The 261354-nt window shown below is 40.3% G+C and overlaps 3 protein-coding genes and 2 long non-coding RNA genes across 36 annotated transcripts; 3 read left to right on the top strand and 2 right to left on the bottom strand.

Annotated features, from left to right (window-relative positions):
* Nucleotides 1-11114: 11114 nt before the first annotated feature.
* Nucleotides 11115-20723, bottom strand: LOC106028010 (uncharacterized). Of its 3 annotated transcripts, XR_010043045.1 has the most exons (3): nucleotides 20643-20722; nucleotides 19501-19577; nucleotides 11115-16840 (listed from the first exon to the last, which is right to left on the bottom strand). It is a non-coding gene; the product is annotated as an uncharacterized LOC106028010 (long non-coding RNA). The 3 variants fall into 3 exon arrangements; XR_010043043.1 differs by having other exon boundaries at nucleotides 19501-20723; XR_010043044.1 differs by having other exon boundaries at nucleotides 11115-16311; nucleotides 19501-20723.
* Nucleotides 20724-20834: 111 nt separating this feature from the next.
* Nucleotides 20835-48777, top strand: Srsf4 (serine and arginine rich splicing factor 4). 5 transcript variants are annotated; one of them, XM_063235930.1, is made up of 8 exons: nucleotides 32280-32423; nucleotides 33087-33261; nucleotides 38727-38869; nucleotides 39176-39324; nucleotides 39743-39855; nucleotides 43127-43341; nucleotides 46992-47069; nucleotides 47281-48777. In XM_063235930.1, exons 4-8 carry the CDS (start codon nucleotides 39234-39236, stop codon nucleotides 48116-48118), a joined length of 1335 nt encoding a protein of 444 aa, XP_063092000.1. In that variant the 5' UTR covers nucleotides 32280-32423; nucleotides 33087-33261; nucleotides 38727-38869; nucleotides 39176-39233; the 3' UTR covers nucleotides 48119-48777. The 5 variants fall into 5 exon arrangements, with proteins under 5 accessions (XP_023421428.1, XP_003471304.1, XP_063092000.1 ...); XM_063235929.1 differs by lacking the exon at nucleotides 39176-39324 and adding an exon at nucleotides 36493-37688; XM_023565661.2 differs by lacking the exon at nucleotides 39176-39324 and adding an exon at nucleotides 36493-37688 and having other exon boundaries at nucleotides 38727-38911.
* A 10299-nt stretch (nucleotides 48778-59076) lies between these two features.
* Tmem200b (transmembrane protein 200B) lies at nucleotides 59077-69779 on the top strand. 3 transcript variants are annotated; one of them, XM_063235931.1, is made up of 2 exons: nucleotides 59077-59421; nucleotides 67402-69779. In XM_063235931.1, exons 1-2 carry the CDS (start codon nucleotides 59415-59417, stop codon nucleotides 68343-68345), a joined length of 951 nt encoding a protein of 316 aa, XP_063092001.1. In that variant the 5' UTR covers nucleotides 59077-59414; the 3' UTR covers nucleotides 68346-69779. The 3 variants fall into 3 exon arrangements, with proteins under 3 accessions (XP_063092001.1, XP_005008536.2, XP_063092002.1); XM_005008479.4 differs by lacking the exon at nucleotides 59077-59421 and adding an exon at nucleotides 65353-65608; XM_063235932.1 differs by lacking the exon at nucleotides 59077-59421 and adding an exon at nucleotides 65555-66921.
* Epb41 (erythrocyte membrane protein band 4.1) lies at nucleotides 69550-259650 on the bottom strand. Of its 24 annotated transcripts, none has more exons than XM_013153863.3 (23): nucleotides 259519-259650; nucleotides 180749-181209; nucleotides 175953-176162; nucleotides 171986-172090; nucleotides 162068-162110; nucleotides 152867-152942; nucleotides 150614-150832; nucleotides 142622-142709; nucleotides 139860-140012; nucleotides 136202-136299; nucleotides 135269-135441; nucleotides 121430-121623; nucleotides 117718-117774; nucleotides 117511-117552; nucleotides 116509-116571; nucleotides 111637-111813; nucleotides 109262-109312; nucleotides 89096-89539; nucleotides 87790-87918; nucleotides 79911-80012; nucleotides 78323-78403; nucleotides 72528-72632; nucleotides 69550-72056 (listed from the first exon to the last, which is right to left on the bottom strand). In XM_013153863.3, the coding sequence occupies exons 3-22, from the start codon at nucleotides 176004-176006 to the stop codon at nucleotides 72534-72536; spliced, it is 2448 nt and encodes an 815-aa protein (XP_013009317.1). In that variant the 5' UTR covers nucleotides 176007-176162; nucleotides 180749-181209; nucleotides 259519-259650; the 3' UTR covers nucleotides 69550-72056; nucleotides 72528-72533. The 24 variants fall into 24 exon arrangements, with proteins under 24 accessions (XP_013009317.1, XP_013009308.1, XP_063091985.1 ...); XM_013153854.3 differs by lacking the exon at nucleotides 259519-259650 and adding an exon at nucleotides 239693-239881 and having other exon boundaries at nucleotides 180749-181226; XM_063235915.1 differs by lacking the exon at nucleotides 259519-259650 and adding an exon at nucleotides 201582-201599 and having other exon boundaries at nucleotides 180749-181226.
* LOC134472978 (uncharacterized) lies at nucleotides 213907-230596 on the top strand. Its single transcript, XR_010043042.1, has 2 exons — nucleotides 213907-214138; nucleotides 230440-230596. It is a non-coding gene; the product is annotated as an uncharacterized LOC134472978 (long non-coding RNA).
* Nucleotides 259651-261354: the final 1704 nt, after the last annotated feature.

The raw sequence follows: 261354 nt of genomic DNA, 5'->3' as shown, positions 1-261354 counted from the left end.
GAAGCAAGGTATGACTTCATGTGACTTTTTGGTGTTTGCCTCATGATCCACTGACCCAAAGCAGAGAACAGACTTTGGAGTAGCTGCCTTGTCACCTGGCCCTCTGTTCCCTTAACTTAGCAGCTTTTTTCAGGGAGTGTTTGTTGGATGCCTATTGTAAGCCCAAAGCCACTACAGAGCTGCCAGTGAAAAATGCAGTACTGACCTCAGGTTGCTTAGCCCTATCCTGAGAAAGGGACTGTTACTGTATGAGGATGAGACTTCTGATTGGGGTGGGAGACCGAGAGGGCCAGTTCTGCTAAGGATGTTAAGGAAGGGTGGCTGAAGGATATTTCCATCCAAATTGGGTTGGGGGGATTTGGAGTTTTGGATATGTGGAGGGGCTGATGTTTGAGATACTTGAAAGTACTGAGATTACAGATTTGCACCAGCACACCCAGCCATGCACAGAAATCTTGAGGATCGAGAAGAAAAATACTAAGCAAAGCCAGCAGCACCCGTGACAGTTTTGTTTTGTTTTGTTTTGTTTTGTTTTTTAATGGTTGTTTTGAGACAGGGTTTCACTGTGTAGCCCAGGTTGACCTTGAACTTGCAGCAATCCTCCTACCTCAGCCTCCTGGGTGCTGGGATTACAGGTAACTTGTTACAGTTTGGAGGCCTGAGACATTGCAAACAATCAGGTATAGCTACTGCAAGAGGGGAAGGGGAAGGAGAACTGAGGTACTCCTGGGGAAGGATCAGATCACAAAGGGCCTTGACATCAGGACTCACCCTGAAACCTGGGGCGGGCTGGGGTGAGGAGAACACGGGAATTTTAAGCTGCAGGGATAATGGAAAGGCTGACCAGAAGGGTTTAATTTTCTACCAGTGTGCAGACAGACTCTTGCCTTGGGGGTCATCCGGGTGTCCTTTGGAGAAAGGACCCCACTTCAGCAGGGGCTGTGAAAGTTCTGCAGGTGCACTCTGGAAATGCTGCCACCCCCTCACACGCCTGAGCAGCTAACCCCTGTTGTCCCTGTTCATCCCTTCGGTTCCTTGGATGGGTGATCCATACAGAGGCTTGGTGTAGGCAAAGAAAAGGCCTCAGAGGGTGGGTAGGCTGCCCAGAGGCCATAAGAATGAAAACTGAAGCCCTTGGCTTGGCGGGAGGGGGAATCCACAAATGTGGGGCTTAGGAAGCATGAGGGACTGTGAATAGAGTAAAGGACACCCCTGGGACCAAATGGAGGAGGAAACAGATGGGAAGGGGGAAGGTTCATGATACCATGCCTGGAGTTGTGGAGGAACATTCAATATGAGAACAGTGGCGGGGATTATGCGCTGTACCTTTAGGGGTCTGCAGGTGTGACATTTGGGCTGGGTCTCAAAGGATGAGTATGACTTCCCCATTGTAAAACAAATAGGTGCAGAGACCAGGGTAAGCAAGTTACAGAAGCAGGGAATTTATGTCAGAACCCTCTAGTTTTCCCCATTAGAATTAAAATCTACCGTGTGTTTGTTTTTGTTTTGATGGTAGGCGAGAGTGAACACCAGGCCTCCCTCCTCCTTTAGGATTAGCAAGGTCTGCCCTGTGTGATGTAAGCAGAGGTGTCAGGTGTCAGTTTCTTAGGAACCTTTGAAATGGAGCTGCCATTTGTCCTGGACCTTTATCTTCCCCTCTCATCTTCTTCCTAGCAGAAGACACATGTGATTCCTAGAGTGTGCACAGTCATCTTGGACTAAGTTCGGAATGGGACAGCGACAAGGTCAAAGGTGCCTGGGGACGTGATACCAACCCTGTTTACTCCAGCAGCTACTATTTGACAGTCAGCTGAGCCTACTTCCAAGTGATACCTTTCAGTGATTTAACTTACACTGAAATCAAGACAACCAATCTGCAGCTGAAAAGGGGATTGCAGCAGGTTGTGATTCCTAGCTAAGGAATTTAGACCTGGTCATAATCACAGTAAGGGACAAAAGGAGTTCTGAACCAGAAATGCGCTTTGGAAAAATCTGTCTGATAGCAGGATGGAGAACAATCTGAAAAAGGGGAGCCCTAAGGAAAGATAAAATCATCAACTTCAGGCTTCTAAGTTTCAAATAAGTAAACCCGCCTCACTCCCACTGCTCAGCAGCTAAGTTTTGAAGACCAACCAATAGTTTAAGAGGCTTTGGAGGCTACAAAAACACTGTCAGAAGGGATTCGAGCGCAGTAGATTGTTTCTCATGCCAGGCCAAGTCATCTCTGTGGAATTAGAACAGCTCTTCTGGCCCACTGAGTAAACAGCTCCTTTGGTAAGTGACTAATGAAGGGAATCCTTGACTCCGAGCTAGAAGACAAACATGCACTCCCTCCTAGGGCAAAGCTTGACACTCCCACCCCCACCCCCAGAGCCCTGAGACTGCCTGATGCCCTCTCCCAGCCCTCTCCTGGGAGCGTCCACCCTGAGACTACTGCAGCAACTGCCATAGTGTTGATGAATGACTGCATTTTGGGAGATGAGATGATTAACCCTGCTTTCCTCAGGGGAGGACTGAAACCCAGAAGAAAGGTCTGGCAGGAACCTGTGTGTTGCAGACAGAGCTGTCCTTGTGCCCGGAAGCAATCAGCAGCACCCACAGGCTATTGGCAGGTGCTTTGTCCTGGCTAGGGTCTGGGCCCAGCCCGAGCAGCTGGTAGTGCTGGCCCAGGAAGACCTGGGGGCAGAGAGCTGGGCTGGCCTGGAGGTAGGTGGGAAGGAGACACTGGCGCCTGCTGAAAGGGCAGAAGGAAGCCTCCCTGCTATCTCTAGCCCTTTGCACTTTCACACACTTCTTCCTTCGATTTTTACAGCTTAACCATTTCATTGAGGCTTTAATATCGCCACATTACAGAAGAGGAAGCCCCGGGAGAGGTGGGATAAGCTGCTCTGTGTCACACACACAGCAGGTAGCAGAGCTGGCACCAGAAGCCGAGCAAGTCCTCTTATCCCTGTCTGATCACCACAGCAGACAATCAGAATTCTTTTGACCTCAATCTGGGCTGGGAGCTCCCTCTTTTCCCAGGACTTCTTGATTTTGTTCTTCATTTTCCCCCTCTGGTACTGAAAATTAAACCCAGGTAGGCACTTGCTCTCCCACAGAAGTACTTCCCCAGCCTCTATTTATGAAGTTAGTGATTTATTATTTTACTTGTTTTAAGACAGGGTCTTGTTAAATTGTTCCAGCTTGTCATCCTCCTGTCTCAGCCTCCCAAGCAGCTGAGATTAAGGTTGTATGTGACTCTGCTTTTGTTCTTTTCATGTCACCTATAATTGACATGATGAGAAGAGAGTTCAGATCTCCCTGTGGCTCACAGGGAAGTATGAAAAAGAGTTAGAAGGAAGAAAAAAAAAAAGTTAGAAGGAGGAGGCCGTTGAAGTGGTCAAGGTGACAGATCATTTATTCATTCAATAACTATTTTAAGTCAGGCACATGCCTGTAATCCCAGCACTCAGTAGACTGAGATAAGAATACCACAAGTTCAAGGCCAGCCTGAACGACACAGCAAGACCCTGTCAAAAAAAAAAACCCCAAAAATATAAATACCATAATAAAGAGGGAACTTAAGAGAAGACAGTTCTGAGGCCTAAAAAGGGACTGGTCATATTCCAGGCAGAAGTAGCAGCGTAAGTAGAAGTCCTGATATAACTGGGTGTGTGGTACTCTGCACCTGTAATCCCAACACTCTGGAGAGGCTGAGGCAGTACACAAGTCTGAGCCCAGCCTGGGCAACTTAGCAACTTAGCAGATCTCAAACTGAAAATTAAAAAAGGTCTGAGGATATAGTTTAGTGCATAGGCTCTGAGTTTAATTTCCAGTACCAATAAAACAAAACAAAACAAAAAAAGCCTTGATGTGTAAACAGTATGATGAGGTCTGAAACAGGTTAGGAAGTAGGAATAAAAAGGATGCATACATGAGTGTCTGTGGAATTTTTTTTATTGGTACTGGAGATCAAACTCAAGACTGCGTGCTTACAAGGCAGGCGCTTACGCCACTGAGCTAAATCCCCAGCTCCACAGGCATGAGTGTTTACAAAGAAGAATCAAAAGGACAGAGCAGCTGTGGTAGGTGAACTTTGGCATCCTGCTGGAGAAAGATGCTGCTTCTTGAGTTAGGAAACTGGAGAAAGCAAGTAGAGATAGGCATTCCTCTCTGTGGAGCACTCTTTCCCAGCTGTACCATAGGTTGATCAAAAGTACATAGTCCAGGGGCTGGGGATTTAGCTCAGCGGCATAAGCACCTGCCTTGCAAGCAGGCGGTTGTGAGTTTGATCCCCGGTACCCAAAAAAAAATTATGATTCTAGCCAGGCATGGTAATAGCATTCTGGGTTTTTTTTTTTTTTTTTTTTTTTTTTGTTTGTTTGTTTCCTTTTTATCGGTACCGGGGATCGAACTCACGACTGCCAGCTTGCAGGGCAGGCGCTTATGCCGCTGAGCTAAATCTCCAGCCCCAATCCTAGCATTCTGGGAGGCTGAGGCAGGATGACAAATTTGAGCCCAGACTGGGCAACTTAACAATTGTTAACAAGGCTTTACCTCTAAATGAAAAAAAATTTTTTTTAATTTTTAAAAAAGACTGGGGAAATAGCTCAGTGCAAAACAATTCAATCCCCAGGAAAGAAAAGAAAGGAGGAGGGCTGGGTCTCAGTGGCACAGCACCTGCTTGGCAATGGCAAGGTCATGAGTTCAATTCCCAATACAGAAAGGAGGAGGAGAAGGAGAAGGAAGAAAGAACATGTAAAAGACTGGTAATAGGAAAAAAGAAAAACATATATTGTGATCCTGTATGTATCTAAAATCATAGGTTTGTTATGGAAAATGGACCAAACAAAGGGAAAATGGTACCAAGGAGGTGTAGGAGGCAGTTTATTATACTAATGGGACTGACTGGCATCTCTCCCAAAGAACCAGAGCTCCACACAGTACATGTTCAGGGCTTTTATAGAGAGAGCAAGTAAGAGGTACAAAAGCAAATTTGACAGATTATTATTGGAGTGTTGGGTGGCGTCACGGTTGACAAGAGAGTTAGACATCTCAAGTCTATTGCAAGGCCATCAATTAAACAAGCATGGGTTACACAAAGGAAGGAATGTTCTGTTATCAGGCTTGTCTGGAAATGTCCACTTGGTTTTGGTGGGCTTTCTTGGCAAGCTTTTATTTTATTTTGTTTTGTCACTTTGTATTTTTTTTTTTTTTTGTCTTTTTCATTTTTATCGGTACCGGGGATCGAACTCACGACCGCCTGCTTGCAAGGCAGGTGCTTATGCCACTGAGCTAAACCCCCAGCCCCTGGCAAGCTTTTATTTAAAATCTTTAATTTTCTCTTCATTTCCTCCTCTTTTAGTTAACCAGAAAAAGTCATTTTCAGAGGTACTGGTATTTAGGGTTGTATAGGAGGTAGCAGACCTGAGGGTCATTTGGAGGCTAATATCATTCATCTGTTTTGTAATGAAGGGAGTAAGCCAATGTAATAGACAAGGTCCTATTGGGAGTATGAAGAGACCAGTTATTGGTCCTAGTAGAGCTCCCAACTATAATTCCCAGTTTCCCAGGAAGCTCTACCAGTAGGAGCCTGTCTGTCTCAGGTCTGCTAGTTTATCTGTTTTTGTAACTGGCAGTTCCCCCTAACAATACCAGAATTATTGGCATAATAGCAGCATTCTTCTAAAAACAGGCAAATGCTTCCCTGTTGAGCAGAGAGGCGGTCTAGAGCTCTGTGGTTTTGGAGAGTAAATTTGATTTTGGAGGGTATCAAATGATCCTTGTCTACTGCCAAATCATCTTCTATTTGGGTGCTCCATTGTAAATATTATTGTTGGCCCACACTCAAGGCCATGGCATTGAGGGTTAGACTCCCTGCTTTGTGATCCTGGCCGAGATTGGTAGTATCATGGGGCCCGTTTCCGATGGGCTTGATGAGTGACTATGGGACCCTGCTGACCTGGGTAAACAGAGAGGTCAGGCAAGAGGTAGGCGAGTACACAAAGGCTCATTTTTGTACTCAAAAACACCTGATGGACTCCATCAGAGCAAATAAAGAAGGTTCCATGAGGGGTCATTAGACAGCCTGAGGTATGGGTCAGAAAACTGACACAGTCAGTGGAGACTGGTTTTATGGAGAAACCCAAAAGGCACGTGGCATTCCCCTACAGCTCCACTGGGTGGATCTGGAGTAAGGGAACAGGGGAAGAGGTAGAGTTAAGGTTGGTGCCATTTAGAGTCAAGCCTAAAGCATAGTATGAGAGGGAGGCAAAGAAAAGAAAAAGAAAAGGAAATATTTGGACTGGGGATTTAGCTCAGCGGCATAAGCACCTGCCTTGTAAGCACACAGTCATGAGTTCGATCCCTGGTACCAAGAGAAAAAAGAAAAAGAGAGGGAGGCGAGGGGTACACAGAGCCAACAATCATTTCCCAATTTAGGATCTACTGCCTGCAGGACCTGATGGAGGCTGGGTTTTTTTTTTTTTTTTTTTTTTTTTTTTTGTCTTTTTCCTTTTTATCGGTACCAGGGATCGAACTCACGACTGCCTGCTTGCAAGGCAGGCGCTTATAGGCGCTTATGCCACTGAGCTAAATCCCCAGCCCCATGGGGGCTGTTAACTAGGCACATAGGTCTGGTGTTGGGGTCTGTTTGGAACCTACTTGATTTAGGGTGCCAGGGGTGCCAAAGGAAACAATGATGGCTTTGGTATAGGGACCCTGATACAAAGCATGACAAAACCCCCTTTTTTTTTTTTTTGTAGTTTGTTTTTGTTTTTGTTTGTTTTTACCAGCACCAGGGATCGAACTCACAACTGCCTGCTTGCAAGGCAGGCACTTATGCCACTGAGCTAAATCCCCAGCTCCGACAAAAACCTTTTTTAAAGATTACTTATCATCCCTGGACTTTTTCCCCTACCAGTGATTTGAATACTAAGTTGACAACTCTTGTCCAATATTTGTGGTTGGAGTTTTTGGTGGCATAGTTTGTTGGATTACAGTTCCTAATTGGCAAACTAGGCTTGAAAGAGGCTGTGTAAAACGAGCAAATTTCAAATCATATGTCCTGTACCCAGAATAATATAGGTTTGAATAGCCCAAACCATCACAAAAGTAATCAATTGTCCCTCTGCAGTAACCTGTTGAATAATTTCCCATGATTTTGGTTCCAACCAAGGTAAACGTATTTATTATTAGTCTAATATTCAAGTTTCCAGTCTAAGCCTTGCAGCCCAAGCAAAAGGGGTTGGTTATCCTGGGACAGGCATCAAAATACAGAGACATGGCTGGGGATGTAGCTCAGCAGTATAAGTGCCTGCCTTGCAAGCAGGCAGTCGTGAGTTCGATCCCTAGTACCGATAAAAAGGAAAAAAAAAAAAATACAGAGACACAGTGACCTGAGAGGGATCCCATCTGGTTCAGTTAGGAATCCTTATAGTGCCTGCCAATTCGACTTGGAACTCCTAGTGCCCTGAATTTTTGTGACAAGCATGTGGCTAAGCAAGTTGAGTAGGAACAGACACAGATTGGTAGTAGCAGTCAGCTTGACCCAAGGAAAGGTAGTTCAGAGTACACAGTCCAACAGTTATACCAGCATGCAAGAGAGTGAAAGTGACCTTATGGGGAACTCCAATCCTCTGGGGACGCAGCCCAGAGCCCTAGGGCAAACACTGAGATTAACAAGAGGAGGGGAGTGGGAAGGGTCCTCTAGCCAGCATGTTTCAGAAGAACTGTAACCAACAAGGAAAGAAACTGGGGCCTCCTGGAAAAAGCAAAAAAGATGGGAAGAGGAAGAAACAACAAAAAGTCCCCAGGCCCCAACCCTCAGAACACTGACTCAGGACAGGTAAATAGAAAGGAGAATGAGAACAGCAAACATTGCAATATCAGACACGGTGCCAGTGGACATAAAGAGAGATATTTGGAGCCAGGCGTGGTGGCTCACACCTGTTATCCCAGCACTCAGGAGGCTGAGGCAGGAGGATCACTGTGAGTTCGAGACCAGCCTGGGCTACAAAGTGAGGTCAAGGCCAGCCTGAACTGCATAGAGACCCTGTCTCAAAAAGCCAAAAAAAAAAAGAGAGATATTTGGGACCTCATAGACAAGTTCAAAAGTGAATTATTTAGCCAAGTAAAGCAAGTTATAAGATTAATGAAAGAGATCCTAAACACCCCTCAAGCAGACACAGATGGAAGAAGGGAGGAACTCAAACAAAGGAGAGAACCATTTGATGAAGAATATAAAAAATATAGAATACATGAAGCAGATTCAAAGAGATTACAGGAAATTAAAAACTCTATGGAAACATGGCTAATCAGCTTGAAAGAAACTAAGGATAGATTATCCAGATTAGAGGCCAATTTTGCAATGTGGGATTATGAAAGGGAAAACTTTTTAAAAATAACAAAGAAATAAGCAATACAAAGGCTAAAAGATGACAAGAGGATCTATAACTTGAGAATTAAGAATGTGAATGAAGAAGCTGGGATACAAACAAAGGAACTACAAAGGTTATTCACAGAAATAATTAAGGAAAACTTCCCAAACATAGGAAACGGAAATGATATTCTGATATATGAGGCATACAGAACTCCAGCCACCTACAACCAAAACAGAGCTACACCCAGGCATATAATAAAGATCCCAGAAAGTCAATATGAGAACAGAATATTAAAAGCTGTTAGAGACAAGAAACAGATAACCTATAGAGAAAGGCCCATCAGAATAATGGCAGACTTCTCAACACAAAGCATCAAGTCAAGAAGAGCCTGGAGTGAAATATTCCAAGCCCTGAAAGAAAATAACCTATTCCAGATTGATATGCCCTGACAAACTATCTCTAGAAATTAATGGAGAAACAAGATGCTTCCAAGACAAAGAGGAACTTGGGAAATTCGCAACCACCAATCCAACTCTACAGAGAATACTGCAGGGCATTCTAGAGAGAGAGAGAAAAGTACTAGGATTCCAGGAACAGTGGCAGAGAGACCTCAAAGAATGGAGCAGAAAACAGAAAGAAGAAGATAAGCAGACAACTGATGGCAAAAAAAAAAAAAAAAAAAAAAAAAAAAAAAAAAAAAGAGCATAACAGAAATGAGGCAGAGAAGATTTTATTCAAAACTGATATGATTGATAGTATCAAGTCTGAGAGTATAGGCAACTATACTGAAGATCACAAAACTCTATGATACACATTCTGGTTTGATAACTGCCAGTTTTTGAAGTTCTGTACTATATACAAAGTTGTGTTTTTATTAATACTGTTATGTACTGATATACTCAATTATACTATGTCTAATGATATAGCCAATTCTATTAGAGATAACAAGAGACAACACAGGAACCATGGTAGAACTCTTTGTACAATGGTCTTGTATGTTTTTTCGTTTCATGCGTTTATAGGAATATGTTTTCTTTTGTCTTGCTTTGTTTTGTTTCTGCTTTCTAAAATAGAAAGGATAGAAATACCTGTTAAGACTCATGCATGTGTAGAATCTATAAACAGTTTATGAGAACTGATCTTATGACACAGGAAATGAACAGATACTTTGAAGAAAAAGAGACACTAGGAGCTGGGGATTTAGCTCAGCGGCATAAGCGCCTGCCTTGCAAGCAGGCAGTTGTGAGTTCGATCCCTGGTACCGATAAAAATAAAAAAGACAAAAAAAAAAAAAAAAAAAAAAGAAAGAAAGAAAAAGAGACACTAAAATACCCAGTGCTGATCCTGGGGTGTCATAATGTGAAACCCAGCAATAGTATTATTCTTTATTCAGAATATTAGCCTGCTTAGGTTTGTTCAATCTCAACATAATTGAAGATATGGATAACTGCATGTATGTTTAAGTGTATAGGATTGATAACCATATTTTTAACTTTTTGTTGGATAGTTGAACAGAACTGGTTGCAATCTCAGTTTGAATCCCCACTTTATATGCTCCACTTCAGTATCTTGAATAACTATTTGTAAGAAGACAGTCTGTAATCAACTAGTGGTTTCTTACATTTTTTTCTTTGAAATTATGTATTATTTTTACCTGTTTTCTGTTTTGTTTAGTCTTTCTTTAAATTAAATTTTAAAAAAAGACACTACAGTACCCAGTGCTGATCACAGAGTGTCATGATGTGAAATCTAGCAATACTATTATTTTTTGTTCAGAATGATTTTAACCTGCTTTAGTTTGTTTAATCTAAACATAAATGAAGATATGGATAACTGCATATATGTTTAAGTGTATAGGATTGACAACCATGTTACTAAGTTTTTGTTAGACAGTTGAGCAGAACTGTTTGCAGTCTCGCTATTTGAATTCCCACTTTACATGTTCCATTTTTGTATCCTGAACAACTATTTGTAAAATGACAATATGTAAACATCAACTAGTGATTTCTTACTGTTTTTTTCTCTGAATGTATTATTTCTACCTATTTTCTGTTTTTGTTTAGTCTTTCTTTAAATAAAAAAAAAAAGAGGAGGGGAACCAGAAACCAAACTGAGTAGCAGACCATGAATCAATCAGGGCACATGCTTCAGTGTACGGTGTCCATCCAGCTTTAGCCATGCATTGACCTATCAGCTTCCAGAGTGCTGGGAGCAGGGCTTGGAGTGCATCGTTCTCTGAGGATTGTCCTCAGGGGAGCTGACTCATCTTGGTAGGCATTCCAGCAGTTGTCTGGGTGAGCATTCTTGATCCAAGAATGAAGCATCTATGGCTGGATCTCAGAAACCTTTATCACTGTGGGAGTGATTAGAATAGTTACATAGGAGCCCATCCAAGTGGATTGTAGGGACACCTTTTACCAATCTTTTTTCCACATTAGATCCCCTGGGGTAAAAGTGTGTGCAGGGTCCCTGTGGGGATGGCTGACCTTTCAGCTATATGAATTTGAGGAAAGGTTTTCCCTAACTGTGTAAGTTGTTCATGCACAAACATGTTACCTAGCCAATGTAGGTCTCCCTAGAGACCCCTAATTCTGAGTGGGGGTCTCCCATATAAAAACTTCAAAGGTTCATAGCCTGTGGGTCCTGGTGAACTTTGGTCCTTGAGGAGGGCCATGGGAAGCAAATGCACACATGGAGACTGTCTTTCTTACTTTTTACTCATTGCTGAGACAAAATACCTGATGACCAAAGTGGGGAAAGGAAAGTTTTATTTCTTACAGTTTTTAGAGGTTTTAATCCATACTCGGTTGGCTCCAAGGCAGGGTGGCATGGCAGGGCCGCAGTTCATGGTGGCTGCAAACAGCAAGGCAGAAACTGGCAAGAGAACGAGACACACCTTCTTCCTGCCATTAAATTATATCCTGGTGTCTCCATTCCTCAATGAACAGGTCTGGTCACATCAGGGATACCTAGTGCTGGGGTTGCTTGACACTGTCCATTTTATGGTCTGAAAGGATTTAGTCTGTTCTAAAGTTCAATTTAACAGCTCTTTTTCATTTTCTTTTCCTGCTAGTGTATCACATAGATACACTAGAGGCTTAGCCTTTTCATCAAACCCTGGTATCCAAATTTGACAGAAGCCCACAGTGCCCAGGAATCCTCTAAGCTGTCTTTTATCCTCAGGTCTTGGAATGGAAGAGATGACTTCTTTTCTCTCAGGGCCCAGGTACCTGAGTCCTTTTTCTAAGTTAAATTCCAAATAATGTAATTTTTGTTTACATATTTCAGACTTTTTCCAGGAGACCTTATAGTCAGATAAGAAAGCCAAATGAGAAAGAAGGGCCTGTGTTCCCTTCCTGCAGTCTATCTTGAATTTCAGATTAGTATGTCGTGGGCATATTGTCTGAGGGTATAGTTAAACTCTGCATGTTGAAACTGGGCTAAATCAGCAGCCAGTGCTTTCCCAAAGAATGTGGGGGAGTTCTTGAAACCTTGTGGTAAACTGGTCCAGGGAAGTTGGGCTTTCCATCACATCTCTGGTCCTCTCATTCAAAGGCAAATAAGGGTTGACTGGATAACTGCATATATGTTTAAGTGTATAGGATTGACAACCATGTTACTAAGTTTGCAAACACTTGCAAACAGAAGAAAGCATCGTTTAAGTCCATACAGGTGAACCAGGCAACATCAGAAAAATGCAGACCCAGAGAGTATAAAGGTTGGGGACTATTGGTGCAGAGCTGTGGTAGGTGAGTTGATGGCACAGAGGCCCTGGCCAGTAGTTCCTGTTTGACTTTCTCACCAGGAGGAAGGGAGTGTTCCAAGGTGACTGGCAGTTTACCAGGATTCTAAACTACTTCGAGAGATATGGGGCTGGATGCCAAGCTAAGCCTCTAGTGACATACAGTACTGCTTAACAGCAATGGAGGTTGCAATAGGACAGAGTTCAATCACCAAAGGGGCATGATTAATCGCAAGCCCTGGAGGTGAGTCCTCTGCCCATACTTCTGGGAAAAATTCTCTCAAAACCTCAGGATTATGATAACCAGGCATTTCAGGCTGATGTAGGTGCCATTTCTCCTCTTGGGGTACAATCATAGTCAATATCAAGTTAGGAACAGTGGACCTGAGTATGAGGGAGGCCGGCTGATTTGGATCAAAAGGGATAGCTGTTCCCAACTTGGAAAGATCACGTCCCAGAATAGAGATAGGGCACTAAGCCATGTATAAGAATTCACGTTTGATATAATGCCCACTGATCTTGCAGGATCTGCTTTGACAGAATTTCTTTTCAATGGGGCTCCAGAGGTGTCAATAACTTAGATTTACCATGAGGTTAAAGGAGAAAGAGACTGAGTCACAACTGAATGTTTAGTCCCACTGTCCAGCATAAAAATATTAGGCTTTCCCTTTGATTCTGGCAATGACCATGGCCTCCCAGGGGCCCAATCTAATGGAGCCCACTCTGTCTACTCATTGTCATCAGAGAGAGAGAGGAGAGGCTCAGGCTTAGGTGGTCCCAGATAATCAGGTTTCTTTGTGTACCACAGACAGAGAGGGCATTTATCTTTCCAGTGTCCAAAATGTCTTCAGAAAACACAGTGGTCAGCTGCCAGGCTATAAGTTCTCCTGATAGTTTTAGATTGTAAGGTTTGTGGGGACCCCTTATATTTGTTGCCACGGTGGGACCGGCCTTGATGAGAAACTTCAGGAACAGGCTTTCCTAACATTATAGCCCAGAGAACAGCTTTCTATTGGGCTCTGCGATCTGCCTTATATCATTGTTCCTGCTTTTCCTCTTCCTTGGTTTACATAAGCCTTCTGATCAACGTGAAGTAACTTGGAAATGTTCACGCCAACAAAGTCATCAAACTTTTGTGTTTTCCTTCTGACGTTAGAGGCTGATTGTGCAATGAAGGCAGCCTTGACCATCTGCTGATTTTCAGGCACCTCTGGATCAAATGGCGTATAGATCCGTAAGCTTCACAGTGTCTCTCAAAAAATTTGGCTGGACTTTCATTGGGTTTTTGAGTGACTTTGGTTACATGTTTATTGGCTTTTTGCCTCCTTCCTTGAGTCCTGTGAAGAGAGATGTGCAGTATTGATCTAAGGCCTCATGGCCTGGTGTCATATTGCAGTCCCAGTTTGGACATACTTGGGGGAAGGCTGTGCCTACCCAAGAATCAAGATCAACCACAGTGGAGGGGGCTTTTGATTTTAGCCAGGTTTGGGCCCCATCTAGAATGTGGTGGCATTCTTCAGTATTAAACAAGGTCAGAAGGAGTTGTTGATAGTCATCCCATGTTGACAGGTGGGTCTGGAAGATGAATATAAGGAGGTCAGTCATTGCCTGGGGCTTCTCTGAGTAAGATGGGTTATGATGCTTCTAATTCAGTGGAACTGAATAGCTGAAAATACATCAAGGTCTGCTGGTTGGGTATGCCTCCTTGGGCTCCAGGGTAGACACAAAGCAGCAGCTAGAAATAAGCTGGAGCCCTAATCTGAGCAGCAAAGATAGCACCTGATGAGAAATCAATCTGGAGTTCAGGAGGCACTGTAGCAGTTCTTGGCAGTGGAGCAGTAGAAGCTGGGATGGTAGGAAACTGCAGCAAATGTAGACCTCTAGACGATGGGAGAGATTCTGAAGCAGGATTTAGGGTAGGCAGTGTGGGTCTAGTGAATCAGGAATGCTGATGGAGCCAAGGTACCACTACAGCATGCAGCTGGAGCAGATGAAAACATGTGTGGGTTCTGAGGTGTGAATGGTGTCAGTGATGACAGTGGTGCTATGGAAACTGGGAGGCTGAGGGGCGGTAGCAGCAGCTCTGGTTGTGGCAGCAGGAGCAGACTCAGCTCTAGTGGCAGTGGTGCTGGCTGTAGCAGGGATGGCAGCATTGCACAATCTGGAAAGGCACCTTCACCCTAGGACAGTCATGGGAATACCTGGATCAATGGAGGGGGCACCAAGGCTAGCTGGGCAGTTTGGGGCCCATAAAATGTAAGTAGGCGGCAGATCAGACTCAGGGTCTTCAGGATAAAGTTTCTCTAGCTTAAGGCTGGCCTGAGAAAGTTTTGGGTGGTTGCAGGAATTTGTCTTGATGATCAGAATGGTCTTTTTGTCATGTATGGCACAAAGCCAAGGAGGCAGGCTTTGACACAGGTTAAGCCAAGAATCAATGTAAGGAAATGGGTCAGAGAAGCCAATCTTGGAATTTTTAATGCCATGTTAGACTTACTGGACAGTCTTGACATCGAGACTTCCTTCAGGCAGCCAATCTGGACATAGGCCAGTCGATCTCGTAGTATGTCTGGAGCCTCTGAGGTTTCATTTTTACTTCATAGTCATCAGGGAATCCTCTCTTGAAGTTTTTCAGCGTACAATCAAGGACTGTAAGTTTACTCTGGCTTGTATCCATTCTATCTCCCTATGGTTTAATGTGGTATACCCTTAAATGGTGGCGCAAAAGACAAAGGGTAGGTGCCCCTCAAAAAGAGATCATCCAGATGCCACTTGTCTCTTGCCTCTCAGGAACACTGAGTCTGCCCAGATTATGGAGAAGTGTTGGTAGGTCCTCTGTTTTTTCCTTACTAGATGTGTCCACAGAACTGCAGGTTCCAGTCAGGTGGGACCAAATCAAGCTTTGTAGCTCTGAGGTCACCATGGAGCACAGATAGAATGGTCTACTGCTTTTACCATCAGTTACAAACACTCACACAATTATTCAGCAGGCACTCAGAGGTTAAACATTCCAACTCCCTTCCCTCACAGGTGGCCTTAACTAATGAGAGGTGATCAAACTCTTTCTCAGGCCTAACCAGGACTGACTGATTGGTGACCTGACCTTACTGTGTCCTTTCTCCTCTTTTTGAGGCAGATGAAGGCCATTAGTGCTGAGCAGGGGCCTGTGGCCTGGGGCCTCTGAGGGGACTCCAAGAAGGTCTGGAGGGCACGCCTTCTTGCCAAGGAAATTGAAGAGGTCTCTGCTTTGGCCACCAGACCTCAGTTGGTGACTTAAGCAGTCAGCACACTTCCTGGTCAGGGAAACAAGAATATTACGAAAAATGGACTAAACACAGGAAGAAATCGCATGAAGGTTTAGAGGCAGTTTATTACATTGGTGGGCCTGACTAGGATCACTCCCAAAGAGTCAGAGTCCTGCTCCACAGGTTTTAGGAGCTTTTATAGGGAGAGCAAGTGGGAGGTACAAAAGCAGGTTTGCTATATTATTACTGAAGGGTTGGGTGACATCACAAATTGACAAGGGAGTTTAAACATCTCAGGTTACATTGCAAGGCCATCAGTTAAACAAGCATGGGTTACACAAAGAAATGTTCTGTTAGCAGGCTTGTCCAGACATGTCTGTTTTGCTTTGGCGGGCACTCGTGGTGGGCTTTCTTGGAAGGCTTTTAAAATTTTAATTTCCTCTTCACCTTAATTTAGTACAATTTTCTTATATGTTTTATGTGTTATTTGGTGGCCCTATTCGTTTGGTTTTCAATCTGTGTGTATGGTAACTAACTGTATAAGGTCTTATAAGATAAATAAATGAATCTAATGCTGAGAAAATAAAACAGAGTAGAGGGAGGGGGAAAAATAAAAGAATTGGAATGTGTTATACACGTGTACCAATTCTCTACAGTGAATGTAATCATTACATACTACAAATATTAACTAATAAAAGTAGAAAAGGAAAAAGAAACCAACATGCCTTCTCTATATACAAAAAATTAAGAGAAAAGAGGATAAAAACATTTAAAAAAACGGAAGAAGGAAGGAAGTTATCATCCATATGCCTTACTAAATTCCAAATGGTTTAAAGATTGCAAGATAAAACTGGGGATGTGGTGGCACACACCTGTAATCCCAGGATAGGAGGCTCATCATGAGTTTGAGGCCAGCATGAGCTACACAGTAGTTCAAGGGCTGTCTGAAATACATATGGAGATCCTGTCTCAAAAAGAAAAAAAAAAAAAAATCCCTAAAAGTAAGAGGATAAACCAAGGGAGATTTTTTTTTTTTAACTTTAGCAGGTCTTTATGATTATAACACAAAATCTAGGACCAAAGAAAAATGAAATATGGATAAATTCAATCCCATAAATACCTAACATTTTGCATGGCAGAAAACACTCTAGGAAAAGTCAAAAGTCAAGTGCTGTACATGGTGGTGCATGCTCATAATCCCAGCACTTGGGAGACTGAGGCAGAACAATCATTGCAAGTTTGAGACCAGCCTGGGCTACAAAGTGAGTTCAAGGCCAGCTTGAAATACATAGTGAGACTCTGTCTCAAAAAGACCAAAAACAGGGGCTGGGGATTTAGCTCAGCAGCATAAGCACCTGCCTTGCAAGCAGGCATTCGTGAGTTTAATCCCTGGTACCGATAGAAAAAAAAAAAAAAGTCGAACACCAAACTGGGAGAAAATATTTGCAATTAATTTGACAGTGCTGATTTTTCCAGTGTATAGTTTCCATGAACTAAAATAAATAAATAAATAGTCAAGTTATAAACAAACAAAGGAAAATATAACTATCTTAAACATGAAAAGAAGCTCATACCACATAAGATAAATTACAAATTAAACTACCAAAACATACCATTTTTTACCTATCAGCTTCACAAAGGTCAAACATTTGATAGCAACACTGACTCTATTGGGAAACAGGTATTTAAGGATACAGTATTGCGTAGCACCTATCCACACATGCCCATGCCTTTTGACTCAAATAGTCCTGCTTCTAGGAATAGATTTGCATGAGGTTATTCAGTGCAGCAATTCTAATACCAAAACATTGAAACCTGTCTTGATGTCCTTCACTAGAACACTGATAAAATAAATTACTGAGTATAACATGGTATATTAATAACCATAAAAAGTCCTACGGAAGCTCCTTTTGTATTCTTATGCAATAATTTCCAAAATATATTAAGCCAAGAAATGTCAGTAGGGCAACCCAGTTTTAGGTCCTTTCCTGTCTCTCAGAAGATATCTCCCTCAATAAAGCTTTCTTACTTTTAAATTGTTTTTGAGACATTGTCTCACTATGTAGTTCAGGCTGGTTTTGAGCTCACTTTGTAGCCCTGCCTGGTCCTGAACTCACAATAATTCTCCTCCCTCAGTCTTCTGAGTGCTGGTATGCACCACCACACTCAGCTTTTTAATTTACTCTGTTAACTTTTGTTTGCTTTTTAGAATTATTTTTTGAGGGACAGGGATTTAGCTCAGTGGCCCAAGTGCCTGTCTGGTAAGCAGAAGCTCATGAGTTCAAGCTCCTGTATCAAAAAAAAAAAAAAATTCTTTGATTGGGGGGAACATGAACTCAGTATATCTGACACTTAGTAGGTTGAGAATTAACATTTATTTTCCCTATATCATTTGAATGGCCCAGTGAGATAACTGGAAGGTCCTAGAAATTTTCATTCTGAGTAGTGTAGACAGAGAAGCTGCATTAAAAGAAAGAGTATAAATAATGTGGCTGTTATCCAGGAAGAACTCCAAAGACCAGAAACCAACAAAGACCAGCAGACAGACCAGTAATCAGCAGTTGACCAACAATTGACAGAGTTGACCAATGATGTCTGGCACAAGCTAGTGTCAACTGGCAGTGGCCAACAGCAGCAGAGATCAATGACTAGCAATGTTGATCCACAACACTTGAACTAGCTGGTGTCTTCTGGTGGCACCAGGAACACTAGCAGAGGTATACTTTGCTGATTCATGATATTTGTCTGAATAAAAGAAACCTCAATTGATTGGTAACTGGTTGATCTATCCAGGGCTAGTTCTGCAAGATGGGCTCCTGAGAAGTCTTTATGGCTCAAGTAAACAATTTGATTTCCAGGAAATGATTGCTCCTGTTCTTAGTGGGTGCAGAGCCTCAGTTGAGCTGATCTGAAAGGTTTTGCTTTTCCTGGAATTCAAGGTAACTACCCATTTAGGATAATGACTGGAGACTTCTAGGCATTGATCTAAAGGGTCTGGAACAGAGAATTGGAGATGGCAGTGACTCTCCCTGAAAATCTTAAAATACCTTATTCTGGGCTGGGGTTTTAGCTCAGCAGCATAAGCACCTGCCTTGCAAGCGAATGGTTGTGAGTTCAATCCCTGGTACCGATAAAAAAAAGAAAAGAAAAGACCTTATTCTTATTTTGGTGCCTTAGTCTTAAAGGCAGATGAGATAGGTTAGGTAAATTTAGGATTAATACATTTTGTATTACCATGAATCTTGAATTCTGTATAAACTATATTGCATTTGAATCATGTATGATTGCTTGTGTCAATATTTTTCCCTACAAAATAAGTCCATTCGTTTTTTTTTAAAAAAATAGCACTTGCACGGGCCAGGGATTTAGCTCAGTGGTGTAAGCACCTGCCTGGCAAGCACCTGGTCATGAGTTCGATCCCTGGTACTGGAAAAAAAAATATATCTCTTGTTTACTCCTTTGGCTTACTATCTTCTCAAAACAACATTGTACTAGAAATCCTTTTTCACTGGCATAGTTTGTCAGTGATGTAGAAGGAGATTGCTGCTCTGTGTGATTAAAGGTCAAAAAAAAAAAAAAAAGAAATGTAGGTGTAGTTCTCTTCTATTTACTTTATATGGAACCTCTGAAGGGCATTTAAAAAGCTGCTTCTGGTAGGGAAATAGTAGCTGAGGAACAGACAAGGGAAAACTTTTCATTATTATTTCCATTTTCAGTTATCCTTTCAAAACAGTTTTTCTTAAAAAAAAAAAAAAATACAGGGGCTGGGGATTTAGCTCAGCGGCATAAGCGCCTGCCTTGCAAGCAGGCAGTCGTGAGTTCGATCTCTGGTACCGATAAAATCGAAAATGAAAAAAAAATACAAAGAAACAAAACCTCTTAGTGGCAAATTAAGTTTGATGGGAAACAATACTTATTGAGCTGCCACACTCCAGAACAAGCACTTCTGACACAGTCATAACACAGTGAGAGGCCACCACAGGGACAAAAGATAAACAGACTTCTGGGCTCTCAACCTGATACTCATGAAAAGAATGATTTATATTTTCTTCTGAGGAAGTCAGGACTTAAAAGTAGTTTTTGCTAAAAACTATAACCCTTCACTCAGACCTACAGATAAGTTACAAGTAATTAAAAATAGAACAGAACTAACCTTCATCTTGTGAAGCTGTGCGTCATATTCTTCTCAGGTCTGCATATAGGCATGTTAGTCATTTAGGGAATATCAGTCTAAAACGACAAGCTTTATTAGCCACAAATTTACCTAGCCTATTTCATTGCCCTTGAAGACTACAGATACCAGGGTAAGAGATTTACAGCACAATCAGTGATGCTCAGAATATTGCCCTAAACAGCTTCACATGACTGAAAGTATCCCTCAAGTCATGACGATTCATCTTACGGGCACCAAACTGCCTCTCAAGTCATAAGGATTCCTCTGAAGCAAAGAAATCAGGACTGAGACAATAACCTATCAGACTGGTCTTTCTTTTGTGAACAGATAGGTCTGATGCTCTTCATTAGTGTGCCCCTACAGCTACTACTCAAGCTGTAGTTCTTTCCTTTTTAAAGTTTTTGCCTGTAAACTTACACTGTAGCTTTCATTTTAATTTCTATTATCAAACTAAAGCAAGGATCCACCCTGGCCAGAGACACTTTCACTCACATTGCCGTGGGGTCACCCTGGGAGTTCATTGAGATGTGTATAAATCCTAATGTTACAAATTAGAAAACAGGTTAGATTCATCTAGCAATTAACTGTGTCACACCTAGACCAATTCAAAAGCTCTAGGCACTCTTCACATTGCTTCTACTTAAGCAAACTGTCTTGTTTTTTGTTTTTTTTTTAATGCTGTTGGACAAGTTAGTTACACGTTGTCGCAAACAACAACAACAACAAATTAGAAAGGCCCTGGGTTCACTCTCCCATACCACAAATAACAATCATGATAGCGACCTGCAAGTGTAGCTCAACGGTACTTGTCTATCATTCCCTGGGTCCCAGCACGGCAAAAATTAAGAGTAATAATAAGGTATTTTTTGAGCACTTAGGATGTTGGAGAACAGTACTGAGTGTTTTACGGACCTAATCTCATATAATTTTCAAGAAAACTACATAAGGCAGGAATACTAGCCCCCTTCGAAAGAGAAGACTAAAGAAACTCAGAGACTCAAGTTTTAGGAGCCCAGACACACAACCGTTTGGAAATCAGGGTTAATTCCAATAGCCTGCTCTGAAGTCAAAACCACTCCCGGTTCAAAGGACAAAAGCAGGAACTCGGACCCCGAGCTCACCCGCACAGACACTTCCGGGAGGGCAGTTGAAGCAGACCGGCTGCGAAAAGTCGGAAAGTCGCGCAGGCGCCTGGGCGAACTCGCGAGAAGACGTGCTGGGGGGGAGGGAGAAAGCGGGCCTGTCCATCACCAGGCCCCGCCCCGCCCGACGCGCCCTCCAGTAGGCCCCGCCCCATCCCTGGCCAGGCGGGAAGCGAACGCGCGCTCTCTCCCGTTACCCTCCGCCTTGAGGGGGGAGGGCGGGGGAAGCGGAGGCGCGCGCTCTCGAGCTACGTGCTCGCGTACGTCGCCGGGGTTCGGCTGCGTCCGGCCGTCCGCCCGCCCGTTGCCGCCGTGTTCTTGCTTCGCCGGCCGCCGCCTTAGGGGGGCCTGGGCCGGGGCTAGCCGCCACCGCCGTTGCCGGGATGCCGCGCGTATACATCGGTCGCCTGAGCTACCAGGCCCGGGAGCGCGATGTGGAGCGCTTCTTTAAGGGCTACGGCAAGATCTTGGAGGTGGATCTGAAGAACGGGTGAGAAGGGCGGAAGAGGGGCTGGCCGTAGAGAGGGGTACAGGGCACTAGAGAAGGCGGAGAGGCCGCGGGAACGGGAGCCGAACGCCTGCCCTGCGCGGAGCCGTCGCTGGCCTGGTCGGGCTCCGCCATGGTCGCGGCGCTCGGGGGCGCGGATAGGCCCCGGCTCCCACTGCGCCTGCGCGGGCGGGGGTGGTAGCGGGATAATGGGAGCGGTGGCGAGGACTGGTGTGGGACCCGAAGAAGGAAGCCCGGTGGGACTAGGCTGCGGGCGCTCGGGAGGCCTGTGTTTTTTCTTCCCAGGTTTTGGGAAGGGACTTTTCTCGTTCTGAGGACTGTTGGAAATAAAAAGGATTTCCTGTCCTTTTTTCACCCCTTCCCTAAAGGATCAAACGGTCCCAATGCGTCTTTCCCAGGGACAGGAGCTCTGGAGAGGCCTTTAGATTTGCCATGTGCCACACTTTATTTGGGCGGGAGACTCCACTTTGAGTAGTCTAGTGACAGTTTCGAAAGTATCGTCTTGCCACGCTGAAAGCCCTCACCTTTCTCTGCGAGAGTAAAGTCTTTACTCGTTATCTTGAAGATTCCGTGCAGAGTTTCCATGCTGTGGTTTCCGTTCTCCAACTTGCCAAAAAATTGCTGTCCTGTTGAGGAATTCGTTAGAAAACAGTGGCCATCCCGGCTAGTGTCTGCGTCAACAAGTTAATACTGGTGGAGACACCGGCCTCGAAATTGCCTCCCCAGTATGGTCTGTATCTGTATTCCTAATCTGCTTTGGCAAAAACAGGGCAAGCAGGGGCAACAGATTTCAAGGAAAATAAGTGAGTGGTCAAGCCTGGCGAAGATACTCAACGGGAAAAACTGGAAACTAGTTAGGTAGGACTTAGCATAGTTGTAAAAAATTTGAAGAACAGAGGGAAACATTTTGGAGCGCTAAACTTTGGGTGTTTAGAGAAACCTTTGATTTTAAAAAAATAAAAGTCTGATAGGACTATAGTTTTCTTCCCAGCATTGACTGACTCTTGAGAAGTTAAAAAAGATACCTAAATGTTTTAAGTTGCATATGTGAGAAAAACTGGTAGCCAACGTTTCATTGTTAGCAAGAATTACCTTACTGAGGACAGTGACTTCAGTAAAGTGTTATTAATACTGATTTAGCATAAAAGGCTTAGAAATTACTCATTTTTACTCTGGAACCTCCAATTTTTAAGAAATTCAAAGAGAAAATATTAACTGTTACACATGTCAGATACAAGAGTTAAAATTCCTAGTTTTTTTTCTCCCAAAGGCCAACTAAGTGTTCATGATAACTTTTGTCAGAAAAAAACAAACGTAGGTTTTGAAACTGGATGGACCTGAGTCAAATCTTGGCTTCACCACTTAAGTACCTATGGGCAAGGTTACTTAATTTCTCTGTAGTTATTTTGTCATTCACATAGAAAAAGAAGGTCACACGTAATAAATGTAAAGTATTTGACTTTTAACATTGAGTGGTAGCTATAATGAAAGGTATCTGATTATAATCATTAGGAGGCAGCTTGTTAATGTTTGCTAACAGAATATATGTTTGATGAGGTCCATATGCTGAAGACTTAAGATGACAACTGAAAATGCTGATGGGTAAACTGGTTAATCAATCAAATGTATTGATAACCCAACAGGGTGCCCCATGGTGTGTTGAATGATTTGAATGAGGGGGGCAGAGGAGGGGTTCTGCTCTTGAAATTTGCCATGTGCATTTTTAATGAAAAAATGCTTGCTTTCACTTTGAATTCCAAACAAGTGAAATTTGGAATGCCTTCTTGAAAAGATTTGTTTGGGCTTTGAAAAATAGATTGGCTAGGACTTAAAATGAAAGGTAAATGGAAATAAATTATATGTTGTAAATAGAAATAAAGGGCAGAGGCAGGAGCACTGAGAGTTCATGGGCAGCCTTAGCAACTTAGCAAGAACTTGTCTCAAAAGAAATTTAAAGGGATGGTATAGTTTGGTGAAAAGTCCCTGGGTTCAATCCTTAGTGTTCAAAATGGAAAGAAAGAAATTTAACAATAACAAACAGCTATTAAGATTTTATACTGAAAAAATCAAAATCAGGATAGGAATTCAAAGGCTCTGGAGGTTAAAGATTGATCAACCCAGAAAATGGGAGAGAAGGAGAACTGTTTTCAAGACCCTGAGTATCTGAGGCTTTTTAAAAGAATTCTTCATTCTTAAAGTTAACTCTGCTAGATCATGACATGCATGAAATTCATCATTGTAAGTCAGAGTTGAAATGAAGAATGGAAGTCATTTTAGGAGTTAGTGACAGGTGTTGTAGACACCAGTAGCACACAATATGACCTCCCAGCATTATCCGGGAATCACTGCAAAAGAAAATAACTTCTGGGAGGAGGAGCAGTGGTAGATATATCTCAAGCAAGAATTATCTGACTTTAGGGCCAGGGAATTTAGCTCAGTGGCGTAAATGCCTGCCTGACAAGTGCAAGGTCATGAGTTCGATTCCTGTTACCAAAAAAAAAAAAAAAAAGAATTGTCTGAACTAGATAGCCAAAAATGAGGGAAAGCCTAAAAGGAAGGAGTAGGTGCTAAAGGAAAAGATTGCACAGTTTAGCTAGATGTATAAGCTTATAGTTGCAAACCTAAGAAAGAGAGTAGATCTCCCCATATAGAAGTGTCTGTGAGCATATCTGGATTGTGAATATTAGTAATTGAAATATAAAAGCAGACTGTGTTTGAATAGGGCTCTCTAAATTGCTGAAGAGCTCAAAATTGTAAATGTGAGATACACGTCAGTAGGTGTTTGCCTGAAAGATTGGAAGTAAAATTCAGAATTAATTAAGATATAAAATAATTGTGTAATAGAAAGTTGGTGAGTAAGAATGTAGGTAACGTCTCCAAAGGAAAGATTTAGTAACCAGGAAAAAGATTCTGTGGGGTTTAAAGAAGTATCCAAGCAGTCATTCCTTATCTACCATTTCATAGTATTAGGCAACCTTAATCTAACCTGCTGTTTTGTTTTGTTTTGTTTTGTTTTTGAGACACGATCTTGTTAGGTAGTTTAGACTAGCTTTGAACGCACAGAGATCCTCCTCCCTTAGCCTGCTGAGTGCTGAGATTACAGGATTGTGCCACCACATCCAGTTTAATCTGGTTCTGTTTTAGAGAACTTCCATAAAAATGGTTCTTTTGGGGATCACAAAAGTGATGCAGATCTCCCAGGACCATATAAACCATTCTGGATCCCACTAGGGCCTCCTATATTCCCACTGTTACACTTTTGATTTTGTGAGACAGGGTTTCCTGATATGGTTTAGGATGTAGGTACAGTATTGAATTCACTTTATAGCTGAATTTGGCCAAAACTACTGGCAGTCCTTGAGTGCTCAGTTTACAGATGTGTGCTACCATGCCTGACTCGAACTTCTACACTTCAGCAAGAAGTGCAATAAAGTGTGGGGAAACAAGCGCCAGGAGGGATCCTAGGTGTGTGTCAGTATTCATAATAGCCTTGCTGTCTTTGATTATATATGGATTTTATTTTTTGTTAATAAATCACTTGTAAAATGTGGACTTTTTGCATAGTAGTTACTCTTGCCACATATTTTGTGGTTTCATAGATCTTTATACCTTAATTCTTCCATTTTTTGGTTAATAAAACATACCCTAATTTTATTTTACATGCCCAGTAATTGGGAAGAGTAAACCCCCAGATTATTGATGACATTTTTGGCCTTTTTTTGTTGTTTTGGGGTGTGTGTGTGTGTGTGTGTGTATGTGTGTGTGTTTTCAAGGCAGGGTCTTTCTATGTAGACTAAGCTGGCCTTGAATTCTCTGGGCTCAAACCTGCAGTGATCTTTCTGCCTCAACCTCCCAAATCCTGGCATTGGAGATGTGTGTCACCATCCACCACAAGTTTTTTTTTTTTTTTTTAAGTTGATTAATGTCATGAATTAAAACGCAAAGAAATTTGGCTATAAATTTTAGAACCTGTGTTTCATATTATAGGAAAATCTTGTATGGCCAGAGTTTTCAGTTGATGTTCTGATCTATTTAATGATTTTGTTTGTTTGCTTTTGGAGACAGGGTCTTTACTCTGTATTCAGAAACTTACTGTGTAGCTCAGGTTGGCCTTTTAACTCTCAGCAATCCTTCTGCCTCAGGCTCCTGAGTGCTGGGATTATAGGCATGTTGCACCATGCATGGTGCATTTGAGATTTTTGATGTCTAAGTATTGTCATGATATATTTGTTTTCATCTTTGTTTGAAGCTCCTTTGAGGGCCCAATGGCACATCGCCTGTCTGGCAAGTGTAAGGTAGTGAGTTCAATTCCCATACAAAACAAACAGACAACCAACCAACCACCAATTAATTAGAAGCCATCTTGATTTTTTTTTTTTTAATATGTGGTTTAAGGCTCTTTCTTTGAGTTAGGTCCCTGCTGTATGTGTCCCCTGTCAGTATTCAGCCACTGTTGTGCCTTCAATGCTGAGAGGAATCTCAGGCAATCCCAGAACCTATACAAGGATTTGCTCTTTTGATACCCTTCTCTTACTCTTTTTTTTTTTTTTTTTTTTTGGTGTCAGGGATCAAACTCACGACCTTGCCTTTGTCAAACAGCAGGCACTTACGCCACTGAGCTAAATCCCTGGCCTTGACTCCTTTCTCTAAGCTTGTTCTTTTCTTCATCGTCTCCTTTAAAAAAGGGACTGGGAAAGTGGGGTATGATGGTGCATGCTTGTAACCCCAACATCCTGAATTCTGAGGCCTCATCAGCTTAAATTTAGTAAGACTTTGTCTTAGAATAAAAAGGATTGGGAGTGTGGCTTAAGTTGGAATGTTCTGGGTTCTAGTCCACCAAAAAAAAAAAAAAATGGGTTTCTTGTTAAGCCACCAAGTGGCTGATAAATATTTTACCAGTTTTATGATACTACTACAAAGCAAACACTTTCCCTTAAGAGACCTATCACCTTTTTGTTCATAGACCATTTTACTGCCCCCAAATACTGTTGTTCCATTTGAGTCTATACATACGAAGTATTTGCGTCTATGTTAAACATAAAGCATTTGAGAACTGGGGATCTAGCTTAGTGGCACAGTGTCTGCCTGACAAGCACAAGGTCCTGAATTTGATTCCCAGTACCAAAAATAAATAAATCAAGCAAGCAAGCATTTGGTTATATATTTTATGATTATCTAGGAAGAGATTAAAGCATTGTTTAAAGGGATGTTTGAACAACTGTTTTGACGTAGGTAAAAATTAAAAACCCATTCTTAATTTATACTTCTAACATTTCAAAATAGCACAAATTTATTTCTCATAAAAATTTTGCGTGTTTATACTGGGCACAGTGATAAACATCTATAATCCCAGCAGCATAATTTTTTAAATATAAAAACACATTCAAAGTGAACTATATATTTTGTGTACATAATTTTACTTTTTTCATAAACACATCATGCATATATGCCTTTCTTATGACTCTTCCTCTTTACTTTTTTTTTTTTTTAACATAGTATGGGTCATGCCATATGTTTTTATTATTTTGAAACAGAGTTTCACTTTGTAGGACCAGGCTGACCTCCTACTCACTCTCCTTCAGCCTCTAGAGTATGGAGGTTATAGGAATCTGCCACCATACTGGGTGGGTTGGTTGGTTATTTCCAGTGGGGTAGGCATCAAACCCAAGCTTCATAGATGCTAGGCAAGCCTTCTAACACTAAGATACACCCTCTGCCCTTTTTATTATTTTAATGAGGTAAGGCCTCAGTAAAATATTTTAGCAAAATAAGGTCTCACTAAGTTACCCAGGCTGGCCTCTTAACTTGCCTTAGCTTCCTGAGTATCTGGGATTACAGCCTTGCAACACCAGGCTCAACATAGCTGTGGACTTTTGCAATATGTCTTTTGCTAGCTGTTGATTTCTGTTACCTTTTAGACATACTGTATCTATTTATATTTTTACCTACCACGTTTAAGAACTATTTTTCTGAATTCTCAATTAGTGTTCATTATGGTTTTTTAAATACTGTTTTTTTTTTCAATTAAAATTGAATATGAAGTCGTCTAGGCAGCCTTTAAGACTGCATAGTAGATGGTAGTAGTTTTGTTTGTTAGTTTTGGGTTTTTGTTGTTTGTTTGTTTGTTTGTTTTGAGACAGGGTCTTGCAGTATAGTTCTGCTTAGCTTTGAACTGACTATGTAGCCCAGGCTGGCCTCAACTCTGAGGAATCTCATCTAAGGAATTTTGTTGTTGTTGTTTTGTTTTTAACTTTGTGTTTACAGAAAAATGTAAATTCATTGTAGATGATTTAGAAAATGTAAAAAGCATAAAGTAGAAAAGCAATATCATGAAGAATTCTGCCAACATAAGTGAGGTCTTGTGTGCAATATTCTGTCCCATTTTCTTTCTAGTTTATCCCATGTAATTTTTCTGTTACATTAAAATCTTCCTGTTGGTGACATCGTTTTTTTTGGTGCCGAAACCTGGGGTTTGAAGACATCATTTATTTACTCATTCCTCCTAAGGTGCTTTTTCTTACTATTGTAAATACTCCTATAATGGGTATCATGTGTATGAAACATAGGTTGGGTTTTTATTATGCCTTGAGACACAAATTCATGTGTCAGAGCAGAAATGAACATATTCAGTGCTGTGTGTGTGTCTAACTAGATAACCTTCCAGCAAAGCTGCATGAGTTGTGCTTGTGCCAGCAGCTTCTAAGCATGTTCACATGACAGCCTCTTAGGTATTGAACCTCAGTATTGTTTATCATCTTTGCTGCTCTGAGCTGGCATTAGTAGACTTCTGTAGTCCTGACTACTCAGGAGGATCACTTGAGCCCAAGAGTTGGAGGCCAGTGTGAGCAACATAGTCAGACTGTGGGATCCTATCTCGAAAAAACTTTGCAGATGCCCTGCGAGTGAAGTAAAGCTATTGATTCATTGATGTTAAAATAATCTCAGAAATTCACAAAAAAAACAGTAAAGTGGCCTATTTTAGGTCAAGGGCATCCCTAAGAAATACCACAGGAATGAGTATCATAGACCAATACTAAACAGGAAAAGAGAAAACAGGCTGCAGCCCAGGGTCAGTTAAGGAGAACCTTGAACAGCTAGGATGGTCCCTGAGGCCTAATAAGGTTGTAACACCTGGTAACCTACTCCTTGTGTTTTAGAGGTAAGTGTGAACTGGCTTTGTAGCTTTGCTGTAGAACTGAGTAGTACTGTATGTTGAGTATAAGCCTTTTATTATGGTAAGTAGGAGTAAAAGGAAGAATAATTCTACTTTATATTCCAAAAGTTGTATTCCTAAATTGGTGATCTTTCCTTTTGGGGGGAGGGGTGAGGTCTCACAAAGTAGTTCAGGCTGGCCCCGAATTCACTATATAGCCTAGACTGACCTTCAGTTTGTGATGATCCTCCTGCCTCAGCCTCCTGAGTAGCTTGGATTACAGGTGTGCACCACCACACTTGGAAGATATTTGACATTTATTTCTTGAGTTATATAATCTTGCTTTAAATTTGTAAGTCTTCCTGAACTTTAGTGTGGTGTTGGAAAAATTGGTTCCCTTTTCTGTGAGACTGTTTAATTTAATTTACCTTTCATGTGTTGATAAATGTCAGAATGTTGAAGCAGACACAGTTGTGATTATGTTTGCCTCCCTCCCTTTAAGGGAAACAGCCATGTTAACTTTAAAATACAAAAACAATAAATTTATTTAACAAGTGGATAGTTTGATCCACTAAGTATTTGCAAGCATGTTGCTTTCAGCATTTTTCTTTCTTTTTCTCCACTTTTGTTTTAATTTGGTACCGGGAATTGAATTCAAGATCTTGTGCTTACCACTGAACTGTATCCCTAGCATGCATGTTGCTTTCTTGATAGGTCCTTTTTTACAGTGCTGGCAGTTGAACTCAGGGCTTGCACTTGCTAGACGAGTACTTTTCCATTAAGCCATGTTCTCCAGCCCTGGTCCCATTTCACAGACCCAAAATATGGTGACAAGCTAGTGAAAATGAAGTAACTTTGCAATATTAGTCTAACTTTTTGATTTTTTTTCCTTTCTTGTAGTGCTAGAGACTTGAACCATAGCATCACACATACCAGGCAGGGTGCTTTATCACTGAGATAACTTAGTTTTTATCCGAAATGGTTTCAGATAAAGCAAGTAAGCCCTTAGAACTCTTACAAAGTAACACTAAATTCAGATTTGATATAGATTTCCTTCTACCTCCTATTGTGAAGGAATTTTCAGGTTTTTAGGATAATTGCATTTTTCTCACCCCAATATGTAAATATTTTGTTTGAGATGAACCTGGGATCAGCGTGCGCTTAATAATATAGACTTGAGTTTGATTATTTCTAATCCAGGAGTTTTTTCCAACAAATGGTTTGCTTGCTTTATGAGAATGGATGATCATGAGTTTAATTTTCTAGGTAACTGGGATACAGATTCTTAATGATGCTAATTTTTTCTATTTCAAAAAGATCTCAGAAAAAAAGGGTTAGATTTAGCTCAGCGGCATAAGCACCTGCCTTGCAAGCAGGTGGTCGTGAGTTCGATCCCTGGTATCGATAAAAAAGGAAAAGACAAAAAAAGAACTTTTTGGAGTGTGTTTTTTGGTTTTTTTGAGGTAGAATCTCACTGTGTAGCCCAGTCTGGCCTTGAACTCGTGCAGTCCTCCTGTCTCAGCCTCCTACATACTGAGATTACAGGGGTGTGCCGCCATATCCAGCTATAGTTAATTTAAAGTTTGATTCCATTTATAGTTTAGTAGAGAATAGGTGTATAAAATTTACTAGTCTTTGCATATCTTGGGTATAGAAATGATAATTTGTTTCCCACTTAATATTTTTCATAAGCTGCAGTTAGGCATGTGGGTATTTGTCTTCCACACTATAACACTTAACTTGATGAAACTTATCTTTTTGTCCTCCCAGAGCTCAGGTTTCTCAAACCACATCTTTCTGTTAATGTGTAGGGGCAGCAGAACATGATAGTAGCATGTAGGCTTTCGGTCAGTATCTGAGTTTAAAGAATTCCAGGGTATTTGGGGCTGGGGATTTAGCTCAGCGGCATAAGCGCCTGCCTTGCAAGCAGGCAGTCGTGAGTTCGATCCCTGGTACCAATAAAAAGGAAAAAGACAAAAAAAAAAAGAAAAGAAAAAAGAACTCCAGGGTATTTAAGTAACCTTGGCAAGTTACTAAACTGCTTCAAGCCTTATTTTCATCTGTGAGAAAGCGGTAAGCCCCAGTTGTGAAAAATAAATGATATAATATACGTAAACCACATAGCATAATGTGATAGAGAAAGGCATTTAAAAAATAAGAATAATGCCAGGTGTGGTGGTGCATGCCTGTAATTCCAGTCTTAGGAAGCTGAAGTAAGAGAATCTCTGCAAGTTCAAGGCTGCCTAAACTGTAAAGCAAAACCCTATTTCAAAAAGACAAAAAAATTGGGCTGGGGATATAGCTCAACAGCACAGTGCCTGCCTGGCAAGCGCAGGGTCCTGAGTTCAATTCCTGGTGCCAAAAAGAAAAATAAGTATAGTTACTATAAAGAAATTTGAAGGCAAGATTTGCAGTGGGCTAGAGTGATTGTGTTAATAAGTTTGGAATCAATTTTAAAAAGTCACCTGGCTGCTGTTTATAACCTTCATAGTTGGAAGTCCATAAGCCTTCCAGTATACTTTGATTTCTGGCTCACGTTCCTCCCATCATTCATGTTTATAAACATTTTGGTCCCTGTCACCATTCCTTGAAAACTAATTAAATGCATCCTTGAGTACATAATAATGTCAATGTCTATTTGCATCCACTACAGCTAGATATAACTATCTTCTCTGTGCTGGTCTAATTTGTGTCAAGCCTTAGAACCAAAGACAGATTCCAGGGGTTGATGTGGGGCCTCCAGGATGGGGATTGCACAGAATAATCTTATTTTTCCTCTATTCTTCTAGTCTGTTATGTTCTGAACCCACACATGTTTTCGGAAGGACCAGATGGCTGACACTGGCTAATGGGAACCAAAAGACGAGTGAAAGTAACCTGGTTGTCTCATACCCCCAGCTTAGAGGTGCCTCATCCTGCCCCAAGATCAGTGTCTTTTTTCTCTGGAGACTTCACCCTGCTGTATAACAAAACTACTACAGAAAAGTTGGGCATAGGCCAGCTACTTGGGAGGCCAAAGAGGAAGGATCACTTGAGCTTAAGAATTTGAGACTACCTAGGCAACATAGTGAGACCCTATCTCAAAAGAAAATTTAAAAACTAATACTAAACAGCAGCATTTGTTAAATGAAAAAGGTTATCTCAGAATTATGAGAACAAAGGAGAACCCCTCTGCTTTTAAAAGGTATTGGGATTTTGTGGTTCAGACTTGAAATTTATTAGACCTGAGTTAAAATGCAGCTCTACCACTTTTAAGCTCCTTGACAGCAAGTTGCTTAACTTCTTCAAGTCTCAGTTTTCTTGTAAAGTGGGAATATAGTACATTCTTCAAATTTGTTATGAGGAATAAAAATATAGTTGACTTACTATGTGCCAAGCAGTATGTTAAATTCCCCACAGTTACTGGCCTTCATAATTAAATGAGAAGATAAGCACAAAGAAAAAAAGAAAGTTTGAAAATCCATAAACACATTGCTGAATATATAAAGATTTGAATAAAAATGCTAAAGAAAGTGCTAGGACAAGTTTCTAAGGCTTCATAAAAGCAATACTTCTCAAGCATAAGGAAGAATATTGAAATGATTCAACTTATGAAGTCAAGTTGTTCAGAGTTTAGAGAATGAAAGTATTTAGGCATCACTGTAGACTTTACACAAAAGAAAGCTTTCGTGGCTGACTTTCCCTGCTACAGTGTAAAGAGACAGGTTGACTAAAATAGTCAAAATACAGAAATTGCTGGGACAGGTAGAGACAATTATGAGGGCCCAGCTGAATGAGAAAACTACAGCTTGGCAGTAAGCCCAATAGGTAACTAGAGAGGAGCAGTCAAAAGTGACTACAAGGTTGCTGGGAATGAACTAGATAGCAGGGCATCTGGAAGAGAGAAATCATGAGGTAGGTTTTCTTCTTTGAAGGTGGGGAAAGATCAAGTGCAGACTGAGCTGTGGCCAACCGTTTGCAGACCAGGAATCCACACTAGCTCTAATCAGAGAGCTCTTGGTGTGCAGGAACTGCCAGTTTGCCGACGTGAAAAGAGCCCCAGACTGGGTAATGGTGAGCCTTGAAGTCGCACCCCAGCTCTGCCACTCAGTGAGCACGGGTAAGTCATCCACCTTGTCCGGGTGGCCTTGAAGGCACTCCCTCTCCTGAGAGTAAAGAAAGGGAGGCCAGGAAACTCAGAGCAGCCTCTGTCCTGTCCCAGGATAGCAAAAGATCTCAGGAAACTACTCATGGTAGCAGCTTCCAGTTGTGGGTTATAAGCACCCTCTGGTACCAGGCAAATCCTATTGCAACAGTAATCATTGATCCCGAGATATAAATGTGGCACTGGTTAATTCTGCTCTGAGGGCCTAACTGCTGAGTCCCTGGAATGTTGCAGACTATTAACCTGGGCAGTTACACTGCCTCATGCACAAGTTTTTCTTCTGAGTTACCCTTTCCTGAGCTGTAGTGTTGGTTGCAGAACTGTTATTGTTCTACAGATATCCAAGTACTTTATGCAGAGAGCAAGAATTACTGTTTTTATTACTGTGCTATCAGTGTGTCCTAAGTTTTTCACTCAGTAAGACCAAGTTGATTAAAGCATAGGATCAACTTTGAATGCTTCAAAGAAAGCTATTTGATTCCTGTTTATTGAATGCCATTTCTTTCAGGGTAGATTTAAGGGCTTTGCCCTTAAAGTACAGTGCTACTGACTCTAGATTGAGGGTTCAAGCCACCCATGGGTTAACTTCAACAGATGAAAATTTTTCCTTGGCTACAGCAACATCCCTAATCCTGACCAGCCATGGAGAGGTTCGGTTCTTACCAGGAAAATGAGTGAATGTGGGAATGGCTCACCACATTGGGAAAACAAAACTCACATCCTGCTGATGGTTGGCTGAGGACTGTCATGTCCACATACAAAGAAAAGCATGTGGCACAGTTTTAGGACAAAGGTGAGCAGAGATCTACCGTGGAAAGGGGCACATTTTTCTTATAGAGAGAACATCCAAGGCATGCCCCTCGGTAAGCAGTGTTGGTGGGTGACCATGGTCACGCGCATGGAGGCTTGCTTTCCCTGCTCCTCATCTCCACTCCCCAGCAGGTTCCCATAGCTAGCACCCCCAGTCACACCCTGCTCAGGCAGTCATTGGTTGGCCATGTTCTGAGTAAGCCTGGCCATCATTGCTCAGGGGGACCTATTCTCTATTCTTTGTTCATTGAAGATAGTTGGAAAACAGAGGTGAGGTGCCCCAAGCGTGTGGTAAACTGCATGTTCTTCAGTTCAGTAGAACACAGAAAAGGGCAGTTCTAGAAATCTTTGGTACCGTTAGTATCAGGGATTAGTATCAGAGAAAACCTATTCGGCAGCAACGCAAGCTTGGGTAAGGATTCTTGGGTGAAGGAATCTGGTAACATTTCTAAAATTGAAGTCTAGGAGTACCACAGTTTGAAAACCTGTCATTCTAGTTGGACCTTTGCAGAGTTCTGACTGATGATTGAACAGTATATTAACTGGCATGAAGACTAGATCATTATGGAGATAAGAATGGATTCAATCTGGCTTACTTTCTGGTGTCCTGGTACCTGTCTATACTTCGTAAGAATAGTGATGTTCACTTTTAGGTGGAAAATGACAAGAAATGCCTCTTTCTACTCCTCGTTCTTTTGACTCAGTTTGTCAGAATAGAACATGACCAGAGGAAAACAGTTTGTAAGGGGCAGTACCAGAGAAATGTAGGATTATTATTATTATTTGCATTTGTTTTGTTTGTTGGATTTTGAGACAGGGTCTCACTGCACATGGGTGGGGGTTGAACTCATGTAACCCAGGCTGGCCTTGAAATCGTGAGGATCTTCCTGCTTCAGTCTCCTGAGTGCTGGGAGTACAGGCATGCTCTACCACACCCTGTTTGTTTTTGAGACAGGGTCTTGCTATGTAATTAGCCTGGAACTGGTAGCAATTTTCCTGCCTCAGCTTCCCAAGTGCTGGGATTACATGTATTAAGCCACCACACCCAGTTTGAGTTTTTTAATTTAAAAATTTGCTTAATTAAAAAATTCAATAGTAAGGCCTCATCTTTTTATTCTTTCACATAGTATGGGGAAGATTAAAAGGCACGGCATCTGAGAGTTAAGGCCAAGTGTGTTGGAGGGCTGTGTGTTTTTATTAGTCTCTGCTGTATGAAGACTGAAATTGTGTTTAGATTCATTCTCCTTGATTGTCGGGTCCTCTTCATTCTCACACTAGAATTACTGAAAGATGTTCTTCTTAATATGGCAGGAAAGGAAGTGTGTGTGCTGTTAGTGTTAGAGACATTTATCTGTTGGGTTGTTTTGTGAGGTTTATTCACAGGTCTCACCAAAGAGTTGTATGTTTAATATAGACACAAGCGTACATATAATATTTTGTATCCATCCACACACACTACTTGGACAAAAGATTCATTTAAAAAAGACTTTCTGAGAGAAAAGGTTAATTTCCTATTATTAGCCTAAAAAGAATGTTTACGCTGATTTTAAGACTTGTGTTAATATAGTTTTACTTTTTGAAGACACTAAAATTTAATTCAAGGAAAGTTAAATATTTAAAGCTAATTAACCCAGTTTTAAAAATATTCTAGATAATAAAATTAAGTTTATTCCTGTTCATCTGTTGCTTTTATGAACCTCTGGAACTACCTACCACCTTGGTCCTGACCTGTCAATTTTTAGAGTTTAAATCTATCCTTAAGCCAAAGAAGTAAAAATTTAACATTTATCTCTCATGCTTTTGGTATTTGGACAAACTTCAGAGATAAATAGTATAGTTCTCTCACTTCAGAAATAAATTAAGACCCCTTCTAAAAGTGAAACAAATTAAAATCGTTTCACAATTAAAACTGTTCAGTGTTAGCTTCTAACTGAGCCATAACTAAAGCCCAGGCCCACTGTTTGTGCTGCCTCAATCTTAATGGTTATGGCTTCGGGCTGTGGTTTCAGACCACAGGCTTTTTAACGCCAGCTCTACTAGTTTTTTAAGTGAACCTGTTTGACTTTGTGCCTCAGTTTCATTGTCTGTGAAATAGGAATAGTAGTACCTAGCTCTTGAGTACCATGAATATTAAATAAAGTAACTTTCTAGTGTAAGTTACTTAATAAAACCAGAAAACTTTTTTTTTTTGAAACAGTGTTCCACTATGTAGTCCAGGGTGGCCTCAAACTCATGGCAATCTTTCTGCCTCAGCCTCCTGAGTGCTGGGATTACAGGTGTGCACTACCACACTCAACTCAGATAACATTTTATTGTTATTATCTATAGTCCTTCTGCCTTATTTGGGGGACCCATTTGCTGTGCTTATTCAAGGAAAGCAAATCTACGGTAATTTGATAAAAGCAGTCACATACCACTGCAGTATTATACCCTCAGAAAAGGAATTCCTATTGAATATGATTTGCTGAATGGGAAGATTTTTGTTTTAATCTTCAGACCTATCTAGCATGCCAATGGCAGAGAGAAGTGACAGTTAAGTGCCTGATTTGATCCTTAGACTGGACTCTGACATTAAAATGTTCTAAATAGGGGCTGGGGATTTAGCGCAGTGGCATAAGTGCCTGCCTGGCAAGTCTGAGGTCATGAGTTCAATCCCCATTACCACAAAAATAAATAAAACAAAATGAAATAAAATAAAGTGCTCCAAATAGATTTTTTCACAGAAGAATAGTCAAAATTCTTTTTGTGACATAAATTGGGGTTTTTTTTTTTTGTACTGGAAATCAAACTCAGGACCTCACTCTTGCCAGGCAGGTACTGTACCACTGAGCTAAATTCCTGACCCCCAATAATTTGGATCTTAAAAGTGTCTTGAATCTCTTCCCACCTTTGCAATATGGTTGTGACCCATTTGTTGGAACTTTCAAGATACATATATTAGGAAAGGACTGTAAGGGTCATTTTCCTATAATATCACAAACTGTCCCTACAACTCAGTAAAGAATTTTGATTTAGAGTGTACCTTTACCCTCAGCTTGTAGAGAGATAGGTCTAGCTATCTATTTATTTATTTTCTTTTCGTACTGGGAATTGAACTCAGGATCTTGCACTTGCCAGGCAGGCACTGTGCTACTGAGCTGTATCCCTGGCCCTAATTTGTATTTTTAAATAATTGTGCCTCCACTGAACAGATTGTGCTTGCTTTTCCTGAAAGGTCGCAGTGAGTTCTGCATACCCTTGGAGTACCACGGTTTCTGAGCCTGGAAGAACATTCCTACGTGGATATGACAGAAGCATCATTTGGTGTCCAAAACAGCTGGCGTTTCATTTGAGTTACCTTGGAGAGCTTTGGATCTTGAGTTCTCTGACCCCTGAGGGAATAAAACCTTAACTATTTGGAGAGAAAATAGTTTGGATTTTCCTGTGATGCTTTTGTTTAATCCTTAGGAGTCAGTGCTGTTCTGACTTCACACTAGATGAGATCTGGTCATTGAGTGGTACCAAGCCAGTGGGTGCATCCTAGGGGAGGAAAGAGCATTTCACCCTGCCTATGTCCTGCATTCTCCTTCATCCCTCCCTGCTTGCTGCCAGGCTCTAACATGGTACTAAGAGCAGTGATCCTGTAGGCAGGGCAGAGCCAAGACTGATCTGGACAGCTACGTTAAGGAGTGCTTTTTCTTTTTTAATGATCTGCTTAGATCCATTAGATGAAAAATATCTTTAAAGAAACCAGCATAAAGTAGATTGGGTTTTTTTTTTTATTTGCTTCATTAAAACTTTTATCATGAAAGAAACAATAGTTTGCCTGATGAACAACCGTTCTACCTAGGAAGGGCAAAAGCAACTACAGTGTATTATGTATTACAGATTTTTAGTGAGTATAAATCACTGTTGAACATAGCAAGTCAGTGAGTTTAAGAGGCTTTACTTGCCTTGTCAAATATAACAGCATGTTAATCATTCTTATTAAGCTACTCAGCAGTTCTAGCCTATAGAAGCATGAAACCATATTTTAAAGTGTTTATAGCCCTTCTAAATTGTGTTTCTGCAAAACTCTTCCTATTAGATGTCTGGGTGTGTGTGTTTGTCTTTTAATGAAGTTGAGATTTAGTGACTCCAATAGTTTGAATGCCACTAAGACATTTCAACATAAAGAACTCTCCAAAACTGACCTACACCTTATAACAGCATATTGTCACCTTGAGAGATTCTTGCATGAAAAGGACTTTTAATAAAAGAATTTCAGCAACTCTGGGTTCTCTCACTTAAGGTGTTAAGTACAGCATTACAAACTGGAAAAAAAATTACAAACTAGAATTGTTTTTTGTTAGTAACAGACTGGATGAACCTCTGGAGAGTCTTACGGCCTATTCCTAGTGGCAGGATTGGGATGCAGAAGAGTACTTACTGGTCAGTGTTTGACTGTACATGACTTTGTTAGAACCTAAAGAAATTTCTTGCAACTTTCCTTTGTGATTAGGTAGGATCAGCTGAATTTTGTTTTTTAAATAAGGACAGTGGGCACAAAGCTAGGCTTTTCACAGCAGTGTTAGACTAAACTAAATGAGTAATTTTGAAAACATAGTTTATGGGGTGTTTGTTTAATCTTGCTTGTAAGTCCCTTGCAAGTTTTGGGCTTTACAGATTATTCTTCAGTGGGCGTTAATAGGATTTGGGGGTTTGTTTTCTTTCCACTTTGTATTAACAATGATATCTCCTTGTTGGGAAATTCCTAGCAATTTAATATAAAGAAGTTTACACAGTTGTATACAGGTTTTAGGGAGCACCAGCATATCTAAAATGTCATTTCACAGGGAAGTAAACAGCTCCAATTTTTTTTCCACTGGTAATTTTTGAAGCAGTTAATTCATTTGTGACTAATTTCTTCAAGTAGAAGAATAGGAACTTTATAAAGCTTTTTTGTTTCTTTCTTTTGCAGTGGAGGTTTAAGATACTGTGATTTTTTTTACCTGCTGTGTTACTCCAGATACAATTTAGCAATACAACAGTGCCTGGCTGTAGATCTAATTGTTCTCTAAGATAACTCATAAAACCTTTTTTAAAAACAAAGATGTTCTGTGTGATGTTTAAAGAGCAAACATTCAACTTGTGAAGTTATGTACCCTGATACCTTAAACCAAACATCCCTTGGAGGTCTTTGCTGTCCTCTCCATCTGCTTGGGGAAATGAAACTTCTGTATGTTTTCTGTATATCTAGGCAGCTCCCCTCTAGGAAGCTAGGGGTCTACCTTGAGAAGTCGCCCTACCTCTTGCAGTGCCTGTTGGCACAAAAAGCAAAGTGGTTTCAGCTAAGAAGAGAAAACTGACCCTTAGTTTGCAAAACCCACCTAACCTTTGCTAAGCATGAACTTCATTGCTTTCTCTTGAATGTTAGTGAAGCTAGGTATCAAATTGATGCCAACTGGGATTTTGTTTGCTTTCTTCTAGGTATGGTTTTGTGGAGTTTGATGATCTGCGAGATGCAGATGATGCTGTTTACGAACTGAATGGCAAAGATCTTTGTGGTGAGCGAGTAATTGTTGAGCATGCCCGCGGCCCACGACGAGACGGCAGTTACGGTTCTGGACGCAGTAAGCATTTGAAGGACATATTTGTATCAACAGCATGCCTTGGTTATTAAATGTTAATTTTTAAAAGTAATTAATTATTGCATTTAACTGTATTGATGTTTAAGCTATTTGTTTTATCAATTTTGTATCTTTTTAAATGTAGAATTGCAAATAAACATCTTTGATGTAATGTAATTTAATTAATGACAAATTTGTTTTAATATTGTATAAATATGTTTAATGATGTGTGTTATTGGTTTTTTTTTCTCTGTTACACAATTGTTTAACATAGATTTATAACAAAGACCTCAATGTTTTAATTAAAAGATTCCTTTGAGGCTAAGATGACTGCCTGTTCCATTTGCTGACCTTGGGTTACCTTTCCATGCGTGGCTCTTTGAACCTTTGTGGCCCTTGGCTGACCAAAAACAGGAAGCCATGTGACGACCGCAACCTTTCCCCATTAGACCTGGGTGGTGAGGATCCCGAGGGTTAGACACAGATGAGATTAAACTGAAATAGGTGCCTGAAAATCTTTTTTTCATATAAAATATTCACAAAAACTTTTAATCACTGTGAGTAACAATAGGAACTGATTTAGTAATTTGGCTACTTATTTCTAAATTGTTAAATTTAATATTTTAAAATTTATGCATGTTGATTTTAAATATAAATATTAATGAGTATATACTTACAATCTTGTAAATTAAATTGTCATGTTTAACTCATAGCTTTTTATAAAAATTGAAATTAAGGGTGGGATTAGAATTAACATATATATGCTGTTGTTTGGGGTGGGGAGTAAATAATAATATATTTTAAGGGGAATATGTGTTGTGTTACCTTTTCTTTTTCCTCCACTAAAGTAATCTTATGTATTTGGACCTTCCAAAGGTGGATATGGTTATAGAAGAAGTGGCCGAGATAAATATGGCCCTCCCACTCGCACAGAGTACAGACTTATTGTGGAGAATTTGTCAAGTCGGTGCAGTTGGCAAGATCTAAAGGTTTGGGCTTCATTATCCTTCTTGGGTAAGGTTGGGGAGGAGTTAACACTGGGAAACAGGTACATTTATGTGAGCATACGTAGAATGTAAGTAGTGTTTCTCTGATAGCTTCATCAGAGTGTTGGGAAATTCTCCAATTAAAATTTTCCATGAGAGTACAAAGAGACACCAGAATTTCATTTATACTACCTTTGGTGAGGCCATCAGTCTAAGGCCAAATCTGTTGATGAACTTTTCCTCTATCCTCAATGTTACAAGGAGATGCCAGGGTAGTTTATCACCACTAAAAGGTTAAAACCATCAGTGTTTGTGGAAACACTAGCTATAACAAATTTATGTTAGCTTCCAGTACAGATTCTTATAACGTTGGTTTTTTTTCCAAGAAATATTTATCCTGAAAGGATTTTAGTGTTAAGAATTGAGGTTCATGGCTGAATATGGTGGCACATACCTGTAATCCTAGCACTTGGAAGCCTGCAGCAGGAAGATTGCTATGAGTTCAAGGCCAGCCTGGACTACACGGCAAAACTCCATCTCAGACGGACATACACAAAAAATTAAGGTCCAGCTGTACATTGGACATCCAGGTTACCTCAGCTCATTTCTTGAGAAGAATATTGGTTTTCAATCTTAATAGGGAAGAAAAATTTACTTGTATGCTAACCTAGATGATCAGTTTCCTGTTTTTCCTTTTTTCATTTGGATCCACCAATAAATAAGACATTTCTAGGAAAGTGAATGAGTACATTTAAACTCATTCATGTCATCTTAAAACCATATATTTTTCTTGTTAAAATTGGTTTTTGTTCCCAACAACCTTCAGATAACAAAGATGAAATCCAGAAAATCTTAAATCATACAGTTGATTTTAGCAGAAGACCTAGGAACAGGACTCTTGACTCCCCGCGCAGAGATTTTTTAGTACATTATGATGCACTGACTGTCAGCATTATAGTAGATCCTTACTCAGTGTCTACTGATGAAGTTGTGCTTGCTGAAGGAACGACTGAGAATTCTGAGAGATAAGGATTAAACATTGTGAGTAGTGCAGCAGGCACGCCCGTTACCCCATACTAAGAATTGAACTTGGGGCCTTAATTAACTCAGGCTCTAGCCCAAGACCTTTTTTGAGAAAAGGTCTCACTAAGTTGCCCAGACTGGGCTGGAACTTGCAATTCTTCTACATTAGCCTCCCAGAGCATTGGGATTACAGTCTTACACCACTGGCAGAAGTTACTGGTTACTGTCTACATGAACACAACATGCCAATCCTTCATGAGGTGTCACTAAATATACTACCAATTTCTTTAAAAAGTTTTCAGTTTCTTGGTTAAAATGGAGTCTAGTTGACTGCCTTTCTTGGCATTGTACTTCTGTTTTTTTTGTGTTTTTTTTTGGGGGGGGGGGTCTTTTTCCTTTTTTATTGGTACCGGGGATCAAACTCACGACTGCTTTCTTGCAAGAAGGCACTTATGCCGCTGAGCTAAATCCCCAGCCTGTACTTCTGTATATTTACACAGTTTTATTTCAGGGAAGCAGCAGTTTCTTGGTAAATCAAGGTTTCTCTAAGAACAGGGCCTGGATTGAATCACAGTTCTGCCACTTAACCATTTTTGTGACGGTAGCAAGTTCTTTTTCTTTGTTGCCTATATTCCTCAACTAAAATTTGGTTAATAATAATTTCTAATCAAGATTATTGTGAGAACTAAGTACATTTTTATTAAAAGATCTAGAATGGTTCCTAGTACCCAAAAAAGAGAAATGTTAGTTATAGGCCAGGTGCAATGGTGCATGCCTGTAATCCCATCATTCAGGAGGCTGAGGCAGGAAGACTGCTGAGAGTTCGAGGCCAGCCTGGACTGCATAATAAGACCCTGTTTCAGAAAGACCAAAAGAAAAAGTTAAAGAAAATGCAAAAATAAATTTAAGAGATCTTATTTGTTTATAAATTTATAACTAATATGTTGTCATTGGGCTGAAAATCATATATTAATATAGTGTTAGACACATTGAGAATGGTAGTTTCATATTATGTAGGGTGGTGTTAAGAATTGATCCAGGAGTATTACTATTCCAGCTCACTGGTTTATTTCCTGAATAACCTTGAGTAGTTTACTAATAGTTCTGATTTCACTTGCCACATCTGTGAAATGGAAGTGATTTTGTCTATCTTATGTGGTTATAGCTAAGACTGTGTGGTTATAGCTAGGACTGAGTTACTTAAAATATATCATACAATAAACATTCAGTACATTAGCTGATTTTTATTACTTAATTTGCAAATGTGACAAGAGTAGTGACATTTTCCAGGCATCACTAGAATGATCCTATATCTCATTTTGCCAGTGCAGTCCCAGCCTTGTCCTGACTACCCTCATTCATTGGTTTTTTTTTTTTTGGTACTGGGAGTCGAACTTAGGACCTTGCACTTGCCAAGCACGCACAGTGCCACTGAACTATATCCCAGTCCTCATTTGTTGTTAAGGATATCCTATTTTGGATGGCTCCCTTTTACCCAGAATCCCCACTCCTGAAAACATTGCAGTTGAAAAAAGACATGTTTATAATGAGATGTTCTTGACTAGATTATGAATAATAGCAAAGTGTTAATAATTGAGAGATCCTCAGAAAAGTGTTGGGCACACTGTGAAAATTATGTATACGTTAAAACGTGAACATTTTTATGATGCAGTGAGCAAAGAATCAATATAAAATTACATGTGTAAGGACCTGGAACATGTTCAAGATGGTGTAGTCCAGTGGTAGAATGTTTTTTTATGTTTTGCCAATTTCTATAAATGTATTTTCAGACATGGATATATAATGAAATTTAAAACACCTAACCTAACGTAGAGCCAGGCATGGTGGCGTACACCTGTAATCCTAGTACTCAGGATGCTGGGCAGGAGAATTGCCATTAAGTTCAGGGCCACCCTGAACTACGTAGTAAGACTCTTATCTCAAAAAAGAAAAAAGGCTTCACTTAAATGCAGTGACTTAATCTGCTATAAATAATTTTTATATTCACAAATTTATTTAAAGGAACAATTTAATTTTTATTATCTTTGCCACTCACTTACTCCCTTGTGCTTTAAAAATTTACTTCAGTAAATAGTTGCTGGGTATGTGGGAATATTTAATTTAAGCATAAACCTTGCTCTCAGGAAGGTTCTTAAATGAAAAGGAAAGCTTTCACTGTAATGGTCACATCTGATATTTTAGCAAAATATATCCTAATGTACTCAAGTGTTTTTGTTTTTTTTTTTTTTAGGATTATATGCGACAGGCAGGAGAAGTCACCTATGCAGATGCTCACAAGGGACGCAAAAATGAAGGAGTAATTGAATTTGTATCTTATTCTGACATGAAAAGAGCTTTGGAAAAGTTGGATGGAACTGAAGTCAATGGCAGAAAAATCAGATTGGTTGAAGACAAGCCAGGGTCTAGACGGCGCCGGTCCTACTCCAGGAGCCGGAGTCACTCAAGGTACCATTAACAGTGTCTTTCGTGTGACAGAAGGCAGTCACTACCAGTTTATTACTGATCATACAGATAGTTGGCTGATATTTTCATTGGGTGCTCCATTCTGTGATCCTGTTTGGTTCAGTAAGTTGGAACTTTGAACTGAACATTTATTGATAAAACCCTCGAATTCTTTTTGTCATGAGTACAAGCAGAAGTAAAGTCCTCTCTCTCAGACAGGAATCAGTGACCTTTCACACTTCTGTGGACTCTAAACATACACTGGGGCACACATGGGTACTGGTTTCTTGGTTACTCTCCTAAATACACCAGTTACTCAAGAGTGGACGCTTCGCTGGGCATGGTGGCACGCACCTGTAATCATAGCACTCAGGAATCTGAGGCAGGAGGATTGCTGTGGGTTCAAGGCCACCTGGGCTCCATAGCAAGTTCAAAGTCAGCCTGCAGTACATAGTGAGATCCTGTCTCGAAAAAAAAAAAAAAGAGTAGAGACTTCATCATATTTGGCAGCTCTTCTGTCACAGGGCACACAGCAAGTTGTCATGAGACAGATCTGACCCTGTAGAGAAGAGAAGCTTTAAAAAGCAAATGATTGCCATTGTGACAGATCGATGGAAGGAAATATAATCTGGAGAGTTGACAAAGGCTTCCCTAATGACACTATGGAAGCCTAGCCTGAAAAGATGAATCAGAGAGACAAAGGGCCGAAGGGCAGTGCCTTTCTAGAGCATTAGAAGGGTGCTCTTGAAGGCCTGGGGGAAGAAGGGGCTCCCAGAGTAGGAAGGGCAATATCAGGACTCTGTATTTCTCATGTATTTGTGTTAAAGAAGCAAGGTCATCTGTGGCAGAGATTTTTTCACAGCTTAGATTTTGCTTGTTCTGTCATTAGGGTAGAGTTTAACACGTTTTTTTTGTTTTGTTTTGGTTTGGTTTGGTTTGGGTTTTTTTTGTTTTGTTTTGTTTTTTGTCTTTTTCCTTTTTATCGGTACCAGGGATCAAACTCACGACTGCCTGCTTTCAAGGCAGGCGCTTAACGCCGCTGAGCTAAACCCCCAGCCCCTGTTTAACATGTTTTTTACCCATCTCCTACACTTGCTATGGACTCATAGTTAGATCTTCTTCCTCTTCTGTTTCCTTTTCCTCTTCCTCTTCCCCCCTCTTCCTCTTCCTTGTTTTCCTCTTTCTTTTTTTTCTTCTTCATAGTTAGATTTTGAGACTAACTATGAAAAAAGACTTGTTTTTTTGAGACAGGATCTTGCTTTGTAGTTCAGGTTGGCTTTGAACTCACCATGTAGCTAAGGCTGGCTTTGAACTCATGGCAGTTCTCCTGCTTCAGCCTCCTGGTGCTGGGATTACAGGCGTGGGGCATGACACCTGACCAAAAAGACGTATTTTAGCAAGACTATGTTATGGTAATGCCTTGTACATGCTTCATGTTGTACAATTTACCCTATATCTGCAGATATCCTGCTTTGAATGATGATAGATGGCAAAGTGTGCCTAGGAGTTGTCAGTCTGAACCATCCTCACTACCAGCTTGCAAAATATTAAGCACACCCTTGCAGTTTTTGAAGATGAGAAGGGTCCTTGTGAATAAGTTCTTGGGTGTATATGTATTTGATGTTTGATCTATAGTTTTTCCATATCTTTTTTATTAATAGATATTGGTAGTAGAGATCAGTGGGTTTAATTTTGGCAGATTTATACATACTAAACCATATTTTGATCATTTCTTCCCCATTACCCCTGGGACTGCCCTCCTCACTGATTGTACTTTTTTTTTTTTTTCCTCCCAGTGCGTGCATTTGTTTGTTTCTTTGTTTGTTTGATCCTTTTGAGACAGGGTCTCACTTTGCAGTTCAGGCTAACATTGAACTCACTTGGTAGCCCAGGCTGGCCTTGAACTCACAGCAGTCCTTTTGCCTCAGCTTCCTGAATGCTAGGATTACAGGCATGTGCCACCATGCCTGTATTTTGATCTTAACCGTCCCCCCTGCAGTCATAATGTCTTAATGTTTACCTTGTTTCCTCTGTGGTCATTGAAAGTCCTTCAGTTTGGCTTCATGTCTTCATTCTTTTGTGTGTTTTTGGTTTTTTTGTTTTGTTTTGTTTTTATGTAACTTACTATTTCCTCATACCTTTAGTTGTTGTCATTTTTAAAAACAAAAAGTTGAAAGACTAGTTCATGAATACATATATGTCCCTTCTTCTACCTTTATAGTTATTTTGCCTTTTCTTTCTGTCCTCTCCCTGTATATATGCAAATATATGTATTTATGCATGTACATGTATTTTGTATTTGAAAGAGTTGTAGAAATTTTGGCATTTCGCTCTTGTAATTCAGTGTGTCTCCCAAGAATGACTATTATGACCACAATTTTTTAGGTTCTCCCCTAAGCACATTAGCAGCACATAATTCTGTCAAGTCACCTAGTGTCCAAGCCTTACTCATATTTCCTGAGTTGCTCCATGGATGTCTTTATGTCTGTCTCCCCATCAGGATCTAGTGTAATCATATATCACAAAAGTTTATTAAGCCTTGTTAACCTGGAGCAGTCCACACACACACACGCCATCATACTAATTTTTCTTAGCTTTTAAAGAACTATTCAGTATTCTGAATTGATCTGTTTCCTTTCTAACTGGTGAATGATTCATTGTCCCCTGGACTTCCTCTAAGGTGGAATTGAGTTCTGAAGAGATGTGATTGAGATTTAGGTTAGACTTTTGGGTAAGAGCCTTTAAAAGCGATGGTGCCCAGGGGGCTCTGACCATCTCCCTCTTTGTCTTCGTTGTATGTCTTAGGTCCATTTTGTACATTCCTATACATGGGGTCAGTTGTTAGGCCCAGGAGCCCCAGTTGCCTTTAACAGGATGTTCTAAAGAAAATTTACAGTCTGGGATTATTAATGGTTTTCTGAAGCTTGGGGAGTGTGTTTTAAGACGGTTCTCAGGGCAGAGTGTCTGCAGGAGAGCAGGATTGGAAGCTCATAGTGCTGTCGGGAGGGGTGACAGCCGGCCCTGGGAGGCAGTTGCCAAGGCAGGGAGACTATTAAGGATGAAGAGACAGAACCATCAATAGAATCAAGGGTGGCTGTCGTTTCTCATATGAAGAGCTGGGTAAACCACAGTTGGCATTAGTGAAAAATAACCCAACAGAAAGAGAAAATCAGAAGCTCAGGACGAGAGTCAAGAGAGGTGAGCTATCCAGGTAGAATGTTTGCAAGAGGCTGGGTCTGTGAGCCTAGACCATAGCAAAGAATTTGTGTCTAGACATAGCAAGAGCTATACTTTCTTTTTTTTTTGGCATGAGACAAATCCAGGGCCTTGTGTGTGCTAAGTAAGCTATGTCTCCAGCCCTTTTATTGATTATGTTTTAAGGCATGGTCTCAATATGTTGATCATACTGACTTGGAACTTGATCCTCCTGCCTTAGCCTCCCAAGTAGGTGGGATTAACAGCATGCACTTAGCATGCCTGGCTGGAAGTACCCATGTTTGATTGAAAGAATGTCTTGGGGCTGAAGTGTAGCACTTGTATAGCAAGCACAAGTCCTACCTTCATCCCTAGTACAACAAGCAGTTTGAGACTGTCCTCATTAACTCTAATTATAACTAGCCCTTCGTCAGCAAGTTAAAAATTTCTCCCCACAGGTCTCGCTCTCGAAGCAGACATTCTCGGAAAAGTAGAAGCCGAAGTGGCAGCAGCAAAAGCAGTCGATCTCGGTCCAGGTGGGTCCACCTTGGGATCGGGAGGTTGGCAGGAGGCCCTGCATCATACCTTACTCGGATTTTACTTCTTCACTCACTCCAGCTTTTGCAGTGCCACATTAGATTTGAGGGGTCCGGAGAGCAGTCCTTGCCATGCAGCCATGCCTTTTCATCTGTGGTCTTTTCATCCCAATCAGCATGAAGTGTGACACCACATCCCATATCTCCTCAGGTCAGGCTCCCACTCCCGGAGCAAGAGCCGCAGTCGCAGCCAGAGTCGCAGCCGCAGCAAGAAGGAGAAAAGCAGGAGTCCCAGTAAGGATGACAAGAGCCGCAGCCGCAGCCACAGTGCTAACAAGAGCCGCAGCAAGAGTAAAGACCACGCTGAAGACAAGATCCAGAACAATGACAGCGCTGGGAAGCCCAAGAGTCGGAGTCCCAGCCGGCACAAGAGCAAGAGTAAAAGTAGGAGCAGGAGCCAGGAGAGGAGAGTGGAAGAGGAAAAGCGAGGGAGCGTGAGCAGGAGCCGGAGCGAAGAGAAGAGCCGGAGCCAGGAGAAGAGCCTCCTCAAGAGCAGGAGCCGCAGCAGGAGCAAAGCGGGCAGCCGCAGCCGCAGCCGCAGCAAAAGCAAGGACAAGAGGAAGGGCAGGAAGAGAAGCAGGGAGGAGAGCCGCAGCCGGAGCCGCAGCCGCAGCCGCAGCAAGAGCGAGCGAAACAGGAAGCGCAGCAGCAAGCGCGACAGCAAAGGGGGCAGCAGCAAGAAGAAGAAGAAGGAAGACACTGACCGCTCCCAGTCCAGGTCACAGTCCCGGTCAGTGTCAAAGGAGCGAGAACCAGCCAAGGCTGAGTCTGGCCAGAGGGAAGGGCGCGGGGAGAGTGAGGATGCCGGCCCCAACCCGGAGGCCCAGGCAAGGTCAAGATCCAATTCCAAATCAAAACCAAACCCTCCGACAGAATCACGCTCCAGATCAAAGTCAGCTTCAAAAACCCGATCTCGGTCCAAGTCTCGATCCAGGTCTGCTTCCAGATCGCCCTCCCGGTCTAGATCCAGGTCCCATTCAAGGTCCTAACAGGCTACGACCACGGCTGGAACTACCGGAGAAGTCTTTTGTACATGTTTGGTAGCCGTAGCACAAGTGATTGAGGTAGAACATCCATCACTGCTGTACATTTTTAACCCCCCTAATGGTGTGTCTATAATTGTTAAATCTAAGTGCTTCCTCTCAGTAAAGCCTCTTGGCGCCAGGCCTTCCTGCTCGACTGAAAAAATCTCTCTGAAACTCCCTTTCCTCATGGCCCACAGTAGAATATCCAAAACGCCTTGGCATTCAGGCCTGGCCTTTCCTATAGGGAGCTCAGTACCTGGACAGCATTAAGGCTGGAATGATGGCATAGGTAGGTATGGTGAGTCCAACCATTTTTTGCCCTTGAATTGATGCCCTTTGATGTATGCCATTTAGTGAAAGTGCTAAGTCTTCAGTTTCCTACCACTTTGGTTTCATATTTTTGGACTTAACAAAGTTGTGAATAGCACAGTCGAGAAAAATTGATACCTGCAGTAACCCATAGGAAATAAACTGTAGAGTTCCATATTCTGGTATTGTGATTATATTGTTTTATATTAAAAAAAGAAAAGAATTTTTTTTAATTTTATTTTTCCCCGTCTTGCAAAGTATAGTGACCCCTGTTTCCATTAAATTTGAATAAAGACTATTTTTGCTTGACAAAATTTCATGGTGCCTGAATCAAAGTTGTATTTCCTGTTGTGTATTTGGAGGTGTCCTTAGTATAAGATGTTCATCTGTTGTGGCTCTGTTTTCCTTGGGATCATTGGCGATAGGAAGCCAGCAGTTCCCAAGGACTTTCCTCACCCAGGAGAATACAGGCAAGTTCCCAAGAATTTATAATTCTGGGATTCTGATTCTAGAGTTCTCTTAAAGAAACTTGTGGCTAAGCTGGTAAGAAATGAAGTCGTCTGGAAGTGTGGTGCATCACCATTGAACATAGACCTTTTTCCATGCTTTTCATTGAACTTGCTCTGTGAGCCTCTGTTCACTTTAGGATGAGCAAATCAAAAACCAGAAGGAACAGGGTCATGGGTTCAATCCCTAGTACCAAAAATAAAACCAGAAGGGAGGGGCTGGGATTTAGCTCAGTGGAACTGCCTGACAAGCACTAGGTCGTGACTTCGATCCCCAATGCCAAAAACAGCAGGAACAGAAAAAAAAACAGAAGGGAAAATGATGCTGGGATTACCTTGTCCCAGTGACTCTTGCACTGCTGGTTTCACCCAGCTCTAGGAGATTTCCCAGACAGGTGGTTCTAAGCTGGTCTCAGCCCTGGCACTACTGAGGGCCATCAAAATGGAGAAGAAGCTAGAGCAGGAAGCGTGGCAGCAAGTGAGTCACGGCGTGACTGTAGCAAGCTTGGGAGGAGAAAAGCTCTTCTCACACTGCTGTCTTCTCACCCTCTGTAGAACAGACCCACAGGGTGCTCTGGGAGTATAAGAGCAGTGTCTCTTCACACCTATCATCTCTGCACTTGAAGGGCAGGCAGATTGCTTTGAGTTCAAGACTGAAGAACATACTGAGTCCCTGTCTCAACAAACAGGGACATGGGTGTGGGAGCTGTTGCTGCTGAGAGAAGCATCTCAATGCAACCACACAGAGCATATGCAGTGGATCTGTGAACATGGGCTTGAGGATGGGGTCTAGGGAGCTTCAGCACCACGAGGGGGATTCTGCCTCTGTCCTGTACGCACTGGGGAACTCTGAAAACGACCCAGCTGGGAGCAGACCTTTGTCCTCAACCTGGCAGCAGTGCGAGGGTCTGCATCAGGAAACCACTTGCCATACAATGCCAGGTGGGGCCTGGTGGGAGGCAGCAGAAGAGCAGCAGCCAACGAGACTGGCCAGGCGGCCTGAAGAAAGGAGCTCAGGTGATCCCAAGATGGTAACGCAGCTCTGGGCTGCAGGGGAAGGTTTGAGGGAAGTGTGCCATTTGGAAACATTTTCAGGAGCAGACTGTGCAGCTAAACTAAAGCAATGAGTATCCCTAAAGCTTTCTGTCATATTTTTGTTTAATTTTTGCTACCAGAAATTGAACTCAGGACCTCGTGCTTCCAGGCAGGCTCTGGCCACTGAGCTGTATCCCCAGCCCTTCCATAGTTTTGTCTGGGGCCATTCTTTGACATCTTGACAAGGTGAAGAATCCAGTAAAATCCACCTCAAAGGGTGTCACGTTGGTCTCCGGTGAGTGGTGAGAGTTCACTATGCCCTTTCTTCCTCGTTACTTTAAAAGCCTAGTGTGTGCTTAGCATGCTCAAAACTGTGGGTTCATTTCCTAGTACCAAAAAAATTTTTCTTTAAATGCTGTGTTAATTGCACTCATAACACAGCAACTGTTTTCATTTGCGAGCTTTGGAAAGTTCTTGCTTAAATATATAAGCACATTGCTTCTAACCAAATGAATTTAGCACTGTGTTCTTTGAATTTAATGATATATGGAAATTCCATTTGTACATACAAAAGAACTCCAGTGGCATTTTTTTCAACAATTTTTACATTCATAGACTGTGGATAAAGAAAGCAACATGAGAAAAACAAGTGCATCCACTGAGAATGTATACCAGAGATAACATCAAGGACTCTTATGTAGTTTGAATCTTTTTCTGTAAGTAAAATCTTGGAAACAGTATTTTCAGACCCAAGTGCAGATGAGATCAGAGGATGTCCAGCCACCCCATGAGAGGACTATCGGGAGTGCCTTCTACAGGCCAAGGACTGATCTAGGCACTGGACATACAGTATGACTGAGACAGGGCCATATGGACATACATAGGTAAGTTGAGTGTATGTGTATGTGTGGACCTAGTTACAGCAAGATAAAAATGGGGCCGGAGCATAAGTGCCTGCCTGGCAAGTGTGAGGTCATGAGTTCGATCCCCAGCCACACGGATTTGGATTTCACAGTGCCAATATCCAGTAAGTTGGCCACCCTAAAAGCTGGCAAAGATGTAGAACAGGACGTTACTATTCATGGGAATGCAAAATGGTGCAGACACTTGAGAAGACAGCTGCTGCTTACAGAGCTAACCATATTCGTACTATCCTGCAGTGTCTCTTGGTATTTACTTGAATGAGTTGAAAACGTCCACACAAAAACCTGCTTTCAGATATATAGAGCACGTCTTCACAATTCTCAGGCCTCAGAAGCAACCAAGATGCAGATGAAGCAGATGAGTAGATACCAGGGGCAGCTGGACAGCCCCTATGCATCCCATCTCCTGCACCTGCCCACAATGGCCCCCACCTCAGCCTTTTTTTTTTTTTTTTTTTTTAAGCCCAGAGTCACCCTGGACACCAAGTTGTGATCAAAACAATGCATTGAAGGGGCTGGGGATTTAGCTCAGCGGCATAAGCACCTGAATTGCAAGCAAGGAGTCGTGAGTTTGATCCCTGGTACCGATAAAAAACGAAAAAGACAAAAAAAGACAATGCATTGAATGCCTGGAGTAGAAGCACATGCCTGAAATCTCAGCACTTAGGAGGCCTGAGGGCAGGAGAATCACTTGAGTTCAAGGCCAGCCTGAACTGCATAGTGAAACCCTGTCTCAAAAGAACAATAAATAAATAACCCATCAAATACAGTAAAAGACACATTGCCATTAATCCCCTGTGGTGGCATATACATATAATCGCAGCACTCCCAAAGCTGGGGCAAGAGAATTGCCATTAATTTGAGGCTAGTTTGGGCTACATAAATTCAAGGCCACCCTGATTATAGAACCTGAAGTTGGTTCATGAACAATATAGGGATCCAAGCAGCCACACTGATAAATTTGGAATTTTATTAGCTGAGCTCAGGACCACTCGCATATAGACTCCTGTTTCAGAGTCCCACCAAGTGGCCCCAAACTGGAAAGTAACAGAGCTTTCAAAACAGAAAATCACAAAAAGATGTCCTGTTGGAAACAATTTAACTTGAATCTTACATGATTATTTGGTTGGCACCTGTATCCTTCTTTGTTAATTTTTCTGTTGTGGGTGCAACTCATTTTGCTTTTCTAATGGGATTGTACTCTAGGTAATTTTTTATTCTCCTGGGTCAAATACAGGGCACTAGTTAAATGCAGGCTTGGTTATGCCAAGCTACAACAGACCCTGTCAACCAAAAAGGGAAAAAAGGAAACATTAATCCCCTCACTTGAACACATTGTTCTTGCTACTCTTCAGCAGCCTAGAAGCTTTCATGGTCATTTTGACTTGGAAGAGCCATTAGTTAAAACAGTACCAGATCTACTGAGTAAGATGGATGAAGACACACTTCGATGTTTTATGAGCCGGCCCTTAATACAGATGGCACGCAGTATATTTTTGGTCACTCTTCAAGAAGACCCTCACAAAAGAAGACTTTCAGAACTGCTTCAGAAAGTGACAAGAACAATGGGAAAAGTATTTGAAATGGGGAGTAATTTAGGGGATTAATGGCAATGGGTCTTACTGTAATTTTTATTTATTTATTTATTTTGTCTTTTTCCTTTTTATTGGTACCGGGGATTGAACTCACGACTGCCTGCTTGCAAGGCAGGTACTTATGCTGCTGAGCTAAATCCCCAACCCCTGTAATAAACTTTTTAAAATTTTAGCATTTAGGGTATATTGTGCTCATACCTTCTGAGTTCCTTGGGTTGACCTCAAACTGGAGATCCCTCTGCCTCATCCCAGCAGGGGTGGGACTGTGTTTGCACCACTGCCCCCCAGGCCACTTTCTCACTCCATCACTTGAGTACAGCAGCTGTGAGCCCACCACAGTTCAGGATTCAGCATGTTGAGTGAGGTGGTTCTCTTCATCCTGCAAAGGAGGACCAGAAAAGAAACATGAATCTGAGCATGCCTGGCCACCCTTTTGGGAAGGCCCGCTCTGGTTCTGGGGCTGATCTGTACAGGACACAGGGGAGATGAGAGCCAGGGAAAGTTGCTTTTGTTTTGTTTTGTTTATAAGACTAGGGATTGAATTTGAGGCCTTCCCATGAGATACATCTTCAGCCTTTTTTTTTTTAAATGTTTTTTTTTTTTTTTTGTCTTTTTCATTTTTATCAGTACCAAGGATTGAACTCACAACCGCCTGCTTGCAAGGCAGGTGCTTATGCCGCTGAGCTAAATCCACAGCCCCTTCAGCTCTTTTTTACTCACTAAATCATTCAGTTCCCCAGTTTATAATCTTGCTTCAACCTCCCTGAGTGCTAGAATTACAGGCATCACCATCATGCCTGGTTCATGGAAAGGTTTTGTTTTTTGGGGGGTGGGAGGAGAGTTGTTGGGTTTAATTTGGTGTTCTGAGACAGGGTCTCACTATGTTGTCCAGGCTGGCCTTGAACTCACTATGTAGCTGAGTGAGTTAGTGATCTTTTGGCCTCAGCCTCCCCAGTGCTGGGATTATGGGCAGCCAGCTCATGCAAGGTTCTTTACCAAGATGGAGAGCTCCTGATTCTGCCTGGCTCAAGGCTCTTAAGCTGAGCTAACATGAGGCTGTCCCCACCACCCTCTTACCTGGAGGGAAAGAAAGGGCAGCTTCTCACTGTCGCACTGAATGGACTTGCAGCATTTAGACAGTGAGCTGCTCTAGTGGAAGGGATGAGGAGGGGTCCAGGTACTCTAGTCAGCCCCTCACGTGTCCCACCCAGTCCCCACCCCAGGAGCATTGCACAGCCCATCCTCACTCACTTTGCATCCACAGCTGCCTCTGCTGGGGTCTCCTGAAGAATAGATGTGGACATCAAGGTAGGAATTTGGGGAAGAAAGGGTGGGCAGGGGATCAGGAGAGGGCGGCAGGTGCCCCTTGCTGAGCGTTTCTTCACACAGCTTCTCTGCATCCCAGGACTTGGTCTGTCCCAAAACTTGGCCTGCATGCCCAGGCCCAACACTGCCTCCCTCCAGCCCCATCTTCCTCCAGTGCCTGTCCCTCCCTGCTTAAAACCTTCAATGGTGTTTGGAACCTGGCCCCACTTCCTGCCCCATATCCTGCTCTGCCTTGGCCAGTGACACACTTCTATGTGCGTCAGTCTCCTCATAGGCAAAATGGGGGTGACAGCAGCTTCTACTGCAAAGAATAAAGTGCTAAGCAAGAGGCACCCTATGGTGAGGGCTCAATTTCTGATGCTGTCAAATTTACATGAAAAATAAAAACCGGGCAGGGGGATTAGTTTAGCAGCATAAGCACCTGCCTGTCAAGTGCAAGGTCATGAGTTCAATCCCCAGTACCAGAAAAAAAAACAAAAACGGGGGTGTGGCTCAAGTGAGAATTTGCCTGGCAAGTGTGTACTTCGCCAGGATGCAAGATGGGGAGGGGGCACCAAAACTGGCACAACTAGTTGTAATACAGTGGAATATTATTCACTCATAAGAACTGAGCTATTAAGCCACAAAAGACGTGGAGGCAATTTAAATGCGTCTTGCTATGTGAAAGAAGCCGGTCTGAAAAGGTACATATTGTATGATTCTGACTACGATGTTCCAAAAAAGGCAGAATTGTGGGGACAGTGGAAAGATGGCCAGGGAGAGGGAAGGATGATCATACGGAGCCCAGAGGGTTATGGAGCCAGGAAACGTAAGAGGCAGAGAGGCAGTGATGAGAGCAGAGGAAAGAAAAGAGAAGGCGAATTATTTAAAATACATGAATATGAGGCACATCCCAAAGAATTTTGACGTGACCAAAAATATTTGTGTTTAAATTTTCCAAATGCAAAAATAAATAAATAAATAAATAAATTTTCCAAATGCATTACAATAAAAGACACACTCTCATTAATCCCCTCAAAAAGACTCTCTCTCACTTTGGGCATCATTCTGGCACTTCTTTGTTTGTTTTGAGACGGGATCTCCCTGGCCTTGAATTTGCTCTGTAGCCGGCCAGGGCTGGCCTCGAACTCACGAGGATCCTCTTGCCTCAGCCTCCCGAGTACTGGGATTGTAGGGGTGCACCAGCACGCGTATCCTTGCACTTTCTGAAATAATTCTGGAAATCCTCCTTTGTGTCTTTACAAGGTCTGATCAGAATCCACAGTGGACGCTGCTGCTGAGTGCCATCCAACAGAAATGCAGGCTCGGAAAACATTATAGGGCATCCTTTTTTTTTTGTACCCGGGAATGAACTCATGACTTTGCGCTTGCCAGGCAGGTGCTTATGCAGCTGAGCTAAATCCCCGGCCTACTGGGTGTCTTTATCTAACTTATTTGTCAGATATAGCACCGCGTGATTTGTGGCTCTTCCCCAAAGTCAAAATAACTATGAAAAGGAAATGTTTTTCGTTGATTCCTGACTTTGAGGCAGCTATGACAGAACAACTCAAGACACAAGAAAGGACTTTCAGAACTGCTTCAGAAAGTAGCAAGGACAATAGAATTAAGTGTATTTGAAGCAAAAGGTAGTGTCATGGTTTGTGTCTAGATGTCCCCTAAAGCCTCATGCAGCCTTCTAGTTTGTGATTGATCATGGTCCAAAGCTGGGATTATGGGTGGGAATGTTAGACCAGCCCTGGCTGGGTAGCTACATACAAGGTAAGGGAGGGACGGAGGGAGGGAGGGAGGCGTGCTCTCTCGCTCCTCCCTTTTTCTCTTGTTAATTTTGCTATTTTCTGCCACCATGAACTCTTGCCCTCTGCCATGATTCACTCTGCCTTGGACCCAGCAGATTATGGACTGAACCCTCCACAAACCCTAAGCTAAATAAACTTTCCTTCCTTAATTTTGGGTGTCAAGTATTCTGTCTCAGCAACAAAAGAAAAGTAACCAACACAGGTAGTATTTTGAAAGGGATTAATGCAATGTGTCTTTTACCACAATTTTAAAAAATTTCAACATTCACCATATTTTCCAATCACATTCACACAGCAGTGGCTACAATCTGGTTTTACTACAGTCAGCAGAAGCCTTGGCTGACTGAATTCCTCTTCCCCAGGAGTGAATTTTAATGGCACGCACAGATACTTATGAATAAAGCTGGCTTTTATAAAGGAAGGAGGAAGCCAGCCACAGCAGCACACTCCTGTCATTCCAGCTGTTTAGGAAGCTGAAGCAGGAAGGCCCAGGTTTGAAGCCAGCCTGGGCAAGTTAGCAAGACTGTTTCAAGATTTTAAAAGATTCAAAAAGAGACGGGCATTTACCTTTCATGCAATTTTTGTTATTATTTGCTTGTTTGTTTGTTTGTTTTTGCAATGCAGGGGATGGAACCCAGGGCCTTACATTGCTAGGCAAGTGCTCTACCCTAAGGTACACTCTTAGCCCCAAACACTTTGTGTGTGTGTGTGTGTGTGTGTGTGTGTGTGCTTCAACTACATCTCCAGCCTTTTTTTATTGTTTGTGTCAGAGTCTTGCAAAGTTGCCCAGGCTAGGCTTGAATTTGGGGGGGGGGTTGAATTTTTTATCCTTCCTCCTGCCTCAGTTTCCCCCAGTGCTGAGCTTGCATGTACCACCACACCCAACTCTGCGCACTTCTTTTGTTTTGTTTTTGTTTTTATTTTTTGAGACAGGGCCTCCCCGCATAGCCCGGGCTGGCCTCAAGCGCCTGGTTCCCCCAGCTTCAGGAAAAGAGTGAAGGCACAGCCGCTCCCTAGAAGCCATACCATGGGGGACCCCGTCGTCCAAGTGGCAGGCTGGGAAAAGGGCTGTCCAGAATTGACAAAAGACCCTTACACATCCATAAAAGTTGGGGTCACACCCTGAGTAGGATTCAAAGAGAAGCCAGATGTGGAACAACTTGTCTTTACGAACTGCAGCTACAAAGAGTTTCACTTTTAACACTAAATCCAAATAACTATCCTTGGTGCAGGAATGCCAGCTATACAAGGCAAAAATCACAATCTGAAACATAGTACAAGCTGAGTGTGATAGTGCATACCTGTAATCTCAGCATTCATGAGGCAGAGGCAGGAGGATCCCTGTGAGTTTGAGGCTAGCTAGGCTACACAGTGAGTTCAAGGCCAACCTGAATGACATAGCAAGACCCTGTCTCAGAAATAAATAGCCAGGGGTTTAGCTCAGCAGTTCAAGGGCTTGCCTGGTAAGTGTGAGGTGGTGAGTTTGACCCCCAGTACCAAAAATAAATAAATAAAAATAAATAAGAATCAAGGACAGTCAAAAAAAGCCCCTGGCACCGTACCTCTTGGTATATCCTACCGGTATATCCTATCCATGGTGGACCCCAGTGGCCAGATGACTGAGGCCCAGGAAGCAGTACTACTCAACAGTCTCAACCAGAAGCCATCCAGAGCCTGCAGGCCGTTTCCTGAAACAAAGTGCTGGGCAACAATGGCAGTGACCAAACATCTGGCACCTGAAGCCAGGTAGAGAAGCTCCCAACCCCGAAGGAACCGGCACAGAAGAGCACTGGGCTGCAGTTCCAGGCTCAGAAACATTTTAAACAGGCAAAACTAAACTAAACTTCTTAAGGGGAGGTACTGGGGATTGAACTCATAACTTCATGCTTGCCAGGCAGGTGCTTATGCCACTGAGCTAAATCCCCAGCCCCTAAACTAGCTGTTTTTAAAAACTATGCTACAGTATTGGAATAGTGTGTACATTCTCATGCAGGTGAGAAGAGTGGCACTCCCAAAGGGACGCCAGGGGCTTTCCTGGGCCTGGCACTGTATATCCTGTTTCCTGCCTGGGGGGAATCATACTGGGCATCTGCTTTGTGACAATGAGGTGAACGGTCAGGTCTTATGCAGTTTCCTAGAGGTGTATTAGACCCACAATGTTAAAAAGCCTTCTAAAAAGGGAGGTGGAAATTTAAACTAATCCCATTAAGAATCAGAATTTGGGGGCTGGGGATTTAGCTCAGCGGCATAAGTGCCTGCCTTGCAAGCATGCAATAGTGAGTTCGTTCCCTAGTACCGATAAAAAGGAAAAAAGACAAAAAAAAAAAAAAATCAGAATTCTGCTAGGGATTTAGCTCAGTGGTGTAAGCACCTGCCTGGCAAGCTCGAGGTCCTGAGTTCAATTCCTGGTACAAAAAAGAAAGAAAGAAAGAATCAGACTTCCGGGGGCTGGGGATTTAGCTCAGTGGCATAAGCGTTCGATCCCCGGTACCTGTAAAAAGGAAAAAGCCCCCCCCCCCCAAAGAATCAGAATTCCTTTGTTTTTTGAGACACTGTGTAGTTCAGACTGGCCTTGAACTCACTATGTAGCCCATGCTGGCCTCGAACTCCTGGGGGTCCTTTTGCCTCAGCTTCGCAGGTGCTGGGATTACAGGCATGTGCCACCATGGTTGGCTCAAAAATTTCTTTTTTTTTTTTTTTCCACCAAGATAAAATATGTATCCTTAATTCACGCTTCCCAGGCAACCGGTGGTTTCTTAGAGAGCCTATCAACAAACCCTTGGATATTCCGAAAGAATTGCAAATGAGAAGAGCCCTGCAGTGAGGCATTACCATAGTGTCCTCAGTGAAACCCGGTGCCGGCTCCACAGCACGATTTGTGCCAGGGCGCCACGCCGGGATATTTATCCTAAGGTGACAACTCGGAGACCAGCGCTCTGGTACGAAGGTGTTTACACTGGCTGGCGTTATTTATAACAGCAAGACGCAGGCAGCCTCCCAAGCCCACCACGAGGCCGGCTCGTAAATCCCGTCCGTGCGCAGCAGCCCCTCCCCCGGTCCGGACCGCGCGCTTCATTGCCTGTAACGCGGACAAAAATTCTTTCGGCTGCCCTTCCAGCTGACTGCGGATTCTCTCAGCAAGCTTTCAATCATTCTAAGGCTTTTCCCTCAAGCATCTCTTGGCAAGAGAAATTAGCTGAGAAGCTGGAAGAGCCTCTAGGGTCATCATCACTGGTGACCCCTCCAAACCAGAAACGTCCCAGGGGTCTGGCACGCAGGTCTGGGAGGGGCCAGTACCTTAGCTAATGACTGCAGGCGCTGGCGTCCCTCGGAGGAGAACCTTCCAGGACCAGCCACCCTGCGAGCAGCCGAGCACACCGGCTACCTTCCTCCTGCTCATTCTTCTTTTGGGCCAAGTAGAGGGCCTTGCGGTTCCAGAAAGCACCAGTAGGGGGCGGACTGAAGGCCCTAACACGGCCTCTGCACCTTCTGAGCGCGGCGGTGGCGGCGAGTGGAGCCCGGCACGGTGCTGGGCTCTCGGGGCTGCCGGAGAAGGACTGTGTTTGCATTTATTGATGAGGAAGGAGAGATTCTAGGAGTGTCTAGAAGTCTGCCTTCTTGTCGGCCAAGTTATGTAAACTCTTTGAGCCGCAGTTTCTCGTCTGTAAAGTGGACATGATAATTCATACCGTTACTTCCTAACTCCGTGTGGGGAAGGCTTTGGATTCAGCCAGGCTCGGCCTGCAGTCAGGACACGCGCCCACAGGGCGATGGGAGGTGAGTGAGGGTCACTTCCCCGGCCCTGGAAGTTGACCCTAGCTCGGGACCTGCTGGCAACTTGGGTGGCTCCACCCTCACCCCCACCCTAGTGCGTTTCTGGTCCTTTGTCCTCTTCGCTGTGGTGAAACAAGCCACACGAGCCTCAAAGGGCGCCTGTTGTGTGGACAGGGGGGCAAACTTACAGGGGCAGGGGACCCTAGACGCCCCCACACTGGGGCCCAAGCCGGAGGGCCTGGAGGTGTCAGCGACAGCAGGAAAGCCAGAACCGTAAGGTAACCGCAGTGCGAGAGCATAACGCGGGATCCGGCACGGCGGAACGAAGCCGGGACTCGGCCGAGTGCCTGGCCTGGGCCCCGCTCGCTCCTAACCGTGTGGCCGGGCTTGCGTCCTCCTCCGCCGCCACTTCGTCCTAAGGGGATCCGCGGCGGAGACGGGGGAGCTGTTTGCAAGGAAGTTCATCCCCGCACCCCAGGGGGCACCTGTGGGAGCCAGGGTTGGCGGGTGGGGTCGGGTGGGGTGCGGGGGTGTGCGAGCAGGACTGGCCGGGATCCGGGGCCCGCGGGGTGACGATCCGCTCCGGCAGGGCAGAGGGAGCCGCTTTGCCGCCAGGGGGCGCCCCGCGTCTCCACCCGCGCGTCCCTGGCCAGCCTGTCCCAACCTCCACTCTGGCCCTCGGTGCCCAGGCTGAGGACTGCCCCTAGAACCCGGGCCTGCCCTGGGGATCCTCGCCTGGAATCCCCCTGCTTTCCCTCCTCAACGACAGCTCACCGTAAGCAGTGTGATTTGTCACTAAGTAACGGTGCCACACGCTGTGACGTCCGTCCCTCTGAGGCAGAGTCCTAGTGGCCTCTCAGGAGCCACATCCCAGCCTCCTCGGAGCTAGTGAGGCCACCGCTTGGGGAAGGGGCACCCTGGACACGTGTACCCAGCCGGCTCCTGACCCGTTCTCTGGTTGGTCTGCACACTGTGGGTAGAGGACAGCCAGCTTCTTTAATCACAAAGGCAAAGCGAGTGCCATCCACAGGGGGGACGCAGAGCAAGGGGGGGGGGGCTTCCTGCGCAGCTGTAAAAAAAAAAAAAAGAACAACTTTTTCTGAAAGTCACTTCATAAATTCTGCTCTGGCAACCTCAGCCGGGTGCCTCATTCTGTACTGAAATAAAACAAGCCCATGATTAGCTGCTATTTACAAGCTTTACACCGCCAGCATATTAGTCAGCTCTCAGTGGATTATGCTGCAGTAACAAACGACTCCCATCACATGGTTCACAGCAAATCCAGTTTTCCTTGCAGTACAGGAGATGGTACCCAGGCCTTGTGCATGCTGGGCAAGGGCGCTACCATTGAGCTATCTGCTCATCCCTTTTGGAACTTTTGAGATAGGGTTGCACTACACCGCTCAGGCTGGCATCAGTGTCCTGAAAAGCAGAGATCACAGGTGTGTGCCACTGTGTCTGGCAAACCCCAACTTCTTGTTGGTGTCCTCACTGTGGCAGACCGAAGCCCGCTCCCCTCCCAGGGCTGCCTCTCTACCCAGCAGCGCCATCTGCCTAATGTACATGGTGGAAAGAAGGGGAACACATTTTCTCTGTTGACGTTTCTCTGGCCCCGTGTTTCCTACTGAGTGACATGGCAGTCCCAGGGAAAAAACATAGAGGGAAAAAACAGAGAGACACAGATCTTTTTTTTTTTTTTTTTGTCTTTTTCCTTTTTACCTGTACCAGGGATCGAACTCACAACCGCCTGCTTGCAAGGCAGGAGCTTATGCCGCTGAGCTAAATCCCCAGCCCCTTAGAGAGACAGATCTTCACAAGGCTCTCCAGCCTCAGAACTTTGTGGAACCCACAAGTTGTGGCCGAGTCCATGGCTGACAGGCAGGTGCCCGTGGCCAAATTTCCAACCAGTAGCCCTCTTCAAGCTGTTGGCAGATCCCTCAATTGCGAAGGTCCAACCGACCCACCTCCCAAGGCTGGGAGTCACTCGTAGGGACCTGTCAGCCCTGGACTCCAGCATCTGTACCCCAGCCTTTGTTCTGGTGGTGTCTGACCCCATCCCCTCCCTCTACTCCCCAACTGGCTGGCCAGGAAAAAGTGCCTGATCCTATTGGAATATTCAACAGGTTTTTCTTTAAAGGGGCAGAGAATAGGTAGAATTCCGAGCTAAGTGAGTTGCAGTAGAAATAATAAAATAATAACACCAGCTAAGGGTTTCCAGCAGGGCTCTGTGAGCTCTTGGCTCCCCTGGGAGCTCAGCAAGTGACCCACAGTCCAATGAGGAAATAGACAGTGAGACAGGTGAACGCACTGCTCAGAGGTGACTTGGGTAGAACTTCCCCAAGTAACCAGCTGCTGCTTTCTGGTTTTGGGGATATATGTTTCTCCTGAAGCATCTGGATGGGACCCTGGGCTGTGCCCTCTCTAGTCCCCAAAAGCCCAGAAGAGGTGTCTAAAAACATAATCGCTGGCATTGGTTTAACATTTTATAGGTGAAAAACTGCTGAGCAGTCACCATCTGAAGGCCAAGCAAACCCTTGCATGGTCAGGCCGCCACTTCGGTCTAATGCTGCTGTTGGATCCGGGCTCTGCCTTTGACCTCAGCAAGCCTGGGCCTCACGAGCCTCGTTTCCACCTGTGATGGAGGTGAGCGCACACCTGCTCACGGGCTCGTTTCCCATATTTTAGTACCATGCAAAAGGGCCTGGTAGCTCAGTGAGGTGCCAACAGCTCCTGCTGGAGCCTGGGCTTTCCCTGTCCTCCATGAAGGTGTCACTCCCTAGAACACCCCAGCTTCACCCAGGCTCCTCTGGGCTTCAGAGAGCACTGGAGACAGAAGCTCAGTGTGCCTAGGACTTTGGGAACAGCCCAGAGACACCTGGTTAGGAGCCCACAACTTCCCAGCACCTGGCTTCCATGGATGGTAGGAGATGGACTTGGGGTTCATTGTCCCATGGACCTGCTCTCTGAGGGACTCAGAGTGGGACTTGTGATAGTGGGGCTTGGAGTCCAGCTCTGCCATCATGTGCAAGTCACTGTCCCTCTCTGGGTCCCAGGGGTTCTACCTGCCAATCAGCTATCACTCAGTCCACACAAGATCCTGGCTGTGGAGGACGCATGACAGGAAGGAGCAACAAGGACTGCTGTGACTCGCCTAATGTCACCCTGCAGCCAAGCAGCATGATCAAAGCTGGGACCCGAGCAGTACTCTTTCTGCCCTCGAACGGGCTCTGACTTCTTAGCTGAAGTGGAGGTCTCTGGGTGGGAGCTGCACGGCACCACGTATACAGGACCCACTGGCATCAGGCAGTGCCCTCTGAGTGCTCTCCCAAGTCACCAGAGACTGGGGCGGCAGCAGGGGCAGGAAAGCCGAAACAGCCCACGGGGCCAGGATTGTTGTTCCTAAAGCACGGAGGACAGAAGCTAAAATTCTGCGGTCCAGAATGGGGCTGTGCTTGAGAAGGTGACAGTTTGTTCTGTTCCTGCCCTTGCCCTTGCTGGCTTCTGGAGAGGACATGGAGTCTCAGGAGCAACAGGGAGAAATTGCACATGGTACAATCCCCAAGGGACATCTAATCCAGGCCCCTCCTGGTCAGAGGAAAGGAACACAGGTCACACAGAAGCCAGGGCAGGTTTGATGGGGGCAGTCAGTGTCCCCAAGCTGAACTACTGGCTACCATGCACAGGTTTCTGCAGGACTGAGCCACACAGGAGGGAGGAGGTCCCTCTGCAGACGGGGAGGACTTGGTCTGTCTTGCTGGGCCTGTGGGCAGCACTGTGCCCTCTCAGCCAGTTTCAGCATCTATAAACTAGACCTATCAGACTCCCAGAACTCTTCAGAGAACTCCTCGGATTATACCTGGGAAAGGGGACCACCCAAAATGACCTGGGGAAGGTTTCCACAGCCCCATACATTGCCTCTCCACTCAAAACTCCATGGTCAGGGCAGGGAGAAGCTATTTGCTGGCATCAGGTTGTGCCAGGTGCTTGCACTCTTATTTAACCTTCAGAATGACACTAGCAGGTCAGTATTATTTCCTGCTTTTTTATGGATTGGGACACCGAGACTCTGAGGGCTGACTCTTCTGTCTTCTGTTAGGGATGAGCTCAAAGGTGGAGAAAAGGTGGAGCTCTGGTGGTGGTGGGGCACAGACCTTGCACACAGTCCTAGCACCCAGGGTCCAGGACGTGCAAGGCAGACTCAGCCCTGCATGTCAGAACTCAGGCCCAGGTGACCCTCGCAGGAAACACTCGATTCCCCAGCAATTCCAAATGGCATGTGTGCAGGGATACTCCTGGGGCACAAGGGCTTATTGTGGAGGAGTAGAGAGGAGCCAAACTGACTGGGGAGCCGGGAGAAGGCCTGGAGCAGTAAGGGAGCAGCAGCAAGGTGACAATCAGGGAAACAGGTGACATGGTACAGCATGTCTGTGATCCCAACACTCGGGGAGGCTGAGGCAAGAGGATCAAAAGTAGGGGATGGCCTGGGCTGTTTAGCAAGACCCAATCTTAAAACATAACATTTTCTAATGTAGCTCACTGTGAAGGCTCTGGGTTCAATCAAAGAAAAAAAGAAGGAAAAGAGGAGGGAAAGACAAAAGGAGAAGAAAAAAGGAGAGCGAAAGGGAGAAAAGAAGGGGGATAAAAAGGAGGAAAGGATGGTGGGGGCAGGAACATGCCGGGTCCCCAAAGGACAGAGGGTCTGAGGACAAAAGTAAGTTCAGGCACACGGGCCCACAGACCTTAGGGGCCAGAGGCCATCTGTGGACATAAGTAGGGATTTTAATGTGTATTGGACAGTGCTGGGGAACCACTAGAGGGTCTCGTTCAGGGAGTGGCAGGGTCAGATTTAGGGTAGAAAGATGCTTGGTGCTTGTCTGAAGGGCTTGACGGAGTGGAGGAGGAAGAGTAAAGAGCCTAGGGGGGACCCTAGTGCACTGTGATGGTCAGTGGGGTTCTTCACCCGATGAGGGTGGGAAGGTGACAAGAGGCTCAGGGAGGTGTCCAGTGGTTGAAAATGAAGGTGGACTTGAGAGGAGCCCCAACACCCAGGGAGGACAGAGAGGAAGGAAAGGCAAGCAGGGAGAGTAAGGGGTCCCAGAGCAGGGAGAAGGGTGGCCACAGGAGGGTGAAGGCAGTAGGACAGTCCAGAGCTTGGTTCCCAGAAAGGGCAGCGAGCCTGGCCTGAGGGTCTGGCTGCGGAGTCTGGAGTCTGCTTGGGAAGGGAGAAGAGGAGGTCGATGGGCAGGGGTCCGGAGAGCAGGAGGGAGGCAGGCAGGGGCAGCTCTCCACACCTCCATCCGAGCGGGCCGGGGCTGGACCCGCACCGCGCCTCCTGCCTCCTGCCCTCCTTCGGGGCGGTCGAGGTCCTCCCAAGGTTGTCGGGCTCTCAGGGGGCACAGCCCCGTCCGCCGCTCCCTCGCTCTTAGCCTCGCGCCAGCCGGCCTCATTACCGCCCCTCCCCGCCCGGAGCTGGGGGTCCCGCGGCGGGGGAGGGGCGTAATCAATCCCAGGCCGGAAATCCTCCCGAGGGCCCGGCCGCAGCGCAGCCCGCCCCCCGCATCATGGAAACTGGCGGCCGGCCCGGCCCGGCCCTCTCGCATTCCTTCTGTCCCCGTCGGGCCGGGGCCGTCGCGGGGTCGCCGCTCCCTCCTGGGGGGCGAGCGCGGCTCCCCAGTGGGGTGAGCGCGACTTGGCCGGCTCCGCGGCACGGGCCCGGGCGCAGCGCCCGCCTTCCCCAGCGTCCTCGCCCGCGGGTGCTGCTCCCCGAGGGCTCGGTGCCTGGCTGCGCCCTGTGTGGGGGGCGCTGCCCTCGAGGCCCGGTATCGCCCCCGGGCACCTCTCGGGGCAGACGGCGCGGCTGCCTTCCCCGGATGCCGGCGGCGAGATTCCGAACGCGCGGGGCCGAGGGTCGCTCTTCCCGGCCCCTGGCGCACGATGGAGGCTGGGAGGTGGGGCGCGCGGATGGCGGGGTTCGCGCCCGGCTCCTTGGAGCCTCCAGGCGCGCAGCGGCGCTCACCTGCGGCCCGGGGGGCCGAGCCGCGCTTTCCCGCCCTGGGTGGCGCCGCCGCCGGGTCCCAGGGGCTCCGGGGCGGGGCGGGGCGGGGCCGGGGCGGGACTCTCGGAGACCAAAGCGGCGCGGGGAGTCGCGGCGCGGACTTGGAGCCCGACCGTCCGGGCGCGGTGGGGCCAGGTGAGCAGAACTAGGGGCCACGGGCTGGTCACCCACTTTCCCTAACTTTTTGTTTGGCTCCTCCCTTTCGAGGGCCTTGGTCTTCTCTCTCCCCGGGCCAGAGTGTGGGTGCGGGCGGTGACGGGACCCGGGAGTACTGGGGGCTCCGTCCGAGCAACTTCCCGAGACCAGTGGGCTGTGTGTCCAAGTGTCCGCCTCCCTGGGGTCCCCAGCGTCGCCTCATGTCCCTCAGAGCCTTGAGGCCTGCGAACATGTCGCCTGAATGCTCTGCGTGCTGTGCTGTCGCCTCTTAGCAGGGATCAGCTGGGTTAGGAGAGTGAGATTTCAGGAGCAGGGGCTGGGTGCCAGCTCTGGTTCGAGGCGGGGTGGTCACTCCTTTGGTTTCAGGCTGGCAAAAGGGCTCCACATTCGGGACAAGGGGGTCGACTCTCTTTTGCTCTTGGGACACTCCTGTGGCTGTGCCCAAGGCCCAGGCTCTGCGGCGTTGGGTCCTAGCCGGCCCCTGTGCTCTCCTGGGCCTCGGTTCCCATCTGCGAACCCCGACTTTGGACACGGCTGGCCCTGAGCTCCCCGCTAGGCCCCAGGTCTCGGTGCTGCGGCCAGAGGCCAGGTCGGTCCCGCCTGCGCTTCGGGTGCGGCAGCGGCGCGGGCACAGTGCTGGGGCCTCCGCCCCGAGGCCTGGCTGGAGCTCCTAGCGCTGCAGCTGTGCGGAAACCAGATTGGGGGCGCGGGGACGCAGACTTTGTAGGGGCCACGCCACGCACAGCCTGGCTGCCTCTGCCAGCACCAGGTCCCCCGCTCGGGCTGCGACCCGACGCAACCAGCAGCCTGGAGGGGCGTCAGCTGTGCGGGTCGGCACCCCAGGCCTCAGGCGGTGCTGCTTTGGCCCGGGACGGGGTCCACTGAGGCCTAGGGCGGAGGAGGCCGGAAAGGAGGCCAGGCGGCGCGAAAGGGATGATTCATCCCGAGGATCCCGAATTGGAAACGCCGCAACCTAGGAGCAGCCTTGCCTGGGCCGACGGGAGAGCGGAGCGGGGAGTCGGCCGCGAGGCCCCGCGCTCAGCACTGCAGCCCCTGGCTCCGGCCGGGCCGCAGGGGCGGGGGGAGGCCTCTTCTTGCGGAGTTGAGACAAATCCTGGACGAACTCTGCTACTGCCTCCCGTCCTCTGACTGGCTGGCCCGGTCAGGGCGGTCTTCTCGGAGTCTAGCTCGAATCTCTCCTGCTGCAGCCCCGGCGCTGACTGAGGAAGTCTGGAAGGAGGGGGCAGGAAGGAGAGCGGGAGTCAGTGGCGCCCCCTCCTTCCCGCGCTGCGGTACGTGAATCGCGGGGTGGGGATCGCGTGGAGCCCCCGGCGGCCTGCGCGCCCCCTCCCCAGTGACTACCGAGCTGCCACGTGCGGGGGTGGGGCGGGACTCACCTGGAGCGCGCTGCCCGGGGACCGCTTTCCGAGTCCCTGGACCGCGAGCGGGCGGAGCGGGCGCGGGCTGCTGGGCCCCGCAGCCGGGATGCGCCAGGGAGCCGCCGGCAGCCCCCACCCTCCTCTCCGCCCGCGGAAGGGGCCAACCCGGGCTTCTGCCGCGCATCCCTGGCTCGGAGCTCCGCTGCGGAAAACCCGAGTGGGGGCGGCTCCCTCCCTCTCGGCCCAGGAAAATCCGGGGGTGGCTGCCAGGGATCTCCAAGCGGCCAAGGCGAGGCGGCCGGCGCTTCCCTCCCGGACTTGGAGCCCGAGCGCGCTGGCGCCCCGAGCCTACGTCCGTCGGTTCAGTGCCCGCCTCCTGTCTTCTCTCCGCAGAGCGCCCGGACGACAGCGAGATGACGGTTGGAAGCCCCGGAGACTGCGGGGAGGTGCGGAGAAGCCCCGAGGGCCGCGTCTCCCGCCTGGGCCGCCGCCTGGGCCGCCGCCGCCGCCCGCGCTCTCCGCCCGAGCCTCTGCGGGTGCGGGCGCGGCTGCGGCTGCGCTCGCCGTCGGGGGCGTTCGCGGCGCTGGGGGCGCTCGTGGTACTGGTGGGCATGGGCATCGCTGTGGCTGGCTACTGGCCACACCGCGCCGGAGCCCCGGGGCCCCGGGCTGCCAATGCCAGCTTGCCTCAGGTCAGCGAGCTGCGACGCGAGGGTCGCGGTGCAGGCCGGGGCCATGGCCCACACGAGCGGCTGCGGCTGCTGGGGCCGGTGATCATGGGCGTCGGCCTGTTCGTGTTTATCTGCGCCAACACGCTTCTGTATGAGAACCGAGACTTGGAGACGCGACGGCTCCGCCAGGGGGTGCTGCGGGCTCAGGCTCTACGACCCCCCGACGGCCCAAGCTGGGACTGTGCCCTCCTTCCCAGCCCTGGCCCCAGGACTCCCCGAGCCGTAGGCTGCGCAGAGCCAGAAAGTTGGGACCTGTCCCCGCGTCGGGGCACCTCACCCGTCCCGTCGGTGCGGAGTCTGCGTTCAGAGCCTGCCAATCCTCGCCTGGGATTACCTGCCCTCCTCAACAGCTACCCACTGAAGGGCCCAGGACTGGCCCCACCCTGGGGTGCACGGACCCAGACTGGCCATGTGATCATCACGGTTCAGCCCTCTGGCTCCTACATTGAACATTCCAAGTCTCTGGACCTGGGTCTTGGGGAGCTCCTCCTGGGGGCCCCAGCGGCTCGGGACTGTGCTCACCGCAGCTGGCCACGACTGGATCGCCTTAGTCTGGGCGGGTATGCCAAATTAGGGGGAAGAGGGGACTTGGGGGCCCGGGTCTGAGGGGAAAGGGGAACCTGTGATGCTGCACCATGGACCATGGTAACAAGCAGAGGATGAAAAGTCCTCCTGTCTGTCAGCTGCTTCTGTCACATCCCTGGTTGGGATGGATGCTCTGGCCACAGCAGCTGCTAAGGCATCCTGACCTGCATGTGGGCAGAGAAGCCAGCTGCACTAGTGCTCAGTGAGCCAGAGAGGGAATATTGTACTGTGAGGGGCGTGGAGATCAACAGGCGTCGGCCTCAGGAGTTTCTTCAGCCTCTGTATGTGCCTTAGCCCTGGACAGGCACCTGAGGGGGCTGGAGGCCCAGGCCAAGGTGACTGGAAGAACCACCTGGTGTTGGCAAACCCAAAGTAGTGGGCAAGGACCTCTTAATATTTGGCAGGTAGGTTGGAATGTTTCAGGCTGGGACAGACTCTGTCCAAAGTGGCACTGGTGATAGCATATGGACCTCCGGGAAGAAAGATGGCCAATGGGGTGCAATCGAGTCCCTCCTGTGCCATCTGGGATGGGGACTGAGCCCCGAACTCCCACTGCCTCACACCATTTTTTCCCTCAGCCCCGTGGTGGGATGCATCCTCCAAGGGCTAACGACTGCCAACACCTCCATGCTGAGTCTGGCCCTTCCCAGACAGGTCTGAGAAGCCTCCTTTTTTCCCCATGGCCAGGCTGCAGACTCTCCCTCCAGCTCCCAGAAATCCCTTTCCACAACAGTGAGCTGCGTTTCTGTCCAATGTGGGTAGTTTACTTGAGAAAATGGTTCAGTTTAGGTTTCTCCCACCCAGATTTAATTTTCCAAAAGTTGCTAGTAGAAAAGCAATTTAAAAGCGAATCAGTCCTCACAGACTCAGTTTTTTTTTTAAAGTTTATTGGAAAATGCAATACAAGAAGCCAAGACCAAACACATAACTAAACACTACAACCACTTTCTTACTACAGAATGCCAAAACAGCAGACCTTATTATTGCCTATGTAATCTAATGATTTTGCCAATTTGATTTTGCTGCTAGAGTTCCTATTTTGTCGAAATGTAAACTACTTTGTATGATTCGTAATTTTTAAAAAAATTTACAAAGCTCCTTCATTTTTGTCACCAAAATAATACATTTGAGAGATTTGTAAAAATGAGTAGCCTGGGGCCAAGATCCTGGGCAGAGATTTCCCACGAGCACCAGAGAGGCTGGTCAGGCCTTAGCTCTGGCTTCCTTTTCCAAGCTGACAGTGGGCTCTTTACCCCTACTGCTGTCCCCCAGAATAGAGGGGATAGCCTGGGGGAGATGCAGTGAAGGTGCCTGGCGGGTCCCTGCAGTCAGGCTCCCAGAGCCCTTGGCTTATAAATGTAGGTCTTACTCTGTGGGTGGGTGGCAGAGATCTCACACGGTTTGAAGGAAATTTTTATTTCTAAAGTAAAAATAAAATTGCAGCTAGAGTTGTTACTGTGGTGTGTCTGAGTCATTTTAGGAAAACTGTGGCCAAGTCTCTGACCCTGGAAGTGTAACTGTCCTCCCTACCTTCACCACTTCTACCTGGACAGGGTCTGTTTCTTCTCTCTCTCTCTCTTTCTCTCTGTCTGTCTGTCTATCTATCTCTCTCTCACTCACACACACCTGCAGAAAGAAAAAAAAAATCAAAACAATTGCCAAACCCCAAGATCTGTTGCCAGAGAGAGGAACAAGGAAGAGGCTTGGAAAGAAATTAGAGTTCTGGTCCAATTTATAGACAAAGAGGCGAAAAGGAATGAGCTGGTGGCAGAGCTGAGGAAGGTTCATGCCCGTTGGTCTGGGGACCTGTGTTGTAACTGCGACATGGATCCATACAGCAGAGTTCTCAGGGTCCAAAGTATGCCCCCTCTTCCTTTCCTGCATCCCCTGCGCCCCATGATTCCACTCTCTGAGCCCTGCAGCTGGCCTTGGAAGCAAGCTCCATTGGTGCTTGTTGGATGGGTCCTAGTTTTAACTTTGGCTGCTGCTGCCTCACCCAGAGCCCCTCACCACAGACCTCACGAGAGGCTTGCACGTCCTGTCCCTGACTCAGGACAACCTGCTCCCCCCCCCAAGCCTGTGGCAGACCCCACTGCTCTCACGTCCTTCTGGAGAGTGGGCTCCCTGGCTAGCGGTTTCACGTGAGAACTAAACAGAAAATGCACACTCTTGAAATCAGTTCGAACCAGCTGATTTTGTCTAAAAACTCAGCTAGTAGATGCAGACACTACGCTGCTGGCTGTTAGACTTCTCATGCTCGCTTCCCTTCAGCCCCCAGCAACTGCTGTCAGTGACCCACTGTCTAATCTCATGAAGTTCACTTCTGGCCTAGAATTAGGGTTTTAAGAAGCTTCCAGGGAGATCTGCTTGTAGGAAGCATGCAGGAAGATTAGAGATGCCCTACTGAAGAAAAATGCCTCCAAATCCCTACCAGGAATTGGGGACATCAAGCCTCATTTTCAAAATCAAGGCCAGGAAAAAAAAAAAAAAGAATAGAAAATAAAAAACCCTGAAATCCAAAATCCACCGCAAAATCAAGCCTAGAGAACCCAGCAGACCTCCTTGAGGTGAGTGGGAATGGACAGACCTGAGGCCGCCGTGTGGTGTCCTGTGGGAGAAGTGGCTCCTAAGCCTGTAACAACTTCACTCCAGAAGGGTGTCCTCAGGCAGATGCCTAGCAGAGGAAAAAAGGTCCAGGAACAGACCTTGCTGACCCATGTCCATATCACAGCAGAAGAGCGAGCCACGACCCCTGGAAGTGCTCCTTAGCAGGGTCCACCTGAGGTACGGTCCACATTCCCGCCTGGGGCGTACACACTCCCAGAACTAGAGACCTTAGTTTTTAAAACCTCATTAACTTTCCTTCCCCAAACCACCATTAAAAGGTTCCAGTAGAACTTTTGGCCAAAAGTGCTTACTTTTTCATGAGTTTTGGTCTCCTGAGATGGGAGCTTAGGGGAGCTTGGCAGAGTCACTGTTTCTGATGAGGTACAAGGGAAGAGGGGGAGATGAAGGCCACAGATATGTTCAAGCATTCACAGTATCAGAGATATCTGAAGCAACTTCTGTCTGACCTAAAGAAGCTCCAAAAACTGAAACAGCAGGTGGGGAAGCGGGTAAAACAATACTACATTCTCAGCAGAGGTTCACCAAAAACAGCCTGACGAAGAGACAGGACATTTTTCTGAGAGCCGTGGAGCAGGGCAGTCACCCTGCCTGACACTCTGGCAAGTCACATCATTGGTTCTGAGAAAGCTGGGTCATGAAGTTCCTGTTCGTCATCCACAGGGTGTAATACGACTAGAGGAGGAGAGGAGTGGGCTGTCCCATGGCGCTGGCTTTGGCCTCCAACACAATGGACAGAGTCCCTGGAGGATCGTGCGGAATTCCGTGGACCCTGTCTGTATCTGGGTTGGAAATAAGTGGGGAGATGGTAGGTTGCAGGGGTTACAGACTGCCCCATAAAAAAGCCAAGAACTCTTTAAAAACAGTTCACAGAGTGAAAAGCTGAACAACTTCTGGTATCACAATATAGAAAAAGATCTTCAAAATGATCAGTGATATCTAGAAGAATCTCTTGTTATAAATTCCAAATAGAAAATGAAATTAATTTTCTGGTGGTTTAGGAGAACTTGCAAGTCTAAAGTCTGACTATTGCAGGTTGGCTTCCCAATCATTTTGCTGGTTTCTCTTGGATGGGAGAAGGGCAGGGAGTTGGGGGTAGGACAGTTCCTAGAGGAAAGAAAGAGGCACAGTTTTAAATCCTGCAAAGAAGCCAGGTTCCCAGACCCACGGCCAAGTAACCATAAATGACAATCAGGACCTGAGCCCGGCTGCCTCCCACCTGGTGACGGCTGTGGTCTAGCTGTTTTTCATCCTTCTCTGGCCCTGCAGAGGAGTCAGCAGAAGCAGGGGACGGTGAGGGGGAGATAAAGGTTTCAGGCAGCGGGTGGGGCCCTACATGCAAGTTTGGGAGACTTTCTTCCACCTAGCCTGCTGCCACATTAAGAGCAGGAGGACACAAATGACCTGGCTGTGTTAGCTGGAGCCAAATACTACGTGGTCATCTTCTCTATTTCTACTTTATCACGTGCCAGTGTGAACACCTCTTTGGGGTGATGGGCTCCCTGAGTGTCCACAGTCCCCACCAGAGCTCTCTCAGCTGGCACGATGGTCCTCAACCCCAGCCAGAACACCGCCTACCTGAGCTCATTCCTCAGAGATCTCAGTTTCCTGGTGGACGACCACCTTGGTCACTGACATGTCCGGGTGCTGCTCCTTTGCCTCCTTGATGGCTTGTACGAGGACCTGTGAAAGACAAGCACAATGCCATCAGGCAAAAAGCAGCCTGGGAGGTAAAGAAGGCCAAAGTCGGGACATCACTTCTCAATGCGGGTAGCCTAGACCAACCAGTGATGACCTTGTCCCCTGCAGAGGGAGGCCCCAAGCACAGAAGACAGGGAAGCCCAGAGCTGTCAGGGAGTCCGAGAGGCACTTCAGAGTCACAGCTGTACCCATCTGGGTGAGTCTGAGAGGATTCACTCAAACAGGTGGAGGACAGAATCTGTGTTCAGCATAGGGCAACCAGGAAGTTCAGGCAAAGAGAGGACACTAAACAAGTGGGCTACGAAAAGGGAGATGAGCTGGTGTGGTATTGTAACAAAGCTGGGTACATCTGTAATCCCAGCACTAGGCAAGACGATCATCTCAGCTTTGAGGCCAGCTCAGCTACATAATGAGATCCTGTCTCAAAAAAATAGGAAGAGATGTCTTTTGTTAAAGAGGAAGGAAAGAAGGACACGGAAGGCCTATGACAGGCCAAGCACTGACCCAAGAACATCACTCGCTGTTCAGTCTTAGAACACCTGAATCAATTAGGGTGGCACCATTTCCATTTTAGATTTGAATTAAAATCCCTGAAGGCTTAACAAGGTGCTTATTATTGTTTCATGCCAGTAAACAATGCAATAGGGATTTAAACATAAATCCATCAGACTCTTTACCACCCTGTCTTTTAGTTTCTGAGGATGCCAACTGAGCACCTGGTGAAGTTGAATTACTATAGAAAAGCTGAGGACAGGGAAAGCCAAAGGTGGGCAGTGACACTGCTCTTCTGGTTGCCAGTGTCTGAGCTGCTGTTCCTCTCAGATCCGGCTGGAACTTGGTAGCTGACTGCTCACCCGGCTCACCCATCCACATGAGGGACAGGGCACAGGGAAACTCTTTGCGTTTCTTGGCTCCACAAAGGGGAGCTTGGACCCGCCACCTCTCCACAGCCTGTACATCCTCGCGGATCCTGTTTTCTGACCCACATTTCGGTGCAGCTCAAGCTTCCCTTGCTGATTTTGCATTCCCACCCATATGGAAGCCTGCACCACACTGCTGTCCTCAATGGCCTCCCACCCTTTCCCCTTCCATGTGTCCCTCAGTTTCTAGGAGAATTGGAGGGCCCTGAAACACCCCTTAGAGCTCTCAAGTTGGGTGTGTTGGCACACACCTATAATCCCACAGGTACGGCAGGCTGAGGCAGGAGGATCACTGTGAGTTTGGGGCCAGCCTGGGCTACATAGTAAGACTCTGTCTCAAAAAATCAAAACCAACCAAACATAAAAGTTATCAAGTTGCTTGTTCCTTTGTTACAAAACCTTGGAAGAAACCTGTGGTGATCTTTATTTTACAGATGGTCAAACTATAGCCCAGAAGTGATATAAGGGGTACATACTGGACATCAAGTTAGGATTCAGCCCAGTTCTGCCTCACTACAAAGCACGCCTTTCTCCTCACTGCTCCGAGTGCAGACGGAGTACAAAGCAGGGGCTCAATCACACTCCAGCTCAGCTGGTAATGTGTCAAGGTGCACTGCACTGGGCAAATGGACTGCATGCCCACTGCTAGAGCTCCAAACCTTGTTTCTGGGACCCTGGACCCAGAATTCTTAGTTATTAAGTCTCAACTCCACTACCAAGGCAACTGACAGCACGGAAGCTCAATTTTCTTTTTTTAAAGACACTCAGCATATCAGCACAAAGGCCACAGAGTTACTGCTCTAGCAATGCTGTCAATGACTCCAGAAACATTTGCATGCAGTCTCTTCCACCCCCTCTCCTCTGCAGCCTGACTGTTCTAACCTCACCCAGCAGAGAATCCGGAACATTAATCCTGACCTTATTATTTGCTAATTGCTTGAAGCACACAATTAGAACCCAATTAACATAAAAACATAGAAATTTAGCACCCAGAAAGGTCCAGAAATTATCTAGATCAAGCCACCCTCTTCTAGGAGAAGACAGACATCAAAGTGATTTGCCCAAGGTCATACACGTTAGTGTTGCATCTAGAGCAGGAACCAAGCTCCCAGCCTCCTGGCATCATGTCCATCCCCCCACGTTCCCTACTGTCTCGGCAAGTACAGCACTGTGGGGTGGGAACCAGGCCTCCTCCTGATTTCATATCATCTAACACAGGTGCAGGGACTGTGCCTCTCCAGGAAAAACAGCTCCATTTACCGGGAGCCCGCCGCGTACCTGTTCCATGCTTGCCCTGTGTCCTCCCTTGACAGGCACAAAGACCTCGAGAGGAGGACACTATAATCGAGTTTCAAGATGAGGGAGCAGAGGTTCCAAGGGTTAAGAGCTATAACACAGTAAGAACCAGTCTTGAACTCAAGTCTTTGAGCCCAGAGCCCAAGTTCTGGCCACTGCACTTCCTGGCTTTCCCACCTGCAGCTCCTTCCTGCCCACCTCCATGGCATGATTCTTTTTTTCTTCTCAAGAGCTGGAGTGGACTTCCGGGAGAACATGGCGGACAGATAACAGCAACTACCGGAGGCTCTCTGAAAACTAGGCTCAGAAGCCAGGTATGGTGCGGACTAAAGAGACATAAGCAGGTGGAGTTATGCTCTGCTGACTCAGGAACGAACTCGGCTGAGAGAAACCAACTCGGAATGCAGTCCTGGTGCTAAAACAGGAACAGAAAAGCCTCGCTGCTGAGGCTGGACCCCACGCCATTTGGGTTTCCCGCCGCGCGGTGGCTGGCTGCCTCTACATCAGCTCGGCAAGGAGAGAGACGCGCGGAAACTCTGAGAACGGGAGTCTGCGAACGGAGTCGAAAACAGGACGGGCAGGGAGGCATGTTCTGACTTGTGGCGAGGTGAGTGAGAGAAACTGACACTCCACCACAGTTTGACTCCAGCACACTTTCCCGAGCAGTCCTGCGGGAGCAGGGCGCAGTGGCGAATCCAGCCACACATTCCCCTCTCGGGCGGGATTGGTGAAAAGTGCCTGGCCTGCGTGACTCTGCCGGCGGACCCCGTAGGCTGGCCCAACCCAGATCCCAGAGCCTGACGGAGGCCGGGAGGGGCGGGCCCCCGCGTAGGCTGCCTGGTGTGCAGCAGTGAGTGGAAACACCTAACCGGCGCAATTCGATCAGGCTGTGGCTGACAGAGAGAGAAGCTAGGCCTCTCATATAAGCTTGCATACATAAGGAACAGAGAATATGGGAAGAGGCAGCAACAAGAAAGGCTCCTCGGCCCCCAATTCTGAGAAACAGGCAATAACAGACACCGCACCATTACACATAAGGCGCCATATAGAGAGCCTCATAGACCAATTCAGGAATGAAGTTATCAACGACCTGAAGCTAGAAGTATGCAAAATAGTTAGAGAAATACTAAGCACCACCCAAGAAAAAACAGATGGTGGAATGGAAGAACAGAAAAAGAGGGGAGAAGTGTTTGATGGAGAAAACAGGGAAAGCATAGAATACGTGAAGCAGGTTCAAAGGGACTACCAAGAAACTAAGAAGTCTATCGAAGACTGGCATAACAGCTTGAAAGAAACTAAGGACAGACTATCTGAACTGGAGGGCAGAATTGTAATATGGGAGAATGAAATGAAAAACTTCTTAAAAATAACAAAGAAACAAACAGCAATAATACAAAGACAAGAAGATGATAAGAGGAGCCATAACTTAAGGATTAAGAACATAAAAGAAGAAGTAGGGACACAAACAAATGAACTACAAAAGCTACTCACAGAAATAATCCAGGAGAATTTTCCTAATTTAGCAAAAGGTAAAGATACTCAGATGTATGAGGCATACAGGACCCCAGCTACCTACAACCCAAACAGAGCAACACCCAGGCATATAATAATAAAAATTCCAGAAATTCAATACAAGAACAGAATATTAAAAGCTGTCAGAGACAAGAAGCAGACCACTTACAAGGGAGCACCCATCAGAATTACAGCAGATTTCTCTGCACAAACCATCAAATCACGAAGAGCTTGGGGGGAAATAATTCAAGCTTTGAAAGATAATAATCTCCAGCCAAGATTGAGATATCCTGCACAACTGTCCCTCGAAATTGATGGAAAAACAAGGTGCTTCCAGGATAAAGAGGAACTGGGGGAATTTGCAACCACCAATTCAACTCTACAGAGAGTATTGCAGGATATTCTAAAAAAAGAAAAATACAAAGAATCCAGAAATAATGGAGGCCACAACGAATGGAGCAGAGAACAAAGTGAAGAAGACAAACTGACAGCTACTGACAGAATAAGAGCTCAACAGAAATGAGGCAGAGAAGATTGGATGATAGGAACAGCTATTTTGGAGAAAATGACATCTTAATAGGTAATACTGATTTAGTATCATCTTGTTTTGAAGTCTCATCTAGCTTTTGTCCTTCTGTCTCCAATGGTCCAAATAGGTTGTATCTTACTGGATTTTATTATGTATGATAGTATAAGCAAAAACCTTTTAAAGACAAGGAGATTATACAGAAACCATTGTTCATTTTCTGTTAGTCGATTCTAAATACTCTGTAATGCTGTCATTCTCTTGAATGGTTTTACATTGTTTTGATATACTTAATGCTACAGTATACGAAGTTGTACTCAAGGATTTCAAGGAAAGAGATAATATGGTAACTACTTTTAGGTCAGGATTATCTGGTGGTGAAACACTATTCTGCTTAAATGGTTATGTTTTGATCTGTGCTGTTTCGTTGTTATGCCCTCTTTTATCTCAATCTCCACTCCATTATTTACTTTTTTATTTTTATCCTTTTAATTAAAGGAAAAAAATAGCAGGATATATTATAGTAACCCACTTTGACTTTCCATTACCTCGATTTAAAGCCCTGTATTACTCTCACCATCTGGTTTTTAACTGATGTTCCCCCATTCTGTTTTGCTGGATAGTATCAGGTTCGAAAATTTAGGCATCAGCTGTGAAGATAATGAGATTCATTATGACGCCCATTCTCATTGACTTTTATCTATTTTTGAAGACCTACAATGTCTCCAATGTTTTGGTTTTGTCGGTTTTATTCTTTACAGTTTTGTTCAATTGTATTGTAACTAACAATATAGGCAATTCTATTAGAGATAGCGGGAGGCATTATGGTAACCATTGTTGATCACCTTGTATTATGTTTTCACATTATCTATTATGTCCACCCTTTTGACTTGACCGATTCTGTTCTGTTATGTCACATTTGGTTTTACTCTCTTCCAAAAAAGTAATAAGAACCATGGGAGCAATGAAACCCAAAATGTGTAATAGTCATTGTACAAAAGAGAGGAAAAGAAAGTGCTCTGTACTATATAACTGCATGTATATTTAAGTGTATAAGATAGAAAATGATATCACAGAGTTTTATTGGATCATTGAACAGAACTGTTTGCAGTATCATTGATGGAATGTCCACTTTACAAGCTTTAATTTTGTGACTTGAACAATTATTTCTAAGATGACAATATGTAATCCATTAACTAGTAATTTCCTACTGTTCATTTTTTTTCTGCAAATCTGTATAACTTGTACCCTTTCTCTGCTTTTTTTCTTTTCTCCTTAAATAAAATTTTAAAAAAAAATTAAAAAAAAAAAAAAAAAAAAAAAGAGCTGGAGTGGGCAGAGAAGTTTTTTAGAGATGATGATGGTAGAGGTATCTCTGAAGCTCCAATTGTCCTCGTCCCATGCTTTGGCATTCTTACCTGATCATGGTCAATGTCTGCATCTCCTGTAATCACAATTCTCTTTTCAATCCGAGTCTCTGAGATCCCGCCTTTTACAGTCTGGAGCCAAAGGAGGTGGACAGATGAGATCAGCAGTGTAATAAGAAAGAAAAACAAAAAAACAGCAGACATTAGGCCGAAGGCTCCACATTTCGGTCTGCTAGGACTATCCCCACACCTGGCAGGACTTGCAAAATGAACATTCCTGTGCTCTCCTGGATTGCTAACACTTTTAATAAGCTGAATGCAAAAACACAGTTCTCCACTTGTTCACATTCTCCTTTTTTCTTGCTCCCAAACACCACAGACATCCAGCAAGTTAGCAAAACAAGTTACTTCTCTTTCTTCATATTTTTTTCTTCAGGAAGAAAAAGAATCAGAAGACTATGAACAAAAGAGTCACACAGCTTAAAACTGAGATCTGTTTTAAAGCATTTTTCCTCAAATTATCTCCTGAAGGTAGGTAGGTTTCCACAACAAATGAGGAAAACCAAGCTCTAGGCAAATTAAATCACTGGCTTTCAGTCATCTGTGTGTTGATGACACACTTTGGTCAAAAACCTAAACTTCTTACCTATAAGAAAATGCATTTTCGGGGCTGGGGATTTAGCGCAGTGGCATAAGCACCTGCCCTGCAAGCAGGCAGTCATGAGTTCGATCCCCGGTACCGATAAAAAAAGAAAAAGACAAAAAAAAAAAAAGAAAAGAAAAGAAAATGCATTTTCCTCTAGTGCTGCCCCTGGTTTTCTGAGGGGAGTTTGATTTTAGATATTTTATTCCTGCTGTTTCCTATAAACCATGTTCTTTTGTTTTATTTTGCCTACTGGCTATTGAACCCAAGGCCTTGTCACGCTAAGCAAGTTACATCTCCAGCCTTTAAATGATATTCTATATCATTTCAATATTGAACATCTAAACTGTAATTTCTATAGCTTTGGTCTTAGACATGACATAAAAATTGTTTGTCAGGCCTGGAATTCTGATTTTTGGCCTGGCAAGCAGTTTTATCATAATAACACCTACCCTTAGACTGGCTTTCCTTCTTTTTTGTGATGCTGGGATGCAAACCCAGGGCTAAGCAAGTACTAGGCTGTATTCTGCCACTGAGCTTTATTCCACCTTTTTTTGGTGGTACTGGATGAACTCGAGGTCACTGTATCGTTGAGTTACATTTCCTGTCCTTTTTATTTTTTTTGAGACAAGGTCTCATCATTGCTTGGGTTGGCTTTAAATTTACAATCCTCCTGGCTCAGCCTTGTAAGATTACAAGCAGGTGCCACCATGCCAGGCCCAAGGGCACTTTTACACTTAGTTCCATAGCCACATAGCTCCAGAAAAACAGATAAAGACAATGACGACATGAGGCTTTATGAGACTGCTAAGTAGGCAAGGGTGCTCTCATGGTCTCCCTAGGCACAGCAACCTGGGGCACTGGGACCAGTTTAGCTCAGTTAGGGATGGAGCTCAGCTGGAAGCCTTCACTTATGGACTGGGGTCCATTTCTCCAAGGGGCAGAACAAGCTTGGTGTGCTACTAGGTTTCATATGGGAGCTCTGGCTGCTGTTACCTTGGTAATCTGAGTTGTGGTGGTGCTGCTTGTGGTCTCAGATGTGATGGTCTGGGCTGTCAGCAAGACTCCTGGGTCCAAGTCCCCATTGCTGTCATCAGTCTGAAGAAGAAAGCAGAACTCATCACTTAGCCTAGCAGGATGCCTGGTGGGCAAGTGTCACAAGCTACAGCTTTATTCTGGGCTCTGCATTCTAATGCAAAACTCTAATTCCCTCCCAGTGACCGCTTCATAAATAGAACAAATCCCCTGGGAATGAGGCTCCTTCTACAAAAGTAGTTCCTTAGCACTGGGTCAGTGACAGGAGCTCAGAAACAGAAGGCTACAGCCATTGTTTCTACAACAGTGACAGCAATTAACTGTAGTCACGCACGTATCCTATAGTTCACAAATGTCTTTCAAAATGCCTTTTAAATGCTAATGCCAGTCTCCTCAAATTAATAAAAGGGGCAGAAATTTTAGTGCCCTTTATTAAGAAAACTCAGGCTGCGCCAGGGGATTCTGCTCAGCAGCTCAAGCACTTGCCTGGTAAGCACAAGGTTGTAAGTTTGATCTTGGGTACAAAGAAAAAAGCAAAAGAAAACTGAGCTGGGTGTGTGTGGTGGCGCACACCTGTAATCCCAGCTACTCTGGAGGCTGAGGCAGGAAGATAGCAAGTGTTGAGGTCAAAGCTACACAATAAGACTCTTTTAATTTTTTTTTTTCAGTACTGGGGATCAAACTCACGTTTGCATGCTTGCAAGGCAGGCACTTATGCCACTGAACTAAATCCCCCCAGAGTAAGACTCTTAAAAGAAAAAGAAAAAAAAAAAAAAAAAAAGGAAGGGAGGAGGTGTGGGGGAAGTTGGCAGAGGAAGAAAGCAGGGGGTAGAGGAGAAGGGCTGGTGGTACAGCTCAGTGGTAGAACACTTGCTTAGCAGCATGAGGCTCTGAGTTTAATCCTCAGTATTGGGTGATAAGAGGAAAAGAAAATAAGCTCAGCTTCACAAAGGTGAGTGATGTGCTTCTGCACTCAAAATAAGGAATTGGCAGCTTTCTCTCTCCAGATCTGGTGTTTACACATCATCCAAGGCAGAAAACAGCTGTAAACTGTTAGCTCTAAGGTGCAGATAGGCTCTCCATCATAGGATAGAATTTTCCAGAAAACAGTGGGAAAGAAACTGGCTGGGACTAAGACGACAAGAGTTTCAGGCCATGTTCTTTAAAGGAAAACTGGAAACTTTCCTTTCAGAGAAAGTGGGAGAAAATATCCATAGTATGCTTTAATAACATTTGTGACAACAAAATTATTATTGAATGGGGTCCTTCTTCTTAGGTGGGATTTTGTAAGGACTTACAACACCAGGCTCTACAACTAATCTCTGCAGAGAAACAGGGCTGGGATACTGGTTTCTCCAGAACTCACTATCTCATGATCAAAGCAATATGCTGTGGTCAGGCTGGGTAATAACATTAGCAAAAAGGGAATAAAAAGGGAAAGCAATGGTTGGCAGGAGCCAGGCCGAGCCTAACAATTATAAACGAAAAGCTGACCTGTTAAGGCTGCTGATGCCAGATGCCTTCCTGACTAAGATGGAAAAAAATGGGATATGGAGGGAGGCAACATGGTTTTCAGTTAATGGTGACCTAAAATACCTCGTATTAGTGGCGGGGGGAGGAGGTTTAAGAGAACTGTGATTATTTTCATAAAGAACTCTGTAGCAAAAATGTGTTACTACCTTTGTGCGTCCCCCCCCCCCCTTTTAGTGGTATTAGGGATTTAGCAGTGCTTTGTCACTGAATTACATCCCCAGACCTCTTTGTTAAGACAGGGTCTCACTAAGTGGCCCCGAGTGGTCTCAAACTTGTGATTCTCCTGTCTCAGCTTCCTAAGTAGCTGGAATTACTGGCATCCACCCTGCACCTGGTACTCTGCTTAAAGAGTCATTTGAAGTCATAGAAGTCATTTGTGTCCTAAGCAGAGGCTGCCAACTTTTTCTCTTTTCTAGACAAGCTTTTGCTTTGTTGCCTAAGCTGGACCTAAGCTTCTGGGCTCATGGGACCCTCTTGCTTTACTCTCCCAAGAAGCTGGGACTACAGGTGTGTGCCACTGTATCTACTTTTATGAGCAGAATCACATTTCATTCAGCCCAAACTCTGAGATAGTAGAAGAAGAGACAGATAGAGGAGAAGAGAATCAGGAAGCAGCAGAGTCCTTGGCTGGGCTCCTTTTCAGGTAGAAGTCTGGATAAAACTAAGAGGGAACTAATTGTGACACCTAAGTCTTATACACATGCTACCATCATACCAGGGACAGTATTAGCTAGTTTGGTAACATTTTTGTTAGCTAAGACCACTTATCCATCTTAGATTCAGCTAACATTTCCTGCATTCCCAGTATGTGCCAAGCATATCATGCAACCATTACTCAACAAAATCACTCAATATCTGAGGTATATACTATTATACTCACCATGCAATTAAGAAAACCGAGACCCAGAGAGTTAAATAATTTGTTCAAGGTTCCACAGCTAGTAGTTGTTTGAACTAGGATAGAGACCAAGAAAGAAACTTCATGTGTGAAGACTGGGTTTGTGTTCCAGGTCAGACAGTAACTAGCTATTGGACCTTAAGCAAATCATTTTAACTTATCTGAGCCTTAGTTTTCTCATTTCTAAAAGACAATACTTTCCCCATGTTTTGCTTACACTATAGCATTGCTGAGAAGATCCAAGGAAATTATAGAAATAAAAATGCTTCATAAATTTGCTGTAATATAGCTGGGTGTGGTGGTGTACACCCGCAATCCCAGCACTTGGAAGGCTGAGACAGAAGAATCACAGTGAGTTTGAGACCAGGTTGGACCAAATGGCGAGTTCAAGACCAGCCTGAATTACAGAGCTTCTTGACTCAAGAAAACAAATCCCCAACCAAAACAAATAAACAAATGAATGAATAAAACACTGCAAAAATATAAATCTTCATGCCAGGAGGTCTGAACCTTTTTGCAGATTGTTCTTTATGAACTCGTGGCTGTCTTTGCTGTCCCTGATAAAGGCGAAGATGGATGAATGTTACCACTGTGTCTACCTCCTTTCCCCCAATTCTGATCAGCGCCTGGTGGTCACACAGAGCATGGATCTCATTTGGGCAGATCAGGACACGCACGTTACACACTTTAACCATTGCCCTCAATTATCCCCTTTGCCCCGCCCTCCCCCCAGTTTCATATTTTTTGGTTTCAATGTGTATAAGATATTTTGATAATATCCACACCCGCATTACAGCCATCCTAACATCCCCTTCCTCTCTTCCTCTTGTCTAATAGTAGTCTCCTTTATACTTTCTTGTCATCTTTTTTACACTCCACGTATGAGAGAGAACACAGAATACTTGTCTTTCTGAGTCTGGCTCATTTCACTCAACATGATAACCTCCAAGTCCATTCATTTTCCTGCAAATGACAAAATTTCGCTGTTTTTATGGCTGTTAATACTCCATTGCACATGCAAGGTTTATATTATACTTTCTTTATTCTTCAGCTGTTGATGGACACCTAGCTGTTTCTGTATCTGGTTATTGTGAACTATGCCACAATAAACACGGGTTTGCAGCCGTCCTTATGGTCTGCTGACTTGATTTAACTCCTTCAGGTATACACCGGGCGTGGCATAGCTGGAGCAAACAGTAACTTTATTTTCAGTTTTTTGAGCAACTACTATACTGATTTCCATAGTAACACTATAGAAAGGCTGCTTTTCCCACAAGTCTTTGTATTTATTGTTTTTGTTTGTTCTTTTTTTTTTTTTTTTTTAAACTTTTTATCGGTACCAGGGATCGAACTCACAACAGCCTGCTTACAAGGCAGGTGCTTATGCCGCTGAGCTAAATCCCCTATTGTTTTTGTATCCCTGATGATAGCCATTCTAACTTGTGAGAGATGGAATCTCAGTGTAGTTTCTTGTTTTTTGGCAACAGGGATCAAAGTCACGACCTTGCATTTGCCAGACAAGTGCTTATGCTGTTGAGCTAAATCGCTGGCCTCTCGATGCAGTTTTAATCTGCATTTCCTAGTTGTCTACTTTTGTTTTTCCACTTGGGGTTTCTTTTCCTTGATTTGCTTACTACCCTTTCCTCAAAATGATACTGTGGCCTTAACAATCGCTTATAAATATCCACTTACCTTACAGCCCAGCAATTCTCCTCTTAGGTGCTTACCCAAGATAAATGTACACAAAAAAACTTGTACATGAATGTTCACAGCAGATTTATTCATATTTGCCCCAAACTGGAATTAACTCAATTTTCCATTAACAAATGAAAGAATAAAAATTGTAGTATACTCACACAGTGGTATACTATTCAGCAATAGGTAAGAGTGAACTGTTAATTCATATAATGGAAAAGAATTTAAATAACATTATGTTCAAGAAGCCAGACACAAAAGTATACTACCATATACTTCTATTCTTATATGGTCCCAAAGCCTGGCAAAATGTGGCTATAGTGATAGAAATAAAAAATCAGAAGAGTAGTGGCCTGGAGGGTTAAGGACCAAATGGAAAAGGTATGAAGAAAATTTCAGGGTTAATTGAAATGTTCTGTAACCTAAGTGTGTCTTGGTCATTTAAGTATGGACATTTGTCAAAACCAATCAAACTGAACAGTTAAAATCTGTGCATTTTGCTATGTATAAATTTTACCTCATGTTCACAGGCACACATGGAAAGCCTACTTCTGGCTCCCTATCTGCTTTTACCATGTGTCCAAAGTGTGAGTATAAACAAATAAAAGAAAATGATATTTGGGCTTATTTGTCAAGCAAGATAATAACAAAAGCATAAATGGTTACAGTAAATACATACATAGGACAGCAAATAAACACCTGGTGCTTATTATGTGCTAGACACTTTGGAAACATGTGATGTATATTAATTTATTCCTCAACTCCATGAGGTAGAACTACTAGCTACATTTTACAAATGAAGACACTGAGATACACCAGTGTAGGAACTTGACTGCACGCGGTAAGTGCTAGAGCAAATTCAAACCCAGGGAGTCTTACTCTGTAGGCAGCACTCCTCCTTATGCTACAGCACTGTCTAATATCAACAACCAAAAGCAATTTATATCTTGGCTCTCTTAAGCCTGGCTAAAATGAAATAATAGTCATATATATAACAATATAATATAGTCAGTTATCATTTTCGAATATCTACCAAACATTACCTTTATTTCAGTGACTATAAAAATACTTTCCAGAAGATAAACTAAGGCTTGAAAAAGTTAAACAACTTGCCCCAAGGTCACAAAACGATTAAGTTACAACTGAGATCCAAATCTAACTCCAAAGCCATGTGGTCGGTCTAGCACATCTTGCTAACTTTATACTTCTCTTACATGATAGGATATTTTTAAGCGACTTCTTTCCATTTTTAAGGGTTTGCTCAAACTACAGTTTTCTGTGGGCAGTGTGACTCTGGCTTTTAAAACCATTTCTTTTGAGCCATTAAGAATTTTTGATATGTATGCTCACCCGTCTCCCCCTCTCTCTCTGTCTTTCTTCAAGGTCTCACTACAGAGTTCAGGATGGCGTTGAAACTCACTACTGACCCCAGACTGCCCTCAAACTTGTGATCCTCCTGCCTCAGCCTCGAGTGCTAGGATTACAGATGTGTGTCACCATGTCTGGCCAAAATTTAAAAGTTTGAAAATAGTGTGCAGTGAAAAGTCAGTCTCCCTTTTATTCTTGATCAAACTCTCGTAGTTACAGTTTCATTCATCAGAAGCTACACACTGCTTGTTCTTTTATTTTTTGATATCCATTCAGAGTCAGTGTCTTGCTATCTTAGGCTACGCACTCAGAGCTCTTATATACACAGCTATATAAACTTCCTTTCTCCCTTCTAGAAACAGAAGCGTGCCATTCACATCACACTGCACCACATTTGTTCATGCACATGTTTACCACGTAGACTGTTCTTATCAGAAGCCACACAGAATTATCTTAATTGGATGCTCCATAATTCTGATGGATATTTAGTTTGCTTTCACAGCAGAGACAATTTAAAGGGATGCCCTCCTATGTGCTAATAATTTCTTTTCTTTTTTTTGGTACCTGGAATCGAACTCATGACCTAGCCCTTGCCAGGTAGGTGCTTATGCCACTGAGCTAAATCCCTGGCCCCTATGCTAGTAATTCTTTTGTATATAATCTTTTTTTTTTTTTTTTTTTTTTTTTTGTCTTTTTTCTTTTTTATCGGTACTGGGGATCGAATTCACAACTGCCTGCTTGCAAGGCAGGCGCTTATGCCGCTGAGCTAAATCCCTAGGCCCCCCTTTTGTATATAATCTTTTTTTTTTTTTTTTTTTTTTTTAATTGGTACCAGGGATCGAACTCATGACTGACTGTTCGCTTGCAAGGCAGGCAGGCGCTTATGCCGCTGAGCTAAATCCCCAGCCCCTTGTATATAATCTTAAAAGTAATTTTCTTTTCCTTCCTTTTCAGTATCTTTCATTGCCAAGTCCTACTCATTCATTTCATTTCATTTCATTTTGGGGGAGGGTACTGGCCATCGAACTCATGACCTTATGCTTGCCAGAAAGGTGCTGGGCCACTAAGCTGTATCACTGGTCCTACTCGTTCATTTGTTTCTCCTGACTGACACAACTTTTCCTTCTCATTTCCTAAGGCTACCCTGAGTTCTGCATAAGCATCTCCCCAGATCTGCCCTTGTCATTTCTTGTTCAGGCTTCCTCCTAACATATTCAGCATACAGCTTTAGGAATCATCTTACAAAATCACTGCTTAACTATGCTACTTTATTACCACCACTAAAAACCTTTTAAGTAACTTCTCACTGACCATGCTCCCACACTCTAGAGCACAATGAGGGAGAACGGGAAAGCACACTGACACTGGGGATGTCTATCAATCTACCGAGTGCTTTACAGACATCATTTCATTGATTCTCCTCCAACTCTTGCAGTAGTGGGTAGGTAGTATTAGCCCCAAATTACAGCCAGGAAACAAAACTTTAGAGTAACTGGCAATTTTGTCTAAAATTAGCTAGTACTTATCTGGTTGAGTTAGGATGTAGCTGAGTTAGGTTGAGTTAGGATGCACACAATTCTATATGGCTAACTGCATATAAATGCACCAAGCTACTCTTTTCCTGAAAGAAGACAATGCCATCCAGTTTGTGGTGAGCTGAGGATTAACTGAAAGCACTCAGTCGGAGCTTCCTGCAGCGGCCTCCTTGCCAGCATTCAACGCTCTACCAAAATTCACCACGAGAGAGAGGACCTCCCTGGTTACAGCAGTCTCCCTCTTGCACCCCATCTCATGGGTCCCACGTCCCCGACTCGGGGCTTCACATATGTTAAGCCCAAGCTCTACCCCCGAGCTACACTCCTGATAATTTTGCCTTTAATGAAATATATTTATGGCATCCTTACATCAGCATTTCTTCTTCTTCCTCTTTCCTTTCCCCCTCTTTCTTCTTCCTTTTCTGTTTTTTTTTTTTTTTTCCTGTACTGGCAAATTGAACTCACAACCTCATGCTTGCCAGGCAGGCACTGTGTGCTGCTGAACTATATCCTCAGCCCCTAGTTTTGGTTTTTTGAGACAGTATTTTTTGTTGTCTAATTCAGGACTGCCTCTAATTCACCGTGTAACCCAGGCTGGCCTCAAACTTGCAGCAATTTTTCTGCCTCAGCCTCCCATAATGCTGGGATTATAGATGTGTACCACTAGGCCCAGCCAGTAATCTCTTTTAAAAAGAACTGCCAGCCTACATCTGGCATTATTTGCAGTAAATGACTAGAAACTCTGTGAAAAAGAAGGTTATTTGCTGTATTTACACCAGTCTTTGGTTTTGAAGCATGAATGGTATCCTACCTGGGCAGCCTCATATGTGATGGTCTTGGTCTCAGTGTGGACAATAGGGACGTCTTTGGTGGGGATCTCACTTTTCACAGCATTGGCTGTGTCTGAGATGGTGACAGTCTGAGTCTTCACCAGTGGAGGCTGTGAAGCAGGAAATAGACAGTGTTAGCAGAGTGTTTCTGACAGTTGTGGAGAACTAAGCCCTCTGACATTGATCTGATCAAAGTGTTTGCTTGAATCAAACAAAGGGCGTGCCCAATCTGCAAGGTGTTTCCTCCACCTGAGACTTGGATGCCATTCCAAAGCAAGCCTGACAAGGTGTAACATCAGGAAGGACATTAAGAAGCAGCATTACTGTAAGCACTCTCATAAGCTTAATGGAAAACTATAAGATCAGAGTTATGAGCGGTGATATAAAATACTCTAGACTGACCTTCCAAATTTAAAAATAAAACTATTTGCCAAATAGCACTCTCTTTCATTTGTCCTTGGCTCTACCATTATAATTAAGAAAATCAGCCACATTTGCTCCACTAAGTACAAATGGTACATGAAACAGCAGAGGCACTGGAATGCATTACCCTGGAATTCATTAACTTCTTTCAAATCAATGTCAGACATTCTCTTTGGAATTACTGAGGAAAAACAGTATTTGGAAAACTAGAAAGAAAAAAAAATCAGTTCTACCACCACCTTGTGATTAACCTCAGAGTTTCAGAAGAGTGAACGTAAGTGAAATATGAAAAGCCTTCTTGTCCATCTTCCCCCACACTACAGACCACCCACAGCCTACCCTCCAGCTGTGACAGGGCTACGAGGCCATCCACCGCAGCATAGGAAGGTAGTGCCTGTGATCAGCGGAGCCCCTGGGAGCGGGGTCAGTGGGAGTGGTGGCCGCAGTATCTATTTCTGTTTGGGGCATGAAATCTCATCCAAAGATCAGTTGCCACTTTTGTTAGGAGTACTGGAATCTTTTGATCATGATCACAAGAAGTCTCCACAATTCACCTTTCCCCACAGCCCATATTTGAGCAAGCAAAAGATGAATTTATGCCAGCTTCACAAAATAAAGAGCTGGAGATTTTACTCCCATGAGTTTTGTGAAGTCATTATGGAGAAAGCATTTCTACTCATGGGGTTAATTCCTCTGAATGAATTTCTTCATAACAATCAAAGGCTTTATTTTATTGTGATTTTGAAAAGAGCAGAGAGGCCACAACCTTCACAACCACCACTACCACCACCTCCTCCTCCACAGATTAGATTCTGGCCCTCTCCCAAAGGTTCACTGGACCTGCACCATCGAGTCAGTTACTACCTGGAAACTGCGAATGAAGGTGGGGAACTGGTTACCCACACGAGAGTCAAGAAATGCTCCGTTTTGTTTTCCGAATGGCTCTCCTGGCGTAACGGGATCTTCACTACTGTCTGACCTTTTTTCACCAAGCTGCAGCTGACAGGCAGCTGGTGATCCTGAGAACTTTAAGGTACTGGCCTCCTCCACTCCTGCACATTCCCCACTTGGGCCTCGTGGCATCTCCTTAATATCAAGACAGCCGGCCGCCCCCTGCTCCTTCTCTTCTGTCTCCTCGCTGCTTATGGAGAGGGAGCCAAAGTCAAAGCTCTGCGGAGACTCCACTGGGACGGTCATCTGTCTCTGACTAGGAACTACTGACTGCTTAGGGCCTTCGCATTCAGAGTCAAGGTTAGCAGGCCCCTCTGTCATGACAGCCATCACCTCTGTGCGAATGCCATTTATACTCTACAAATGAACGAACACATACAAAGCAAGAAGATTAGGAACAAGTAGGGAGACATAACAAACTCAGACTCAATGATTTTTTAAGGTAGGGTCTTACTGTGTAATTCAGGCTGACCTCAAACTTGGTGATTCTCTAGTCTCAGCCTCTTGAGTGCTAAGATTATAGATAGGTGTGTGTCACCAAGCCTGGCAATGGTGATTTTTTTTTCTTTTTTGAGACAGAGTCTCACTATGTAGTTCAGTCTGTCCTTGAACGTTATGTAGCCCAGGTTGGCCTTGAACTCACATCCATCCTCCTGCCTCAAGCTCCTGAGTGCTGGGATTAAAGGCATGAGCCACCATACCCGGCAATGATTTTTAAGAAGCCTCAAAATATTAACACTAACATAAAGTAAGGATTTTAGCTTCAAGTTGGTCAAAAGAATGAACTGCTCTTCACTACACACATTTTAAGCAGTTCAACTTCATTTTGGCCAAATTTCTGTAGCATGATTAATCTGGAAAATACTTTTAATGTGCTTCATACAGTATCCAACACTTATGATCTTTCTTGTATAAGACAGTCTCTGTTTTTTTAAACAGGGTCACACTATGTAGTCCAGGCTGGCCTCGACCTTGGTGATCCTTCTGCCTCAGGTTTCTGAGAGCTGGGATTAGAGATGTATACCACCATGTTTGGTTATTTTCTTCATCTCTGAAAGGCTAATTCATTACTATCCAGAGCAACTTATAAACCAATCAAAACATGCTCCTGTGGAGCCTGATGAGGCTGAAAAGAATTTTATATCTCTGTACGCCATGTGTGTTTCACACCAGCTCCTAATGGAGCAACTAAAATCTAGACTTGGCGTGGCAGGGAGACAAATGCTGAACCCATCTAACACAGACTCACTGTAATCAGTCATGGTATCCAATATGCCATCCAAACTATCGAAACAAAATAATCAGCAGCTGTGGTGTGTTCCTTCACAGATGAATGATACAACACCTCCAATTTCTAAAAGAGGTAAGTACTGGAAACACACTAAGTTTCCTCCTGGGGCAAATGCCTCTCCCCACAGGAGAAGGTTTTAAACTATGTAAGCCGAAGACATGTGTAAGAGGATACCACTGTAAAGAATGACTTATTCCTAACCTGTTAAGAATGGTGTTCCAAGTGGAAGAAAAGAAGGAATTTACTTGAAGGAAAAGAACCATTTGAGAAGTGCACAATCTAACTCAAGCCAAATGGTATGGCAAGCAACATCTGCATGTGTACCAGAAGGCTGTAAAGGAGCTATGCAGGCCCACAAGACCATTTCACTGCACTACGTAGCACAAGGAACATAATAATAATAATAATAACAATAATAACAACAATAATAATAACCCCTTTAAGAAGGTATTCTAGAGTAAATGACATAGCCTGGACCGATTTAAAATTGTAGTGATCAAATCATGTCAGTTATATTACATTTTTAAAAAACCACTGCTGCTCCTGACTCTGTAAAACCAGCCTATGTTGTAATGAACACAGGCTAACGTTTTATTTAGGTAATTTCCTGCACTTAATAACTTTGAGCCAACTTTACTTGTAATACCTTGATTTTTGATTATTATTATTTGTTGTTGTTGTTACTGGAAATTGGACTTAGGATCTCATGCTAGCTAGGCAGGTACTGTGCTGCTGAGCTATATCCTTGGCCCACTTCTAACATTTTTTTTTTGGTCCTTTTGAGACAGGGTCTTGCTATGCAGTTCAGGCTGGCCTTGACCTCACTTTGTAGCCCAGGCTGGTCTCAAACTTAAAATGATCCTTTTGCCTCAGCCAAATCCAAAGTACTGGGATTACAGGTGTGTGACACCACATCTGGCTTCCACTTCCAACATCTTGAAACATGCAGTTTAAGAGTACCTCAAACAAGATACATGCTAAATTCAGATTAGGCAGATCGTTCACTGGGTGATTATGAATTTCATGTGGAACGTGAAAGAGAATGGAGAGACTGACAGCAAGGCTATTTCTATCTGCAGATCAGAGGCACAAAATGAGGCACAAAAATTCTGAACAGTAGGGGCTGGAGATTTAGCTTAGCGGCATAAGCGCCTGCCTTGCAAGCAGGCAGTCATGAGTTCGATCCCCGGTACCGATAAAAAGGGAAAAGACAAAAAAAAAAAAAAAAAAAAAAAAAATTCTGAACAGTATACAAATTTCCTCAAATTTAAAATGAGGAAAATATTTGGCTTAACTTGTAGGGTTCTGAGGATCAAATACAATGACATATATAAAAACACTTTGTAAATTCCAAAGGACTCCACTGAGTTATTTAATTCAATCAAACAATTAGTGGGGCACCTATCACATGGGAGGGTCTAGGGGACACAGAGAGAGTTTAGTACACTGTACTACTTTCTAGAGCACTGCTCTTAGCATTGCTTCTGAGCCAGGCAAGCTGCTATAGGGCTGTTCAAAATTAGATCAGCTTGCGAAAATCTGTAAATACTTCTCTGCAGCTTCATTCTGCTAAACTCCCGAATGCATTCTCTTCATCGATGCACAACTATCTGCACTTTCCAGAATAGAACATGCTTTCTTTTGCCTCCAAGCTTTTGTAAATATTGTTCCTTCTGATTGGAAGTTTATGCTACCCAAGTGTCAGTTCCCCTGGGAGTTTTCCCCTGGCTGCTTGGCTTCCTCTTTCGTTCTTATTATCCTCTCATTATTGGAATGTTCATCTGTCTTTTCCAATAGACTATAAACTTGGGGAAGGGTAGCTTTCTTATTTTTACCGTGTCTTACTTAGCCTCATCTTTCTTGTATAGATTTTGACATATAATAGATGCTCAGCAAAACTACTGTCATAATAACTGAAATGTTAGAAATACATGTTTAGAAAGGACATAAACAGTGACTCACTTGACCAATCCACTTGTCTAGTCAGTAAAATAAGGAAAGTTAATATTGCAAGTTCACTGTGTACCAAGTACAGCACTAGTCCCTTCAATGTGGTTTGTCATTTAATTCTTTACAAATCTTACCCCGAGGTAGCCATTGTCCATATTTTATAGATGAAGAAATAGAGAGGTTAAGTAACTTACAGCTAGGAAATGATGGAGCTAGGGTTTGGGTTCAGGCATGTTTCTGTTTCTACAGGTCTTCCTCTTCCCCTGATACAAGGTATTTTGAATAGGACCAAAGAATGTGTTCCTTTATGCTCAAAGGAATACACATCAGATCTGACTCTGATTTTGAGATGTGCACTGATTGTACAATGTCCTCTTGGCAGAGTCTGCAGTTAGTGGCTGACATTATACTTTTAAATGTATGGAGAAGCCTGAAAAGCCAGAAGAAAAGGCCAGAAAAAGATGTAAAGTTTCCATGACATAAGACACCCAGAATTTGGCATAGAGTATCACTGAAGAATTTTAACTGACAATGTTGTTGCCTTTGGTTATAATCATCAGCATGGGCCACTGGTTACATAAGACTGCACAACTGCATATACCAAATTAGCCTGGAAACTTTAAAGGAACGTTGCCAGGAATATGAATTGAATACGGCAGTGTCTGAGCCATCCATGTGACAGTAAAGCAAAATCGAGACTTAATGTGATCCAAAGGTATTCATCGAAGTGCTGTTCATCTAGAAAGATGCTGTATAACAGACCAGTTGCCTACAAGATCCTGCAGAAATACCCAGCCAGCTTAAAGCATATGGGAAGGGAAAAAAAAAAAAAAAAAGAATATGGGAAGGAGGACTGGGAGATGGAAATTTACTTGAACAGGAGCCCTACTTGAAGGTCCTCGATTTCATTTAAAGTCCATGGCTCCTGCTACACATGATAACCCAGTATTTCCGTGTTTGAGGAAGAAAATGAAGGATTGTTAAAGGGCTTTCTCAAATCCCCAAACCCTGTGTATATACATGCCTTAATGAGTTATAAATTACCCTGTCCTTGATTTCCAGATTCCACTAAAAGCAGGATATGCATATTTTACAGGCATTTAGCTGTCACTCCATTAAATGCAGTCCAGGGTCTTTGTCTACTTAGGTTTTCTTTTTCTTTTTTTTTGTACAGGGGATCGAACTTGCAACTGTGCACTTGCCAGGCAGGCACTTATGCCATTGAGCTAAATCCCTGGCCCTACTTAGGTTATTTTTAAAGGGATTTATGTATTTAAAAAGACTTATCAAAAGAAGCACAGTGTATTACCAAAACTATCTTACCCTACAAGAGATTACAGGGAAAACACACTCTGAAAATCTGTCTAAAAATGTGCCACCTCAGCAAGAGCCTAAAGTGTGTTCTGGGAGAACCTATGAAGTGACTTTTCCCACACCCATTTGGATGCTCTTTCCTCTGTTAAAAAAGAAAAGAGTCTGGCTTTGTCTCATATTATCTTTCTATAAGGTAAAATCTTGGGTAGACAGATAAAGACCAAGTGACGAGCAGCAGGAGCAATGCCGGGCAGTTTGAAGGAAGCACTTTCATCTGAGGGCCACACTAGATGTTGAAAAGAGAAAAAAGGTCAAAAATGCCGAGTCTAAAGATGAAGTCTCCTCTTTATAATGAGCTATTAAGATTGTATTGCTTAAAAAAAAAAAGATTGTATTTCTTTTGTTTTCTCCCTTTGAAAAAAATTACAAGCACCTATGTGTGTCATTGTATACAGGAGATTTTTTTTTTTTGGAGACAGGGTCTTGCTATCAAGCTGGCCTTGATTACTATGTACTCAAAGAGAAAACTTTAAGATACACTAAAATATTAGATGTTTCTTTTAAAAAAGGTTATTTTCTTATACAAATTTTTAAAATCTGGGCCTAGCACTGAAATGATGCTTAAAATCTAAAGAACTGGTAAACAATTTACGAAGAAAGTGCAAAAATTTTTAGTGTTCTCTAAGCCTTTAAAGATAGTTAAGTTAAAAAACAAAAACAAAACAAAACAAACACACGTTTGAGGCTCCTAAAAGAAAAAAGAAATTATAAATGTCAACAACAGATAAACAGTATAAAAGTTCTCATAGAAAAATAGTATCAAACAGTAATTTAGTAAATTTCATTTTTTATTCTCTTCCTTTCTAAAGTCCTTTCCGTTCCTTTTCAAAGTCCTGTCCTTCCCTTTCCCCTTTCTTTCTTCCTTTCTTTGAAATTCTAGGGACTGAACCACGGCCTTGTGCATGCTAGGTCTAAGATGCATCAATAGCCCCGTGAGTTACTTTTTAAAAAAGTCTAAATCAGCCAGGTATAGTGGCACACGTCTGCAACCCTGGCACTCGGGAGGCTGAGGCAGGATTGCTGTGAGTTCAAGCCCAAACTACATACATAGCAAGATTCTGTCTTAAAAATCAAACCAAACCATACCAAAACCAAACAAAATACACACACACACAAAATTCAAACCAAACAACAACAAACCCAAGTGAAAGTCAATGATAATGGACTTAATGTTATCTGGATAGAAAATAGCTAAAATGGAAATTGTCATCTCATATTTTGTTTAATGTTTTCAGATTTACTGATGGCAGGGATATTTTTTTGTTGTTGTTGTTGTTTTCCTTTTTATCAGTACCGCGGATCGAACTCATGACTGCCTGCTTGCAAGGCAGGCGCTTATGCCGCTGAGCTAAACCTCCAGCCCTAGGGATATTTTTAAGAATGTGAACTAAAAATTGTAGCTGAATCTGTGATTTAATTCCTTAGCAAACTTACTGGATATCTGCCCATGGAATGGTGAGGACAAAGGAGAGTATCACTTTCCTGCCAGCCATGATGGCAACTGGGAATATAAATATGAATGACCACAATTTCCAAAATTGATCTAAACAGTAACTATAGATTAGTGATGTGTACTATAGATCAACTCTCACATGTTACATCTCGAATAAGACACACACAGAGACACACATGTATTTATGCTTGGGATTGAACTGAGAGCTTGTGGGCTATATTCCTACTCCCTATTTACTTTTTTTTTTTTTTGGTCTTTTTCCTTTTTATCGGTACCGGGGATCGAACTCATGACTGTCTGCTTGCAAGGCAGGCGCTTATGCCACTGAGCTAAATCCCCAGCCCCCCTATTAAAATATGACTTTTTGCAAAGAAACATGAACCAGACCAGTAAGTCCATATGGTTCCTACAGTAAATCCCTACCCCCGCCTTGCCTGCTCTATTGAGAACTGAACCCTGGGCCTTTGCACTGAGCTGTATCTCCAGCCCTTTTTAAATTTTAAGACAGTCTCACTAAATCACTCAGTTGCCTAGGCTGGGCTCAAACTTGCAGTCAGTCATCTTGCTTCGCCCTCCCAGATGCTGGGATGACAGGCATGTGCCACCACACTGGGCCAGAAGTAAACACTTCTTAAGTATGGGCTTAACTAAGGATAGGCTTCTTTTAGACTTTTGTAAGCCATTCTCAGTCAGGGTGGGGAGGCAGAGAAGAAGGAAGGGGGCAGGCAGGGAAAAAGGAGAAAGAGGGGTAAGGAGAGACAGACAGACAGACAGAATATGTGTGTTTGTGTGTGTCTTATTTGAGATGTAACTACCTTTGGTTTTCACATTCTTTTCACTTTATTTTGTATTCTGTCAACCAAAAAGACTCAATATTGGCCTTGTAAGTACTGCTTATTGGTACGTTCAACTCTAATGCCATCATCTTCTTTGCCACCTGTTTTGTGGCTTGTTGAAGTGCAAATATCTCAGGGAATATTAACATATTAAACTTTTTCAGTGCTTCTATACACCAAGAAGCAGGGCTTCCTTAGACTTTTAAATAAGATCTATATCGTTTGTTTTGTTTGTGATACCGGGGACTGAACCCAGGGCTATATAAATTTCTGAAAAGTAAGTTTTGATTAAAAAAAAGGGAGTGAACAGAGGGAGCACTGACATTGGGGATAGGAGGAGCGCACAGACACACATATACCCACAGAGCACATTACCCTTGCTTTGCAAACCCAGTAAGAAATGCTTTGCACCGCAAATGCCCACAGAACCAGCAGGAATCGAGGTTATCTTGCTAAGCACAGAAGGAAGATACACAGCAGAACAGTCCAGCTCCTGGTTCTTAACTAAAGTAAACAATAAATATTACAGTCACTTAAATTATCAATAATGTATTTATAATATCCCCAGATGGTCTGCAACATGCAAACTAAAAAACGCAGATAAGATCAGTTAATTGCGAGTGCTCTGTTTCTGCATTCTTCTTTTTAACAAAACATGGCAAGATTATGTCTCAGGAAGGAATGACTGTATGTACAGAGGAAAAACTCTAAAAAGGAAAACGTATTTCTTTATGCAGTAATACATTAGTATATTTATAACTTCCTGTTTTATAAGATTATTAATATTAGTGTTTCTCTTGGTTGAAAAATAATCAGTAAGAATATCAATCTGGCAATTAAACAAATTTACTCTAAAACAAAGGCTTTTTAATGGGCACTTGCAATGAAAGATAAATCAGATATGGTAATGGCTTCATTCATAAAAGCCACACATAAACAGCACATAAAGATGACAAGTCAAGCAGCAGTAGCCCATTCTTCAGCCAAAAAAGGAAAAAATGAAGAAAGAACTAAAATGACCAAAAAGAAAAACCTCCAGAACCTCCCCCAGCCCCAAAAGCTTGACAGATAAGTAGTTTTGCTTACATTCAGTGGAAAACTCAGGCCGCTGGTAGTTTCATGAAGGGTATTAGAGTTACAACCACTCAGGATGGGGATAAACTAACACAGTTATCACGTGGCTAGCAAAGGAGGATTTAGAAATTCTGTATTTCTGTCTAGTGTGCCATTTTTTTTTTTTTTACCACGCAATACATTTCCCTGCATCTTAATTTTCTTCTATTGGATATACTCTCCAATCTTTTTTTCTTAAATTGGTTTACTATCCACCCCAACCTAGACATAACTGCTTGTGGTGCTCACCAGCTTCTCTGCGAAGCTCAGAGTCATTTTCACAGCCTACTGCAATTTTTTGGTACATAAAGCTATCTCTAGATAAAATCTAGATAAAGAAGCTTATTGAGGAAGATAATGGCTTTTATTACAGTTGATAACACTGTTTATTATAGGAAAATAACTCCACAGTGCAGTCTTTTACAAATGCCAATCAAATCTGTTAATCAGAATTTAATTATCCTTCAAATATAGATTTTTGTTATCACTACTGCTATTTCCCTCCAGGCGCTGGGATCAAACCCAGGGCCTCATGCATGCAAAAGCACTCTGTCACTGAGCTACTAGCCTCAAATAGTTCTGTTATTAGATTATCCCCAGAACAGGCGACTCGGAAAGCAAACAGCTTCAAAATCCATGCCTGATGCAAAATTTTAACTATTAGGTAATAGAAAATTTTGCCTTTACATTGCACTCACCAGCAAGAACTCCACAGATCAAATGAGTACTCTCACATCTGAACAGATCTATTGAAGTCAAAGTGCTTAAGCAAATATTAAAGGTTATACTGAACATGCCTCAGGAGACTAGAAATGTTTCGTAGCCACTTTTATTTCATTATATTATGAAAGACTGTCAGTGCAGTGCTGGAGATGGAGGGGAAGGAGTTAGAACTGCTAAAAAATTCTAGTTACATAGGACAGAACAAAATCACAGTTGCTGGCAGAATTTTACTCTCGTTTCAGTTCCAACACTGGAACTTAGCATTTAAGAAAAATCATACTCCAAAATTTGATGTCTAGAAAAGAGTATCGTGATTCCACAGAATTCAAAACAATAGAAAACTATTATTAGATACTAACTGGCTGTGTTTTTTTCTTGGAAATTTCTACTGTAATGAAAATGGCTTCCTGTGCTAACATTTTCAACAAATTCCTAAGAGGAATGTGGCTTTGGTGAAATACTATAATGTTTTTATATTATTCAGACATGGCCACAAGGTATACACTTTGGGGTCACTCCAAAAGGTGAAACGCTGGGTTTAAACAATCACTTGGGAAATACAATGGAATTCTGAACTCTTGACAGTAGAAGGTGATGTAAGAGGGAAAGTGATACCTCTTCTATTAATTCTACATTAGAGGAACAAGCTCTCCTCACACCCACACCGTTCTTTAATCTTCAATTTGATTAGTGTAGCAATGCTGGATGGTTAATAATACTAATTTGTACAGTGCTTTAAAAAACACAAAAGGCAAATTCAGCTTATTAAAATGCTTGTAACAGATGTGACAATTACACACTTTGTAGTGACTGGTTAAATTAGTTAGAAAAATTATTTTTAAAATTCAGTATATAAATAAGACAAAGTAGTTCCAAACTGCCTTAAAACAATAATATGAGAACTGAACACAAAAATAGGTTATCTTACACTAAGCAAAAGACAATTGCTGTGTGTAGTGGTACATGCCTGTAATTTTAGCACTTGCAAGGCTGAAGCAGGAGGATTGTTGCTAGTTTGAGACCAACCTGGGCTACAAAAGTGAGCTCAAGGGCACCCTATCTCAAAAAAACAATTCCTAGGTCACAGAGAGGTGTGAAAATATGGAAAAGCAACATTTTTTCCCCCAGAAAGATCGCTTGTAAGCATCTCCTGCTATTAAACTGAAGGAGAGCAAACAGTCCTTTCCTTTTTTCATGGTAGTAAGTCTGCCCATGTACTGCAATACTGGATATTTTCTTAATGATTAGTAGCAACAAGAAACCAATTTGCAGTAAGATTTATTCATGGTAAATGTACATATTAACACAGCAATTAATGTTAGAAAAATATCAAAGAAAATGTTCCAAAAAATGTTCTTTATCAGAGTTCTTAAATGTCTCGGTGAACTGCTAATGGGCAAAGAGTTTATTCCACCTGTATCAGAGCTAAAGGAATCCGGACAAGGGAAATGAGAGGAACATGGACTTGGGGGCTTGTTAGGAAGCAGCTCCCTAAGCAATTGCAGATCAAGACACCCATGTCAAATGGGAAGCAAAGATACTTCCTAAAGAATGTGACTTTGCTTTCTTCTGACTTACTGATCAATACCGATCAAAAAGGCTTTCAACTGGGAAATTCCTTTCAGAGAAATCTCTCTCTTTCCTCCTTTCCTTCTGTTCTCCTCCTCCTCCTCTCTCTCTCTCTCCAGAGAAGCCTTGGATTTGTGGCAATCCTCCTGCCTCCACCTCCCAAGTACTAGGATTACAGGTATACACCACCATGCTTGACCATCTTATTACTATTATTGTTATAGTTATTATTTTTACCAAGGAACAATTCCATTCCTTAGTAGTTAATTTTTGAGACGGATCTCACTATATATAGTTCAGGTTGGCCTTCAACTCACTAAGTAGCCCAGGTTGGTCTCAAACTCACAGTAATTCTCCTGCCTCAGCTTCCTGAATGCAGGGATTACAGGCATCCACCGCCTTGTCCAGGTCTTTATTATTTTATTTTATTTTTTGGAGACAAGGTTTCACTATATAGTTCAGGCTGGCCTTGAACTCCTACCTCAGTCGAGTGCATGGCCCTCTTTATTTTGATAGTAATTAGGAAGAGGCACTCTTCTAAAATACTTTCCTTAGATAGCCAACCTTAAATTTATATAACTGCTTGAAACACTCAGGTACACCCAATGCTCAGAGTGAAAACTCATTTCACCTCCCTTACCAAGTTTATTCTGTATTTTTAAACTCTGGAATTGTTCCTTTATTCCTCGGGGAAATGGAGACAGATGACGATCACAGGGGACTCAGAACACCGGAAACCTGACAGAGACAAGTGAACTATGGCGCTGACGGTATTTTAAATTTCAGCTGGGGTTCACCTTGCCATCACATGAATAGAAATAAATGCTACCTTCCGCTTTCCATTTCTAATCAAAAACAAGAAAAAAATACTTTGGCATTGAATGAAAATGTTAGGATCACAACTACAGCTCTTCAAAAAACAGTACAAAAACCATGAAAACAACAGTAATCAATTTGCTGATCTGCAATAGAGGCCGGACAGCTGCACCCAGCGGGCTGGATTCTACTTTCTTCGTCCTTTGGACAGCTAAGAGCTAAGAATGGATTACATTTTTTAATGTGTAGGGGGAAAAAAATCACACTTAAGAACACATACAAATTATTATAAAATTCAAATTTCAGTGTCCATGAATTACAACTGGAACATAGCCATGCTTATTCACTTTAAATATTGTTTGGCTGCTTTAGCTTTATATTTATAAAAGCTGAGCAGTTATCAGAGATTGCATGGTCTGCAAAACCTAAAATAGTATTATCTGGTCCTTTACAGAAAGTTTGCTAAGCTCTATCTAAATGAGGAATAAAATCTATGATAAATTGATATACTTAATGCTTTTATATCATAGACAATTCAGGGAAAATGTATCAAGATATAACATACATATGCATCAATTCCCCAAAATGAATGTTAGTATTCTGTATCACAACGTTACTAGTCAAATGGGGAAAATATACTGTAAAATCAGGAAAAAAGTAACTTTTTAGCTAATTATCTAGCACTAAACTTTATTTATTTATTTACTTATTTATGTGGTATTGGGGGATCAAACTCATGACCTCGTGCTTGCCTGGCAGTCCTTTACACCACTGAGCTAATTCCCCAGCCTTAGCACTAAACTGTAAAAGAAGAAAAAGTTAAATGCATCAAATTTAAATAAATATAAATGTTTCCTTTATGAAATCACGTTACAGGATGTTTGTATATACAGACATGTATATCAGTCTCAATAATGTGTTCCTGAACGACAGTAGTTGATTATAAACTGGTAAAGGATAAGAGTTTTTAATTGAACCAAATTATAAGAGATTAGCAAGATAATCCCAGAACTCGAGAGGCTGAGGCAGGAGGACCACTGCAGAGTTCAAAACCAGGTAGGGCTACAAAGTGAGCTCAAAGCCAATCTCAACTTCATAGTGAAACTCTGTCTGGGAGGTGCGAGGGAGACAGATTAGCAAGAGTCTGATATTTAGCATGGAGGTAGACACAGAAATCCTTAAATAAACCAGGGATCACACAAGATTACTAACAAGAGAGATAGTGACTTCTGGATGATACATGGGCTTTCTTGGTCACCTGCATGTACTGATTTGGCATACATTTATATCCCAATACAAGATATTTTGTGTATAAACGGTTTATTCATTGTCATGTGGAATGAATCATTTTTATTTTTATTTATTTATTTAGCTTTTTATCGGTACCGGGGATTGAACTCACAACCACCTGCTTGCAAGGCAAGTGCTTATGCTGCTGAGCTAAATCCCCAGCCCCGAATGAATCGTTTTTAGTTTTGTGTGTGTGTGTGTGTGTGTGGTCTTTTGATACAGGGTTTCAATATGCAGTTCAGGCTGGCCTTGAACTCACAGTGATCTTCCTGTCTCAGCCTCCCCCAAAGTTGGGATTACAGGCATGTACCACCATGGCTGGCTCATTTTAGTTTTTCTGCTTGTTTTCTTTTGTTTTGTTTTGAGATAGGATCTCTGTTGTAGTTCATGTGGGGCTTGAACTCACTGTAGTGCAGAGTGGCCTTGACCTTGCAGCAATCCTCCTGCTTTAGCTCCTGAGAGCTGGTATTATAGCTGTGAACCACCATGACCCAGCAATCACTTGATTTAGTTTTATAAATACTGTTTCTTGTATAAAAGGCCAAATAGCAGCTGGGATACAAAGGTGACAGGCAAATGATGATAAGTAAAGCAGGATCTCTCATCTTTGAGAATTTCACAGTTTTGAGGAGAAAAGCACAAAAAAAAAATCTTAAAGGTTTTGAAAATATGCATGGTGGGCATGGAAATTATAACCAGAATATGAAATAGAAAATAAACTTCTCAAACAGGGCATGGTGGTACACGCTTGTAATCCCAGCATTTAGGAGGCTGAGGAGGGAGGATCACTGTGAGTTCAAGGCCAGCCTGAACTGCATTAGCAAGACTGTCTCAAAAAACAAACAAACAAGCAAAAGACCCAAAAAATGTTTCCATAATTCTAATATGTCATACAGGAAAAAGAAGTTAGCATGCCAGCTTTGGTATATGCTTCCTCAAAACATAATAAGTGTTGTCAATAGATTCTGGGCTCTAAGAAGTTTCCAAAATGATTCCATTTCTGCTCTTTTGTCTAAACAAACCCAACTACCTTCAAGTACCTATGTTATTTATGAATAAGCTGAGAATATCAGGAATTTCAAAATCTTTTAGAGAGAAACATTCAATGAAAAGAAAGAGGAGAGAAGGAAGAGAGGAAGGAAGGAAGGGAAGAAGAGAGGGGAACTGGAGGGAAGCAACCTGTGGGCAGCAAAGCCAGAGGAAAAGGCGATAAAACAAGGAAATCTAGAAAAATGAAGGAAGGAATTAGAACAAGTTAGGAGGAAGACCAGATTCCAGACAGCAACTTATCAGATGGCAAGAACTACCATTAGTTCCAACATGCAAGCCACCTTTAACAACATGAAGAACTATAAAAACGTGAAACAGAGTATCTTTTCAGTGTCTGAATGATCTTATGTAAAGTAGTCACATGTTAGAGAGGAGAGGATTTAGATGAGGATCCTACCCAACCCCAAAATTCTAGTAATGTTGGTTTTTGGCGTCCTAGCAATGGATAACAGAGTGCCTTGCTGGCAGGCAATGGATAAATGGGTAACATGTTTGCCTCTGAATTCTTTTTCTGTGTTTTAATGGGATACGATCCTAAAAAAATCCAAGGCTGGGGATTGAACTCAGACCCTCAAATGCTAAGCATTTGTTCTACTGCTGAGCTATGATACTACCAGCCTGAATACTCTGTTTTTAAAGACACAGTATAGATAAATATGAGAGAATTAAGTGTTTTTATTGATTTGGGGACCAGGAGAAATAATGAGACTATGCTGCCTTTTTCACGTTTTAAACTCTGAAGTGTCAGACTTATTCTATGGTAAAGGGACGGGTACTGTGGCCTTCTAACAGGTAAGTCACAAAAGATGAGAAACACGGTCCTGAAGCATGTTTTCTCAACAATCTGCCAGCTATACATTTAGTTAGGCTTCCATTAAAGTTTCTTAGATTTTAGCCTATATTTTCTCATCTGTGAAAATAATAAACACTTTCTCTTTTTTTCTAGTATGATAGGCATTTCATTTAATAATAATGAATAAAATTCCCCATGAATTTATAATTGATCAGCCACTGTCTCTTTGTAGCCTAACTTTACAGCGTCTATACGCCAACACCGTATCTTCTTCACCATTTCAGGTCCCCTTTTCTAGGTCTGTACCACTGTGTTCCTTTTTTGTGTCGTAGTCTGCTCTAGTGAAAAGGAGACTCCAAGGCACGCGACGTAACAGCATTAGAAGAGACAGGAGGTTTCTTGATACTATCCACCACAGTGGAGGCAGACATGACAATCCCACAGGCAAGTCAAATAAAGAGTAAGGAGTTATTTCAGTTTCTAGTACCAAAATTATAAACAGGGGTAGTCTGAGTGTAGTGAAAAGGTGAAATTCCAATGTATAAATAATCTTTCTCAATATTGTAGAGTATGCTGCAAAGAAATTTAGAATTTTATAATCTGTATCAAGTAACAGAAGAGAAGACTGTAGAGAAGTTTAGTATGTCTCTTTTTTTTTTTGGGTGGTACTGGGGATCGAACTCACAACTACACGCTTGGCCAAGTAGGCACTTACGCCACTGAGCTAAATCCCTGGCAGAAGTGCTATATGTCTTTACCCAAGATCCTTGGGGAGGGGGGATGAGAAAGTCTCATATTGTTTTTTTCTTGCTCGTTTGTTTTTGGAGACAGGGTCTCATTATCTGGTTGAGGCTGGCTTTGAACTCAACAGGCAGCCAAGGTTGGCCTAGAATTCACAGTGAGCCTCCTTCCTCAGCCTCCCAAGTGCTGGGATTACAGGCATGTGCCAGCATGCCCACCTAGAAAGCCTCTAATATTGTTTTTGTGTTTTCTATTTTCCTTTTGCAAATACACAACACTGGGTAAAGCCCAAGTTTTTATTGGTAATACCTTGCCAAAAATAATTGAACTTCTAATGCCTAGTAGCCTACAGGCTTATCGCTACAGGAATTGTTACAGAAGTGAATTAGGAAAGTAAGTAAAAGTGAAGTGGCCTATATTCAAAGAAATTTCAGGGGAAAATTTATAAGACTATTTAACAATAATGAATTCTATTTAATATATTCTATTGATAATAATGGAATTTACTAGATTCTAAAATGATAACTGGAAATCTCCTCCACAGATAACCCCATCTAATTTTAGTCAACAGAATTAATATAGATATGTTCCCTCTTCAGCAAAAATTTTTACTGAAGATATAAACAAACAGTAAAATTGACTCATGCAAATAGAAATTCTTCATATCGCAAGTGTTGGCACATAAGAAAAGAGCCAAAAGGCCAAATATGGAGGCTAGATTTGTTTCCAAGTGTGGTTTAAGGAAACAAAAAACAAAACATGTATGGCTCAGTCTAAGAATATCATTTCCATAAAACTGAATTTGTTAACAGGATAAACTTGAAAAGATATTTTTAACTTTGTAGTTTAAAATGCTTTGCCAAATGTCAATAAGGAACAGATGGAAATAAACCATTGTTTAATTGCTTCCTTTCAAATAAAAAACCAAACAAGCTATATATGTTTATTTATTCCTTAATTTCTGGCTTCCCAGGCCCTAAAAGACCAAGAATTGAACAATCAAGTCTCTGTACATTACAGATTCATCCTCAAGAGGTAGGTCTGTCTCATTATTAGGTGAAAATTGGGATTCCCACAAAGTTAATTAACTTCTTGGAATCACCCTGGAAATGATTAATGGCAAAACCAAGGGAAAAGTTCAAGACTTTATGCTGATTTGAATACCTTTAGTACAAATCAGTTTTTATTTATCAGACTGTCATTAGGGAGTGGTACCAGGGTAAAGCAAATACAGTTAGAGAAAGAAATCAATGCACTTACAGCTTCATGTTACAAACACTGGCAGCATTAACTCTAGGTAACACAAAGCTGGAATGTCCGGTATTTTCCTCTGATAATTAGGGTGGGTATTTCTTTTGAGTCTGCATCAATCAGCTTCATCCAATACAAGGGGTTGATTGGCTTCATCGCAACCATTCTTAACCCTGTTTACAGAAGAAATGGCTTCTCATCTGACAGTCAAAAAAGATCTTTGAGGACTCTTGCCTAAAGTAATGTTGGCTTTCTTTAGACTTTGAGTGGACTTGAAATAACTCCAATACAAAAGGAAACAAAATTCAGGGTGAAATTTATAATAAGAATAAAGAACTGTGTACAAGAATGAAAACTACAATTTCATGAAATATAATCTGAAACAGCTACAAAAGTATCAATAAAAGCTAAGATTATTTCATTTTTATTTCTTAAAAAAAGACTTAAAATAATGTAACCAATGCTGTAGTTTCATTTGTTATTTCACTAAGTAAATCTTATCTCTATTTCACAGCTAAAGGGGGATATTTATGATTATCACTTTCTATATTAGAAAACAGCTGTGCAGTATGTTAGGCTGACGTGAGATCTCTTTCTTATTATGAGTGTATCAACAAATATACTTACAAAATACTTTTTATAAATAGACAGAGCTCGTGATATGAAAAGTATACATGCATACCAGATTTTTCAGTCTAGCCCGGTTGTTGCCTGCCCCCCCCCCCGCCCCTCAGTTTTTTGGAAAAGACTACAATGACAGAGTTACAGTTTTCAAAAAATACCATCGCCTACATATTTCTAGAGACAATGAAATGATACTGGTGGGTGTTGAAGGACAAAAGATTCTTGGTTTTACTGTTCTCTTTTTGGCTCTGAGGGCATCTTCTCAAAAACAAAGTCTTATTTAGAAGTTTCATCAACTGAAAAGCATTGAGAAATAACACAAAGTTCAATAGTCTCAGTTTGATAATCCTACAAGCTCAGAGTTTAGAACAAATATTTGAGATATTAACCAAACCGCTCATACTGGTACATTCAAGTGCGAAAAAAGCAAGCTACATGCAAAGTTTCGTTAATAAGTAAGTTAAAAAAAAAAAAAAAAAACAGGTTAGGCATCCAATTTGTGTTCTGGAGAGAGTGCTCATATTTACTTCAGGAAAGCCTTATAAATCAACATGCAAACAGAGGACACATACTTATTACAGTAGAACTTTAGCTTACAAGGCCACTGATTACAAACAATTGTTCTAAACACAAGTGCAAGAACAAACATCTGAAGTTATTAGGAAAACAAAGTGTACCAACATAGACTTTAAGCTTATTATAATGGCTAAATATTGCTTTTACAGGTAGCAATATAATTACTTAAGCCATAAGGAAGTGACACAGTATTTTAATTCAGAAAAAGATGCATTTATGTATAGATTTTGAGTAGATCTATATTCAGGAATTTTAAAGATATTAGTATAGTCTTGGTGAGACTTGGTGAGAAATTCAGCCCTGGCTGGAGGCCAAGGGGCACCAGCACCATTTTCCTTACACTAGTTAAACATTTCACTTACGAAGAGATGGCATTTAACCTCTGCAGATTCCTTCTATACACCAAAGGGGGTAAAGTCACCTATCCCTGTATAGCTGAGAAATACTCATTGAAAGGCCACAGATGTCAAAAGCCCTTTTCCAGAAAAAGGCCTTTGTATATACTAGTTTGTTATTCTAAGAAAAGGAGTGGTTATGGATTTATAGATTAAAACATTATCGTTTTAAGGCTTTTGAAAGGTTAGCAAGTTGAAGTTTTTCCTTAAACTATAGAGACCATGCCACACAAATGACCAGAAGCTTGGGAAAATACCCATCGTAAGTGTCTAGAAAGTATCCTGATTTGTGTGAGACACTGGAAAGGAGGACATGGCAACAGTGAACAGTAAGAACATGCAGAATAAAAGAGTTACTTGGGGAAAGTACCAAGTTGCTATATGCTTAAATTTATTTGTCTAAATTTGTTCATCTTCAGAGCAGAAAAGCTGACTTGGGCAATCCATTGCTACTCCTTTTACCCTGCAATACATCATCTACAAAAAGTTCTTATTGACAGAAAACTGATCACAAGAGCTCCCCTAGGACAGTGAACGATCAAGAGCAGAGGCATCATATAGGCAATTATACGTTGGAAGCTAACAACAAAAGTTCAGTGGCTTTGGTCTTGACGTTTCAGATGAGCACCCTGTTTTCCGATCACAGAAAGACCAACCACCAAACAGCCAATGCAAGGACCACGAGAAAAGACATCATGAAAGGAATACGAGGAGATGGAAAAGTACTAGAGTAGAGGCGGCACTTTTTGAGAGACTTGTGATCCTCAGGGATTGGAATGGAAACCTTGGGAAGAATTTCTTCATTTTCTTGCTGGGGCAAGGCTCTTTCAGTAGATCTCTCTTGCCTTTTACTTTTCTCTTCATCCTGTACTAACAGAGCACGTTCCTGTGTCTGCTTTCACGGTAGAAGATCAAGAAAGACAGAGAAAGATGAACAAAATGACAGATGGAGAATGCTCAAAAATGAAACTTGGGGATGTGCAAAGGGTTTAGAAAGACTCTTTGAACACTCTTTATTTTAGATTCACTTTACTCTAGCTATTTATCCTAGGTCTCTATATCTTCTCTTTATAATACAGTAGAGTGCTCAATAGCTAATTAAAAAATGAGTATCAGAATGACTAAAAGTTCAGTGTTTGTGAGCCTTTCTTATTTATTCTTCTTTTCATGATATTTACATTAATTTTTTTCACATATGAATTTTGAGTCACTTTTCATTGTTTAGTACTGCCAATCACCAATGAACTGGGCTATGCCAATTATGAAGCATTCTTCTTGCCATGAGAAAAGTTACTTTTATTAGAAATAGAATTGTAGAATATAAAAAATAATCCTCATATTCCTTCATATATGCATAAAAAACTGAAATAGCTCAGGATAATAATTAGCTTTTGCCTAAGGAATCAAAAGCCTTACTCTTGTACATGTTAAAGATTGCCAAAAAACTCCCCCAAAACCAAAAACCGAAAAACAGAAAGCCCAAAGTATAAAATGTACCTCCAGGGTCTACCACCCACAAAAGGAAATAAAATAAAGCAACCCACAAAACCTCAGCATTTGTACATTCTTAGAATCATGATTAAAAATAATGGCCATCATGGAGGTTTATGCATTTCATTAAGTAAATACTTTTGACAATTTCAAGGAAAGTTCTCCCTGTATTGTTGAATTGAGAATTTTCCTGCCTCTTCAGTTTCTGCCCTTTATTATACAGTCAAGACAGATGTTGTCTATGACAAGAAAAACCTGGCTCTAAGCTCTCTCAGCTGAGCTAGCCTTCTCTGGTCAGTCTGGAAGCTCAACACTGGTTCTTTGCACACCCCTAAGTGATACGTATCAGGGAGAAAGTAGCTAGGGGACTGGTCAGCAAAAAGAAAAAAGGAAAAGACAGGATGCAAATTTGTAATGATTTTTAAAAGAAAATAAAGTGGGAGAAGAAAGACAACATAAAAAGAATAGGGTATAATTAAATTAATTTTCTCTCTGAATACACATTTACATCTTCATGCAGCTTTTCAACCAGCCATGCGCCGAAATAAGCAAGTTGAAGGCTGCAAACGCTGCAGCAGTGAAAGTGTAATGTGTTAGGCCAAAGGGCTGTGGGCATGAACTTACTAGGATAGCCAAAAGAAAAATTAGTCAGCAGCTGTGATTCAGTTCTGGGGATTCTTTGCTTAGTGCCATGACAAGAGCAAATTCTGATTGAGAAGCACAAGTCATAACAGCAGCTTTACCTCTGGCCCACCAACCTTTCTTTCCGAGGGGAGGACAGAGGTTTTCTTCACCTGGTCATACACAAATTGTATAAAATTCAGTTGCCTTGCAATGCAACAACAATGGAGTTAAAGGTGGAAGAGGTATCCCCAGGGAACAGAAATATTATCCTAATTATTAAAGAAAAAATAAGATATGCCAGAAAGCAGAATTATCTCAATATAAAAGGTTATCACAAGTACACTTCTTATTTATCTTGTTATTCACTTAAGAGGGGTAAATACACAGAAGCATAGTGTTACCATTATTTAAGTCCTCCTCATGGATCTTGGCTTTAAAAAGTCATTTCTTCAAAGCCCACAAATGACACTGCCATTCCCCATTCCCAAAACTAGGTCTGAGATGATTTATGAAAGGTTTCCTTTAAAAGACCTAAGATATTTTCTGGAAATGGTGACCAATACAAATTTATCCAGCATCATGCAAGGCAGAAGAAGTTATTTTTTCAAAAATAATTGAGCATCATTTATGACTTGTAGTTAAAAACAAAAACTAAAAAATTTGCAGTTTTGGTTTGTAGATGGGGTTATTAGATGAGGTTGCAATAAGTTATTTTCTCACTTAGACTTTTAATAGCCAGGACATTAAAGATTATCTACCGTATAAACTCAGGCAAACATAATAAATGCTATATTCAAAATAATTTATTTAGATCAGCCAGACCCTTTCAGTCAAACCAAGCTACACTCATACTGGACCTTTATGATTCTTATTCCTAGGAAAATACCCAAATGATGTATCTGACACTGAAAGTGGTGGTCTTAACTAGAAAGCAGGGTTATTGTCCCAGTTTTGGGTATGTGCTCTACATTTAGAACACAAAACTCATCTCCATTTATATCAGGGAACAGAGGCTGAGAGGACAATGAGTGGGAATACCAATGTCCTATCATTCCTGTTAATTCTATGAACCTGCCAATTTTTCAGATATGCTCCAGCTTTACTTGTGAAAATGTTTCAGCATTGGCAATCTGTTAGCCAATTTTAATCACATTTTTAAAAACACAAAAAAAAGCCCTTTGTGGGCCAATGTTTATTCCCTCCTCCAGTTTCAGAAACTAAACAGTAATTCTGATAGTTTACAAAGAACTCTGAAAATTAAAACAACAACAATGATCAAAAACTAGTTTTTTTTTGTTGTTGTTGTTGTTTGTTCTTTGAAACAGGGTCTAACTATGCTGCCCGTGTTGGTCTTTTTTTTTTTTTTTTTTTTTTTTGTGGCACTGTCAATTGAGTCCAGAGTCTTTGCACTCAGTTACATTCCCAGCCCTTTTTTAATTTTTCATTTTGAGACAAGGCCTTGCTAAGTCACTAAGTTGCTCAGGAGGCTTGGCTGGAACTTGCAAGTCTTCTCACCTGAGCCTTCCAGAGTGCTGGCGTTTTAAGACCCCACACCTGGCTCTGGCTGGTCTTGAAGTTCTGGACAGTGATCTTTTGTCTCAGTTTCCTGAAGCTGGTACTATTGGCACACACCACTGGGGCTTGCTAAACCCCAGGTGTTTAACTGGAACATTAATTTATCTTTCTTAACTAGAATTGCTATTATTTGGGGGCAGGAAGGTCAGTAAGAACGTAATTTAAAACGATGATAAGCACTCAGTCATCACAATTCTATAAACATTTAACATGCACTGACTTTTCAAGTAACTTTAAAGACATTCTCATTAAACAGACTCATTTGTTTAGATGTAAGATTTCTAAAATAGGTAATGACCATAGTAGAGAAGAAATAACTTCTAAAAGGTATTTCTGGCTTCTTTTAATCTATCTCATAAGACAATATATTAAAATCTTGTTGTTACTAATAAAGATTAAATGAGTCATTTCTTTAAAACTGAAATATAATCATTAACTTGATGTTTTACGTTCTCTAGCTTATTGGCCTCCTTGGTATATTACATAACTGTATCATTCCAGGCATTTCTAAGTTGTAGAAATGTTCAAATAAAGTTTTAAAAATAATAATCCTTTTCTAATTCTGACCTTACTAAATTTAGTCAACTTTCTGGTCCTGGAAGGTACATTCTGAATATAAACAAAGTTTTATTGGCATGTGCTCAACTTGTAAACACAGACTGGCCAGAAGCATGAGATCTAGAGACAGTTCTGGGGAGTCTAATCAACTAGTAACTCTCAAAGGCTCCCACAACTGAATTCGATTGCACCTGATATGAAAAATAAATGCTTGATTATGAATACCTTAAATTGCAATGAATTACTGAAGCGCCAAAGCTCAATTTCAGCTTTATACTGTTTTCTCAGAAACCGAATATTAACACACAAGAACCTTTATTCCATTCATTCTCAGAATCAGCCATGTGGACAAAGTACTTACTCCTTCTCCTGTGGGGACTTGCCCATTGACGTTAAGAGTTCGAAACGGGGAGTGAGTAGATAATCGTTTATCCCATTCGCTGGGGCGTGGCTCTGGTACAGACTCCATGAAATTCTTTTTCAGCTCACTGATGCTAGCATGATGTTTTTTGATCTCCTCTTGACTTTTGTCTAAGTCCTATAGTTGAAGGACAAAAGTACAAAACAATAAATAATAGGGACAAAAAATACAGCAAGGGCAACCCATCAAAGGTTGGGTACTGGTAGAAAACACACCACATCCAGGGTAGATATTACTAATCCATAAATTGCATTCAAATTGGAAATCTACAACATAGTATATTTGCTTCTGCTTTTTAAAAATCAAGATGCTTTTCTTGCAAGTCGTGAAGTATCACAACCCCTTAACTCTAGTTTATATAACCCAGAGAGCTCACTCCTTAATTTTGACTGTTCTTCCCAATATGATGCAAAACCAGATCTCCAACTCCTCATTCCAATCAAGTAATCCCAAAATTCAATTAGCCCCCGTTTGATAAGAACTGATTTAGGCTCAACTCAAGTAGGATGGAGAAAGCAACAAAGAGACAAACTATTAAATGAAGGACATGGTGAAAATTCGACTTCCACCACTTCCGCTGTACCTTTGTGAGTTGTAACAATAAAGTACTCCCCTTTATTTTTTAACCCCTCTTTTTTTACTGGAGATTTTCTTTTTTGCCTCTGTACTTTTTAATAGATTTTTTTGATAATACTCCCTTTTTTTGACTTAAGAACTTTTTGCTAACATTCCTAATACCTCCAGAGTCAACTGTTACTATCTGAAACTCAGTGAGGGACATGCAATGTAATAATAATAATAAAAATAATAATGACTCCCTTCCCATCAATATTATTTATACAAACTTAAAGTTGTATGGTTTCTAGCTGCTTCATCCTAGTAGAAATCAAAATAGAGACATTCTGGAGTAGGGAAAGTAACTCAGTGACTGAATATTTGCCTAGCATGTGCAACACCCCGGGTAATATCCCCAGCAGCAGCAGTGTCTCTACCACTAAGAAAGGGGAGGGGCAATTTCCAGTAACCTTCAAAGGATTGGGGGGTGACAATAAGAGTTCAAATAGTGGGCAACCAGAGGAAGAGGCAAACTAACAGGGGATACTACGAACAAATGATCAAAACTACAGTAAACAAAGCATGAGCCAGAAATACTCAGATTTATGTACAAATAGTATATAATAGTTTTCAAAAAGGGCACTTGACCAAAAATAGTATAGTAAATATAACTTGAAGACAAAAATACAATGGTCTTTGTTCAATTGTGCTTCAAAAAACCTTAAAAGTTTGAAGATCATACTATTAGAGCTCATCACTTGATGAGTGAAAAAAATTCTGTTTGTCGTATATCAAGGAAGCTCTGTGTTCAAGAAAAGCAAAATGCCAAATGTATCTCCTAATATTAAATGTTAATTTTTAGGATTAGTCTTTCTTTTTTGGCTCTGTGGGAAACATTTTCACTTTGGGGAAAAATAGAATTCAATTTTTTATTTTTTGTACTGAGGATTGCACTTGCCAGGCAGGTGCTTATGCCACTGAGCTAAATCCCCAGCTAGAATTCATTTAAATCAAAATTTGTTTAAATTTTTTTAAGGGCAACATAGGCTCCTATTAAATAAATTTTTTTCAAGAGTAACATCAAAGGGAAAACAGCACAGGAAAAAGAATCAGTGAGACACGTAACATTGATTCTGGAGATATTTATTTAAAAAATTCATGTACTATTCTCACCTCTATTTTTGCGAGACTGACCCATCTACACTTGATGGGCATCAGTCAAAGAGAAAGCTAATCAAAGAAGGCCACAGTAGGCTGGGGATTTAGCCCAGCGGCGTAAGCGTCTGCCTTGCAAGCAACGCAGTCGTGAGTTCGAGTGAGTTCGATCCCCGATACTGATAAAAAGGAAAAAGACAAAAAAAAAAAAGGCCACAGTAGCTCCCTCACAATAGTAGTTTTTGCTTGCTGTGACAAAATGTGAGTCTATTTTATGAATAAAAAGCTTCACTAAGGTAAGTAGTAGTTTGTGCTTCTTTTCTAGCTAAAAGCAAAAAACCCCACATTTATTAGCTAAATAAAACCATAGACTCAAAGACTCAGTATTGAGCCAAGCAACTGAGACCCTCTAGGTATGTGAGGCCTGGGGCTCAGCTCTGACTGGAAATCAACTTGTTTGGGACAGCTTACCATACTTGGGAGGATTAAAAGTGGGACTGGAACAAAACAAAAATTAGCGAGAGATGGATGCTATGCCAAGATCATAACTCTGAGTTAGTATCTTAATAAGATAGACTGGAGACTTGTTACTTTTCTTGCCTAGCTTTTGACTGGCTTGGAATCTGTGAAAATAAAATTTTCAATAAAATGAGTAGCTTCTGAGGGAGCTTTCTCCATCCTCCTTAGCTGGCTTTGATGGAAACCTGTGGGGGCACAGAGTAAAATTAAGATCTCAAAGGGACCTGTTCCAAATAGAACTTGTCACAGACATTTGTTACAGGTTCTCTCTGGGAGGTGGGAGGAGGAGGTGGTAGATCTAAAAATGAATTCGACCTTATTTGTGCCAGAACAAAGCATTAGTGAGGGTGGGGGAGAGGAGGTGGGGAGGAGGGATGCTTATTAAAAAAAAAAAAAAAAAAACCCTGCTGGGTGACAGATAACTTGAGAGAACTTCCTTTGGGGAAGAACATATTTTAATACAGATAAAGAATGATGGTCAGCCAAATTACTTTGGCTGTGCTGAGGTGAGGCAATTTTGATGCCATCATCTTACGATTTTAGAAACAATCAAACCAAACACTTCATTAAATATAAAATGTTTGCAAAAGGCAGTTAGTAGGTTTAATTTTTCAAACACACAGTTATTTAGAAATCTCCTCATGGCTGTCAGTGAAATGCTGGGGGAAAAACACATCACACACGGGGCCTTTGTGAGCCTCAGAAGCCATAACGCACCTCAGAACAGATGACAAATATATGATTGGCACTGCGGGTTCCAGTTAAGAAGTACTGAGGAGGGAATAGGGAGGCGATGTGCAGAACTGGGACGTGGTTATACTGCTGAGCAGAGGAGATAAACCACCATCCAGTATCCTCCCTTATGTCTCAGGGTGGAATGATTCAGTCTAGTCTCAGATTTGGACTAAAACAGATCTAGTTCCTACTACTGATACATTTGAAGATTTGGAAAAAGCCATGTTACATGGTACGAATGTATGTAAAGCACTTAGTATTGTGCCTGCTACCTGGTATGTTTAGTGAAAACTGACCATGATTTTTACTACTTTTATCAAAGTTCTATACAAATAGCAGGCCTTCAAAATATAGGTATTGCCAAAAATAAGATTAAGCTAAATAATTACTAGTGGCAATATAATAAGCCAAAAGTCTGTTTTTAAAGTTCCTTCAAAGTTCCAGTTTAACATTTATCACATTTAATGTGTGTTCACCTTTTAGATATCAGTTAAAATGGGAACTCTTCACTGTTCATCTCACTTAGAGTAAATCCTCTTTGTTAGAATAGCACATTCTTTATTTTCTACATAACAGCTTGTAACTACTTTACTGCTATTTGTTTACATATTTACTGTTTCTCTCCTTCCCAGTTTCCCATGTTATAAGCTTCCTGAAGGTAGGAACTATGTCTTCCTATAATTTATATTTCCTTTAAGATGAACTTAAATCCCTAATGTTAGAATTTACATTCATTTCTTATGATTCTGCCTTGAATGGAGTTATGAAGTAATCTGGTCATTAATTGCTATATGAGTTTTTTTGTTTTGTTTGTCTTTTTTGAGACAGGATTTTGCTATGCAGTTCAGGCTGGCCTTGAATGCACTTTGGAGCCCATGCTGGTCTCAAAGTCCCAGCAATCCTCCTGCCTCGGCCTCCCAAGTGCTGGGGTTACAGGAATGTGCCACCACATCTGGCTTAATTTCAGTTTTTTCTATATGGAATAGTCCCACTTTAATTTTTCCTCATATACCTTCCTAATCTTCCAAGTAGTTTTACATTTTCCTATCCCATGTGGATTCCCAAACTAGATAAAATATACTTTATCTCTAGGTTAATATAAGTAAAAAATTTGACCAATGTTGAATATAATGGGAAAATGACCTTAAAATTCCTATTGCAGAAAGTATGTTACTATTTCTGAAAGAAGAACAGTGTAATTTAATACAGTCATATAATTCCTAATTTAAACCCAACTTACCAATTTATCAGCTCTCTGACCATAAAGTAATTAATTTCTCTAGGTCTCAATTTTCTCACCTTCCAAATAAAAATCCCTTTCCCACAGGCTTTTTTTCATAGTTAAACTTACGATAACTATTCGTTAAAAACCAGGCTCTCTTCCTTCTTATCATATGCCCTAACCTTTCTTCAGTAATTTACTGCTATCTCCACTATTGTAAGTCCATTCTAAATTGTGACCAAATTTCTATATTCTCAGCTCAGAAAAAAAGGGGAAATTTGCTTCCAGGAGCATGTAAAAATTCAAATATTCTTGGAAAATTCAGGAACTTCTAGCGGTGATGCAGAACTTTCTGCATATAGGTAAAACAGCAGAGCTATGAGAGGAAGAGGTAGTCCCAATCATATATTTTTTAAAGATAGAATGAGAGATGAAAACTAAAAAAATCAGAAGGAGATGGTTGCGTATCTTCATATTTACCAACATGCAAAAGCACTTTAAACCTAAAAATCTCTCATGCAGTGGCATGCAAAACCAAATGCAGCACAGAATGAAGAAAAGGGAATCAGTACAGAATGCAGCAGATCCAGGCAACCAACTGAAATAAGCTTCAAGTTCATACAAACCTCCAACATTAAATTGCTATGTCTGATATAAATGTTTTCACCATCTAGTCTCTCTCTCTTTTTCTGTGAAAATGAAAGGGGGAAAAACAGAAAAGCATAAAAAATTAAAATGTTGTTCTTGCGGGAAAAACTGCAAATTGGCAAACCAAAAATATCTGAAATTAAATGTCCGCAGTGCAGCAAATGCCAACATGGAATGGCCACAGAACCACAAGGACATGAAGAACTTGAGTACTACTAGAAAATGAATGACCTTGTTTGTGAATGATGAAAGACTGTGATGATGTTATTTAAACAGACAGTGCTCCTGGCTTCACTGGCTTCTTATATAATACATTGCTTTATGTTTATTTTTGAAATTGAACAGTTTGAATGTTACCCTAAAATAATGACTTTAAAAACCTTTGAAATCTCACATATCAGAGTGAAGAAATGCTTTAATATCATTGTTTAGCCTTCTAAAGGTATTTCATATTTGCTAATATTACAGTATGTAGATCTCCAATACTTTTACGAAAAAGTTTCAAGCGCATTTTATACTTGATCAGCTAATAAATATGTCCAATTAGAACTGATTCATCCCACTCTCTAGCTGGGAAGAACGAGGCACATAGCAATCAAACTCATTAACGACACTGGGAGTTGCTGCTATGATGGTTTTTATGATAAATGTGTATAAAATATTGTCAGTGACTTCACAAACGTCATTGTGAAAGTTCTTATAAATTTGAATATGAGGAATAAGTTTGATCCTCATCATTTCATTTTGTTAAAAAAGATACTTTTCTACTAAAAAGTATAATAAAACCTTTCCAACAATAGTACAAGATTAGCATTTCTTTGGCATACATATGTAGGCAGGTACATATGCATCTACTTTTTAAAAGTAATTTCTGATTAAAAGAAATCAATGAAAAGAATGGATCACTGTCTTTTTAATGCAGTGTAAGTCAGCATGGGTGAAACAGCAGTGAAGTTTTGTGAAACTGAAAAGTATCTAACCTTCCTCATTCTTATCAGATCTTCAGTTTTTTCTGCAAGCTTCTGTTTTGCCATAATTCAAAAAGAAAAAAATGATAAAATATTGGTTCATTGAAGCCCGTTTGAACCTTCATTTTATTTTATTTTTAAGGGAGGGGGCCAAGGAAAAAGAAAAAACAAACTGAGGGGGTGGAGGGAAAAAGGAACACGTGGCCTGTTGGCACAAACCTGAGTTTGGTCACCATTTGAGGTGGGTACTGTGACCTCGATGTGGGTTTTTTCCACCTACATTTAAGAAACAAAGTGGTAAAAACATTTTAGGTTAATAGGTTTCTGTGAACAGCACTGTTTCCAAATAAGCTGCATCATTAGGCTGGTTGTCAAATGGGTCAATAGGTAACTACAATGCAGTCTTACGGAGGGTGGTACAGGCAAGGACATTACTCCCGGTGGCAATGTGTTAGTTACTATCACATTTTCAAGGATGAAGACATAATATAGCAAACCAATTATTAAAAATAAAATTAAAGGGCTGGGGATTTAGCTCAGTGGCATAAATGCCTGCCTTGCAAGCACAAAGTCATGAGTTTGATCCCCAGTACCAAAAAAATAATAATAGTAACAAAAATAAAATTAAGGTAATCATTCTATTGATGAAAATATTTTTATATTTACTCATTAAGAAATTCACTAAAATTAGGGGCTGGGGATTTAGCTCAGCGGCATAAGCGCCTGCCTTGCAAGCAGGCAGTTGTGAGTTCGATCCCTGGTACCGATAAAAAGGAAAAAGACAAAAAAAAAAAAAAAAAAGAAATTCACTAAAATTAAAAAGGCTTATTTAATATTATAGGTATATGTTTTGTTTTGCCTTTTTTAGTAAGATCTGAAAGTACTTTAAATAACATTTAAAAACAAATTTATAAATGAAGATATTAATGTTAATATACATGGCAGAAATAAAGATAATTTTTAGAGCTAAAACACACATGTAGTAAACCATATGTGATACCAAACAAATACACAGAATTTTGTTAGTTGATCAATATATTTAAGGAGGCAGTTTACTCTTTGACTTATTACACAATAAAACATCAAAATAAACTTCATCCAAATTATAACTGACACATGCAATTACTTCCAGGACTGACTTATACATAACACAAACAAGACTCAGTTACAATAGTCAATGCTCTGCAATCTTCTCATTAGACAGTGGGAACCTATGTTTGAAGCAGGGTAAAAGTTATTCTCAACAGTAGGAAATGAATACATATGGTCCTTTGTGTAGCCTTGAAATTAATAGTAGTAATTTTATGTGGTACAAAAAATGGAGCAATTATTAAAAAGCTAGACAGGCTAATAAGAGGAAGCATTGATTATTACAAAATTAGAAAAAGGATTATTTTTATTAAAGGTTAAGTCAATCACTTTCAATCATAAAATTTTTTATAGAACTTTATCAACCTGTGGTTTTGACATATACTTTTTAATCATACTAAGCAGCGTTACTTTGGAGTACAATGTTGTTGTGCTACTTTCTCTAGAACTGAATGTAAAAAATGAGACAACACCAAACTTGATAACATTGTCAAATCACAAGCACATCCAGCTATATAGCACTTAACTACCCAGGGTTACTAACAATTGAACTGCTTCTACTCTGAATCCCAGCATGCTTGCTGTGTGGCCACTGACAAGGCATTTAACAGTCTGAGCTCAAATGTTCACACTGAAAAAAATGGGAATAATTGTCTTCATATAATTATGTACACTTAGTAAACAGTTTTAAATTACTTTATAAAGCTTAAAATTCTTTGTTTAAAAAATAATGAATCTTTTTGAGTCTGTAGCAATCCAACAACAGGAAAATTGAGAATAGCTATTCTCAAAAAACTGGGCACAGTGATTCAGGCCTATAGTCTCCACTACCTGGGGGATGGCTTGAGCCCAGGAGCTGGGGCCAGCCTGGGCCACATATCCAGACTACATCTCTAAAAAAAAAAAAAGGATGAGTAGCAATGGCTTTGTGTTTGCTCCTCCATAGCAGATGAAGCAGTATTGTTTCCATACCCACAGAACAGACCTTATCAAATAAGTCATAATGACAAAAAGCAATCTTTATCTTATACCAACCCAGTGTGAGACGACACAATTTACACAGTTACAAGGCTAATTACTACTAATGTTTAATATTGTATAATTATATATGGTTTCAAGTAAATGACATAATTACTTCCTAAGTGCTACCAATAAAATCAACTCAGATTTGACTTTCATTCTGGCACTATTATTACAGTGATAGGTTATCAGAGGTAGCTTTCAGTTGTATTCCAACACAAGTATCGCAAAACAGATATTTACATAGAATTAATTGGCGAAAAGCACTCCCCCCAAATATATTTAAATAAAAAGAATAGACTAGAGAATATTCTCTTTATTCTGGTGAGATCACAAGAACAAAGGGAAGATACTTTTGAAAATACTTGTTTCTGTTTTAGAAGCAAAAGCAGAACAAGTAAGCAGAAATCCTAAGGAACCTTAGGATTCCTTAGCCATTCAAGAAGATTATCTTAATAACTCCAATAACCTAACACTATCCTGTAGGTCAAACATGCCAGGTGATATATTGTAACATTAAAAATGGAGTGGTAATCTAATATTAGAAAGATATTGTTTAGACAGGCATGATAGCACAGTCCTGTTATCCCAGTTTCTTGGGATGCTGAGGTAAAAACATCACAAATTTGAAGCCAGCCTGGACCGCTCAGCAAAACTGTGTCTCAAAATGCAATAGCAAAAGGACTGGGATACGGTAACTCAGCGGTAAAGCACGTGCCTAGCATGTGAGAGTCTTAGGTTAAAAAAAATTGTTTACACTAATTTGTAAGCATTTGGCTAGGTACCAAAATGCAAATCTCCACCATCCAGTCAATCTTTCTTTTCCCTCTCTGGATAAGTCTTAAAAGGACAGCAAAACTGTATATCATATTTGACAGATTTTAGAAAAAAAATAGATTGTCCACTATTCTATAGATAACTATTGCTTTGGTTCTAAAAGAATGGGATTTTAAAAAAATAAGTAAATACAAGAATGGGATTAATCCATATGCTGAGGTGAGAACATTTAGTTTTGTATTTCTTATTAAACATACAAAATATAATTTTTATCATGACTGCTTTTCATAATTACTGTTGGCAAGACAGTGAGACTTACTTTTAGCTTAATAAACCTGAACTAGCACTCAACTCCATCATTGCTTAAATGTGCTTAAGAAGCTTACAAATATATAAAAGATCAACCCAATAACTGTTACTTCTGGGAAATCTGCTAATTAAATTGGTGATTTTTAACCTCAGTGCAATGACTATGGTGCAATCAACTCAGAATCGTAAGCAATTCAGCAGCACAACCTTTCTTACGTAATGGAGCTTCCCTTTTTGTAATGCTATTTAAGGTTTAAACCACATAAATGTATTTTGCATAACATGTACACTTTGGAAATGTACATATATTTATCTTAGGAAATTATATATACATATATATTTTTTTGTTGTGGTCCTGAGGATTGAATTTAGGGCCTTTGTGCTAAGCTATATCCTCAATCGTTTTTGTTTGGTTTGGTTTGGTTTAGTGACAGTCTCATCAAGTCACTAAATTGCCCGTGCTGGACTAGAACTTGTGACCTTTCTCCTTCAGCCTCCCTAAATGCTGGGATTATAGGCATGTGCCATTACACCTGGCCTAAAACTATATTTTAATCATAACAGCAGAGCTGACTCTCAAGCAATGTGGAGATTCCAATTATTTTATGCAGAAAGAACAAGGAAGAAATTTGTTATGATTCCGTAAGACTCAGTTGCTTTGAAAACCTTCCTGGTCAAGCAATAAAACCTGTATGTCAGCAAGTCAATCAGCTAAACATGTAGACTTACGACGTACCTTCCACGCTTCTGTGGACTCTGGTTCAGTTTGCTCAGGGGGCTCTTCTTCCTTTTTCACTTCATCCTTCACTGTTTCTTTCTGTGGTTTTTGGACAGGTGCTCCTGGGACACCGCCTTCTGTGACTTCACTCTGAGCAATGGCTGGTGCAGAGGTGGGCCGAGGACTTCGGTCTGCTGAATCACTAGCTGCTGCTATGTAAGAAAGGGAAAATGGAGAAATGTATGAAGACAAGAGGCAGCATAGTACTTCAAGGTCACCAGGAGAAATCTGTGAATCCAGGACACATATGAATGTGACAAAGTCCAACAGCCCATCACATAGAAACAAAAAATAAATTATTAGCCCTCTCCCAGGCAACTGATGGCAACAAGATAGCTAAAGGTAACCTTATAATATATTAATTTAAAATATATTAATAATCACATCCCATATGCTAAATTCAGCAAGAAAGATCAAAGTAATAAAAGAAATGATAAGTCAGGCATGGTGGCGCACATCTGTAATTCCAGCACTCAGGCGGCTGAGGCAGGAGGACTGCCACAAGTTTGAGGCCAGCATGGACTACATAGTGAGTTTAAAACCAGTCTGAACCACATGGTAAGAAAAAGAAAAAAAGAAACTGAAAAGACATTATTACCATTGTTATTATTTTGTCATTATTATTTTTTATACTGGAAATTGAAACCAGATTCTTTACAATGAGCTACATTGCCAGTTCTTCTCTTTTTTTCTTTTATCTTATAAATAGTCTTTTTCTGATTTTTATTTTGAGGCAGGGTCTTGCTAAATTGCTAAATTACCTAGGCTGGACTTAAATTTGTGATCCCAGAATGCTGTGACTATGGCATACACTACCACACCCAGTTTAGAAAACTCATTAATCTTGTAATCTGTTAGTTTTAAGAACCTGCAACTGTAGCCTATGAAGAGTAAAACGGGGCTGAGGTAGTGCTAAGTATGGTTTCTTTTACAGAACCATTCTGAAATAGAGATTCATTTTTTTTCTAGATGGTTTCAGAAACCTAAAAATACATTCTTTTAAAAAAAATTTTTTTTTGGTCTGGGAATCGAACTCAGGACCTTGCACTTGCCAGGCAGGCACTGTGTCACTGAGCTATATGCCTGGCCTAAAAATATATTCTAGGGAAAAAGAATTGTTTGATGCTTCTGTCAAGCTTCACTGGAATGATTATAAAACAATTTAATAAATATTTCTTCTAATAAGATGTACAACTTTTTGGTGTTCCTAAGGGCAAATCTTTGAACCAGACATTTACCTCTTTAATAATAAATCATTCAACTAAATATGAATTCAAAAATCCTTAGACTTTGGTTCCAAAAATAAAACATAAATACCTTTTGAGTTCCGTCCTACCCTCTTTTCAGATTCTTAGCAATATGTACTATAGCTCCTGGTCCCCAAAACATTTAGAGTAGTAGTTCTTAATTGAGAGATTTTGCCCCAGAGAACATGTGGCAACGTCTAGAGTCACAGGCTGTCACAACTGGGGAGGAGAGGGAAACAGCACTGCCACACACAGTGCACAGAGACCAAGGTTGCTGAAGCTGAGAGAACTAGAGGTATGGAAAGGCTGTAGGGACTGTTTTTGAGAAAATAAACAACGCAGACTGATGAGAAAAGCTTGATCTTCTCACAGAATTGACTGTTTTGGTTTGGACTATTTAGCATATAAGATTTAGATGGTTTGCTTCAAAATACTGTAGTCCTAGGGCTAGATGTGATGACTCAAGACATCTGTAACCCCAGCACTCAGGAGGCTGAGACAGAAGGATCACCTCAAGTTTGTGGTCAGTCTGGGTTACACCCTAAACTACATAGTGAGAAAAACAAAGCAAAACAAAACAAAAAAAAGAAATCCCAGGGTTGGGCAATGCGGTTCAGAGGTACAGTGCCTGTTTAGCTTGCAGAAAGCTCTGTTTAAACTCCAGTAAAAGAAAAAGAAACAGTCACCATACCAATACTTATGGTTGCTTTGTGGTGTTTTGTTTTGTTTTGCTTTGCTTTGTTTTTTTTCTGGGAATGGAATCTAGGGAGCACTAGCTATATGAGCCACATCCTTGATCTTTTCTATTTCATTTTGAGACAGGTCTCCTAGTTACCTACTCATTGCTGAAATACAGTACTTAATATCGAATATCCAGAATTTAAAGGAGGAGAGGTTCCTGTGGCATAAGCGCCTGCCTGGCAAGCACAAGGCCATGAGTTCGATCCCCAGCACCAAAAAAAAAAAAAAAAAAAAAAAAAGGAAAGGTTTATTTTGACTCAGTTTGTAGAGGTTTCCGTCCACAACTGGTTGAGGGGAGGAGAGAGGGAGACAGACCCTTCCATGCTACCCACAGTGACGCTCCTCCTCCACACTCCACTACCAGCATCATTACTATAAATTCATCAGGGGGCTAATTCACTGTTGAGTGGCACATGATCCAATCACCTCCCCAAAGGCCCTTTTATGAGTGCATGAGGCTTTGGGAGGACTCTAGATACAAACCATAGCAACAGGTCACTGCTAAACTGCCTAGGCTAACCTGGAACTTGCGATCCTCCTGCCTCTGCCTCTTACTTAACTGGGGTTAAGGTGTGTGCCACCACACTTGATTACTACTTACAGCTTTTACCTTCTTTCTTTTAGTGGTTAGGAAAAAGCTTCTAATCGGGGCATGATGGCACATACCTCTAATCCCAGCACTCGGAAGGCTGAGGCAGGACGATTGGCGTGAGTTTGAGTGAGTTCAAATCCAGCTTGAACTACATAGTGAGACCCTGTCTCAGAAGAAAACAAACAAAAACTTCCTATGCACTTTGCAGTAAAACCATACTTCTCTGACATTATCTAGGAAGGAAGTGTGTTCCCACATGATTTAATATTTTTAATAACATTATTATCCTTATATTGATTTTTAAAACTTTAATTATTTTTCATGAGAATTTTTATAATTTTTTATTACACATTTTCCTTTTAAAAATGACTCTCCTGCTGGGCACGATAGCATACACCTGTAATCCCAGTACTCAGGAGGCCTAGGCAGGAGGACCACAGTGAGTTTGAGGCCAGGCTGGGCTACAGAAGCAAGCTGAAGCTAGCCTGCACTACATGAAGGACCCTGTCTCAAAACAAAACAAAATAAAACAAAACCAACATAAAAAAAATCTTCTAAAAATTAAGTTAAAAAAACTCCCTAAACTGGAAGAGATTTAAAAATTGAAATTCACAACTACTTCACACAAACAACACCGGGAAAGAAAGGCTTATTTTTCTGTGACTGTCTCCAGTGAAAAAAAGCTTCTCAGATGATGCACAGAAAAACAGCAGAAACACAAGAACCATCAATGTATCTTTCAAAAAAAAAAAAAACCTGTGGCCTCCTGCAAGTCCCTGCTATTAATGGGTGCTCCATTCCAATCAATGCAAGAATGGCAGATGGCTGAGCAAACTTAACACAACAGAGCAATGTGACAAAATATTTTGCTCACAGTTGCGCAAAAGTATCGTTATACATGAGTATTCACACCTCCTCACAAAGAATTAATTCAACTGCCTGGCATGGTAGAAACATAGCCCGTGCTTTCACCATGTGTTATTTTGCCACTTGAATTTGGTTTTAATCCAATGCTAATACTGCGGAGCCAAATGATTTATGTCTTTGGCATTTTGAGCTCGGCAATCTCAACTGTATACGGGAAAGAATAGATCTAAAAAGCGACAGACACAGAGGCAGAGATTAGAGAAGTAACAGCATTACTATGAACAGCTTTCATGATGAAAAGGCAAGCTCTCTTAGGCACAGTCACACAGAGCAGTGTGACCTGAGGCAAGGAGCTTAATCTCACAAACTTCAGTTTAGTCATCTCTGAAAGTGGAAGATACTAACTCTATACAATGGGTGGGGAGGGATACTGAATAGATACATTTTATGAACTCTATCAATAATTTCTGACACTTACATCCTTATATTTCTCTAGTAATGAGTTAATATTTCAGAACTATGTTGGGCAAAAGCTAATTTATGTACACATGGCAAGTAATTAAAAGAAAAGATCACCTGGGAGCCCTGGAGAGTGCCAAATCCCTTTAATTTACTCAATAAAGAGACTATAAACTATGGATCATAATGAAATATCACGGTGATTAGTTTTTATGAAAACAACTTTATAGATACATGATTCATGTATTATACAATTCACTCATTTAAAGAATGTAATTCAGAGTTTGACCCCTGGTACCCCCCCACCAAAAGTATATAAGTCAATGCTTTTTAGTATATTCTTAGTGTCAGAGGCAGTGATTTCTTTTGAAGTTGTTTTGGCTTGAGGTTGGGAATGTAGCTCTGTGGTAGAGCATGGTATAGCATGTGCAAATGTCCTGGGTCGCCCAGTGCTACACACCAAAATAAAGATGCTTTGGCTTTTCAATTTCACTAATTCATTTGTTATCCATTATAAGACTTTGATGCACTCAACTAAAAAATAATTCACTACCTGCCATTTGTGGAAACCTGGACAAAGCAAAGTGCTGATGATAACAGATCCACTAACTTCAGTTACTATATTGCTCTTGGCTGACAACAACAGAAACCTAGTCCTATAATAGGACAGTGAAACATAAAACTCAAACCCAACAGAGTAAAGACAGGTATGGTGGCAGGAGACCTGCAGGTGTGCACATAACCTGGGCAACTCAATGACATAATGAGACCCTGTCTAAAATATTTTTAAAATGGGCTGAGGAGGGCGGCAGCACATTCCTGAGAACACAGCTCAGTGCAAAGGCACCGAGTCCAATACTTGCTACTGTAAACAAACAAAAATATAGCTGGTGTTGTTTTTGTGTTTGTGGTGCTAGGGATTGAAGCTAAGGCCCTGCATACGCAAGGCAAGAGCTCTAACACTGTGCCACATCCTCAGCCAAACAAAAATACAGTGAGTAAAGGGAAACTTTACTTCTAGTTCTAGCTGTCACTAGCACAACTTCTTCTAGTATGCTACAGGTATGGCAGGTAGGCAATGCTTGGCTCTTCCATTACGAGAGGGCTTAGGTGACTCATCAGGGGATCTTGAACAGTAACAAAAAAACGCTGATGTGTGAGTCCACCTCAAACAGACACAGCATCCGCGGGTGCAGTGTAGGCACATGTTTTGTAAAGTTCCAAAGATGCTAAGGATGGGAGGTAATCCCCCTAGCAACAGTCGGGGTGACCACTGGTCACCAAGTGGATCAACTACCTACACAGCTGTGCGACCCTAACAAGTTACCTACCATTTCTGTGTCCCAGTTTCCTCATAAGTAAAACAAGAATTACATATACTTCTTCTTGTTGTTCCAGATTACTAATATTTAACAAAAATACATGGAAATGGTTTGAAAAACAAGTACCCCCCAAATACCTGAAAAATCCCTGTCACTACTATTAGCTATCCTCGTGACTTAATGCTTTTACCATAAAATGAGGGTGCTTCTCTAGCTAGTGAAGCAGATGTTTTGAAACACCGTGCTTGCCAGGTGTGGTGGTTCACGCCTATAATCCCAGCACTTGGGAGGCTGAGGTGGGAGGATCGTTGAGAGTTAGAGGCCAGCCTGGGCTACAAAGTGAGCTCAAGGCCAGCCTGAACTGCATGGCGAGACCTCGTCTCAAAAAAGACAAAAAACAAAAACAAAAATGAAACACAGTGCTCATTTGTGTCATCAAAGTGAGGCCCCTTAAAAGGTATTCTCTTCAGAAAGTTTCCCTAATGCATTTCTAGCATTGCCTTACTTTTTTCATTGCTGAGACAAATTATCCAACACTGAAAGGTGGAAAGGTTTATTTAGCTCACAGATTTGTGGGCTGGCTCCAAGGCAGGGTAGCATGGCCATGGGCATCACAGAGGAAAAACAGTTCTTGATAGACAGAAGGCAGCAAGTAGCAAACAACGCAGCAGCCCTCTTTCTGTCCCTTCCTCTCTAACTGAGCCACTCAAAGGGCAGGTAGCACTCACACTCCAGGTGGTGCACATTCTAGCATCAACACTCTAGATCCAGCCACCTCTGAAAAGCCCCACCTATGACCACATGAGGCTTTGGGGGGACATCTAGACATAAGCTATGGCAAGCATACAGTTTTTTTTTTTTTCTTTTAAGGATGACGGATCCAATAACAAGAAACCTCTCTTTTAAGGAGGATGGAGATATAGGAAAGGGTAGGAAAAATAGTTTCATGAATATGTTCCCGGTTCTTACACAGAGAAGATAGCACAGAGAAATCGAACACATAAAATTATAAAACAGTAACAAAAAACAACTGTCTACTCAGTTTATATGCAACTCCGGGGCTTAAAATATGCAGGACCTGGGTGTGGTAGCACATGTTGTAATTTCAGTACTTTGGGACACTAAGGTAGGAGGATCACAAATATAAGCCCTGTCCGGGACAACTTAATGACTTAGGAAGACACTGGCTCTAAATAAAAAATTTAAAAATGCTGGTGACGTAGTTCAGCACTCAGTGTAAAGGTCCAGGATCAAACCTCAGTATTACTACTACCAAAATAATAAGAAAAAAGAAAAAGAAAAAAAGCTTCTTCTAGTTCTAACTAGTTCCATGACCTTAGGCAAGCAGCTTAAATTTTAAGGCTAGATACTAGAAACAATGAACATTAATGGATAACTATTTCAAGAAATTAGAAAAAGAACAGCTCTATTGAAGTAAAAAGAAAATAATTAAGATATAGAGTGATGTGAATTACATTTTAAAATAATACATGGGAAAAAAAACCTAAAGTTCATTCTTTAAAACAATTACTAAAATTAATAATCTCTAGAAGGACTCTTCAAAAAAAAAAGGAAGTTAAGCTTACCAATACCAAGAACACATAAAGGGACACTGCTATAGGATACAGAAATTAAAAAGATACCTAACTTTATGTCAATAAATTTAAAAATTTAGAAAGAATAACAGGAGCTGGGCATGATGGTTGCACACCTGTAATCCCAGCACTCAGGAGGGTGAGGCAGGAGGATCACTGCAAGTTCAAAACCAACTTGGGATACAAAGTGAGCACAAGGTCAGCCTCAACGGCATAGTGAGATCCTGTCTCAAAAAGACAAAGGAAAAAAAAAAAAAGAGGAGCAAACAATTCCTTAAAAAAAAAAAAAAAAAAAACCACAACTTACCAAAATTTAATCAAGAACTTACACTCTTCATAGTTCCTTATCTCATACAGACACTGAGTCTGTAACCCTCTCATGAGATGCCTAGGCTGCCTCAGTTTCACTGATGAATTCTTCAAAACACTAAGGAAAAATAACATCAACTTTCTACAAACTCTTCAAGAAAACAAGAAAAATGGGATTCCTTCTCAGTTTTATGAGGCCACCATGAACTTGACGTTTAAAACCTGATAACAGCATTACAGGAAAGGCCCAGACACCAGCAGCGTGCATAGGCCACTGCTGGCTTGCGGAGAGCCAGACTCAAGGCTCTCTCAGTGAGTCAGCGTCATCTGTGGACTGCGGAGGGAGACAACCACGACCTACAGGGAGAGGATCCCCCGCCCCCCGGAAACCATATCATTTTCATTGTGTTTTCTTTGGGGTTGGGTTTATTCTCTTTTGTTTATGTTAACTCTGATGGCATGAGCAGCTATTTGAAAGATAGCAAGACACGTAATGGAAGCCATTATGTATTTACTACTTACTGGCTTGTTTTGAGGTTATTGCATTCGTTGTTTTATTTATTTATTTATTTATTTATTTATTATCAGTACCAGGGATTGAACTCATGACTGCTTGCTTGCAAGGCAGGTGCTTATGCCGCTGAGCTAAACCTCCAGCCCCATCTGCAGCTATTTTGAAGACAACAAAGGCATTGTGGTAACTACTGTTGATTTCAAAATGTGTGGAAGTCTTGTATCACTTACTCAGGTTTATTTTGATTGATTTTATTCTGTTCTATTTTCCTTGGTCATTTTTCCTCTTTAAAATGAATAAATAAAAAACATTACAGGAAAGTTTTCTCTTGTGAAAATATAGGACTGGATCCAGTATTCACTTTGGGTATTAAAATCTACAGAGTTCCAAGTTCCATAAAATGATATCATACTTGCATATAATTTACACATATTCTTCCATAGACATTAAATTTTTTCTTTTTGAGACAGGGTCTCATTGTATAGATCAGATTGGCCTTGAATTCACTATGTAGCCCAGACTGGCCTCGACTCACAGTGATCCTCCTGCCTCAGCTTCCCAAGTGCTGGAATTACAGGCAAGGGCCACCATATCTGGCTTCTATGAACTTTACGAATCTCCAGATTAGTCATAATACTTAATAACTTAATACAATGTAACTGTTGTATCAATAGTTGTACTGTTTAGAGAATGATGATGAGGAAAAAAGTCTGTACATGTTCAATACAGAACAAAATTTTTTTCAAATATTTCTGTGGATGCCAAACCTGAGAATATGAAGAAATAACTATAGTTGCAAACCTCTTTAAATGATTGGAAAAGAAAAAAGATTGGAGTAAACTGGGTCTACTCCAAGAAAGCTTGCTTCATTTAAAGACTGTAAATCAAAGTAATTCACCGCAAATATAAAAAGTAGAAAAATCTATTAAAGAAAAAGCATTGACAAAAGTCAACACTAATTCATTAAACAAAATAACAAAACAAAATTCATGGGAAACTAGGAATGAAAGACAATTTCCAGCTAGGCATGGCTACACATGTCTGTAATCCCAGAACTCTGGAAGACTGAGGCAGGAGGATTGCAAGTTTGAGCTCAGCCTGAGCAACTTAGCAAGACCTTGCTGAGGGTTTTAAAAAAAGAGTTGGCTCAGTGTGAAGGCTCTGAGTTCAATCCCCAATACTGGAAAAAAAAAAAAAAAGACAGAGACACAGATGTTGGGGGGATAGAAGAGGGCAGAAGACAAAAAAAAAAAAAAAAGAGGAGAAGGAGGAAGAGGAGGAAGAGAAGAGGAAAAAAGAGAAAATTTTCTCTATCTGATTAAGGGTAGTTACACAAAACCTAGAACAAGCATTATATTTAATGATGCAATAACAAAGCTTTCTCCCTGAAACTGAAAGATCTAATTATTAACACTTTTATGCAGCATTACATTGGCTGTCCCAACCAAAAATAAAACAATTTAAAAAATTAAAAGTAAGTTGGTAAAGAAATGTAAATATTATTATTTTTGGTTGATGTTGCATACATTTAACTGTGTACCCAAAATAACTCACAGATAGAGCTAGGGGTATAGCTTAGTGGTAGAGTGTATAGCATGTACGAGGACCTGGGTTCAATCTTTTCTACCACAAAATAAATAACCCATAGATAAACCATTAAAATTAATAAGTATTTAGTACAGTCACTGAATACAAGGTCAAACTAGAAAAATCAATACTTTTTTGTAGCAAAGCAAAAAGAAAATATTTAAAAGATACCATTTAACAGCAAAAACTTTCAAATACCTATTACTAAACCTAACGAAAAATACAACTTGGTGTGGTGGCTCATGCCTGTAATTCCAGCACTCGGGAGGCTGATGAAGGAGGATTGCTGTGAGTTTGAGGCCAGTGAGGGGTTACACAGTGAGTTCAAGCCTAGCCTAAAGCCTAGCCTAAACTGCCTTGTAAGACTTTATTTCAAAACCAACTTCCCTCCCTCCCAAAATGAATGTCATTCACCCTAAAATCCACAAAATATTGTCGACATTAATTAGATAAGATCAAATCATCACAGGACAGAAAGGCCACGTTCACAGACTGAAAGACCCAACATCTTATTACCAACTCCCTCCAAACTGATCTATATAGTCTGCAATCCCAATGAAATTCCTAAAACTTTTTTGATAGAAATTGAAAATCTGGCTCTAGAATATGTAAGAAAACATCAAAGCTAAGAACAGGAAGATAATCTTAAATCTTAAAGACTACAGTTGTAGAACTTACAATATCAGATCAATTAAGATGGGGTGGTAGTGGCACAAGGATAGGGGACAAGATCAATACAACAGATTAGAGGAGCAGAAATAAAATCTCAAAATTATGTCCACTTGGTTGATAACAAAGACAATACTGTAATTCAGTGGGGTAAATACAGTGTCTTGAATCTCTAACAAATTAATTTTGACCTCTCTCATATTTCATCCATAAAAGCAGACTCCAGATACAATGTTTATCTAAATATGAAATGCAAATGAGCAAAGGTTTTCACAAAAATATTGGAAAATATTTTCTTGGCCACTCATAGGAGGCAAAGATTACTTAACTAGGACTCTCAAATTCCTCACAATAAAAACAAATAAATAAATTGGACTATATAACTATGGTAAAATTTAGAATTTCAGTACATTAAAAGAAATATTAAGAATAAGAAAGCAAGTCAAAAGAGTAGACTATATTTCTAATGTGTACATCTGACAAAAGATGTGTATTTTTATATAAAAAATACCTTACTATTAAAAACAGACAACTGAACAGAATTACGAACAAAAGATCTGAACAAGCACTTTAGAAAGAATAATTCGCAAATAGTTTAAAGACTATGAAAAAGGCCCAAGATTTAGCTCAGGCATAAGCACCTGCCTGGCAAGCATGAGACTGTGAGTTTGATCTCTGGTACCAAAAAATACGATAAAATAAAATAAAATATAAATACTATGAAAAATACCCAACTTTATTAGTTGTCAGGATTTGAGTAAATATTTGACAAAATTTTTTTTCAATGTATTTTTCTCTCACGTTAAAGAAACAATAGTTGTACTAGGAACTTCTTTTTCTTTCTTTTTTTTTTGTGCTAGAGATTAAACCCTCGTGTGTGTTAAGCACACTCTCCATCTGAGCTACATCTGTAGCCTCAGAAATTTCTATTCAAAATATTTCACAAAAATTGAGATATAAAATTCAGCTCACATTCAACTAAATAGAAAAAAACATGCTATTTTCATATTTATGTATCTACTGCACACAATGTAGAAAGTACTATGGTAATTAGTATTAGGATTAGTTAATAATTAGCATCAGGCATTTTTTTTTTTTGTACCGGGGATTGAACTCATGACTTGACTCTTGCCAGGCAGGCGCTTATGCGGCTGAGCTAAATCCCCAGCCCAGCATCAGGCATTTAAAAATTCTCAAAATGTACATACATGAAGGAGATGGCATGAACTAAGTCAAAGAAAAAAAGGATTGATCTGAGTACTAAATAATGTGAATTGTGCCCTTACATTGTACTAACAAACATGTTAAGTTTGACAAAATACTTTCCTAGGCTTTAGACCTTCTATAAAATTAGATAGCTGTGATAATCATTCTAAAATTTTTTAAATCTTAAAATTATGATACTAATGATCAAGTCACCAAAGTTATAACTGTAATCTATTAGTATGATCTTACATGCTTTAATCTGGGACTTTCAAACATTACTAGAGTATTTCAAAGGCAAAGTTTTGGAGATCTTGCCTCCCCAGGAAAAGTGAATAAATTAATAATAATTGGTCAGTATTAGTCAATAAACAGAAGATATCATGTCTATTTAATACCTTAAATTGAACTGTGCGGTTCCTACAGCTAAAAAAAAAAAGAGCAGTCAGGATGTGCTTTCTATTAAGTAAAGTTCTTTTTAAACTTGTTCCTCTTTCCAAAGTTCACTAACCCTTGAAGTTTTGGTTATTTTTGCTATCAGAAAGAAACGACACATTAGGCATAGCATCTACATAACCATCAAACCCCATTTAGTGGGAAATACCATGGGATGTGCTATTGACAGTAGTGGGTTTTTCTTCTAGGTTAGCAACTGGTTAGGTGGTAAAGCTGTGAGATGAAACAAGTGATCTAAACTTTCCAACCTCAGTTTTCTCACCTAAAAAATGAGGCTTAAAATAGTTCCTCATGCCCAAGCTTGATTAGGTGTAGGATGACTGATAGGATTAGCAAGGAACTGCCTAGTGGTCTTACACGAACATGGTGAATACAGTACAAGAAGGTTAGATGCCCATCCAAAACAGAATCTTCTATATCCCAGCTAAGTTCCTCTCCTAGTGTCTCTCTCGCTGTAGTAAATGAATAAACCCAGGAATAAAGCTTGATTCCCTTTTCCTCACCATCCCCAATACTTAATTTATCAGCAACTGTCACCCCTACCTTCAAAATGTATATCCAACCACTTCTTCACTTCTTTTTTCTGTTCGTTCTTTCTTTCTCTCTCTCTCTCTCTCTCTCTCTCTCTCTCTCTTTCTCTCTCTCTCTCTTTCTTTCTTTCTTTTTTTCTTTCTCACAACCCTGTACTTGCAAGGCAGGCACTTATGCCAATGAGCTAACTCTCTGCCCATCCCTGACCCCTTAAGGTCTTTCTTACCAATACTCAAGTCTACGCAGTCATCATCTTGCACCTAGATCCAGTACCAGCTTTAACATGCTTCTGGTTTTACCCTCACTTCAGTGAAATCTACCTAGTGATCAGTATTCTTTTAAAATAGAAGTCAGAATTTTATCGCTCTCTCTAATAGTTTCCCACTAAAAATAAAATCTAAACTCCCTGTGGTGACTCTTACCTGCTTCTCTGAATGCCCTTATTTTACATTCCTCTGCCCTTTGTTTACAAGGATCGAGACCCGTGGCACCTATGCAGGAGCTATTAGCCACACGTGGCTATTTAAATTGAAATTAAAATTGAATTCCTCAGCCACATAATAGTTCCTAATTGCTGCATACAACAACGGGTACTGAATCAGACATAACAAAATCAAAGATGTCCATCAGCACATGAAGGTTTGGAGGACAGACCTTATCTAGACTCATGCCAAGCTCATTCGTGCATTTAGGGCTTTGTACTTGCTACCCTTCATCTGGAATGCTTTTTTCAGGTTTGGGATGACATAATTCCCATAACTGTTATAATTCAGGTTTCAACTCAAATGAAGCTCTTTAAGGAAACCCTTTAAATTTAGATTGGACAGCCCAATCTTAAATACCTCCTCAGCCTTCCCTATCCTCAGATATTCTCTATCCCATTCCCCATTTTATTTTCTTCATATTCATCACTACCTAAAATTATTTTGTTTTGTTCTTTGCTCTTTCTACCCACACAATAACAAAAGCTCCATGGAGCTTCACATTTGTGTGCTCACAGCTGTATCACCAGTGACCAGAACAATACCCGGCACAGAGGAGACAGGAAATAAGCTGTTTAACAGCCAAGTGCAGTAGTTCATGCCTGTAACCCTAGCTATTGGCAGGGGGTGGTGGTGAAGCAGAAGAACAGCAAGTTCAAGGCAAGTCTGGGCAACTCGGGAGTTCCTGTCCCAAAATAAAACATAAAAAGGGAAAGTGATGTAACTCAAGGATGGAACACTTGCCCACCATGCACTAAACTTCAGGTTTGAGCCTGAACAAACTTGAGGTTGAACAAAGTGAAATTCCAGTGAACTCCTAATTGAGTCACTATTCTCTTTGAACACTACTTTTCCTTTTTAAAAAGATAGATTTGCCAGGCCTGGTGGCACATGCCTGTAATCCCAGCACTTGGGATGCTGAGGCAGGAGGATCGCCATGAGTTCAAAGCCAGGCTGGGTTCCACAGTGAGTTCAAGGTCAACCTGAACTGTACAGTGAGACTGTCCCAAAAAAATAAAAATAAAAATAAAATAAAAATGATAGATTCCACTAAATCAGATAATTAATAAAATCTCTTTCATTTTATCACAGAGATTCTCTGTAAATCTGAGAAAACTTGTTTCTCCTATAGATAACTATATACTTATTTTATCTTTGTAATGAATTACAATTCAATTCAAATATAATTCAATTACAATAAATCATTAATATTCAATACAAACCTCCATCAAGGCTCCGAGATGCCCGTTTGCTTGCTGTACGTTCAAAGTGTGGGGCAGGCCTGTCAATTAGAGCACTAGCTTGCCTGGTCTGAGCTTGAGTCCGGCCACTGTATCGAAATTTGGAACCCAGGGCAAGAAATTTGCTTTTGGGAATGGTATCTGTAGAAGTCAATCTGGGGGGAAAAAGTACTTTTTAGAAAAATTTTATTGATACATCTTAGATATATATAATAATAACATGCATCACAGGAAATTTGTACTTGTACATGACAAGTCCTGCTTCTTTTTTCTCCAGGGAAAAATTAATAGTCACATAATTAATAAATCTGTATCTTATTCTGAGACTGTAAAGGTAAAAATAAAATCGAGAATAAAAATGTTTCACAATTTTCATGATTTAACTATAGCTACACTGATTTTTCAATCAAGCAATCATTATTTTAGTTCTATGTCATACATGAAAGCAATCAAAATTTAGTTGGGACCTATCTTACTAATATTAGCTTATATTTTTATAGTGAGCATCTTCTGGTTTTTCAAAATGCTTTTATAGTACTGCAATGTTTTCACTACATCCTTGTAATGTTTTCACCATTTTATAGACACAGGAAATTGAACAACCAAACTTAGAAGACTGGACAGTAACAAAGTTCAAATCTAGGTCTGCTTTTAGCTAGTTAGGACAATCATATACCACCTAGCAAACAAAGATTCCTGCTCCTCACTTCTCTCCTACTGTACCCAGGAAGGGGCTTTGAGAATGCTGAGGTATGCTTCTCAGCCCAAATGGGGGAGACCCGATTTTGTTTTAAGAAGATCCAACCTAAGCTATGTAAAAGTGCCAATCACATGAAGAAAATTTCAATAGCAACTTAAAATAGAAACATGTATACATAAATTTGTCCTTAAATAATATTTAAGTGAGACTAATACCTGAAAAATGTGTGATGCTCTACACAGACTTTCCACAATTTCTTAGCTGCTCGGTAACTGGGAAGTTTGAATCCAATGGTACTTTCATACTGTTCTTGCTAAAAACACACAAATAAACATGAAATATTATTTGATCACACTGATAAAATAACATAGAAATATGGTTCCACCAAGGAAGTCATAAACATAAGAATGTTAGCAATTTAAGAACAAACTATGATTTGAAAAGTTTTCCAGGCTGTGCATGCCTCCAATTCCAGCACTTGGGAAGGCTGAGGCAGGACTGTCATGAGTTCAAGGCCAGAGTAGGCTGCATGGTGAAGTCAATACTAGCCTGAACGACTAGTGAGAACTTGTTTCAAAAAAACAAAGAACAAGAAAAAAGTTTTCTGTATTTATATGCAATGGAAATATATATTTATATTCCCATTAAGAAGGATAAACTTCAGTCACTGGTAAATGGATACATATTGAGACCACAATTTACTAAATGAAATAAATCACACAAGCAAACTTAAATACTGTGTGGTCTCTCTTATATGAGGAACCTGAAATATAAATAAAGAGCAAAATAAAAAGTAGTAAGCAGAAAGATATTTTTCAAGTGAGAAGGGAAATTAGAGATAAAAGGAAGGGAAAGGAGGAAAACGAGATTAAAAAAAAAGAACTGGAAAAAAGTAGAGATAGAGGTGTTTTTGTTTTTTGTTTTTGGTCCTGGGAATCTAACTCAGGACCTTGCATTTGCCAGGTGGGTGCTGTGCCACTGAGCTGTATCCCTGGCCCAAGACAGCTTTTGCAAATGGGAAGAGGACCAACAGATAGAAGGATCAAGGAGGGAGATGTGTTATGTACACAGGCCAACTCTACATAAGGATTGTAATCATCATGTACTGCAAACATGTACTAATAAAAAACAAAACTGAAAAAATAATTAAAAAAAGAATTAGCAAATAAAAGTTGCACGTGTTTACTATGTTCAGGCAAGTTGTTTTAAAAATGCATTTATTATAGAATAGCTAAATCAAGCTAATTTATATATTAAGTCATATCTTTCTTTGTGATGAGAATATTTACAATTTACTCTTAGCCTGTGGGGGCAGGCTTTTTGTTGGGGATTTAGCCAAAGGCCTCACACATGCCTGGCATCTCTTAGCAATTTTCAAGAATAAAGTATAATACACTGTTAAGTATAGTCACCATGTTATATAATAGGTCTCTTGAATTATTTCCCAAATTCTTAAATTACTGAATATTTTCTCTTTGTTCTTTTGATTGGTCATTAATTTGTCTAGATATCTCCTGGACTAAGCAAACCATATTCTTCCAGGCATACTAGAAACACCACTCTGTTGGTCTCTTGCCTTTCTGTTTCTGCCTTAAGCAGAAACCTTCATAAGATAGAAAACGACATTAGTTTTGACTGCCTATTGTTATGAATACCAGTATATTAGATCAATTTGTCTGTATTTTTACGCATCAGACAACCTAAGTGTTCAGTCTCACAGCTACAAAATAGCAAAACCATGTCACCTTCTCCACTGTGAATCTTCTATATTAGTCATAGTACTCTACTTCTCAGAATCCTGCTCTTGATTGCTTTTTAATTAAGGACAAATGCTACATTTTCACATATACTGACAGTTGTAAAGACTAAGGTCTTCCTATTATCATTCCTATTAACAGTAACACATACATTTTTACCTGTCTTCTCACACTAATATGTAAGACTGTTGAAAGATATAATGCTTTTGTTTACTGTTAGATTTCTAGCCCCTAGAACAGTGCCTGACCCAAGAAAGCAGTCAATAAATTTTTGCTGGAGTTGAAACTTTGAGGGAAGACACTGATGCTCTATACTAGGTACAGGTCAATAGTTATGGTGTAGGGATTGGGATACAGCACCCAGAAAACTGCGAGAGCTCTATCTAGCATACGCAAGGCCCTGGGTTTGATCCCCAGCACCACAAAAAGAAGAAAAAAGTACAAACTAAATACATCATGATAATACCTGCCCGAGTTTTATTTTTTCAGGGAAAATGCAAGCAAAGGTTTAATGGGGGTATTTACAGGGGCAGGTAGAAGGAAAAGGAAGTCACACAGAAAGGTAGGAAGGGACTGAGGGTACAAGGCAGACAAGCGACGCCAGAAGGATCCCTGTACCACCCCAATCCGGGACATGGCACAGTTGGGCCCAGGAAGATTGGGACAGGACAATTGTGGGGGTTTGAGTTCTTAGGCTGGGCTCTCCGAGTTTATAAACAGAGACTACTCTGAGAGGAGACAGGGTGGAAAAGGGCTCCCCCTATACTTCCTCCCAGAGTTAAGGCTTCACCAGGCTTCCAAGCTCGGATTTCTTTAGTTAGGGGAGAAGGTGTAGGAAGAGACAGGAAGAGCATCCTCCCTTCCCTAGTGTCCCCCCTTTCCCAGTGGGCTGTGGCAGGCAGGGGTAGTGTGAATGCACTTCAGTCGTGTCTGCCCCTCTAATGCCACCACACTGGCAAGTGGGAAGGGGGACCTGGAGGGCCAGCATCAGCAAGACATTTCCCTAGCCCGCCACTCCCTATTTGTTAAGAGAGAATAACTGTCCTTTCACAGATGCTAACACTGCAGGCTGGAAAAAGTAGGAGGAGGGGCCCTGCCATCTCAAGGCCAGCTTTATCCCCAGTACTGACCCAGCTGCCACTTTTGTGCCAAAAAAAAAAAAAAAAAAAAAAAAAAAGTCTTCTGGGAACACATGGGGAAAGAAATTGGGGCAGCTTCCCACTTTCCTAGGTCAGGAAGGAGCAATAATACATTCATTCCATCTGATTTTTAAGGCAGCACATCCAAATGTTCCAGGTTCATGTAGTGAGCCATTTTTCGCCAGCAGATGGTGACACACACACACACAAAAGCCACCTTCCATCAGAAGGGCTCTCTTCTGTTTAGAGCTGCCACAGTTGTCTTGGTACTTGATCTTCAAAGCAGGAGTGAAAAGGAATGCTTCAATGATAAGGAAGCTTAACTTTAGATTTGCCCAGTCTTTTGCTTAGTAAGTGGCATTTTTAAAAAATTTAATTCCCACTTAAGCAGTTTTGCACTGTTATAGATCTTTAGTATAAAAGTTAAAATTGCCAGCGTTAATATATTCTGAAATTTGACTACCAACTAATAATTGAGTTACCTGGTAAAAGGTTGAACATAATCCTCTATTTAAATTCTAGAACTTTTGCATGAGGCCATGGATTCAATTCACCCTCCATCAAATGTGGAATTTAACCCTAGAATACATTCCCAGTAACCAATGTATACAAATAAATTTAAATTATAGAAGGTAAGGGTTTGGTAGTGTAAAATATGAGTAATTTAACCCCACATATAGCTTTTAAATCTCATGCAACTCAATTTAAATTTTTTCCCATCAATTTTTCTGCCTCGAGTAAACAAGAAACAAGTTTATCAATCCAGGTTTCAGTTTTAGCAATAGTATATTTACTTATAGGAAGAGAAATGTCCAGAAGACAGTAATAAGAAAGAAAAGATGCATTAAAGTACTGATCCATTTAGAAAACAAAATAACATTCAGCTATAGAGAGACCTCTTGGCTGATATAACAAGGAGAATAGGAATGAGGAGATGCTTTAAACACTGTATTTGGTTTGGTAGAAATATTCTGTACCTCTGCAGGCCGGATCTTGATGAAAAAGCTGCTACGTTTATAAGAGATCTTCAGTACTTTGGGCCAAGGAAAACGGTTAATCCTCAACTTATCTTTGTAAACCAAAAGGCCACTAGAGCAGACACCTAGGATGATATCCACTCCCTCCAAGTCCTAAAAAAGAAGTAACCCACATTTCAGTCTCTAGTGCTTAATACATCATTGATGATTATTATATAATCTGAAGACATTAACAACCAAAAGCAGTTTCAAAGCAAATGATAAAAAATAACCACCATAATCCATGAGAGTACTATGCTTAAATCAGAGAGTATTATGCTTAAACCAGCCAGGGCAGGGCCTAGGGCCATGTATGCTACCAGATACACATGCATAATTAGAATATTTTTTCATGATAAAACGGTAATTCCTTCAGATATGATGTTAAGAATTGACTCTATTGCTATACAAACTCAACGTAAGAGAATCTCAGATTCTTAAAACAATTGATGTTAGGCCGGGTGTAGTGGTGCATGCCTGTAATCCCAGCATTTGGGAAGCAGCAGGATTGCTGTGAGTTCAAGGTCAGTCTAAACTGCATAGTGAAACCTTGTCTCAAATAAAAAAATAAAAAGGATACTTGATGTTGTGTATTAAATTAAAATCACTGAGCCTAGAAGAAAAATTAAGGCAAAATGAAGCCATATTTACACGCCCCTAAAGAAATTTTTAAAATAGTAACCATTTATGTCATTCATGGAAAATAAATTTCACCTGTGTTACCTCTATGAATCACTATTTGTTTAGCTTCTTGACTACTCTTTTTCCTAAAATAATTACACAGAAAAATATTAGTGCCCACTGATGTTATATACAAGCATAACAAAGATGCAGAAATTATATACAGCTTTAATTCAATGATTAATTCATTGAAAATTTACCAGCAGAGGCCCTCTTAAGATTTTGAAGTCTGTGGGTACATCTTTTTTTTTTTAAGAGTAACAATCTGCTTCACAACATTTGGGAAAGGAACATATTGTCTGACTCCACCCATTCCTGATTGACATCAGGCTCAACAGGAAATAAGAAGTAAAACCTAACAATTTTAGTTCTGGACACACACCTCATCTAATGTACTAACATTCCTACCACCTACTTTAGAGATTCACAGAAGTTACAGTACTCAGCTTAAAACAATCCAGAGAAACATCTTAAGGAAAAAGCACAAACATGCATTGAAACTTTAGGAACTTAAGGAAGAAACAGATACTGGGCTGGGAAGCCCTGAAAGGTTATCCTATCCAATCACAGATCAGATGCTTGAATGTCCTTTTCTAAATTCCAACTCAGTGATTATTCTCCCTACTCTGGAACACCTGCAGGGAGCTCAATACCCTCTGAGGTAGCCCACTCCATCTCTGAAAAGCTCTGCTAGACAATTTGTCAACTCAGCTGAACTTATTTCCCTATGGTTTCCATTTTACTACTTCTAGATTTATGTCTTGGAGCCACAGTAAAATCTCTGCCTCACAATCCAATCTTTCTAATATACAAAGAAAGATATTATATCTTCCCAGAACTTTTCTATTTGTGGGCTAAGTACCCATATTCTTTTGATTGTGTCTTACTGGATATAATTTTAAATCTGCTCATCATGCACACTGGTTAATTTCCTCTGAATGAATGTCTGATTACTCCCATGAGTCTTGTTCTTCACAATCTCTCTGATATCCCCAGCCGGTCTACTAACTAAATAGGAAAGAAAGAAACCAAGCAACTTGCCTTAAGTATTCACTCTTACACTGTCAAGCAGAATTAGATATAAAGTGCCTATAATATTTTGGAGGCTGAGGCAAAAGAATTCCAAGTTTGAGTACCATGTAGAAAACTTAGGTAGACTGTCTCAAAATATGAAATAAAAAAGGCTGGGGACATAGCTCAGTGTGAAAGGCCCTGAGTTTAATCCCTACTACCGAGGAAAAATAAAGCCTAAATTTTCAGTATTCTAACCTAATGGTTCTTAACTGAACTACTGAAGTTTATTCAGTCTACATCAAAATTACACTTGGAGAGCTTGTTAAAAGAGATTGCTGAGACCCACCCCTAGCTTCTGATTCAGCATGGGAAGGATACTGTACTATGCATTTTATTTATGTATTTTCTGGTACCAGGGATTGAACTTATGACTTTGTGCTTGCCAGGTAGGCACTTTGCCACTGAGCTATATTCCCAGCCCTGTGAACCATGCATTTCTAACAAGTTACTAGGTGATGCTAAATGCTGCTGACCACATTTTGGGAACCATTACCCTGGGCCAATGGTTCTCAGATTCAAGCAGGCATCAAAAACAGTTAGGATGCTCATTCAATCTGGAAACGCTACAGCCTCTCCTCCAAAGTAAGTCCATAAATTTGGGAGGAGCTCAGGAATCACACCCCAGGTGATTCTAACATAGGTGATACTGGCAATGATATATGCCTTGCTGTCCATCTTTATGTTTTAATGTAACAGCATTTTAAACAAATATAATTTTTTTTTCTCGGTGTGCTACATCTTTTGATCTTTAACTAGGTATGAAACTTTATTCTCATGAAGTGCTGAGGGCACAGCACCAGCCTGGCAATGGTGAGGTTATGAGTTCGATTTCTAGTACAAAAAAAAAAAAAAGAATTCTTTAAATGTTTTAAAAACCCCAGGTAAGTGTTGATAGGAAATATTATATGCCACAAGTGTGATACATACATAACAGACCTGTGTAATTAAATGCATAAAGTTATCATTACCTTTGCTTTATGAAGATCAACTCCATACATAGACAACTTTTTGGCATTCTCCAGAAATTCCAAGTCAGCCTGAGCTGGAGTCATGGACCTTTGATATAATAAAAATAAAAAATTTAGTGCCACAATAGTGACATTTACAGTAATAACAATTGTATACTTGCTGCACTTTATATAAACATATGTCAATATATACACAAAATATATTTCATAGTCCAAAAAGGAACTAAGGAATCTTATCACTAAAGGTTTCTAAATAATTAAAAATATGCCTAAGAAAAAAAGGTTTTTTTCTTGGTACTGGCAATTGAACTCAGGACCTTGTGCTTGCCAGACAGGCATTGTGCCACTGAGTCATAGCCCCGGCCCCACAAAGAAAGATCTGAGGAAACAAAAATTTACTAAAAAAAGCTATCAGAAAAAAACTGTTTTCAATCCTACTAAACAATTTCCTCAAAGGTACCTAAGGTCATTCATCATCAGTTTTCTCTACAGCATTTTTCCTATATTATACATAAATTTATTCCACTAATTTTCTCACCAGAGAGAAGACTAAATTAAACCCTCAGGGAGGATGGTGCAATTTACAAGATCCTCTTAGCTGCCTTTTTCTCTTTCTATATCCCTGAATTGAGTTATTATAGAGGGCAGCTGACATTACTTAAGTAGGACTCTTAATGGGGGCAAGTTTGATGAAAAGAAAATTTCTGGTAACAGATGGTGTCCTGCCCACTGATCTACACAAAATAAATTGGTTAATAGAAGCACACAGATAATGAGACTGCTTTCTGTTATTAAGACATCTTCATTATGAGGAATAGAATGAATTAGATTTGTTTGAAAACACTCAGTCTCACTGTCTAAACATTCACTGAGACAGTCTTTCCTTTTCTGTTCGACGTTTCCTCTCTTTTGAGAAGCACTCATGAGCTGTTATGTTGGGCTTCAGGACAAAGACATCATCCTAATGCTACACAATTCAGACTAATCAAGTATAACTTCATGGTAACAACACAGACACATCCCCAAAGAAATAACATGGAAATGCCAGTTTCCCACAAGACTGCCTCAAGCTATAGGGAGCAGCAGGATCTCTTCACTTAATAAGGAAGAGTCTCTCCCAAACCCATCTGTCTTTACCCTCATTAAAAAGAACAAAGGAATCCTTGGAACAACAACAACCAAAAGGAAAAAAACCTCAGAAGAGGCTGCAGATTTGTTAATAATGCAGCTTTCCTAAATAAACTTCTCTGTAAGCACTAAAGCATCACACTTGAATTCTATTTATTTAACGGACCTGAATTAGAAGATTAAAAAACAAAAAAGGAGAATGAGAAAATTAACTCATATTCAAGTCAATTAAAAGAAAGTTTTGTAGGATAAATTTTTTTTCACCCAAGTGATACATCTGTACTTTTCCAGTTAAGGTTACTACCAGCTATTTTATAATTTTGGTATTGCTACTATTATCAGTGAATTTTAGAATTCTATTTGTGTGTGTGTGTGTGTGTGTGTGTGTGTGTGTGTGTGTGTGTGTGTCAGGAACTGAACTAAGACCTCGCTTGCATCTGCCAGGCAGGCACTGCACCACTGAGCTGTATCTCCAGCCTGGATTTTAGAATTTTAAAGTTGGAATGGAACTTGAAGATCACAAACTTCAATATTTTCACTTTTCTGATCAAGAAACAGGCCCTGAACGATTACAAGATCACAGCAGGTTAGGATCTTATTTTGAAGTAGCAGGATTAAATTAGGTCTCAGGTCACTGACTCAGGTCCTTAAACCCTGGCTTTTGCACTTAAGAGTGGGGAAGGAGCCACCGTCTTCCTCAAGCTCCTCTATGAAGAATCACACCTGTTTTAAAACACCAGGATGCCACTGGCTTTTAAAATCTTTCTACATAAATGAATGTGACTATTAGGATCAAATAATATAATGGTTATAAAACTGCTCTGTAAACTGTTTGTTGTTTTGTTTTCTTGAGACAGGGTCCCACTTTGAAGTTTAGGCCGGCCTGGAAGCGATCTTCCTGCCTCAGCCTCCTGATTACAGGTGTGCGTTACCACACCCAGCTGTAAACTATTAAAGATTACTGCAATTTTAGTTTCTGATAGTTCAGTGGTTCATCATAAGATTAAGATGGATAATTTATACCACTTCAACTTGAAGACAAAATTTAAAACATTAAATGAAGCAAGCATGGGCTGGGGATTTAGCTCAGTGGCATAAGCGCCTGCCTTGCAAGCAGGCAGTCATGAGTTCGATCCCTGGTACCAATAAAACAAAGAAAAAAAAATGAAGCAAGCATACTACAATCTTCCCCATGTTGACTCTTTCAACGTTAACGGGCATTATGGGTCAATTAACTTGACTTTTTTTTGGTACTGGAAATTGAACTTCACAGGTACTTATGATGCTAAGTTATATCCCCAATCTTTTCTTTTCTCTTCTTTCTTCCTTTTTTTTTTCTGAGTCAAGGTCTTTCTATGTAGTCCAGGCTGCCCTCAAACTTACAGTGATTCTCCTGATTCAACTGGCCAACTGCTGAGATAACGTAAGTGCACCACCACCCTGGCCCAAATCAATTGAGTACAGATTTAAATTTCAAACTATGTATACAAATAACTATACTTTAAAACAATGGTTTTCAAGACAGAATCTCACTAGGCCAACCTTGAACTCCCTTTGTAGTCCAGACTGGGCTTAATTTCTCAGTCTTCCTGCCTCAGCCTCCCAACTATTGGGATTACAGTTTTATACCATTACACACAGCTAAGAGGGATCTTTAACTTTAAAACTTCTTAGTTGAAAATATGTTTAAAGTTTGGCTGATGTTTGCATTTTAAAATGTTTATTTTATGTATTATATTTATATTGTTCATATATTATATATTATCCCAGCACTCAGGAGGCAGAGGCAGGAGGATCATTGCAAGATCAAGACCAGCCTAGGCTACAAAGTGAGGTTGAGACCAGCCTGAACTGCATAGGGAGACCCTGTTTCAAAAAAGAAAAAAAAAAAAAATGCTTGGATTTTTGAAATAATTCTTTTTTCCTTTGATTTTGTGATAGTTAGGATTAAAGCCAGGGCCTCCACACTGAGTTACATTCCCAGACCTATTTTTATGTTTTACCTTATTTATTTTTTTGGTAGTTGGGCTCAAACTCACGACCTTGCACTTGTCAGGCAGGTCCTTTATGCCACTGGGCTGAATCCCCAGCCCCTACGTTTTATTTTTGAGATAAGGCTTTGCTAAGTCTCTAAATTGCCCAAAGTGGGCTCAAACTCAATCTTCCTGCTCAGCCTCCCAGAAGAGTGGGATTACAGGTGTGCACCACCACACCTGCCTTGAAATAATTGCTTAAATCATGTATAATTCAAATGATTTTTCCCGAAATATTTGAGGAGTAAGCTATCAATCTGGCGACCCATCACTCCTGAATATTTTTGTTCGTATAAGTTTTCTATATTATAAATAAGGACAACCTTCTATATAATGCCACAATCAGGCAACCAAGGCTGATATATACTGCACATAGTCCTCAAGCCTCATTGTTTAGCCAGTGTTGCAGAAGGACCATATTTACCATCGGTTTTGCTTAGTCTTCAGTCTGAAACAGTTCCCTAATCTTAGACTCCAGTCAAGTACTTAACCAGTGAGCTACACCTCCAGCCGCCAGCCACTGCGACACAGATATCAGAGAAAGGCTGTGTCCCACTGCACCCTATCAGGCGGTACACTGTGGAGAGTGGCTGAAGATTGATCAGTGTGGGCCAGAGAAAGGCTAATCTCAAGAACACTGGGTGCCTGCGGCAAGTCACACGGGAAACTGCTCTAATCTCGGCAACATGTGCCTGAGACAAGCCACGTGGATAAACTCTCAGCCGGAGGGGCTTCATGTGATACTCATTCTCCGGAGTGTATAAATAAATGCGCTGCAGCCGCTGGCGCACTCTTGCTCCCTCTCCTCTGCTTCCTTTGTACTTCCCATCAGGAGAGCGGGCTACGCGCGGCCTGTTTTCTGTACTCCGACTCTTGTCCTCCGCCCCCATCCTCTCACATCCTCACCCTGGGACATCAAGAGCTACGTGGGATGCAGCAGCACATAATTCCAGTTCGTGTTTTCACGGATGTTATTCATTTTCACCACTGATGTCTGCAAGGCTTCCTCTGTGAAATTCTTTAACTGGTAACTACATTTGTGGGATATTTTTGAAACTTTTTAATATACTATTTATTATCAAACTTTTAATTTACTCACTTAAGTCAGTATGGACTCCGATCCTCATCTTATTCAATGCAATATAATAAATTATTTTCATCATTTTCCTGCATACAGTGCTCCAGATTTGGCCAGTGAGAGCCTCTTCAAGCCTGATTGCATATCTTTCTAGACATTTCTCGTTTTTTGAGTCTCTCTTCCCAGTGCAATATATATGCAATGTGTGTGTCAGTGTATGTATCTACACCTATATTTTCATATTTATCTTTCTATAAGTTGGAAACCGTAGTTCACTCTGAAATCTCCTATTTCAATGCAATACCATAGGATTCACTTTAGTTTCTCTCTATAACTTTTTATTGTTGTTTGAAACAAGGTCTCACTATGTAGTTCAGGCTGGTCTTAAACTTGTTGCAATCTTCCTGCCTCAGCCTCTTGAATATTGGGATTACAGGCATGTGCTACCACATCCAGCTTCTTTTTCCATCATTTGTATCACCCTTTACCAACTTCTTTTTCCTTCTACTGTTATCCTGCATATTTTTACTAATATTTTTCTTTCCCACTTCATATATAACCAATGTCTCATTACTGTCAGTAATTCCTTCCATACCACCTTTAAGTTCTGACTCCCAGTGTTAGAACATCTCTCCTGTGGAGTCCTCTTTCAGCCTGCACACCCACAGAGATGCCTGCCCTCTACATTCTCCATAGGCCCTGCCCTCAAATATATGCCCTTCTTGCTCTGCTTGGCCTGGAACCCTCAGCACACAGTGCCCATACTTGACTATCTCCCTCTTGGGCTGGAATTGTAACTCATCAGCCCTTGGACCTACACTTTCCTCACTCTGTTTAAGACCCAATCCTAAACCAGACTACCTCTCTGCCTGGTGATCAGTTTGCTTTACTTATGTCCTAGAAAGCTTTTTCCATTTGTAAAAGCCAGACACCTTAATATGACTAAGGAAAAAAAAAAAAAAAAAAAACAGGAAAATCTCTCATAATTTCACCATCCATAGACATCTGTATACATAAATACAACATATATATTTTACAAATTAGTATCACAAGTTAAACTTTAGGATTTTTCCTAAAATTTCCAAGACGTTTTAAAGAGATTACCAAACAGCTGGGAAAAGATGAGATATCTCTAACCATTAAGTGTAGTGTACAGAATTTATTCACTATCACCTAAAAATTTACTACTTGTAAGCACTGCAACTTATAAAAGTACCTAACCAGGAAGCTCTGGCACTGATTAATCTTGCTCATTACAGACAAGGATTATAGCGCTGTTTCCCTGGTTTTATTCATTTCAAGCAAGTGGGGTTAAAAGAGCCATTCCATGAATTACAGTTGTATTGACAGCCTTTTAATAATATTTGTTGCATCTCCTAAATTAAGGATTGTGATTTCAAATAATTACATGGGGGACAATGGACAAGCTTATACAGCTTCCTAGGGCCCATAAGTGAAAGGCAATTAATTTTAAAACTTGACTTGCTAGTATTAATTTGAAAAGTTAATTATAGATTCTGATTCACCATTCTTGTCTCGGCAAAAGGCTACCACCACAGGGTCTGCTTACATAGGCTGTCTTCTATTTTTCTGTGTGAGGAGCAGAGTGGTATTTGCTTGTACTTTTCAATGCAAGTAAAATATTTATGCCTCAGCAGACGTTTCTGTGGATTGGCTAAAACACCATGTTGTTGGACAAAATTAAATTTTCCATTTGGGTTTCTCCTTGTGAGTGCTGCCAATCCTTATAAAAAGGAGCAAGTAAATTCCAGGATGACAGACTTCCAAGTTTTCTAGTCATGGAAATCTATTATTGTTCAGTTTCTGTCTTATAGCAGAACACCAACTGAGCCACAGCCATTCATCCTTCAGACTGTTCCATCTACTTAAATTTTGTTAAGTTCTAAGAGTAGTTCTCTAAACTCAGACTCATAGTCACTGTTTTTAAAATGAGGATAAGAACTACTAACATCCCACCAAATATCTGAGCTCTCATTATGTACTAGTCACCGTGCTAAATGTTTTACATGAACTTTCTGATTTAACAATTATAAAATTCACATTATCATCCTCACATTTGAAATGAGGAAATTAAAGCCTCAGGTTTTCTAGGAGTCAGATACCAACAGTCACAGTGTTAAAAAGCAATGGAGTCTGAATTCAATGCAAGACAGGCTAACTCCAAAGCCAGTTATTTTAACTATGTGTCCTATTCGCCTAACGGTGGTTTTCAATTTTTTTTGCTCTTCATACCTCTTTATCCTTTGCTTTACTTTTTATCTTTTGAGACTGGGTCTTGCTATGCAGTGAGGCTGGCTTTGCATTTGGCTGGTTTTGAACTCACAGCAATCTTTCTGCCTCAACCTTCTGAGTGCTGAGATTACAGGTGTGCACCACCACACCCAACAGGACCTCTCTATTGTTATAATTACCGAGGACTCCAAATTAATTTTCTTTTTAGTTGTTTTTTCAGCCAGTGTCTCACTATGTAGTTCAGGCTGCCCTTGAACTCATAGTGACCCTCTTGCCTCTGCCTCCCAAGTGCTGGGATTACAGGTGTACACCACCATGGTTGTTTGTTTCTTGGGGTATTAGGGATTGAGCCCAGAACCTTGTACCTGACAGGCAAGTACCTCTACCACTAACCTATATACCTAACCCAAAAATGGGTTGTATCTGTATTTACTATAATAGAATTTTTTTTTTTTGGTGCCAGGGATTGAACACCTGACTTTGTGCTTACCAGGCAGACACTGTGGCCATTGAGTTATATCTCTGGCCCTATACTAGAAAATTTTAAACTTAAAAAAATAATTTGACAGCAGCATACTGGAACTACATTTTGGATTTCTCTTTGAGCAGTGCAACCCTTTGAAACTTGGCCATCTAACTCAGGACACTAATTTAAAGCCAAGAACACACTTTGACATTGAAGTGTAAATTTTAGCTATAGTAAGTCACTCAAATAACAGTGAACATATAGTAGGCACAAGTTTTTATGGCACTTTAATATTTGCTACTATTTAGTGAATTTTTATCATATGAAAAACATTATGATAGTATACTAAGTGTTTTACTCTGTAACCTTTTGTAAATCTAGCAATCACTCTGTTTCTTCTGAGGCAATATCCTCTGCCTCACATATAAGAAAGCTGAAGTGCAGAGGATTTAAGTGAATTACCTGAGGTCTGAAGATGAGAACAAAGCAGAGGCAACATTTTAGGGTAGCTCAGACTAATGTATAAGCTGCTCTTGATTACTGTTATGACTTCCCCATAATAGTAGCAATTTTCATTTTTTAAAAAAGCAGTGTAATCAATAAGGACTTTTAAAATTATGTTCAAAGGTTTCATGGGCTCTGTAAAATCTATCCATGTATGTATATCTCAAGTTTAAAATTCTTTACTTCTAAGAATCTTGATGCATTCACCATAGTATAATAAGTTTAAAACCTGAGAAAAGGTAAGACAATAATAGCTGCCATTTATCAAGCACCTACTGTGTGCCAGGTCCTGTGCTAAGTGCTTTACATCTATCATTTCATTCAGTTTTCATCCTACTATGCAGTGCCCATTACTCCAATGACGAAATGAAGTTCAGAGGAATTCAGTGACTTGCCATGGTCAAACATACAGGGAAATGCTAGTTCTTTATAAGGCGTCCTGCTCCCTCTTAGGCAAACACTGAATCAGTAACATGTCAGGAGTTTAAACTTACTGCCAAAATAAACAGAGTAAATCCCAGAGATATCACCTGTATGATTTATGGAGTTCCATGACTTTTTCTTCAAGTTCCTTGGTCTGATTTGGGGCCAGTTTAAAATCACTAACATATTCCGCGCCATGGAGCTCTGGGTCGTAGTCTCCCAGCTCAGACTGGATGGTATAAGAACCTAATAATGCTAGGGTTGCAAAGGAACAGGGAAGACGTCCTGCAATGATGTCCTGCCGAAGCTGAAGACATAAATAGTATCTAAAGTTAAAAAAAAAAAAAAAAAAAAAAAGTCAACATGTTAACAACAACAAACCAAAGAAATAAAAATGAAGAAAAGAAAAACACAAATGATTTTTTTAAAAAGGTTAAAACATTAATTGTTCAATCTAGGTGACAAGCATATGGCTACTCATCATACTATTTTTTGCCACTGTGTTTGAAATTTTCCCATCAAAGACAAAACAAATACCGTAATTGAAATTTTCCCATCAAAGACAAATACCATAACTATGTTGAACTCATAGTTGGAAGGCAGTTTAGAAAGAAGAGTTAGAAAAGTCCAAACAAGGAGAATCTTAAACTTCTTTAAAATGTTAAGTAATTAGCAAAGATTTTTAGGGATTTGATTTTTTTTTTTTTTTAATACAGAGTAAACCTGGGGCTGGGGATTTAGCTCAGCCGCATAAGCACCTCCCTTGTAAGCAGGTGGTTGTGAGTTCGATCCCCGGTACTGATGAAAATGAAAAAGACAAAAAAAAAATTTAAAAAAAAATACAGAGTAAACCTAGATGAAGAAAGATGACAACTTTAACAAATACTACCTGTGGAAAAGAAATAAACAATTTTCTCAGGGTGATATACAGCATTTCAACTTCATGAATGTACTAAGTATGCCTGGACAGCAGAGTAATCTTTAAAAATATTATAAACTTTCAAAAAAATGGAATAAACAGAATTTTGGTTATGTTGGAGACAGTTTTGCTAAGTAGCCTACCTCAGTTTCCTTGAGTACTGGGATTATATGAGTTCACTATCACACCCAGCAATAATCAGATTTTTTTTTTAATCGGTACCAGGGATTGAACTCACGACCGTGTGCTTGCAAGGCAGGCACTCACGCTTCTGAGCTAAATCCCCAGCCCAATAATCAGATTTTTTAAAGAGTTTATATTCCCTTAAGATATATGAAAACAGCCCAGGGATCTAGCTCAGAGGCATAAGCGCCTGCCTTACAAGCACAGGGATGTGATTTGATCCCCAGTGCAAAAACAAAAAACAAAAACATGTATGAAAACAGAGGCTTGGAAGTTATAAACTTGCCTATAATCAATAAAATCAGAATATAAAAAGTTTCTTAGCAACCAACAACTTAAAGTTAACAGACATTTACCAAGCACCTACTACATATAAGGCTCCATGCAAGGTTTTTTGGTACCGGGATTAAACTCATGACCATGTGCTTACAAGGCTGGTGTTTATCCACTGAGCTAAATCCCTGGCCTGTATTCTTTACAATATTGTTGCTTTTCCTTTTCCCTAAAGGATTCAGTACGTTGTTTTTAAAGAATATTACTTGCAAGTCAAATAGGCTCAAAGAAGATTCAATTCATGAGGATCATGTACCTAACCGTACAGTTTAAGAGGAAGATACAGCTGGCTTGGTGGCATATACCTGAAATCCCAGCACTCTGGGAGGCTGAGGTAGAAGGATTGCAAATTTGAGCCCAGCCTGAGGAACTTAGCAACTAAAAGAGACCCTGCCTCAAAAAATAAAAACAGTTAGGAAGGTAAATCAGTGTGAAGGCCCTGTTTTCAATTCCCAGTACTACAAAAGGAGGAAGAGGAATAGGAGGAGATAACCTGTAATCCTAGCACTCAGGAGGCTGAAGCAGGAGGACTGTTACAAGTCTGAACTATAAAGTGAGTTTAAAGCCAGCCTAAACTGCAGAGTGACACCCTGTCTCAAAAAGGAGAGGGGAGGGAGAGGGAAAGGGAGGGGGTACAGAAGGGGGAGGGGAAGGGAGAGGGAAGACAGCAATAATAACCATCCTGAGATTTTTTGGCTTTTTTGATCTCTATAAAAAGAAAGGTAGTGAGAGAAAAGTAAGAAAACAAACCCCCAAAAACTCAAGGGCTATTCACCCCTACATAACCCTCTGGGAGGATGGTGTGGTTTTGAGGAGCCCAGCCTACTGCCACTTAATAGCACATCATTTTTCTTCAGTTTTGGGAAATTTCCAGAGCTTTTGATGAGGAGAGTTACTACCACACATGTAACTAATGATTATTTACCTTGTAATGTCTTCTGTTAACTGTGCTGGATCAGGTGGATAAAACTTTACATTAAATGTGAAATTCCAAGGGATGCCTATAAAAATAAAAGATTTTATGGTTATGCCTAAGTTTCAGATTGCTAGAAATACCTTGATATATTCAACATTGTTTTCTGAAATCTTTTGACATAGTCATCATGCACTGTGCTTAAGTGTTTTTGTTGTTTTAAAGAAAGTTGCTAAGACACCACTTATGAAAGCTACAGAATCGATCTCCTTCTTTCTCTCTTGTTCTCTCTCTCTCTCTCCTGACTTTAATAGTTTAGTTAGTGGGGCTGGGGATTTAGCTCAGCGGCATAAGCACCTGCCTTGCAAGCAGGCAGTCGTGAGTTTGATCCCCGGTACCGATAAAAAGGAAAAAGACTAGTTTAGTTAGTAAGTGATTAGAATGACACTGGCAAACTAACAAGAAGGAAAACTATAGGTAAACTTGCTTACAGCACTGAAATGTGATCCATATATTGCACTGGGTCCTTAGGACATTAGATTTGAGGACATTCAGGTGACCAGCGGATGTTCTCTTTTGGTTTTGGCATTATTTGTGTTATCTGCCAATATTATCTCAAACAAAAGTTAAAATACTATTGGTAAGAGTTCAATCCTGAGACTTATATAAATGTGTTATTTTTTAAATTTAAAATGAAAACCAGAGATTATGAATTATGGTTAAGTGGAGGATGCGTTTCATTTTTTGGGCTGAGTGCTACCCTTCAGGGTTTTTCTAGCATGACGGTTGGCTTCCCAAAGAGTAAGCCTTGACCTCAGCCAGAAGAATGACTGATGACAATACTAACGCTGTCATTTTGTTCAGTACTTACTGCATGCCAGACATTAAGCCAAGCCCTCCTAAACATACTAACTCATTTAATCCCCACAGAAATGCAAGGAGGCAGGTGCTGGTATTAATTCGTCTTATACATGAAAAAACAGACACTTAGGAAAGCACATAGCCAGGGAATCCAGGGTTCTCTCATTCTAAATCCCATGCTTTTAACTACTGGGCTCTATGATCCTACTACAAACATTTATTTGTCAAATATCATTCTGTGTTTTATCATCAAACATCACCTTTAATGCTAAGAGCTAACAATAACATCTGAAGTAGTCTGAATGTCTCAATGAATGTATTTTTATGTATACTGAAATATTTAATAGAGAATTCCCTTAGAAATAGTCAGTATTTTCTTTCAACATTTGAACTGAAAGGTAAATTCCAGACAATATAATGAGGCCTTAAAGCCTAGCCAGACACTAACATTTATCATTAACCTTCTTTTAATGTTTCGTATCTGAAAACTTGATATGGCACTTAGAAAATCAAAACTCATAACTGTTTCTTGTAAAGGGAGTGGAGCAACATTTACAGTGTATAGCATAAACTAAAAAATACCAACTGTTGTGTCACTTTCTGATATGATCAAGTCATTTCAACTAGCCATTGCTAATTTATAATTCCCTATAAAGACTGTTAAAGTCCTCTATATTACCTTAAAAAAATACACTGGGTAGAATAAAACAGGGAAATGAAGATAGTCAAAGAATGTTTAATATCTATGTCCTTATGAAGAACTTTAAACATAAATTTAATTATAACAAAAAATGGCAATAGGTAATTGCATAAAAATAATATTAAGAGAATTAAATTGTTTATAAAATGTGATTTTCTTTTTTGTTGTTTTTTAATTCTATATTAAGTAAGTGAGAGAGAAAGTTTGATAACACTTAATGTTGATGGGAAAAATAAGCATTTCCATCCACTGCTGACTGGAGTGTAAACTGGTAACACTATGGAGAACAAAAGTGACATTATATATCTTTTCATTTTGGAATTCCACTTCTATTCATATATCTAAACATACTTGAATATAGTCAAAATGCTATGTTTGTAAGAATTTTTGTAAAAGCAAAATCCTAAAAACAATGTAAATATACTAGCAAAAAAAGAAATTAAATTATGGGCTAGCTAGAAGTTACAAAATTAAGCAGCCACTAAAAAAAAAGAAATAGCTCTCTATGGAATAATTTCAAAACAGTGTCAAGTGAGACAAAAGTGAAAAAGAATAGTATAAACAGAAAGGTACTGTGTAAGTTAAGGACAGAAAAAGTATCATTATAAGTGTGATTAAACCTGTACCGAAGAGCTCTGTAAGGATGTATCTAGTCAGAGTTGTTGGAAAACTATGAAGGGAGGTTAGAGAGAGAAGTTAGGAAGCTGAGGGAGAAGTGATAGCAGTACTACACACTCTTATGCCATCTGAGGTTTGTATTGTACATATTTACTACTTATTTATATGTATTTATAAAGAATTAAAGGAACATGTCTTTCCACTAAAAATTATATCCCCAAGGTCAAAAACTTTGTCTGAAACAATGCTTGGCATATGATGAGTGCTCAAGAAATATTCACTGAGGGCTGGGGATATAGCTCAGCAGCATAAACGCCTGCCTGGCAAGTGTGAGGTTGTGAGTCCGATCCCTGATGCACACATGCATGCATGCACGCACGTGTGTGCACACACAGAAATATTCATTGAGTGAATGAAATAAAATCACTGATCTCAATTATTGTTGAGAAAGTCACATGAGAATGCTAAATCTTTTGGGAATTTAAAAAAAAATACTGCACAACAGGAGATAATACATATTAGTTTATTAAAATTATTTATCTAAGCATTATTCCAGATATCCCAATGGGCTCAAATTACTAGACTGAACGAAGTGAAAACATCAAAACAACTATATTCCATTTAATTTTTCCTTTTAGTCAACACAAAATAAGGAAACTTAACTGTTTTAGAAGTGACCATAAGTAAGTGGAAATTTTTCAAACATTAATGTTTTTATTTTTGGTAAGAGTAATCATAAAAAAAGAACTCAAACTCTTGGTTTCTTTTCTTTTCCATACAGCAGTTACAAGTTTTTGATACTACTAAAGAAATTTTCCAGTTTCCTTCTAAGCAAATTTAGCGTTAAATGCAACAGAGATGATTTTAAAAAAGAAATAAAGATCATTTACAGTCAGGTGTGGTTGCATCTGCCTCAATCCCAGCACTCTGGAAGGATGAGGTAGGAGAATCACATGTTTAACCCCAACTTGGGCAATTTACTGACTTCCTGAGCTCAGTTTCAAAACAACTAGAACCCCCAAAAAAGGTATGGGGTGGAGGTGCCTTCATCCAAAGGCCTTGGGTCAATGCCCTGAATTTTAAAAAAAGAAAAAGATCCCTTGGAATTTAAAAAACAGTTAAGTTAAACTTCAGTTAATTACTACTTCACAGAATATGATACATATATAGTTAGTAACATTTTATAGAAAATATTTAGCAAAGGGGAAAAAAGACTATTTGGAAAAACTGTAAACATTTTCAACACCAAAATTTCTGCCTTCTAATTCAGCAACATGTCAATGACATTCCTGCCAAATGTGCATAACCTAAATCTAACCATGAGAAAAGCTCAGACAAACTCAAACTGACCACATAAAATTGCTGCTCTGTATTCTTCAAAACTACCAACACTGTGAAATATTTAAGACTTAGGAACTGTTTTCGATTAAAGAAAATAAAGATCTGACAACTAAATTCAAGATATTACCTTAGATTTTCTTTTTCTCTAACAGATATCATTGAGACAACTCACAAATAAGGGTAAAAGGTTATAGAATCATTTTCTATATTAAGTTCCTCCTTTTGATAATTGCATTATGGTTATGTAAGAAAAATCCTAGATCCTAGGATATACAAACTAAAGTATTTAGGAGCAGATGGGCACAGTATAATGACGACTTAATTTGTTTAAATCAAGGTGAAAATCACATAACACAATATTAACAATTTTAAAGTGTACAATTTAGTGGCAGGTCATACATTCACAATGTCATGCAGGCATTACCTGCATCTAGATTCAAAACATTTTTCTTGCTCTCAAAAGAGACTGTGCAATTAAGCAATACTCCCTGTTCTCTTCTTGCCTCAGACCCTGGCGACCACTAACCTATTTTTGGATATTTTATTTAAACTGAATATACAATATACAATACATAGCCTTTTGTACTTGCCTTCATTTGGTCTGGTGCTTTAAAACAAAATGAGATTTAAAACAAAATGAGTGGTCTCATTATGCTGCCCATGCTGGCCTTAAACTTTAGGACTTAAGAATCCCTGTCAGGTCAGGGATTTAACTCAGTGGCTTAAGTGCCTACCTGGCTGCCTGGCAAGTGCGAGGTTGTGAGTTCAATACCCTGTACCAAAAAAGAACCCTCCTGCCTTAGGTTCCTGAATAGCTGGGACTGCGGGCATGCAGCATGGTACGCAACTTTCATCTGAAATGATATTTTTGAGGTTTATCTAAAAAGGTTGGCTCATCTCCATTCCTTCTTCTAAGTAACATTCCATTGTTTGAATAGTCTTGTTTATCATTATCTGTTAAAGAATATTTGGGTTGTTCTTACTGTTACGCTGCTGTTCATAGTGCTGCTATGTTTATTTGTTTTAAATAAACTAGTATGTATTATCCTTTTGTGCAGCCTGTAGTTCAGGCTGGCCTTGAACTCACTATGAGTTTAGTATGGCCTTGAATTCATTGTGTAGCTTAGGTTGGTGGTAAACTTGCGGTGATTATCCTGCTTCAGCTTCCCAAGTGCTGGGATTACAGGCATGCACTACCATGCCTGGCTATGATGCAACTTACTCTTACACGACGGTTCAAGAAAAAAACTGTGTGTGTATGTGTGTAAATAGGACATAAAATAAATTTAATAAAATATTAGCATTTAAATAATCTGAGTGAAGGATATCTAGGAATTTCTTATCTCATCTTTCAACTTTCAATAAATCTGAAATTACGTATGTCTAAAATTTTTTTCACTAATAATTGAAAAAAAGCCTCCCTTCTGAGGAATCAGGAAACCAAGAACTTTCATATAATATTGGTGGAGATATAAACTGTTATGATTAAATTATTTTTTTTGAGACAGGGCCTCACTATGTAGTTCAGGTTGGCCTTGGACTTACAGTGGTCCTCCTGCCTCAACCTCCCAAGAGCTGGGGTTATAATCAATTTAAAGGAGAATAATTTGGCAATGTCTTGTCAAGGTATTTTCACATACCTACAGTCCAACAATAATGGGGCAGGAGAGTGGGTTTGGGAGTAAAAGTAGCCAACGCAGTGGACATAACCTATCAAAGTCATCAGGCCCAGGGCACAACTACAGAACACAGAATCCAAGATGACTGCAATTCCTGAACACTGTATGAGGAACCGATCAGAAAAGTACTACTTTGCATTCTTCATTTATATTTGGTGTGAAACTAAGTGAGCTTTCGATAGAATAGTTCAAGTCTGGTGCCAGGCCAAGTGGGTTTTGGATGGGACAACTGTCTCAAATGACTTATTTGCATGAGGGAGAAGCCAATCTAGAAATTCTACATACAAAAAACCGCCCTCCATTATCCTCCTGGCTGCTGGCTCACTGTACTCTGTGGAATCCACTTCTAACTCATCTTCAGTACATATACACTGCACGACCTATGTGTCCTGTCCAATTTTTAGTTCATGGCATCAGAAGTTGAAAAGAGGCTGGGGACATAGCTCAGCGACACAGCACTGCCTGGCAAGCATGAGGTCGTGAGTTCGAACCCTGGTACAAAAAACAAAACAAAACCAAAAAAACTGGAAAGAATTCACCCCAGGCCTCACAAACTGGTAGCAATTCCACTTTTGAGTATATACACTAAATCAATGTTTTTTAAAACTATGAATGATGATGCACTTAACAATGAATTTAGTGGAAGAAATAAAATCAATACTTAAATACATAAAGTGGAATACAAAAAGAAAAAATAAGGTATCATAAAGATTAAGATTTTTGTGAAATTTTCTTTTTCAAGAAGGATAAATTTCAAAAACTATGTTAAGAAAAGTAATTCACATATTACATAACTTAATTTACAGAATGTTCAAAAAGATGAACTATAACAATATTTTTTCTTTTTCGTTTTTTTATCGGTACCAGGCATCGAACTCACGACCACACACTTGCAAGGCAGGCGCTTATGCCGCTGAGCTAAATCCACAGCCCCAATTCTTTTTTTTTTTTTTTTTTTTTTTTGGTGCTGGGGATCAGATCAAACTCAAATAATTCTTAAGTAATAAAAAATGTTTTCAAAACTTCAACAGAATTATTAATGCAAAATTTAAGACAGTGGTGACCTCTGCAGGGCAAGAGGATACACAAAATATAGATTTTTTGTCATTTTACTTTTGTTGTTTAATTGTTTGCTTTTTTTCTTTTTTTTCCCTTTAAAATAAAAATATATATGGATTTTTAAAAACATAATTTGTGGGGGCTGGGGATTTAGCGGCATAAGCACCTGCCTTGCAAGCAGGCGGTCGTGAGTTCGATCCCCGGTACTGATAAAAAGATTAAAAAAAAAAAAACATAATTTGTGTAAATTATATTATCAGTAATTTAGAGTAGGTATAGAAGGTACAAGGAAATCTTGCCTTTGCTCTGTACTATTCCAGAAAGGGTGAGCATAGACACCCTGACTCTACGATAGTCTCTCTCATCACATCCAAAAGAATAAGCTAAAAATTAAGCTCAGAAGACAGCAAAGATTGATAAACAGAAGTTATAAATAGTAAGTCTGGCTCTGAGGGAAAATTTTAAAAAGACAAAGTAGATACTGAACATGGGTTTGGACATATGAAAGGAAAATACAAAAACATGAAAGGAATCACCCCAACTCATAACAGATTTTTAGGGAGAGGGAGAGAAGGTGATGGGACTGAAAGGAAACAAGAGAGACAAGTTTCCTTGTACTACACCTGTGGGGCGGGGAGGTTTGAGATAGGGTCTCCCTATGTAGTTTAGGCTGGCCTTGAATTCATGCAATCCCCCTGCCTCAGCTCCCGAGTGCTGGGATTAGTGCACCACTATGGCTGGTTTTACTACACTATTTTAAATAAAAATGTTAATACCTGTTAATTCTGGATGGTTGGTACACCAGTAATTGTCTGTATACTTTTTCACACTTTTAAGAAATATGGAAAAGAGCTTACCATTGAACATCTATTACCATCTTAAGTTTTATATGTGTTTATTTACTTCTAATAATTTATCTGTAGATATTTATTAAGTGCACAGAGATATACATACAGATGAGTTACTACAAACTTTATTGCAATAGTTATTTATATAATCCCAAAATGTCATTTAGTATGACTTTTTACATATGTGGTATATATAATTACTTATTAAACTAATGAAATATATATATGGAAAGTACTTCAAATTGTGTTAAGGAAAAGAAAATTCATTGCATATTTAAATTAACATACCCATGGGTATGTGTCTACATTCAGAACATCTCTGAAAGAAACAAAAAAAATTAGTTACCATGGTTGCCTCCAGGAAACTGCATGACTAAGACAAAGGAAGAAGGGAGCTTTACCTTATGCTGCACTTGCTTGTGCCTTTTAATTTTATGACTTATTTATAGCATCTATTTAAAAAATTAATTTAAAAACTGTATAGTATATGTTATGGTTTGTGTTTAGATGTCCCCTCAGAGCCTCATGCACTTGTAGGGTATTTTCAGAGGTTTTTAGGCTGAATCTAGAGTATGTGATTGATTCGAAGTGTAGTGCTGGGATAAAGGATGAGTAATTGCCAGATCAATCCACTCATAGGATTGGCACTGCCCTACTCCCAGTAGCCTGAATACAACATAAGGGACCAAATGAGGCTTGTCTCTCCTCTCTTGTTGCTTTTGCTGTCTGCTACCACCGAGAATGGTTATCTCTTTGCCACGTGCCACCCTGCCTTGGAGCCACTGGATCATCAACAGAAACCTCTACAAACTATGAGCTACATGAGCCTTTCCCTCTTTAACTCTGGGTGTTGGGTATTTTGTCTCAGCAACAAAAGAAAAGTAACTAAGGTAGCATATTTGCATTTTTTTGCATGTTCATACTTTTAAAAAGCAAAATTTGTATACACCTAAAAAATATAGATTATATCAATTTAACAGTATTCTCTCATCATGCACTAAACTAAAATCAAAATGAATCAAGGAACTACCAGGCATGGTGGTGCATGTTTGTAATCCCAGCACTCAGGACGCTGAGGCAGGAGAACTGTTGTAAGTTCAAGGGCAGCTGAGTTACATAGCAACACTCCATCTTGAAAGAATCAAGGAAGGAAGGAAGCAGGGAAAAGAGGGAAAGGGAGGGGAGAGGAGGAAAGGGAAGCCTATAAGTTTCTCTTTGTTCTAACTGAATTGTTAGCGTCACTATTTTATACTTTGGCCATAATCAACCATGATAGTCTATTGGACAACCTGATGGCTATGAAGCAGTTAACAGGATGGGTAGTTATGTACAGTGTGGCTATGCTGGACAAGGGAATGAGTCACATGCCAGACAGAATAGAGCAGGAGTATATAAGAATTCATTTGATACTCAGAATGACATGCAATTCCATACTTACAAACTGTTTATTTCTGGACTCTTCCATTTAATATTTTCAGAATACATTTGACTATGGGTAAATGGAACTAGGTAAAGTGAAGCCACAGAAAAGAAATGATTACTGTATAGTCACAAAAACATGGAAAAAGTTAGAAGGCAGGGCTTGCAGTGTAGCTTAGTGATAAAGGGTGTGCTTAGCGTGTGTGAGGCCCTGAGAAGGAAGGAAGAGAGGAACTGAGAGAGGGAGGGACAAATGAGGGCAGGGGAGACGACGAGAGAGGGAAGTGGGGTAGGAAAGCAGCAGTCCAGAACAGTTTTAAAGGAGTAGGACCTGGCAGCCATCTCCTCCTGGTACCCACTACAGTTTTGACTGCCACCATTTTGAGTACTGACTCCCATATCCTTGTTTTTTTTCGGCCTTGTATTCCTCTCATCATTCGTATCTTACCCAACTTTGCCTAGTTGTTTTTCAAAGTGTTAGGACCTGACCTGCATCTCTATAGTTTCACCTTGGCTGCATTTTTCTATTATGGAATCCCCTCCTTCCCAGGGAAGGCTTTATCCCACTTTCAAAGCAATCTACAATAGTCAGGATTCTAAAGTGACTGACTCACAGCCAGAAGAGCTTAGAAATCCTTTAGCATACTAGGAGAAAGACAGACCTATAAAAGGGGCTATATCCACTTACCTCGAACCTGCTTTTTTATTTCTTTCGCAGAATCCAGCCATGTCTGTAAAAAGAAGAAAAGGCATTCACACAGAGCTCCAAAACACATAAACAGGATCACTGGCCATCCGTGATAGTGTCTCCAGTCAACCTGCACTTCCCTTGATAGTCTGCATTGATTTCACAAAGCACAGTGATTTTAAACAAAGAAACAAGTAACTGGAATGTGAACTTGAATCCACGCTTCACTATATCCTGGCTGAGTAACTTTAGGATAAATATATAAATTGTGATATTAGTAGCTAGATCCATCTCATAGAGTCAGTATAAAGATTAGCACGCTTAGTAAACAGTGAATGTGAAATAAGCATTTTCTATTGACATTATTGGTATAAATTAGTACTGATGTACAACCAAAAGTTAACATAATTCAAATCTTATTTTCTCCTTCAAAACTGACCTTTGATCTCATTCATGTTTTCTATGTTAGCACAACATCTGGTACATGGTTCATGCCCAGTTAATGTTTACTGAAAAAATGTTTTGTTTTCCCTAACTACTCTTGCCTCCCTCTAATCTCTCCCTTAGTGACTTCTCATTTCACCTAAGAGTCAAGATGCCACTAGGGCAGGGATCCTCAACCTAGGGGAGACCACACTTTAAATTAGAGGCACTTGAAAAGTACCACTAACATCTTCATTGAATGTATAATACATACAGAAAGGCACATTGAGTAGGAGTGTAGCTCACTGGCAGAGTATGTCTTTAGCATGTCCAAGGCCCTGGACTTAATCGCTAACATATACGCAATGCACACACACAGAACATGTAAGTACACAGGTCAGTAAAGTAACAAAGTGATCATTAAGAATTATAACATTACCAAAAACCCAAGAGTTCCACTTTTGCCTCTTATCTAATCCTTCCCTTCCTTCATCCAAAAGGTTTGAAATTGAATTTCAGTGTATTCAAAACAGACAATTACCTATATTTTCTATCTACAAGAGTAGAGCGTAGGGTGACCATCTCATATCCTACAAAAGGAATGGTTCTGATCACCATAATGTTACATTTAATTAAATACTACTGTACTTTGATTATTATAGAAAGACAGTCAACACAACAAACAATAAGCACAAAAGTGAAGACTAGTTTCCTTTTATATTCCCCTGAAATTAACATGGAAGGTTAAAAACTATTAATATAAAATTCTTCTACAGTATAAAGCTAAGTACACACTTTGTTAAGCCCTGTCAGGAAAGGAAAGACCTAGGTATTTTCTCATTAGTGTCTCATTTAGATGAAAGAACTTTTAAATGTGATAGGTTCACAGGCAAAAAAAATTTTTTTAAATACTAATTGATAAATTTAGTGGAACATTTGGGAATCTTTGACTTATACCTTAAATTCAGAAAACTTAACAAAAATTCATGTGGTTTCTACTACCTTAGAAAGGGTATCACAAACCAGAGGTAGAGCACCATATTTTCCATTATTTAAGAGAATATCTCAAGGTAACGAAAAGCTTCCAAGTTCCTTCCAGGGATTCCATGAACTAGTTTATAACTCAGACTAAAATTCCTACTGATTTGGCACCGGGAAGACAAACCCAGATTTGTGTTAACTGTATGAGGACTCCAAAATCTAAGTTACCTTATAGAACAAGTTATTATTGCTTTAGTATCCACAAACTACACACAAAAAAAATTTTTTTTGTACTGGGGATCAAACTCACAACTTCACACTTGTCAGACAGGTGCTTACACCACTGAGCTAAATCCCTGGCCCACTACACAAAAATTTTAAAAACCTCTGCAAATATCAAAAATTAATGTGTACAAGAACAGAGATACTTTTATGTTCAAATAAAATTATTCAATTTTTAGTATTTTATCAAAATATTTATAAAATAGCAAATACTTGAATAAATCAATATATTAAACAGTGTGGTTACAAAAAGGGATTAAAAAAATAGCACCAGGGAAGGAATATTAGCTCAGTGATAGAGTGCTTACCTAGTGTACAGGAGGCTCTGGGGTCAATCCCCAGCATACCACATAGACACACACACACAAATAATAATAATAATAATAATAATAATAATAATAATAATGAGAATAATAAATAGCACCTGTCCTTAATGAACTGTCATTTTAAAGTAAGAGATGAACAATGAACAATCAATTTGTTTGTTCTGGGTATGATCATTACTATGATAGAGCATACTGTGTTCTGGGAACGGAGAAGATGTATACCAACGTGGATTGGAAGACAGTTAGGAAATGTTTCTCAATAGTGTGCTTGGGGACCACAGTTGAATTTTGAAAGACAAACAACAGCTGGGCATTTTCTAAATGTTGAAAGATAAACAACAGCAGTGGTGCATGCCTGTAATCTCAGCACTTGGGAGGTTGAGGCAAGGGGATCACCACTAGTTTCAGGCCAACCTGAGCTACACAGTGAGTTGAAGGCCACCCCAAACTACATAGTGAGACTCAGTCTCAAAAAACAAACAAACACAAAGACAGACAAACTACAGTGAACTAGGCAATAAAGAAAAAGAAGTCAGGGGCTGGAGGTTTAGCTCAGCAGCATAAGCGCCTGCCTTGAAAGCAGGCAGTTGTGAGCTCGATCCCCGGTACCGATAAAAAAGAAAAAGACAAAAAAAAAAAAAAAAAAAAAAAAAAAAGAAAAAGAAGTCAATAGAAAGGCACTAAAGTGATACATCTAAGCTGCTACATGTGGGTCTGCATAGGGTGAGCTCAGAGGTTAGAAGAAGATTAAAACCGAGATGCAAAAAAAAAAAAAAAAAAAAAAACCACTAAAGGGCCAGTAAATAGGAGCCTCCACACTCCATGTAAGAAATCTGGGTTTCAAGTTCTAAGAAAGCAAGAGGCATTGGAAGATTTAGAATAAAGGAGTGGAATGAATTAGAGAAGCATGACTATAGGTGAGAGACAATATAAAGAGGCTGTTGTTGAGATGATTAACTGTGATCCAGAAGAGAATAATGGCTAATTATTAGAGAGTTCCAGTCCTACCTGAACCTCTCTAATAATTAGTATCTATGTAACCGTCCTTAAAGCAAACTTTCTGAGTCTTAATTTTTTTACTATGTATAAAATTGGGACAAAACTACCCTTCTTCAGAGTTATTTTGGATTAAATTACCTGGTATATAAAAAAACATGCAGTGTTCAGTAAATGATACTGATAATTGAAAGGGCCTGATAGGGAAAGTCTATGGGACGGAGAAGAAAGAGATTTTGGAGGTAAAACAATCAGGATTTGTGACTAATAAATGGGACACAGGCAGTGGAATGGTGGTGAGGGTTAGGAAAGTGTAATAGTAAAAGATAACTCCTAATTTGCTGGCTTGGGCAAGTGGATGGATATGATATTATTCCCTGAGAAAAGAAATATAGGAAAAAACTAGAAAAAAAAGAAATGCACAATAGCAGCACAAAGAAAACATGATAATATATTTACATAAATATACATTTAAGGTGTTTTAGGAAATCCAAGTGGAATTATTTCAGTTGAGGGCTGGATGCCACTCAGAAAAGATATACGGATGAGAGAGCCTTCTCTACATAGGTGTTAAAACTAAAAACCATAATTTTTAAAAATCACTTATAAAGACCATGCAAACTCTTTGTACATAGAATAAAAAGTTTAAAAGCTAAAAAAATCACTACAAGGCACATATTAGAATAAAAACAAAGCAACTAATGGTACTACCTAGGGGAATTTTTTTTTTTTTTTGGTCTTTTTGAGACAGGGTCTCACTATACAGCTCAGGCTGGCCTCGCGCAACAAGCCTCCTGCCTCAGCCTCCCAAGTGCTGGGATTACAGGCATGGCTAGCATGTCTGGTTATTAGAGGAATACTTTCATTTAAGGGATAGAAAGAAGTAAGGGTGACTGAAGTCATAGTCGGAAAACAGGAGACACTATTATCTCAGAATCTAAAGGAAGAGAAAGTTTCAAGGATGGGAGATTTAGATCATCAGTGCTGCAAAAGACCAAGTAACATGAGGATCAAAAACTGTTTCATCCTGGTGAGACCAGCTGCAACAGCGTGACATGGGTAGAAATTAGAATGTTATGAGTCATACAAATAGAGATCAGTATGCGGCATAAACAGCTGGTGCTGTGTTCATTGATGACAGAGTAAATTGGTAAAACTACTTTGGAAAGCTGTCTTATAGTAGCTACTACAGTTGAACATACGTGCTAAATTCCAGCAACTCAGTCATGCATGGCGGTTCACACCTGAATCCCAGTGCTCCGGAGATAAGGCAGGAGGATCACCACAAACTCAAGACCAGGCTGGCAAATGGAGTTTAAGGACCACCTACACTACATATTGTAATCCCTGTCTCCAAAACAAAGCAAAATAAAATACAACACAACAATGACAACAATAACAACAAAATAAAATCCAGCAACTCCACTCCTAGGACTATACCCAACAACAATTTGTATGGCAAGACATACCAAAACACACATATGAGAATGTTCCTAGAAAAACAATATTCATAAAAGCTCAAACTATAAACAAGTCAAATGCCCATCAATAGAAGAATGCATAAATAAAAGCACGTTATAGTAAAAAATGAACTATTATATTGCAATGAGAATGTTTTTTCTTCTTCTTCTTTTTTTTTTTAATCCGTACCGGGAATCAAACTCATGACTGCCTGCTTGCAAGGCAGATGCTTATGCCACTGAGCTAAATCAAGTGCAAGGTCATGAGTTCGATCCCTGGTTTAAAAAAAAAAAAAAAAAAAAAAAATATATATATATATATATATATATATATATTGCATGATTTCATTTATGGAAATTGTAAAAGCAGGAAAAACTAACTGATGGAGACAGATGTCAAGAAAAACTTAACTTTTGACAGGGACTAGAGAAGGGTGCTAGCAGACAGGAGTAGGAATTCTGCAATTCTGGTAATACTCATTTTTTTAACCTTATGGATTATTTACACACATGTGTTTGCTTTGTAGAAATTCTTTGGGATAATATATGAATGATTTACACACTTACTTGTACTATATTACACAAATAGGCAGTACATGCAAATTGATTTCACAGAACAGAATGGGAAAACAGAAGATTACATTATAGAGGCAGAGGAAAGAGGCAAGACAATGTACAAAACAATAAGATTAAGAGGACAAGTTAAAGAACTGTTTTTTAGCAGCTACTTAAGGAGCTCCCTAAAATAGCAACTCTAGATAATCTAGTTTCTATTTGAAACTGGTTAGGGATTCCCTTTGAAGAGTCTCATTTTATGAATCATACCTTGTGAGTTAAATACATTAACATTTTAAATAGAATTCCAGTTTGTGCATTAAAAAGAGTCACATTCCTCCATGAGCTTTAGGAGAAATTTCCAAATAACAGAAATGGAGAGCAGCAGTATCCTGATGCGGGCCTTCATTTACTTGACTAAACAATGATAGGTCTGCAAAGAATGTAAACATGGGCACTTGACTAATCTCTCATGTGCTCCCTTGTTTCAAAACACTGTCTCATATACTATTTCTTCTACTTGGAATTCTCTGTCACTATTTCTTCCCCTGGAAGGTTCCTGACTATCTCTTATGATAATTCAGATGGTACCCAGGTGCTCGTTTACTGCTGTCCCCCAGGCGAGGAGCTCTATGAGGAGACTACATCTTTCATACCTCTGCCTAAAACAAGGCAGATACTATCTGTTCAATAAACGTTTATGAAGGAATACCCAGCAAAACGTAAGATCCCAAATGAAGCCTCTGTATTCTACAAGTATATTCATAAAGTTCATGTTAGTCTTTAAACAAAGATACAGTCGTTACTGCCACTTGTCTTCAAAGCCAGTAATGAATCAATGAAAAACAGCCCATCCTATCAGACGATTATAAACTAAGTCCCTCACATTCTTAATTTAATATTCACTCCAATTCTTTTATGATTGATTATCTTTTCAGGTTGATTATCAAGTTGATTTCCTAAAAGTAAGAAAATTTCCCCACACAGAATATGGAAGGAGAAGACCGAATACCTGAAACTGAATGTAAACTGAATTTTAAAAGCTCATTATTTATCAGAAGAGCTTTTTTGCTTAGGGAATTGGAGGGAGGGAAAATTAATGTGGGTGACTTCTCCTCACCCCAGGGGAAAAAAATCCTTCATTTACTCCTAAATAACTAATTCTATGCAGAAAAAAGCATCTATTTAATTCATATAACTCTCATTCACAGCAGCAATAAATCTCTCACAGAGCTACAGAAGTTTGCTTCTGACTGCTTTTCCTGGTCTTACATCAGACTCGGTTGGGCAATAGGCCTAGTATCTTGCAGTCATTAGGGAAGGAGTGACTCCAAACCATTCCCTGTGAAGAGAAAGCCAAATTAATTAACTTTCTTCCCTGCATAAGGCACTTGATTGCCTCTTTCTAAATATTCAATTTATCTTTTTAATGCACAAACTGAAGTAGTTACACATATAAAACCTCGGGGAGAAACGCGCACACCTTCCGAAATACTCGGAAGGTTGAAGGAAAACTGCCCTGAGTTTGAGGTTAGCCTGGGCCACAGAGTGAGTTCACAGCCTGAACTACACAGTAAGGCCCTGTCTCAACACAAACAAAGGGCAAAAAGACAGCAGAGACTGGAAATGGAAAGAGGATAAAAGATTTCTCCCTCATTGTATTAAAGTTTGTATTTTTCCACAACATGAACTAATCTGTAGCTAGGAATCAAGGGGAAAAAAGAAAAAAGGCAACCAGTGAAGAAACATAAAAATCAAGGAAAAGAAGAATAAAAAGCTAAGAAGAAAATTATTTAGGTGGGGTACCAGGCAAACAACTGAAAGAGTCACTTTCTCATGTGTGCTTTCTCATTTGTAAAATGAAGTATGAGCCCCCAAAGGTTTTAAAGCTCTAGTATCCACATTCAGAATGACAGAAAATTTAGACAGATGGGTAACAAAGGTTAAGTGCCTTACAGATTTAGTCATTTTATGAATATCTGTATACTTCTAGAAGGTATTTTCTGAAAATTTGGCTTACTCACAATAGATATAAGGAATAATAGTATTTAAAAAATTGGGGGGGTCACTTTTTTGGACTGAGTTCTTATACTCTAGGCCCAGACTAGAACAAAACAAAATGAAGTATCCGCAGTAATACCACATAATTAAACTGAAACATTAAGAAAGCAGATTGATCCCCAAACAGACAAGTTTTTCCTGAAATCCGGAGAGTTCAATCTGAGTTTAATAAGGGAGTCCTCTCTACTTTAACCCTGTCAATCAAACCAGATTTTTTTCCTTTTGTTTCATTTTTTGGTACCCGCCTTACAAAATCTACTGTTCTAACACTGTCCAGTGGGAGCCTTCACTGCACACATTTTATTCTGTAGGCTGAAGGGTGTTCTGTATTCATGAACTGTGAATAAAAGCCAGTTTGATTTTTTTTTCCCCTTGCTCTTTGAGACAAGGTTTCACTATGCAGTTCAAGCCTGCCTTGAACTCACTTTGTAGCCTAGACTGGCCTCAAACTCCCAATGATCCTCCTGCCTCAGCTTCCTGGATGCTGGGATTATAGGTGTGTGTCACCATGTCTGGCACCAATTTGATTTTTAAATTAACTAGTTAAAGACAATTAAAAGTCTAAATTTGTATGATTTTATTGTTTCCAAAAGCTAAAATGAATTCACAAAATCTGGCTAGATATAGTCAATTTTAAGTAAAAAGTACACTATTCTTTGGTAAACTCTGAGAAAAGATTATGCAGGTTATTCAACCTGAAAGATGTTCCAGAATTGTAGAATATACTTCTAGATTATGGTCCACAGCTCTTTTTTTTTTTTTTAACATGAAAGCTTTGGTTAATTGATAGTGTTATTTTAAAATAATAATACTATTATAAGAACAACTACAATACTTAATTTTTATTGAGTGCTTAATTTATATAGACTCAGTACAGTTCTCATTTCTTTACCTATGAGAAAACAGAGGTTAAAGTAACTTATTTAGCGCAAGTAGGAAGTGGCAAAACTGTTCTCTAAAGTGTAACAGTATGTCTTACTATATCAATTCATTTATAGAATGCCTGCTGCATTCAGGGCAGGCAGTGTGCTAGACAAGGACATTCCTGGGGAAATCACAGCCCTGCAAAGAATGTAAACATGGGCACAGAACAAAGGAGGAAATCAGCTCACACTAAGATACAGATCTGTGAATTCAGAATCCTAAGCAGGAGGAGGTAAACAATTCCGCTATCTTGATTCTGTTACAGGGTAGGGTGAAGGACAAGTCACACAAAAGATTAGGAATCAGAATGGCTCTGGCTTTTACAATACCAACACTGGAAACTAGAAAAATGGAACAATTTTTTCAAAATTTGAAGGTATAATTCTACATACAATCAAACTAACAATCACATGTGAGGACATAATGAAGAAAATACATTTTAGACATGTGATGTTTCAAAAGACAAGTACCATTTATCAGGAGGAGCACCCTATCAAAATACAATGAAAAGCTAGAATGAAATAGGAAAAGCCACAGGAAAGAGGCAAACCAAATTCCCAGGATGATGGTGATGGTAAATATTAGGGACAGCTGTGCATACAATCAAGCCCGCGACCTGTCCAGACCAAAGAAGCATGACTCCAGAGACAGCGTTCAAACTATCATCACTAAGACGGCTCTTGCTGTTGTACTGGCCCTTTAACCTGGCAATGCTATGGTAAATCTTTTCTAGATGAATTTTTGTCCAAGTTTTGTCTGGGCTATGTGCTAATGAAGTTCCTGCTTTGTCTTCATGTCCTGTGTGACTGTTAATCTTGACATGTCAACTGTATTGCATTAAGAAACACCTACCAGCTTAGGAAAGCATGTTCCTGGCATGTGTATGAGCGGATAATGAAGACATGGCTTGGATTTTATATATCATCCCTCATCCATTCCTCTTATTATATGACTGTTTCAATAATATTAGGACTTTGTTCTCTTCTATAAGTTTCTTTCAAATTTTAATATAATTATATATCGTAATTATAATGATAGTTTAAATAATAAGAATTGACTATACCATTAGTATTGTATCTAATACATACAAAGTTTACAATCAGTATTTATAGAATGGTTAATCCTATTTAAACTATCATTATAATTACATATAATTATGATATATAATTATATTAAAACTCAAAAGAAACTTATAGATGAAAATTAAAAATACATATATAAAAATTTTTTTAAAAAGCTAATATTTTTGAGTATTTCACATTATAGAGTATATTAAATGGTTTCTTTAAAACCCCTCCAACAGCCAAGGATTTAACTCAACAGCAAAAGGACCTGCCTTGCAAGTATGCGTTCCTAAATTAACCCAACTCTCCAACAGGAATTTTGTTAGTACTTAAAGGCTGTCATTTGTACTTCAAACAAAAAAATATACAGTATATACTTTTTATTTTTGAGACAAGGTCTCATCATGTAGCCTAGGCTGGCCTGTAACTCACCGTCCTCCTAAAGTCTCCCAAGGAGGAGGTTGGTAGCCACCACATCCAACCAGATACTTTCTCTCAATGATGAAAGAACACATTATGTTTTGTTTTTTAAGTTAATTCTAGAAGGAAACTACCAGAAAAATCTGAAAAACAAAAATAGTTGTTCGTGCACTATGCTTGGAGAGGCAGGCATAGCTACATTTTTTATCTTTTTTGAGACGGGGTCTCACTATGCAGTTCAGGCTGGCCTTGAGCTCACTCTGTAGCTCAGGCTGGTCTCGAACTCGCAACGATCCTCCCACCTCAGCCTCCTGAGTGCTGGGATTACAGGCGTGAGCCACCATGCCCGGCTATAGCTACATTCTTAACGATAACATTAAAATTTTATTTTTTGCCAACTGCTTATATTGCACGCAGTCTTCTTACCTTAGAGTTTGTGTTCTCCCAAATGGCTAGACCAAAGTAGTCTTCTTCCAAAAGATTGAGGTGCTCACATACTCGTTTAAGCAAATCTTGTCCCTTAGCGTGTTTCTGAAAAGATATACGTATTTTATTGAAGCTTTTTCTTACTCTTGTATTCATCACCAAACAAAGCCCTCATTTTCTAATTTCTTCTTTCATGCTTGGTATTAACAAATTTTCACAACTCCATATTTTAAGTAGAATAACGTGATTTATAAAATTCCTGCTCTTTGTGGCCTTTCGAAAGCAACACACTCACTGCATCTCAGAAACTGTTACCACACAAAGCAAAATTCTACCTTCCCTCTCATCCACTATAACCCATTTCCCTCCAAACCACCACATTTTAAAATTTGGATGCAATATTTCCTAAAGCATGCTATGGGCCACAGTCAGTCACTATGGCCAACAGAATTACCACTAAATCAACTGTCAATACCAACAGTTAATTATGGCTGTGGAAATCATGAGATTGTCATTTTCAGATCAAGACAATGTCCTAAGAGAATAAGCTATACCTCAAGTCCCTATATTCTCTTTTATTCAATTTTTTTCCCCCTGAATTGGGGATCGAACTCAGGACCTTGTCCTTGCCAGGCAAGCACTTACGCCGCTGAGTTAAATCCTGGCCCACTTATATTCTCTTTTAGAAAAATATATAAAGTAAACTTAGACTGGAGATGCTACCTATTGGAGCAGTCTTTCAGTAGTGTTCAAATAATTTTCTTAGTATTTTGTGACCTAGAAAGTCAAACCTCTCCCAAATTTGAGTACTTATAGTCCTCTTTATAGAGAGAAATATTCTAATTTAATGGCAGTTGAGTTATGTCTTAAAAGTCCCATCTCTTTCATTTATTAACTGGCCTAAGTAGTTTCAATCAATTTTAGCCAGGTGTCGTAGCACACACCTGTAATCCCAGCACTTGAGAGGCTGAGGCAGGAGGACTGCCTCAAGTTTGAGGTCAGCCTGGGCTACATAATAAGTTCCAGGCTAGTTTGAACTCTGTAGGGAGAACCTGTCTCAAAAATATAAAAAAAAAAAAAAAAAACAAAAATTAACTTTCTTCTACATAAAATGAGAAGAATATTTACACCTGTCCTACAGATAGGAGTTTTGTTTTTTTTTTTTTTTTTTAAATACTGGGGATTGAACTCATGAATTGCACACTTGCAAGGCAGGTGCTTATGCCACTGAGCTAAATCCCCAGCCCCTATAGATAGGAGTTTTTGGTACAAAAAAAAAAAAAAAAAAATTTAAACATGTTGGTCCTCTGGGAAATACATGCAAAATTACATCAAAACTTTTTTTGTAATTTTCAAATCACAGTGCTAAGAATCAATTCAGGGCCCTGTGCCTACTAAGCAAGTGCTTTATCCCACAGCTACATCCCTAACTCTAGAAATCTTTTTAGTTCTCATTAATGGCCGTACTCTGCTTTGAGATGAGTTATTTTTAATGACTATTAATCATTATAAATGTTCATTTCATCCCTAGCTCATTTATGTTACATCTTTTCACCTTTTTTTCCCTTCTTCCTGTTTTCTCTCTAAATCACAGAAGATGATCTGTAGTCCCTTATTAATAATTTCAAAATCTAGAAGTTCTGAAAAACAAGTTTTGGTTTTTGCTTTGTTTGTCTTTGATTTTGTTGTCACTAAAGCCCATCTGAAGGAAAATTTTGACCTGAGCTGTAATCTTTGTATCTTCTCTGCAATGAGCAACCCTCCCCTACCATGCCACCATGCCTTGGAGTCAGCCAACTATGGACTCCACCAATTGTGAGCCAAATAAACCTCTCCTCTTTTGACCTGCATGTCATGGGTATTTTGTCCCAGCAATGAGGAAAGTTACTAAGATAGAAGGTCTCATTAAACAGACTTCAAGAATGTGAGAAAGTGGACCATAGGTTCCCAGCGATAATCAGTGGAAAGGCCCAGAAGCAGACATGCACTTAAAGTGTTGGATAAACCAAGGAGGAGAGAACAGTCACTAGGCAATATATGAGAGGTTTCATCTGGATGGAAGCTGTTGGGTTCCAGGAGAAGACACAGATATTTTCAGAGGAACATGACTGAAATCACTACCAGAGAATAGCTTGGAACAAACTCAATGGACTATGTCACCTTCATATATCTGAAGAGCTGGAAAAGAGGAAAGATTATACTTGTGCTCTGTGGCTATCAGGACAGTCTATGGCCATACCCCTCTAAGTCTACAGCCATACTACCCCGAATATGCCAGATCTTGCCTGTGAACGACAGATTCTGACTAATGTGGAGGCTTCAGGAACATTTTCACGCAATGAAATCGTCACTGTAGTTCAAAACTGGATGAGCTCCCCCTAAGACGAAGCTCTTTGTTAAAGGTGTCTTCATGCAGAAATTTCACAGCCATTTTCAGGGAACAATATAGGAAGGATTAAGCTTCAGAGTGCTTCTTCCCAAACCTGAGATTGTATTAACCAATAATGGCAGAGTGAAAACTGACCAAGACAAACGCCATCTAAGAAAGATCAGCAGGAATTGGGAAAGTTCAAGATAAGGACAAAATACACAAAGTCATGTTCTGCTTACATGCATTTGGCAAAAAAGAATAATGACTGACTGCCAAATCTAGCATAGACTTTGATTGGTTAACTTGATAGAAAGACTTGAGGTCTATTTTAAAATAGGGACTTAAAGATTCTTAAATAAATAATGAATAATTTGGTAAGTCAAAAAAAAATAAACATATCATAGCTTTCCACATCTCCACAGTTGCAAGTGGCAAGAAGCAAAACAAAACAAAACAAAACAGCCCTAGGCCTTTTATGGTTTCCAGGTGTAGCAGGTATTTTCAATATGCAGTAGTACATTTTTCTTGGTTTCCTTTTTAAAACTTTAACAGCAAATGCAATACCTCTTAATAAATAAAGCACAAAATTTAGGCTATTTGTGTTTGCATATAGTTACATTTGGACAAAATTCAACTCAAAAATAATTTGTTGCTCACCTAAGACACAAGGATATGTAAACTGCATATTTTATCAATAAAAACTACTACTAATCACAATACTTGTTCTTATATTATGCATATCATAATGGCAATTACTGCTCTAGTTTTTTTAAAAAGTAGTTAATAGATTTTTTAATTTTGATTCTGAAGCACTGCGGATTGAACCCAGGGTCTTTGCACTGAGCTATGCCCCAGCTCTTTTCTTACTATTTTTTTACTTTGAGACAGGAAAGGTTTCACTAAATTGACCAGGCAGAGGTTGAGCTTGCAATTTTTCTTAGTCTCTCAGAGTGCTAGGATTCCAGGCATGTATCACCATACCCAGTTTAGATGTTTTATTTTAACTTGTCCTGAAGGAACAAAAACAGAAACTGAGTAACTCTGACATTTTTATTTGATTCTGAATCAATTACTTATTCTTTCCTAAAACATTAAAGAACTTTTTAAAATGGCATTATTTGATTTACATTTTTAATATTCTGTCTCTTAAAGCTAAATATATACATTACAAAAATTATAGATTAAGTTTTAGATGTGAAGGAGCAGAAAAGTTCCAGATAGTTATTCTTCTGACAAATGTAATTATAGAGATAGTTAGACCTAATACCAGAAGTTGACACTACCTTGGGAAATCTAGTCACAAAAAGGTACTCTATAAAATAACAAATTTATCTTTTTAAAGTAAAACTCTTTTTTAACTATAAAAGTGTATTATGCTTAGGTCACAAAATTTTGAGAGCGGCAGAAAAAACTGAAGAAAATAAGACCCATTCATAATTCACCGGTACTCTTCATCTCCAGAAAATCACTATTAATTTTAAACCACAGAAACAGTCATTAGAGTAGGCGTCATCTTGAGCAAAGGCACTGTTTACCCAGCTCTACATGAAACAGTTTGTTAAAAGTTCTGACTACTGAAAATTGGAATAGACTCACCTCCACGACACATTCATACACTGTGTCATCCAGCAACGAGACCTTGCAGTGCATGTTTCTGTGTCTTCTGACAGATTTCTGGGAAACTTTTAAATCTCTTTCTGCTTTTGATTCAGGATCTTCTTTTACCTCTGTTTTGCAGCACTCTTCAATTCCTTCTTCTTCCTTAGTTTCAAAATCTGGATCTTCTCTGTGTTCTTCCTGAGCTGGCTGCATATCCATGACATCACCAAAGCAGTAATAAAGACATTTCACAAAACATGCTCTGTACTTGTCTTACCTGTAATAATTCTTATCTATAATAATTCTAGCAATGACAAAAATAACTGAAAAAGAAAATCTATTAAAATGAGTATAGGTAAAAATTAATACTACTTATTTTTATAAAAAAGATGTTATGGTCCCCCCACATCTACAGATTTTATTATTCTCAAAACTTCTCAGGGAGAATCCTATCAATCAGCTGAACCACAGGACATTTATCTATTTTTCTCTCCATTATATATTTTCCCTATGACACTACATGATATTATAGTTTATTAAAACTTTATCACCTCTGTCCCATGCTCCTCAATTTTGGTAAGGAAACCTTATGAACTGCAAGCTAAGATGTGATTTTTCATATGCACTGAACTTTGTAAATGACTAAGAAAGGTGATTGGGACCTATTTTAAGTATTAAAAGCAAATACATGTGATAGGTAACTACTAGTCAATTCCTTTCTACCAGTAGTCAATCACGTTAACTACAAACAAAATTCAAAGAAAAAAACAAACAGATTGAAATCTGGGTCTCCTATGATAATAATTAAGTCTTCCAAAGTAATACAGGAAATGGGACACTTTGGTATACATGTTCTTACGGGAAAACTGCTGAAAGATTTTTCATTAATCCCCACTAATTTCTTTCATTCAAAATAATACATGGCTGGCATGTAGGAAAAATTTAGTTGTGTGGTTCCTCCATTAGTTGCTAGAGGTGATCTAAAAGGCTCATACCTAGCCTTCCCAATCATCTCAGACGTGACCTCAGAGAAGTCTTCATTAGCTACATCAGTCCTGTCCCCAACCTATGATTTTCTAGTTAGTGCTGTTTGTTGTCACTCATCATCTGAGAAATTAAATTAAAACTCTGAGATTCCATCTCACTCCAGAAAAAAATCACTATCATCAAGAAGTCAACCAAGAACAAATGCTGCTGAGGCTATGGGGGAAAAGGAACCCCTCTCCATTGTTGGTTGGGGGTGTAAATTGGTATAACCACTATGGAAATCAGTATGAAGAGTCCTAAAAAAAAAAACTAAAGCAAGAGATTCCATTTGACCCAGCCGTGCCCCTTCTAGGTATCTTCCTGAAAGAGTTAAAAGCATCCTATTACAGTGATATATACACACCACTGTTTACAGCAGCACAATTTATAATAGCTAAATTTTGGAAACAGCTCATATGCCCATCAACAGATGAACTGACAAAGAAAATGTGGTATTTATAAGCAGAGGAGCACTGCTCTGCTATAAAGGATAATTTGAGTTATTTTTAGGTAAATGGATACAGCTCAAGACTATAATGGTAAGTGAATAAATTGAATATACATATTTAAATATCATATTGTTTACACTGTATACAAAACCCAAAGGGTAAATAAGGAACAAAACAAAAAATAGATATTAGGAGTATGAAGAATACGTTCAAATGGGAAGGGGAACAAGAGAGACAAGAGAGGAAAAGGAAAGAAGAGAAAAGCAAATTTAACAACAAAGAATGGAAAAGGGGCTGGGGACTTAGCTCAGCGGCACAAGTGTCTGCCTTGCAAGCATGCAGTCAGTCGTGAGTTCGATTCCCGGTACCAACAATTAAAAAAAAAAAAAAAAAGAATGGAAAGGAAAAATGGAAACAAAACTTTTGTAAATGGATAAGAGATTAAGAGTTGAAGGGAAGCAAGGGGAATGGGAAAAAAAAGAATTAGGACATGATTTTCACAAGTATAAATTCCCCATGATGAATGTGATCATTAGGTACAGCAAATAAAAATGTTTAAATAAAAATGTTTAAAAATATTGTTTGTTGCCCTCATCACACTTATTACAATGAAGTTATTTTGTATTTACTAGTTGTCTCTCTCATTAGAGTATAAAGTTCACAAAAAAGGGGGGGGCTACAGATTTAGCTCAGTGGCATAAGCACCTGCCTTGCAAGCATGTGGTCGTGAGTTCAATCCCAAGTACTGATAAAAAATATATATATATAAAGTTCACAAGGGTAGGGACCATATATTTCCATACCAATTACCATGGGTTAATTCTAAGCTCATTACTTATATAAATTAATTTAATCCACATAACAACCCAAAGGGCAGTTACTATTTTTAACTTCACTTGACAGATGAGAAATTGAGACCACAGAAATTAAAGTAACTTGCCTAGTATCATACAAATAATAAATCACACATAGCCTGTCTCCAAAATCCATGATCTTCAGCCTCTTTACCATATAACAGTTGTTAATTTATCAAAGTATATCCACATACATGGAATATTTTCAGCAAGCATTTGTTGAATGAATGAACAAAAAAATTTAACTGATAGATGGTTTCTTAAAAATCCAATGAATGGGCTTGGGGATTTAGCTCAGTGGTGTAAGCACCTGCCTGGCAAGTGCAAGGTCATGAGTTCAAACCTTGGTGCCAAAGAGAAAAAGACTAATGAATGAAGACTGGTGAAATTCTATAATAGAAATCACTTCTAGAAAATTCTGTATATGAGCTAGGAATGTAACTCAGAGGTAGAGCACTTCCCTAGCAAGCATGAGGTCCTGGGTTCAATCCCTAGTACCAATAAATAAACAAACAGGATAGGAAAAGCCCACTTAACTGGGCATAGTAGTGTATGCAGGTAATCCCAGCACTCAGGAAGCTGAGGCAAGAAAATTACTGCAAATTCAAGGGCAGGTGAGGTTACACAGTGAGTTCAAGGCCAGTCTGAACTCGGTAGTGAGACCTTGTCTCAAAAAACAGAAAAAGAAAAAAACACCACTTATATTCCACTATACATAGAGAAATATGATTAGGCAAATAAACTTTTATTCACAAGGTCCTGGTCCACCAGGTTTTGATTGTACATACCAGTTTCCAAAGCCTAAAATAATTTATTTCTTTAATATTCCCTCAAAATTATAACAATAGTAATTTCTTTTACTCATCATGGACAAATACATATAATTTATTTCAATTTTGAATTAAGTTTTGATAAAATTTGAATTAAATCTGAAATTAACTTTGTCCATCATCTATTTTCATAGATTTTGATACAAATCCATGATCTTTGTACAAAAACAAACATGAATTTTTCCTTACATAAAGCAAAGTGGGTCAAAGCAGTTTAAAAATTTTTTTCAAAATGCTAGGTCTTCTGAAAAACAATATAATTTAACTATTTTGTATTCTAAAAATTAATGATATTAAGATAGGAGCTTTTAAATCTTAAATTCAGAGGTGTTTTAGAAGAGCTTATATGGCAATTCCTGAGAATACAAATATGGTTACTTTGCTTTTAGTGTTGTAACTTATACTGTTTTTTGGGAATCTTGCTTTCTGCTCATTTTTTAAAAATGGGAAATAACAGTTAATAGTCACTGAATGATTATTATATTTCACATTTTACGTATTTACCTCTTTTCATCTTCACAACTGTCAAATGATGTGGTTATTACTATTCCCACTGTATATAAAAGAAAATTGACAAAGTGAAAAGGGCCACTTCTCTCCAATTTGGCCTGCAGAAGCAGACTCCCACCTGCACTCACAACTATTACACTACACAACGTGTTTTGTTTTCAACTTTGTTCCACTAACAGCAAGTGCATAACTACTGCTTCATCCTAAATTTTACCATTAGCACTATAAATATAGAAGTACTATTTGGAGACAATCACGTAATATTTTCAGAAAAATCTCATAAATCTAGATGGCCCAAACCTTACACCCATAAATGAAACACACATTAATTTAACAATGCAAATAATGTTCACATGCTTCAGAACATTATTTTGAAAGTAACTCTAAATTTGTAGGTAATAAAGCTGAAAACAAGAGTCCCAAAAAGTAGCTACACAACACTAATACTTCCCATGTTTTCTGGTAAATGAACAACTCATTTAGTTTAGTTGCTTTGTGACAAAATGAAAGCCCTCCACTGATAAATATTACACAGGTGATAGATGATCTAAACTTCCTCATACACTTCCTACAGCTTACACTCCATGGCAATGTAATCTAGTTAGAGAAGATACCACAATAAGGTAGGCATGGCTCAGATCTACACTTGGTCTTAGCCAAAAGGCCGAGAAGCGAGGGCACGGTGCAAATCTATTTCATACCCTTGGAAGGCTTAAATCCATCGCAGCACTTTTATGGAGATTTCCATAAAAGGACCACATTAGCTGATAACTATCCTATTGCTAATAACTCCAACAAAGTGAATCCAAACCATCTTACTTCTTTTTTGCCTGCTCATTACAAATCTTAACTTGTTCCATTATTAAAGCAAGACGATATATTAGCTGATTAACTCACTTGATACTTGTCTTTCATTTTCTTTTCTTTGATTTATAAGGTATATCCTTTTAAAAATCAAATCACCACAGTAATTTCTTTTTAGCAGAAACTCCAAAGCTTTATGCTATTTATTATCAATGCCCAAGACAATTAACTGGTAAGAAATAAAACCATATGTTTTCAATAAAACATGAAACATAATCTGCCTTCCTTATGCTCACTTCCACATATTTACACGTCCTTACCTGTGTTTCTGCACTGCTTAATGAATGAAGATCCAAGGATGGGTCTGTTTTGAGCTCAGGTTCAGGAGCTGCAATTGGGGCCTTTAAAATGATGTCTTCATCTAGGCTGGTTCCAAACTCTATCTCTCTCTGTCCTCTTTCACCTTTTTCTTTATCTGACTCTACCTCTTTGCCTTCTTCCTCAGAGACCTGAGATTTGGGCCTTTTGAGAAATGAGGAGAGCAGTCGAGACAGGCCCCTGCTTTCAGACGTCCGCTCCTTGTTCCTGGTCAAGTCTTCGTGGGTAGGAGTGTCTCCATTGGATGCTCTCAGCTTCTGCTCACACTGGTTATCTCCCTCAGCTGCTGCTTGGGAAGCCTCTTCCAGCTGAGTTTCTTGTTGGCCTGAATTTGTGGCTCCTTCACTTTCCTCCTTCTGTTGTTGGTGTTGAGAATTTTCAGCCTCAGCCACTAAACTCTTCTCTGTTGTCATGATTTTGCTAGTAAAAAGATGGAAAGAGGAACTCTTATAAGTAAAAGACATTGTAAGCAAAAACCCCAAGTTCTAAAAAAAAAATCTAAGTACTTACTAAAGAACATAATTTCAATCCATTAAATGTGAGATTTTCCATTAAATGACAAAAAATATTTTACTTATACATCCTGAATGAATTATTAATTCCTTGAGTCACTAAAGATTCACACAGATTAGCTGAAAATAATATCTACTGAGGCCATCTAGTAAAATATACCATATTAAGTTTGATGCTCAGAATTATATACAGCAAGCAAATATAGCTTTATTCTTCCCATAAAAAGGGTCTTATTTGGTTTTTGTTTGTTTTTGTGTTTTTGAGACAGTCTTGTTATGGGTTCAGGCTGGTCTTGGGCTTATTTTGTAGCCCAGGCTGGTCGTGAACTTGCAACGATCTGCCTGCCTCAGCCTCTTGAGTGCTGGAATTACAGAAGTATGCCACCACCCCTGGCAAAGGATCTTATTGTATATTATCCTTTGAGGGTATCAATCTGAAGGAATAAGACTTGCAGGACTTGTTCTCTGCAAAATTCTCCACATTCCAAAAGATGATTAAATTAAAAAGCTCCCCAAGTCTTTACTGCTCTTCTTTATAATTCTTAAAACAAATGGACTTCTCTATTAGGAACATGTGTAAAGGCAAAAAGGGATTTAAAAAACAAAGAATGGAAGGAAACCAATGTAAACAAAGCTCCTATAAACAGGGGAAAAGAAGAAAGGTGGAAGGAAATGAGGGGGAAAAAGAATTTAGATACATTATGCACAGATACAAATTCTCAATGATGAATGTGAGCATTATATATGGCAAATATGTACTAATAAAAAAATTTTTTAAAGAATGAGTAGAATTTTAATTGTTTGTTATCTCACTTGACAAAATCAATGGCAAGTACACAGTTAAGCACAACTCTTTTAAATTTCTGTAACACCAAAATCCCTCCCCACTTCCTCGTTGGAGGTATCTTTTTTTTCTTTAGGTATCTCATTTTTAAGTTCCTTGAAACTTTTTTTTCTTCTGATAAACATGATTTTGAAAACTCAGCATTTTTGAAAGTAGGAAACGAAACTATTGCAACAGAGAAAAACAGAAACACAGTAAACAAAATTTTATAAAGTAAATTTAGTTTTTGTGAATCAGCATGTAGGAGAGGACAAATATGTGCAGACCTCACATATTTCAAACTTGTTGGTTTCTGGTCTTTTGATCTCAAAATTCTGGTGCAATTTAGTCAAGTCTTATGATGAAAGCCAGAACATGTCACAAACCAACACACAAAGAGAATTATAAAACCCCAGGCAATGGAGTTAACTATCAACGATTCTATACTTTGATTCATTGTTAAACCTAAAAGTGTTCCCAGTCGGTCACTCAAAATGCAGCATTTACGCTGCCACTGCAACTTCTCTATACCATTTGGACTAGGTAACATTCTTCGGGTACTGACAATCTAAACTGATGAGCCACACTTAGTTCATTTTCTCCTCAGGCCTCTGACGTTTGCTACTCTTTAGATGCTCTTCTCCTATTAGAAGGCTCCCCCTTCTCATCATTACTCTCTCAGCTCAGATGCTACCTCCCTTAGCGGCTCCCACACACACTCTAGCTAAAGCAGGGGACCTCATTCCCTTAGATAACAACCTCAGAGCACTACTGCATTCATTATCTGCAGTTATTAAGTTAACATGGTTTGTAGCCCCTTTTTCTTGTCCCTCCCACAAGAGGTTAATTTCCTGAGATCAGAGACTTTGACTGTCTTGTCTTTTTTTAATCCCCATATATTCAATGCCTAGAATAGTATGTGTATAAAATAGATATTAATAACAGTTTTTTTTTTAAAGAATTCACTTCAATTTAGTAAGAGGAAACTAACGTGTACCTCCGTATCGGGCCCATTGTAGGAGTGTTAGCAGCATTATCTTAATTATACCTTGGAATCAGATGATCTTAAAATTGAAATTTAAATTCACAAAGTAATTTGGTGACTAGAACCATATCACCCTGAACACACTCATCTGATGTCCAGTGCTAAGCAGGATTAAAATTCACACAGAAAGAAAATCCAGGCAACAAACCTCCAATTATTCTAACAGTAACGATCTTATATGAGAGCACCATTTCACTTTATATTTCCTTTGCAAAAATAAGCAAGAAACGCTGAGGATGCAGCATTATTTCCATAAATTTTAGACATGCTTCATCATTCCCCTAAGGAACAGAAACCATTTCTACGTTAAAAGTTCCCTATATAACAAACTAAAACCAAGTTCTCTCAAAAATACATTTAAAAAGTTGACCATGTCTTAAAAATAAAAATAAAAATAGACACAAGCAGAAGGGTGAAAGAAAAAATATCAAAACAACTTTAGGCAAAATCATATATGAAATACTAGAAAACAATCAGGAATTTAAACAATTCAGTAATCAGCGGTTGGTACAACTCAGTCTACACAAGAAAAAATAAACATGGAAAGACAGTTTGCATGTGTGTTTCCTATCCATACACAGATGGGTAGCAGTGTTATTAGTGACAGTGAGAAGGCAGGGAAGGGAAAAAAGGAGGGACTATGGGCAACAGAGAGATGGATGGGGCTAGAGCAACTTAAAATGGAAACCCATAAACCATACAAATAAAACCAATAATCTTCTGTCAGCTCTAAGGTTGATCTAGACAAATTTTTAAAACAGTAAAAAGAAAAAAATTATAGACCATTTATTAAATGCTCAAATAAGCTTGTTCTTATAAACCAGTTATATATACAATCAAGTTCTTCATATCACAAGTGTTAAGAATAGGTAATGGGAAAAATACACAAAGAAGTCAAGCAGTAAAAATAGATAAATGCTCTACAAACTAATTCTTCTTGTGTGAATGCTACTGTTTACATTCTAGATACAAAAATCCAAAAGAAAGTACATATTTAACTTAATGTCAAAAAAGTATTTTGATAAAAAAAATTAACACAGCACTTAAGACAAAGTGATGAGTGTCCACGCCTTCTCAATCCTAATCCTCCAAATCCTAAGAATTATATCCCATATGGTATCAAAGAGACACTTGTTTTAATAGTGTGCATCTGTTAACTTTAAGCAAATTAGATTTTTTAAAAACCCCATTCTGAGCAGATTGGAAAAACTCAAATGAGATCTTTCATTTTTTAAAAAAAAAATCTCTTTCTAACATCAGTACAGTTATGTTATATTTGATGCTTTCTGGGTAGAAAACTTTGCACAAACACTAGAATTTGACAGCATTAAGAAAACTGCCCTTACCACGAATATTTAAAAATGAAGTTTAATGAATTATTGGTAATACTATTCAAATTAGCTTAGATAGCATCTATCAATGTTTACTTGGTGCCATCCAGGTATAAAGTTTTAGTTTGGCATAAATGAATAATATACAATTCTTTTTTTGTTGTTGTTTTTTTCCGGTCTTTTTGAGACAGGGTCTCACTACGCAGTTTAGGCTGCCTTGAGCTCACTTTGTAGCCCAAGCTGGTCTCAAACTCACAATGATCCTGCTGCCTCAACCTTCTGAATGCTGGGATTACAGCTGCCTTTACTTGCATTTCTAAAATGATAGTGACCAGAGGACTCATCTCATTACTGTACAGTTTGAGAACATTACAATGTTGTAGGCATTATGGAAAGTGGTAGGCTACCATACTGAGAAAGACAAGCACAGCATGACTTCTTAGACTTAAGACTACATTCTCCATCTAGAATATGATAGAAAGTACAATTCCTCTGTTCACAGTATTTATAGTGCATCCTAAATCTTACATTCTGTTCTAGGCAGTTTAAGAATAATAAATGCTGGGAAAGAAAAATGATAGAAGATAATGATGGAATTCAAGACTATTGTATATCATAAGTTAAAGAAAGAGGGATGTTTAGCCCACGAAAAAGAATCCAAGAAGGGATATGACTCTCGCCTGCACAAATTTCAAAAGCTGCTACATCCCATGTGATTGCTAAGGGCACTGTTCATTAGTCCATGGAAATTACAAAGACATTTTTCACTAAGATAAAAAGAAATTCCTAGTGAGTAGAGATATCCAATAATTTAATGTGGTACTTAAGAACTGAGCTTATCAAGGGCTGGGGATTTAGCTCATCAGCGTAAGCGCCTGCCTTGCAACTGTTTGGTCCTGAGTTCAATCCCCGGAACCGATAAAAAAAAAAAAAAAAGAACTGAGCTTATCATCACTGTCCCTCAGTGACTTAGATTCAGAATGTTCTACAGATATCAAAACCCACAGATACTCAAGTCCCTCATATAAAATGGCACAGATTTGCATAAAACCTACACATACTTTCCTATATGCTTTAAACCATCTCTAGTTTACTTATGATACTTAACACAATGTAAATGTCATGTATATAGCTGTTATGCTATACTGTGAGGAATAACAAAAACTCAGCAATTGTTCTGTACAGATGTAATTTTTTCTAATATTTTTGATACTGGATTGAACCCACAAATGTGAAAGTGGCAGATAAAAAGGGTGGCTGGTATCACCAAAAATATTCACTCAGAACATGAGTGCCCATCTGTCACAGGTGCCAGAAAAAGGTTTCTTTCAATTAAGTGAGTCATTTTGTTAACTGAACTTATAAGATCCTGTCCAATGCTAAGATTTTACAAATAGGTAAGAAAGAAAGAAAACAAAAAGGACATTAGAATAGTATACAAATGGATTGTTTTTTAAAGACTGTACTACATTTTCCTGAAAATAAGACCTAACCAAAAAACAAGCCCTAGCCTGATTTTTTTAGGATAATCATAATAAAGTCCTGCCCTCAAAATAAACCCCAGTTAACAGCATCAGCCAGAGGGACATATTTAGTATGTCTGCTGCAACACACAATAGATGTATTAAGTTATAAAATATTTATATATTATTAGGCATAAATAATATTACTGATATTGGGCCAGGGATATAGCTCAGCAGCACAAGTGCCTGCCTAGCAAGCACAAGGCATGGAGTTTGATTCCCAAACAAAACAAAACAAAAATTATAATTAAGTATTTATAAATATCCAAGCAGGCACCTTTTGATAAGAGGTTAATGCCTAACTAAACAGATAAACTTGAGACTTACTGCCAAAAGATCAATTGGAGTACAGACGCAAAGCGCAAATAATGTGTACACTTCATAATGAAAGGATATGGTTGTGTCTAATATGAATCTTCATAATTTAATACATTGTATGTTGTATGGACATATTTAACACATTCGTGTGAAATAAATGTTTTCTGAATTTTGGTGCCTGAAATTTTTCGTCACTTTTGTGTGAACTGTCCTTTTGTTTGTTTTTGTCTGTGGGTTTTTTGAGCCAGGATCATGCTATGTAGTACTGGCTGCCCTTAACTCACTATGTAGCCCAGGCTGACCTCAGACTCACTATGCTTCCTGCCTCAGCTTCCTGAGTGCTAGGATTACAGGCGTGCACCACCGTGCCTAACTCACTGTTCTTTTTTTTTTTTTTTTTTTTGGTATGGGAATAGAGCTCATGACCTCATGCTTGCCAGGCAGGCATCTTACTGTCATCATTTTGGTTGCAACTTCAGTCTTACAAGTTGTCAACTAACACTTGATTTAATGGAAACTACGAAGCCCAGCCCACAAGAGAGTGTGACTTGAGTGAAGAATTCATGAGAGAAAATCACTGACAGCTGTGTTGCCAGTGTACTACAAACTGGCTACATGGACAAGAAGTGTTCACTCAAGGAAAGCTCCATTGTTGGACATGAGAGACTGGGGCCAATGGCTCTACAGAAAATGGAGTCACAAGAAATTCAGCCTGGAATTCACAGTTTGGAGAGTTATGACAATGTTCCAGAAGATGATGACATAACTGTATTTGAATACATGTAGATTTTTGTGCAGGAGTAAATATAGATTGCTATACATGAATATATGAAAAATTTGTACATAAATAAATGTAAATTATTATAAATTTTTTTAAAAAGACATTTCATGAAAACAATCCTTACCAGGTCTTTTGGAGTAAAAATTAAGTCTTGATCTTATTTTCAGGAAATATAATAGTATACATTCAGAGTTACTCAGTGGCCTAAGTGCCTGTCTGGCAAGCACAAGGTCATGAGTTCAATCCCTGGTACCAAAATAAATAAATAAATAAAAATTCAGAGTTACCGTTTGGATTAAAAGAATGGGAGAAAAAAATGAAGGATAGAAGGTCCTTTACTTCTCTAATCAGATAACCAAATTTAGTGACATTATTTCAGAAAGAAAGAAAAATGTTCAAATATTGACATTTTAATAATATGCTAGAACATAGCTTGTTTTCCAATACAATCAATTTTCCCTAATTATAGAAAAGTATCTTTCCTGGCCAGATGTGGTAGCTCATGCCTGTAATCCCAGCACTCAGGAGGCTGAGGCGGGAGGATCATTGTAAATTTGAGACCAGCCTGGGCTACAAAGTGAGCGTGATGCCATCCTAAGCTGCGTAGTGAGATCCTGTCTAAAACAAAAACAAAAACAAAAATCAAAAGAAAGAACAATGTCTTTCCTATATAATTTAAGTGCATTAAAAAAAAAGATGACCACCAAAGTAATTTTCAGGATAAAAACGGTAATTCTCTCTTTATCCTCTTCAAATTATGTGAATCTTAAACTACCCTTTCTGAAGGCTTAATTGTCATGCTGACGGAATCAGGAATGTCTCTCAGCATGACCATGCTGTTTTCATTAAGTCATTTCTCTAGTAACTAGTATCACTGAGTCAATTCATTCAAAGATATTTTTACATAAACAAACTCTTACTGCTCTTCTAAACAGACCAAAAAGTGTTCTTTACTTCTCTGTAGAATTCAAGATTGTAGTACTTAGAAATGTCACAATATATTCTATACATACTCTTTTGACCCTCTCTGAAGGATACATTATCTGATGATCACTAGGCACCACTGAGGAAAAAAAATATATATTAAAAAAAAATATCTTCCATAGAATGATTTTACTTCCTTTAAATGTTAAAATACTTATTTTAGCAATTTTGGATGGAAATGTTTATAAAAAGGATATATGATTCCTTGTTACTCAAAATCTACAGAACATAATCGTGATTGGAAGAGAAGTAGTGGTTATCTCCCACCACTGTTAAACATGAAAAATATACTACAGACTTCCAGCAAGAATAATTGTGGCTCCTTGGTGTGAGTCACCAAAAGAGTAAATGAGGTCTAAAAGGTACAGCAGATTTTATGAAATGAGAAGAAATTGCTAAAAAAGAAAAAGAAACTAGGATAGGAAAAATGAAAGGAAGAAAAGAAAAAGGGAGAAAAAAATGCAAATCAGTTATACTAATAGTGCCTTTTAGTTCACAGAAAAGAAAGGTCTGTGCTAACATTGATTGGAGAATTTTTTATGCCCATATCTTACTCTGAGTAACTACTTCAAAAACAATAATAAGCAATGTATTAATTGTTATTCTCTTTTCACCTTGTTATGAAATTTTATTTTACTTTATTTTCCCATAAAATAAAAAGAATAACTGTGGCAAAGACAAGAGTTAGTAATGATGCTGTATTTTAAATAACTATTTGTTAGGTCAAGTGTGGTGGTACACACTTGTAATCCCAGCACTCAGGAGGCTGAGGCAGAGGAATCATTTCAAGTTTGAGACCAGCCTGAGATACAAAGTGAGCACAAGGCCAGCCTGAACTGCATGGCAAAGCCCTGTCTCAAAAAGACAATAAATAAATAAATACATAAATAAATAAACAAACAGCTATTGTTAAAAACACCCAATAAAATTGCTATAGCAAACAGAAACACTGAAACAACATCCAGGATTTGGAGGCAGATTTATTTACGTTGATAGGCACTGATCAAGATCATTCCCAAAATATGAGGTACTGACGTCTAGTGGTCTAGGGCTTATAATGGGATAGGCAAGCAGAAAGTACACAGAGAGCATGGCTTGTCAACTGGGCATTAGTTCATAGAAGATGCATCATAGTGATCAGCTACGTATCACAGTAATCAGTCATTTCTAAGAAACAAAAGTAACAGGAACTGTAAACGGGAACTATTACCCTGGCAAGTATACGGGGATGGGGGAAGAGCATCTTTTGCTATATTATTATTATTATTTTTTTTTTTTTGGTCTTTTTCCTTTTTATCGGTATCGGGGATCGAACTCACGACTGCCTGCTTGCAAGGCAGGCGCTTACGCCGCTGAGCTAAACCCCCAGCCCCTCAAAATTATTGATTAAACTTGGTAACAATTTTTTCTCAAAGAAAAAGGTTCTACTATTATAATTTAATTCCCAGCAATAAAGAATAATTTGTTTTGTTTTTTGTCTTTTTCATTTTTATCGGTACCAGGGATCGAACTCACGACCGCCTGCTTGCAAGGCAGGCACTTATGCCGCTGAGCTAAATCCCCAGCCCCTAATTTCACAGTTTTAATACTGAGAAAAGAGGTCACAAATATATGTTATTGTAAATGACTTTTTATAACCCTTAAGAAAAGTAAGGCATGATTGCACAGCCAAAGCAGTCTACAAGAGTACAAAACTTATTAAGAAAAGACAACTCTAGAAAGTTATTTCCCATCACTTTCATTCACTACATTTTATAGAAACATACTAAGTGTCAGGTTGTTTTCTAAGGTTTGGAGATAAGATAGTAACATTTTCTCTACACACGCAGAAATTCTTTTTAAAAAATGAGGAAATTTCTAAAGATAGTCATGCAGAAGAAGCTGACTAGGAGGACATATGTACAAAAATGAAGTTTTAAAAATAGCATTGTAAACCAAGAGTGGTGGCACACACCTGTAATCCCAGCACACAGAAGGCTGAGGCAAGAATATCATTGCGACCTGGGGACAAGCCTGGGCTATGAAATGAGCTCAAGGCCAAACTGAATTGAATAGCAAGATCTTGTCTCAAAAAGAAAAAGAAAAACAAGAAAGCAAAAGCAATGTGAAGGAATACTTATAGAAACAATGAAATTAAGGGTCAGTAAAATATGGGCCTTTTTTTTCTTTTTCATTTTTATCGGGACCGGGGATCGAACTCACGACTGCCTGCTTGCAAGGCAGGTGCTTATGCCGCTGAGCTAAATCCCCAGCCCTGGGACTTTAAAAAAAAAAAAAAAAAAAAAAAAAAAACTGCTAAAAATCTCAAGGTGGCAGGAGGAAGGCAAGAAGGCAAAAGAAAAAGTTAAAAAAAATAATAAATTTTTAAAAAAGTGGCAGGATGAAGTGAAGGGGGTAGGAGAAAGGGAAAGGAGAGACAGGAAAATGCCAAGAAGGTCAAATTTAGACTACAGCTTGAGAGAACAAAACAATACCTGTTCTTTTCAAACCAAGCAATAAGATGATTTGTAAGTATAATTCAGGGTAGTAATAAGTTATCTTGCAAGTTAAAATACATTGTCAGTCCCAGAAAAATTACATTTCAAAGTTCAAAAGTAACTTGTAAAATCTGATGTCAGATTCTGTACCACGGCGCCCAACCCAATTTAAACCATTTTTTTTTTGTCTTTTTCATTTTTATCGGTACCAGGGATCGAACTCACGACTGCCTACTTGCAAGGCAGGCGCTTATGCCGCTGAGCTAAATTCCCAGCCCCCGTGCCCAACCCAATTTGTGGTTCCTGTGATTGAATCGTAGTTCAAAACCCAACAAGACAGAATTTAAAAGAAATGTTCCAGGTTGTGACTTCGATTCTAGTACCAAAAAAAAAAAGAAAGGAATGTAAGGTTTTAGCACAGAGGTTTGAAAATAATTACAAAGAAAAAAGTGATAACAAATGTCCATCAATCAGAGGATACATGAATAAATTAATAATAAATTCACAGGAGAGAAACCTATAGCATGAAAATGAACCAGAACTACACATACATGGGTACATATGTATATAACATAGGTGAACCTTGTGTTTGATGAAAAAAATACACTAGGTTCCCAACTCACAAATGAGTTCCATTCTGGGGGAAGTCTGTAAGTCAGATTCATTCCTAAGTCTGACAAGATGAGTCTTACATACCTTTCATACAAATATACAATGTATATTGCTTCCCTTTCCTATCAGCCTCATCACTACTGCTTTTCCTCTTGCTTGAGACATCCTGGGCTCTTGACTAAGCACTGACCCACTGTACACTGTCACCCCGCACAGTGAGCTAACAGCAACATAACTGTGACAGTGTCTGGCAGACACGTGACCTACTTCCTGAAATTTGTTCCCATCTATGAATGTTTGCAATGCAAGATCCATTGGTATCTGTGAAAGTTTACAACTTGAGTATTTGTAAGTCAAGACTTACTCTTATACTGTTTTTAACATGTATATATTGTATGCTTTTCAAATATACATAGGTATATATCTTAGAGATACGTATGTAGTAGAAATATGAAGAAATACATAATCATAAATTTTAGAATAGTAGTTTCCTCTAAAGAAAAGAAAGAAAGGGCTGGGGATTTAGCTCAGTGGCATAAGCACCTGCCTTGCAAGCAGGCGGTCGTGAGTTCGATCCCTGGTACCGATAAAAATGAAAAAGACAAAAAAAAAGACAAGAAAAGAAAGAAGAGGCTGGGCATGGTAGTGCATGCCTGCAATCCCAGAATTTGGTAGGCTGAAGCAAGAGATTACCACAAGTTCAAAGCCTACCTGGGCTGCCTACTGAGCTCAAGGCCAGGCCAGCCTGCACTACATAGTGAGACCCTGTCTCAAAAACAAAAAACAAAGAAAAGAAATAAGACTAAGAAGGGGTGCCATGGGGTCTTTAGACTATACCACTAATGCCTTATAAACTGGATAATGTTTACCCTTTTTTCTACTTCTTAAATATTTTGTAGTAAATTTTTAAAATTACATGATTATAAGAAGAAAGCCCAAACCCGATGACAGTATTTGTATAAGTGTCAAACCACAATACTCCTTTTCAAAAAAAGATGAACTATCTTGATAGAAGTGTGGTACCCATATTATGGGAATAATAGAGCCACTATAATCTTTATAAATACAGAATAGTTTCATTCTGAATACTGCAACTTTTTTTTTCAAAATAACAACAGACAATATAGTATAACTAGATACACAATGTGTACAACCAGATCACCCACTTTATTGATATGAAAAAAACTAAAGAAACTTGGAATGCGTCCCCACCTGTCATCCTGGCACATCTGAAATGCCAGCAGGTAGGCAGGCCATAGGCCCTGCGGGCCAGGTTTTCATTACTGGCAGAGGGCATCTGGGAAAAGAGGAAGACAGCCCAGGCAGGGGAACAATGTGAGCACTAACTTCATGGTGGGGAAGGGAGAATAACAAACACGGAGTAAAGGGAATAAAGAGGGAGACAAAAAGGAAACCGAGAAGCCACCAGAAGCCTGATCACAGAGGGCCTTTTTTTCTATACTCAGTGTCCTTGTTAGGCTTTATCCTGGGAACAGCAGGGAGCTCCTGGGTTACCGAGCACAAGGGCAGCATTGTTACTGTGGCTAGTGTCAGGACAGGGAGGACTGCTCCACCTGTGCTCAACCTTTAAGCCCTAGCCAGCTCAGTCCCTGAAGCTTGAGGCCCTGAATAGCATACAGTATCCTTAAAGAGAGAAGTCCCGCCTCCTCTGTCTCGAGCTGCCTAGCCCCAGGCTGACTGTAATTCTCCTTAATGAGGCCATCATCATCTTCAACCACATCGCAGTAGCTCCTACTCCGTTTCTGCAATGAGTGGTGCCAGTAGCTGGAGCAGTATTGGTGGCAAAGGTGGCATTTGGCAGCAAGTCCTATGAGGACAGAGGGGATAAAGAACAACTACTAGCACAGCCATGCCCACCGTCCAGCACCTGGCCCAGGACCCATGACCCACACAGTGGGGAGTTCTGATGGCCCCACCTTGGCTTGGTGTGCCTCACTCATGGAGAGACCTGATGACATCAGTAAGCCTTGGCCTCTGCCCATACAAAGCTCCAGGCAGACCTTGGGCACAAGCCCTGGGGACGCAGGTGTATGGGGCAAAACAGGCAGGTGGGGGAAAGGCCAAGCAGTACAAGGTAGGCAGCACATCTTCCCACACTTTTAGGGGTACAAGCCTGAGCACAGCATCTCAAACAGGACTTTACCAAAACAGTATTTCCAATGGCCAAAACAGTAAAACATCTAGGAGAAGTAAGGAATTTTTCCAGAAGGATAAAAACACTGAAGGAAGGAACTATATAGTTATCTTCAAAAAAAGAGTTAGGAAGGGTAAAAAAAATGTTGCATTTACATGCAACCTATTCAAAGAGCCTTAGCTGTAAGCCAGCAAACCTCTTCTAGCTTGCTGAGATGGGTTTGCTCATAACAGTCCACCCCGCTTTCTCTGAGGAGTCCTTTTATTTTGCTTTTTCCTCTTTTCCTCAGCCCAACCTCACTCTGCAGAATCTGTTTCTCCCTCAATCTTCTCTTTTTTTTAAAGACAGGGTCTCCTTGCAGTTCCGGCTGGCCTTGAGCTCACTTTGTAGCCCAGGCTGGTCTCGAACTCGCAATGATCCTCCTGCCTCAGCCTCCCGAGTGCTGGGGTTACAGGCATGAGCCATCACACCTGGCTCTCCCTCACTCTTCACTTTTATTTTTTTAATAAACTTCACCTCTGCTCTTTGCTTATTTCAGGGGGAAAACAACCCTCTTTTCCTTAAAAAATTGTTTTAAAAAAGAGCCTTGGCTAAGTGCACACCCATAACCCTAGCTACTTGATAAACAAGGCAGGAGGTTCCCTTGAGCCAAAGTGTTTAGGGAGATTCTGGGCAATATAGTGAGACCACAATTCAAACAAACAAAAAGAGCCTTTAAAAAGAATGAAATCCTGACACCCCGGGGGCACTGAGGCAGGAGGATCACAAGTTCTAGCCAACCCAAAGCAATTTAGTGAGACCCACCTTTAAAAAAATTAAAAGGGCTGGGGATGCAGCTGAGTGTGAAGGCCCTGGGTCCAAACCCCAGCACATTAAAAAAAAAAAAAAAAAAAAAAAAAACCACAAACTTGGATAGCATCATGTTAAGTGAAATAAACTAAATACAAAAGGACTAACACTACATGATCCGCTGACTTGAGGTATCTAGAACAGTTAAATCCATAGAGAAAGAATAGCAGTTACCAAGGTCTGAGAAGGGAGAGAAATAAGGAGTCACTATCTAAAGCATCCAGCCACTTGCAATGTATAGACCTTACTTGAATTTTAATTCAAACAGAATTTCATCAGCTGGGGGAAAACAATTTAGTGAGTAGACAAAAGTCATATACTATAAAAAAATCAGGTTTGAATTTTTAAATTGTTTACAAATCAAAATTAAACTATATGAATTTAAAATAACAATTTTCCCAGCATTTTGGGAAGCTGAGGAAGATCACAAGTTCAAACCCAGATTAGTGAGACCATATTGTAAAATTTAAAAAAAATTTTTTTTTTTTTTTGGTACTGGGAATCAAACCCAGGATCCTGTGCTTGCCAGGCAGGTGCTTATGCTGCTGAACTATATCCCTGGCCCTGCAAAATAAAAACTTTAAAAAGCAATGGGGATGTAGCTCAGAGGCCCTATGTTATGGTTTGTACTTAGATGTCCCCAAAACCTCATGTAGTCACAGGTTGGGCTTTTTCAGAGGTGGCCTGATCTAGAGTGTCTGATGCTGGAATTGATTCATGGTGTAATGCTGGGATCAAGGGCCCTAAGATTAAGAGTGTGAGTGCTACTCACCCTAAGTAGTTTGGATAAGCTACAAGGGATAGAAAGAGCTGTGATCATCCCTTGTTACTCTGTTACCTTCTTCTCATCATGAACTGTTTCTTCTCTGCAATGTCACCCTGCCTTGAAGCTAGTTGATTACGGACTGAAACTTCTACAAACTGTGAGCTAAATAAACCTTTCCTACTCTAACTTTGGGTGTAGGGTATTTTGTCTCAGCAACAGGAGAAAAGTAATTAAGACACTATGGGTTCAGGGCTAGGGATTTAGCTCAGCGGCATAAGTACCTGCCTTGCAAGCAGGCAGTCATGAGTTCGATCCCTGGTACCGATTAAAAAAAAAAAAAAAACGAAAAAGACACTATGGATTCAATCTCTAGTACCACAATAAGTAAAATAACATAAAACAAATCTAGGCCAGGGATATAATTCAGTAGTAGAACACTTGGCTAGCATGCCTAATGTCCTAAATTCAATCCCCAGCACTGAAAAAAGAATTAAAACAAAACAAAACAAAAATCCCACAATAATTAGAACAGCTCTTTAAGCAGTCACATAAGAATCTCAAAACAGCTAAACAGTGTTTGTATTTTTTATATCAAATGTCTATTACAGATTCAATTTATAGCAACTAGGGTGAATACAGTTCTCCAAAAAAATTACTTCTTTTCTGAAGGAAAAAGAAAATGCATAAACATATCTTTGAGGCAAAAATCTTAATCCCTTTTATGATTAGATGTAAACAGCTTTGTTTTTATTCATATTATGTGAAGATTACAGACAGCATGAAAAGGACACTAACAACATCCTATCTAGTCTAACTTCCTACTCACTGGGCCAAATCATCTCTGATACCTTGCTAACCAGAAAGCTCCCTAGCCCTTGTTTAAACATTTCTGATGGCAGAGACTTTTTTTTTTTTTTTTTTTTTTTTTTTGGTCTTTTTCCTTTTTATCGGTACCGGGGATGGAACTCATGACTGCCTGCTTGCAAGGCAGGCGCTTATGCTGCTCAGCTAAATCCCCAGTCCCAGAGACTCTTTACTATAACCAATTTCATTCTTAGGTAACTAACCCTCAACACTGAGCCCAAATCTGCCTCTGTAATTTACACACACACACTGGCCCTAGTTTGAGTTATTACAGCACCTGAAATAAGCCCACTTCTGTTCCCATACACAGTTGCTTTCCAAATCTCTGAAGATAGTATTAATTTGAAACATATAAAACTGCCAATATTCAACTATTTTTACCTAATAAACTAGCCCTAGCAATTTCATACAACTCAATCTAAGATTACAGTGTTTTTCAGTCATCACACTCTCCTCTCCTTTGGTTTCTTTTGTCTAAGGTTAAACCCTGAGAAAATCTTTCTAAGGTCCAATCTTTAGATCCTTAAACTGTTCCTTTTTATCAATTCTTCACCATCCCAACAGCTTTCTTTCAAATAAGGTAATCAGAACCAAAAAAAAAAAATTTTTTTTTGTCTTTTTCCTTTTTATTGGTACCGGGGATTGAACTCATGACTGCCTGCTTGCAAGGCAGGCGCTTATGCCACTGAGCTAAATCCCCAGCCCCCAGAACCAAACATATTTTGCTAAATGACTGAAATCAAGTTCTAGAAGGAATCCAGCTTTTGCACAACCTGATTTTGAACTGACAGCTGATATCAACTCTCAATAAATGGTAAAGAGTTAGAATAATCACTCCACTACCAAAACAATTTCCAAAGATATTTTATGTCATTCAGAATGAAAGTCAAAACTTTTTTTTTTTTTTGTCTTCTTCTTTTTTATCGGTACCGGGGATCGAACTCGCCACTGTCTGCTTGCAAGGCAGGCCCTTATGCCACCGAGCTAAATCTCCAGCCCTGTCAAAACTTTTTTTAATCATCTCCCCTGTTACAGCAATCATGTCCCTTAAACACACCAGATATGCTCTCCAACAGGGCCTTTGCATTTGCTATTTTCTGCCCAGAAAGCTATTCCTCAGCCACAAGATTTGCTTTTTTTTTTTTTCCTCCCAAATATCACTTTCTCACTGAGACTTCCTGCAGTCACTGATAAAGCTGGAGCCCTCTTTGCACTTCCTTTCATTCTCTTGCTTTATTTCTCCCTATAGCACTTACTACTCTTTAATGACCTGTGTAATTTTTACTTAATTCTAGTTCTTGTTCTTCTACCCCACTAGCATGTAAAGTCCACTGCAGCAAAAGATTTGCCAGCACTGTCTCGTTGCTTTATCCCTGGGAACTAGAATGTTAACCCTAAAAAAAGTGAGTTGAAAAAATAAATGAACAAATGAGAGAAACTGATTTTGATATGCCCAAAGGCCAAAAACTACTTCCTTCATGATAAAAGATGTGTGAATGAGTCAAGTGATGAAAGAAATTGAAAAAATCCAGGCATAAACAAGAATTTTTTTAAAAGCCTATTTACATAGGCACAATGCTTAGGTATTTCAGGTCTGCTTGTGTTAACTTCTTCCTTTACAATAAATTGATGATAAACAAAAAATAATCAGTATCAGAAATTTTATATTTCTCTCACAAAGTTTTTTTGGGAGAAGGAGTAGGTACTGGGGATTAGAACCTAGCTGTGGTGGCAAACCCCTGGCATGCATGCTGCAGCCTGCTGATTATTAGCTCTGAAAGCTCTAAAAGGTTGGCCCTCACTGCCCAGGGCCTCACACTTGCTTCACTAGAATTCCAGCAAATGAGCTACATTACAGTCCTTTGTTATTTTGAGAAGAGTCTCACTACATTGCCAGGCTGGCCTGGAACTTGTGATCCTCCTATTCCAGCCTCCTGAATAGCTGGGATTACCGCACCCATCTTATAAATATTTATAATTTTAAAAACACTAGCTCATAAGAGAATGTTTTGTAATTTAATTGCAGAAAGTAACTTGCTAAATTATCATATAGCCACAGAAGAAAACTGGTACCATCCTATGTGTAAGTACAACATCTTTAAAATGCACAAATTTATTCCAAATATTTTCTTCCATACGCTAGACAGTCTGCTAGAATAAAGGTAGGACTGAAAGGAGCTCAGAGTGATGAATATCATCTCAGATGACAATGACTAAGGGTACAGTTCCCTCAGGGTACAGTTCTGGGTCAGCTCCTTGGAATCTGAACCTGACAGAGGCAAGGCTCACCCTTCCCACCTAACCTGCAGGTCATTCTTCATTTATGTGTGCTCTAAAAAAAACATAAGGCTGTTTCAATACTGACAAGAAGATCATGAACTAAATCAGATACCCAGAAACCTTATTACCTCATTCTGCATCTACAGCTAGTCCATTTACTTCTCTGACAATCTCCAGATTTGTTCTTAATATGATACTACCCTAAAATGGATCCCAAGAGAAAATCAGTTTCAAAGAATTTCTAAGAAGTAATTACAAAATCCTCTCCTGATTATTCAGGTACTGTGAAAATTTTAAACAGTAATATTCTCATTGCAGCCCAATGAGAATTACAATATCAATACTTTTTTCCTCGTAACTAAACAGCTAAGTATTTTTCTTTTTTCTCCCTCAGAAGAAAATAAAGCTTTAGCATTACTATAAGCAATATTTAAAAACCCACTCACTAATTCAAATAAGCCCATATATTAACCTAATAAACACTTACTGAACATAATACAATATTCTGGGCCCCATGCTGAGTCAGGGTTGCAAAAAAAATAATAATAAAACAAGATATGGCTTCTACTCTCAGAGTATAGTTTATTAAAAAAGACAGAGTAAACAATTATGTAGTAATTGATGCAGAAAGGCAGGCCACAGAGAAGGCATTTAAATCAGCTGTGAAGAAAGGCCTTTGAGCTCCTAATTATCCAGGTTCTGTGAAAATTTTATAGGGATGGTAACACATGCCTATAATACCAGCATTTGAAAGGCTGAGGCAGGAGGATCACCACAAGTTTGAGGCCAGCATAGCTGCAGAGTGAGTTCAAGGCCAGCCTAGACTACACAGCAAGACCTTGTTTCAAAAAACTAAGGCCTTTGAGAGACAATCTCCACTGCTCTTCAAGGAGGAGTTATGTGAAGTCAGAAAAAGCCCATAATCACCTGGCTAAGCACTACAAAGAGCATGAACATCTGAGTGGGACATGAAAGCCATTCCTTTTAACTGCAGTAAAAGAGGATGACAGAAAATAATGAAGGGTAAGACTTCAGAACAGCTCTTAAGATAGGTAAGGGTAGACTATGGAAGGTCAGCTTTTTCAGTGTTCAAGAATTTATACCTTTCTCTCTGTAAAATAAGGAGTCATTAAAAGATTTTAAACAGGGAAGGACCACAGTAAAGCTCACATTAACAGAATTTTTGGTGAGTGGATGTAGTAGATGGGAGAAAATGGAAACAAAGCAGGAGAAAGTTCTCGTAACAGGTTTGATGAAATATTATCAGAGCTTGAACCAAGGTTGGTGAGACAAAAGAAATGGAAACAGATTTCAAAATCAAATGAAGACAGGGGCTGGGAATTTAGCTCAGTGGCATAAGCACCTGCCTTACAGGCAGGCAGTCGTGAGTTCGATGCCCGGTACCAGTAAAAAAGAAAAAAAAAAGACCAAAAAATGAAGAGAGAAGGGAAGAGGACAGAAGTCAGTAGGCAGGATTGATACAATGAAAACAATATGTTTATCTTTTTAGTTAAAAAAAAATGTACTTTAGAGGGCTGTTGTTAGAACTGAGAAAATAGATATATGTGTCAGGTATCACCAGGAAAATTAGACTAAACTTTACAGATTACATTTGTAAATGGTAAGGGTACTGTTTTTGCTAGCGAATTCATTCTACTTCATTAAAGCCGAATCTGTTTTTATGATCATCCTCTAAAGTTTAGCAAACTTTATAGTACTGTCTCAAAAACAAAAACAAGTATACTTTCTCTTAAAAGTATGCTCCTTCTGAATTCAACAGTTGTAGCCGGGCACGGTGGTCCACCTATGATTGCAGCACGTAAAAGGTTGATGCAGAAAGGCTGCCGAAAGCTTGAGTCCAGCCTGGCGTACAAAGTGAGTTCAAGGTCAGCCTGAACTACACAGTGAGATACTATGTCCAAAAAAAAAATTCAATAGTTCTATAGTATAGCAGAAAAAGATAATCAGACATCAAAAATTATAGTAAAAAATTTAACACCAGATAAAAAGAAAGTATCAGAAGTATCCACTTTAGTTATAAACATAATATAATATTGATATTTGGGTTTAACAGTAACAGGCCCATGAAAGTGAATTTAATTCTCTAGCAACTAGTCGATATAACACATATCAACATCATGTCATTCTTCCATTTTAATGAGAATCCAAAATAGAGACTAAACACCTGGCTTTGACTAATCATGTCAAATAAAAAACCTGAATTTTAACACATTTTAGTGTTTTTAACAGTGAGAAAAGTTGAAGAGAATTGCATGAAAGAATATTATATACATCAGTTCTTTTAAACACATTTCTTGTAGCACCTTAGAATTTAAAAATAATGTGTGATTCCTCTATGTTTGGCGACAGAACTGCTACAAGAGTGTAAAGATATTCACACATAAAAGAATGAATTGGGACCCCCTACTTCATACTTGCACAAAAAGTAGCTTAAAATCCACCAAGTCATAGAGAACCTAAAACTATAAAATGCTCAGAAGACCCAGGTATAAGCTGTCATGATTTTGGATGAGGCAACAGGTTCTTAAGATATGACAACTTCAGCACAAAGAAAACAAATTAGACTGACTCAAATTTTTGTGTTTCTAAGGATACTAAAACGAAGTGAAAAGACTATTATAAAATGGAAGAAAATATTTCAAATCACACATCAGATAAGGATCTAGTCTACGAAAACATAAAGAATTCTAATAACTCAATAATAAAAACAGACCAATTTAAAATAGGCAAAGGATTTGAATAGATAGTTCTTCAAGAACACATACAGTGGCCAACAAGTACACAAAAAGCTAGTAGGACAAGAGCTATAGCTCAGTGGTAAGCACGTGCCTAGCATGGGCAAGGCCGTGGGCTCAATTCAGAGCACTGCAAAGAGAGAAAGATCAAAAAAGGCAGGCAGGCTGCCTTAGAATCAATAGTCCTTAGGGAAATGCAACTCAGTGCCATGATAAATAGCTACAGCTTAAATAAGTAAGTGTTGATGAGGATGTGGAAAGAATAGCACCCCGTACACTGCTGGTAGGAAGGTAAAGGTTTAGCCACCACTGAAACAATGTATGAGCCAGATGCAGTGGAGCCGGCCTATAATCCCAGCATTTAGGAAGACAAGGCAGGAAGATTGAAAGCCTGCCTGGACTATGCAGTAAGACAATACTTATGTGGAGAACACTTATTACTTTATTTACTTAAGGCCATTTATCTTAAAACCTCAAAAATCAGCCAAGGATTGTGAATCATTGTAATCCCAGCACTCAGCAGCCTAAGGCAGGAAGACTTTGAGTTCAAGGCCAGTTTGGAAGTATAGCAAGACCCTGTTGCAAAAAATAAACAAAGAAATGGACAAACATAAACACCTCAAATATCCCAAATTAAAAAACGCAGCACTTTAAACCATACTTGTAAAGAAAATCTTCTTTTGGCATGCAGGCATTTACCTTGATTTTACACCTCATTCGAACAAGGTTTGTGTTTTTTGGTGGTGTGGGGGTACCACCTGCTACAAAATTGTCTTCCTAAAAATAAAAATGTAATCATTAGGATGACTACATTTATGATAACATTATATATTTTATAAAGAGAATTATCTATTTTATAAAAGAGAATTCAAAGGTTCTGAAACAAGTAATGTTTCATATACGTATGTCAAATTATCACACTTTGCTCCACAAATACACACAATTATTATATCAACTCAACAAGATTTTAGAGCAGGAGAAGAGCGCTTAACTCCATGGCAGAGCACTTGCATTATATACAGGAGGCTTGAATTTGATCCCCAGTACCAGAAAAGCTTGGGGGGGGGGGTACTAGAATACAAACCCAGGACCTTGTGTTTCTTGGCAGATCCCTGGACAAAAAGTTTTAAAGATTATTAAAAAAATAAATAAATAATTCTAAGCTAAAAAAAATCATGTTACTCAATTAACAAATATTTATTAAAACTCAAATTTTAAAACTTCTGTAGTAGCTGTAGAAGCTAAAATCCAAATTCCTTTTCCATAGCACCTCAGTGTGGCTGTGACTTGCCCTCACTGTAATGGTCTAGCCTCTTCTCCCACCAGCCTGCCTGGAACCACAGACTTCCTAGTTCCTGAAAGAGCCTGCATTTTCCTGCTTCTGCCTCTGTGTTTATAATGCTAATGCCTGCATCTCCCCTTCAGAAATTCTAACTTTCCAGTTCTAGCCCAAATGTCACAAACCCTGTCTCAAAGAACAAAACAAAAACAAACAAATACATAAGGGCCTTGTTCTACAGTTCAGGCTGGCCTTGAACTCACTATGCTTAGCCCAGGTTGGCCTCGAACTCATGGTAGTCCTCTTGCCTCAGCCTCCCCAGGCTAAATTATAGGCATGCAAAAGATCCATTCTTAAAAATGATGGTCCAGTATAAAAATGTTCTAGCTGTGTTTCTGTCAGGTAGATTAGGCAGCCTTTTTTTTCACTCTTCTTTCTTTTTAACAGTCTCAAGTAAAGGAGGAAGGAAACGAATTATCTACAAAGTCATTAGCAAGATCCCCAGAAAGATGTCTAAAACTTTCTAATGCTCTCTCCTCCACTGCAAAGTGTGAGGGAGGAAAGACTTTCACCACTTAAAGAAGTACTAGCCTACCAAAAGCTGATCTGACAGATGTTAGTTGCACCTTACAGGATATATTGCCCATGTCAACTCACGTCTTAATGCAAAAGCCCTTAAATAAGGCTGACTTGACTCCAGACTCACCACACGCCCATCCATTCTTCATGTCACACACAGTCTACACCAAGCGGGCGTGAACCTATGGCAAATGTGCTGCACCTAGCTGGCTGTTATCACTGAAAGTTCTAAAAGATTTGCCATCACTGGTCCAGACTTCCTCAGGCAATATGTTCATGTTTTGCCTAGAGAATTTTTATTGCCCAACCCAAACTGCAGCTCAACCAGAAGCATTTTCTAAACTTCAGCCCTCAGTGATTTCTTTCTCTTGTAGGAAAACACTTCTTTGTCCCACAGAATAAAGCATTTCATTAAATTCCGCCTTATTTTCTATTATTTTGTGTTCATTACTAGACTAAGTTTCTAAAAGGAAGGAACAATCTCTAATATGTGTATCTTCCATCATACCTTATGAGAGAACTGTGCAGGAGGTGTGCAAAAACATTTTAGATGATTTCTATTATGAGTTGTCTTATAACAAGTGTAACTTTATACTTAATTCTGTAATAATAAAATTCCTAAAGTTTATTTATGGTTTTGTGTTGCAAAAAGGCAGTATTAAAAATCTTGATTATAATATTACAACAAAGGTTAATTTATTAAGCAACTTCCTAAGTGACAAGTCAGTCTGTGACAATTCTCTTGTTTCTTGAAAAAGTTCTTGTTCTTGAAGACACGTAGTGTAGATGTGCTGAATGAGCTGCAGTTATTTACTGTACTTTCAATTCCTCAAAACTAATTTTTCCATACAGCTGTGTTTATTCACAGCATGTCTCATTTATGCTGGAGGTGTAAAACAGCAAACCCAAGATCTCCCTCTCTCTCTTCTTTATACTTTCCCTTGCCTTTGTGATTTGCCTTTCTGCAATTTGCTAGCCAAAGCTGTAATTAGTACCCCACAGGGAATCCATAATTTTCTAATAAAGAACAGTCTCCTGCACAATGACATGTATACACACAGAGCCATGTGTGTTCCTAACAAATTAGGAATATTTTACACATGGAAGCCTTCAAAGAATTTTAATAGCTAAATGGGAGTGCTTTACATGGCAGCTGCAACTGGTTCACAACACTGACTGCAGACTGATTCATCCTTTTCTCTTACTGCATACACATCTAATTGCCAAAGGGAAACAACTCGTTTGAGACTGAATAAAATTATGAGTACAGCCCTAAAGCAAACCGTAATAAGTAAACCACATTTGTCAAGGAAATTTTGCTCTCAAACTATTACAAAACTTATGGTATTTGTTACATAACAGCTTACTAGAATTTTTCTATAAAGTCATAATTTTTTAAGTCAGATTAATAATGTTTCCTTGGAGGGGGGTCTTTTTTGAGGCAAGGTTTCACTATATGGTTCAGGCTAGCCTTGAACTCGCTTTGTAGCCCAGGCTGACCTCAAGCTCACAGGGATGCACCCAGCTTTAATAGTGCTTTTGAAGACAGTTCAAACAGACAACTTATGTAGTAAGTGGGCTCTGGATTCTGCCCTACATTTGGTTAAAGTGCAGTCTCCTCTGGTTCTCACCCAAGATATCTCATTCAGTCTTCACAGCTTGTCATTAACCCTGTCATTTCCCCTACAGCCATCTAGCAAGAAGAGGACAGTCAAATAGAAAATAAATCATCAACTTGTAAAGGGAAAACTCCAACAACTTTTTGAACATCTAATTTTACAACCACAATACAACTCAAATAAGAAAACAGTATTTGCCCCCTCTCCACTAGGGCAATATGAATGAACATGTCTTACATTCTTGTACAAATCCCCATTATATCTAACCAATGTGCTTGTCTAAGTAAGTTTACCACAAGTAGCAATAATAATCCACTTACGTCACTGTAAGTAAAGGCTATGGCCATTGAGGGGTTTCCAGTTTACAACAAGTTCAAAATGCTGTATTAGCTGGCTATGGCTTCTGTCACCCCACTGATTGTCATGGCTGATTCTGCTGATCTGTCTAGGTGGGTGACCCCTTCCTCCTTCTCCCTCGCTGCTCCATGTGTATCTCTCCTGAAGCTATGTACTCAGTGGAAGAGAAAGATCATCACTGATAGAAGAGGACACTTTCCTCAGTCAAAGGTATACAAGTAGCTGTACTCCCCTACTAGAACTTCCAAAAAAGCTCTCAAAAAGTCATATACTTGCCAGGGTTACAGCTCAGCAGCAAGGCACCTGCCAGGCAAGCATGAGGTCCTGAATTTAATTCCCAGTTCAAAATATTTATATATATCATATGCTCCAATACTGCCTGTAGACTAAATAACAACTACATCATGTACTTGAATACCTCTTACATGAAAATCTGGGGACTAGAAATGTTTTAGATTTTTTAAAATTTGAGGATTTTTTATATACATAGTATCTTGGACATGGAACCCAAACCCAAATATGAAATTTCTTTATGTTTTATATATACTATATATAAATACTCTGAAAGTAATTTCATATATTTTTAGTGTACCTGCATTTTGACTATGACATGTCACATGTGGTCATGGAATTTTTCATTTGTGGTGTCACATTAGCACCCCCCAAAAAATGTTGGATTTTGCAGCATTTCAGATTTTGGATTTTGTGATTAGAGATGTTTACCCTGTAGTACTATTTTTGAAATAGAGGTAGAGATCCTGGTTTTTATTATTATTATTATCTAAAGGGAATAAAACAGAACAGTAAGATGAAACAAAACAATGAGAATCTGAAACTGAATTTCAAAAATAAGTGAGTAAGGAATTCTAGCATAGTTACTATATATACTGCATATCATCACCCTCTATAAATAGTTGCTCAGACTACCGACTCTCGGCTTGCAAAGTCAATCAAACACAAGCTTTATGCTGTTTTTTTACTTCACTGGCAATCATCTCAGTCTGTGTTCCTCTGAGTCAGTTAGTTGCTGAGCGGGGGCACCTGCTGACTGGAGGGGGATAGTTTCCATTCTGGATCTCCCCCTGCAGGCCTTTGCTGGCTCACAGAGGAGTGGGGGGCACTGTTTTGTTTTTTGGTTTTGGGGGGTTTTTTGGTACCAGGAATCAAATTCAGGACCTTGTGACTGCCGGGCAGGCACCGTGCCACTGAACTATATCCCCAGCCCACTGTCTTACGATTAATAAAATCAAAGCAGATTTTAAAATTTTACTTCTGTACATAATAATTTTAGCATGCATTTTATTAACCAGTAGTTACCAAAATTATAATTTCTACCAAATAAAGAGCCACTAGAATGTTTTACCTTACACTGCAGTTTCCATAATTAATGGTTTTTTTAAATTAATGGTTATTAATTAAAGTTGGAAATTGAGATTGAGAATCATTTCATGAGACTGAGCTCCTTGAATTAGATCTGTGTCTAGTTCATCTTCTTGTTTCCAGTGACAGAGAAGAGTTACAAGTTTTGAGCTACGCTAAACAGAGCCTTACATACAAAGATGTGGAATCACCCTTCTGCATGTTTTTCAAGTTAATAAAAGACTTTTAAACTTTACAGTTGGGGGGCTGGGGATTTAGCTCAGCAGCATAAGCACCAGCCTTGCAAGCAGGTGGTCGTGAGTTCGATCCCCGGTACCGACAAAAAAAAAAAAACCAACTTTACAGTTGGGAGACATATGAAGTGTAAAGGATATTGTATGTATATTGTATGAAGTTCATGTTTTCTTTAGAAATTGTTATTCATAGCACTTAAAACTTCATACCACACTAAACGGGCACGTCTAATATGTAAGATTCTACTCTAAAAATGTCTGGAACGTCATCACTTATCACTTGATCACACACCCACTACTCAAAGAAAAGTTTAGGTTTTGACGCTAAACAAAGGGGTTTCCTTCTGAGGAAGGACCTCAGACCAAACTATTCGGTTTCCTTGTGGGAAAAAATAAACAGCAATTATGCTTTGCAGCAAGTATAACATTAATATTGGTTGTCTAGAACAAATACCAGTGGTTATTACATATTTTTCTTTTACTTCGGTTTTTAAGTAGTTGTGAGGTTTTTTTTTTTTTTTTTTTTAATCTGTACCAGGGATCAAACCCACAACCGCACTCTTGCAAGGCAGGTGCTTATGCTGCTGAGCTAAACCCCCAGACCCTTACTTAGGTTTTTATAATAATGATAACACATTAGAAGACAAGAAATCCTCCCTAATCATCTGCTTCACTTATAACTATTATCAAAAGTCTATATTTTAAAATGGAAAATAAATGACCATTTCTTGAAAATTATGGAGGAAAATAATAGTGGTTCTCAACATGAGGTAATGAATAGAAATCATTGTGGAACATGTTAAAAACATAGATGGTCTAAAGAATATAATGTATCCTTTAGGCATGTATATTTAGGTGTGTAAGATAGATAACCATATTACTAAGTTTTTGTTGGATCATTGAACAGAACAGTTTGCAGTCTCACTGTTTGAATTCCACTTTATATGCTTTAATTTTGTAACTTAAACAACTATTTCTTTTTTTTTTTTGTCTTTTTCGTTTTTATCAGTACCAGGGATCAAACTCACAACTGCCTGCTTGCAAGGCAGGTGCTTATGCCGTGAGCTAAATCCCCAGCCCCTTGAACTACTATTTCTAAGATGGCAGTATGTAATCTATTAACCAGTGATTTCTTACTGTTTCTTTTTTTTTTTTTTTTTTGAAATTCTGTATTACTTGTACCCTTTTTCTGTTTTGTTTTTTTTCTCTTTAAACAAAATGTAAAAAAAATACATGGTGAGGTAAAAAAAATACATGGTGAGGCCCAAGCCTGGCATATTCAAGAATTCTTTTATAAGCTTCTAACGTGGTTCTTTTTTTTTTTTTTTTTTTTGTCTTTTTCTTTTTTTATTAGTACCGGGGATCGAACTCACAACCACACACTTGCAAGACAGGCACTTATGCCACTGAGCTAAATCTCCAGCCCCAAGCTAAATCCCCAGCCCCTCTAACATGATTCTAATGCCACCTCTTAAACTGCAGCTTAATGATTTCCAAGTCCTCTGACCAGTAGCATTAACATCAGCCGGAAACTAGTTAGAAATTTCATACTATACCTTGAGACACTCAATCAGAATCTCTGGGGACATGGCCAACAATCTGTTTTGACAAGTCTTCCAATTGACTAATAAGTTTGGAGAATCTTGGCTTAACTATAATGTTCATCCATTCTCCACTAACTCTATGAGATGAAAACGAGATTTGACCAATACAAATAAACCTAAAGCATGTTTTTCTCACTGAAAAAAAATTGTCTTAATTACTCATTAAATTAGCACAAATGTAACCTTTGGAAAACAGTAGGTTCTTGGATTAGGCGTCCTTTCTAAACACAAATGTGTCCAGATTAGACTTGAGAACTAAAATTAATATGCAAATTTGTCTTTTCTTCATCCCTAGGCAGTAAGAGTTTCAGATTAACTTCAACCTTTGAGATGGGAAAACAAAAAACATGGTTTTCCTTCTTGATTTTAAGGTTAAATTATGTTGATACTAATTCAACTATCAATTTAGGAAACACAAAACCCAAAAAACTGCCCCATAAAATTCAAATTGGCAAAACTCAAAACTGAATGGAAATTCTACGGGATAAATGGCTTGGTTTCTTCAATGAACACATTATAAAAAAGAGAAGGACAGAATAATAGGCATCTATAAAATAAAAGACACTTCAGACATATCAATCACTTGCAATGTATAGACCTTACTTGAATTTTAATTCAAACAAATTTTTAGAAATTATATTTGAGAAATATATTTTTGAAATTTAAACACTAGATATTTTATATTAAATAATTATTGCTAATTATTAGATGTAATTATATTATGGTTATTTTTGGAGAGCATTTTTAGAAAAATAGCAAATTATATAAAGACAAAGCAATGTCTGGGATTTGCTTCAAAATAACACAGTGTAGGGGGGACAGCTGGATACAGAAATAAAACAAGAGTGGAGTTTATTACAGAACACAGTTAACTACTCTTTATGATTAAAATTTGACCACATTTTTACAAACTTTAAACTGTACAGAAAGACTGGCACAGCTGTGACAATAACATTTGCTCTGTGTTTTATCTGAAATAGTTAATCAGAAAAAACATTGAAAAATAAGTCTATTTGGAACATTTGGAGCTTAAAAACGTAATTCTAAATACAGTAGTGAGCAATTAGGGAAAGAGATGGCTAAAATACATTCTTGTGAGTTGCTCAGCTTTCCTAACTCTTTTAATTCTCTAAGAAACAAATATATGATCAGTATTTTTGTTATCCTAGTGTCTAGGCCCATACAGATAATGATGTTGATGACCTCAGCTGACCTGACGCTATTAAATGGTGAGAATCTCTCTGTAATGGAGCTCATGTACCTCCACCTGCTTGACCCAGTGCCTCAACTTCTTCCTAAATGAGCTGATGGAGAAACCACAGCTGAGGTCCCGAGGAAACGCTCCCACACTGTTTCTAGGAAAAGACAAGTTAAATTTTTATCTTCATCTCAATTTATATAAGAAATATAAACTAAGATATAAGAAAAAGGAGAAAAACCATTACACAATTCAATTTGGTCCATTTTCTCTTCTAACCCTACCCTTGCTTATATAGTACAGAATCTCTAATATGAAGTAGATAATGTTTTCTCAGTTTCCCTCATAAGTGAAGAGGCAAGGCTGCCTTTACTTGTTTCTTGATAGGCTGACTTCAAGAAGTAGGTAATGTTAATCCTCGAACCACTTCCTAATTTCTTACATATACCATATTTCCCTGAAAATAAGGCCTAACTAGAAAATATGCCCTAACATGATTTTTCAGGATGATCATAATAAGCCCTACCAGGGACTGGGTATTTAGCTCAGCGGCATAAGTGCCTGCCTGGCAAGGGCTAGGTTGTGAGTTTGATCCCCAGTACCAAAATAAATAAATATACACACACATATATATGTCCTACCCAAAAATAACTCCCAGTTAAGATCATCTGCCAAGCCAGGCATGGTGGCTCACACCTGTAATCCCAGTACTCGGGAGGCTGAGGCAGGAGGATCGTTGTGAGTTCAGGACCAGCCTGGGCTACAACATGAGCTCAAGGCCTGCCTGAAATGCGTAGTGAAACCCAGTCTCAAAAAGAAAAAAAAAAAAAGATCATCTGCCAAGGGGCTGGCATAAGTGCCTGCCTGGCAAGCACAAGGTCTTCAGTTCGATCCCCAGTACCAAAAAAAAAAAAAAATCATCTGCCAGATGGATGCATTTAGTGCATCCACTGTAATGTAGAATAGATGTACAGTTATGAAATATTAATATGTAATTGTATAGAAAATAATATTTATAATAAATGATTTGGGCTAGAGATAAACATCTATGTAAACAGTTTAACTTAAGGCTTACTGCCAAATGATCATCCAGAGTACATATACAGTGCACAAATAATGTGCACATTTGATAACGAACAGACGTGATTGTGCCTAAGATGAATCTTCACAAAAATTCAGTATATTGTGTAATGGAAACCTATTGCCCTCAAGTGAAATAAAGAAACATTTTCTGAATTTTTGGTAATTTCTGTCTGGACCATCATTTTTAACAGTCATCATTTTTATTGCCATTCCTTCAACCAACACTTAATTTAATGGAAACTTTGTGAAACCTCACCTGAAAGAGGGCATCACTTGGGTGAGGAATTCACAGAGATAAAAGCACTGAGAAGCACTGTAGCCAACGTGCCACAAACTGGGTACATGGATAAGAAGTGCTCACTCAAGGAGACCTCTATTGCTGGACATGGCAGATTGGGGCCAACGGTTCTACAGAAATGGAGTCACAAGAAACTCAGCCTGGAATTAGAGGTCTGGAGCATTATGACAATGTTCCAGAAGATGACATGATTATGTCTGAATAAATGTAGATTATGCACATAAATAAATGAATGTGTAGATTGTTACACTGAATAAATGTAGACTGTGGGCCAGGTATGGTGATGCATGCCTGTAATCCTAGCACTGAGGAGGCTCAGGCAGGAGGATCAGCATAGTTCAAGGCCAGCTCACAGTGAGTTCAAATTCGGCCTGAACGCCATAGTGAGATCCTGTCTCAAGAAAGAAAAGGAGCCAGAGATTTAGCTCAGTGGCCTAAGTGCCTGCCTGGCAAGTGCAAGGTTGTGAGTTTGATCCCCGGTACAAAAAAAAAAAAAGAAAGAAAAGAGAGGAGAAAGAAGGAAAAGGGAGGCAAAAAGAACAATGGTTATGTATGAAAAAATAAGCTGTCTCCTGAAAAGCCCTATTGAATCTTTTGGAGCAAATTTTAACATAAGACCCAGTCTTATTTTCAGGGGAAATAAAGTAGTACCTTTCAGATCCCCTTGTTCAAGAAATATTCCAAATATCTTTTTTCCTGGACAACTTTCATTTGTCCAAGTCAAAATCTCTTAGTCACTATCTTCTCCTTTCAAGTATTTTCTGAGATGCTTCTGCTCTAATACTGTGCTTCTTCCAGTCTTCTACTTCAGTTCCTCCAGCACACATGAAATAACCTCATCTTTGGGTATCTTTTTTATCAGTCCTGTGTATACTGCTAACACCTATACATTGGAATAACGCAAAAACAAATTCACATTTTATATGGTTCTTCCTACTGGTAACCTGGCTATTATTTACATAGAGAAACAGGTCTCTATAAACACATTTCTCAACAATTAATAGTAGTAAGTATAACACCATTCTTGACAAATTGAAAAGTTATGTTTCTTCATCTGCCCTTGATATAATTGTGCAAAACTGCTAGATGCCAATTCAAGATGCCTCTCCCTTTTTCCTCTTAACAAAATTCCCATATAACGAAGAGCAGAATGTTCCCAACAAAAGGCTCTCCCTCCTGATAGAGGGAGCCAGTAGGGTATAACTGGAAGTCATTTCCCTTCGGCCTTCTACCCTTCCTCCTAATGTCTTCTTGCCTAGAACACTGATGGCTGGCTGGGTGTGAGCAGCCACTTTGTTACCTTCAAAATAAAAGCCATGTGTTCAGGTTCACAGAGCATAAATCTCAGAAACTAGGATCCCAACTTCATAACAGTATTAAGAAAGGTTTTTAATTAATACACAAATAGATTTTATTCTTTGAGATCCTTAACTTAAAACATTCATACTAGAAAACATCACAATTATGCTACATCTAAAGCCTTGCTGATACCTATTTTTCTTTTTAAAGACAAAATGATTTATTAATCAATAATCTGAGCTGGGTGTGGCATCCCTGTATTCTCAGCCCTCTGGAAGGTGATGGCAGGAAAATTGCAAGTTTGAGCCCAGTCTGGGCAACTTAGTGAGACTGTCTTGAAAAATTTTCAAAAGGGGATGGGGATGCTGCTCAATGCAAAGATGCTAGGTTTAATCTCTTAGTTATGAGGAAAAAAAACTATACTTCATTTTTAATTGAATTGAGCTACATAACCTAGCCCATTATGTATGTAAGTATGTATGTATGTATGTATGTATGTATGTATTTAATTTGGAACTGGGAACCATACTCAGGACATCACTCCTGCCAGGCAGTCACTATGCTGCTGAGCGATAATCCCTGCCCCCCCCCATTATTTACTTTTTTGCGATAAGGCTAAATTGCCTAGGCTGGGCTCAAAATTAAGATCATCCTGCCTCGGCTATCCATAGTGCTAGGATTATGGGTATTTACCACCATAACCAGCAAGAATCTGGTCTAAAAGTTAGATGAAGATGGGTCAGAATTTGTATAGCCAGTTGCTACCTATGTGGCTTCTTTGACACATAAAATCTTTAAGCCACTGATTTTTATTAAACTGTTGGAGTTAGAGTTTGCTCCAATTGTTAAATACTAACATTTATTACCATACCTAATATTACCTCACAAGGCTGAACAATGAATTCAGCAATTCTAAGTAACACCCCTAGAGAAATTTTGAGATGCTTATACTCCCACACATCCAACACATATGCATACGCACATATACACTCGTAGAAAGGGACATCACACACACAGGCAAGACACACACATGAACATTCACTGCCAATCTCTATCACTAGGAAAATGGGTAATTATAAAATACACAATGAGGGGCTGGGGATTTAGCTCAGCGGTATAAGCATCTGCCTTTGCAAGCAGGCAGTTGTGAGTTCGATCCCCAGTACTGGAAAAAAAAATAAAATACACAATGTAATATAACACCACACTACAGATAAATTAACGTAGCTACATGCAGTAACATAAATAAATGTCTTAGAAATAATGTAGCATAAAGACAGCAAGTAGAAGAATTTTAAATATTATAAAGCAAACTAGATAGTACATTTTAAGAATATACTACATCTATTGATGTATAAATACCATATTTATTTACTTATATACAGATGGAGAGACAGAGACGGCACTTTTTTTTTTTTTAAGATAGGGTCTTTTTGGGTTTTTTCTCCCTTCGGCTTTTTGAGACAAGGTCTCACTATGTAGCCTACGCTGGCCTTGAATTCACTATTGTAGCCCAGGCTGGCCTCAAACTAACAGCAATCCTCCTGCCTCTGCCTCCCAAGTGCTAGGATTACAAGTGTGCACCACCACACCCAGCTTAAAACAGGGTCTTGCTGTGTTGTCTAAACACAGCAATTTCATGCCTCAGAAAATTATTTTTTAAATAAACGTAACAGCCAAGTGTGGTGGTACATACCTGTAATCCTTGCACTCTGGAGGCTGAGGCAAAATCCCTGCAAGTTCAAGGCCAGTTTGAACTAAAAAGTGAGACCTTGTATCAAAAACAAATACAAGCTTCTCAGCAATTCTCTGGAGGGAGGGCTCTAGCAGAGATAGGATAAGGGAATATTGGTAGATTAAACAGTTCTGGCAACTTTCTAGTTCTTCAATTGGATGACAGATTTATTGTTGGGAGTGAAGGTGTCTCTACCTCAGGTATCTAGAACAAGATCACTAATTCTCATGACTTTGGCTGGGCACCAAGAGAAGTGTCCGCAGCTCAGGGAACTGACGTACAAGTGATTGGCCTTCCCCTGAGATAATATAGACAGCTTCTCTCTTGTTCCTCATGTAAGCACGACAGCATGACGTTTTGTTGAAGATTAGATGTTCTTCCTGTTCCAGATCTCACTGTTCCCCAAAAATTCTCTGTAAACAGTCTCTTAAACTGAGTGTGTAAGTAAACGCACTTCAGTCACTGGGCAGTCCTTTCTACCGTCAGGAGAGGGGCTCCAGCTGACCTCGGCTCTCTGCACCTTGACTCTTCTTTACCCTCCACCATCTGTGTCCGTCCTGGAGTCTCAAGAGGTGCATGGGCACAGCAGTTTGTAAGTGTTCCTTTTATTATTATGTTCTCTAAATTACATTTTATGTTACATGTATGCTTTAAAAATGTACCAAATAATAACATTATAAAAAGTGTGAAATACTAGTTGTCTATTTCTAACACTAAGAAAGACAATCCTTTTTTTTCTTTTTGAACCAAAAATCACACTCAGGACCTTGTGCTTGCAGGCAGGCACGTGTACCACCGAGCTACATCCCAGCAATCCCATTCTTGCTATACTCAAACGTTGCTGCTTCAACAATCCACGCCCAACAAATAGCACAAGTGAATATGGCACTGTTCTCTGCAGCTGTCCAAGAAATGCTGGTTTGTTTTCTTTCAGCATATACTAAACTTTTTCTGAAGGAACAAAATTCCCCCATGATTTGAGACATTAAATATAACTTCTACAATACGAACAGTACTTGTGACAATTTCGCGAGTATGTTTTGTAAGAAATCCAGGAATGCTTAAAGAGAACATGAAAAAATGCATTTCCATTTGTAGAAAACTAAATATGCTTTGATTTGTAGCAAACCAGAATGTATTCTACTCAGTGGATTAACACAACTGACACAATTTAGCTAGTTAACAAGAATATAAAATATTCCAAAATTCAACATTAAAGATAACCAACCTATTCTGTGGTATGTCTACAATAACACTATTCTTTATGGTATCTGAACACTGGAAGAATTATCTAGTTGGATCTAACAAAAAGAAAGCCATTCATCCTTAAGGGATTAAGGAGGCCTATTTAAGATTCATAATTAAGCAAGAATGTAAAGTTACACTCACCCATTAATTTGGCCTTCCTTTGCATAACCGCAGCTGCTCCATTCCCATTCCTGAATAATCAGGCACTCTCCCTTGTCCCTTTTTGTTGTTTAACCACACTCTGCATATTCTCCCTACACACAGGATCTTTTCTTTTAGCCGTAATGTAAGCTTCTCTACCTCTTTCTCCTTTCATATAAGTTTATTTCATTCTAAGTTAAAAATATAAAATATCTGAGACATTTGCTAACACCTATAGCAAACATGTTGCATTAACTGGGCAAGTGAGTCCTGGGACAACCCTGAGATTTAAACCAGTTAGTTACCTTCTCCATGGTTTTATTTTTATTGGTGAAATACATTTACATGTTAAATATTGGGGGAGGGAAAAATATAGGCACAAACAAGTACAGCTGCTGCCAAAATGAAAAGCAGAGTCATTGTTTCAAGTTATCAAATATTATTCCAGTAGCAATTATTCAAATACTACAAAAACCCAGAGAGTTCATCTAATGGAAATCAACAGATCAAAATAAAAAGTGGAGTCTAAAATATCAAACACATAAAATTTACACATCATATCCAGTTGTCCTAGATTATTTATGTCAACATTTTGTCAAATTCCAATTCAATGGGCTATGGATAGATATTACAGTAAAAGGTTCCTATTTTGAGGAAGTTGAAAGACAAACTTTTTGTTTGTTTGTTTTGTTTTTGAGACAGGCTAGCTATGTAGTTTAGGCTGGCCTTGAATTCACTATTGCTTGTGGCATTCCTCCTACCTCAGCTTCGTGAAAGACGGGATTACAGGCATGTGCCAGCATACCCTGAAAAACAAACTTTGAGGTTCTTTTCAATTATAAAACTATATCAACCAGTAAAAAAATAAAGTTATTAAAATAATAAAATTTTACATGTTATCAAAAAGTCCAACCTGTATCTCATCATTTCTAATCTTACATTCACAATATCTACTTGAAAAACCAAATTCATCTTCTTAAAAAAAATGGCTTTTCTATACATTATCCAATGCCCAGTCTCCTGTCACAGCTGGGACATTCTCACAAGTATAACAGCAGCCAAAGGACATACTAAGTAACACTACTACAATATTTCTGGTAAATCGAGACTAATTTTAGATGCTAATCTAATTCAGCCCAGCAAGATTTTGTAGCATTGAAAGAAAATTTATTGTCTAGTTTTAGTGTCAAATCTATTTTGGAAAATAGTCAATTAATTAAGCTGGAAAATATTCAATTGTTAACGCATACTATATATTGATACTAGCCTTACAACAGCTTTAGTCCATTTTCTAACTTAAAATAAAAACAATAAGCAGGTGGTCGTGAGTTTGATCCCCAGTACCAATAAAAAAATAAATAAATAAAAATAAAATAATAATAAAAACAATATGTAATACCTATAAATAAGGGCCAGGGATTTAGCTCAGTGGCATAAGCCTGACAAGCACAAGGTCATGAGTTCGATCCCCAGTACCAAAAAAAAAAAACCTATACATAATAGGTTTCACTGGCCAACCTTTCTTCCCTTAGAATTACGAGACTCCTTTAGAGTGATGCTATGTTCAGTATAAATAGATACCATCCTTACATCTATTCTCATTTACAATATTTAAGGTTGGTGATACAGGTCCTTTGGAAACAAATCAATGTAAACTGAGCATGGTGCCACATGCCTATAATCCCATTACTTAGAAAGCTGAGGCAAAATGATCACCATGAGTTTGAAGCCAGCCTAGGCCACATAGTGAGTTCAAGGCTGGCCTACACTACATAACAAGATCTGTCTCAAAAAAAAATTTTTTTTTAAAAAGCTACTTTAAAAATTCTAAACTGACAATACCAACTAGAAATTATCATAAACAAACATTAACTGAAGTCCTTTATGTGAAAGAGACATCCTTACAGAGATACATACAACCATCTTTGTCAATATGGCCAGATAGACAGAATATGAATGAGAGAATGAACATATGTGATGTCCCAGATTTAGTCCTCTCCAAGAAAACATTATCATCCAAAAATTATATGCATTTATTTTCATCATATAACTAACCAAGTACAAAGAGGAATTTCACAGTCTTAAGGTCAATTACGGCATAACTGGAGGCGATTTAGTTAACTATTTTAGATGTTAAGTATTAAATAGGAATTTAAAGATTTATACGTAGAATTACATTCTAACTCTTAAATAGTTTAAAATTCTGATTTTCTTCCTTAGAATCAAAGGAACGGTTACTATCAAAAGCTTCTACCAAGCTAACATAATTTTGTTTGTTCCTCTGAAAAGAGCTGAAATGATTACCCCTGATATATAACTAGGGAAACAACTTTTTGCTTTCAGTAAACTAATTTGGTAGTCCTACTACAATTAAAAGAATAAGGTAAGGTTTCTGAATGGAATGAAAGTGGCAAGCACTAGAGAAACAAAATTTATGAAATTTTGTATCACTCCATGAGATATAAAAAGAAATAAAGCCAGGCAGGGTGGCACACTCCTGTAATCCCAGCACTCAGGAGGCTAAGGCAGGATTACACAAATTCAAGGCCAGCCTGGTCTAAAAGTGAGTTGAAGGCCAGCCTGCTCTATGTAGTAAGACCCTCTCAAAGAAAGAAGAAAGGAAGGAAGGAAGGAAGGAAGGAAGGAAGGAAGGAAGAAAGGAAGAAAGAAAGAAAGAAAGAAAGAAAGAAAGAAAGAAAGAAAGAAAGAAAGAAAGAAAGAAAGAAAAAGAAAAGACAGACAGACAGACAGATAGACAGAGACAGGCACAAAGAGAGATACAAAGAGATGTGAACCGTGCCTCAGCTCCCAAAACTGAGAAGCTCCAAAGTGATTCCTCCTTTTTGTACACTAGTAAGGTAACTGATGACCTGGGAGAACCTTGAGACAGAGGCTACTGCCAGGAGAACCAACCAAATGACTAGAGGTTTAGACCTTTCGGTTCTATCCTGCAACCTCCTTGAAGGAGGGAGAGGCTAAAAGTTGAGTTGATGATCAATGGCCAATAATGTCATCAATCATGCCTATGTAATAAGACCTCCATAAAAACCAAAATAAGAGCTAGATAGTAAGAGCTACACACCTGTAGTTTTAACAGTAGAAAGACTAAGGTAGAAGGATCACAAGTCTGAGACCAGCTTGGGCAACTCAGACTCTGTCACAAAATAAAAAATAAGAGGCTAAAGTTGTAGCTAAGGGATAGAGTATTTGTCTAGTGTATGTAAGGTTCTTAGTTAAATCCCTATAATTGGGGCTGGGGATTTAGCTCAGTGGCCTAAGCGCCTGCCTTGCAAGCAGGCGGTCATGAGTTCAATCCCTGGTACTGATAAAAAGGAAAAAGACAAAAACAAAAAAAAAAAAATCTCTATAATTGCCTCCCGTCCAAAAAAAAAAAAAAATGAGGACAAGTTTCAGCAAGCTTCTAGACCCCCTGAACCAGACGGTTCCTGGAGTTGGTATGCCCAGCGAGGACAAGGAGGAGCCACGCCCTTTACCCCACACTTTGCCTCATGCATCTCTTCATTTTTGCTCCATCTGTATCATTCGTTACATCCTTTATAAAAAATGAGTAAACAGTTCCTTGAGTTCTGTGAGCCATTCCAGAAAATTAGTTAAATCTAAAGAGAGGGGAGATTGTAGAACCTCCAATTTATAACCAATTTGTCAGAACCACAGGTCACAACCCAGGACTTGTCACAGGCACTGGAAATAGAGCTGAGAACCTGCAGAATCTGGTTGCTATCTCCTGGCAAATAGTGTCAGAACTGATTTGAATTATAGGATACCCAGCTGGTGTCAGCTGTAGAAATGCCTGGTGGGTGTTATGGGTAAAGAAAAAATTATCCCACAAACCCGGTATCAGAATGGTTCAGTGGTACAGGACTTGCTTACCATGTATAGATTCAGTCCTCAGTATGTACACATACACACACACACACAGAAAGTGTTGACGATGAGAACAGGAAAAACATTAATTTTTTTAAATGTTTGTTTTGTTTTTGCTAACCCTAAACTTCATCAAAGAAGAAATTTATAAAAGTTCAAAAAGAAATAACATCAAAATGCTTACATTATCATTATTATTAGTAAGAGTATGAATAATTTTGTCTTTATACTTTCTTCACTTTCCAAATTATCTAAAACTCCACAAATTTTATAAAATTCTATATCACAAAATTAGAAAAAATGACATTTTAAATCATTTATTTCTGTAAATTTTCTTTGCAGCGAAATTATTTCTTCTAATAACTAGCACCACAGCGTGGGTAATTTTTGAAAGGTACTTGTTACAATTCAATATAAATTCATTATAAATAGTTCTTCCTCCAAAGAACATTCATAAATGAAACCTGTCTATAAACATCCCTCATTGGACTTAATCTTTATGCTTCCTCATTACTTGACTCCACACTAAACGTTACAATAATCTGTTATTCTGTCAAATACTGTGAAATACATTTCAAAAGCCAAAATAGTGATTTTGTTATGTGTTTTTCATTACCTCAGAGTAATAGATTATTAAGACCTCCAGTAAGAAAAGGAAATGTCATGCTTTCATTTTCTTATCAAGCAACACACTGTACATATTTCCCGGTATATCATAATGCCATATAATCGTAAACATTTCCTCTAGTTACACAACATACAGCCAGTCTATATATTTTGGTTTCTCTTAGGACTAGAATAAGTCACCTCAAAACTAAACGTAATTGCAACCAGACTAATGGTTTCCTCAATAGATTTGATTCCCAAATAATGCTAAATTTTGAACCAACCAAACATAACATCAAAAACTTTAGCCATTTCCAAGAAATATTTTGCTATCTGATTTCTGGTGATACATTTTAATGTTACCTAAATTTCATCAGGGCACTCCAAATAATTATCCTAAAACTTTTTAATATCCAAAAGAGGTAAGAGTAGTTTAAATTCAAATTTTAAACTTTTTACTCAATGTTAAGATTTAAGAGCTCTAATTTGGTACAAAGATAACCAACAACTCCTGTCCTGTGTTGGAGTCACACGCTGGACCTTATAGCCAGATAACAAAGCATCCCAGCTGAGACCCCAGACATATAAGTCATGCCATTCAGCACCCTGCTCCAGCTGAGTCACTGTTAACTTATACCACAAAAAACCGACAAGCTGCCTTCACCTATACCACATAGGTAGAAACAAGCTATTTTCTCAGAGTTCTGCCCAAAATCCCAAAACCCACAGAATAATGGGGAAAGAAGTAATTATCGTAAGTCACTAAGTTTTTGAGGTAATTATTGTGTAGCAACAGATAACTGATGTTGGAGCCTTCTAATTCAAAAATATACAAAAAAATTTTTAATGTCTTTTTAAAGTGTTTGTACACAAAAAAGTAGCAGGAATAAAGGACTTTAGAAACAAAAAAGATAAGACATAGAAAACAAAATCAAAATGGCAGATGTAAATCCTACTTGTTGGTCAAAATACCAAATGTAGATAAATTGGATTGAGGATGCATCTCAATGGTAGAGCACCTGATTAGCATGCAAAAAGCCCTGGGTTGATTCCCAGAACCAAAAAAGAAAAAATGTAAATAAATGAAACTTAAAGAGTCAAGAATGGCAGAATGGATTTAAAAAGAGGACTCAATTTTTTTTTTCTTCAAAAGATTCACTTTAGATTCAAAGATCTATTAATTAGATTGAAAATAAAAGACTATAAAAAGATACACCATGAAAACTTTAAATATTGGGGGCTGGAGATTTAGCTCAGTGGCCTAAGTGCCTGCCTTGCAAGCAGGCAGTCGTGAGTTCGATCCCCGGTACCGATAAAAAGGAAAAAGACAAAAAAAAAATTTTTTTTTTTAAAAAAGAAAACTTTAAATATTGGGGCTGGGGATTTAGCTCAGCGGCATAAGCGCCTGCCTTGCAAGCAGGCAGTCGTGAGTTCGATCCCTGGTACCGATAAAAACGAAAAAGACAAAAAAAATTAGAAAAAAAAAAAAAAACTTTAAATATCAGACAAAATAGACTAAGTAAAATACTGTTCCTAAAGAAAAAATATTTTATATGTGGATCAATCTGTTAAGATTACAAAACATAATAAACATACACTCCCTTAACAAAGCCCAAAATACATCATTAAAAAACTAACAGAATTAAAGGGAGAAACAGACCACTGAACAATAACAGTTGGAAACTTTAATACTTCACTTTCTATAATGGGTAGAACAACTAAACTAAAGATCAGCAAGAAAACAGAAGACTTAATCTTAGAGAAAAAAACTGATTAAACAGAATGTTGAATAAAAGTGGTAACAGCAGATGTGCTAAATAATCAGTGGAAGTCAGGCATGGTGATCTGAAGGGGATTTAGCTCAGGGGCATAAGCACCTGCCTTGCAAGCAGGCAATCGTGAGTTCGATCCCTGGGACCGATAAAAAGGAAAAAGACAAAAAAAAAGAAAAAGAAAAGAAAGTGAAAAATATTTAAATATTGTAGAGACATCCTATGTTCATGGACTAGAATCTTAATATTAAGATAGCATGTTCCCCCAAATTAATGTACCCATTCAATGTAGTTACATAAAAATCCCAACTGCCAATTCTCACACAAAAGTTAACAACTTAAAACTTAATAGAACACATTAAGTACAAAGACAATAAAACACATGCACTGAAACAAAACATGAGAACAACGCAACTTATCAAAAATGCCAAAACCAAAGGGGCTGGGCAGTGCAGCTCAGCGGCATAGCACCTGCCTGACAAACACAAGGTCCTGACTTTGACTGCCAACACACACACACACACACACACACACACACACACACACACACACACACACAGAGTAAAATAACTAGCCTCTCTAGTGAGTTTAAGGTCTTCATGACCAAACTCTGGGGGAAAAAATCCCAAAAATTAGGTGGGCATGGTGTCTTATGCCTGTAATCCCAGCATCCTGGAAGGCTGAGATAGGAGGATCAAAAATTTGAGCCTACCCTGGACAACTTACCAAGAATGTATTTCAAATAAAAAATTATAAAAAGTGCTGGAGATGTAGCTCAGTGTGAAGGCCCAGGTTCAATTCCTGGTATTATCACCCCCCCCCAAAAAAAGGAAGGAAGACAACTGTTCTCTGCATTTATAGGGCCTTGCCCCATAAAGCAGACCAGGCCTACAGAAGAGGTTTCATCTAGAACATGTTAAACTACAGCCCTCAGGTTTCAAGCCACACTTGCTATCTCAGGATCTGCATCTTGACAACTTCCTCAGGTGGTAAGTATGCACTTCAAAGTTCAATAAAATATTAAAATCTGGGTGGGGGTGTGTGTCAGTGACAGAACACTTGCCACACATATGTAGATCCTAGATTTGATCTCCAATTTAGCAGAAAAAGAAAAGAAAATTAAAATACAGCCTACAGGTAATTAACTTTTTTTTTTTTTTGAGTCAAGGTCTCACTATATAGTCCAGGCTGGGCTTGAATTCAAAACCCTTCTAAAACAAAATCGTTTGGCTCCTGGGATTTACAGGCATGAGCCATCATACCCAGCATAATTAATTGTGTTGTACAAGAATACTATAGTAAAAGTTTAATAATTTAGAATACAATAAACAAAGACTTGTGAAAATTTGAATAAGATGGAATAAGAAGTTCCCTCGGTCCTACCATAATAGAAGGGAATACCAAATCTAATCATGCCACAGGCCAGTTTTGAAGTCAGCTAAACCTGAGTTTAGATCTTAGCACTTATAGTTAATAAAATAAGTGCCCTTAGTCAATTTACTTCCCCCTCTCCCGGCCTCACTAGACTAACTTTTAAAGTTTACTTACACTATCACCTGATTCCTGGGATTGCCTACCTTTCTGCTTTTTTATTTATGCATTATTTTTTGTAGTACCAGAGATCAAAACTAGGCTTTTTTTTTTTTTTTTTTTTTTTTTTTTTAAGACAGTCTTGCTATGCAGTTCAGGCTGGTCTTAAGTTCACGTTGTAGCCCAGGTTGGTATCAAACTTGCAATGATCCTCCTGCCTCAGCATCCCAAATGCTGGGATTACAGACATACACCACATCCAGCTAAAACTAGGCCACTGGCGTGCTAGGCAAGTGCTCTACCACTGACTACACTCTTGGCCATTCATTCCTTTCTGCTTTTAAAACAAAGCATAATAAATTCAAATACAGATGTTGCCAGCTATTCATCAGCAAAATATAATAAATACAGCAAACATTTTTTGATCAAAAATGCCTATAATCCTAGCACTGAGAGTCTGAGGCAAGAGAACTACATAGCAAGACCCTCTCAAAAATACAAAAAAAAAAAAAAAAAAAATGGGGCTGGGGATTTAGCTCAGCGGCATAAACACCTGCCTTGCAAGTAGGCAGTTGTGAGTTCGATCCCTGGTACCGATAAAAAGGAAAAAGACAAAAAAAAAAAAAATGCTTTTCTGATGTTGCTTTTTATTGATTCAAGCACAAATGTTACAGAAAAAATACAAAAGACAAAACTAACCCGAAATGTAAATGAAACATATGAAATATACTCAGCTCAACATCTAACTGTATTGTGCTCTGCACATTTAAATTACTAACTGAAGTACAGAAATCTAACAGCCACAGGGCTGGGGATGTAGCTAAGTGGTAGAACAGTTGCCTAGCATGCCCAAAGCCTTGGGTTCAATCCTCAGTCCTGAAAAAAAAAAATTCTAACAGCCAGCAACTGTGGTCCATCCCTGTAACCCCAGCGCTTGGGAAGCTGAGATAAGACTGTCCCAAGTTAGATACTAGCCTGGGATACACTGTGAGACTCTGTCTCAAAAAACACAAAAAAGAAAAAAAAAAAAACTAACAAAACTTCTAGACTTGTGTTTATAAAACACAAGTCCATATCTTAGGAAAAAAGTTTTAGTTCTTCTGTCACAACTTTTCATATTTGTTTTATTTGTAAATCCTTAACCTCCAGAAAGCTATCCCATAAAACTGTTATAAAGAATCATAATATTGGGTGGGGAAGTGGCTTAGTGCTAGAATTCTTGTTTTGCATGCACAAGACCCTGGGTTCAATCCCCAGCACCACACACACACACACACACACACACACACACACAGACACACACACACACACACACACACACACACACACACACAAATCATACTATTAATAGGAAGATACCAGACCACACTGTTATGGCCCAAGTTCACTTCTAAGTCATTTCCATTGCATATGCTTTTTTAATACTGTACATAGTTTTCACTACTACCAGAAGAAATAAACAGAATTAAAATTGACATGAAAAAGAAAACACATCAAAGCCCTCCAAAAAGAGACTAGTCTGAAATCAGAGGAGACAAACCTTAGGATGAAACTATATAGCTGTTCCCAATTTTGGTTTGTCTGCTTTTCATCCCCATATTAACACTAACATGAACTATTTGGGAAAGAAAGACAACTGCAGTTTTTAATGGAAGGTGGAAAAGGAGGTACAGTATTTTTAAAAACCCTTTTGCAGTCAAGCATGACGTTAGTAATGTAAACACCTGGAAGAAAAGGTATTACAAAAACATAAAACAAAAATAAGCTTCTAATTAAACATCAAATCCAAAGAAGAATGATGCAACTTACAATAAGCAAACAATTGCAATCAACGATTAGAATAGCACAGTATAACTTCTCAGTTCATCTCTTAAGATTATTTACTGTCACAACAGTGGATTTACTATGAGACTAAAGACGCTTAAGTTTTAGGGTCTCAGTTGCATTGGCCCCTATCAGGGTCACTGTGTTAGAAGTCTGCATTATCTTTCTGCACTATCTTTCTTCATAGAGAAGGATATTATAAAGTCATAATATGAAAATCATTAGAGAATTATGAAACCAAAACATATAGGAAAAAGGTTATATAGTATTGTATCAGATAGTTAATAAAAATGTTTTGCTATGTTTCTGAATTTTATGACATTCGTGCTACTTTTCAGTTTTTAAAACCATGTAATTATGATTTACTTTCTGATTCCAAATAAATGTTTTCATCTCTGATTTTATATTCATTGTTTTTACATTCTTTTTCCAGGCCAGGTAGAAACAAGCCTAGGGATCTTGAATCAACAAGATAGTTTTGTGTATGTTATGTTATGTTATGTTATGTTGTGTTGTGTTTTGTGTTGTTTTGAGACAGGGTTTGCCTATGTAATTCAGGCTAGCCTTGAACTCACAGCGATCCTCCTGCCTCAGCCTGCCCAAGTGCTGGGATTACATGCAGGCATGTACCATCACTCACGAGGTAGTTCTATATCCCTTTCCATTATAAGTGCTCGGTATTATAGAAGCCATCCCTTTTAACATTTTGACTCAGCCTGTACCAGGTATTCCCATTTTGCTCCCTCTAAGCTATGTTTATCACCACTGTCCTCAGCCTAATCTTGGACCCAATTAAGAGATCTCAAACAAAACTGTCAGAGACAAAACTACAATAAACTAAGTGGTAACTAACTAGATATCAAATGTTGGTAAAATTCAAAAACTGGGAAAGTAGTATTTCCTGAGAACTATTTTGTGCCAAATTCCTGAGGTACAATTAAACAAGTACTATACAAACTAGAATAAAATAGTTAAAATGCCTCTAACTTCAACACCCCTCTATGATCCATGTTTATTATGTATGAATGGCAGTTAGACAGAGTGTGGCTAACCGTGGTCTCTCCTAAGGTTATGAGGCCTGGAATTGAATAGATGGAAGAAACAGGTCCTCTTCTCAGGTATAACCATAGGCTGCAAAATAGATAATCTCATTTTTCTCTGCATTTAGAGCAATCAGAGATGTCAGAAACACCCGTGGAGAGAATTAAAAATGGCTTCAGTCATTGGAAGGCAGATATATACGTTACAGGTCAAGGAAAAGAGGTATCCCAGTAAGAGTACAAATGGAAGGGGAGGTCTATCCTGTTCAGCCACATTATGTAGAAGCATACTAGTCATTTATTTCCCTCATATATCTTAGCCTTTAGTAAAACACAAAATGTTCCACCTGTACTATAGTAGTATTAAGAAAAGATTCTCCTCTGAGACAGAAAAGAAAAGAGAAAGCAGCTCTTCTTGAGGTCAGCAAGGGATTCCCCAGGAGGAAGAGACTAGGAACAAAGGTCCTTGCTGTGAGTACCAATTACTGCACCTCAGGTGCTGAATCCCCTTCTAAAGTCAGTTCTAAAGGACTCTGGCTTTTATTTTTTGATAGCAATAAAAACATAATCTTACTGTAAACTCTGGTCTAACTCCGAAACCTACATCCTTACTGGCTGCCATCACACTAAATACTAAATACTAAAACTGTTCAGCAAAAGCAGGAGAAAGAATAATTTAAGAGGAGACAAAGGAAGAAAGAAGTGAAAGGAAGAGGGATTTTGTCAAAGCAATTAAAATTCTTTTGTGGGGCTGGGGATTTAGCTCAGCAGCATAGGCGCCTGCCTTGCAAGGTGTGGTCCTTGCAAGTTCGATCCCCGGTACCGAAAAAAAAAAAAGAAAAAAAATTATTTTGTGGACTGATGTCAAAGATGGAAAAATTTAGCAGGTCTTGGTGATATATACCTGGAGACCCAGCACTCTAGGAGGCTGAGGATGGAGAAATACAAGTTATAGTCCAGTTTAGGACATCTAGTGACCTAACAATACCCTGTGTAAAAATTAAAAATTCTAAAAAGGGACTGGGAGCCAGACATGGTGGTGCACACCTGTAATCCCAGCACTTGGGAGGCTTGGGCAGAAGGCTGAGGCAGGAGGATCAATATTGAGTTTGAGGTCAAGTTGGACTACATAATAAGCTCAAGGTCAGCCTGAAATATATAGTAAGACCCTGTGTCAAAAATAAATTAGCAAATAAATAAATAAATGGAACTGAAGGGTGTAGTTCAATGTAAAGATCCTGGATTCAATCCCCAATATCAAGAAAGAGAGAGAGAGAGAAAGAGAGAGAGAGAGAATTTCAATTACTGATTTACTGATATAAAACCTCCAAATCACATAAGGGAAATAAGAGTAACTCCCAGCCTGCTAGATGTTAGGTATACCATGTTCGTGTTCCCCAAAGTCAAAGAATGAATTCTAAGAAACAACGGAGGTTAACAACAGGAAGAAATGGTTCCCGATAGACAGGAAAGTGCCTGATTGGGTTGCTGCAGACCCCAAATTCCAGAGGAGAAAAACCATGACGTGGGTACAATGTGGGGCAAAACTATGATCATCCAACAAGATTACAAGTACAGCTGCTTAGGTAATGTTGATTCAATGGGGAAGCAAGTCACCTAGCAAGTATACATGGAAAGAATAAGGACCTTTTTTAGAAGAGATGAGTCTGGAAGTCCTGGTCACCTACCTGGGTGACTAATGTCTAGCTAGACTCTATTGGACCAGGTGATACCAAGTATAGCATATTGCTTATTCCTCAGGGAGGCATGTAGGCCTGGTCATTCCAGATTTATCTTGAGGCCAGCCTTCAACGGATGTGCCTCCAGCCACAGTCGCAATGTGTTCTCCACTGACTCCCTCCTCTGCCTAGCCCTGTCTGCCTGCCTATAATATTTCTACCTAACTTGGCAGTCTACAAAAATACCACATATGGAAAGTGCTACATGATACATAACTAGCATTCAGTATGTGTTTTTCCTTTGCATATATAAAGCAGAGTTTTTTTTTAAATACTGTCTTAAGTTCTGATTTTCAACGAAGTTCAAACACAATACTATTGAAACAGATACCCAGAAATAACAAAAATTCTACTTTCTTGTTGACAAATTATTCCACAGGTAAAAAGAACTCAGAACAAGGATGATTATAAAATTATTCAGAAAAAAAAATAAAATAAAATTATTCAGGGTTAGAGGTAGAGCTCAGTAGCAGGATAATTGCTTAGGAGCAGGACAAGCCCCAGTGTTTAATTTCCAGTATCACACACAAAAAAATTCATTAGTTTCACTCAAAAATAGAAACTTAACATTCACTTCTCCAAAATGTATAAAAGCAAAAATGAATGTATGTTTACGAACATGTTAAACTGCAAGTTTATTTTTTATTTACTACAATGTGCTGCTAAAAGTCACAAAGATTCAAGACACTTCAGATTTCAGGTAGCTTGTGTATAAGTTCCCTTGCAAAACACCCTTCCAACTAAAACCCCTTCCTGTTTTTCAACTATGTATGTTTACTTTCACATCTGCTGCAAAAGATAAAAGCAACAATGGGGACTCAACCACATGACTGTGTCCTACCAACCCGGAAATGAAGCTACGAAGCCAGACTTGCTGTGAAACGGGTCCTTAGAACAGAGGCAAATTATACGCAGGGTTTTTTGGGGTTTATTTATTTATTTTTTTGTCCTTTTCTTTTTTATCGGTACCAGGGATCAAACTCACGACCACATACTTGCAAGGCAGGCGCTTATGCCGCTGAGCTAAATCCCCAGTCCCCTACACACAGGTTTTTAAATGTTACAATATAAGCCTGAACCAAACCAAAGATCATCACTGGACAAAAACATGCTTTCTACATAGCCATATATACATAATGACCATAGACACATAGATATCCAATTTAAACAGAAAAAAGTATGGGCCACAATGTACAAATAATTCTTAAGCAAAGATTATTTTCCCCCATATGCAGATTTTATTAAAGAAAAAAAGAAACTAATGTTTACTGAATATGTGACAAGAAAGGTTTTTTGTTTATTACTAAGTAATTGTTGGTATTGTGGGTATTATCTTCACTTTACAGATTAAAAAAAAGTGTAAAGTACTATCACAAGATCACAATGGTTGCCTAACTTTTGACCTGTTATCTAAAATACAAAATGGGATAAATAACATCTACACCAAGGATCTTGTGAGAAGGCTTAAATTTATTTTTATTTTTATTTTTTGGTAACAGGGATCAAACTGATGACTTTGTACTTGCCAGGCAGGGCCACTGAGCTAAATCCCTGGCCCTAAGGCTTAAATTTAATGTCAGGCACAGCTCTGAATATTTCATACATTTGACTCATTTAACCAGCATGATACCCTTAAAAGGTATAGGAATAGTCTGGTATCACAGAATGAGTCAACTGATGTACAGAAGTTAGGTACTTTGCCCAAGGTCATTAAACAGTGACACAACTAGAATTTAAAACCAGACATTCCAGCCCTGGAGACCAAACAATTTAACACCTATGTCACACCTATACAGCACACAAAGTCTAGTTCATCAGGAAGCACTTGTATTATTTTACCTGGTGCATACAGTCATAGGCACCCAATAAACAGGGGCTAAAATGTGTTGAACCACCTAGAAGAGCCAGAATTTTAACCCAGGTTTTACTCTGCTTTTTCCATTACTACAAGGCTCTAAGTTTTTGTGTGCACACCCAATCACATCTACTAATCCTAGATCATTAAGCTCCTTTAGGGATCATGTTTTCTACATTTTGTGATCACATACATCCACAGGGTGCTTGTTATAGATAATTTTAAAATATTAAAAGAATGATTGTGCCATTCCTTTACTCAAAGTCCTTCTACTAAGAACTCTTGTCTCAGAATAAAATGCAAAGTCATTAACAGACAAGACATTACGCAATTTGTTCCTTCTCCTTAATACATCTCTGAACTCTACTCCTATCATTTTTCCCTAGATCATTTTCACTCACCATGCTGGCTACTTAATGTTTCTAAAATACAACAAACATGCGTAACCTTTGTGCATGTTGTTATTCTCCCTAAAATACTAGTCTCCCACATATGTGCATGGCTCACTGTCTTAGTCCATTCAAAATTCTGCTCAAATGTCACACTGAAGAAATGTCATCTCTGGTAACTTACCTAAAATACTCTGTTGTCTTATCTTTATCCCTTTATTCTGCTTCCCCTGGTCCTCACTAAAATCTGATGTCATTTTATTCCTGATTTGTACATTCATTTTATGCCCCCTCCCATTAAACTGTGTTTCCACAAAAGCATAAACTCCCATTTTTTTTTTTTTTTTGGTACCAGGGATCGAACTCACAACCTCAAGCTTGCCAGGCAGGTACTTACACCACCACCACTGAGCTAAATCCCTGGCCCTTGCTTTTTTTTTTTTTTTCTTTTTTAGAAACTCCTATATTATTCAGTGCTACGTCCTAAGGTACTTAGATTAGTGCCTGGTAAAAAGTAGACAATCAATAAATATTTGTTAAATAAATACATTACAGATGTGGTAATTACCTGTTGTTGTTGTTGTACAGCAAATTATACCCAAAAGTTGATGGCTTAAAACAATGAACATTTATCATTCTAGCTTCTGTGGCTCAGAAATCCAGGCATGGCTTGCTAGGTTCCTTTGGCTCAGGGTCTTTCATGAGGTTGTAGTCTTCAAGCCGAGTTGCACTCATCTTAAGGCTCAACTCTGCCTGCTGAATGTGCCTCCAAGCTCAATAACTTGGGCATTGTCAGGTCTCCAAAGAGCCACCTACAAACTCACTGTCGGAAGTTGGTTTCTCATCATGTGGGCCTCTCCACAGGTTGCCTAAATGTTCTCAAGATCCAAGTGTGCTGATCCAAGGAAGAAGGAAGAAGGACAAAGCCACAGAACGCCCAAGAAGGAAGAGCTAATGCCTTGTGTAAACAAAACGCGGAAGACTTGCCCTTTGGATACCTAATAAATCCATTCCCACCAAAGACAGCTGTTTTGATCTTATAAAATGCCATAGAAAATACACAAACTATTAAACATTTTTGGTTATAACAACCAGCAAGGATAAGTCAATGGAAATAGTATTTGGAGAAAATAACAGTAGTTGAGTAAGTAAATTGTGCTAAGTGGATTGATACTGACTTTCTCTATTTACTTATATAGGCACTCTCTTTAGGGCATGGCTGGCACTTAATAAAATATCTTTATATTTAAGTGAAGATATTAATAAAAATTCAAAGACTACTTATCTATTAAAGGAAATATCAATCTACTGAAATTCAGATTGCTGGGTGTGGTGGCACATGCCTGTAATCCTAGCACACTCAAGGCTGAAGAAAGATGATCACTGTATGCAGTGAATTCAAGGTCAGTTTGGGCTACACAGTAAGGTCAGGGGTAGCCTGAACTATACAGCAAGACCTTGTCTCAAAAAAAAAAAAAAAATTAACAATAATAATCAAGGCTAAGTACATATACCTAATGATGAGAATAAAAAAGCACATGACCAGAAAAGTAAAACCAAAATTATCAATATGCCAATATAGTCTTTATTGTGATTATGCCCCCCTACCAAATAAAATATAACCTTATAAACCAAATTTTAAGAACAAATAAGAAGGGCTGGGGATTTAGCTCACCGGCATAAGTGCCTACCTAGTGAGCACACGGTCGTGAGTTGATCCCTAGTACCAAAAAAAAGGACAGATACAACACCTAAGATATATTAAGAACCTTGATATATAACACAGTAGCAAAGTCATTGGAGTTTTTTGGAGGGGAAGGAGCAATGAACACAGGTTCTTTGTCCTGAACTATATTCCCCAGTCCTACTTTTTTATTTTGAGATAGAGTCTCACCAAATTGCTAAATTACCCAGGCTAGGTTTATAGAGTATCAGGATTATAGAACACACATGTGTTACTACCACCCACTTCCCATTTTATTTTTTAAATTTTTTAAAAAATGAGACAGGGTCTCACTATGTAGTGGACGCTGGTCTTGAAGTAACTGTGTCTCAAACTAGCAGTAATCTCCTGCCTCAACCTGCTGGGATTATAGATGTGGGCCACCATGCCCAGCCAAGTTATCTTTTTTTTTTTTTTTTTTTTTTTTTTGTCTTTTTCCTTTTCATCGGTACCGGGGATCGAACTCACGACTGCCTGCTTGCAAGGCAGGTGCTTATGCGGCTGAGCTAAACCTCCAGCCCCCCATGTTATCTTTAGAAAGCTGATATAAGGGGCTGGGGATTTAGCTCAGCGGCATAAGCGCCTGCCCTGCAAGCAGGCAGTCCTGAGTTTGATCTCCGGTACCGATAAAAAGGAAAAAGACCAGAAAAAAAAAAAAAGCTGATTTATTTACAATCTCCAAGGATCAATGGATGTTACAAACAGTGGGAAGAGAATAAATAGGGAATAGGACATTTAATGACACCAAAGTATAACCACAAATACTGAAAATGTATCTTTAACACAGAGAAAATCTGGTGATTACTACCTTAACTCAGTAGTCAAAATTGGCATCACTAATTGTGAGACAGATTGATATTATGAACTTCTTGATATGATATCAAATAAAAAAGTTACCTTAAACTACTCTTGCCAAAAAAATGTTCAACCTGAGTCTAATCAAACCTATAAAACTAACTTACAATTTGCAGGGAACAAAACAAATAGGGGAACAAATTAAACAAAACTTTGAGAGAACAGTAAGACACATCTGGAGTACAACATCAACTGGCACCAGGACTCATCAAACTTAATGACAATTAAGGGAGGTAAACACTTCTCAAGATTAAAGGAAATGAAAGAGCTATAAGATACTTTTAAAAATCGAACTGGGGAAGCCTAAATATGGATTGGTTGATATTAGGGAAGTTGTATTAATTTTCTCAAATGCAAAAATGGTTTGTGGGCTGGGGATTTAGCTCAGCAGTGTAAGTGCCTGCCTGGCAAGTGTGAGGTCGTGAGTTCAATCCGCGGTACCAAAAAAAAAAAAAAAAAAAATGGTTTGTGGTTATGAAGAATAGCTATATTCTTAGAAGATGCATACTGTCATGGTTTGTGTTTGAATGTCCCTCCAAAGCCTCATACAGTTATGGAGGTAACTGAAACTAGCATTTGTGACTGGGTCATTGTCTAGCGCTGGAACTGACAGTGTGAGTGCTGCACCCACTCAGGTGTGGATAGCTGGCATACAATATAAGGCAGGGAAAATAACGTGCTTTTCCCTTCCTTCCCTTTTTGCCTTTTCACTCTTGTTGCTTGCAGCCACCATGAACTGCTGCTACCGTGCCATGAGCCACCATTCCTAGTATGGACTGAAACCTCTACAAACTTTGAGCTAAATAAACCTTTTCTTCCCTAATTTGGGGTGTTGGGTATTTTGTCTCAGCAACAAGAAAAAAGTAATCAAGATACATTCTGAAGTGTTTTGAGTGTCATGACATCTACAATATACTTTCTAAGAAAATAGCATACACACACAAAGAGAAGTAATCCAGAACAGACTCAGAATTATAACACATCTCTTAAATCCTAATTATCCTGGAATTCACATTCTTACTAATACCATAATGGCCCTATATTACAAGTCTAGCAAAGGTACTAAATAAACAATATCTGTATTAGGGGAAAATGCAGTAAAAGACATTATTAATCCTCTACCTTGGGCTAGGGATATAGCTTTAGTGGCACAGCACCTGCCTGTCAAGTGCAAGGCCATGAGTTTGATTCCTGGCACTAAAAACAAAACAAAACAAAACACAATCCTCTACCTTTTAGAAGCTGGTCATCTAATTGATGAATAACAGCTTTAAATGACAACTCAGGTATATGTCAATTGCTGCAAAAGTTTGGAAGATATCAATACACTTTTAAGAGAAGAAAATATCTTCAAAATCATCTTTCTCTAACAGACTTTTTAATCTTGGACACCTTTCCCTTAAGTACCTCCCATGACTGATTTTTTTTTGGGGGGGGGGGTCTTTTTTCTGTACCAGGGACTGAACTCACGACTGCCTGCCTGCAAGGTAGGCACTTACGCTGCTGAGCTAAATCCCCAGCCCCTGACTGTTTTTTACCTAACAAAATTATATGAAGACTACATAACCATAAAATTCAAGTTTTGCCTGTTTGGAACACAGGATATGATTTTTAAAATAAAACACAATTTACATTTCCACTGGAAAAGCTACTAATATACTCTGTGAATTATCTATTGTGTTATTTCTGTGTTGAGGGTGCTAGAAAGCTTTAAGATTTAAAAATAACTTAACAAAGAGATCATTCCAACACCAGATGGAAAGAAATTACTCTAAAGACACAAGTGTGGGAGGATATATATATATACAATATCATAAGACACTATGCAAAAGGTTTATAGAATTACATAATACCACCAAGATTAGCAGGACTCAGCAGGTAGTAAGTTAGCAACAGCATTGATTCTCTGAATCATTTTTTTAAAAAAACAGACAGAAAAGGGCAAGAAATAGCAAGTGGGTGGTAGCAAAAAGAAAGAAAGAAGTCTTTTAAATGTTTTCCATGTGTTCCTACTGCATGCTGAAATAGTTGGCAGGTAAAATTTGAGGGCTTAAATTCTTGGAGCCCTTTACAGTTCTACCGGTGTCCATATGGCCAAAATCTAGGGGGTAGAAGAACACATTTCAACAATCTGTATCAAGTGTTGTTATCAAGGTGAAATATTCCTCACTTGAATATACAGAACTTCAAATCAGCAAATTAAAATACAAAATAAAATAGCATTTCTTTATAAAAATATACCATTAAGACCTTGTGTTAAAATAATTCCAGTAAGATTATTTCAGAATGTATGTAGCACTAATAGCTGAACATGAATCACAACTGAGCCTTTTTTTTTTTTTTAAATCGGTACCGGGGATCGAACTCATGACCGCCTGCTTGCAAGGCAGGTGCTTATGCCGCTGAGCTAAATCCCCAGCCCCCAAAACTGAGCTTTTACATGGTACAATATATTTATAAATTAGCAAAAATATGTATATTATTGCTGTCGGTTAGTTTTAAATTCAAAATAACCCTATGGATCCCAGCAACAGCAAAAAAAATATTAACCTTATGAAGTTTTTCGTTTGTTTTTGTTTTCCTGAGACAGGATCTCACTACGTAATTTGGGCTGGCTATGGACTTTCCAAACTGGCCTCAAACTCAATAACAGAATTATAGATACATATTAAACATAGAACATCTACCGCTTCTTCAAATCTAATTTAGCATAAACTCAGTTGTATTTCCTACCCATTCCAGCAATCTTGTCTCATCCTCTTTAAGATTATTTTAACTCTAGCTGAGCTCCACTTAATATAGCTCAAAAACAATATTAATCCCTATAAATAATCCTTATAAATACAATCCCTATAAATAAATAATGCTGAAGTTAAGAATAGGAGAGTGCATATATTAAGTGAGTGGAAGTGACCCAAACAGTCCCTTAACTATGGAAAAGGATGTATAGTATTAATTCAATAAACAATCATAGTTTAACCCATACGGATTATATTGGAGATAATATAGCGATAACTGGAAAAAAAGAACTGGTCATCATAAATATAATAATAAATAATGAATATGATGCCAGAATTTGTATATAGAAAAGATTTCAAGGAACAATAATCAGTAAAGAGAGACAGAATATGCTGGGCATGGAAAGCACACACTTATAACTCCACTACTTAGGAGGCTGAGGCATGAGGGTTAGCATGTATTGAATTGAGGCCAGCTTGGGCTCCACATAGTGACTCAAGGCCAGCCTAGACCACAAAGACAGACCCTGTCTCAAAACTAAAGTGGGAGGAAGAGAATATTGACACATCAAGCTGCCAGTTTCTCGACTCAGATTATATGCTTACTTTGAGTGACTTCAGAGGAGGCTGATGAAGATTAAGGGGTATTAAAATCCGTTGAAGTCATTCCTAGAATTATACTGGCCCCATATGGTTTGTTCCTTTTCTCCAAAGTTCAAAGAGCTAGTCAATTTACTTTCAAACACTTCAAAGCAGGTATAATTCACTTTATTAGCAAAATAAGGTAAATAGTCTTTCATCATTTGAATCAGATTCTCCCACTATTCCTAATTCCTAAATGTCACTAAGATAGTGACATCTAAGTGAGATCAGCACTCAACAAAAAATATCAGTTTTCTTTTCTAATGCCTCTATTTCTGATACCCCTTATTGCTACAGTTTTTCCTTTATCCTTCTCACTGTGTATTCATTAAGCAGCAGCAGAGTAAACCAAAATACTAATTTAACCCAGTGTGTATGTCAGAATATTTGTTATACTGTATTTTACTGAACACACCATGAATCTGCTTATAAAAAAGGACACCTGTAATATACTAAGAAACATAAATGAACAGAGAGCAATATTTATATTTGGTATCTGGCTCTCTAGCTAAAAACCATCATAAATGCAATGATGCAATTACCTCCCAGTAACCATGAATTCTATGTAAAGAAAACCTATGATTGATCAATATAGAGGCCCCTTATATATTGTTTTTGGAAGCTTTATTCAGACAAAAAGCAAAGTCATTCATAAAAAGTGGTCAGAATTGTTGTTTAGTTCCTCAGTTATTCCATGTCCAAGCAATTGGGTAAAAAAAAAAGTCCTCTGGTGGAGCAATGACCAGTCTCAAATTTGATGAGTCTCTTGGTCCTGGCAGCACTGCCAATACTGGCCTGCTTCTTAGATAACAAGAAAACAAGACTAGCGGGTTTCGGTAGCAGACACCTGTAATCCCAGCACTCAGGTGGCTGAGGCAGAAGAATTGTTGCAAGTTGGAGACCAGCCTGGGCTACAGAGTGAGCTCAAGACCAGCCTGAACTACATAGCAAGACCCTGTCTCAAAAAGCAAAAAAAAAAAAACCAATAACAACAGCAAAAAACACATTCAAGGACATCTTGAGCAATGTAGCACCTCAAAAAATAAAAGGGCTGTATATGTACCACATCACTAGAGCGTTGCCTAGCGTGTACCAGGCACATGTATTTTTGTTCCCCCAGAACTGAGGGACATGTTTTTTTCCCCATGTCTACCACTTGAACACATTAAATACAGTGTAGATCCTCAACAAACATTAAGAGGCTGGGCATGGTAGGGCACATCTGCAATCCCAGCACACTAGAGACTCAGGCAGGAAGATTGCTGTACAGAGTTCAAGGCCAGCCTGAACTGCAAAGTGAAACCCTGCCTCAAAAAAAAAAAAAAAAAAAAGAACATATTGGCCTCAGGCCAGAGATACAGCTCAGAGGCACAAGCATCTGCCTGGCAAGTGCAAGGTCCTGAGTTCGATTCCTCATACCTAAATAAATAAATTTTCTTTTTAAATTACCAAGATTTAAAAAAAAAAGATACATTCACCTTTAGTTCATAAAAAGAGAAGAGATGCAAAAAACAAGCAAAGAGCTATTCAAAAGATAAAGATTTCCTTCTATTAGTTTGGTCTAGTTCCAGACAGCTAGATTATCCAAGCATTGACAATTGGTAGACTGGACAGACTATTTAGTTCTTTGTAGAATGAAAACCAAAAGGTTTTCTTATTCTAGCACAAGCCCTAAAGATGAGACATTTCGGACTTAAATTCTTTCAATAAGCATCAATTAAAGAAAACTCAACTGTTCAGCCCTACTAATGAAACTCAAAGAAAAGTCAAAACAAAATAAAAACCTCTCAACTTCCTTGTAAAGAAGTCACTTTTTCCCACACTCCAAATTACTGTTATATGGAACATACTTAAAGCAAGAACCAAAAACATTCAGGAAATATATATATATCAACTATGGATAGACTTGCATGATCAAAGCATGGATTACTGTGCAGTTCTATTTGGTTGGAGAATGTAAGAAATAAAGAGAGAAAGGAAAAAGGTAAATTAAAGCCAGGCATGGGGGGGCTAGGGATTTAGCTCAGAGGCATAAGCACCTGCCTTGCTTATGCCTCAGTCCTGAGTTTGATTCCCGGTATCAAAAAAAAAAAAAAAAAAAAAAAAAAAAAAAAAGCCAGGCATGGTGGCATATGCCTATAATTCCAGCCCTTCAGATCACTGCAAGTTTGAGGCCAGCCTAGGCTACACAGTGAGTTCTAGTCCTGCCTGAACTACTTAAAGAAACCCTGTTAAGACCAACAAAGAAAAAAAGGTACAGAAAAAAACTTAAGGAAGAAAAGGTACACCAGGCCATTATGGCAACAACTTACATGTAGGATATTTGATATAAATGGTGGTATATTGAAAGAATTTGGAAGAGGCCTAAAGATTTAAAACATGTATTTCTAAGCCTCAATTCAATTATACAGAAGAAAAAAGAATGGTTTTGTTAATGAAAAAAAAAAAACACTCAGAAGGTTAGGATGCTGAACTTGAGTCCAATGATGAGTTTACTTTTAACAGTGACCAAGATACACTGTACTTATTTGTCCAAGGACATAAATAATGCCTAGTTTTACCTTAATGATAAGCCTTTTGTGGAAAGCACTCCGAATAAGCACTTCAATTCTAAAACAATCTGATGTTCAGCTACTCCTTTTTGGGGGCACTGGGCATCCAACCCAGAGCAATGTGCTCTACCACTGAGCTACATCACCAGTCTTGGTTCAAACTTTTTAATCTGCCACTTAATGGGTTCTTACTATGTGGCAGGCATTCCATTATGTACTCTATATGGAACATGTAAATGAACACCCCCAAGAAACTTGTTTGTTAAACCAAAACTTTTACATCTGGCAAAGAATTCACTGTTTCAGTTTACAGAGTAGGAAAACAAAAGAGTTATCAGGTTTCCTTAAAAAGGGTTAATTCAATACTAAAAAGATTGGGGCGACAGGAATAACATTAAAGATTTGTGTATCTTCCTTGATGCTTTTTAGCATCAAATCAACTAAAAATTTTGCCAGGACTAAGAACACAGAAAACAGTAATGAGTAACAGCATTGAATGCAGAATATCCTAAAGAGAGTATAAATCCACTGTAATATCTAAGACAGAAGACATAACCATTTTTGCAATTTTTCCTAAAAACAGAAGGAACAAACTAGCAGCTGTGAAATGTGACTACTAAAAAAAGCTCTGCATCTCTCAAAAAAGAATAAAGGGGTGTGGGGACTACCTCCTAATCAGCAACACATGCCTAAAAACAACGTCTGCACAGACTAGTCATTTATGGTACCGCACAGTTAGCGAAACAACAGGATGACAGTCGCTATCATGTGGCCAGAAACCAACCCGTCAGCAATCTGTTTCACGTGAGATCACTCTCTCTAGAGAATGCCAGTTCCTGGGGAGAACGACCCTGGGAACGGGGTCTGCCTAGGAATAAAGGCCTGGTGATAAATCTCAGAGGGTGAGCCTGAATCCTCCACAGGTACAGCAGCCCAGCAAGCATGAGGAAATATTTCCAAGCCGACAGATGCGCGAACTGAAAAAGGAGGTCATGATGCTGAAAGAATAGACTTAACCCTTTGCTCACTGGTAATTGTGAAGACTAAGGGGGAAACCGTTGGATCCCATGGGTTCGGAGATTTTTTTTTTTCTTTTTTCTTTTCATAACGATGCAGGTGTCGGTGGCGGGAAGGCCTGGAAGCACGGCAAGACTCTGATGCAGCCCCACTTCTTCAAACAGCCCAGCACCTTCGTCACCCGGAAATCACTCCGCAGCTGCCCCCCACACCTTCGACGTCAGAAACCTGCAAGCTTCCCCCTCCCCCCGCCGTCCTTCTGGGGGTCTGGGCCAGTACAATTACTGAGACCAAAAGGAACCGATTTTCCCTCGTCAGAAGCACACCCTTCGCCCAACTTGGAAGCGCTGCCCTGGCGCGCCCCCTGCCCCTTCTTCTGCCCCCTTCGAGCCTCAGGCCATGTCTCCGCCCCAGCCCTTGGCTGTCCCACACGCGGACGAGGCCCCTCGGCCAGAAAGCTGAGGGGCCTGTGGGGGGCTGGAGACAAAGAGGCTGCAGCGCCGCTGAGGCCGCCAGGACCGTCCTCTCGGGGACAACGCTGCACCCCCACCCACTGGCTCGCGCCACCACCGCCGCCACCACCTCCTCACCGGTGGCTCCGGAGCCCAGGCTCCCGCGCCCGTCGCTGCTACAGCCAGACGAACAATGGTAAGAGGCGGCGCCGGAGTCCAAAGCTCCAGTCCTCTGCAGCTCCAGAGCCCGCCGGTTGCTGGCAGACTGACTAAACCCACTGGCAGAGAGAGAGGGAGGGAGCCAGCGAGCGAGCGAGCAACCCCGGCGTGCGCCCTCCCGCCTTTCCTCCGCCAGGCGAGGCCAGCGCGGCCCACAGCCCGCCCGCCCGCGCGCGCCCCTCCCCCTCTGCTCGCCACAACATTGTAGTAAATTTCTATTGGACCGCACCAGAGGGAAGGAGGGGGCCGGGCCCGCGGCCCGTCAGTCTATTGGCTGAGGCCAATTTGGGCTCCTCTCCCCGCCCCCCCCCCAACCTCTTAGAGGAAGGCAAAGGAGAGCTGAGTGGAAGGAAAGATAGATAGGGTCTGGGCGCTGTGCGCACGCGCAAATCGAACCCCGTGTGGACCCTGGGTTCCAGAACACAGCTGCACCCGAGTGGAGAAGAGGTAGCTAATGCCCGGAACCCAGGTGAAGCTTCTTCCTCACGTTGGAGGGCCAGGTAAGAGGCCGAAATTTGGAAGCCCTAGGGAAAGTGGAACTCACTTCCCCAACAGGCTATCCCGTAATAAACCTAGTAACCTCTGGTAAGTCACTCTGCTTCTCTGGGCCTCAATTTCCCCATTTACCAGCCTGACCATCTCCAGGTGCCCTTTTGGCCCTGATATGCGATAAAGCATTTCCCATACTGGCAGTATTATCTCTGTAAGGCCTGATAGGTAAGCTAACTGATGAGATCCACTATCACCTGTCTTCTGCATTTAGGAGTCTCCTAATTCCGCCCTAGCTCAAAATCATAAAAATCATCATAAATAAAAAAACTAGCTTCCAAGACTTCGCCTCCAGATGAACTTTTAGGGTTGTTCTGATAATTGCCTAGTGTGCATTCATTGTCCTCCACAAATTTCAGAGCCCTCTTGACTCTTCCTACTCCCTGCCAGACTGATCTCTGAACAGTACAGTTCTACAGAGCAGAAAGAAGGCTGTTTTCAACAAGATACCCAGAAGTAAGATAGGTTCTAGTATTTCCATCTTAAAATGAGGAAACTGAAGCAGAGGCTTTGACCTGCCGGGATAAAAAGCTACACATGCCAGCTACACAGTCTTTTCACCATTTCCACTCAGCCTCTGAATCAGACTGTCTGGGTTCACTGCTCAGTCTCCAACCCTTACTGATGGCCTTCTCTGTGCCACAGTTTCTGACAGCATAAAAGAGATAATAGTCCCTACCTCATACAGCTACTGTAAGAATTAAATTAATTAAAATACGTAAAGGGCTTAGAACAATACCTAAAACACAGTAAGATCTCAGTGAGTGTTAATTACTACTATTATCTGGAGACTAAAACATGGACTGAGAGCTGTACAAGAGGCTGATTTAATAATGTATTTGTTAATCACACACTTGCTGTCAGCTCTGACGTGAATACATTATATATCTGTTTGAAACAAAATCACCTGAGGACCACCTGACTATTAATGAAGTCTGACTAATAAACAAACTCCATTTGTGCACCCCTGCCCTGCTTTTCATCCTAATACTTTTCACAACACTCCCCTCTGACTTTCTATTATCTATCTATCTATTACTGTCTCTCAATACATTGTCGCAGTCTAGACAGGCAAGACTTTAAGCTCAGGAGGACAGGGACTTTCTTCCTCTTGCTCATCTATCAGAACAGTGTACACATAATATTTATTGAACAAGTACATGAATTGATGTCATTTTTTAAATAAGGTAATCGATGCTTAGTGGGTTCAGGTAACTTCAGCCAGGGTCATTTTGTGTACTAGGGGTAAAACTCCTGTTATCAAATACGCTGATCTCCTCAGGTTCAGTGTGCTTTTGATTCAGAGAACTCCAGCTTTCCTATTTCTGGGCCTTAGAGGCTTCTTCCGTATCAGACAGAAATCTGCCACTATGGAGAATGAATATTGAAGATCAATCACCAGGCATCTCACCATTTCTACCACCTTCCTTGTTATCCACCAAATTCTGATACATGAACCTTAATATTTTCTATGTCTTGAAGTGCTAGCCAATGAAATATAATATTTAAAGATGCTTGGTTAGAAGCATGGAATGTGTAGCTTTAATAATCAGCCTGGCCAGGTGTGGTGGTACATGCCTGTGATTCCAACACTCAAGACTGAGGCAGAACTGCCACAATTGCAAGGCCAGACCAAACTATACAGCAAGACACTGTCTCAAAAAAAAAAAAAAATCATCACCCTGAAAATAAGTAGACGTCCTAGGCCAGCAGGAAAAGGCTAAATGCAAACTATTCTCAGAACACTATGCACTATCACACCAAAATCTGTTGGCCCAGCTTTTAGAATCTCAGTCCTGAATCCCAGGGTTAGCTTTTAATTCCTGGAGATGAAGGGATTTGCAAACTATAAAGTACTATGCACATGTAAAGGATTTTTGTTATTAATTACATACTATCATCTGTTAGGGTGAGTGCTCAGTCTTTGAGTATTGCTGGAACCATTGCATAAGGGCTGGGGTTATAAATCACCCAATCTGAAGAAGAAAAACTATCTTTACTTCTGTACCCATATTCCACCTCAGATTTCTGCAAACCAGAAATCCAGTCCCGCCTCACCTTTCAGAGGGTATGATTGGGTATTAAGGGTAAAGGTCCCAAGCACCACCTTTCAAGCTAATTTCTTACACAGAAAGAGCTCCACTTCATGCTCACATTTGGGTGGCAGCTGTGTCATGCTCCAAGGCCCAGGACAGGGTCCCTAGAGACTATCTCTGTCCCGCCTGCCAGCTGAGCCTGCCACTACTTCCTCCACCACCTCTTGTTTCTTCCTAGGGAATGCAGGCCTTGCTAGCTGCCTGTTAGCCCCTGGAGGAGTCAAGGGCTCTAAGAAAAAAAAAAAAACACACACACACACAAAGAAGGAGGAGGACAAGGAGGAAGAGAAAGAAGAAAGAAGAAAAAGACATCATGACTCTTACTCCTTTGCTATTGCAAACGGAGCCCCACCAAAACCAAACGCCAACTGTACATAAAAGGATGAAATTAGATGGCAAAATTAGTAGGGAGGGCCAGGAGGTTAGATGAAGGCTCTGACAACCTGGAAGAGATGAGACTGAAAGAAACACAGGGTAAAATGGAAGAACAGTTGGAGCCTGAACTATACCCAAATCTGGGTCGTGGGTGGATTAGGGCCATGGCTGGCCTGAAGCCCTACTCAAGGAAAACATTTGTCAGTTATAGACAGCAGCAAGAGATGAGGAAGTCTTTTTTTTTTTTTTTTTTTGTCTTTTTCCTTTTTATCGGTACCAGAGATCGAACTCACGACTGCCTGCTTGCAAGGCAGGCGCTTATGCCGCTGAGCTAAATCCCCAGTCCCGATGAGGAGGTCTTTGAAAAGCCAGGCCCATCAGCAAAGTGTTCTGCACAGTCACTACTAAATAAAACCCATCCTGGTACCAAAAGTGCGTGAAGAAGATAGCTTTCCATCCTACCCACAATCATACAATTGCAGTCATTGTAGACCATTTAAACACAAATGATAACAAGGTATTAGGGGATAAGAATTACTGGTCACACAATGGAATACCTTCCTAGCAGATTATTTTTATTAGGAGTATTTAAATTGCTCATAAAAATTTTAGAAAATAGAGTTAAATAAGAATATAGTTAAATAAAAACATGAATCACTATAAAGCCATCAATCAGAAATAGCTGCCATCAGTGTTTTGGTAGAAAAATCTACCATTGTAGTATCTTCTCCTATAGATTATATATATGTGTTTATATATATAAAATCATATGAAATTGTTGATTTTTCTAGGTCAAATACAATCAAATGTCAGCAACATCATATGTCTCAATCTAATGTTTTTTGTTTTATTTTTTATCTTTTTTTGGTACTGGGGATTGAACTCACAACATTGCACTTGCCAGGCAGGTGCTTATGCCATCGAGCTAAATCCCTGGCCCTTGTTTTATTTTTTTAAATTTAGACCATACTTTGGAACTGACTTTTTTTCACTTAATATACTGTAAACATCTGCATCACCAGTTTTAAGAGCACTGTCAAGTGGATATTCCACAATTTAGTTAGGCCTATTGTTGAAGGTTCAGGTTGTTTTCAATTTTTCTCTTATGAATAATAATACTTAACAAACATCTTTTTATCTAAATTGTGCCCATGATTTTTTTAAGGATGCAGCGAATGCAGTATTTTTTATCTTTAATTAAAGCACACAAGGCTGCCTGTTCTATGATAAACACAAATGATACCAACAAATAAATGTTTCTGTACAATACCTTATGTTTTGTATTTGAAAACATAAACTGTTTTGACCTCTTTGATAGGATACACTTCTCTTACAAAAATTCTCTTAAAGAGCTTTAGTATACAGTAAAGGTAAAAACTAAATGTGATTAAATCTATACACTGAGGAGAAAATCTAGATTGGGGCTTTCAAGGAGCCACCTCAAGGAAGAAGAGGCAGTAGGGAAGGGCATTGAAATTGTAAAATGAAGCTCCAATGGACAACTGATAAGACATTCCTTTAACCCTCTAGATTCACCAAATGTTAAAACTGATTAGGCCCTTAGAAATCATGAAGCCCACATTGCTGACTTTTAAACAGACAGGGAGCTGGGCATGGTGACATATGCCTGTAGTTCCAGCACTCTGGAAGACAGAGGCAGGACTGTCCCAACTTTGAGGCAAGACTGTCTCCACACACACAAAACCCTAGAAAAAAACAAAAACAAAAAAACCAGGGGAAATCCAGAGACTAGAGGCATTTGCGCACGTCACACAACACTGGTAGCAGAGCCCACACTAAAACTCAGATCTCCCAACCTTTACTGTTAGATTCTGTTCACAGCCTTTGAGTCAAGCTACATTTACTCGCCAAAGCTAGAGATCAAGCTAAATCCTACAACCATAATACCTAGGAATATCTGAGCTGGAAAAGACTATAAAGATAGGGGCTGGGGATTTAGCTCAGCGGCATAAGCGCCTGCCTTGCAAGCAGGCAGTCGTGAGTTCGATCCCTGGTACCGGTAAAAACGAAAAAGACAAAAAAAAAAAAAAAAAAGACTATAAAGATAATATACTGTTAAAAATAGTAACAACTGGAGGTGGGGATGTAGCTCAGGGGTAGAATAAGCATATGCAAAGCCTTGCATTTGATCCCTAACACTGAAAAAAGAAAATCTAAAGATAGTAAAAACTACATTTATGAGGTATTTATTATTTGTTGGGCCCATACAAAGATCACAGAGTGCTTTACATGCATTATTGCATTTAGTCTCACAGCAACCCTACAAAGTATTTATAGCTTCAATTACACTTGAAGAAACCACAGTTTTCAATGTTAGGTTGATCTGCGTAATGATATACAGCTTAAGCTAGGCTTATGTGATGCTACCATCGCCCCCTATTTTTTTTTTTTTTCTTTTTTTGGTCTTTTTCCTTTTTATCGGTACGGGGGATCAAACTCACAACTGCCTGCTTGCAAGGCAGGCACTTATGCCACTGAGCTAAATCCCCAGCCCCAATCTCCCCCTATTTCATATTGCTTTTCTATCACTCTCAGGAAAGCATTTTGGAAATGACATGAACAGGCAACACTGACATCTGTCCCAAGACCCCAGGAAAAAGCTGTTGTGGCTGCTTCCAACTGTGGGATGGGTCCCAAAGAGGGACCTAAGGGTCTGGCCTTCTGTCACCCTGCTCAACCCCATCTCTCACCAGCTGGAGGGGGCCCAGTGACCCTGATCCAGCAAAGCCTCCAGCTCAAGCTTAACCAACTAAATCTCTCTCCCTAAGGCAGGGAAGTCTGAAGTCCCAGAGCAGTGATGCCAAATCTTTTAGAGCTTTCAATGATATAAACAGCCTGCTGCGCCACAAGTGCCACAGATTCACCACTTCTGTGCTAGAGGGTTTCCCAAGAGAGAAAAGCCTGGTACCACCTGCAAGGCCCTTTGAAAATTGGTAAAATCCAGCCTGGCCCAGCCCTCATCTGGAAGAGCAGCAGGACAGAGGGTAAGATAAAGGAAAGCAGAGGGGATTCGTTACCCAGAAACAGCCAGGTTTGACTTACCCCAAGACCTTCCATAGCTGCTGTGAGAAGACAGTTCCTGAGTTGCCCAGCTAACATTCAGCTAATCTTGATACCCAATCTTGATTCAGGTAATACTTGATACCTTCCAGGGACTAGTGTCATTTTAATGGGAAATAAATATATGATAAGAGAGGCTACAAATAAGTAACAACTGTCAATCTGCATTAAATATGATGTGCGACTCTGGGCAAGTCACCTACCCTCTATAAGCTCACCTGTCATATATAGGGCTGGAGCTGTGAGTTCATGGTGAAAAGTTTGCCTAGCATGTGTGAGGCCAAGTTTAATACCCAGTATGCATGCATATATATGCACATGCATTAAATAAAATTAAATGAAAATAAAGGATAGACTGATGGCTTTAACAACAGGATTTATATCCTCAAAGTTCTGAAGGCTGGAAATCCAAAATCAGGAGGCAAGTATCGTCAGGATCTGGCAAGGGCTGTCTTCCTAGCTTTCAGACAACCTCCTGACTGTGCGCACACATAGCAGAGAGACAGTGAACCCGCTGGTGTCTCATGTATGTGCATGCATGTATGTGTTACTGGGGATACACACTAAGCTATTATATCCTCCAACCCTTTTTTCTTTTTTATTTTGAGACAAGATCTTGCTATGTTGTGCTGGTTTGTACTTGAAGTCCTACGGCCTCAGCTTCTCAGGGTGCTGGGATTATTAGAGGTATGCACTACAAAAGCTTGGCTTGGTGTCTCTTCTTGTAAAGGCACTCGTCCTATCATGAGGGTCCTGCTTCATAATCTCATCTCACCCTAAGCACCACTCAAAGGCTCCATTTCCAAACACCATCACACTAGGGATTAGAGATTAGACCTATAAAGAGAGGGGGTCCACAATACCCTATCCAGGCTTCCATTTCCTCCTCGGTCAAATGGACGCCATTGTGTCTACCCAAGCTGTCTTGCAGAGTTGCCAGAAGGGTTGAATTATATGGGGTATGTAAAAAGGTTCTGCAGATTACAAAGCCCCACACCTGCACTGAGTATGATTTTTACTTTAAATCTGCCATCAACTAAGTGGCAGGAATCCTTGACTTAAGGCAAAAGCCTCCCTGGAAGTGAAGACACAGTGATTTCCCTCTTTCTTCCCTCCCTAGACATTTATTGAGCACCTCCTTGTGCAGGCCCTAGAGACCCCAGCATGAATAGGTGAGTCCACAGATACTATAATAACAATCCTCATCATCATCCCTTTTATGGGCAATGGCAAGAAGACATTAAAAAAAATGTGTAGGTGTTAAGGTGAAGGAACCCTTGTTCAAACAAAAGCTCCAGCACTGAGCTGCTATGTGATTTCAAGCAAGTCACTTCCCCTCCCTTCCTTTTCTGTAAAATGGGAATGACATGTACCAAACTCAATACCATATGCTTTATATGCAGTATGTTACTGAACCACCACAACATCCCCTAAGAAAACAATTCCTATCTCCTAGATGAGGAAAGAGAACCTCAGAGAAGTGAAAAACTTGCCCAAGATCACTCAGCTTGTAAGTTTCAGAGTTAGGATTCAAACCTATATCTGGCTGCCCCTGTTGCTAGCACTATTTTTATAATTTACAGATTAAATTATTTTCATGATGCTCAGTATAATAATATGAGCAAAAATGCCCAGGGTATTGGATATGTGCCTAAATATTTCATCTACATTCTCATATTAAATCTCACAATTTGTATGCTGCTGGGTGGGTATAAATGTTTTAATCCCATTTTCTAGCTTTAGAAACTAATTCAGAGAGGTAAAACAATTTACCCAGTATCACGTAGCTAGAAAGGAGGACAGCTGGGAAGCCAAGTATGCCTGACTCCAGAACTCAATCTCTTGACCTGTCCTGCCCTGTCTCTCTACCCCAGTGAGGCAAGCAGGCATCTTTATCTCTGTTTGACAGATGGGAAAGTTGAGGCCCAGCAAGAGATACTGATATGCCTAAGATCACACAGCATGTCAACAGCTAAGGAGGTACTTAAATCCACACTGCTGATCTTAAACCCAGTGCTATTTCCTCTACTATAATGTTCAAATTTAAGCATCAAAGTGCTTTTATCCAGTGGACACTTAAATATTTAGCTCTGCTAGAGCCCCCACCACACCAGACAGGGATAGAGGGCAGAAAATGTACAGGAAAACTTTTGCAGGACACTGTCTGGGGTCAGACAGTAGTTGAGCTGGTAACTCATGCACCTTTGGCTTTGGGTACCTCTGTTTCCATCCTCCTAAATTGCAGCTGGGAAGGAGGGAGCTCCTGAGGAGGCTGCTCTAGGCCTTGGCGCCCCCTAGCTAGCACAGCTCTTAGCTGTGATTTCTGCTGAAAAACAAAAAGCTTGATAGTCTGGGCCTAAGTGCTAATTACCAATAATGACATAATAACTATTGTGGGCCCAACAGCCAAAGAACCCCAGCTAGAAATTCTGCATAACTCAGGCTTGGGAACAAAAGATTTGGGCACTCCAGCTGAAACTGATGCCCTGGCAGAAAATACCAACCAAAGTATTAGCTGACAAACGGAAAGGGTGATGACTACTCACTTTCTTCTTACAATTCATACACGCTGTCATACAATTATTTACTGAGTATACACTGTGTGCTCAGCATGATGCCAAATCCAGAAATGGGGAGAGGCTTCCGTTATTCACATCCACTCCACAAGTACTTATTAAGCACCTATACATCATGCATACTATTGTAGGCAGAAGAGATGTAACACTGAATAAGACAGACAAAAACTGCCACTATTAACATTACATTCCAGTAGGTGGGGGAAGACAAAGAATAAACAAATAATAAAATATAGTATGTCAAAGAGTGATAAGTGCTGTGGAGAAAAACAGCCAGGGAAGATGGTTAGGAAATACCAGGGCTTGGGGAAGGAAAAGTGCTACAATTTTAACCAAAAAAGCCACAAAGATTTTCCTAAGAATGTGTCATTTAAATAAAAAATTTAGAGATGAGACAATAAGCAAGAAAGTATTAAAGTAAGCAGAGTGTTCCAGGTGAAAGGCCCAGCGAGTGCAAAGTCCCTGGGTAGAAGTGTGCACATGTTTAAAGACTTGCCTGAGATTATATACCCAGCCATTAACAAAGGAGAAATGGGGGGAAAGATCAGATACAGACACAAACTGATCACCTCCTGGGTACTTAAAACTGAGAACATTTTGCTCATTATTCTCACCATTTACACAGGAGGAAGTGAGACCCACAGAAATAATGACCTTATCATACAGCTGGAATGGACATGTCTGTTGGTCTCCAGCTTGCTATTGCCTCCCTACTCCTTTTGTCTCTGGCCTAACAAAATCATAAACACTAACTAAGTGGATGAATGCTATCTGGTGGAAACACCCTGCCTTCTCAATGAACTGTGTCCTGTCTGGGCTTCTTCTTATTGTCTCCACTGATCACAGACTAACAACAGTAGTAATTCCAGCATGTCAGCTATGGACTGACAATATGAATTATCTAATTAGCCTTTAATTCTGTAAGGAGAATTCTGTTCTTCCCATTTTGTCAGTGAGCGAACCGAAGCTCACTGAAGTAACTTGCTAGAGATCCTACAGCTGATCACAGTGAAGCTGAAATTTAAACTGGAGCCTGTCGGCTTGCAAACCCCAACTTTTTTTTATTGTTGTTGTTGTTGTTTGAGGCAAGGTCTTGCTGTGTCGCCCAGGCTAGCCTCAGCCTCCCAAGTGCTGGGATTACACATGTGTGCCACCACGCCTAGACTACCTAATCCTACAGTATCAGCAGAAACCACTGACATCAACCCATCCCCTTCTTTTTATAAATCCAAAAGCAGAGGCTCAGGGAGACAGGTGATTCACTTAAAGTCTTACAAGGGCAAGAGCTGGAAGGGCCAGTTCCTCCTATTCTACTCTATTTATTTGTTTGTTTGTTTATTTATTTATTTTGTAGTACTGGGGATCGAACTCACAATCTTGTGCTTGCCAGGCAGGCACTTACAATGCTGAGCTAAATCCCCAGATTTAGCTTGGCCTTTCTGCTCCATTTTGGATTTGAGGTCAGATTCTCTCTTTTAAGGTATATCCTGGTCTCTGCAGAAGTCTTCATGTTGTCCTAGTCTAGACTTAAAGGTTTAAGGAACTCACAGTCTGTCTCTGTCCCCTTGGCATAGGCTCAGCTTTTCCAAAGTGCTGGAGACAGCATCCAGTCAAAGAAGCCAACAGAAGGGCAAGTGTTTTGGGTGAGGCTAGAGTGTCCCAGCCAATTGAGAGAGGAAAAGATGCTGAGCCTCTGGCTTTAAAACAGGTTTATCAGGTGTTCAGTAAGAAACCATATCAAATACTTTAAATTCCTACCCTGGGAAAGGATGGGGCGGAAGTTTTTATGAGGCAGCAGTTACAATAAGCACTTTTAAGGACTCACTTGGTGCTTTATCTACTGTTTCCAGTCCTCACAGCAAAGTCAGCCTCATTCTACATTGGAGGAAACTGAGGCTCGAAGAGGTAAAGTGACAGCCAAAGTCATCAGATTACACCCATTCATGAAACAGAGCAAAAAGCAGCCAGAGACCTAGATTCCTCCTGAGTAACTTTGTATCATCAGCTGCCCGCTCTTATCTAAAGTTCCCACATTCAAAAGGACTTGGTGGCCAGCATCTATTGTATGATCTAAGAAGCCCGGGGATCCATCCCTACCCTGGCCACAGAGCCAGCAGAGATACAGGACATCACACGTATGTCTTCTCCCAAGCACCATAAAAAGGGGCCTGATTATCAATTTCTATGGGGAAAAAAAAATGAAGCTGTAAGTTTTCCAAGTATTTGTCCTCATTTCCAGGCTGCTGCTAGCTTTGGCCCCCAACCAGGAATGGTCTTCTAGGGTAGTTGGTGAGAAGGTGCCCGGGCCTTGAGACTGAGAATCCCTGGACTTGAGGTCCAAGACTGCAAGGGACAAGAGGGAAGCCGGGTAGGCAGTGGGCCAAGACCCCTCTGGAGACTTGGGCTTGTTTCTTAATCTTTTCCTTCCTCCGTTGGCCAAGGCTGACTGCAAGGAGAAGAAGGGGAAGCAGTGGGTGGGGCAGAGGAGATGAGGGAGTCCAGATAATGATTTAATGAGAGCTCCTGTTTATGGGTGCACATTACACACAGGCACTGGGCCAGGCCATTTGCAGGGGTTACCTCACTGAAGCCATGCCCTTCCCTGTGATGAAAGCCTGCTATCTCCATTTTACTAAGGGGAAACAGAGGCACAGAAAAGGAAAGGGAGTGACTCAAGGCCACACTGCTGGTCAGTGGCAAGGCAAGCAGGAAGCCCAGGTTGTTGAACTCCTGAGAAGGGGAACCTCTGTGTCTGGCTGGAATGGGGTATAGAGGAGAAAGGTTGGGGGGGATGGAGCTGACAGTCTCCTGAGGGTGCAGGAAGTAGAGAGGAACAAGAAGCCATCCTCACAGCCCTGCACAGTGCAGTCTTCTTCCCTGGACAGCCTCATCTCCCTTTCTGCTCAAGCCAAAGCAAGCCACAGTGCTTATGCACCCTGAGTGCAATAGGCAGGCTATAACATTTTCCCATGCTGCTCTATACTTAAAAGATTGTTCCCTGCATTGCCCACCTAAAAAGAGCTTATGTACATCCTTCAAATTCCAGCTTAGCTCTCTTTCACCTGATACCTACAAAGAGTTAACCACCTGTTCCCCTGGGCTCACCGTGCACCTGAGGGAGAGGGACCTGTGTGAGTCATCTGTGCCCCCAGAACCCAGCCCAGGTCAGTGTTCAATAAATGTTTGTTGTCTAGTTGCATTTTATCACTCAATCTAGGAGGCGGGCAAACAGGTTTTCCTGTCCTCGCAAGAAAAAGGAGGGCAAGAGAGAGGGAGTGACTTCTGAAATCACGTAGACATTCAGTGACACTAACTGGTAGGCCTAGAACCCAGGGCTCCTCTGTGCCATGTAGTCCCCTGCCAGGACTTGACCTCAAAGAGCTGAACTCCCTGCTGGACCCACCAGGGTCACCCCAACGGATCCCTGAGACAGTGGCCAGGAGCCTTGTCTCAGTATCCAGCCTAGACACAGTTGGCACCCAGGACAGTTGATGGTAAGGAGCAGATGAGTGGCTTTTGCCAACACTAACCCAGCTCTGCCCCCTCCCAGACAGCCCCCTGGGCCAACGGGTCCAGTCACCCAGATGCCGTGACCTTAGTCTCACCTCTGTCTCTCCTGCCTGCTGTGGTCCATTTCACTTCCTCCTGGCTCTGCCTCCTAGTCAGACCTCATATCCACCCCACCCAATGCCCACTGCATGGCCCAGTCCTAGGCCCAGTATTCAGCATTTCTCACCTGGACAGTGGCCCCACCACTGCGCCTGCTCTTCCATGCTTCATATCATATCCAGTGGCTCCCCACTGCCCATAGGTCAAGTCCCCTTAGCTCTCCTGAGCCTGTCTCTCCTGCTGCAGTCCTTCCCCACCGTGCAGGCCATGGCTCTGTGCCTTGGCACATGCAGTTCCCTCCTTCCCCCAGGAACATCTCTTCTCTGGATTCTGCCTAAGAAGACCTAGTGATGCTTCAGTTAAAGGTAGAGTTGGTGGTTTTTAGGTCCTTCTCCCCCCTAGACTTGGAGATTTCTAGGGAGGCAGGAGACAGGAATATGCAAGTTCACCTCTGGACCCTATGACAGCACAGGGTCTGGCATGGCATAGTTATGAGTAAAAGCAAATGACCAGAAAAAGGAATCAGATTGCTATTTTCATGGACCACTTCCTTTCTTGACCCTGTGGGTGCCTTTCAGAACCTGTCAACTATATGAGGTTGCGATCCACCCATCCCCAGCACTTCCTTTCCCACCCCAATTTCCACTATCCCAAGAAGGACATCTTTGTAATCCCAGAATAATGCTTGTAATTATAATAACAATCATTTGCTACCATTTATTGGGTGCTCAGGCCTCACTAATCTTCACAAGAACCCTATGAGGTAGGTAGGTTCTTTTATTATCTTTATGTTTATAAAGAAGGAAATTGAGGTTCCAAGAGGTTATGTATTTTAGGGGCCAGGGATTCAGCTCAGCGGCATAAGCACCTGCCCGGCAAGCACAGGGCTGTGAGTGCAATCCCTGGTACTGAAAAAAAAAGGAGTGGTTATATATTTTACATATGGTCACAAAACTAGTAAGATACTAGATGCACTGGCTCTGTCTGACCCTCAACCACTATGCTGTCCAGTTTTCTCCTGCTTTCTGTTATCTCCCCTCTTCAAAGCTCAGAGCACCAAGGTATGGGTGGTAAGCAGTGTGTGTGTGTGTGTGTGTGTGTGTGTGTGTGTGTGTGTGTGTATTTATCCAACAGACACCCTAGTAGCTCCCATCAGGGCTGTGCTGGCACTGGAGAGGTGTAAGAGGACTCACATGTACTTCTGCCTGCTTGGAGGAGACAACAGTTTCATGCCAAGAATTTAGGCTCTAGGATGAGGCAAACTGGATCTGAGCCCCACCTCCCTCTACCCCATAAATAACTAACTCACTAATCACCCAGTACTATTCCTTCAGCCATAAAGTAGGATAACAGTGCCTAGCTCAGAATGTCACCGGAAGACTTGTGTCTAAAATAGCATATAACAGCCACCCCAGAAACAGGAAACATGTGATAAATGACAATATAAAACCTATGATGACTACAGCTTCTCAAGATCTCTAGCCTAGGTGGATACAATTCTCCAGGGCCCTCCCTGGAGCCTCCTTGACCAGAGCCAAATAGTAGTATGGACCATAATTCATTCAGATCATGTTCTGATTAAACAGTTCTCCAAGGAAGGATCCTTCATTACTCCTATTTTACAGGTGAGGCAGTCTAAGTAGAGAGGGCAGATTACTAGACCAAATCATCCTGCAAAAGGGTGACTGAGCTAAAAGCTCCGCTCAGGTACATTCACAGCTGGCCAACCCAACCTGTATCCCAAAGGCCTGAGAAGCCTGCTGGGGAGTTCAAGGGCTCCTTACTCCTGGCTCTAGTTTCAGATAGCAAGGAAGCTAAAAGTGGGAGAAAGGTGGCAAAAAGATGGATATTCTATTTAGTTCCGCCAGGCATGGTGGCATATGCCTGTAACCTCAACACTAGGAAGGCTAAGAAAGAGGATCACTAGGAGTTCGAGGCCAGCCTGGGCCACAAAGTGAGTTCAAGGCTACCCCAAACTGTATAGTGAAATCCTATCTCAAAAAGACAAAAAAAGAGAAAAATTTTTAAACATTAGTCCCCTCCAAGAATAAGTCCAAGAATGGAGGATGCCAAGTAGAACATGGGGAAAGTATATGATATGCATGTCTCAGAAGAAATATCCAAACCCAGGCAGTTTCATAACCTGTACATGGCTAACAAAGTATTTGTATTGGTAAAACAGAGTCCTTTCTCACCCCTTCCAACTGCCTCTCTTTCTCTCTCTCTCTCTCTCTCTCTCTCTCTCTCTCTCTCTCTCTCTTTGGTTTGGTTTGGTTTGGTTTGGTTTGGTTTGGTTTTTTGCAGAACTGGAGACAAAACTCAGGGCGTCTCATGTGCTAAGCCAGTGCTGTATCACTGTGCTACATCTCCAGCCCTTTTTTTTTTTTTTTTTTTTGAAACATGTTCTCACTATGTAGTTCAGGCTGGCCTTGAATTCACTATGTACCCAGGCTGCCCTGGAACTCACAGTAACACCCCATCTCCCAGCCTCTTGAGTGCTAGGATTACAGGTATGACCTACCACACCTGGCATGCCCTTTTCTTCTGATGAAAGCTAAAGGTTCTGCTGCTCCCACCTCAAGAGCTCCAGTGGCCTAAGTCCCTCTCTCTGCTGATTAACACCTATGTGATACTTAGTTGAGAGAACCCACAACCCACTTTAACAGACTCCAACAAACTCAGTCTAATAGGGGTCTGACATTCACTGAGCCCCTGTGATGATGGTACTTTATATCCATTAGCCATTTAATCCAACACAAACACATTGATAGGTACACATTGTTAGATGGTCAAAACATGTCTTCATCCATTCAGAAATATTCAACTATTACATATCCTTGGTGCTAGAGACATGGCAGTGTAACAGATGAACATAGAGCCTGCCCTCATGGTGCTTATATGACTAAAGGAACAGATACATGGTACTTGTGTCTGGAAAGTATTAATATTCTCACTGTACAGATGTGAAACTGGTTGGCAAAGAGCCAAACATCTGTAAGTGGCAAAACAAGGATTCTATTCCAGGCTCTCTATCCTGAGCCCTTTACACTGTATCATGTGACCCCCAAACCATGTGTTAAGCATGCAGAGATCTCAGTTCTGCTTGCAGTAGGATCCTAACTTCACACAGTGCCTTTTCTCAGCACTTCGGCCTCCACCCCAGCCTCTCCTTACATCTGCCAGTGGCCTCAGAGCCATGGGACATGCATTAGAGTCCACCTAAATCAAACTTGTACTCACCCAGAAGCAGCCAATGGAGTCACGCAGCCAGTCAGGGAGAGGCCGTGGAGCCATCACAGCAGCAGCAGCACCAGCACATGGAAGCAAAGCACAGCAGTGAGACTCTCAGCACAACCAATCAGCAAGCTCTTTGGGGCCCCCTCTTCAGCCTGGACCTCCCTCTGTCTCCGGGGCTCATCTGGGCACTCTCCCAGGCAGCAGTAATCTGATAATCCACACTGAGCTCATCAGGCCTCACAGGAGGCAGCAGAGTCCCAGGAACCAACATTCACTAGGACCTACTACTGTAGGTCAGATGTTAGACAGACACAGTCTCAAGAAGACAGGCCTCTCCTTACCCTTATAAGCCTGCAATGCAGTGAGAAGTAATCACATCAACAGTTACAGAATGACAATTGTGTTAATGAGCGCTTCCAGAAGGAGACTCATTTATGAGTTGGGCCTATGTTTTTTAAACATCCCCATGTCTCATTTACTTATCTGTAAAATGGAGATAGTATTATTATCCACCTCACAGGATTACTGTGAGAATTACGAGTTCAAATATAAGAAAACATTTTGAACAATGCTTGGCACAAAATGAGCTGTTTGTAACTGTTAGCTACTATTATTACAAGGGGCTACAGCACGGGCAAGGAGGTCACCACCTACCTGGCAAGGTTGCTATTGGGACCAAATGACACAATATAAAGTGTGAGCCCAAAGCCTGATGCAAGGTAGTTACTCAGGGAATGATGTGTTGCTTTGAGGGCCCTCTCCAGTAAGCAAGCACATCTCCGCCATAAAGCATCTCAATAGAGCAGCTGTCTCAGAACTGAAGCTTTGGACTGAAAAATAACCAGAAACCACACGCTTCTGTGATTTTCCAAATGCCTCATCTTTAACCTTCACAGTATCCAGGGCATGGAAAAAGGTGAAATTATTATTATTCTCATCTTGCAGATGAGGACTGAGGCAAAGAAATTTCTCTGTGTCCTTAGGATTGTCTCCAGCCCTGGTTAAGTAGTCAAGCTAGGATCCTGGCATCTGACTAGATTTTTTTCCCCATGCCAGAGATTGAATCCAGAGCCTTAGGCAGGCTAAGCAAGTATCTGTTCTACCACTGAGCTACACCCCTATCCCTTTTATATTGTGAGACACAATCTTGCTAAATCATCTAGGCTAGCCTCAAACTCATAATCCTCCTGCCTCAATCCCCCAAATTGCTGAGATTATAGGCCCGCATCATCATACCTTGCCTTCATAGAAAGTGTCTGAGAAGAAATGGCTCAAGGTAGATTTGTGGCTCAGTGGTAAAGCATTTGCCTAGAATGCCTGAGACTGGGATGAATCCCAGTGCCACAGACATACATATATAAATAAATGGATAGATAAATAAATAAACAGAAGCTAGTTCCTAGTTATAATTAGAGAGCACAGGATTTGTGACCTGGGCATTATGGCACATGCCTGTAATCCCAGCACCCTGGAAGGCTGAAGCAGGAGAATTTTAGCAAGGCTCTAAAAAATTTAAAAAGGAGGGAGGAGGAGGTACCATTAGGGACATAGCTCAGTGCAAAAGCTCTGAGTTCAACTTCCCTGCCCAAATGATTTGTAGGTTCATCACACTTAACCTTGATTCCACCCCGTCCTGTCCTCTCACATAGGATAAGGGCAGATGAAAGACAATTCCAAATCAGGTCTCAAAGTGATCAGAATGGATGCTAGAACATCAAAAGATCTTCCCTTTTTTCATCAATCTACCCTTATTTCACAGAAAGAGAAATTGAGACCCACACAGACAAGGGCCTGGTTCACAGACCATAAATGGGTAGAATCTTAATTCCATTAGTAAATCTGAGAATCTTAAGCACTGAAGAAATTCTAATATACCCCACCCACCTACACACACAAAGGGGACTGTCATACAGACCTCTTCTGAATAGGACCTTTATGGTGAGCCCTTTGATACTACCCCTTCAGCTCTGTGGCTGGCAAACCTGTATACAGCACAGAGTAGGTGCTCAGGAAAATTTGGGAATAATGAACTAAATGAAGTTTTTCTCTGGCCTCCCACTTCATAGTCCCCTCCAGGATTCTCTCTTTGCATCTCTCTTCTCCCTCCCACCCCAGCTCTGTCTCACCCTGCAGCCCAGGTGCCTGCCCCTAGCTGGGCTCGGCTCCAGCTGACAGAGCTCTGGGCTTCCAAAGGCCCTGCGCAGCATCAGCATCTTCCCAGCCAGAATGGGATGTTCCTGCTCAGCACAGCCAGCCAGGCTTCTGGCCAGCGTCCACTCTGCAGAGAAGGTGATGGCCCTGCCCTGCCAGAGCCCCACTTCCATTAGGAGGTGGGGCAGCCTGGGGCCCCAAGAGCTTCTATTGGCACCTGGGGTCTACAGAGGGAGGCCAGGCTGGTACAGCGATGGGCTGTTCAGGAGACAGCAGGCATGGGGCCTCTTCACTTCACTGAGTGCCACTCACATAGCCAGGTGTTCCACCTGTGACTCTGCCAGATTCTCTTGTATACACCCAGGGGAAACCTCTGGGCTTCGCTACTCCATTCCCTTTTACAAATGCCCTCCTGGCCTGCTTTCAGACTAGTTACCATTCTGGTTGCTTTAGTGCCTCATTTCATTTTGCCAAGGCCTGTAAGGTCAAGATTATTGACTAAGGGGGAACCTAGAATTCAGACAGGTGAAGTAACTCGTGCAAGGTCACACAGCAAGGATGAGGCAGAGCAAAGATTCAAACCCAGTTCTGCTGCATGCAAAGCCTACAGAGCACGGATGTTTCTTCCCTCCTCTTCTCCTCTCTGATCCTTACCTTTCCGGTTTCCTTTCTTTTCAATCCTCCTTCTACATCCTCCCTTCCCCCATTCTTAGTCAGAGTTAATAATTCCCACCTCACAACTGCTAAATCATCTTATTTGCATGCCCCTGTCAGCAGCAGGTACCAGAATCTGCAGGGTACAGAAGTTATTTCTGAGGTGTTTGTTTCTCTGATTCTCAGGAGGGCACTGATAGCACTGATGGCAAGGAGTGACTTCAGTTGTTGCTCCTTGACTGACAGTCTGTCACTTCTGTCTCCACCTCTCACCTCCATCCAAGTCTCTCTGGTCTCCCCCCATGGGTCCCTTCCCAACCCATCCTCCTGCCACAGTCCACCAGGCCTGTAACTAGAGTAAAGGTGAGGAGCTTACTGGGGGAGGGGGGGCTTGTACCAGTGTGCTGGCCCCTCCCTGGTTCCTCCCTCAACCTTCAGTTAGCTGAGAACCTGACCCTGACTTGGCATCTTGCAGCTTCTCACTGGGACTCCCAACTGCCCCAAAGCCCATCCTAGCCAGGCTCTCTCCAAACCTCCTTCTTGAGGAAAGGGCTCCAGGAGCAGCCTTCTACCCTAGCCCAGGAACTTGAGGGGGTCACATGCAGCCACTCCTTGCTTCCAGGGAAGCTATTGGTCCCAGAATAACCTTCCCCCACCCGACCAAGGCAGTCATCCCCTGACGCTACTGGGAAAGCTCGGGCTGTGGTCTTTCAGGACCAGCCCCCGCTCCCAACTGGCTGGAGGGGAGAGGGTCTGTCCTACCCCAAAGAGGTGGGGCCTGCCGGAAAGTGTAGGGGGGGCGGGCGAGACAACTCTTGGGCAAAGATGAGCGCAGTGAGCGACTGGGTCACGCAGAGATGAGAGATAAGAGAAGGGAACCGAGGGATGAGAGTGAGCAGGAACCTGAGCCCAACAGAGCCACGAAAGACTAGAGGAAGTTCCTAGACCCAGCCTGCAAGGCAGCGGGCAGGGCCGAGGCAGCGACCGCAGGGCCACCCGGGGCACAGCCGGCGCCCCAGACCGTGGGTCCCCGGGTCCGGAAACCAGTTACGTAAGGGCCGGAGCGGGGCGCAGGGATCCCGGCCGATGCCCCTCCCGCTGCGGCGGCCGGGCGGGGTGCGGGGGCCCGCGCTGTGCGGTTCCGCGGGGACGCGCGCCGAGACCCGACCCAGGACGCCGGCGGCACGAGTCCGCACGCCTCCCCGTACCCGAAACTTCGGGACACCCAAGCCCCCTTTGGCCCCCGAGCTCCGACCCTGGAACCCAAGACCGCTACAGCGAGCCTCCCCCAGGGACCTTCGGACCCCGTCTCCGCCTCCCAGGACGGCCCCGGGCCCTCGGATCCATCTGCCCCTCGCTCTGTCCCTCCCGGGAACTGAAGGTGCCCCCCCCCCCGCCCCTGGCGGTCCGGGCTCACCTGGGCTGGATTGAGCTGGGACCTGGCCGGGCCGGGCCGGGCCGCGTTCTCGCGCTCCTCCGCTCTCGCCCTTTAAGAGGTTCCAGCCACTTTGCCCCGCCGGGGCCTCCACCTGCACTGACAGGGCAACTCTGACGCAGACCCCGCCCCCGCCCCAGGAGGCCCTCCTATTGGCGCAAGCAACTGCCAATCTGCGGGGCGGCGGGCAGGACTAGGCGGCAGAGGGCGAGCGCCGCGACCGGGAAGGGGCTGGGGCTGCAGGTGCGGCTGGGCCAGGACGTTTAGCTCCAGGCTGCTCGTGGTGGACCTGAAGGGTCAGAGGAGAGGAGGGCCAGGAGTTCCTGGACTCCTTGCTTTCGGCTCTGACGACATATGACAAAAGTATGAAACAGTTTGTCTTGTGGTGCTGTCACAGATCAGAAACGAGGTTGGTCACAGACGGTCTAGGAAAGCGACCTTGAGGAAACTCACCTGGACGACCTACCTGTTCCACTACTTCGTCCTCGGCAACCTTGAGCGAGTCGTTTCTCTGGTCTGAATTTTCTCAGCTCTAAATCCCACAATGTTTTCTTGAGAGTTAGCCTTATATGTTAAATGCCAAGCATGCGTTTGGCACACGGAAAAGCACTCAGTGAATGTGGATTCTGGGTCCTGTGCCCACCTTACCACACATCTCAGTGATGTTTCCCCTGGGTGCTCCATTCCATCAGCGCTGGAAGGGCATATATCGTTATTGCTTGCTCACACAATGCCCATCTCAGGAGATCGCCACCTTGCAGAATGGACTTCCCCTTTTTTTTTTTTTTTTTTTTTTTTTGGTGATACCGGGGATCGAACTCACCACCTCACTCTTGCCAGGTAGGCGCTTATGCCACTGAGCTAAAGCTCTGGTCCTTGACTCTTATTTTATTTTATTTGGACTCTCATTTTAAAACCACCTCCGTTGAAGCAGGTCGAACGCCTGTAGTCTAATACTTTGGAGGCTGAGGCAAGAGGATCATAGCAAGTTCGAGACTAGCCTGGGCTACAAAGTGAGTTCAACAAGGCCAGTCTGAACTGCATAATGAGACAGGTCTCAAAAGACGGGGAAAAAAATACCCCAAGATTTGAAAACTTTCATCAGATTAAGGTCAAACCTGCCCTTTAGGACTTCCCCCACACAGAGAACAAACAGTCTCTGTTGCATGTGGCAGAATCACAAATCCATAAAATCACAGAATATTCCATACCAGAGAGCCATTTAAAGCTAACCCTTCCTTTGGACAAATAGGGAAACTGAGGCCCAATGAGAGTAAGTACTCCCTGTGAATTTAGTGATCTTCCTACTAGTGAGGCTCTGGAATCTGCCTGCCTGTGAATACCCAACCAAACTAGCTTAACTACCTACGTTATCTTGGGCAAGCTACTCTTTCCAAACCAATTTCTCCTTTGTAAAATGGGGCTAATAGAAGCGTTTTCCTCGTGCGTTTTTTCTAGAATTAAATAAAATAATCTATATAAAGTGCCAAGAATATTGCTACTCTCAGAGTGAGCCTCTAATAAGCATTAACATTTATTATGATTAGTGATGTTATGTCAGTATATAAATTAATTAAGTTATCCCCCAGATTCACTGAGGCTTTCTCTGAGTCAATTCCTACTTTGGACTTAAGGGCCTTGGTCTCTGCTTTCCAGAGCCCATCATACCACACACCCCCCCCCACACACACACACATCTAAGCTCCCAAGCATACTGAACCACCTTGCACTCCCCTGTGTATGCTTCTGCCAGCAGGAACTGTTGTGCCCAGGCACTAAGAGCTAAAGATCTACAGGCAGTTGAGTCTGGGCTGTGTC

This window comes from Cavia porcellus, unplaced genomic scaffold (genome assembly GCF_034190915.1).
Source record: "Cavia porcellus strain 051 isolate PalLab524CR breed Dunkin Hartley unplaced genomic scaffold, mCavPor4.1 scaffold_25, whole genome shotgun sequence".
Lineage (NCBI taxonomy): Eukaryota > Metazoa > Chordata > Mammalia > Rodentia > Caviidae > Cavia > Cavia porcellus.
This window is presented reverse-complemented; position numbering and strand designations above follow the sequence as displayed.

Coding starts and splice junctions, on each gene's coding strand:
- Srsf4 (XM_023565660.2), top strand. CDS start 21,047: ATGCCGCGCGTATACATCGGTCGCCTGAGCTACCAGGCCCGGGAGCGC. Junction 38,912..39,742: donor TGTATCAACAGCATGCCTTG/GTTATTAAATGT, acceptor GACCTTCCAAAG/GTGGATATGGTTATAGAAGA. Junction 47,070..47,280: donor AGCAGTCGATCTCGGTCCAG/GTGGGTCCACCT, acceptor ATATCTCCTCAG/GTCAGGCTCCCACTCCCGGA.
- Tmem200b (XM_005008479.4), top strand. CDS start 65,353: ATGGAGGCTGGGAGGTGGGGCGCGCGGATGGCGGGGTTCGCGCCCGGC. Junction 65,609..67,401: donor TCCGGGCGCGGTGGGGCCAG/GTGAGCAGAACT, acceptor TTCTCTCCGCAG/AGCGCCCGGACGACAGCGAG.
- Epb41 (XM_013153854.3), bottom strand. CDS start 181,219: ATGACAACAGAGAAGAGTTTAGTGGCTGAGGCTGAAAATTCTCAACAC. Junction 135,442..136,201: donor GAGCATCACACATTTTTCAG/GTATTAGTCTCA, acceptor TTTTCCCCCCAG/ATTGACTTCTACAGATACCA. Junction 117,553..117,717: donor CAAATGGTGACCAAACTCAG/GTTTGTGCCAAC, acceptor ATGGCAAAACAG/AAGCTTGCAGAAAAAACTGA.